We start from the raw sequence: 232,500 nt of genomic DNA on the forward strand, positions 1-232,500 counted from the left end.
TGTGATCTGGAGATCCTGTTGATACAGCTGGACACCACCAGGGCAGCACCTTATAGTCCACCCACACAGTAAAGGAGTGGGCAGCTGGCTACAGCATGGACAGAGATGGTGGGGTCAGGGCCGCTGACATCTTTGGCTGGGCCCAGGACAAAGTCATTTGAAAGGGCCCTCCACCCAACACATCAGAGCCCAATTCTGGGGGGGCCCTCTCCCAGGGCCCGGGGCAACTGACCCCTTTGTCCCCCCTGTCGGCTTCCCTCGGTGGGGTGACCAGGTCAAGGGTGTGTCATACAAAACTCCAGAGCCCAAACTGTTAAAGACACACTATGTAATACTTTTTAAGTGAATGAATTACCTTATGGTGAGGGTTTCCCATAAAACGTACTGTAAGTCCTTCAATACACACATAAAACAGAAAACCAATGTTCAAAATTGTCATTAGTAAATGAAGTCTCTTGACCGCTCCCACTGCCTGTAGTATGGGGGGGGAAACACATTTGTAAAATCTGGTGGCGATCCAAGTCACAAAATCTTGAACGTCGCAAGCTTATTACACATATTACCTATACATTTAAACTGCAGTGTGAAGTATTTTCTGGAAAATGATAGGCAAAGACAAAGTTGTTCTTTTTCTGTTGAGAAATAGTTAAGAAATATAATATAATATAATGTAATATAATATAATATAATATAATATAATATAATATAATATAATATAATATAATATAATGTAATATGTCTTCAACCAATGGGTCCCACACATGTTGATAAAAATATACAGAAATGCAGTAAAATATCATGTGAGAAAAGAGGGTAAAAAAAACAAAAATCTCAACATCACATGCTGACATTTCTGGGCACTCACACACCCACATTGGCTGCCTGTGACTGTGAGAGAGGTAGAGAGTGCCAAGCCTCGCTGGGCTTTGGCGTTTTAGGCAGGGTCATGGGTGAGAGGGGAAACTCGATGTGCTCTCTCCACCATGTTTACTCATGGCTGAGCTGACAAAGAGGGAGAACTGGTTTTAGTAGCTTATACACTCAGCTCCCCTCTTAAACCACAAAGCTGATCCCTCTTCTATTCCTCCGTCTTCCCCCCGATCTTCCTTCAGCGTTTTCTCTGTATGTTCGTCTCTCTCTCTCTCTCTCTCTCTCTCTCTCTCTCTCTCTCTCTCTCTCTCTCTCTCTCTCTCTCTCTCTCTCTCTCTCTCTCTCTCTCTCTCTCTCTCTCTCTCAAATTCAAATTGTGCTTCATTAGTATGTAATGACACAATGTTGCCAAAGCATACAAATAACAAAACAAAAGTGTGAACATTTACAGAAGATCTGTTTGCGTGTTTGTGTGTGCATGTAGGCCTACGTGTGTGTGTGTGTGTGTGTGTGTGTGTGTGTGTGTGTGTGTGTGTGTGTGTGTGTGTGTGTGTGTGTGTGTGTGTGTGTGTGTGTGTGTGCGTGTGCCTGTGCCTGTGTGCGTGTGTGTGTGCATGCATATGGACAGGCATGTGGGGGTGCGAGGGTGTGTGGCTGTGTGTATGTTATTACATTTTTACACTATACATTATTACATTTGTATATTACTGTGGCTGGAGTCCCTCATTTTGTGGCATGCAAGCACATATTGGGCAGCAAGATCTGGTGAGAGCCCTTCGCCAAGTATAATCGCCATCCTTTCCGCTTCTGGGAGGCGTTCAAAATTTGGGTAGGCCTATATATTTTGGAATTTTGAGAAGAAGATTTTCCTCACATCCTCATATTTCTTGCAGTATAGCAGAAAGTGCACCTCTATCTCAACCCTCTCTGCTTCACAGTGACCACATATCCTTTTGTCTTTGGGTTGTCATGTTTTTCTTAGTCTCCCTGTCTCTATCGCGAGAGTGTGGTCTCTCTCTCTCTCTCTCTCTCTCTCTCTCTCTCTCTCTCTCTCTCTCTACTCTACCCCAAAATGAGAAGAGAAGTCCATGGTCTGAAAAACACATGCAAACTATAGGCCTACACATCTACTTACGTATTTACATATACAGGGACGAGTATGGAAGAAAAAAACAACCACAGGCATGGCATATTTCTGCACGACCTATATTAAGATGTTCAGATTGATGATCTGGAATGATCACAGAATTGGAACACAAATGATTTGCCATCGAGATATTAGGATGTGACTCCTTGTATTTATGTGGTTTGGTGATGTCAGTGAATGAAAACAATGAGAAAAAAGTAATATTCCCTGCCACACACGGTTGACAAGGAAGCTTAATAACCCAAATCAAAAAGTAGCTCTGAAGCGGCAATACTGGGGTCTACTATCTTATGAGCTACATTAACTTTCTACTATTATTTGAATCTATTCCAGATGTCTATAACTGACCCTGTGGGCATAAATCCTTAATGTTGAACAGTTTGTCCAAGCCTAAAAATAAATTCAAGGCAGAAAAAATAAATAGTTTTGAAATTACCATAATATTGAAGCTTGCTTTCGAACAACCACAACAGAACACTCTGCAGGGTCAACACTGCAATATGTTCAGTAGTTTTCCATTGCTTTATGGAAGGTCTCAAATATCCACCATGTCCCCCTTGACTTGCATGAAGGAAAACACAAGTCTAACCTAGTGGCTGCGGATATCTCACCCTCTTCCTGTTTGTGTAGCATATTTGGGGTTTTCTTTGACATTTAGATCTGTTATGATGTTTTGCCTAGTGGGAGTGTAGTGCTAACACCAGCCCTCTACAGTAGCAGGGATCAGAAATTTCCATGACCTTCCATGAATTTCCAGTCCTGTGTACTGTACACTGGTCAGAGCAGTGCAGTAACCAGCAAGAGTACAGCACACACACACGCATTCGCAGGCACACACACACACACACACACACACACACACACACACACACACACACACACACTGTACTAACCAGAGAGAGTAGGCTCTACAAACACACACACACACACACATACACATACACACACACACAAACACACACACACACACACACACACACACACACACACACACACACACACACACACACACACACACACACAGAGTTCAGAACATGTGGTTGCTAATGACTTGATCCGTGGGGAACTGTGACTGACGGGTCTTCAACTCTCTCGCAACCCTGAATATCGACCCCTGAGGCTCACTGACAAACCGTTTACTCTGTTTTTTGGAAGGTTTTATTTGTTTTTTTTCTCCCTTTTGAAACGTGATGTCCTCTTGTCTTTATCTAGTTATTGTCGGTTGTTTATCAGCCCAGGTCCGTCTGTCCTTCTCCCTGCCTGCCTGCCTGCCATTCGTGCTTCTCTCTCCGATCTGCCCATCTCTCTAATGGCCTTTTTATGTCACTTCATGGATCATAACACTCGTCGTTATATGAAACAGCCGAGGCGAAATGCATCTCTATTGTTTTAGCGCGACACAATAAAACCTTGCATACTCGTCAGCGTGCGCAGATAACACGCAGGTGGCGGTGGTAGCTAAACTAACAAATCTGAAAGTGCCTCCCCCTTCGAGAGACATTGTAAATATTTTCAGGACCTTGGCTGCAGTGGAGTTCGGGAAAGGGACATTTTAGAGCCAAGGCCTTGTTTCCCCCCCTGCCCTCAAACTGGAGTGGCAATCTCACCAGATATTGCTGGGTATATTGTTTCTGTTCATTGAAACACTCAGTATTTCTTAAAGTGAGATCAATACCTCAGTTTTGCACTGGAATAATCTCTTGTGGAAAAGTCAATAGAAAAACAGTTGGAGCCAGTAAGAAACTTTTGGCTTATACTCTGGTTTATACTCTGTTTATCTGTATATGACCATATCAAGTACTGTTTGCTGTTCAGAATAAGACAGACAGAACCAACATCTGCAAACCAGTATCTAAGTTCAGTACATGGGTTAGAGGTTGCCCACTCAAATAAACAACCAAGTTTAATTGTGGCATTAATGTTTACTCTCATTTTAATCCATAGTACGGCAAAGCTAAAAAGGCTGAGTAGTTTCCAGCTCGTGTACTGTTCCCATAAGGAATCATCATAAGGGATTGTCTTACTTTAGCAGGTGGCTCTCTCATCGAGGCTGCTTGGTCTTTTAGCCCTGAGATGGGTGGGTGCAGTGGCGTATTTAGCCATTTGGGGCCCCCAGGCAAATTCAGCAGCAAATCCTTGCTTTTAACAAGGAATGGGGGAGTGGGCAGCTGGTCTGTGGGCCATGCCGTTGGAGGGGCCTAAGGCAGTTGCCTACCTTTGCCTTTATTGTAAAACTGCCCTTGGGTGGGTGTTGCTCACAGCCCTGCCAATGGACTCTCTGAATACCAGCCGTTCCTAGCAGTGCTGGAAGTCTGGTCATAATGACTGGCAATTACCTTCCATTTCATTGCGCCAGCCCTCTGGTGATAGAGGGCCTTTGATGTGGACACAAGGCAGCTTCTTGGTGTATATGAATATCTCTTGGTTTAACAGAGACAGTCTGTCACCTGTAAAATGTTCCAGATAATACAAATTATTAAATTAATATAGTGCATCTTACTAGATAGGCTGTTAAAATGCATCAGTATGGTCATCCACATATTCACTGCTAAAGCTGTTTCCTTAATCCATTTCCATAAAAACTGAAATGGGTGTATTGCAAGTCGGAATTAAATAAGGAATGTCACTTTTGAAGAAGAAAATAACATTTTCTTTTTACCTCGCTGATGTTGACTTCATGCCAGGATTAGCACACATGTCAACTAGGCTATGTGGTATTAAAGTTGTTGATCCCCCCAAAAAAATCACTGCAGATTTTATTTAGTCGTGTTGAAAAATTGACAGTGACATATCTGATTTTTTAAATCCTGGGAATAAAGAGCTTTGGTGGTCTGTTTCACCATGCTCTGTATCCCTCTCTGTGTCAGCATATGTTTATCATTAATCAAGGATCGAATCCAGAGAAAATATCATGGCCATATAAGAAAGAAGTTTAATGGGCCTTCATAAGGACATTTTTTATTCGAGCAGTGAAATGTGCTTGGCAAGACCTCCTCTTTGCTGACACAGACCCTGTCTCTGTTGTCCTGCTGCCTTACGAGCAGGTCAGATCCATTTCAAAGCAGCACTTTTATATTATATTAGGCAATATTATATTTTTCACAGCCAGTTTCACAGACGTACTTTTGTACACTTTGGACTTCCAGGCTCTCCATCTGGGTCGTTCACATCCAGTACGAACCGGATTCATTGAAAGTATAATACTCCCATGCTATTCGCAAACAGGGGACAGCTGAAATGAAAAGACTCAACTGCCTCCAAGCCCCAAAAAGCTTGTTTAAAAAAAAAAAACCCTGATATTGTCACAAGGGTGTCGACATCCATTCAGAGCTATCTGAACTCACTCCACTGGACCTCATGTCAGGCAGTCTGTTTGTTCTGGCCTTTCCCCTCTCTTTTGTCCTCGGCCATCAAGTCGCTCACGACAGCTGAGGCTGTGTGGACACTGAAACCAAGAGGCCGTTTTGACAAAGACACCTGCCCAGGTGATCCATCATCATCCATCTCACTGGCTGGAGAGACCGTGGGGCCTGTTTTCTGGCTGTTCTTCTTCCCCACCTCTCTCTCTCTCTCTCTCTCTCTGCCTCTCTCCTCTCGCTCACTTTCTCACTCTTTATTGGTGCCTCTCTCTCTATTTCTGTTTTTCTCCCTCTCTCCTTCTCTTGCTTTCTTTCTCACGCTCTCTTTCTGGTTCTTTCTTTCCTCATGCTCTACTTCTCCCTCTGTCTCTCTATACCTTGCTCTTTTTCTCTCTCCCGATCTCTCATTCCCTTCCATGATTTAGTAAATGGTTTAAGTTAAAAGCACAGTGTAACTTAGTGCTACACTGTAAAACTACAAAACAAAACCACAACTGAATAATCAATGAAAGTAAAACATTTTCGTTTACATCTGATTACATGTAGTGATTAGGATATTTGAAAGTTTTTCACAAAAGTTCTCCTTATTCTGCAGTTCTTACATTTATGACAATACTGCATGCGTTTTGGTCACTATGATTTAATCATAGTCCTTTTAAAACCATTCAGATTTCTTCTGGTGTCTTTCAGTTCCCACACTTTTGTCTGAATCCACACCCAGGCAACATTGGGTTTTGATGTACAGTATGTGTGATGTTAGACTACACGTGTTAAAATAATCATAAGAATCAAAAGCTGTCAACCATCATCCCCACACATCCCCAAGGTCACACATCTTGTCTATGCGTTATATGGATGACAGCTGGGGAACAATGGAAAGTTAAATGGAAGTTAAATATGATATCCTCCATGGGGAAGGGAAGCCAACAGTGGGGGAGACAAAGGGGTCAGTCGCCCCAGGCAAAGAGAAAGGCTTCCTAGAATTAGGTCCCCATTGCAATGTATGCATTGAATGGGAGGGCCTTTCACATGACTTTGGCCCGAGCCCGGCCCAAGCGGTTGCCGGCCCTGCATGGAGAGTACCCAGCATCAACAGAACCTGCCTTCCCCCTCTCTCCCCTTCCCTATAACCTCCCCCTCTTCACACAATTTCCTGTTCCTCGCTCCCACACCCCCCTTTCACCCAGGACCTCATCTATTAATAAAAGCAACAGGGAGGCGGGCGGCAGCAGCCAAATCAAAACTGCAGCGCTTTCCTCAATTTACAGCCAGCCACACTGAAGGAAGAGGAAACGGAACCCCCCTTGCGCGGGTGAGAGACATCTAGTAGAGGTGGAGAGGGGGAGGGAGAGAGAGAGAGAGAGAGAGAGAGAGAGAGAGAGAGAGAGAGAGAGAGAGAGAGAGAGAGAGAGAGAGAGAGAGAGAGAGAGAGAGAGAGAGAGAGAGAGAGAGAGAGAGAGAAGGGGAAGAACAGAGCACAGAGAACAGAGACACACAAAAACAGATATAGTGATATGGTAGAGAGAGAATATAGCGGGGAGGCTGGGGGTGCAGAAAGGCAGAGGAAGAGAGGCAAGTAAAGAGTGATAGAGAAAACAGCAAGAGACAGAAAGAGAGGAGAGAGAGAGAAAGAGAGAGAGAAGGGAAAGAAAGACAGAGGAAGATAGAGACTGGTGGTCTATCATAGAGAACCAAGAGACAGAAACACAGATAAAGAAAGAAAACAGCGAGGGGGGCAGAAAGGCAGAGGAAGGGAGAATGATTGAGAGAACATAAAGAGACAAAAAAGAGAAGAGAGAGAGAGAGAGAGAGAGAGAGAGAGAGAGAGAGAGAGAGAGAGAGAGAGAGAGAGAGAGAGAGAGAGAGAGAGAGAGAGAGAGAGAGAGAGAGAGAGAGATGGGAGGGCTGTAAATGAGAGGGAGGGGGTATCTGAACATGAAAATGATGTTTACACTTGGGTCAGGAGGTGGGGGTGGGGGTGGTGGTGGGGGGGTGATGGGTGAAGGGTGCTCTCTGGTTTGTGTTTGTGAGTTCCTGTGTGCATGTTTGTAGTGACAACACTGTGTGGGTGTGTACATGTGTCTATGCAAGTGTGTGTGTGTGTGTGTGTGTATAGTCGGTTGTTTGTATGTGTGTGTGTTGTCTTTCAAGCACTCGTCTCCCAGCTCCAGTGGGTTCGGACTATGAGCGGCATTCATCACTGACGCACTGAGGAGGTCTTGAGCGCCCCTGTCTCTCCTCTCCTCTCTGCTCTGCTCTCTACCTCCTTCTCCAAACCAGCAAGACCTGGACCTCACCCCCACACAACTAGCCAGCTACACAGGTAAGTCCTCTCGTCTACTCTCTTCTCTACCATTTACACACGCCACACATAGACCCAAACATTCTATCACTCTATGACTAATGCCAAGTTTTGTTTTGGCAAATTATTGCATCAACATAAACTCACACGTTGATCTATGGATATGTCACCCACACTGGCAAATACTATATACCAAAGCAATCACAGTTGTAAAGAGTGTTGAGAGGTTGTTTGGACTTATTCCTACCGCTGGCGGCGTTGGCAGACCGTCAAACAGGGCCTGTCTGCTAACTGCATTTAGCCTTAGACTGGACCGCTGGGTTGTTGGTGTGTGATAAATGTCCGGGACACCGGGGCCGCCGCGTGTTTGTCTTGTGCGTTCATGGAACAGTCCGTGGCAGGGCACGGTCAGTGCAAAAGCCATGCAGCACAGCTCTTGTTAAAACAGCCGGCGTGTTTGTGTAGAAGCGTGGGTCTGTGTGCCACTGGAGACGCAGAGGAGAGGCAGAGGGAGAGTGGGGAGGGAGAGAGGAGAGGAGAGGAGAGGTAAGAAGAGGAGAGGAGAGGAGAGGAGAGGAGAGGAGAGGTAAGTAGAGGAGAGGAGAGGTGAGGAGAGGAGAGGAGAGGAGAGGAGAGGAGAGGAGAGGAGAGGAGAGGAGAGGAGAGGAGAGGAAAAGGCACAGAGCAGCCAAGCAGCAAGCAAGGCATGCAGGCAGGCAGGCAGGCAGGCAGGCAGGCAGGCATGCAGAACCATCTACCCCCAGAACGAGTCCCCCCGCTGGGTATCGGGCTAACGTCTTCATCAGCATCCATTCTTTGGCAGTGGTTCTCAACGCGTGGTCCGGGGACCATTGGGGGTCCGCAAAATACCTCAAGTGGTCTGGGAGGGGATTTCTACAGTGTATAATGTATTCAGCATGTCCAAGACAGGCGGTCCCTGAAGAAAAAACACTGGTCACAAAGTGACCACAAAGTGGTCCTTGGTATAAAGAAAAGAGAAACACTGCACTATGACATGCTTAAATCCTGACTCTCATCCCCCCTCTCCACTAACCTCATCCACTCCCCTCTCCCCAAAGACCCAGTAGACATACTTGCACCCCACTGTGGTGGAAAAGCTGGAGGAGAGGTGAGAGAGAGGGGAGCTGTAGAAGGGATGGCAGGAGAGAAAGAGTATATGTTTGTGTGAGAAAGAGGAAAGAGAGAGAGCAAGAGGGAGTCTAAGGGAGGTGTGTGTGTGTGTGTGTGTGTGTGTGTGTGTGTGTGTGTGTGTGTGTGTGTGTGTGTGTGTGTGTGTGTGTGTGTGTGTGTGTGTGTGTGTGTGTGTGTGTGTGTGTGTGTGCGTGCGTGTGCGGTTGCGTACGTAAGTGCATGTGTGGCAGAGAGAGAAGGAGAATGTGTATGTGTGTGTGTGTTTGTATATTTTGGTGTGACAGAAAGTGTGTGTGAAGACGGTGTGAACAGAGAGGGAGAGGAAGAGAGAGAGAGAGAGAGAGAGAGAGAGAGAGAGAGAGAGAGAGAGAGAGAGAGAGAGAGGTCACAGGCTGCCTCCTCCTTGATGAGCTTGTTTAGAGTACCGGCTGTTTCACATTCCACACACACGCACGCACGCACACACACACACACACACACACACACACACACACACACACACACACACACACACACACACACACACACACACACACACACACACACACACACACAAGCACTCACGCGCACACACGCACGTGCACACACACACACAGACACGCACGCACGCACAGCAGTTTCCTTAATGGACCCGGAGCTGCCTATATTTGTTAATCACCACTCTGTTCTATCACCTGCCAGTTTCGACCATTGGACAAAATGGGACCAAATCGGCCCTATACAGTCTGTGAGAACATGTGGAAGCCATAACTTTTTTAGCAGTTGTTCAAGGGTCACAACAAATTAATGAGGGGTGTTACATTTGTCTTGAGAAACTCCAACGGCTTGCCTTTACGCAATAAGGAGCCTTGTGGAAATTGTTGGACAAAAAATATTCTCCTCTTGGGGCTGAGGAACACACATGCATACACAGAGTGTGAGACGGTATAAAAGTGTATCATCAGCGAAAGCATAAGTGGCTATCCTCGATAAATCAGCTGGAGCAGTCAAAACGCAAAGGGATTGTGCGGATTTACTGGGTGGTAGTTATATGAGAGAGTGTGCTTATCTTGTCTTCGCAGCAGATCCACCGTGATAAATAATGACCAAGGGCTGGAACGTTCGTCTTCTCGGCTTATACCTGATCATTTTTGTAGCTTTCCACTTGTCACACAAGGAAGAGGCCCCATTTCTCACTGACGTCAAGGCCTCCAGAGTTAGGGTTTAGGAGTTAGGGTTTCGCCACCAAATCCAACGGCTCGGCCCTCCTCCTAGCTGAGACAAAGCACAGGGTCTAGATGTGTGTGTGTGTGTGTGTGTGTGTGTGTGTGTGTGTGTGTGTGTGTGTGTGTGTGTGTGTGTGTGTGTGTGTGTGTGTGTGTGTGTGTGTGTGTGTGTGCGTGGGCGTGTGCGTGCCTGCCTGCGTGCCACATGTGTGTGTGTGCGTGTGTGTGTATGGATTGCTTTTTTCTGGGTGTATGTGTGTGTGTGTGTGTGTGTGTGTGTGTGTGTGTGTGTGTGTGTGTGTGTGTGTGTGTGTGTGTGTTTGTGTATGGATTGCTTATTTGTGTGTGTGTGTGTGTGTGTGTGTGTGTGTGTGTGTGTGTGTGTGTGTGTGTGTGTGTGTGTGTGTGTGTGTGTGTGTGTGTGTGTGTGTGTGTGTGTGTGTGTGTGTGTGCGTGCACATGCGTGTATGTATTGTGCATGTGTGTGGTGAATGGAGGATTATGGGTGTTATGAGATGTGTCTTGAACACAAGAGATGCTGATGATGTGCATTTCCAGGCAGTCAGGCTGAGCCATCATGCCAAAGCAGAGCAGAGCAGAGCGGAGCAGAGCAGAGCCGAGCCGAGCACCACGACCCCAAGAGAACGCAGAGAGGGGATGAATCATTAACTCGGGGCGCCGGGTTTTAGGGTTTTAGTGGCCAAGGCTCTCCGCTCACGGCAGATGGCGCAGCCCTGTGTAAGCGGCCCCCGAGCTTTATGGGTCACACACAGATAGTTCCGTTGATGGGGATGCGGAGAGAGAGAGAGAGAGAGAGAGAGAGAGAGAGAGAGAGAGAGAGAGAGAGAGAGAGAGAGAGAGAGAGACACACACATTGCTGGAGTGCTGGTGGCTGGCTGGCATGTGTGCGGCCTTTGTAGGCTATGCTGTTGTATGACAACATGCATCCGCACCCAGACACTCCAAAGTGTGGTGGTGGTAGTAGAAGTGGTGGAGGTTGTGTTGTTCATGGTGGTCAGCATTCGTATAAGATCTTTCCTGGAAAATGCACATGAAGTCAGCATTCGTATAAGATCTTTCCTGGAAAATGCATACGATTGTGGTTTTCACGTTGGGGGAAAAAATGTGAACTTTTAATCTTACCATAAACCATGCAACTGATACGTACATGCAGTTGAACAGGCCAGTGGAGAGAAGAGCAAGGGAGATGGAACGTCGCCCAAGCGTTGCCACAGAGCTGTATCTCCGTTGTCGTCACGCGGGTGGATTAATTTCACTGGGCTCCAAGTGCTGAGGGCTGCTGCTCCCCCTGGTTAAGTGAAGTGTGTGCGGGTGGGTGGCGGAGGGAGGGAGCGAGTGGTTCGCGGGTGGTCACAGGCATGCCGTTGCGGCGGGTTTGTTTGACTTCCTGTCTGTGTGGCTCGCTTTATGAGCGTTGTTCCGTGATGTCATGTGGCCGTGTCCAGTTGCACACGCGCCACTGCACTTGTCAGGGTCACCTGAGGCCGTAAATCAAACGTCGCTGTCTTCCTGACAGGTGTCGGTCTGCAGAAACACAGAGGGACACACAACACGATATGGCAGACATCCCCCTTGTTCGGTTTTGCTCACTTCTCAATGTCTCAAACACCGACTTTCTGCCCCTCGCTGTCACCCACATGCTCTCTCTTTTGTGCTATCTATCTATCTATCTATCTATCTATCTATCTATCTATCTATCTATCTATCTATCTATCTATCTATCTATCTATTTATCTCCATTTCTCATATCTCTTGGAGTCAGAGCAAGCTTTGGGGTGAAAAGAGTAAAAAGTAGGTGAAAAGTCAAACAACGTACCGGTAATTACTGAAAAGTCCATATTTCACGGCCCAAATTTCGGATTTTTCAAGGCAACCTCAAGGCTCAGGGAGCAATATTTTCACATGTAATTAAACCATAATACAAACATTGACACAATTTGCACTGCACACGTTTGTGTATTCTGGCAAGTACGAGTAGTTGTAACAAAAAAGTGGAGCAGTTCTTACTACCCGCATTCACAAGGAAAACACACTTACACACACAAACACATGCACACACTTACACACACACACGAACGTACGCACACGCGTACACACACACACACGCACACAAATACACATACAGTGTGCATCACAATAGAGTAGCGGTCATTTCCCAATGTGTGTGTGTGTGTGTGTGTCCCCTCTGCGGTCTAATTTATAGCCACCCACTGTTAGAGTCATTAACAAAAGAAAACACATCTAAATCTAAGAGCGGTGACATCTGTATGCCGCCAATGCTGCGGGCGGAAACTGCGCAGTGATTTTTCATTATTCTGTTGCCCTTGGCAGGGCAAAATGGCCCCTCTTATGATTCCCAATAATTTTTACAGCTGCAACTGATGCTGCCGAAGCTTTATAACAGGGGGATAGTGCTTTTTAACCTCTCTCCCTCCCTCCTCCCTCCACCCCTACCTACATCAAACACCAAGCTGGGAGAAAATGGGTGACGCTTGACAGACAAATAAAATGGCCTTTGCTAAACGAGGGCCAGGGCCAGCATGGCAATGACCATAAAGTGTCTAATAAATGCCAAGAGGCGCATGACCTGATGGCGCGTAATGAGATCTTTTTGGGATCAAGATGAATGTGCGCTTCTTAGGGTCAACACTTGTTTTCCCTTTGCAAACAAATTAATTTATATTCTGTTGAAAAAAATGATAACGAAACGTATTACTGTGGGCATGATCGATGTGTGTGAGGTGGTCTTTTGTAGAATATGTCGCCACCTAGTGGTGTGAAGGCCAATTACAAATTGTAGGGAATAGGGCCTGTGTGGCAATGAGATGTCTGTGCTATAAGGTAAAAAGGCTTTCATGTGTGTTTCATGAATTTTAAACAACATGCCTCTTCAGTCCAGATGTATTGTGTGGGGTTTAGCCGTTGGTTACATGTCTGTATAGTTTACTGTGGGTATACACCACAGGGGTGAACCTAATGACGTATTCTAAATGCCGGGGCCGACTTTAAAAATAATAATAAAAGGGCCAGCGCGTTGACGTTAAGGAAGCGGAGGAGGCATTAAACATATATCTCTACCCTTCACTTTATGTCCTTAGTAACGCGAGTTAGAGGGAGAAAAGTGCCGCCGGCTAATTTTCCAGAGCACACAGGTTTTGATTTTCTCACAGGGAAACTTTCCAGCGGCCGGACCCCTACCGTCCCTGTGTGTTTAGGTGCACGCTGATTAGGAGTTCTCACGCTGCGTCCAATGGAGCGCAGTCAGTGCCGCGCTGCACCACACCGCCGCGGAACGTGACTCCAGCAAGGGTCTTGCTTTCAGTCGCGCATGCATGCACAGTAGAAGTACACACATACACAAACACTGACACACAAATCCACATATTTACTCCTCTCTCTCTCTCTTTCTCTCTCTCACACACACACACAGACACACACAGACACACACAGACACACACGCACACACACGCACACACACGCACACACACGCACACACACACACACATACAGACTCACAGGTACACAAACACTGACACACAAATTAACATATTTTCTTCTTTTTTCTTTCTCTCTCTCTCTCTCTCTCTCTCTCTCTCTCTCTCTCTCTCTCTCTCTCTCTCTCTCTCTCTCTCTCTCTCTCTCTCTCTCTCTCTCTCTCTCTCTCTCTCTCTCTCTCTCTCTCTCTCTCTCTCTCTCTCTCTCTCTCTCACACACACACACACACACACACACACACACACAGACACAGACAAACAGGTACACAAACACTGACACACAAATTCACACAATTACTCCTCTCCCTACCTCTCACACACACATACAGACTCACAGGTACACAAACACTGACACACAAATTAACATATTTACTTTTTTCTTCACCTCTCTCTCTCTCTCGCTCTCACACACACACACACACACACACACACACACACACACACACACACACACACACACACACACACACACACACACACACCAGTGGTGTGCACAGACATTTCGGGGGGCAAGTGCTCAAGGGTGGGCAAGGGGCACGAAGAAATTCCAGCTGCCTCGCTAGGCTATAGAGCAGGGGTAGACAATTAGCAGCCCGGGGACCAAAACTGGCCCGCCATTAATTAAATCTGGCCCACAAGAGGCTTTTCAACATTTTTTAAAAATATGTATATTTTTAAACCTCATGTTTTATTTCTCAGATGCTGATCTCTGTGAGGTCAGCTTCACAGTGCATAGAAAGTCTGTCTGACTGTGTGCGGGATCAATTATGAGTGGAACAGTTAATTACGTTGACTCATGGCATGATTTTATTTTTAAAAGCTCTTTTTCTGTGCAATACATGATTCCAGCAGCTCACTGGTAGGTGTGTTCTTTATTTTGTTTTCCTTTGTGTTATGCTTAATATATGGCATATCCTGACTGCAAGCTGGCCATTGTATCACCTGTTCACTCTTATGATGGAATTACACTGTTGAAAAATCATAGAAAATGCAATTTTCCATCACCATGGGGCAACATCTAAAGGCTGTGCTCCAATATAGAATGCCTTGGTAGCTATATATGCTGTTTAAAATCTGTAAATATCATCCAGCATTCATTTTAATTCGCCACATGAGTAAGAAGACCATAACCAAGTCACTACTGCACCCCCTTACCATCATATACGCTGTCTTTATGACTGGCCACTAAAGCAAGCTCAAATATTCATCTTCTGTGTAACCTGGAGGGTGCATGACTCCATCAGAGGATGAAATATTTTCCGTTCTGTAATCAAAGGACAGTTTCACATGTCTTCTGGGTCCATCTAGAATGATCTTTGACACATGCAACACGGTTTATTAATGTATGTATCATGTGCATTAATCAAGCCTTGTGTTTATGGTCCATTTTTCAACAGCTGTCATTGTTGGAGTGTCACAGTGTGCTTATTGACAATGGATATTTCATGATCTCATAACTCATAAAATGATTTCACAGAACTCTACTTTACAGAAATAAGCTTTGTTTGCCTGTAATTTTGATAATACAATGTTGCTGTGTAATAGATCAGTAATTAGTCCCTCAATTTATTCAAGTCTGAGTGACACAGCCTCTCTGTGATGGTCTTTTATTTGTGCATTCATGTTGGCAGTCAGTATAGTTCCTTTTAAAATGGTCTTGTTTTCAGAATGATCCAACTAACATGTTTTGGCCCTGTCCCAACTTTTTTGAGATATGTTGCATGTGTCATATTTTGAATAAACACATATTTCCCTCAAAGCCATACTCAAGCCTGGTTTTAACAGTTGATATGTTGAGCTTGTGCTATTTTCCATGTTATGCATGGATTGAACATTTTGAAAATGGACGCATTTTGCTTTTATTCATAAAATACCAAGTGTACCAACTTTTTTGGAATCGGCTTTGTACTTACTTTTTGAGGAGAAATTAAATTAAATGCTTTTAAGTATGAAATAACGTCTGATCTTCAATAAAACAGGGGGGAGGGGATATAACATCTTTTCCCCCAGAAAAGTGTGGCCATGGCTTGCGATGCCTTTGACAGAAAAAAATTGGCCCGAGCCAAACGTAATTGCCAATCCTTGCTATAGAAGCTATGTATATTATATCGGGTATACTGTCACACGCTTTTGTCGTCAAGTATTTGTAGATGATAATGTTAACATGGACCACAGTACATTGTGACAAACACCTAAAAAAACGTTCAAAAGGGCATTTTTGTACAGTAGGGCAAAGGGGCAGGTGCTGATCTTGTCCCTATCTGTGCACACACATGACACACACAAAGGGCCGGCACTAGGCATAGGCAGGCAAAGCGGTTGCCTAGGGCACCAATTTATTTTGGGTCGCCATAGTAATGCCTGAAAGTCCCACTGAATTAGAAAGTCAAGCAAAATAAACACACTTTTTATTGACAATGATTACTCATTGGCACTCAGTGATTATGTAGGTACTAGATCGGCTGCACACTCGATCAGATGTCCAATGCTTTATTTACAAATGCGAATTTATAAAAAGGAGGGGGGCTGCAAACTTACGTAGGGCATCAAACTGAATAGAACGGGCCCTCCACGCACTCTCTCTTTCTCTCTCTCTCTCTCTCCTTTCCTTTCACCCTCTCTATATACTTAATTGCTTTAGTTACTTCGCCACGCTGGCCGGCATGGCAGGCAATCTTCATTAGCGCGGGTCATAACACTACAAGCGAACGCTCCCCTTCCGGCCACTGACAGTTTGGCCAGATGGACGGCACACTTGAAAAGCACCGCCATCCATTTGTTACTGTCGCCTTCTCCTCAGCGGAGCCACCACATGTATAAAGTTAGGGAGACGAGGGAGCGAAAGGTGGCGGAGAATATAAGGGATAGTAATGATATATAATACTATGCACACAGACACCGTCCTTCAACTCGTAGCAACATTTCATTGGGGCATTTCACCCTATTGAATAACATGGAGCACATCTGTTTTTGATGGCCTCTTGTTTTACAGAAAAAAACATAAACAGTTTGGCGTGGCTTTAACGTGCAGGTTTTAATGAGACGGTGCTATATACACAGGCCCCTGCTCTCTCTTTTTCGGGTTAGCACATTTATTGCCTCTACCCCCCCCCCTCCAAAAAATACACACACACACACACAGACAGACATACACACACACACACGCACGCACACACACACACAAACACACACACACTCTTCGGTAATGATCGCTCCTCTCCTAGACTGTCTGTGACATTTCTGTCGTTCTCTTTTATAGGAGACGCGGAGGCCTCAGCGCCCGAGGCCAGGTATTGGTTGCCACAAACGAACCTCCTGCGAGGAGCTTGGCGCCCGGTTTAAGGTTACAGGATACGGCATTTAAAAAATACGAGAAGAAGAAGAAGCGGAGGAGAAGGGTGGAAGAGAAGCAAGGAAACTTAGAAAGAAGAAGAAGAGAAAGAACGAGGGAAGAAGAAATAAAGAAAGAAGGAAAAACATGGAAAATCTGACGTCGGGCACGTCGGGCCTGCGGCTGAACTGCAGCACCTCGGGCCGCCACTCCTTCATCTTCACCTTCGTCCCCGTGGTGTACGGCTGCACCTTCGTCATCGGCGTGGTGGGCAACAGCATGGTGGTGGCCGTCATCTACCGCTACATGAAGCTCAAGACCGTGGCCAACGTCTTTGTGCTCAACCTGGCCGTGTCCGACCTGACCTTCGTCATCACGCTGCCTATGTGGGCCACCTTCACCGCCACGGGCTACCACTGGCCCTTTGGCGGCTTCCTGTGCAAGGCCAGCGCGGGCCTGGTGATCTTCAACCTCTACACCAGCATCTTCTTCCTCACGGCGCTCAGCATCGACCGCTACCTGGCCATCGTGCACCCGGTGCGCTCGCGCCGGCGCCGCACGCTCGTCTACGCCCGGCTCACCTGCGTGCTGGTGTGGATCTTCGCGCTGCTGCTCAGCGTGCCCACGGCGTACACGCGCGACGTCTTTGCCATCGAGAACTCCAACACCATGGCGTGCGGCATCTGGCACCGGCAGGAGCACGTGGGGCTGCTGGTGGCCCTCAGCCTGCTCAAGACCGTCCTGGGCTTCCTGGTGCCCTTCCTGGTCATCATCACCTGCTACTGCCTGATTGGCCGGACGCTGCTGCGGGGGGCCCGGGCAGGGCGGATCCAGCGCAGCACGCGCTCCCGCGACGACGAGGTGCTGCGCATGCTGGCGGCGGCCGTGCTGGCCTTCTTCGTGTGCTGGATGCCGCACCAGGTGAGATCAAGAGGGCTGGAGGTGATTAGATAGGAGAGACTTCCATGGTTGTTTACTACACCAGGGGAGAGGAGGAGGGCTGGAGGTATTTAAATAGTAGACTTAGGTGGTCCATTTGCCACACCAGGTGAGGGGAAGAGTACTGGAGGTGTTTAAATAGTAGACTAACATGGTCGTTTGCCGCAGCAGGTGAGGAGAAGAGGGCTGGAGGTGTTTAAATAGGACTTCCATGGTTGGTTACTACACCAGGTGAAGGGAAGAGAGCTGGAGGCGTTTAAATAGTAGGGTTATGTGGTTCTTTGCCACATCAGGTGAGGGAAAGAGGGTTGGAGGTATTTAAATAGTAGACTTAGGTGGTCTTTTGCCACACTGGGTGACATTAAGAGGGATGGATGTATTTCAGTGGTAGAATTAGGTGGTCAATTAAGTGTGCATGTACCCCTTTCTCTTGCAACTCCTGCTCCTTCATGGACATGCCGATGATTCTGGATGTAGCTCTTAATCTTTGCATTAGCGATAGGGCTGTCATAGATGTTAAGGTCACCATTGTTTGTTTCTGTTCATGTCGCCCCCTCCCTGCAGGTCTTCCACTTCATGGACATGCTGATGATGCTGGGCGTGGTGGACGACTGTCGCGTGGTGGACATCATCGACACCGCCATGCCCTTCACCATCTGCATCTCCTTCTCCAACAGCTGTATCAACCCCCTGCTCTACGGCTTTGTGGGCAACAACTTCCGGAAAAATCTGCTGAAGCTCCTGCGGTGCCAACCCACCGGCAACGGAAACGGCGCCAGGGTGATGATGGGCGGCAGCAGCGGCGGCGGCGGCGGCGGCAGGCCCGGCAATGGACACCATCATGGGCACCACCACACAAGCCTGAGCTCCAAGATGAGCACGCTGTCCTACAGGGCCTCTGAGGTGCTGCACTTCAAGTCCAGCAAGAGCAAGGGCTCAGCGGCAGCAGCGACGGAAGCCATGTCGGATGTGAAATGAGAGAGAAACTGAGGCTGGATGGGAATTGGCCAGGTCATACCATACCCTCGTACCCATTTCATGGGAAATGAGAATTGAGAGGAAGTTATGTGTGGCAAGGTTGTGCTAGGAATGGACAAAACCCACCAAAACTCCACACACACACACACACACACACACACACACACACACACACACACACACACACACACACACACACACACACACACACACACACACACACGAGCGTGCGCGCTTGCATGCACTCACACTCACACTCACACTCACACTCACACTCACACTCACACTCACACTCACACTCACACACACACACACACACACACACACACACAGTGAGTGACACCTACTGATGGGTGAGGTGTCTTCTGCTGTTATTGTGGGAGGAATACAAATGTTTCATTTGGTTTCAGTAACCTGTTTTTGTAGCACTATGCCATGGGGTATCCATGGTTGAAATTGACAAAATATTCCTGTGTTTATACGAATACTTCCTGCCTGCATTGTAAAATGACTTGAAATGCACACTGTTCACAGCGCCTGATTCAGCCAGAGCAGAGACACACAGAAGTAATTAAATTCCTCAACTCTGCATCAAATTATCCATCAGTCATAGCACTGTCAGAAGTCAATTCACTCAACAGTTCTCGGTGTTTGAAGAATGTATATAATGAACAATTCCAATAACACCATCTGTGAGAGTGAATACAATCCGGAATTACAGTAGTTTATTTGCCAAAAAACATAACATTTGGTTCCTGAATTTAGGCGTACGTATGGTTGAAGTCTTCAACCATACGCCTAAATTCAGGAACCAAATGTTATGAAGACATACGTTAGCCTGAGTATCATCCTCCGTAGTGACCGCGCTGGCTCAATACTTTCGCTGTCAGCAAGCGAAAGTATTGAGCCAGCGCGGTCACTACGGAGGATGATACTCAGGCTAGACATACGTATGCTGTGAATGTAATATTGATAAGGATGTTTTGCGAATCCGTTTGCATTGTATAGTGCCATCAACGACAGGCCTTTAACAGCTTTCCAATCATGTAAATTAGAAACACATTACAGGACTAACCCAAATCATCAGACACCTGGCTTGACGTGGACACCTCAAGCCAAAATTCCACATATCTACATGATAAATAAACAACACCTGCACCAGAATGATTTGACCACCCTGTAGGAATCATTCGTGAATACATAATGTAGAATGCAATCTTTTTACACATTTTGAAATACCTGTATATATTGTACAAGGGTCTCTGAGCAGTCACGATTGTCCTAAAGGATTTTATGATTTATTATTTATCTGTGTCTTACGGCATATCCTTCACCTTCTACAGTTTTCAATCTTGCCATGTTACTGAATGTGAACCATTGGTTTCTGCTGTAGCCTATGTTCTGAAAATGTAGGTATGTGTACTTGTTATATGGTTATTTGTGGATATGTCTATGATCATTTGGCAGGTTTTAACTATTTGCCACAGTTGAACGTAATTATTCATGATGTAATCAGGTTATTACACAACGGCATCTGTCCTGTTTTTTTACGATTTAAGCCTTCACAATACATTTTTCTGTTCATTCAGTGCACCACTTAGAAAGTCTGATTTAACACCTACTCTGTTAGTGTTGACTTAACACTGAAGAATTTACAATTTAATGGGGTTTCGACTGTGGTTTTGACTTGTGCTCACTGTTTGTTCACTACGCCAAGTAAGTGAACTATTTACAGAAAAGAAATACCTGGGAGAATGATTTTCTGATTATGTTTCATGCCTGCTGTGCTGACAGAACTGCTATATTGACTGTGCTTCTTTTGTGAGTAAGGCCGCTTCTATTTACACTGATTGAGAACTTCTTGTCAGTTCATTCTGAAAAGTGTAAAAAGTCTACAAAATATTTTATATGGATGTATTTTTTTGTATATGTACAGTTCATATGGAAATATGTGTAAAATGTATATGAATAATTAAAAAAATAAAGTATGTTCCACTTGCAATGCTTTCCCCTTTCTACTCTCCTGACGTGACTCATGTGTGGTTAACCAACTAGTCAAACCTTATGACCTTGACTCAAGGTTTTTTTTAGAGGTACACGCTGTAGAGGTACGTACCCAGGATCGCAAGTTAATCATTTAAGCTTTATCATTTCATGCACATACTCCCCCTCACACCTTCAGTAGCAACTAAAAATATCAAGTTTTTAGTCACATGCCGTACAGCTTTTCCCTGGTCTCGCTTCGGATTGGACGGCTTGGCCTGTTGCGGGATTATAAAGGCAAGCGGAAGGCGACAGTTGAGTCACGCAGGCATCATGAAGGTCCTTCTGCTCCTGGGATTGGTGGCCGTGGCCCTGGCCGAAAAGACCACATTCGTGGGGTAAAAAAAATGCTTCATATTGTTTTCTCTGTACAGCCAAGCAGGGGTGAAATGGTACAAATCAAAGTTGGGTGAACTGTGAATGTTTGTGTGGTGGTGGTGCCTTGATTGTGCCACATCAGATGTTTTTTTTTTTTTAATTGAAATCATTTTGGAATAAAAATATTTTTAGTTGTCGCTACATAGTTGACGATGGTAATCTAAGCCAGTTACAAATTTCTGTTGGTGCACTATTTCTAATGGGACAGTGAACAAACTGTTGAAAGATTGATAAAAAAAATATCTGATCTTAGAAAGATCACTAAACGCTGTATAATTCTGTTTGTCCTCCACCCCATCACTGGTGCCTCCTAAATGTTACGCTAAATGCTAAATGTAAATGACTTCAGGTGAACTAAGATTGTGTTCCTTCCACCTTTCCAATCGGTGTGCTTCAGGGATCAGGTGTTCCGTCTGAAGCCCACCACTGATGAGCATGTGACCCTCATCAAGGATCTGGCCAGCAAAATGGAGGTAAACACCACCAAAACAATCTGACGGTACTACAGATGCAATGTGCTGCAGTGTGCATTCCTATTCACCTACTGAAGTTGGACAAGAATAATGTAGAAGAAATCAAGAATTCCACCACAAAGTGTTGCCTTGCTTATCAATTCTTACTGTTATCAGTAGGATAGGGACTGTTATCTCTGTCTATTTTGGGAGGATTATCTCTACACCATGTTCTTACATCAACGGCAACGGCAACACCACACAAAATTATCAGGCACTACCCCTCTGTCCTTATCCCCATCATCACTTTTCATTTTCTACAGACATATTTAAAATATTTACAACTACAGGCTGCCATATGGTGGCTATACACATGTGGTTAATTCCTCCGGGGCTTTAATGGAACTTTCTCTTTGTCATTATTAATGTAATTCTCTATCTGTCATCACTATTGCACCTGGTGCTCACACCTGAACTGAAGCTGGGTGAGATGTGGCCAGTTTAAAAATTTAAACCTCAATATGCTATCATGCAGCAGTATTAGTGGACTGTTCAGACATTTCCCTTCAAAACCCTCCCTTCAAAATGTCAAAAACCCTTTTTTAAATGCTGATACTAGTGATACAGTATTTCCAAGTGAAACATCTCCAGCTCCAGACAGCTCCAGTCAATTGTTACGGTATAGTAAGGCCAAGCTATAACAATCTCATTATCGGAATTTAGAGGCAGATAACATAACCAAACCGACGGCATCATAACTGTCTTCATTTCTTCTGAGTCCCTTGTCTCAGTGTAAAATCTTCTGAAGGTTGGCATGTAATGAGGAACACTGTGTTTAAGAATCCGTTTCTCGGGGTCACTGTCTGTCTAGCAGTAAATGCATGCATGGCGATCGCAGATGAAGCTCACCAGGGGCTTTTAAACATGAATGAACGAATGAATGATTCTCCTAAAACCACCACGGAGGGCCCAGTCCTTCAGCCCACATTTTGACAGAGCATGAAGCAGTGTGTCACACACTTTAAAACATAACCACAAATTCGGCCTACAGACCAACATGCAAAATGAGAAACTCTGTCTAATAATTGTTAAAAAAAACTGTATTAAACGGAATATAAAGGGATTCATCTAAAATGGCATTGTAGAGTGGTTAAGTTCATACCGTACAAATATGTCAGTTCACAGGAAAAAAATAGGAAGAACATGCAGTTCCATCCTAAAATTACTTTAGGCAGATAAAGATTGCTTTCAAAGTATCATTACTGTAAAAAACAACCAGTAGCAAACCAAGGGAGGCAGGTCAACCATTCCGTTTTGGAAACGTTAATTGTTATGATCTTGGTCAGACCAAGTCTCGAAGAGATTTTAAAGTTGATGATAATCTTAAAACGGCCCACTTGTACTTGTTGTGTTAGTGCCATGGTCAGTCTGTCCCTATTTGCACACATTTTCACTTCAATACACTGACTATATTTGATGAGGTTTTTAAACAAGCAGATGGATGCCCGTGTCTGAATGAGATCAATTTCATCAGTACTATGGGTCATAATATGTAAATGTTTCATGATGGTTGAAAATAAGTAGCTGGAGTACAGTATATGGATGACCAAAGAATACAGTGAACTAGAAGATATTTGATGTAGAATAACATGACACATGTGGTATTAGTGAGTGAGCCGGTGTGTGTGTGTAATACTGTGTATGTATCAGTGTCTGTATTTGAGTGAGAGATACACTGATATGCAAAGGAGTGTGTACCCTCTGTGTACCTCTAAACGTGTTTGTGCTAAGTTTAGTTAAGGTATGTGTGAGTATGTGTGTGAGCTGTGAGAATATTGCATGTGTTGTTCAGGAGAGAGGTAAACTGTGAACAGGTCTATTTTAGCCGAGTAAGAGTTTGTGTTTGGCGCCCTCTGCAGGTTGACTTCTGGAGCCCTGACAGTGCTGATGTGGTGACCATTGACACTGATGTGGATATCCACATCGATGCCCTTCACGCCTCCATGGTCTACACCATCCTCAACCAGAGCGACATGGAGCACGAGTAAGGAATCATACTATTCATCTTGGTTTTAAGAATTTCCCCCTGGGGATTACTTAAGTTACTCTACTACTACTGTACTAAAAAAGCCTTATTCAGTTTTCACTAACTTTTTTTCTACTGCTGATTTCCAAACATACATAGTTTTTTTTATTGTTCTTTGACAATGGAAATAATGTCTTGAATTGATTTGGATTTCGGATTTAGATTGTTGTTTTTTTGTTTGTTTGTTTGTTTTGTGTATTTGATTGTGGAATATGTAATTAAAATTCAGCCTCTGGGCTAAATCTGGCGCTTTTAAAGATGTGTGGACTGTATAAGAGCCAAGTTTAACATACATTGGCCTTTCTTTAGTAAATAATTCAAAACAAACTTGACTGTCGTCAACTTGACTGTGGTCAAATCTGTTTTGGCATAGCATACAAAAAGCACAAAGACACCCATGTTGTCATCTGTCCCCTATGTCCCTATGTCCCAATGTCCCCTATGTCATGACAGCTACATTGTCATGTGTCCCCTGTAGGATCCTGATTGAGGATGTTGAGGCTCAGGCTGAGGCCCAGCTGGACATGCCCGAGACCAGGACCCACAGCTACACCAAGTACAACACCTGGGACAAGGTGAGTGAGCCTCCCTCTAGATGTGGAGAGAGTTTAGTTTACTTAAGTATATTAGGTTTATTTCAACAGTGCAAAGTAGATTAGTTACAAAAGTAAAAAGACAGGACAGGTGGACAGATGACTATTATGATTAGATAGTGTTTTTCAAAACACGTATGTTATACCATGGCACTTGGAAAATACTGTAGCCCCTTAATGCACGCCGTACCTCCTGTGGCACGCTGTAATAGACATTGAAAGTTAACTACTATAGTACTACACTATGACAGTGTGCACGGGGCGTTTAGTATTACATTATGACTCAGTCATTGCCATACTGGTAACAGCTAATTTATAATGCCGTGTCTTAAGGGGTTAATAATATTATTCAAATGCATCCTATTGCTATTCCTATTGAATAGTAAGTCTCCCAACATGAGAGTGACCAGAGATGTTCTGGCCGATACAAAATAAGCTTTTTGCATTAACATGGGAAAATTGATTAAGAAACAACATTGAAAGATGTACGTAGCTACGTAAACCACCTTTGTAGTTCACTTCTATGCACTACAAGTGATTACTGTTCAGTCTTACACCTTATGCCATGTATGACTTGCCATAATTGAGAGATTAGCCATACTTGAGGGACTAACTGTTCAGCTGCAAAGTTTAGTAGTAAAGAGTTGAAATTACTCAGAACTGGTTATAAACCTGTTAGTAGAACAGCCCAAGGCCCAATCCTTCAAACTAAATAACCACAATCAGGTTCTACTTGTGTTGTAGTTTCACCTGCTGAAAGTTATATAAACCTGCTAGTCACTCAACCTTTGTAGTGTATCTGATATATCTCAACCCTTCTTCTTACTCTACTTCTATCTGATGGCTAAGTTGTCCTTTGTCTATCTCTTCTCTTTGTTTCTATTCCTTCTCTATTGTCCCCTCTCTCTCTGTCTGACTCTCTTTCTCTCTTCTCATCTATCTATCCATCCCTTTGTTCCTGGCTGTAGATCCAGTCCTGGATCTCCTCCATCTCTGCCTCCAACACTCAGCTGATGAGCAAACAGGTTATCGGACACACCCATGAGGGCCGCCCCATGAACGTGCTGACGGTAAGCGCACAGTCTCCTCAGTCTGCTCTCACCATCACTGACTGCTCGAATGACAATGCTAATGATGTGTCCGCTTCTCTAATTGCCAAATGTTGTTTTCATGAAGAAGAATTATTAGTATCAGAGTATGATTCTCCTTGATCTGATTACTTTCAAAAATAGTATGAGAATTAAACCAGCAACTTTTCAGCCTTAAGTTTCCGAAGTAGTTCATCATCTTGTAGCAGGGTGAAAGGCACCCCTAAATTTCACTCTGCCACCCTTTGTTGCACAATAGCTTTAACACCAGAGTACTTTAAAAGCATATACTCTGTTTGCTTCTGATGTTTCCCAGATTGGCAAGAAGACTGGTGCTACCAAGCCCGCCATCTTCCTGGACTGTGGTATCCATGCCAGAGAGTGGATCTCCACTGCTTTCTGCCAGTGGTTCGTCAACGAGGTACTGTATGACCTGAAGGCCAGAAATCGGTAGAAACTAAAATATTTTTGTTTCTATGAATATCTGCATTTTGATAACGTCCCTCCCTGTCAATAGTTCATCAGAGAGATATGACCTGATGGTTAGCCATCCTTCAGAGAAAATAAAAAGAAACATTGACACGCCATGTGTATCTTTAACTATATGAATTTCTTCAAATAAACAGGTGCTATACAGCGCATGAATGTTTCATTTTATTTTCCTGTACCGTAGGTAGCACCCAAGATAATTATTTGGAAATATGCATGCACTTTATGCTCATTATGAATGATATGGCAGTAGGCAATTGGAGTTCTTAAAGATGTGTTGTTTATTCATCTGTAAGACTTCCCCAGTTCTAATTCTGATATGGCAATCAGACGGAGGAGATAGGCATGAGCCTCTCCACAGACATCTATAAAAATGAAGTGGAAAGTCCGCAACTATTTTTTTTTTCGTCTCTATGCTTCAAAGCTCTTCATCAAACTTCCAAGTCTTTTGAAGAGTGAATAGCTAAATAAAACATCACTGGAAAAAAAAAATCAAAACGCAAAATAGGAGCAAGTGCACAGACATTCCCCTCTATTTGTATAGTTGTCTGACCCTTTTTGTCCTGCACCAGCACTGTAAATGTGCACACCACAACTCCCTTACTCGATAACCTCCACAGATATCTAAGCTGGCATGTGTGTTCTTGCAGGCCGTGTCCACCTATGGAACTGATGCCCAGATGACCAGCCTGCTGGACCAGATGGATGTTATCGTGCTGCCCGTTTTCAACATCGATGGCTACGATTACACCTGGAAGAACGTACGTACAATTGTATATATTTCATGTGTGGAAGTTTTTTTTCAATAGGCACTGACCTCTCTGGTGGTTCACTTGGCTTTATAGAGTAAATGTCCTGCTGAGGGTTGCTTATTCCTGGACATTATGGTGGCCCCTCAGAAGCTCTGTTTACTAGACTTACAACCACTTTTGTGAATGGTTGAAATAGATATGCGTTCTGGTGGTTTACTCTCAGAAACTGTGTTATCCAACCACTCTATGATTCTTATCCACTGGACACTGCTTGTGATTAAAAACGTGTGTGTGTGTGTGTGTGTGTGTGTGTGTGTGTGTGTGTGTGTGTGTGTGTGTGTGTGTGTGTGTGTGTGTGTGTGTGTGTGTGTGTGTGTGTGTGTTGGACATACAGAACAGGATGTGGAGGAAGACCCGTCAAAGGAACCCTGGAACCAACTGCTACGGCGCTGACCCCAACAGGAACTTCGACGCCGGCTGGTGCAGTGAGTACATAGTCCTAGTGGACACTGAAAAGAAGAGTCAACGTCAGCTAAGCTTTATTATTCATTTATTCACCTGTACTTCATATACACATGAATTAAAATTAGTGTCTCATGCCCTTGCATAGAAAAATACAAGACAAAACGAAAGTGCAAGACAGGACATGGTAACACAGCATCAGAAACTAATACAACAACCATATACTCATTCTTTCCTGGTCACTAGACATAGTAGGTATCCCGATTTCACAAACTAGCTGACTAATTACTTACTATCTATTAAGGGTCATCACAATTACCTCTGATTTTGACAGAATACCATGTCAAAAACAATTTAACATACAGTATAGAATAGAATATTTTAGTTTCCCAAAAGTGATCAACAGGAGGCACTGTTCTCCACAATCAGCTGTGCTCTAAACATCGCAAGTTTATTTCTAAAAAATAAAAAAATGCTACAGGGGTCAAACAAAGACAAATAAATAATAATAATAATCGAAACCAAGAACCAGTAAGTGGCTGCCACTTTGTATTCTGTTAAATGGACCTGCGACTCACTGACTCTCTCTCTCTCTCTCTCTCTCTCTCTCTCTCTCTCTCTCTCTCTCTCTCTCTCTCTCTCTCTCTCTCTCTCTCTCTAGCCCTGGGAGCTTCCAGCAACCCCTGCAGTGATACCTACTGCGGCTCCAAGCCCGAGTCTGAGATCGAGGTGAAGAATGTGGCTGACTTCATCCGCAGGAACAAGGACATCATCAAGGCCTACATCACCGTCCACTCCTACTCCCAGCTGCTGCTCTTCCCCTACTCCTACACCTACGACCTGGCCGCCGACCACACCGAGCTGGTACACTCACTATACCCTCACTCACCATATCACTTTACATGCATTTCGACTTATATTTGTACACTGTAAACTTTATTTGTAAACTTTGCTGTTTCTACTTGCAGGGGTGGGTGGGGTTCTAGTTTTGATGTCGTCACTTCTTCTAGTACATTATTTTAATCATGGTTTAATGTAACTCAGCTGATATTGCTTAAAATCTGTGATGTGTCCCCCTTTCTAATGTTTTTTTGTGTGCTTTTTCTTGAATCACACTGAATTGACCAGTTATCAATTAGGTCAACCTCAGAAGTTATATTCATGAATATGAATCAAATTATTTTCTTATCTTGAAAATATGCCAATACTATCTCTCTTACAATGCATGTGGGAATACTACCTCCACCAAAGCTCTATTTGTATTGTAAGCTATTGCTTGCCTATTTTCTTGTCCCATGCTAAATGTTGCTGTGTTATATCCCCTACAGATGAAGGTTGCCCAGGGAGCCACCAGGGCTCTGACCAGCCTGTACGGCACCAAGTACACCCCCGGACCCGGTGCCACCACCATCTGTAAGTTCATTTGTTCGTTTATTGCTATTTCTACTTTGTTTTTTGTCTCTATGTTTTCAACGTCATATATGCAAAAACTTCTAGACATAAGTGGATCATCCTCTTTTCAGGAAAGATAGGCAATAACCTCCAGGTGACCTATTTAGGTTTTTTTGGTCAACATGGGGTCAAGGTTAAGTTCACCAAAGAGGTCACAAGTTGCAGAGTTTGTTGTGGATATCAGCATCAGTTATGGGTGCCATCTATAATTCTAATAATGTGATGTATTTGTCATATTTATTTAAATGTTTTTTTTAAGTTACAACAGGAAAGAATAGCGAGTGGTCTATAGTCTTTTCTCTAGGTTGAAGGGGTGCATCTGGTTATTCCTTTTAGGGCTTGACAGACTTTTGAAATGTATCCAAAGCACTCTCATTTGAGTCAAGGTAGTTGAAGCATTAAAAATCCTTTTTTTACATCGGGCTAAACATCTTAAAAACGCCGACCGGTTTCAGCCGTCTGGCCTTCATTGGAGAGTGCTCTTTTTTAAAAAGTTGTTCACAATTTTCTACCTCCCTGTCCAAAATGTGCAATAAGATGTTTGTACAGCTCTAAAAGTAGCATATAGAAGTTCAGATGAAGCCATTCCATTCCACGACTGTATTGTAATTTGACTAAAAAACTTTCTCCATAATTGTGAACCCTATACATCTTGGTGATGAAAATGCAGATGTCAGAATAACCTAAATACATCTCTGTAAAATTACGACGCAGCACATTTAGATAGGCATACTTAAAGGGACACTGTGTGAGATTTTTAGTTGTTTATTTCCAGAATTCATGCTGCCTATTCACTAATGTTACCTTTTTCATGAATACTTATCACCACCGTCAAATTCTAAGTATTCATTATGACTGGAAAATCTGCACTTTTCATACATGAAAAGGGGGATCTTCTCCATGGTCCGCCATTTTGAATTTCCAAAAATAGCCATTTTTAGCTGTAAAAATGACTGTACTTGGATCTTACTAGAAAATAGTTGTTTATTACTTAGTAAACTTTCATGTAAAGATCAAATTTGGCAATAGGCAGCCCAGTTTCAATGAGCAGCATAGTTGCAGTACCTTTTTTGACCATTTCCTGCACAGTGTACCTTTAACTCACGATGCTCAGTTCATATTGTTGTCTAGAGGCCAGTCCTCTAATTCAGTGGTTCTCAACTGGAATAGTCTTGTGACCCACAATTTGCCGTCGTCAATACGTTGAGACCCAAACTGCGTGTCGCACCGTCAGATTCTTCCAATGATAATAAAAAATATTATCATGCATTTCATCATATGCATTATTATTTGCATTGTATGCTGATATACAATGTGTCTTATGAAGTAGTGGAGAGGAAAAGGCCTATTAACCATGTTTCACTCTGTCTTCAACATCATAGTCATTTTTAGTGCATTGCATCACAGCTCCGCGACCCACCCAGGAACCCTCCGCGACCCACTTTTTGGTCCCGACCCACCAGTTGAGAATCACTGCTCTAACTGATCTCAATTGTGTGTCCTTACCAGACCCTGCTGCCGGCGGCTCTGACGACTGGGCCTACGACCTGGGCGTGAAGTACTCCTACACCTTCGAGCTGCGTGACGAGGGCCGCTACGGCTTCCTGCTGCCCGAGTCCCAGATCAAGCCCACCTGCGAGGAGACCATGCTGGCCGTCAAGTACATCGCCACCTACGTGCAGAACACCTTGTAGATGAAATAAAGAGAAATCAATAAAACACACGGACGCTTCACTCACTCGTTCACTCGCTTGTAAGATCACCCAAGACTGTGAAGTGGGAGAGATCATCTGATCTCGGATAAGCGGCGCACCACCATCCGTCCGTTAGTACTGTTTCATTCAGATGTCATCATTTACTTTATTAATGTAAACAGGAATAGAGACACGTTGACAGAATAAAGACTTGAAACAACTGACAGGCTTGATGACTCTCAATGCTAATGTTGGCAAGGTAGCCTTCATGTGCAGTATTTGTTGAGTTGGTGTCAGTGCTTTAGCAGATACTGCACGTCAGTAGTTCTCAAACTTTTTTGAACAAACCTTCACCTCATCATGTGTCTCCCAGCGCCCTCCTTAGTATTGTAAAATAAAAAAGCTGAATGCCTTCCAAAGGCAACTGATCACAGTCCCATCTCAACTGTATCATTCGCAATACTCCCCAATGCCCGCTGGAGTGCTATAGCCCCCATTGAGAAACGCTACAGTATGTTGTGGCCATACACATATATACCGTATCTATATCCCATCCACCTTTGTTTCTTAATGGTTTTCTCTGTGGAAATTCAACTTCCTGGCCAAGTAGCTGTAGTTATTGGATGCTATTGATATTTTGCTGGACATGTGTGGATACTGCAATAACTAAATGCAACTGTTCCCTCCAGTGGCAGAAACAAAGGGCCCCAAGGCAAAACACTGATAGGGCCCCCCATGCAGCCCGCCAAGGTCATAATAGGGCCCCCATACAATCAATATGGAAGGGCCAAGGGGTGAATGCCCCTCCCCCATATCTCCATCCCTGGTTCCCTACCTCAAATGTGCATCTTAACCCATTGATGCCTGAAGCACCTGCAGAAATGGGTGCTAAATGCCCAAGTCATTTTTGGGAAATGTTTTTGCTTACAAAAACCTAAATATCTCCTCTGAAGCACATAAATATCGCCTCTGAAGCACATAAAAACATGAGATAAGTTGCATTTAAACGCTAAGTTTGTACATTACAATGTGTTACTTTAGCTCTGACATGCCAAGATTTTTAATAAAAAATATTTCAAATCTCATGAGCCTGAATGTTGCGTCATGCAGCTCCAGGCACCAGGGCTAATGTTGCGTAATGCAACATCCAGCATCAATAGGTTAAAACAACTAACTCCACCTTATACCGAAAGAGCGACCTGGCAGGTACCTGGCTGTTGACTGTAACAATAAATGCCTTAAGGCATGCACCAGTTTACCCAACAATAAAAAGCATGGAATGTTTAGTTTATATCTACGGAGTAATAATAATATACTGTATGAACCTAATATTTTCAGTTTAATCTTCTGTAAAAACATTTAATATTAATGTAACCATTCCATATTATGAATAAACACATGCTACTACAAGCACATAAAAAACATGACCTACACTTCTCCACAATACTGCACTATTTTTACAGAACAAGATCCTGTATTTGTAGACACCCATTAGGCTCTGTTCAGAGAAACATCTGTTTTAGGTCAGAAGAAAAGCCACAATAAGCAAGCAAATCCAACAGTAAACCATTGTACCAGCCACAAATCCAAAGGAGAAAAACATTGTGATACTTCAATGAAATGGAAAATAAAAAATAGAATTCAATGATCTAGAAAATTCAATAAACCCATCTTAGATTTACAATACAGTTACATGTTGTGTAAATTAGACACTTATTTTAATGGCAGCAACTCATCCCAAAGCAATTAAGACTGCATTGTGTAATATCCTTCCTTTTAAACAACCGTTTTAAATGTGTAGTAAACAAACAATTTACTAGAACTCTGAGAAAGCAATGTTGCTCTATTCAGCGGTTTGGGGTTGTTTTTTGTTATGTATTTGTATTTTTTAATGTTATGGCGCATCAAATGTTTTTAATTGGAGAGCAGTCTCAACATGCTGGCAGGTCAGTTCAGCATGCATCTCTCTCTCTCAAACACACACACACACACACACACACACACACACACACACACACACACACACACACACACACACACACACACACACACACACACACACACACACACACACACACGCCTGCAAAGTGATTCCTCCATCCTCCTTTGATTGAGAGGAAGATCAAGACCAGAGGAAATGAAGAAAGAAGTGAAGAGTGAAGAGTGAGAAGTGACGTATTACGTATTATGGCATTGATGGCCCTTTTCCAGATGTGTACGCTCCCAGTACAATATACACTACATACTGTAGCCTACACCTCCTGAATGTTCAACTTACAATAAGTTAACCCATTAAGACACAGCATTATAAATCTGCTGTTACCAGAATGGCAATGACCGAGTCGTAGTGCATTACTAAAGGCCCTGTGTTATGTCATAGTATTTTAATTTCAATTACTATTACAGCGTGCCACTGGAGGTACAGCATGCATTAAAGGGACACTCCACCCATTTTGCATTAGGCTTTCCATTGATAGACACCCAGTCATACTTTTGAATGGTCTTTCAAAAATCTCTCAATTCCCCCTGAGATTGGAGAAATCCACATTCATCTCTTAACACTTCCTATGTCAATGATGCAAAAATGGTCATTTTGCATCATCGACATAGGAAGTGTAAGAGAGGTGGATTTCTGTTGAGACTACAAGCCTTTTTCCCACCTTTTCAACCCCGCCCATAGGGGGTTGGACCTAATGCTCTAACAGACCTATCACAGATCAGTGTCCCAGTGCTTTTGAAATCACTGGCATTGAGGCTCCAGTAAGCAGTGTTGCCAGATTGGGCTGTTTCCCACCCAATTGGGCTGCTTGGGATGGCCGTCTGTGGGTAAAAATGGCATTTTACAGGAAAACTCGCCCAATCTTTCCCATCGACATCAATAGAATTGGGCGGGATTTAGTGCTTCCAGGCGGGTTTTGAGCATTTTTTGGGCTGGAAATCATCAGCCTCATCTGGCAACACTGCCAGTAAGTCACTGGCATAGCTGGAAAGGAGAAGCTGGACCACACTGCAGCTTAGTTTTCAAGACTTTATTTTTTGCACACACCCGACCAACGTTTCGGTGTTGCTACACCTTCAGAGTCAAATGATAGTAAGTAAGAGAGAGACACACATTTCAAGACTTGACATTCACAGGTGATCCCACTTGGTTTGGCTAAATTGGTCTCATCTCATTGCAGGTAATTGACCCCACCCCCCAACACCAGGACAAGATTGCAGACAATTAGACAGAGAGGCTTTGTGGAAAGGCATTTTGGATTCATACTCTAAATTCAGTGGAGCCTCAGGGCATAAATGAGGAACACAATATGTCTTGCTCTCTGTAACAAATTGTTCCAGCATCGCGGCTGTGGTCTTCTAATAATTGTAGCTGTGGTTTTATTGACAATGTTCTTTGTGTATTGTTTTTTTATTTTGTTTTGGGAAGTTGGCAAGCTGTCTAATTGTCTACAATCTTGTCCTGGTGTTGGGGGGTGGGGTCAATTACCTGCAATGAGATCAGACCAATTTAGCCAAACCAAGTAGGATCACCTGTGAATGTCAAGTCTTGAAATGTGTGTCTCTCTCTTGCTATCATTTGAAGGTGTAGCAACACAGAAACGTTGGTCGCGTGTGTGCACAAAATAAAGTCTTGAAAACTAAGCTGCAGTGTGCTCCAGCTTCTCCTTTCCAGTGATGTCTGTCCCACTGTGATGCACCTGCAAGCAGGGTTGCCAGATGAGGCTGATGATTTCCAGCCCAAAAAAATGCTCAAAACCAGCCTAGAAGCTCAAAATCCCGCCCAATTCTATTGATTTCTATGGCTAAAATTGGGCGGGTTTTTCTGCTAAATGCCATTTTTACCCGCACACGACCATCCTAAGCAGCCCAATTGGGCAGGAAACAGCCCAATCTGGCAACACTGCCTGCAAGCTGAGGGAGGGATGATGCATAGAGTCCCAAATAACTGGGTGTGGCCTGTGGAACTTGAGCATTGCAGTGCATTATGGGGATTGTTGTCACAAATCCACAAGCACTAAAAAGTCATTTTCTGCCTTTTCTTGGCCAAGAAGGCACCAAATTAGAAATGTATGTTACTATTCTACTATACATATGACCCACTTTCAGTAACATATTCATGTCTCCACCGGTGGAATGCCCCTTTAAGGGGCTACAGAACAACAGTGCTAATAAGAAGTGGGAGCATTTCTCGTATCCTGTCCAAAGCACTAGTCTAATGTCGTAAGTAGTCTTATTCATCAACATGAACTGATTACATTTTGAAGGTCAACCTTGCTGAGTTTAGCCTGGCAAACCAGACTAAATCAGAAAACTTCAACAAGTTAATCGCCCAGTAGCCTAATAACTAGGGTTTCCAAACGTCCCTTGAAATAAGGACATTTTGTTTAGAAACAATAGTACAGTTCCGTATTGAGCTGAAACAGGACACAATTTGGTTAATATGCAGTAAATGGCATCTAAGAAATACAACATTTTATGGGGGAGGGCCCTCAGACTCCCACAACAATGAGGTTTCCTGTATTTTTCGACAGACAGTTGACAACCCTAGTAATCAACTTAAAGAAGAAAAATCCTTGTGAGTGCAGCTTTTTCTTCTTTATGTTGATACTTTTTATCACACAGCCAAAGTCATTCATTTTTCCCCAGAAGTTGAGTGCGCCCTCTGACAATCTTGAACCCTAGTAATCACACAGTAGTTGACTTTGACCTTGTGCCTGCCAACTTCCACTTGAGCCTGATTGTATCACAGTTAACAACACAGAGATCAGTGTAGATTAAAAAGTTCATTGGCATTAAGCTGTGACATGGCAGATCAGCAGTGGTTCTAATTGTTTTATTAGCGAGCTGCTGCCATATGCTTAATTGGAACAGTACCAGCTCTTCAGTGGTGTAGTCTACTTTTTTATGGTGGGTATACTGTATATTTGAGCATTTTTTGAAGTGGGTATACTCTAAATATGTGTGCTATTCAAAACAATGGATCAATCAATTTTAAGTGGGTATACTGAAATCCCTGAAATTTGGAAATGGGTATACTCCGTATACCTGCGTTCTACGTAGACTACACCACTGCAGCTCTTCAGAATGATAGCACAGAAGAGCCATTTTTGAGCTGTCTGTTCTGGATGTTAATGTTTTTGAGCTATTAGCACAGAGATCCTGGCCCCTCCTGTCCACCACCTTCCTTTTGGACACGGCCAGCACCTCTTCACTAAAATAGAAAATACTGTGGTACAATCCAGAGATTTTACTCTCAATGGTGCCATGCTGATATTAAAATATTAAAATTCGAGCAATGTATTTTAAGGACTTGGACTATTTCAAAGTTTAAAGGATAAGCAGTACTGTACTTTCCTTTCCTTCCTTTCCTATCCTTCTGCTGACTGTAGTGCAATGCACCAGGCTGTATTGCCTCATTCAAAGTGCTTACCTTTTATCACTTGGCCGCTGACAGGGTGTGTGACCGGTGGCTTGTAGCTGTGACAGATAGAGAGAGACATACAAAGTGAGAACCAGTTCACTGAGTCTGATGATAATAAAGGGCTGAGTCAATATTATTTACTTAATGATAAGACGCCTAAAAAGGTGAAGTTTGTTTAATAGATGATAAAAGAATGGTCTGCTCTATCAGCCTTCTATCTATCTCTTTGATAAAGAATTAAGGAAAAACTGAATTCGACGTTGGAAAGAGTACCGGTAGATTGCAGGGTAAATGAAAGAGTTCTCTCAGACTCTATTAATTTCAAAACTTGTCTATGTGTGTGTGTGTGTGTGTGTGTGTGTGTGTGTGTGTGTGTGTGTGTGTGTGTGTGTGTGTGTGTGTGTGTGTGTGTGTGTGTGTGTGTGTGTGTGTGTGTGTGTGTGTGTGTGACCAATAGAGTAAAACGGATACAGACTACAGTCACAGACAGAGTAAAAAGAAAAAGAGGAACAAAGGCAAACAGACAGAGTAAAAAGAAAAAGAGGAACAAAGGCAGACAGACAGATACAGAGAGAGAGAGAGAGAGAGAGAGGGCAGAGAGAGAGAGAGAGAGAGAGAGAGAGAGAGAGAGAGAGAGAGAGAGAGAGGGCAGAGAGAGAGAGAGAAAGAGAGTGAGTGAGAGAGAGAGAAAAAGAGAGCGAGAGAAAGAGAGCGAGTGAGACAGAGAGAAAGAGAGAGAGAGAGAGAGAGAGAGAACTACCCACTATACATTACTCTACAGATTCCATGGGAACAAGTCCACCCTCCCAAGCATGCGGCACCATAATGGAGCAGGCCGACAGGCATGGCATCCATCTTCAGGAGTATGGGTTCGAATACTAAATATAGACACTTGTTGAGTGCTTCCACAAAGCCTAATGCCTTCAAATGTAATACTAAGGATATTGTATGTCCGTCCGTCCGTGTGTGTGTGTGTGTGTGTGTGTGTGTGTGTGTGTGTGTGTGTGTGTGTGTGTGTGTGTGTGTGTGTGTGTGTGTGTGTGTGTGTGTGTGTGTGCGTACTGGGGTTAGGGGGTGCTCACACAGAACATGGGGATCTGTACTGTAGGCCTACTTTCTTTTTTGGCATGCTTTCTCATCCATCAAATAGCCCACACTATAGCACCATATTTATTTTTGCCCTGTAAACTTTTAAAAAGAGCTGTCGGACACTATTAGATTATAACAATAACAATAAATCAGTGATTTGCTATCAACTGAATAAGAACATCAAGGCTGTTGAGTGGCATATTGGCAAATTTTGTCTTTTCAAAACTATTTACTAATTTACTAACTATTTACTAATATTTACTAATATGACCAAAGTACAGTACATTTAACAGCTACAAATGTCTATTTCTGGAAGATCCACCTTTTCGTTTATGAAAAGTGCTATTTTCCCAGGCTGTGAATACTTGAGGAATGAATGAATACTTAGAATTTACAGTCCTTCCTTCATTCAATGTTTCTTTCTTTCTTTGTTTGTATGTTTTTCTTTGTTTCTCTGCCTGTGATATATATACAGAGACTCCATATCACTATCTTCTCTAGCTGTTTCACACACACACACACACACACACACACACACACACACACACACACACACACACACACACACACACACACACACACACACACACACACACACACACACACACACACACACACACACGCCATATTTACATAAGAATCCATTCATAATGTAATGCTGCATTTCTACCACTTGGTGGGAATGTTGCAGTGTAAAGCTCAACAACGTTAGCCTGGTTCCTACCAGACCTCTGTGTGTGTGCTCTGGAGCCCCCTGGTGGCACTCCAAACACACACATCGGTCTGGGAGCATGTGGCAGGATTCAATTTCTGGACTCAAAAAATAATGCCGAGCATTTATCACTTCAATATCACTGTAAGCTCACATTGAGGAGTCACAGGTCATATTATAGACCATATTGACGCTTTAGAGATCAACAGAAAATGGTTTTGAAATTTTTTTTTGATATTGAAGCAATAAATGCTGAGATATTTTTTTTGACTGTAGAAATGGAATCCTGCTACATGCTCCCAGACCTAGTAGTGGAGTTCACAAAGCTGTGCGAAACTACAGGTCGGGCAAGAGCCAGGCAACAACAACGTCTCATGTGCTCTGTCACTATGCAATCAGTCCAATAAAAGGCTCTCCTGGCTGTGATCACCCGGTCCAGGGCTGTGATGTATTAAATTATAACTGATGTGGTATATTAATTCATCGCATGTCGTTAATTAAATACCGGTGTGAGTGTTGCAGAGTGCTATTCATGAGACGGGCGGTGGCTCAAGTTTCACTCAATCTCGTCATGATACGTGAAAATCAGCTATGAGATGTGTGATAGAAATATCTTCTTACGCCAATTCCATGCAAGTAATTGCATGGAGCTTTTCTTTCAGTGGAATGTTTGGCCAATATGAATGAATGAGAATCTTCCAGCTTGTGCAGTCACATGTCCAAGGCCAGAGCAGGCCTAAAACATAGTTTTACAGAGTAGACTGACTTGGTAGCCTATGATGTTAGTGTTTTAGAAAGCTGACCCCTGCTCACCACAAGCATTTTTCATAGCAGTGTTTGAATCCACCCTTTCACTGTATATGATTTCTGCCATGAACCGAATCGCACACACTATCACAAATCAAGAACCTGTCAAACAGGCTGGGTACTTACACCACTGTCTGGTCAACCAGTCCTGTTGCAAAAAAGTAAGCTTACCACTGGCAAGAATTTCAACAGTTCATTCCCTTTTAAGTCAGGCAGACACACAGATATGTAGGGTCCACCACACCATCAAGTGGGGTTTCCTTATAGTTAACATGGTTTAAGACTAGGCCTACTGTCAGCTTTGACGTTCACTTGAACATATTGAATAAGCAACATTGTTTACTCTGAAGCTTCAAACAGAAACACTCACATTTCATCATGACACAGACTTAGCATGGGCTAGCTTCTGCAGAATAAATATCTTTGGGTTGAGTATCAGCTGAAAGTAACTTGCTAGAAACATAATAACCTACTGACGTTGATATCAAAGCTAAATAGCACGCACGTCAAGAAAATACTGCCAGTAACATTGCAACATCCAATGCACAGCTAAACTTTGCAGCAGCAGCAGCATGCAGTGGGTGTGTGCTGACAGGAGTCCTGGTCACGTGACACACATAAAACATGACTGTCTTGCGGTAGTATAAATCCACCATCCCTTCCTTCACCAGTCCTCTTCGTTAGTAAAGCTGCCGAGCAGTCGCGTCCAAGCTACCTCACTGTAGCTTTGACCTTTACAACATCAATCATGGCAGGTGAGTCCAAGTTTTAGCTAACTCTTAGAACTTTCTCGCGCTGTTACAAATTAGCAACTCATTGTAACGGTGACTGCATTTTGACTGCGCGTGCGTTGCGTTCACGCTCAAACATCTTTGCTACATTGTATCTTGAAACTAACTGTGTTGATGTCTGCCTTGAATGTGGTGTTCTTTAAAATGTATTGAAAGGTACAGGTGTCTCAGGGCTAATCAAGGAAGTACAGTAGCGGGATTCCTAGCAAACTCGACTTACCCTAATGTTCGAATTAGTTTTTCATCTTTGCAGCATTGCTACGTTCGTTTTTAGCATGTAGTTCTAAGTTGACTTGGGGAAATTAAATCTGACGCCAAGACGTCATCTGCAAGGCGGAAAAGGTCATTCTGTTCCGTGCTTTGGAAACGACCAGTTGTGCACGTAGCCAAAAGCTAGTCCAAAAATGCATACCAAACGCAAGTTAGGAAGCAACGCTGTGGGCGCTTGTATGCAAAGTATAACGTGATCTAACATTATTAAGTAGGCTTACTATCCCGTATTTGAACAGCGGTTAATTAACACTGTACGCCTGTCCAAGTTAGAAATTGTCATTGTGGCTAATTATTAATTGAACTTGCCATTGTATTTAGATGCCCTAATAGGCGTGAGTATATGAGCTGGCGTTTTTAACCACTGAAATGGGGCATTTTGCATCCCAGGCACAAAATGAATCATGACTGCGCCTATGAGAAGGGGGGCGTGTCCCCATTGTAAGTTAGGCTACTCCATGGACCAGTTCTAACCCAATCTCGATACTAACTTGCCATCAGGAAGAATGCCACTTGAGTAAGTGGGCAGTGACACTTATGCATATCTTAGTGGACGTATTGTGATCAGGGAAAGGATGATCTTTTCAGATCAGTTTCAGTTGTGTGGCCATTTTCTTTAGCAGGTCTTGCCTTAGGTTGCATACGTACAATTGATGCAAAATGGAGAAGACACGGAAAACTTTTAGTGCTTCTATGGCAAATAGACAGGCCTCACAGTACTTGTTCCATTAGCTCTCAGGTTGCTGAGTTCTGTGTTTTCCCAAGATGACTGTAAACTTTGTGGGTCATTCAGCAACCTGCCCCCTCCCCTCTTTCTCCTCCACAAGAATAATGAAATCATTGTTTAAAGTATGGCAGTGATGCCAGTGTTTTTTGGTGCCTTCTCAACGTTTTTCTTTCTGACCCTGCCATGTAATGCACATAAGTGAGTAATGAAATGAAAATCAAGTGGGTCCCTTTACATGGTTAACCACTAAGCATGCGTTTGAATCCGCATTATACTTGAACTGACTGTTCAGATTGTTCTTCCATCATTTTTGGAGCCAGAACCTTGAATAGCAATCAACAACAGTCACTGTGCTTGCTTTAATTTCTGCCTGCTGGGACTAAATAAAGTATCCGTCGATTTGCATTTTGATTTATTTGTTTGTCCTGTTGTATTTTCCAGATCAAGCATTTGTCACGTTGGCCACAAATGACAGCTACGCTAAGGGAGCCATGGTCTTAGGCCAGTCTCTGAGGAATCACAAGACCTCCAAGAAACTGGTGGCCATGATCGGACCCCACGTGTCAGATCCATGCAGGTACAGCAGACCCTCCAAAGCAGTGTGTTATGCGTGGGTACATTATGTACAAACGTGCACCACCACCGCTGACGTGTTGATACGAGCTACCCCTGGAGCTGAGCTACCAAGCCTTACAACATACTATAGTACTGCCCTTAGGAGTTAGGCTTGGAGTTATGTTAGCAGCTTATAGTACTGCCCTTAGTAGTTAGGCTTTGAGTTATGTTAGCAGCCTATTGCTAACCCTGACAGAACACTGGTGACGTGTTGATGTCCCTCAAACTGATCTACCAAGTATTACAAAATACTATAGTGCTGCCCCTAGGTGGTGGATTATGTTAGCAGGTTAGCCCGCCTTCTGACAGAACACAGGCCCACAGTACAGTGTGTCTTCGTACAGTTGTATGAAATATGGTATTGGAAGTTGCAGGTGATGCCTCACTGTTTGGCCATTTATTTTGAGTATAGGTAGAGCAGCACTCCATAAATACCCGTTTTGGATAATGTGTCGCACTTGAATCTTATGGGTTGCTTGTGTATTGCATACTTTGCATTGCAAGCCAAAGGAGGAAAATTTGTCAACAACTGGACTTCACCTAGCCTCTTGTTGATTACTGTGACTTGTATTGGATGATGGTCTTGACGGGTGAGTTATTGAGGTTTGTGTGTCCACATTGCAGATCAGTGCTTTAACACATTCATTATTTTCATAGGAAGTTTTTTTTTTTTGGTGTGCGTGTATCGCTTGCAGAACAGTGCTTCATATCTGAAGAGCAAAGTGACAGGGCATGAACATGCACCATTCATTATCTTGCAGAGCAGTCCTTCGTCGCATCTACGACGAAGTGAGGCTGGTGGACGTGTTGGACAGCGGGGACACGGCACACTTGGCCATGCTGAAGAGGCCTGACCTTGGGGTGACCTTCACCAAGCTGCACTGCTGGAGCCTCACGCACTACTCCAAATGTGTCTTCATGGATGCAGACACACTGGTGAGTTTACTGTGGTGTGATGTAAGAAAGGGGACACCATGGAAGTGAACAGAATTCCCTGATTTGATTTGAGTCTGGCCTCAATGGGTACCAAACTAGGGATCCACGATTGGACCTTCGCACACTACTCCAAATACGTCTTCAGGGATGCAGATGTAATGTTGAGTCTTTGCGATCTCATGAGGGCAGCCGTGTTCTAATCATTAGGGTGTTGATCCTGGAATAATTATCTGGAATAAAGGATGGAGAGTGACATCCCATACAATTCATAGCTCAAGTGGCCATGGTCCAGGCTCTTTGGTTGATGAGTCTTTGGTTGATGGTATAGACCCCCCATACTCAAATAGCGGCTCGCGAGCCATTTGTGGCTCGCGGGGCATCTATTTTGGCTCTCGAATAATTTTGAAAAATTAAAAAAAAAAAAATTGGTCCGATCGCGCTGTCGGCTCTTATTTTGAAATCGCGCCACAGACATGCGTCGTGCCCCGCCCCCTCAGGCAGTTTCTCCCTCTTTGTGTCAGTCACTGCAGGCTCCGGACAGAAGCACCTACGACGCTGGCATTAGAGGTTGTGAGGTAGACTACAAGGGAAGGACTGTATCAGAGCCTGTAAATAAATTATTCACAAAGTTCTCTATGCATCGTTTTTGAAAGTAATGGTCCACATTTGATTGCAAACAGTGTGTTAGGACTTCGAATTGGTTTAGCAGTAGCTGTAGCTAGTTGCTAACACAAATGAAGGCAAACTGTGTTTGAACTCTGCTGGCAGCTAACTATTGGTAGCCTATTAAAAACGAATTGCTTAATAAACTTTTCACACTTTTAAACAGTCCCCAAATAGTTCGTTTGGAATGCAAAGACCCTCATAAGACTGCAAACAAAGTTATGAGCAACTTGACAATTTATTATTGGCTTTTGCATTTAATCAACATGGCATCAAATGTGCCATTTTCTTGTTGACAAAACCTGGTGTTCTCCTATCTATGTGTCCTCTTTGTTGGGTCCATTATTGCCTCTGATTCTCATTATGCATGTGAGAGCTGCATAAACAAAGTCATAATAAGCAACATGTGTTTGAAAAGTGTTATCTTCAGGCTTATTGGTTTTCTCACTAAGAAATAAATCTTTATGAACGTAGTCTGCAAATATAGGCTAACAGATAATCTTATGTCATTTAAAAAAATACTGAAGGGTGGGTGGCATGAGAGCAAGGCAGGCACCTCACCCCACAATGCAAGCCCTTTATGAGAGAAATGTTCTCCTATCCTGTCACTAGAAACTAAATATCTGCTGTGGGTGTGAGTGCGTGTGTATTGTGCTTACAAAAGACTTCTCATGTTTTATTTTATTTTATTTATTTTTTTTTTTGGGGGGGGGGGGGGGGGGGGGGATCGTGTCGGCCCGGCCCGGCCCTTTATTGGGAGGAATTTTGAAAAACTGGCCCTCGGGGACTTTTAATTGAGTACCCCTGGTATAAAGTAATGTAATGTAAAGTAATCATGATTGATATATGTAGTTAAGGAGACAGTTGCCCCACCCTGATTAGGACCTGGGCCTAATCTGGTTCTCAGACCGTTACCCCAAATAGCCAGGCTCATTGTTGTGACAGTCAGAGCACACCAACAACCCTTGAAATAGTCAACACCACCACTGGGTGTTATGGCGAGTGGATAATTGGGGGGAGAAATGTCATCACATTTCATTAACCAAGTTTGCCACAATGTATTGCTGTGGTGCATTGCTCTCATGCTTGGGCATGGCCTCCTAATTAATTACGTGTTGCATAACTGTGCTTTGGAATGCATGCTCTGTTTATTTGTTTTTAATCAAGGAGCATCAAGTTCTATCAAGCAGCTTCATGCATCACCTCTCTGAGAATACGCTTTTCAAAAAGTGATCCTGTCGTGTTCAATTTCAGTCATTGCAGCTGCACAGCTGAGTGCAGTCTTGCGGGATTAGGCCCAAGGTGCTCTACTACTCCCCTTCCTTCATAAACATAAGCCACTGATCCATGAACTCAGCTGGCTGATGGCTAAAGAGAGTTGTTGTCTTAGTGCCTCCCTCTGGTTCATAGCCATGAGAAATGAGCGTACGGCTGCACATAAGGCAAACTGGTCATACACGATAAGATGGCCCTGATAAATTTGCACAGTAAGACTTTCTGATTTTGAGTCTACACCGCTGCTGTGAGGGTGGACCATATGACTCTCTTTGACTTGTTCCACACAATTCATTGCAGCGAAACTAATCCAGTTTTCTCATGACATTACATGTTGTGATATCGCGTGAAGTGGAGGGCTGCGATGCCTGAAGAAGAGCTATGATCAAAACATTGCTATCCTCAATTAATTAAGCCTTTTCCAAGCAGTGTTGAAATCCTTCCCCCTTTTATGTGTTGTGGCATAGTGACCTATTACTACTATTGTTTAGTCTGCAGCTTTGGACTCGGCACCAAAAACTGTGCTACTTTGACTTGTCAAAGTTTTTTTTTTTAACTGTGGAACTGATTTCATACTCTGAGTGCCTCAGGCTCAGGGGAGGATGGGGGAAGAGTAAGTTAATAGACATTCACTCCCCATCACATCCACCTACAGTTCCTGTGTCAGGAATCAAGCTAGCAAATCCCTGGACTACAGGGATTCGCTACAGTGAATCCCTGTGACTCCTTAGCCACTAACCATGACTGGTAGTATTCCAAGATTGTTGTCATGTACCAAACCGTGTTAGTTTAACCCAGATGTAAATCGGCCAACAAAAGTGTCAGGCGTCTTCCTTTTCTTAACTAAATGACACCGGCGGGCTATCTATTAGCTGGTTTACGGTATCAGTTTCTGTTGCCAGTGCAAGTTTCTGTTACCATAGCCAGGTTTATCACCATGTTGTTGTAATGCCCCAGGTGTGTCCTCCATGATTAAGAGTTTCTTGATGGTGGTTCTGCCTCCTACAGGTAGTATCTAATGTTGACGAGCTGTTTGACCGGGAGGAGCTGTCTGCTGCCCCAGATCCTGGCTGGCCCGACTGCTTCAACTCCGGCGTGTTTGTCTTCCGCCCCTCCAAGGAGACCCACGGCAAACTTCTCCAGTACTGCACAGAGCACGGCAGCTTTGATGGTGAGTCACTTTAACGCCATGTTCGAGAATGCTGGTTGAGGAGTTTGGATCGGTGAAGTGCTTGTAGTAATGGCACATGATGGGTGTCTCTTGTCTTCAAGCAACACTTGGGACATATTCCTCTTTGGTCACCTTAGAGATTGGAATTGTCATTCTAACTCCAAAGAGTGTGGTTATAACTCCTAGAGGGGCAGTAAAATTAATTCAAATTGCCCTTCAGTCTTTTATAAATTGAAAAAGCTGCTTGGTGTTAGAATTGTATTCAGCTTTATCTTAATTTGGTGTTCAATAGTTACTGCTGTGCTCCCCTCTGTTCTCTCCAATCAATTGAGTATCTGAGATTTATTCATGGTATTTTAAAACTTATTTTCTGTCATGGCAGTGATTCTTATTTATGTCGGACCAGGTCATTGTAGTAGTAGGCAACTAGAGCAAGGCAAACAGAAGCCCAGTTGCCTACTAATGAAGACTTCATGACTTATTTTGGTCATGTTAAGAGGTTGTTTTATCTGTGAATCTCTGAGTTGCAGTCTCTGGCACATTCACAAAGTTTATTGCTAATTTTGGTCATGTGCAGTGGATGATTCATTGTTGCTCTGGCCATTGAGTGGCTTTGAGCAGGGCCATATTTAGGTTCTGGTGTCCCCCATGGGGGTCGTGGGGGGATTTGTCTTGAGAGTTACCCATATCGTCACCTCCCTGTCAATGGGTCTCTCTTGGATCTGACATTATATCTCAGCACCAAGAGTCTGCTGTCTAGCCTCCTCAAACATATTCTTGTCCTGGTCATGCTTGTGGGTTCGATAGAAGATAGAGGCTGATCTTGCCAAGGCAACATGCTCTTAGTATGTCCCTCGAGATTCTCTCATCAGTCTGGCCAGTCATCCAATACCCAGGATGAGCTGCTGCTGATTTACAAAGGGTTGTTTCCTGTTAGACAGAAACAGCTGACCCCACAATCGGTTTGTCTACACGATAGTACGCATCCACCCCCACCCCCCCACTCCACTAATCAGCTCTATGGGAAGAGCCAAAATGCAGGGCCCGTATCCTAGCACTGAGTCTCGGCCCTCCGCACTGTTTTCAAGAACAGCATGGGGAATTTGGCAGCCGGTCCATGGTGGTTCACAAAAGAGCCTTTCATAACATGCCTTTTCTCTGCCATGTTTAAGGTGGTGAGTCTGTTTGCTGTCGAGCGCCACTCCACAAACTTGTCGCTATTTCTGGATCTACTTTTTGTGGAGATGTGTATCGCCTCAGATTCAGAAGATTGTCAATGTATTTAGTTTGCTTAGGTTTATCCACAAGTGAATCTCAAAATGAAGTGAATTTACTCGAGTAATGGAATGAATTGAATTATCTTAATTTGCCATTTGACTTGAGTGAAGATTAAGCCTCAGTATGAGTCAAAATGAGACCACAGATCTCTTGTATTTCTGTACAAGCCCAGTTTGGCTCTAGATTTCAAAGGGAGGGTTTCTCTGATCCAATTTGTGGTAATGGGCCCCACTGCCTGGTACAGAAAATTGCTCTACTTTTGTGTTTTGAAGATGAAGCTTCCTATTTAACTTCAGAGATTTCCTCAGCATTTGCGGTAATGACCGGTCAGCTATCCCAGGACATCCAACGCTTGTGTGCCATCCTCGAAACAAATCGGTTCTGGAAAGCTTTGCAGCCAGGCTCAGAAGAGACTTCTCTGTTTTGAATAACACATTAACATCCAACTGAATAATAGGCAGGCTGGTGACGAGGGGGTAAATATTTTTAGCCGGGATTACCTTTCCAACGCATGGGCGGCTATCTGTGACTTGCGGATGAACTGTGACCTTTACTGCAAACCAGGCTACTCGACACATAGGGCGACTAAACCGTATGGGCACAGAAGTGAATACAACAAGTGGCTTGCTAACTGTTGACAAGGACACAAGGAGATTATTTGTCCCACATGTAGAAATGCAGTACTATGAAAAAGTACAGTACTATGAAAAAGTACAAGATCGGAGATGGAGATTTGGGGGGGGAGGCAGATTAACATGCAATAACTATTCATGTGGATGATGGGAGATGGAAGAAAAATAATCAAATTTTTGCTGGCCAGCCAATCCTGTGTCTTCAGTGGGCAAGCGCCACATCATAATGTCTTTCATGCCAAGAGGAAATAAACGGTTGGCTGGAGCGAGGGGAGTGGCAGGGCAGAGCATTCTTCTGCAGAGCCCCTCTCATCCCTACCAAATGAAGACTCAGAGGCCTGTGGTAAAGCCAGTTGGAGCCCCCTCTCTCGCAGGCAGCGGAGGAGGAAGGCCCTGGGGGAACATGTTTGTGCGCTAGCAGCAGTGCTTGGTGATGGCGTGCCTATTTTAAATCGCAGAGCCCTAGCAATCTCTCACAGGCAGTGGAACGCTGGAGTGTCCTGTGCTCAGCCGCATCTGTGAGGTTAAGCGTGGAGCAGCGAAAGGTTATTTCCTGAGCTGGGCTCTGGTGTGCTGCTATATGTGCAATATCAGGAGTGTAACATATGTGTGACCCTGAGGAGTGCTCAACAGGTCTCTCTCTCTCTGCCAGGCTCTCTCTCTGTGACTTTCTGCCAGTCTCTCTCACTCTTGCGCGCTCTGTCTCTCTCTCTCTCGCTCTCTCTCTCTCCCTCGCTCCCTGGCTCTCTGTTGCTCTCTATCTTTCTCCCTTGCTTTACTGGCTTCTTTGGTGTGACTTCATCTCACTTTCTGTCTATCTATCCATACTCCCTCTATCTCACTCTTGACACACACACACACACACACACACACTTTGAGGTGTGTAACAGCAGGTCTCTCACTCTGTAGCTCTCCCTCCACCCTCTCCCTGTCTTTTGGTTTCTTTCACCCTTGCTCTCCTTTAATCTGTTTCGTTCTATCTGTTCATACTCTTTCTTAGTCCATACTGTCCCTACTGGCATGTCTCTGTCTGTCTGTCTTGTTCTCTCGAGCATGAATGTTTGCCCTAAGGTGCATTGGTATTGTGTAATTTCCTTTTATAGTGTGCACTGCTCTTCCCTGTTTCCCCCCGGCCCGTGTGGAAATCTGCACTTGCTGTTTCAGCTCTGCTGAGGCATTCTCTGGGATTGTGTGCTGGACAGTTGCAATCTGTCGTTTTGAGTGCGTTGAAATGTTGCTGCGTTGAAAGGACAAGGGTTGTGCTGTGCATACTGTATCTGTGTGGGGTTGGGCCATATGGTGCGTCTCTGTGTGTTGGTGGCATGAGGGGGTGGGTGTCTGTGGAGGTCTATGGGAACTAAAACCATCCAGATAGGCCTTCTGGTGCTCCATCACTATTCACTAAGCACTTGTGACCTTCCGCACAAATCTGCTGTGTAGAGCTGAAAGCCCTCGGGCGTGGCGCTCGAAATCAGACATGGGACGGCAGACTGACATTTGCTGACGCAGTGTTAAATTGGCAACCTATGCATCACATAGAATTAGTTCTCGCTGTCTGCCCTGATTGTGAGTCACAAAGCAGAGAGCCAAGTCACAGCCACAGGAACTTTCCAGCCTGCCTGTGATTAAGGGTGACTCTGCACAATACATAGAGCAGTGCAAGTGTAACTGGTGCATCCTCAAATTGCTGCACACTGATGCATAGTCTATAAATACCACAACACTGGCCCATGCATTAGTATAGTGTCGCCTTATCTATCAGGGGAGCAGAATGCATTGCGGCGGGCAGCCCTCCTACAGACAAGGAACTAAAGGAGGCTGGACTTTGTGTTCAGTACATTGTGTCCCACTGCACTGGCAGTAAGAGTTTGTGTGGAAAGGGAGCTTGGGCTTGCAGGCTTGTGTGCTTGTGCTAGCCACAGAGCTGCAGGGCTTTTGGACGATCTGTGGTATTTGTAGCATTTCCAAAAGTATACAACAGTCCTGTATCATTTGACTCATTATGTAAACATGGTTCCCCGTGCAGACAGGAGAGGTCTGACGTGGAAGATGGGGGGGGGGGGGGGTTGGGGAGGGGAGACACTCTGCAACTAACTAAGTGAGTGGCTTGAGTGCCACACTCCTGGTGTGTTATATGAGAAGACCTGGGTCTTTGGTGTGTGTGGGAGGGGTGATCTTTACGCTGGTGACCTTGTCTCCATTACATGTAGCATGCATTACTTCACCCATGTGCTTAGCCTGGCCTGGCGCATGGCATGGTATGGCATAGCATAGCATAGCACTGGTGTCAAGTACTGTGTGTGTGCCCCCTCTATCTCAAACTGACTCTTTCGAAGAGGTTGACCTTTGAGGTGTGGGAGCAAGAGAAAGGTAAAAGGGCTTGTTTGAAATAAAAAATAATTTAAAAACGCACAAAACATTGCCTTTTCAAGTTTAGAACACATTGTTTTCAGACCTCTACTAGCCAGTCTGGCAAATTCAGACACACCTTTAATATGTTTGTGTAAAAATACCTCTTCATTGCCAAAACAAAAAATGTTACATATGCCTACCATGAAGCATTGCAAATTTTTACAGACTGTTCATTGTTGTGCAATACGCTTGCCCAACGTTCCCATTGTTCTCTCCACTGCCAGAGGCGCTTGTCAGGGTTTGTCTCCTCAGGTGTGTTTGGTATGACTGGGAACTAGATGTTTCATTTCTGGTCAGTGTTATTTTTTTCCCCTCGTTTACATGATGGTTTTCTTTCAGAATAATTAGATCAGAATTAAATGGTTCAAAATTAAAGTTATTTTCCGTCGAGTTTACATGAAGCACTTTCATTTAATTCTGGGGATCCGAAAGCATTTTGAGTGGACAGAAGATGCACACGCTGGTTGTGTGTTGTGTGCTGGTTGTGTGTTGCTGCCGCTGTTGTTGGCAATGGGCATGCATGTTGCATGCATATACATACATCTTGTTTACACATGACATTTAATTCTGAATGAACTGAAATGAAGTTCCCAATAAAAATATTTTCACATTGAAAATATGTTAACTTTTTCTTCCGAATAAAGTGGGTGATTAATCCGAAATAACTTAATTCCTATATCATGTGTATGGTTAAGTCCAATTTCGCTGCTACGCGAGGACCTGCAGTAGGAGGCCGTGGTGCAGATCCAGCGAGTGCATCCTCTGTCCAATCGAAATTAGTTCTGATCCCCAGATGTTTATTCAGAATGAATTGAAACGGCTTCCTGTAAACTCGAAGGAAAATGTTTTTCATTCAGAATAAATAGATTGGAAGGAAAATTATCATGCAAACGTGGCATATACAGCTCCAGGCCTTTATATTAGAATACCATGAAAAAGTTGATTTATTTCCATAATTCCATCAATAATGTTAAACTGTCATGGATTGTAGATTCATGGCCCAGTTTTTTAACTATTGCAAACATTATTTTTTTGCTTTTTATATACGTTGGCCTTCCAGCTCAAAAAACCCATGAATTGGGGAATTCGCATTATTAGAATATTGTTATAAAATCACATTTTTCTTCATCAAAATTCAGGTCACATTATATCAGTTGAAATTTGGTACTTTCTACATAACATGCAATGGTAAATACTTGGTTAGGACATTCTCTGTCTTCATAATGGCCATGATGCGTTTAACATTGAAGTCAATGGAAGCCCAGATATCCTTGATGCTTTGCTGTCAGCTGTTCTTGTTTGTTGACCTGGTACCCCACACTTCACTCTTCAATATACCCTGTAGATTTCCATGCCACGTTTTGGCGCTAACTCACCAGTTTAATTCTAAATAACCAGAAATGAATCCCCATTGAAAATGAATGGGGTTTAATTTCTGTTGAGTTAGAATTAAACTGGTGAGTTAACACCAAAACGTGGCATGGAAATCTTCGGGTATATTGAAGAGGGAAGTGTGGGACACCAGGTCAGCTATACAAAAACAGCTGACGGCAAAGCATCAAGGATATCTGGCCTTCCATTACTCCCATGCACTGTTTCTGCCATTGACTTCAATGTTAAACGCTTCATGGCCGTTATTATTAATAATATTAAGACAGAGAGAGTCCTAACCAAGTATTGAACATTGCATGTTGTGTAGAAAGTACCAAAGTTCAACTGATTTGATGTGCACTGATGTGAAACAAATTTTGATGAAGAAAATTGTGATTTTATTACAATATTCTAATGATGTGAATTCCCCAATTCATGGTTTTTTTGAGCTGGAAGACCAAAATGTGTAAAAATAAACAATTTAATGATTGGAATAGTTAAAAAACTGGGCCATGAATCTACAATCCATGACAGTTTAACATTATTGATGGAATTATGGAAATAAATCAACTTTTTCATGGTATTCTAATAAAAAGGCCTGGAGCTGTATGTTGGAATAAAGTTATTCAGAATTAACAATGGAATCAACCACCTGCTTTATTTGGAATAAAGTGAAATTGTGAAGTGTTGACATGATTATTTGAAGGCAGAATTATTTTTTATTCTGTATTAAATTTAGTTAATTTGGAATTAAACAAGCTGATGTTTGTGTCGAGTGAAGTTTATTTTTGCAATAAGGGATTGTGACTAACCAACTTGGTGGGCTAAACTTGCTTTTTAACGAGGTTTACTGCTACTGATGTGACATTAGGGTTCAAACGGCAATTTGTGAAAGTCTGTCCTTATTCAAAATAAAAACACTGATGGTGATGTAAAGTCATACTTCAATAAACATGAGCATCTGAATTTTAATGTCCTTAAATGTAGAAACTATGAACTGATTTAAAATGTTGAATGTCCTGTGTGGCTTGTTTTTTTTTCCTGTTCAGGTGGGGACCAGGGAGTTCTAAACGGCTTCTTCAACGACTGGGCAACAAAGGACATCAGCAAACACCTTCCCTTCATCTATAACCTCGGCAGCATCGCCATGTACACCTACGCACCCGCCTTCAAACAGTGAGTCCACACGCTAGCGAGACAGTTTGAGTTGTATGCAACTGGACTTCTTTGAGGAGCTACAAAACGTAGGGTACAAGTGAAACAACTTTCCTGCTCAATTTCAAAATTAATCCAGTTGCTTACAGCTACACTCTTTAGATAACATGACTTGGATGAATGATAATCCACACTTATATAATCCTTTTGACTTTCTTATATAATACACATAGTATATTACAGTTTACTTTTTAGAGGGCAATGGGTTGTAAGGGGACGGAGAAGGTTGAAAGGCCCCGTAGTACTTTGAAATTTCAAGGGTGTAAGCAGATACTGTACACCAGCTAGAGAATCACATGAAGGGCTGGCTGGCTCTCCCTTCAACATTAAGTTACCAAGCAGCCTGGGAGACAGTGTTGCCAGATTGGGCTGTTTCCCGCCCAATTGGGCTGCTTAGGATGGCCGTGTGTGGGTAAAAATGGCATTTAGCAGAAAAACCCGCCCAATTTTTGCCATAGAAATCAATAGAATTGGGCGGGATTTTGTGCTTCTAGGCGGGTTTTGAGCATTTTTTGGGCTGGAAATCATCAGCCTCATCTGGCAACCCTGCTGGGAGAGGCACGAGCAGGCGAGGCGTCAACCATCTAAAAGCTCCGTACCGATCACTCCTCCCCCCAGGTCCAGTGGTTCTCAAAGTGGGGTAAAGGGACCACTGGGGGTCCAGGGACATTGCCAGAGGGTCAGTGGGCTGTGGTCAGTTTGAGAACCCTTCTCTTAGTCAGACTATTCACCGTCTTCGTATTGAACCCATCCCCCCCACCCCCCGCCTCTGCCCTTGGTTACCAAGGCTAAGCTAATATGTCCGTCGTGAACTTTGCAAGCTGCCTCTCAAAATAGACCTCTGAAATATTTCAAGACGGCTCGTGTTGAGTGGGTAGCTGGTGTCTGGTAGACAAAAGTTTTCTGGGATTTTTTTTCCCGCCCTCGTTCCACTATGGGAGGAGGTCCCATAAACACTGGATAGTGACATGTAATACTAGACTAATCAAGTCATTGTTTGAAACGTTATGCTAGGCTGCCAGTTTGCTAGGTAGGTAGCCATTGGTTAGCTAGTATGTCTGAAAATACGCCATCCTGCCAGTAGAAAACTTCTTCATAGCCTGTAGTAGTCGCTTGATTGTATGAGACCATGTCCAATGTCTTGCATGCCTAGGCAGTCAATTGTGCCAACTATAAACCCCTTGTTAATAGTCATCATTTGAAGTGGGCTTATAACATGTTAACTGTCACAAGCAGATGATCTCCTTTTAATCTCCCTTCTCGTTGAGCAACACCTGGGGGGGTTGTATTCGTCTCGTGCTCATCAGAGGCTGTACCTTGGAAAGTAAAATTAGACAAACACATTTGAGACTCATGCAGACGTCATTCCCAAGCCAATTCTATTTTGAAACATTGCACATCGTATGAGAATATTGATTCAATTACAGTGTCATTTAAATCCCCTCCCCCCTCTTGCTCCCAATGGCTCCCTTTCCACGGATCTCTCCTTGATTATTGTTTTTTTTTTTTTTTTATTATTTTTTTTACACGTTTAAAAAAAAATCTTGGGTTAACTCCTTTGGAATATATGACCTGGATGAAAAAGAATCTTCAGACTGATTTAGGGCTGTCCTAAACGATTATTTTTCTCCCGATTAATCTATCAGCTATTTTTATTCTCGAGAAGTTGATTAGTCAAACGATTCATTTTTCAAGTACTCTAGCACTTTAATCTTCATGGAAATTGGGGAAAAAAGAGAGAACCCGTTAAAATTGGGTCCCTTAGCTCACAATGAGCTTTAAATCATGGTAGTAGCTTATTTACTCCGTGATGCAACGTCCAAATCATACGTGCTGGGCAATTTTAGGTTTCAATAAAGTAAGTAAAAAAGCATTGAATTAAATGAAACGATTAGTCGACTATGAAAAGTCTTCTCGACTAATTTTTATAGTCGATTAATCGTCCCAGCCCTAGACACTTTTTGGCCATAGCTCAGATGGCTAAGGCACTCTGGGGACCCGGGTTGAATTCTGACCTGAGGTCGTTTCCCGATCCTCCACTGTCTCTCTCTCTCCCACTCACTGCCTACATCTTCTTGCACTGTCATCAAAGAAAACAATGGGTTTGTAGTGAAGTGTTACATTTTAATAGCATGTAGTGTTCTTAATGTGTGCATTTCGCAGGTTTCTCCACAGGTCTCTCCCTGATGGAAGCTCTAAGGCCATATTTAATTGTCGTTCGTGTGCACGTTGCAGGTTTGGTAGTAACGCCAAGGTGGTCCACTTTCTGGGCGCCATGAAGCCGTGGAGCTACACGTACGACACGCAGACAAATACGGTCAGGGGGGACGTCCATGCCTCCTCCGCACATCCCAGCTTCCTGCTCAACTGGTGGAACACATTCAAGCAACAAGTGCTTCCCATGATGCAGCAGGAGTATGGAGACAAGCCCTTCCACTCGGGATGCGAGGTGAGCTTGAAAGACAATTCCCTAGAAACTGATAAGTGCTGTGGTCGACTCCAGGCTCCTATGTAAACTTTGCACCATATTGCCCGAGACCTCTCGGGCCTTGAGGTGAGCTTGAAAGACAAGTCCCCAGAAACTTATAGATGCCATAGTCTACTCCAGGCTCCTACGTAAACTGTACCACCATATTACCATATTGCCTGTGGCATCTCTGAGCTTGCAAGACCGGTCACTTCAGACCTGTATAAGTTTGTAGACCCCTTGGTCAGCTCTAGGCTCCCACATAAACATTGCCGCCAAATTGCCTGAGGCATCTCCGGCTATGATTTTCCCGCTTGCAACATCCCGATTGCGTCAGTGTGTGCAAGTCAAACTAGTTACTCTGAGGCAAGCACAAGCAACAGGAGTAACTGAGGCAAGGCTCTATCTTGGGAAGTGAAATTAGACAAACACATTTTGAGACTCATTCCGACGTCATGACCTCTATTAACTGAGGAGCTACTGAGCCAAGAGACCATAAGCAACTGTCATTTGTCAGAGACGCGGGGGTGGGGTTGATGGTGGGTGGTGACGGTCATCTTGTCATGATCTGTCATTGGTCATCTTGTCCCTCCAACGACACTCATGGATGGCACCTATGCCTAGCCAGCTTACACAAAGCGCCATCTAGTGTGGGCAAAATACAATGTCTATAGGGCAACCACAAGGCATTACATTAATTCTGGGATTGAGAGTACAGTTGCAGACTACATTACTACATTGCTTGGCAGATTCTCTGAATTGTCTGCCTATACTAGAATATGAATTAAACTGCAGATGCTATAGTTGCATTGTAGAAGAAGAGGGAACGAGAGATCATCAAAGTAACATTGTACAGGACCATGCTGATGGGTTAAAGATATCGCTGTTGAGGTTGGAGAAAGTATTGAGTATATAGACATTAGTTTTCTGCTGGGACCCCTTTTTGAACCAAATAATATTTTTTTGCAACCACCAACCCTCATTTTCCAAATATTTTTGTAATGTCCATTAATATTGCAACATTTATAACATAATTTGAAATTCACAGGAAAGGTAAATACATTTGACTACAGTATTCAAGTGAAGACTCTTGCCTACCGATTTATAGAATTATGCTCACTGCATGAACATAGTCTACAGAAACAAAAAAGTCGCTTTTCTGCGATTCCACTGCGGGACCTTCAGTATGTTTGCCCCTCATAGAGGATATTGCGAGGATGAGTGCTTTATGTAAGGGTTAACGTTCGGCGAGAAGGTCGCTACCGTGGAATAGCAGCACGACAGAGAGAATCTTTAGACCCCAACACGGAGCGGAGGGGTCTTGTTCTCTCTGAAGTGCTGCTATTCCACAAAGCGACCGACTCGCCGAAAGTTAACCCGCTTATTATATGGATATACTTAAATGATTCACACATGGCGGGGACATTTCTTTAGGCCTATTTAATGTTAAGATTGTTGCTGCGCAAAACAAAACAGTGCCGTTGTGGAACACCGCTAGGCAACAGCTAGGTAGCCAGGACAACAGGTGTTGTCTATCACAGCAGCTGATTAGAGTCTTGTTGAAAAGTCGCTTTAGCAGTGAAAAGTCTTGTTGCCATTGACAGCGGTCTGTTATAGACCAACCCGTCCGTTATCGAAAAATAACAGACGTGCGAACGTTGGGGAGCCCCGTTGAAATAAATGGAGCATTCGACCGATGACGTCACACCATATAATAATAATAAATTACTCACTACTACACTCGACTCACGTAATCTGCCTTCCCCCCTTTACCTCTCTCTCGCTCTCGCTCTCTCTCTCTCTCTCTCTCTCTCTCTCTCTCTCTCTCTCTCTCTCTCTCTCTCTCTCTCTCTCTCTCTCTCTCTCTCTCTCTCTCTCTCTCTCTCTCTCTCTCCCCCCCCCCCCCCTACAGGCGGCACCTGCACAACCCCCCATGTCCTCAATGGAGCGGAAGCAGAAGTGGGAACAGGGCCAGGCAGACTACCTGGGAGTGGACTCTTTTGACAACATCCAGAAAAAGCTTGATGCTTTCCTTAAGTGAAAAAATGAGGAGGGGGTTTGAGGAAGGTGTTTTTGTTGTTTTCTAAATTGTCATTTTTTTTACATAGCTTGACAGTTTGAAAAAAAAAAGTAGAACATAGACACTCAAGACAATGTAATTTGAAAGGCATTGTGAGATGTTTTTTGTTTTTCACCAGCTCCGCTGTGCTGGTACAGGATGCTTATTTCACGCTTCTTTTAAGCCTGTCGTACACTGTGAAACAACAAGCCTTTATGCTCACATTATGTTTTAGCTCCCCTTACAAAGGGTTCCAGTCAAAATGTAAACGAGCAAGAAAAACTGGCCACTTTCCTATCTGGGAAAACGTATTTTATCTGTAGGAAATGGCCATGAATTCATTTGGGGAAAAGAACATGATTTTGCCCTTTTGAAAGCCCATAGTTAAGAGATAAACATTCTGTGTAGCACTGAGGGCGTACTGTGCCTTGTAGATGACAATACTGTTTAAACAAAAGGTTACTGTGTAACACGGGGGTCGCTTTCTATGACTTTGTATTTTCTAGTGAAGAGAGAATCTAAGTCCCTCATCAGAAATCCATACACACAAAAGGTATTGTCCTTTTTAAATTGGATTTTGTAAAGTCTCGTTTCCACAGAGGGACAAGTCTCGTCGCCCCTGTTTAATTATTGTGCTTTTGTTTACAGCTGTCTTTTGCACCTATATTGTCCTGCAGCTCATTGGCTTAAGGGTCCCTTGCCAGCTTGTGTTGTCTGTACTGTACCTTTAACTACTAAACACTGAGTGCCTGTTACACTCCAGAAGAGGTGTGCCTCTGAATGTGTGCCTTTTTGTCTATTTTTTACATCTGCCCTTTTCAGGCCCTCGTTGGAGGGGCCTTTGCCCGTTCCCTGTCGTCACCTACCAAATAAATAAATAAATGCTAGATTGAATAAAGGCTAGTTTCTGGTTTGTTATTTCTACCTTCTTACTCCCTGTGTATGCTCATGTTCTTCTGTGAAGCACGGTTTCAGAATATTTCCCAAACTCAGTCACACCCTTTCCCCCGTCTTCCAAGACGGTACAGTCAGTACTATGTACAGTTATATTGGACATGCATTTGTTTGTTTTTAAAGATGGTTTGACAACAAAGGTTCTTTTTTCAGAGTTATATCCTTACCAGATGGCGGGAGTTGGGTAATATCCTTTGTACTTTGTCAAATAATAGTGGACAACAATGTCTTGGGGCCGAGGGAAAAACAGCGAGTTTGAGTTATCATTGCAGGTCTTCCCGCATTTTCCTTCAGTCTTATGGCATGAGGCACACCAAAAAAAATAATTCATATCTTATTTAGAAAGCAAATTTGCAATAAGGTGGATGCTCTGCACTGGTGGGAAACATTTCTCCAAGGAGGAATGACATCGAGGCACAAATTCGGATGCTGGAGGAAAGGAATGGAGAAACCAGAATGATTTGTGGCCCATGTTCTAGTTTTGCAAAGGCCAAGGCCACATGCATTTCCTGTCATATCCGCAAAAACGTTTTTCAGCCAGCAGAAGTAGCACAAGTAGTTCCTTTTTGAAGGCACTTGCTTTGACTTCATGCATAGAATATACAGTGTGCTGTATCATGGTTAGGAATATGTAGTAAATAAAGTATGAATCCAAGATTTGTTGTAAATACTTCTGTTTCATTGATATTGCACTATGCATGCTTAGTAACGGACTGCTGTTGTATACTATCTATAAATTGATGTCATAGTGCAGTGCTAAAGAATTGTACAGCATGTATAGTACAAAATGTACTATTTACTAGAGCATATCATAATATATCTCTGTCCTATGATAAACATACTGATATATTATACTACAGCAATCAATAATGTTCTGTAGTAAATTATAGTATTCCATCCCCTGGGAAGCCGGTCACAGCAAGCTGTGTCAAAAATAGTCTCTTACTTGTGTTTTTCTTTTGACCAAGTGGCCAGTAGGGTGCACTGTTGATTGTAGTAAACTTGATTAGGTAATCCTAAAAATGATGTAACTGGGTTAGTGAGTCCATTCTACTGATGCTTGAGGGGAAACATCACTATAAAAGTAACTGTGTTACATGTGCAGATAGATGGTTAAAGTAAATGCATTTCTATAAGAAAGTGCAGCTTGGCCTTGTAGACTGCATCCATACCATAGAGATGTAGGTCACCTTAAACAGGATAACTTCTGCCAATTGCAATATGCTGCTGTATTGCTCACGCTACTCTTGACTTGTCAGTACCCGGTCATGCTGCACTTTTCGACTCAGCCCTTTCCGAGATCTAAGCTATTCTAATGTTTATATTAAATACCTTAACATGGGCCTACTCCAAATATTATCCCAAAAGGTATCGCTGTTTGCTAGTTGTCTGCTGATGTTGCATAACCTTTTGGATGTCATTGGGAATAAATCAAGATGTTTTTTTGAAATGTAAACAAACGCCTGCCCCCCATTACAATGACTAGGATCTCGTGAAAGGCTGAAGAAAAAAAAAAATCTCAGGCACTGACAAGTCTTGGGTAGTGTGACCATTACAACTGCATGGCGAAATTGGCAGAAGTTATCCTTTAACAGTGATGTCTAGTCTCAGGTAACTTTGAGGCTTCCAAAGCAAGTAGCTCTGTTGAGTAATCCTTATAAAGACGAAAGCACATTAAAGTAATTTCTCAGAAACTTCTGATCCACTGGTAAAATCTTCAGAACCATCATGCCATTCTCTGACCATGTCTGCCCCACTGTGGATAAAGTAGCAGTGCATAGGGATGAAGGGATAGTTTCCCTCTTATCGGATAAATAATTGTAAACCTTTATGGATATGTCTTTTTATTATTATTATTATTATTTATAGTGTTTACAATAGAAATACAAGGCCATTTCGACTAAATAAAAATGGCTTCATAATGTTCGTAAACTCAATATGTACCATTCACTTGCCAAAGGCCACACGCTGGCATGGTGCTACATTGCGACAATACCGGTAGCTATAGTGTTATGTAAAGGCACAACTCTGGCATACTTGGCATCAACAAAATCTCATCACACACAGCAAATTCCCCTGTTGGTGATATTAAAACTACATTGTGTGATCTGTACAATACTCATCACCTTCAAACCTACCATCTAATAAAACAAAGTCCCTCTTTTTATATATTTAGATTTCACAGTCACAATACTGAAGTTCATAAGGGTTGGAGCAGGCGTCACCCAACGGTTTTTTTTCTTCCTTTTAAGGGTGCTGACCAAAATATTGTAAGACTGAAAAATGAAAAAAGGTCGCACCATGCATAGGTTTCTTTATTACACAGACGCGTTTCGGTGCTCTGCCTTCCTCAGTGGGCCCACTGAGGAAGGGAGAGCGCCGAAACGCATCTGTGTAATAAAGAAACCTATGCATGGTGCAACCTTTTTTCATTTTTCAGTCACAATACTGACAAATGTTAATTCTTTCCTTGTGTCCTTTCTTCGCATGAACTGACCCTGAGTTAACCCGGAGATGACGCAGACCAAAATGGTCTTACTTTTGTATACATGGCATCAAAAAGTCCTTTTCCCAGTCAAGGTTCACATTAAAACAGACAACAATGATAAGCCAACAGACAAGTACCACAGAATTAAAATATTAAAAAAACACAACTTCACCTTGAAGACACATACGTAACTCATTACCGATTAAAGTGCTTATGTTAGTTGTTTAAAATCCAGGCGCACTTTAACAAAACAAAAAAATCCACAGGCAGACATGTCCCAACTGTTGAGGAGCAGTCACAAAAGAACTGATTTTCATTTCCCGGTTGAGCTGTCCACTGCCATGCGTGTCATGAGATGTTCCAGCCCCTCCTTCCTGTTCGTCTTGGGGCTAATTATGAGTACCGCTTTGTGAAGTCCAGGTGGAACTCCTTCACCTTCTCCACAACGATCTTAAGCTTTTCCGTTGGAGGAAGAATAGTCATCCTGTATAGGCAGACATTGTTGAGAGGAAATAGGTTTTGTAGTGTCTTTTACAATCAGATTGTATCAAGTTTATTGCCAAGTCTGTTCAATAGATAAGGAATGATGAATGTGCAATGCCGTATATATCAAATTAAATCGAAATAAAAATAGGAAACAAAAAGGTGTCTTGCATAATATCAATCATTCTTTCAATTCATTCAACTATACTTGCTTAGACCATTGCACACTGGTTCAAACCGTTCAAACCAGTTTGATCTGAGCTGTTGGAAACTATAGCTGTTGAAGTGCAGTGTACAGTAGAGACACAGACCTGAAGTGGAAGGTTCCTTCCCTCTGTCCAAAGCCACTTCCGGGCACCAGGCAGATGCCCTTCTCCTCCAGAAGTGCCATGCAGTAAAACATGTCTGCAGCCTGACCCTTCTCCTGCGCACGCACACAGACACAAAGTTACAGATGACCAATGAGTTAGCAGAGGTGCATAAAAATCCTGTGATATAGTCTGCACAATATTTGACCAGACTATGATTTCTGCAATGACTGCAAAATGAATAAGTTTAACACCAACACCAACGACTGGCAGTTTTTTCAACTTTTTTTCTTCATCAAAATCATCTCACTGATGCTGTAACGCGGTGCTAGGAGGTTATGAACTTGCTGTGCCACCCTACATTGGATTATATATACAGCTCCAGGCCACTTTATTAGAATAGCATGAAAAAGTTGATTTATTTCCATAATTCCATCAATAATGTTAAACTGTCATGGATTATAGATTCATGGCCCAGAAATGAAACCCCATTGAAAATGAATGGGGGTTTATTTCTGGTGAGTTAAAATCAAACTGGTCAGTTAACACCAAAACGTAGCATGGGAATCTACGGGTATATTGAAGAGTGAAGTGTGGGACACCAGGTCAACAAACAAGAACAGCTGACGGCAAAGCATCAAGGATATCTGGCCTCCCATTACTCCCATGCACTGTTTCTGCCATTGACTTCAATGTTAAACGCATCATGGTCGTTATTAAGACAGAGAGAGTCCTAACCAAGTATTGAACATTGCATGTTATGTAGAAAGTACCAAATTTCAACTGATTTGATGTGCACTGATGTGAAACGAATTTTGATGAAGAAAATTGTGATTTTATTACAATATTCTAATAATGCGAATTTCCCAATTCATGGGTTTTTTGAGCTGGAAGGCCAAATTATGTAAAAAGGAAAAGTTTAATGATTGCAATAGTTAAACAACTGGGCCATGCATCTACAATCCATGACAGTTTAACATTATTGATGGAATTATGGAAATAAATCAACTTTTTCATGCTATTCTAATAAAGTGGCCTGGAGCTGTATTAACTGCCCTACGTAGGTTTGAACATGTCAGCTGTCTTGCTGTACTATACACTGAGAGGCAAAGTGGAAGAGAGTCAATGTCCACTTTGAATATGTCAGGAGACCCAACAAGGGAGGGATGAAACGATTCCACGTCAAGACCAAACATTGGAAACAACAGAGTTCAAACAATCAGTGCTCAATTTTGGCAGTTCCAAACCCTCTGTACGAAAGTAGGAGGGTATGGTAAGGCCGGGCAAGCATGCCCTAGCCGTGGCTCAAACGGTTGGGCACTGCACTGTTATGCCAGAGACCCGGGTTCCATGACCCCAGGTCATTACCCAATCCTTGTGAACTGAGGAAGGCAGACAGGCCGAAACGTCACACTAAAAACGTGTTTATACAGCTCGGGAGTGTGCACACTTCTCTCCTCCTGCAAGTGTTTTATTGGTTGCCAGCACCTCATTTTCTGGTGTGCGTTTTTCACCTCCACTCATCATTACCTAATCCTCAACATCTCTCTCCCACTTATTTTCAATCCAGTTCTTCACTACACTGTCCTAATAATGAAGACGAAAAGCCCCCCAAAATATATAGATATGACGGGCTCAAAGGGCTGTAAACAGTCCTCGAGACATACAGAAGGTTGCCGACCCCTGTAATGTAAAACAACGAACAGAAGTCTTAGTCTCAACCAGCATGCCACCAACCAACCTTGGCTGCCTCGATGGCCTTCTGTGGCAGCTCAATCCTGGGGAAGGCGTACATGGCTCCCTGCACCGGGTTGCAGTGGATGCCGGGCACCTTGTTGAAGATCTCCTCCGCCATCTTGGCCTTGTCAGCCAGCGCTGCCAGCACTGCTGCCCGCTCCTGTTGGGAAACACATACACATACGTAAATACATAGCTGTTTTTTTTTTTTTTTTTTTTTTTCTTTATTAAGGCTTACAAGATACATACATCACAGGATATTATTCATGCTTTTCTCCTTTCATTGTTTATAGAGTCCCTTCCCTTGCCAAATCCACAACTGGTTAATTAAAAAAGTATATATAGGATTGTTTATGGCAGAAGAATCCCCAGAGAATATCCCACCATAGTCTTCTCAACACTGTTTGTCTAATCCACTTTTTCCAACAAAACTTTTTTTTTCCCCAATTACAATGAGAAAACAGGACAAGAATTGAACATTGAGGGGAGTTTCACTGTATTGCTTAAGAAAAAGAAATGACAAAATGAAATAAAAGACATGTACAGTATATATTAAAAAATGGTGCCTCAAGCAAAATCTGATCTTAAATTCGCTTGTTTAACATATCCAGTCCATCTTTGCCAGATCCTGGAGAAGTCTCCTAACTTTTTTTTTTAGGGAGTAGGTCAACTTTTCCATTGTATATACATCATGAATTACATCTAACCAATACATAGATGTTTGAAAAATGTGACAGGGTTGTGCAGGCGGAAGTACAGAGGATTAATGTTAGAGACACCGTCTCCCTTTTATATTTTAAGTTGCACTTTAAAAATCAATTGATTTAGGTGCTGATCTGCAAGACTATCTAACACTGTGCGGTCCAGTTCTCGATTCTGATTGGCTGATAGCCGTGGTCAATTGAGCGTAAACCTACACCTTCCAACATAAGATTCTATGCGCGTCTAAGTTAGACCAAGCGCATCTACGTCGGTAATGAGAATGTGTTGCAGTTGGAGTAGGGAGTCTGCAAGAAGAGCACATCTTTGCACCATCTGTGGTTGGGGTATTAGTGTGATTGCAAAGACATTTAATTCCTGCTTTGTTTATCGCCCCTTGCCGAGTTTTTGTAGCAAAGTGTGTGTCTGGCAGCTCGACGACGCTTGCACGCCGAGAAACGTTGCCGGGGAGAAAAAATGCAAAATAAATATCCCTAGATAAGTATGAAGTAGACAAGACAACCTTCTTGTAGTTTGGGTAGGAGGGTTCCCCGTCCTGAGGGGGGTTCATGACAATGTCCAGGAGAGCCTGTCCGGTCACTGGGGGGCAGAGGCGCACGGACACCATCTTAATGAGCTGGGCCTTCACTTCAGGGTCCAGGTTGATCACCTCCATGTAGCCCCCACGGAATCCACACCTGCACGAAAGACAGAAGGAAATATACATGGGTTACACAATAGTAAAAAAAACCAACTTCATATTTTGTTATTGAATAGGTGTCAATCCCAGTTTCAGAAATTAAAAACCCTGCCAATAAATTTGACCCAAACAGCTCTGAATCAGCTGATTGTAATGACTACTCTAGACAGGTAAATCCTCAGTGAAGTCACCTGTGTTGGAGGAAAACTATAGACACCTCTGCATGGGAATATAGCTTAGTGGTATGCTTATGGTAGCTTAGTGGTATGCTTATGGTAGCTTAGTGGATAAACTGGACCAAACTAAATCCTCAAAATCATCTCCAACCTCCCCTATATGCAATTGTCAATTACAAATGATCACACAGTAAAATAAACCATTCAAAGCAAAGTTCCAATTTGTTGTCACATAAACTAATAACTTAATAAGTACACCTCTTTAATCAACTGTGCTTCAATATATAACCAAAAGAGGGCGCCATTTAGCCTAAAAGGACCATTTTGATCTGTAGTCAAAATTCCATGCTGTTAGCCAAATGTGCAATACACCTTTGAAGAATGAAGTGTTTACAAGTTGTCTATGCCTCAAGCTCTCCCTCTCACACAATCACTCACACACACACAATCACTCACACACACACAATCACTCACACACACACACACACACACACACACACACACACACACACACACACACACACACACACACACACACACACACACACACAACAGTAAAAAGGTTATAAAGGACAATTAAAAAGTAATTTGCGTAAAAGCACTTAAATGTTTCAAAAAGAGAAAAGGGAATGCTTCACTGGTTCCTGTATCCAGTTAGTAAATAAGGGTGCTCATCAAAAAGAACTTGGGCATCCAAACTTCCATGAAAAGATAAAAAAACACTATTTGAGGCACTCCTTACTAAAGTTAAAAAGACTATTGAATACTGGCTACATGCCTACACGTTTCGACCCATTGTCTTCATCAGGGCATGCCAAACAATTGCAGGTGAAAGGTATATCAGGTAAGGAGGTAGAGCTGGGTCACACGACACAGAAAGCCCGCCCCTCCCAAACCACACAAGGTAAATACAAACAACCATTTATCAAAACGCAGGCTTCGATAGACTGGCAGAGCATAAGTACGCCATAAGAACTCAAAATCCCAGCAACCCCATGGCTGTTCATTTCAGAGAAGCTGGCCATACGGATCTGAACTCGGTGAAAGTAATGGCAATAGAGGTCGTAAATAAAAACATAAGGGGTGGCGACAGATTAAAACGGCTTCCCCAAAGGGAAACTTGGTGGATTGTTAAATTGAATGCCACAATATTTCCGGGCCTCAATGAGGATGTGGACTTTTCTCCATTTTTGTAAATGTCTTTTTATGCTTTGAATTAACTTTGAATGAATCGGACTGTGGGTTGAAAAAGATGGTGGATTGAGAAAATGAAAAAGACTGTTTTGATACACTTTGATAAATGGTTGTTTGTATTTACCTTGTGTGGTTTGGGAGGGGCGGGTTTTCTGTGTCATGTGGCCCAGCTCTACCTCCTTACCTGATATACCTTTCACCTGCAATTGTTTGGCATGCCCTTTGGCATGTAGCCAGTATTCAATAAAGGCTTTTTAACTTTAGTAAGGAGTGCCTCAAATAGTGTGTTTTTTTATCTTTTCATGGCACTTACAGGTTTAAATGTTTAATATAAAATAAATATCTGAAATATTGTCCTCCTCCATAACCTCTATCTCTAACCTTTAACCTATTGATCCAAGATAGGTGAAAATAAATAAATAAATGTATTATATTTCCAGCAGATTTATTGTTATTTTTATATTTTATTTATATATTTATTATTGTCTATGTGACTTTGTCTCTATGAGTCTTATTTTTAGTCAGTGCTCAGGCCTGATTCCAGAGTAACTGAGTAAAGTAGTTGGGTCAAAATGTACAAGTAAAAGTATTCATTTTAAAAACTACTTAAAAAATTCAAAGTACTAGGAAGATCCCCCTGACAAAGAGGGCTGGTTGGAAATTGTTCAGGACATACATGTCATGGAGGACCTGACCCACAGAATAAGACTACAGATGGACTCCTGTGTGAAAAAATGGACAAAGTGGATCATTTACATTGCAGTGACCAATTGAACATATGGGACATCGTTTACCAGCTTGAGTCATATCCCAATCCGGACAGTTTATAGTTTTTATGTTGTATGTGTGTGGGTTTTTTACACCTTGTAATTGTTAAGAAAGAAAAATAAAGTTTAAAAAGAAAAAAAAAATCAAAGTACTCATAAAAGCTTCTCAATTACAATACAATACAATCGAGTAAATGTAATGAATGACTTTCCACCCGATAGTACTCACTCTCCCATGTAGCACTTAGACGTCGACATGAAGGAGGCCAGCTCCACTTTCTCAGAGTATTTGGGTCCCATTTCAAACAGCACCTTCTTGAAAGAGTTGAATTTGCATCCCTCTGCATAGATATTATCCTGGTACACCTGGACATGGGTACAAGAATAGAGAGAGAGAGTTTTAGTGTCCGGCACATAGCCAATGAGAGAAAAATCCCGGGTTCAGAAAGTAAAAGCCCTGAACCCACAAATTGGATCCAATCACCTCTGAATCAGCTGATCCTCATAAGTAAGTGCTCAAGACATGTCGTAATAAGTGCTCAAGACGGGTAGAAAAGTTACTCAGTGAATTCGCTGGAAGGAAAGGTTTTTGACTCATCTGGACAGAGGTGGCCAAAATAAAAGCAGAAGTAAGTTTATGGTGCAAGTACAATACAAGCACAAGGTGTTCCATAGCAGTTACACAAGTTATTCCATCATACCTAATGAGGTGGCTAGACGTTATTAGTGAAAAGACCTTAAAAGCTACCTAAACTTAAAGAAAACCCCCAAATTTGATCCAGCCAGCACAAATTTAGGTACATTGCTCTATATTAAGTGTAGACCAGTATCTCAGTGAACTTGCTTATGTTTAATTTGGCAACGTCTGCATCTGCACAAACCATAAGCTCTAAGAATCATACCTCATCAGCCATCAAAAAGAGATTCTCTTCGGCAGCAAACCGGATCACGTCCTCAATGCACTGTCTGCTCTGTACCTGGCCTGAAAATACACAGGTCTTTGGTCAAAATCCATGCAAAAACCTGCAAACAGGTCTGTGAAGATTCTCATTCATTCACGCTAGTCTGCGTTAACAGGTGGACTTGTTTTTGGAAAAACAGGTCTGTGAAGATTCCAAGGTCAAGCTAATATAAAAAGAGCTTTCCTAGTTTTGTAATGTGTGGTAGTTGTGAGATCTGTATTCTCCCCCCACGCATCGTAGGTTCATGTCATCTCTCTGTTGTATGATGCTTTGGATAAAAGCATCTGCTTGATGTAACTTAATGTAATGGTATCCATTAGAGATGTCCGATATTGGCTTTTTTGCCGATATCCGATATGTCGATATTGTCCTACTCTCAATTTTCGATTCCGATATCGGCCGATACCGATGCCGATATATGTGGGTTATTTTTCCTCATAACAAATTTGAGGTAACATTACAAATCTGCTGTTGTGGAACAAAATATGCTTCATTTTATTGTAATGCCCCACTAGATGTATTCTCGAATGAAACAAAGCTTTCCAAATATTAACATCGTCTGTGCAAAATAGAAAAATAATAAAGGAGAAAAGTGTACAGTAATTCAAGCATTATTATATCGGTTTTGATAGGTCAAAAATCTGATACCGATATTGACCGATATTACATTTTATGCTATTATCGGGCCGATAATATCTGTGGGCCGATATTATCGGACATCTCTAGTATCCATGGTTAGGTGAGAATAACTTTCCTTGACTGAGGCATTCCATGAGGTTAACCTTGTGCCTGCTTTACCAGTGGGGTTGCCAGGGTTGATGACACAGATGGCCCGCGGGACGCAGTGCTTCCTGGCCTCGGTCACGGAGCGCCGCAGCTCGGCGATATCCAGGCTCCAGCAGTTGCCCTCGTCCAGGTAGTAGTTGATCTGCACGGCCCCCAGGTCGGCCAGGGTCGCCGAGTACAGTGGGTACTGCGGGATGGAGATCATCACCCCGGTCCTCGTGGCACCCTCCCCCGAAACCAGCAGCTTCAACATGGTCTAGAGGAAAGGGGCAGAGGGGGGTTTAAACAGGGATGGGGAACCGTTTTCATTACAGGGCCACTACAAATTTTATAAAGTCTTCCAGGGGCAGTACTATGAACACATCAGGATTTCCCCCTGCACTTTAGACCTATATTGAAGGCAGCCACCTTTACAACAGACCCCACCTTCTCTAGGTCCCCTGAATATAACTTAATTGTATTGCAAATGTAATTTCTAAGATTTCTTTACAACACATGTAATATTTCATGTGAAACTGCATAACATTCAAATTATATCAAGGGCCGGATAAGAAGGCCTCAAGGGCCATAAGTGGCCCTCGAGACATAGGTTCCCCACTCCTGGGTTAACAGGAAAGACATTGTGAGGAGTATGTTAAGCATGAAACCATAGACCAAGAAACACTAGCAGCTTCAACATGGTCTAAGCGGGTTAAGGGGTCAGTAAGGGGTTAAAAGGATAGTCATCATGAGGAGTATGTTAAGAATGACACCATAGACCAAGAGACACTAGCAGGTTGTAGGTTGGAGAAGGGAGTGCTGTGGTGTGGAGTGGAGTGGTGTGGGGCGGTGTGGGGAGAAAGGACAGAAGTCATGGCAAGGTGTTAAAATGCAACATAAATTGGATGACAAGTCAAAGGCCAAGAATATGTTGAGCATGAAACAACAGAGCAAGACACACCAACAGCTTCAACATGGTCAAGGAGAAGGGGGCGGTGAGGAGTACAAAAGATTGACACAGAATAGTGGAGAGGATTAAAATTGAGCAGAGATGGGATAAAGGTCTGTGCATGTTAGGGCTGTAACAATACACTCAACTCACGATTCGATTCGTATCACGATTTTCCACCTACGGTTCGATACACACCACGATTTTTAAAGTGTATCCTTTTGATGATCGTTTCGAGGTAAAATAGGTTACAAGTGGTTACTAAGAATGTAAAAAAAAGTTTACAAATAATAATGATATTGATTTGAAGCTTGGAAGCACCATCACATCATGTCATGTGGTTGTTTTCTGAATTGAAAGGTAACAGAACTTTGAAAGAGTGTATCACGATACAGTATCGTGACCGCGTGTATCACGATTTCTCGATTCGATACAATATTGTTACAGCCCTATTTCATGTTCATCATGATGCAGCATACTGTAGGTGGAAATCTGAGCTTCAGAAACAAATCATAAACATTGCCAAATATTTGTCCCAATCTGAACCTGCTGCTTCCAGCAAGTTCCAACATGGTGTAGGAGAAGGGGGTGGTGAGAGGTAAAAGGATGGAAGCCATCATGAGGAGTTCCAATATGGTTCCTCCCTTCATTTCCATCCTCCAGGCAAAACAAAAACGCTGTGGTGCGCAGCTCAACATCATCGGTGACATCTCAATTAGCTTTTATTCAATATCTTGCAAAAAGCGAATTCAGAGGTTACAAAAACTTTATTTTGAATTTGAATGCGCTTCCAGGACTCAAAAGTAATTTGTGAGGTGGTCTTTGGATGGGAAAACTTCCAAGGCACTCACATGTATTGAAGTTCAAAATTCTCTCATCTGCAATGAGGATGTGGAGCGGGGGACCCCCCGACCGCCCAACCCTCCCCCCCAAAAAAACACTCTGATCTGCTTGACAATGTGAAGACCTTAATATGTTCTACACAGGAGGAGGGACAACAAGGCAAGAGAGGCCGGAGGCCAGAGGGAGCAAGTTAATGAAATAATGTGTGCTACGTGCACAGGCAGACTGAATACCACAGCAGTGTTTTTACACTGAAGCTGTGACCTCCATCTTTAGCGGAACAAACCCAACAGTTCGGTCTCTCTGGTTCTTCTCACCGTGATGGCATCGCTGGCTCCGGAGGAGAGGAAAATGTTGTCAGGGTTGGAGGGGATGCCGTCACGGCGCTCGATATAGCGAGCCACGTCTTGTCTGATCACTTCGATGCCCTGACTCATGCTGTACGAACCTGACACAAAACACACAAGCAAAGACCAGCCGTCAGTGCGACACAGCACAGTTTATCAACGCACAGCAAAAAACAGCCGTCAGGTCAAAACACACAGTCGCTTTAACACACCAGGCCTATATTCCATTCCAACTGATATGCCATAGGAACAACTCTACAGTTCTGGATGAAAAAATAATTTAAAACATTTTAAAACTTTTCTTTATTTTTGTTTGTTTTCAGTACTGTATACTATGAAAATACAGCCGCTTGGCCTTCAGCAAAACCTTTGATGTTTGAAATGCTGCCATTCCCATCAGCAGTGACTATGCTTATAAATGACTAATGCGTCTATCACGAGTCAGCCTGGATGTCACATCATCACAGGGAGTCCTTTCACAGACACATACAGTACACACCCAATTCAGATAAAAGGAGATAAACTAAACTCTCCCAAACTTCCCCACCACAGGCTAATATACACATCTCAAGAGGAAATATGGTTATAAGCCCGCAGAAGGCCAGTTCAGATCAGCAACGATAGCTAATGTGCACACCTCAACCCAACCCCCATAATAAAAACATAAGCTCACCTATTGTCCTTATACCCATATCAACCCAACTAGCTCACCTATGCTGCCCTGCCACATGGTAAAATAAGAGGGAAAAGACTGCGCTCACCTTTGATGCCCCTCTACAGGGCAAAATAAGAGGGAAAAGACTATGCGTTCACATTTGCTGCCCCTCCAAAGTGCAACATAAGAGGGGAAAGACTATGGGCTCACCTATGCTGCCCCCACCACATGCCTCCAGGATGCGGCGTGCTCTACTTTTGGCATCCTCTGGGAATTTGTTGTCCTCCAGCAGCTCAGGCAATGTGCACAGTGCTACGACCTGATGACATGGGGGTAAACGCAACCATCACGGAACAGGATATTAACACAAACACACTTTATAGGCCGGTTAATAATGAAATTAGTTAATGACACAAAGGTTTCTTTTATGTCAAGTAGAAACAAATGCTGAGTTGAGACTACTTCTGTTATGCGAGGGCAAAAATGTTTACAGTTTAAAATCTCTCTCTCTCTCTCTCTCTCTCTCTCTCTCTCTCTCTGTCTCTCTCTCTGTCTCTCTCTCTCTCTCTCTCTCTCTCTCCTTACTGTACTTAGCCTTTGTGGAGCGGTCTCAGGCCTGGATATTAGACATCATACCTGAGGTCTATCATTCTCACATACTGCATACGGTACAATATTGTTTGCTTGTTTGTTTCCTGTACTTTCAGACTTCAGCGAGCCGTTTGCACACCAACCTGTCTGAGGAAGGTTATTGGCCGTTGGCCCATGGCATGGCAGTCCCCAATGTTGGCTCGTATTACCTCCGTGAATGGCTTCTTCACTCCCTGAAGGCAAGGGAGAGAATGGCAGTCTAGATGAGGGGGTTATAACACAAAACATCACTTAAAGATCACTTGCTCTGTTGGGAATACGGGAGAGGTAAGCTTGCTTTCGTGTTGTTTTTCTGTAACAATTGTGCTACATAAACTGCTGGAGAGTCCTGAGTCTTATTCGCATTTTGTTGGTTTTCTAAATCAAATTCACATGTTGGTCTCGCTCAATAAGGTCAAAGGCCCTGCCGTGGCCTAATGGTAGGGCACTGGGTTACTACGACGGCAACCCGGGTTCGATTCTGGCCCGGGTCATTTGCCGATCCTTCCCCGTTTCTCTCCCCACTCATTTCTGGTCTCTTCTCCACTACCCTGTCAGAAATGAAGGCAAAAAGCCATAAAAATATTTTTTTTTAAACGAAGGTCAAGACCGTTTTCTGAATAATATAATGAAATAGTGTCTGGATATTGTAAATGTCTTCTCTCCCATAGAAGAAGTAATACATCATTTCAGTAGGAATGCAACATATGCATGAGGTCAGTTAAAAAACACTATGTATACATCCATATGCGACTACAATGCATCCATGCATTATGCAAACTGAATGCACGAAGGTAGCTGTCCTGAGGAGCTGCTATTGCATATGATTCATCAACAGTCAAACTGCTTTGACATTCAGGTCACTGGGAGGAGTATACATTTTATTGCCTCAATAGAAGTCAGAAGCAATAAATGTAGAAAAACTGACATGATGCGAATGTTCAAAAATGAAATGTGACAGCTTCAATTGTTAATGAAGTCCCTTCTAGCTTCAAACATGAAACAGAACCCAAGGCAAAAGCCAAGTCAAAATGTAATCCCTGTCTCGACAGACTGTTAAAACAGCAACCAAATGCATGCCCCTCAAACAACAGTAGTTTAACCCCGCTGTTTCAGTGTTGGCCAGTGCCGTGGGTGTGTGCAGAATGTATACAGTGAAAGGGGGCAAGACATGGCAAGACATTCTGAACTTATATTGGAAACTTCAGCCTGAAGATGCACGTGAGTGTACAATATTTAACTTTCCTTAACCTGGTGTAACAACAACCAAGAAACGATATACTAAGAATATAAGAATTATATACTGCACTCCACTCCACTGAAAAACAGCCTAATAGATGCCAAATTCACGCCCCACCACAACCTTGCTGTTTTAGCATTGGTCAGTATCTAGGGGGTGTGCACATTTTGAACAGTGAAAGGGGGAATCTGCTGTGCTGCCATGACCATGAAGGCATCTTGGACGCTTTAGGCAGACATAACAAGTGTCATGTATACTTAGGTACAATATTTAACCTTTCTTTTAGTACAATAGCCTGGCATAGATGTTACTATGAATAATGTTTAACTGAAGCACAGAAAGCAATGGTGATATAAAAACTTTTTTTAAATCACGGAACACTTTATACTGGCACACAGCTGTTTTCTTGTCCTTTTGTGTGGGGCACGGCACATGTTTGGTTAAAAAAGGCCTAATGACTCCTATGCAGCCAGATGGCAGCTATTTAAAAGCAGTGTCCAAATATTTTAAAAGCGTTACCGTCCTGGCCTCAGAAAACCCTCCTACATATTTCATCCAACCATTCCATAGCCTCATAATACGCACCGTTCTGCCAGTGAATCGCTGTAATAGTCAAAAGACTGAACTATCATAGGACAACACTACTGCAACAATACATAGAGCCTTTAGTAATACAGTTTGTACATGATGACTTGGCCATTACCATTCTGGTGACAGTACATTTCTAACAGGGGCGATGTCTTAACAGACTAAACTAGAACCAAATCAACACACAGTTACTGTAGATAATCTACTCCGTGTCATCACCTCTCCACAACACAGAAAGCATAGATTTACGCCAGGGAATTCTCCCTTCCTGAAGCAGAGATGACCTCTCACCTCTCACAATCAGATCCATGTGGACACGCACCAAAGCAATTAGTTGGCGCCTACGTCCCTCACAAATGGAGCCAATTTAGAAACACACCATAACCAGAGAAGAAGGGTGAAGAAAAGAGCCTCGTTTCATTCTACATGCTCAAGTGACATCTGTCTAAGTTGAAACACTGTGAGTGCATTCAAACTGCTCATGGTGAATGCATAGGAAATTTACAAACTGCTCTTTCCTCTGTCACACAAACACTCCCCAACACCACCACCACCACAAAAACACACATATTTTCATCTCTCTCACACACACACACATGCACGCACACACGCACACTTCAGTCCTCTCGCCTCTCATTAGGCCGCTTTGTTCCACCATTGCCCCATCCTCTGGTGCGACTCAATGCTGATCACAGTGGTAGCCCTGGCACGTGCACACAGACACCGCATTTAAGCAGAGCAGAGCAGAGCATAGGGGAGCAGAGGAGAGGAGGGTGCCCACTGGTGAATCTCAATGCCAGTCTGTGAGAGGAGGAAAACAGCCAGGCACGCCATGCCATGCCGGCATAAGACATGGACAGAAATACTACTGTACTGACACAGTGTTGTGTTTCTAAAGACAATTCTTTATGACACTTACATGGTCTTTCCATCCATGTGGAGAGTTTCTATTATTATCTTCTTGCTACCAAGATGGCAATCACCATGTCTTCAACTGTTACTTAAGACCAGGGCTCTAAATTAACACCCACCAATCGGCCAAATGCTGGTGAAATTTCAGTTTGGCTGGTAAAAAAAACAACTTACTAGCCACTTTGACCCATTAGTGTGTGCTTGGCTAGTAAGATTAACATCTACAAACCATTTTTTGGCTGGTGACGAAAAAAAGTTTATTTAGAGCCCTGGTTTAGACTCTCTGTAATGTCTTGCAACTGTTTTGTTGGTTCCTCACAGATGGACCCAACCGCTAGAATCCGAAATGACCATGCGGCCGTGCTTCCCACGTTGCATGAAAGGACTACTACCACGGCACACACCAAACTTTGCATGCTTCACTTCTTCCCACAACTAATGTTAAGATTATGACTCTCAGGTCAAATTAAATCTGTTCTTGGTGCGCTGCCACCGGTTCAGCTCCTGAGCTGGTTGTAGTCACAGGCACGCTTGTTCTGACTGGACTGGAATTTAATCAAATCACTCCTCATTCGTGACAACAGCACCAGGGGCATAAGTTTAGCTTTTACACAGCATGACCTCTATGTTATGACTGGCAGGTGGTTGTGTGACATGACCAACTGACTGACTGGCTGGCTGGCTGGCTGGCTATCTGACTGGATGAATGAGGTCCAGTCCTGTGCCCATAACGTCAGAAACATCCAATGAAGCTGGAACCTCGCAGTGCTCTTGAGGACAAGGTGAACACTTTGGCCTCATAGGCACTCAATTCCAAACCTCCACTGGACACTGTCCGACGCGGTCAAATGGTAAAACGTGTGCCATCGACGGGTGGTGCCATTCCTTGTCCGAAAAGTTCAGCTGTCCCCTGTCCTGTCCTTCAGCCTGTCCCTTGTCCTGTCCGCCTGCTAGGATGACATGTTTATCGCTTGGACGGACAGACTGGCTCACAAAAGGGCTGGTTCTTATTAGGGAGCAGTGGAGGGGAGGCAGTTCCTGACCAGCTAGGGAGAGAACAGCCAGGGACAAAAGGCCCTTTTGAAGCTACCCCTATTGGATTATGTAACCACCCAAAATGCAATTAGGAGCCTCCTGATTCTCCTCTTTATGTGCATCACACGTTGGGCCTGTAGCCTGTACTTTTGTGTGTGAAGAACACACACATATAGTTCTATAGCTCTAGCCCCAACGAGCATGGCTTGTGTAAAGGAGGACACACACATATAGCCCCAACGAGCATGGATTGAACAGTGGCAACTGGGGACTTGGTAAGGTTGTGTGTTCCAACAGTGAGGTCTTTGTTGAACATGACAGAGAACTGATCATTGGGGGTGCAGCTCAGCTCACACACACAGAAACCTGCATGGCAATATGTTAATTCAGATGTGTCATTTAGCTGCTAGAGAGTTGTTTCACACAGTCATGGGTTGTGTGTGAGAGAGACCTTGGTCGTGTCTATACTTGTTTCACACAAATGCTCCAGCCCTATACATCACACGGATGCCACCACTGAATCGCATGACGCAGAACAGATGTAACCAGTATGTTTAGGTAAGACTACATGCGGTCTCTGCAAAGTTCAAAGTCTGACTTTTGTGGATACTTCAACTGAAGTTCTCTTGTGTCTGTGTGCATAGGCAGAAAGAAGGACGGACATCTGGTACAATGGTGTGTGCATAGATTCTAATCTAAAAGAGTAAATATCATCAGACCTCAAAAACAAACTTATGGAATGAGTCAACTGGGAGAGAGGAAGTCATGGGGTCATTTACTGAGATATGGTTCTTCTGGCATTGTATGAGGTTGTGCAGCATGCACGTCAGTTACACATGCCTGACCTCATGTAGTGACAAGCAGTAAGTTATTTGGCCACTTAGGCTACTGACAAAAAACATCAAGGAATGCAATACAATCCAATAGCAAGTTTAAAAAGTCTAAATCATGGTTGACGATTGAAGATGAATGAAAACTCAACAGCACATCATCACGGATGATTTTGCACAAAGTGTAGCCTACCTCTTTCAGCTCCTTTTCGATCTGTGCAGCTCGTTGAACAATGGGTCCTCGCACGGCATACTCAACACGTTTCACATTGGGATTCATCGTGTCTAGCGTAAGCGCCCTCTCCGAGTGCATGATGCCGTTTTCTGTCATTTTGTGACTGCTGGCGAGTTGTCTCCCTCCAAATATTCGTCTGGGTACACTCCAAAATCTTCAAAAGGGGACAAAATGGAACGAATTACAAGAGTTGGAATCAGACTTGTGAACTCACAGAATACTTCACTTTTACATCCATGGGTTGCAGAACAGTCGCGCGACTGAAGGACTCGTGTGTTTCGCAGAAGATAGAGGGAAGTTTCCCCTGTTCACAATGGTAGCAAAAACAAATCTATCTGATAAGAGCTTTCGCTCGTTGCTGTGAAGCGTTCAATTTACTTATCGCCAACTGCATTCCAACATTAAAGTAACAGCAACATCTTGGTTGTTAGTGCTGTGAAACAAAAACATCACACTGCAAAACAGTCAGTTTGTGATGACAGCTAATTAACGTTAGCTCAGCCGAACTGTTTGATGCCTAAGCAAACAACAAATAAGACTTGCGAGTACAGTCGGCTTAACTGTTAACTAAATCAATGTTGATTTCAAAAAGTGCAGGCTACTTTCCGGTCGTCTTTTTTTTTCTTAAATAAACGAATGTGCGGACATACCAAAAACTTTCACTGGAGGGATGTGCACAGCTGCTTTCACGGCAGGATGACTGCAGCCACTACGATGACATGTGTTGTTTCTGTCTAGCAAAACTTGTAATTGGCCCAGTATTCTCTCTCCTCCCCACCCTTGTCCTCCAGCCAACCCACCAGTACGATAACGCCCGCCCCTCCCAACGTTATAACACCTCCTGTGTCAAATTGTTTATGTCAGAAGCTTGCTTCCTTTCTTTAAATTCATACTTACTTGGAAATAATATGAATGGCGCTAAGTAACCTCTAAAGAAGATGAATAGTCTACGTTTGACTCACCTACCTGAACAAAATAACATGTTCATCTGTTAGTGATTGATAGCTAGCACAGTGTAATAGCTAAGTTAAAATTAAAAGAAAATCTTAACAAGACTTGGCCTAGGCCTACATGAAATTTGGAGATGACACACACCTGAAATTAATCATCACCAAGGTTATTGGCTGACGATGATTGTTCATAATTAGGCCAACAGCTGACTTTGAAAATTATTCATTTCAGGTAGCCTCAGCATCTGCAGCCATTGTAGAGCGCAGTATCTCTGACGTCATCGCGTGTCTGTTTTTTTCTCCAGTGCTTTTTTTCCATAGCTTGGAGTTTGATGTGCCTTTGTTAATTACCTATACAGTAGCAGCTATATTTTAATAGCAGTGAATGGCACCAGACCAATAGGCCTACATGGTGTTAAACACCACAATAAAACCAATACACCACAACAACATGCCCAAACAAATAGGCCTACACCACAACAACATCTTAAAGTGTAGGCCTAGCCAGTGACACAATGACGAAATGGGAAAAAAACACATATCACCTGCTGTGTGATTGAACAGACCATGCAACATTTTACTTTGACTAACAGCAATTGCGGGTCATCCAGCTGCTACAGGGTTATGAGGTGTGTGTGTGTGTGTGTGTGTGTGTGTGTGTGTGTGTGTGTGTGTGTGTGTGTGTGTGTGTGTGTGTGTGTGTGTGTGTGTGTGTGTGTGTGTGTGTGTGTGTGTGTGTGTGTGTGTGTGTGTGTGTGTGTGTGTGTGTGTGTGTGTGTGTGTGTGTGTATGAGAGAGAGAGAGAGAATTAGTTTGCGATTAGATTGTGAAGTGGCAGGCTATCACCTAATGGAACAACTGTGTCTTGGTTTTGCCCAAGGCTACCCTCTCAGGATAGGAACTTCATTCATAAAGTCAAGTCTGCTACATTAAAGTATAGCCGTTGACCGTAGACAACCAAAGTAATTATCTTGAAGAATATAGGCCAGTCTTTATTACTACCGTCATGCCCATTGTCAGATTATCATTTGGGAACAGTCTTTCCCTAAGCGTGCAAATGGGAGGCTCGGCAGGCCTAGTGGGTTAGTGAGTGTGCAGGAATATTGGGTTACAGCCGAGGCACACTTGCACAACTCCCTCCCCCCTCCCCCCAACCCCTCGACTGAAGAGCCAAAAGACACCAGGCCCCACTGCTGTTTCAGGAAAACAGGTTTAAACTGGCCTCAACCTCATCATGCCAAACATTTCCTACGGTACTGCAGGAATGCAGATTTTTGTCACTTATGGGAACCCCTTGACATTAACCAAAAAGTGGTTGCTACGCTTAGCTTTATGCTAGAGAGGAACAGGGTCTATATCTAAGGGGAATTGCAAGCAGGTGGTTGAGAGGAACTATGAATGAAGGAGGTTTCTAAATATAAATGTGGTGCTCTGAAACATATAGACTCAGGGTAGTGAGGTCTGGTTTCAAAACAACTTCAGTGTAGCCATTTTAGTTAGGCCTCAAATGATTAGTGTAGTGCACATTTTACGCAGAATGAATAATTCTGATATAATTCTGATAGAAACCGACAGAACTGCCTGATCTGTCTGTTCTTGACATATGCGCTATGCCATATATGCGTATAACCAAAATGAGATTCCAATGTTCAGTGTTCAAATGTTATTCCACATAATTCTAACACAAGACAAAATGTTATCACTTTAATGAAATCTGATGAGTGCTTCTTTATTCACTTTCTTTTGAGATTTGAGTTCATTCATTGACAAAGTTAAGTACCCAGTGCACCCAGTGCAAAGTATAAGAAGACAAGGTGTTGAGCGCACTTCCTGATCTTTTTATCACTTTAATGATAACATAAAATGGCAACAATATTTTATTATCCAATTATTAGAGACAAAGAAGCTCCCGCACACTGTTCACATTTGCAGAATTTTTACTTGCGACGTTTCGGGTCTGTGACATTCCTCAAGCAATTTACAATTGCTCGAGGAAGGTCACAGACAGAAACGTTGCAAGTAAAAACTCTGCAAATGTGAACAGTGTGCGGGAGCTTCTTTGTCTCTATACGTTGGTGACCCAGTGGATCCACTCCTACGCACCTGGCAAAAGGAGGTGTGCAAGAATCCTAAAAATAGTAGGCTATTACCCAATTATTAAAAGGTGTATCGGCACATGAAGATAATTATTTAAATGCAATTTACTCTGAACTGCTTGTGGATTCATTTGGAGTAGTGTGAAGTGAGAGGAGTATGCAGGTCAGGACCTGGGTGCATTTCAAGTGTTTACTGGGTGTGTCCTTGCCTCGAGCTGTCTCACACTCAGATCAGTTCAAAGCTCTATTGGCCTTGCCGTTGCTCAGGCGGTAGGGCACTGCACTGCTACGCCGGGGAGGGACCCAGATTCGATCCCCGACCCGAGGTCATTTCCCGATCCTCCCCAGTCTCTCTCTGGCACTCGATTCCTGACCCACTCTTCACTATCCTGTCTGGAAAAGGGTGATTTAAAAAACAAAACTCTATTATAGTAGCTGCATTTCAGTGTTATTACACCACCATCACCACCAGTCTTTTCCTTTAGTTCTTTTGTTATTTGGTTCTCTCAATCTAGGACCAGGAGAAATGGTCTGTCTTCTGTGCTGTGTGACTGTGAGAGCTTGCCTCTTGATTTCCTAACCTGTTATTTAAATCTGGCCAAGGTACATACAGTACAGCACATGGGGAAAAGACCTTTTGGCATGCGTGCATGACAGCGTGCGATGACGACCTGGAATTGACGTGAACTTTTTCATTCACTGACCACCAGTCAGTGGAACTAGAAGTAGAAGTACAATTATGAATGTAATTACAAAACTAGTAATAAAATATCACATAGTTGCCACTATGTAATATACTGCTAGAGTTGTGATTACATCCGTAACTGTACTTCCACTTTATGCATCTCTGCTGGCCACTGTGGGCAGTGGTCTGCCCTGAGTCACCAGTTATTCAGCCTTTCTACTAACAAAAGGGGGAAAACAACAAAATAAAGGTCACACTGATATGGCATACTCTAATACATTACCTACCAAAGTAGCCAGTGAAATGGAAATTCTAATAGCCACAGCAAAAGTTTTTCCAACATTTGGCCTGTTGGCCAGTGACGATGTCAAGCCTGGATGACGTAATGCAGGACGTAAGGCAGACAAGGCGCAAGAGGTCTGGGGATATTGTGAAGCTGGGCAGTCGGCGTCTTGAGGAAAGACACGAGGGAGAGAGATACCTGATCTGTGCCCAAGTATGGGGGGCGCGGGTCACAGCATGTGATGTGCTTTACACTGACCTTTCTCAAGTCTGCTTCTTACGCACTACAGGCCTGCCATTAAGTCTAGCCCAAAGACTCGTGACTTGATGACGATAGCATAGCCTGCATAGGCCTATACCCATTGCATATGTCTTAATGTTTATGTAGTTGTGTACAATATGTTTGATCCATCCTGCATTGTCTATATTAACTGCATTACTGGTACAGGCAGCAAGACAACTGAATTAATCCTGAAGGAAATTAAGGTATCCACTCAACTATGTACAACATTTCTGAAAATCAAAGCACATATTTTGTGATGATGAACAGCTACTGTCCGCAACTGTGTCACGTTTTCTGTTTAGGCACTTTGCACAAGCAATGTGGATGACTGGCCTCTCATTGCCAGCAGTCCAGAGAGGTGACACAGAATTTCACCGGGGGACAAAGGCCGTTCTGGCGGAGCACCTAAAAATAACAAAAGGGTTTAATGTCTAGCTTTTCACATTAAGTGCGCTGATTTAACAAATTAAAAACCTTGTTACAGAACATTGGAACGTCAGGGAGAGAGACTTCTTTTTGTGTTTAGGATTGTTGTTTTTTTTGGGTTGACTTCAAATTACCATGACAAAATGGCAAAATGATTTATTATACAGCACTTCCCATAGTTATCCACTAGGGAGCAATGTTTAACCTTTACTTCAAGTGTTGCATGATGATTACAAAGATTAATAAATGGATAAAATGTGAATTATTATCTATACTCTCATTGCAGTTTGGTTTTGTTGTTTTTAAAGTGTTTTGAGAACACTCCACAAATTCCATCCATAAACGCAAACTCAGAAATTCTGTTTTGGATTGAACGGGGCAAACAATTGCAGGTATATTTTGGAAAATAACAATTATTGGCATGTTTACAGTTAAACTGATGGTCACTGATGACCACTAATCTACCTGTGCTAACTGCCACCTGCATGAATCAATGATTTCACCAAACTAAGAAGAGGGAAATACTGTACCAAAAACATTACAAAAGAAATACTTTTTTGCTTCTAGACACACACTTGAATTCTTTTCTTTTCTCAAACCTTTATTGTGTTCACGTACAGTAGGTCACTGTGGTAGGCATGTAGAAAGGTTGCCGCTTGACTCATTACTTCCATTTTGTGATCTAATTCAAAGTGTTCCATATGCCACTTGATACCGTAAGTAATTAACATTTTAAGCATATTTTCTGGAAAATAATTTTCATGTTTCTAAATTGAACTGGTTTATGTTTTCTTATGGCCACTGCTTCCATGGACAATGCTTTACTGAAGAGATGTTCTTGACAATTAATGTCTATAATTATAGCAAATTAAAACAAAGAGGGTTCTTTTTTACATATGGTATCAGTACATCCAAGTGAAATATACGTTTGGTCTATGAATACATTAGGAATGCTACACCAACTATATCGTTGAGTCACTTTTCAAAGCCACTCCCTTGGCAGACACAACACAATGTGCCCATAACAACAATGTCGGGACAACCATAACAACATAACAATAATGTTGGTACTTACAACCAACAAATGATTCTACAGCCATGTCAGTGCACTATACCATCCCAGTATGGAGTTTTCACAAAATAATAATATAAGATGAAACCCGAGACTTGATATTGCCACCTGCTGAAAGACACCGAAAATCACAGTTAACAGACACAAGCCCTACTGTATGCACTGACACCATGGGCTGAGTATGTCAAGCATATGGCAAAACAAAGTCACATGATTCAGGTTTAGACTGGAGCCAAGCCACAGCCTGTTCTGTTACATTGTGTTGTGTTCAGTTTCACCTCTAAATAAATTAAATAAATAAATCATAAAGTTTTTAAATCACAATCAGGCATGTTTCTCATTTTTAGGAAAAAAAATCAATATTGTCAACAATTTTACCAAATCAATTCACCAGTTGTACACATAAAAGTCATAACCAAAAATTTGAAATAGTCTAGACATACATAATCATTATTTTAACATGAGTTAACCCTTAATCCTGGAAAAAACACCTTTTACAAATAAGTACAAAAATTCTTCATATCTTTTTTTGAGTCAATGCTTCATCCTATAATTTTTACATCATTGGAATTCATTCAATTATCACAACTATACCATGATTTACAAATGGACCCCTTGTCTTTCCCACAAGTGCACAAGCAAAACTAAACACAGAAACCAATTTTTCCAGTTCAGTCTGACACAGTTGGTTGTTGTAGAGCCACACATTAAAAAATACATTACTCCAAAACACATGTTCATCAATTACTGCAAGACCGGTTTCTTCAATTCTAACACAGTAACGTGCAAAATTTGCAGATAATTTTCTGTGGAGGGTGTCAGCTAACATTTTTTTTTACATTTCCTTTTCAGGTGGAGTGTATTACTTGCTCAGTTTAACTGAACGAATCCGTAAACTCTTGCTCGAGGCCTTAGTTTTGGTCCACTTTTGTACACGAGGTTCTACGGAAGTTACAGTTGGTGCAATTTAACAGTGCATGAAAAGGTTAGTTAGTCCCTACTGACCCATGCTAAGCGGGTGAGGGTTTGGAATGCTGGCTATCAGTCATTTAAGGTGTAATCTGGTGAAAATATGTTAAGGCTTCAGTGAGGTTATTTTTTTAAGAACACAATCGCCCAAATAAAATAAATCTAACAAAGAACACAATTGAAATGGCATGACTAAGGGTGAAAAAGCATCACCCTTTTTTCCATTATTCCCGACATCTGAAGTGCAAGTATAGGCCCTCCGTAGTGCACTTGCCTTATGCAATCTCTGAAAGGCATCTTCATTTTGTTACTAAACACTACAAGTGTCCCTTAGATTCTGAGTTTCATATGCCCATGTCACCCAAGGCATCATGGGTAGTGACTACACAGCACTGCACCAGGGTTATTTTGAGCATGCAACAGAGCGCTGTGAATGTGAAGTGTGCAGTGTATGCATTTGTCCCATTTCTTGTCTCTATTAAGCTTATCTCCATTACAAACTTGACTTCAGAACATTTCATGTGAGCCAATGCATACTGTATTGTCTGTAAATGCCATGTAACACCACATGTGTGTGGGTATCTCAGGGACCATATCCCCGGTAAGGCTCATCTCCTTCACCAGACTGACTTCAAAACACTTCATGTAAGTTCGTGCTGTAAATGCCATGTAAATCCGCATGAATGTAAGTCTGTCCCCTACATGACACCACAGCAAGGCTCCTTCGTATTTGGAGGTTCCTCCTCCGGTGCCCGCAGTTTCAGCAACGGGGGATCCCCACTGGCCGGCGTAAAGTACACAGTGTTGGGCGAGATAATGTCCTCCTGTGCCCGCTGTGTCTCCGGGGACGGCAGGTCAGAGGGCAGCGGCTCCTCTTCGGGCTGGGGGGACAGGGGCGGGGGAGGCGCGGGGTGCTTGTGGAGCTTGGCGGCCGCCCGCTGCCTCTTGAGCTCGGCCAGCGTGTGGTGGGACTTCTCCCGGCTCATGCTGTCCGCCTTTCCATCGCCTTCCCCGACTCCAGGGGGCGCCGCGAGCTGGTAGGAGGCGCTGCGGTCCATGGGGCCCACTCGGTCGCCCAGCTCCCTGGGCAGGGACGACATGGACACGGCTGCTCCTCCATTCCCCAGGACCCCCATGTCCACCAGCCTCTCACCGTGGTTCGCCTCCTCCACGCCTGGTACTGCTGCCACAGCAGAGCTCGACGCCTGGTGTTGCAATACAGACAGGTCCAAACATTAGAATTAGTTGGTTGGTAAGAGTTCAGATGCAGACAACTTCAGTTCAGACAACTTTTAAATGCCATCTCAGATATATGTAGTGAAATCTGTACTGTAATCTGTACTGTATCAAGTATAACAATCCAAGTCTAATCAACAAAAGGTTGACTGATTGTTAAGTTCACTACATTTGCAGAAATACAGCCCATTTCTGTAGGTTTGTGACTTATGCACAATCTGAACTCTAGGGTGTCCCAGTGCCACTCATTGTAGGATCACCACCGGATGTGCCAGATCATTCTTAACCAGTTTTCAATTATGCTCTGCTTGAAGGGGGAGGGAGGGGTCTGTTAATCATTAACCCACACCTTTGTGGAGTTTGCATGAGAGCAAGTATGCTAAGTGGTAAAAGTGCAGCTGTGTGTGCATGGGGTCATAAAATATAAAATCATGTGTAGATACATGGGTAACACTTCATTTCATGGTTTCTTTTTTGTGCATTATTATCTTACACTGTACATACCTAGCTCCAACTCTTGCTCTATTGTACAGTATTGTTACATGCGGTTTCATACTTTGTTAAACTGTAGTAGTACCTACTGTGACAGGGAGTGTTAAATAAAGTGTAAGCTTTACATGTTTAAAGGTGTATATTAACTAGAAAGTTCAGCTGTACTCGTGCTTGACTGTCACTGTACATGTGTGGGCTTTTTTTTTTTTCTCTGACCATAGCTGGGTGTTGATTGAGCTCTGCGTTGGTTTGCCGGTCCTCGTCATCGTCTGGAGGCTCCGCCTGCCGTCCTCTGTCCTGCCACACCATGGCCTCCTTGTGGTGCTCCCGACGGTACAGGCTATTGCGCTCATTCACACTCGTGCGCCGCACCACCTTACTGCTCACGCACGCACACGCACACAGACGCACACACAGTTCCGGAAACGGGACAAAAATCAACATGCCTGTCCATTTGCTTGAAAAACTATGACTTTGGCAACTTTGACATCAGAAATTGACAAATTACTTTTAACACCTCTAAAAACGACAAGAGGTCAAAGATTGAAAGATCTGTCCCTTCTCCTGAACAATGTTAACATTGTCGACTTGGAAATAAGGAAGCAATCAAAGACCATGATTTACAGCCAATGAACGTGGCACTAATTTTCTTAACAGAACTTGAGCAGGAAAAACCTCCCCAAGACAGAACATTCTCTGCCCCAACTGACTATCACCAAAAATTGAGAACAAGCAGGATCGGCAGATTGACCTCATTGCAAAACTCACAGACGGCATGTGCAGCATACGATTGATTAATGATAAATGATAACACTATGATTAATTCAGCACAACTAAAAAAAAACACATTTTCCATGCCGTTAGTATTTTTTAACCCTGTACATCGAAGTAAGCTTTGGGGTGCATTTCTCGAAACCATAGTTGCTAACTATGTTAGCTACTTTGTTGTTTGCAATGCAATTTCCCATTGACAACTAACCAACCAACTAACTGTCTTACAACTACACTTTCAACAAATGCACCCCAGTTGCCATGTTTGGGACCAATAAAGTAAGATTTTGGTCTTGGATGTGCCCTCAAATGGCTGGGACACTGCACTGTTACGCTAGGGACCTGGGTTTGATTCCGGCCCAAGGTAACTTCCTGATCCTCCCCCGTCTCTCTCTTCCACTACTTTCCTACCACCATCTTTACTGAACTCTCAAATAAAGGTATAAAATCTTAAAATAAAAAAGTTAACAAAATAAATGAAGTAACATGTGCACCCTGTTCCCAGTCAAGACTGTTCTCCCTGTCAGGACTTTTCTCGGTCATTGTTACTCCCTCAGTGGTGGAACAAACCTCCAGAGGCAACAAGACTAGGGTCATCTCTCTCAACCTTCAAAAAGCAAGTAAAGACTCTTATCTTTCGCGAATATTTACTGCACTAATGCTTGAGCTGGCCCAGGCCCAGTGTATCTCCAAAGTATGTTGTGTGGGTGTGTATAGTATACTCTATTAGACCATGTGCTACTTGGTATCTGTACTTATTGTTCAGTCTATTTCCTTTGCACTTTCACTGCAAGTGATATATGCTATGATTATGTGTCCTCGACTGCAAGTCGTTTGGATAAAAGTGTAAATGCCAAATGGAATGCAATACCCTCTGCTGCTGGCGCTGGAGGCTCGTCTCTGCAGGGTACCCTTGTGGCGATCCTGGCTCTTCATGATGGCATCGTGCTTATGCTTCAGCTCCAGCATCTTCGCCCTCACCTCCTCATCCGCACACACATCTGTAACATAAAGTAATCCTCATCATCATCATTGTCATCATAAAGGCACAAACACGTAATTGACTTTGTATGGAGGAGCAGGCGACAGAAGAGACAAGAGTGCTAATGAGCTATAATTGGAATGTTGGAATACAAAAATCGTCATTTTCATCACATCTGCAAAATGCATCATATCTTAACCCTCATCTACATCATCACCACCACCACCACCACCACCACCATCATCATCATCATCATCATCATCATACCCTCACCTCCTCATCCACACACACATCTAGTACAAACGTCCTCATCTCTTAGTCCTTACCAACTCATCCATGCACACACAACCACAACAGACATCATTATCATCGTCACCATCATAGCCATTAACCATCATATCTTAACTTATGTGCAACCTGACTTCAAATAAAAATACAATGCAAATAAAAATATACTCTAACTCCATGATACAACAAAGTTTGGTAAGCAGTGTATTGTGGATGGACCCGGGTGTTACTCAAAGACACTCCTCTATTGGCAAAACAAGTCACCTTACACTGAACAAATACAGCTCATACATATCACTCAAAGATCTAAATTCAGCTGGAGACCGGTGGGACAGAAATGACCAAAGGAACGAGTTTGTTTTTACTACCTAAGTAAACCAACTGAGCATTTCTCTTTACTTATTGGTTATTGGGGCATATTGGAACTGCAACGGTGTGCGGATTAGTGACCTGTGTAGCACCCTTGGCCTCGGTGTGTAAATAGGGGATTGTATGAGATTGCAGGGCATTGGGCACTCTGCCCAGTAGGTAAAAGTGCTATATAACCGCAATCCATTTCAGACTTCAACAGTTCACCTATCCCACCACTAATCTTTTCTCCTTTCAGACATTGCAGACCCTCTGTACAATGGTCAGTGACGTTTCAGCAGTAGCACACAACAGGGCGGCGCAATGACAGCCTGTGCCACTATTGTATGGATTTATTTATTGCATTTACTATTCAAGAAGCATATCAATTGCAGCATATCAACCACCAATTACTAATTAATTTATGGGTATCAGAGGTTGTTGTGCCACCTGACTTATTACTAATTAAATTTGTAAGACAGTATGCTGACCTGTATCTTTGCAGACATAATGTAATTCAAATATAAATTCCACACATAGACACATTGTATCAACCTTTCAAAAGAGAAGGCATAAGTATGTAGACATGTCCTGTCGAGATGGTAGTCTCTTTCCCAGGGAACAACAGACAAATAGACATATACAAACAGGTACAATGCACATGTAAGCATGCAGAAGAGGCTCTTACCCAGAGGTGTCTCCTCCAGGACGGATTTTGCGCCCAAATTGGCCCCATGCGCCACCAGCAGCTCCACCATATGAAGCTGACACATAAGAACAAGACAGAACTTAGCATTCACACATACAGTACGAAGCTGAGACATGGGGGGGTGCACCGAAGCATGAGTGTGCCTGGAATTCAAATGGGGTTGCCTGAGATGTCTATGACACCACATACAATCTTAGACTTTAATAGATATCTACCATATAGATCAGGGATGAGCAACTTTCATGATGGGGAGGGCCACATTTTTTTCATCGCCACCGTCAGAGGGCCATATGACCACAGACCTAATCTCTATTGCAGTTTCCAAAATGACCTCTCAAGAACACCCTTGGCACAATTTGCAGCAATGACATTGAAATGCACAAGTAGGAGGGGTGCGCGTAAACCCCCTCTGTTAACTAGACAAATAGGACTACGGATGTCAATGCACCTCAGAGTTCGAGGTGCAGTTGGTTGCTGACTGCCAATATTGTTTGGAGGGAATAGGAGTACTCTCCCTCAGTCAACAGTATAATTACAACGGATTGATTCAGTAGGGATTTAAGAAAAAATGGTCATTGTTATTTATTTAATTTTAATTGTGTTTTATCCACGGGCCGCACTGAGTGAGGAGGCGGGCCGCACGTGGCCCCCGGGCCTCCAGTTGCCCATCCCTGATATAGATATAGGCCAGCATGTACAGTATGCTAGTGTAGCACATACAGTGTGTTTTTTCTTGTTATTTTTGGTCATGAAAAAAACTTGTTTACGGGTTCCACGAGAATTTTTGGATGTCAAAATGGGTCCTGGTCCAAAAAAGGTTGGGAACCACTGGCCTAGCTCTTTTTGTACGCCTCGCGCTACCCACCTGTCCCCAGCAGGCGGCAGCATGGAGTGGCGTCCAGCCGTCGCTGTCCTTCTCCTCCATTGGGAAGTTGTGCTCCAGCAGCATCTCCCCTACCGACAGATATCCATTGGCAGCCGCAACATGCAGCTGGACACCACGGGGAAAATCAGCAGTGTACAAGTAAACAGGACAGCGCCATTTAATTACATGCAACTAGCCCATTGAAATACAGTTTAGCCAAAGTGCTGCACAAAAAATCCAGAAAAAAAGGAGGAAAACATGCATAACTGACTACGTAGGAGATAAACACAGAGCCATTAATAAGAGCCATGTAAAATACGAAAACAAAAAACAAACAGACAAACAAGGGAGAAAAAAAACCCTCACCAGATATCTTTCAAAGAAAGTCAAAACCGCTTACCAGTGTGGCCCCTTGCTCATCCTTGGCTTTCAGGTCTCCTCCTTCGTTTATTAATGCCTGAACATCCACAAGCATATCCTTCTCCTTGGCTGCTCTGCACTCGTCTATGCGCTCTTGCGTGATGCCTGAGGACAGAACGAAAAGAGCATATCCAAATTAATTATTATAGAGTAATGAAGTAAAGTAAGTAATCACGGCTCACTTACACCATTCAAGACACACACTAGTCTAGTTTGTGTGTCATTATTAGATTCATACATGTGTCTTTATTAGTGCGTTTATATTAGACACATACATGTAATGTTCCTATGAAGTTTCTGTTTACACACTCCCGAACAACTGAACGCGGAAATCAGGCAATTGTTCAGCTATTGTTTTATCTTTTACCGGAGGAAGTGTCTATAGCATTCAATGCTGGGCAGAAAGCAAAGAACAACCCTGCACCTGAAGATGTTTCAATATTATGGATATCTACCACAACATGTTGAATGGTTGTAAAGCACAAAAGGACGACCTTCAAAAGGTCTACAATAACCAGAGGTGTCACAAGCAAAAGGAAAAGTAGGGTTATTAAGTGCTAGCACTAGCACACGATATTACATAGTGGTTACACCATTAACTCCACTGTACCCTAATGAGATAGATAGACCGTGTGGTTAATGGAAAAGACCAAGAACCTAACAAAGACCCACCAAAAACCTGATCCAACCAAGCGGATTGTAAGACAAGTACCGGTACACAGGCATGCTGGTTTCTCAGATAAGTTACCCGTGCTGGAAGGAAACTGTGTTTCCTTTTTTAACTTTTACTTTTGACACCTCTGACAATATTTAATGAAGGGGCACAAAGCAATGAGCAACCATTGAGCAAACATTTCAAAGCCAATATGCCCATCTCCTATCTAATAGTGTAGTAGTACTTGTCTCTGTCTCAACTTCATTTGGGCTTGGTCTTGAAGGGATTTGTGCATGAACCAAGCCACTCATGCTCAACACAAGATCTTACCGAAACACAATGTTGCGAAAGGTGTATCGTGATGTACAATGTATTGTGTCTAGTTTTAATTAAAGCATGTTGATTTTTGGTATTTGTTCTTCAGTTCACTGTAGTTTGTGATCATGTCATCATCGCTAGCACTGTAGTGATAGTTTGTTTTTTGTTTTGGCTTGGTCTGGATCTCGACTTGGTCTTCGTCTCAGTCTCTGTCTTGATTGCGATTGGTAATGTCTTGGTCTCGACTACATCACTACTACTAATACAAGATGTAACCTACTGCTCGACGCCTGATTTCCAGTTCTTCTAGCCCTCTCCATGGAACTGAGTAAAAAATGAAAGTGATTGTTAAGTGACTAGAGGCAGGACTTGCCTTTCTCCGCCATGACCATCTCAATGAGCTCCAGAGTGGCCTCATCCTCACAGAGGTCATAGGGCATGTTGCCATCCGCGTTCACCGCTAGCACGTCCGCCCCGCTGCAACAAGCAAGATACACAGTAAGCATCCTCGGCTGTTTAGACAGGCACTTCTCAATAAAATGCATTATTATGAAAATTAAACAATGGGCTTGGATTTGATTTGAAAAAAAAAAAGTCCTTGGGTGTTAAGAGAAGAGTTTCTAAGTAATAAAATACATTATTATACATCACTATGACAACTGCACAACGTGCTTAGGTTTGGAATCATCCATCTGGCATGAAAAGGTGACCTTTTTGATGGCCTTTCAGGACAATCTTATCAAATAACGTCAGTGCATCACATGAGTGGTTTGCAGTGTGGTATGGTGGCATTTGGTCCGAGAACCAAAATTACAATTTCGAGCCCAGAATGCACCGAATGCTAGCCAGAAGAAACAAGCTTGAGGACTGAAATACAAAATGGCATCAGCATCTATGCGGAGAGCTGTTAAAACCTCTGTGGGTGAGAGAAGATATCATCACACAGGATGTGGACAGAAGCAAAATATTACAGGAAATGTCTAAAGTCATATCACACAGGCATGTTAACAAGGAAGTGAGTAGGACCTAGTGTAGGTGTAGACTGAAGGTGAAAAAATGGGAGAAAGTCCACTTATTACAGACAAGGAAATCAGGATGTGGACAGAAGCAAACTGTTACAGGAAATGTGAAACGATTTGACAAAGGTCACATCATATAACACAGATAAGTGCATGAAGAGGTGACTTGATGTACAGTAGTTGCATGGTGTAGGTGTGTAGGTAGGTAAAGTGGGTTTATTGCAGGCAGGAAAAGCAGAGTTGAACCATACATAAAATCAGAGAAATGAAAAAAGGTGAACTCACGACTCCACCAGCAGCTGCACTAATGAAGTGTGTCCACAGGTGGCAGCAGCGTGCAGCGGGGTCCATAGCTCACTGTCACAGGCGTTTACAGCGGCCCCTGCCTCGACCAGGCAACGCACTATGTCCTCAAAGTCATCTATACAACACTGCAGACACACACAAGACAAGGCAAGTTCATTTGTATAGCGTATTTCATACACAAGTGCAACTCAATGTGCTTCACAACAAAGAAATTAAAAGCAAAAAAAAGGAAACAAGACAGAAAGAAAGAAATTAGAGAGAAAGAAAATTAAAACATTAGGTCAGGATAAAACATAAGGCAAAATAAAAATAAGAATGAAACATGCTGCTAAGGGAAAGCATCTGAGAACAGCTTCGCCTTGAGTCTAGATTTAAAGTCACCAACACACGCACGCACGCACGCTTGCATGCACACACACACACACACACACACACACACACACACACACACACACACACACACACACACACACACACACACACACACACACACACACACACACACACACACACACACACACACACACACACACACACACACGTTTGCCCTTCTCAAATATGTAAACCTTTCCTAGCATAAGCATTACACACAACAGATCGCAGGAAACAAGAAGTAGCCTGCATTAACACAGATTACGGGTAAGAAAGAATGCTACAGTTGGCAAGGGATTATGTAAACTGTTTAATACTGGAAAGTACACTCATTTTTTCCATAAGATGCCCACTTACATGTGATAGCTAGTTATTTGTTGATAGCGAATCCTCTACCACAGTGGTTCTCAAACTTTTTGTGTGAAGTACCACCTGAGAAAATATTGAGCTCTCCGAGTACCACCTTGACAACCAACATTAGAATATCGCAGTAAAGGCCTTCCATTTTCACTTTTGCCAGTCAATACAGGAGAGGTTCATAATGGCATGAACAGATACGGTCAGATTCAGTGCAAGTTTGTTTTTACATTTCTTGCTTGCCTTGTATTATTCTGCATTATGTTTTCAGATTCATAAAATTCAATTTTACAAAATGTGAGACCAAAGAGACATTTTCAACTGCAACAACTTGATCAGCCTTCAAATTAATCCACAAAAAAATTATTCTTCCAAGTACCATCAGAGATCTCTCAAGTACCACCAGTGGTACGCGTACCACAGTTTGAGCACCACTGCTCTACCAATACGTTTCATCCATTTGGTTTGCTTTGGCTTGTGTAATTTATTCACATGCTCAAGAAACAACTAAAATACAACACATTCAATCCTAAATGTGGAAATCCCAGTTGTTCTGTGGGCAGTGAGTAAAAATATAAATAGTATTTGCATAGGCCTCCCCACCCTTCTGCTAGGTAAACACCCTTGTCCTCTTTCTAAGGACAGAGGGAGCACACACACAAAAACCCAACACAGACAGGAGCAGCAAGCGCAGCGTACTTCAAAAGAACTCCCACTCCGGATTAGTAAAATGACTGTCTTAGTGTGTTTTACCAAGCGTTTGTGCTAGCCACCACAACACAGAGAGTGCCTGTGTGTAGAGACGTGTAGGGGTGTGTTTGCTTGGCCCCGTGTTTTTTCCTTTGACAAATAGGGCCCACCTGCTCGTCAGAGGGGCGATTCTTAACAGTTCAGGTAGGTGAGTGTGTTTTAATGTGTACCGGTGTTGTACAGTCTTAACTCGAGTGTGCCCGTGAGGCAAGAGCTTTGTGAATGATTGCACTCACTGAGTGGAAGCATGCAAGGGAGGGAAGTTGTAAATAAAGAAAGTACTGTAGGGAGGTTTTCAAATTGGGCCATTTTCAACTCCTAGTTTTTTTTTCTCTCTCTCTCTCCTTCCATTCCCTCATGTTCTTTACGGAACACCTACTTGACAGAGGTAAACACGAAGAGCACTCTGGGGAGTGGCACTGAGTCAAAGGTTCTGTAAGCATCTGGACATTTTCTTCCAGGGAGGAATAGTCTTCACAGGGAAAAAGTGTCCAAAACACTCAATCAAAACAGCATTATTGTTCATCTTTCCTTATAATACTTTTATTTATGAGGTACAAATCAGAAGTCATTATTGTTATTAAGCCATTAAGATGTTAATTATTTCACGACAACTATTTAAAAAGGTAATATTTCCCTCTCTGATGTAATGTTTCTAGCTACAGTATGGGCAATGATTAGGCAAGCCTAAAACCATTCTGCAGGACTCACCCATACACAGTGGACTCACCCATATACTATCTGATATGGCAGAGCATTGGAGTCTGCATTGGAGACCACATGTAACTTGAGGAGAGGCTATATGTCATACACGTGTCTGGTGACACGTCTAGAGGTGTGCATTATACAGCCAACGTGTATGGATGACATAATAAATTGCAAGTTTTCTTATTCAGCTAGTCAAAAATGGAAAATGTGTGATCATCAAAGATTGTAAATGTTGTATGTATCTGCTGATGCAGAATACTCTTGGCCTGTTGCAAGATGGAGTGTTGTTTACAGTGATGTCATCTGTCTTGTTGGACTTTTCTTGAAACAATCGTGTCCTCTGTTGCTATTGTGGTGAAGTTCATAAACTGAAATGACTAAAATTGTGTCTTTTGTTGAATTGTCTGTTTATAGCCCTGCACTGACAACAAATGTTGACATTTTACAACTATTCACAAAGGTCAACAAAACTTCCAGACAAAGAACTGCAGCTGAAAATCACCCTAGCTGTGTATTTGCAGAAACATTGATTAATGTACAATATCTGTTAACATCAAAAAATGAAAATGAGATGAAAAGAAACGAAATGTAGAGTATGGTGTACCTGGTGCAACGCTGTGAGGCCATCCTCGTTGACCAAGTCTGGACTGACTCCACTTTTCAGCAGCTCCCTCACTGTAAACGCAAGCAGGTCAAACAATCAACACAAGGCCCCTCTTTATTCTCCCTTCATCATTGTTAGCTGTCGCCATCAAGGCAGCGCATTAACAAATAAGCATTGTTAATCACATTCATCAGCACAGTCATTATTACTCCAAGCATTAATGCCCCAAGCTCTAAGCCACTTGCAGTAATGGGGGCATGTGGAAAGAATAATATTGTGGTTTGATTAGATATAGAAAAAAGAGCAGGCCTCATGTAATATGAGTCATTTCCCATCCAGTCTGTTTATAAGAGCAGGGCAGTGTGAAGTTCACACCGAGCTTGGTCCGAGTCCAATGTCAAGACAAGGAGAAGCTTTTCTAGTCAAATTGCAAAGAGGTGAATGAGACACACAATAAATATGTGCGTTTAGATGGTGGTCCAGTAATGAACTCTTTAAGACCCTTGCATAGTTTCCGGCACTAGATGGAATTTTGTTTGTTTTGATTACTAGTACATTATAAGAACCTTTTAGAAACGTCTGAACTGTTTGTCTGGGTTCTTGTGTTTGTAATCCAGATATCTAAGTTTGTATTACACACTATGTTTTGGCTGTTGGAAAGGCCTTGGGGGGAGACTGAAAACATGCTTTGTTTTGTGGGTGAAGCCTACTGAGAATCTTGTGTAATCTCGCCTTAGCCGGAAACTCTAAGAACCAAATGCTTCAAATTATTTGCATTAATCTTGCAACTTTGTGAAATAGTTCAAGGAAAACTAAATTGTACCCTACTATTTCACTTCTGAATACTTTACAAAATAGTACTGCCAGTGCTGCTGGATAGCTACATCCATTCTGTCCTGAGTCTGCAAATGAGGAATACAGTGCTGAAGTCAGTCATGAACAATACTGCCTGATGGAAACCCTGATGTGGCCAACCGGTAGGGCACTCATCTGCCATGCAGCCGACCCGGGTTTGATTCCCAGTCATTTGCAGACCCCTCCCCATCTCTCTCCCCATTTACTTCCTGTCTCAAACTGTCCTGTCATCAATAAAGTCATCAGGAAACAAGCCCTAGCGATAAAGGTGCCTTTTCGTTTTTTTTTTTCTTTTCTTAAATAAAAAAAAAACATAATGGCAGCATTTACTTTCAAAGCTTAAACCTCCAGAAGAACACAACAGCCCACACAGGTCAGGTGTCGGCACCACACAGCCACCACAGGTGCATGAAACTGAAGAAAAAAGCCTCGCTGCTTGCCACACCATTCCCTAGAAGATCAACAAGGCGGTCATAGGGTGAACCTGATCTGAGCATGTTCCTTGAGCACCGCGAGGTATAGTACAGGCCAGCCCCTTGAGGAATAGCCAATTAGCATTCTGGCACATACAGCCTTTCTGCTTTGGTGACATTTGACCCACGTTTGTCCTGGCATGCAAAGCGAGTGTATCCACAAGGATTATTCCTCAAGATAAAGGCTGGCAGCTTTCATAGAGCTAGTTAAAGCAGCACTACGTTGTTTTTAGCACTATTTTATCTAAAAATGCCATTGCTTTTTAGAGAAAATTCACATCAGATATGACATCCTTGGTACAGGTACTGATATATGTAGACCAGAAGTTTAACTTTCCCTTGCAAGGAGAAGGTGTCATTACATCGTCATGACATCATCATTGCATCATCATTACATCATCATAACATATGTGCATCTCTATAAATCGGCCACATAAATCAATATGTGGATACTGGCCAATATTAGCCCAATGTTAAAATTTCAACTTTCGACTGAAGGAATGGGTGCATCTAAAAAATAGAACAATTAAGTTGTACTTTCTGACAACACTTGAGTTACTGGATTGATTTAGACTAACAAGAAAGTACTTGGGGGGCTTGGACTGGGCGCTCGATGGCATACACTCACCTAGCCTGATTATCTTCGACTTTCAATGGTCTGACCAAGAGCATAACCATTAGCGTTTCCCAAACGGCATGGTCGACCTGCCTCCCTAGGTTTGCTACTGGTTGACTGGTTTCCGACTAATTGGGTGGAGTTCCCAATTTTTCTGGAGATCAGAAACGATATTTACATTGCTCTTGGCCTGACTAGAGGCAATGCTGAAGGTGTTGCGTCACTAGGAGGGCGTGGCCTGGCATACACTCACCTTCTTCCAAGTCATTGCGTGCCGCTGACTCCAATAAAGTAATGTTACTGGGGAAGGTGACCCTGCGACCTTGCTCTTTGTCCTTGTCCTTGTCCTTCTTCTTGTTCTTGTCCGCCTTGTGCAGCGCCTTGCCACCGCGGGCGCTGTCCTTCTCCATCTGGGCCCATCCCTTCAGCTGCTGCGTCCGTCGCTTCTGGGCGTGCTTGAGCCGCTCCGTGGCGGACAGCCGTCCGACCGTGGCCATCTCTGCAAGCAGCTCCGCATGTTCCGCCATGACCTTTGACCCCGAGCCTCTGGCCTATGGACCCTGGCCCACGCCCCCCCTGGTCCCGTACCCTCCACAAAGCTTAGCAAGTCTGTCCTTGTGTCGACTACAGGTTGAGGTTAAGATGAAGTGAAGAGCTGGGTGGATCTTCTGAACATCCCAATGGTGGCACCAGCCCAAGGTCTCTTTTAATCAGAAGCTTTAGAGACCTTTAGCTGCTGATGCCAAAACCATGGGTGTAATCCAAGAAAACAGTCCTCAAGATCAATTTAAACCACCATCATTCTGACAGTGACAGGATGGGGGGGGTGCTTTAGAGTTTCACAAAAAAAACAGGAGAAGGGTAAAGGATTCAAAATTGTCCTGTATGGCTGTAGTAAAAAAATGGCTGACGTAGGCTCCTCAATCCCCTACATGCCGATACGCGATAGAATGGAGTTCCCACTCCTCATTTCCAATACTAAATATTCCATATTGCGACACCATACTAGGTGCCACTGAAGTACAAAACTTAAATCCATGGGTCGGTTTTGTTCAAATTAGTACAAAAGAGGTAAGGCATGGTTATGGTGGAAACGGCTACTAATCCATCTTCAGACTTTAAATCCATCCTGGATTGGTCAAGAGCATTTCATTTGCCACTCTCTGAGTAACACACTTTTCAATACACCGTTTTCCAAAAACATCCAGGAAAAAATAGGTCATTTCTCCACCTCTCACTTGCGCAGTGAAGAAAAATCATACTGAGGAGGTCTGTAGGTCTTTGCACGCCAGTGCAAAATCCAGAGCACACAATCAAATGATGGTATTCCACAAAAGTAATGGGTATTTCATCCATAAAAACTAGTGTCTTTCTCAATGCATCCTGAACTGAAGGGGAAGCAGGAAGTGATGATGGAGGGCTGTGTCCAAGACACGACAGGACGTGGTGGCGGCTGTAATGCTTCAATGAGTTGTTCATTTAAACCCAGGACACAGGACATGTGTGGAGGTCGTAAACGGCAGCATCAGGGTTCAGCTTCAAGTCATGGCCCTCCTGATAGCAGCACATGGCCAGCAACTCTGACAGAGAGAGAGAGACAGAGAGAATGGTTAACTTCAGTAAAATGGATAACATCTAAGCAAAGGCCAAATAAAGGCAAAAACCGGGTCTGCACCACATCTAGGCCTACGAGCCAGAACTTTTATTTTGTTACACACGCCTGCGTGCGCACATAACACTGTGGTGTGCATATCGTGTTACAAAGGCCATGCAGGTAATTCTGTTGAGAGAGAGAGAGACAAAGAGTGAGATGAGAAGGTTTTACAACTGTTGTAAACACCAGGCATACAGTGTACACTGCATCGGTCTTATCATTTCACATCTATGGGTTTGCTTGCGCTCTCTGTTTCTCTCTCTACCTCTCCCTCTCTCTCTCTCTGCACTCTGTCACTGTCTTCGCTTTCCCTCTATCTCTAGTTGGGGGTAATAGGAGAAGAGGGCCGCCTTTCATTAATGATTGACTTCTCAAGCAGCAACTCTGCTCCCCTGCATGTTTAGCAATGAGGCAATGTACGGACGTGTGTGCGTGTTTGTGTGTGTGTAGGGAGGACATTCCGTAACTCACCGTACTGCCTCACCCCTGGCACAAACTCCAACACTGCCCCCCCCCCCCCCCCTTATGAGGGAGGAGTACCCCCACCACCTGCCTTCTCTCCAACCCTCTCTCCTCCAACACACTCCACTCCGTTCTGCTTCCCTCTATCAGGACTTCTCACGCGAGCCTCTCTCTCTCTTTATCTATCCCTTTTCTGTCCTAATAGGCACTGTTTCTCTCTCTCTCTCTCTATATATATACATTTTTTGTCCAAATAGTCTCTCTCTCTCTCTCTCTCTCTCTCTCTCTCTCTCTCTCTCTCTCTCTATATCTCTCTCTCTCTCTCTCTCTCTCTCTCTCTCTCTATTCATTATTCAGCAGGCCCAGAGAGAGGGAGCCGAGGGAAGGTCAACCAGACGACTGTACGCCAAAGCATATCTCTAACACACAGCAAAGCCGCTCAACGCTCCGCTCGGGCGCATGCGTGTGTCACACACGTGCCGTTTTACGTTGCAAAGTAAGCACTCATTTACATTACATCTGACCCACAGATCAGATGGCGGCGGGGGGAGGTTGTGGGAGAGGGTCTGTGTAGTGTACTACTAGTGTTGAAGCGTGTGTGGACCCACACTCACAGAGGAGTGGGGAGTGTGTGTAAATATTCCAGCATTCAATCGGTCTCGGACAGGACGAAGCTCCAAATACCTCTGCAGCGAGGGGCTATCACTCGAGGATTGTTGGGTATGGTGGTTCAACACTGAAACCATGGCACCAGAGATCGCCAGAGACCATTTCCCTGGTTTTTGGTTACACAAGACCCGAGCCCACGGCTCTGGTGGCCGCCCGCGCTGTGCTGTGCTTATTCAAGCATTGCCAAAGACCAGCTTTTCGGCGTCTGCCTGCCTGGTTCGTCCAGCTACAATGATGTCAAGATCACTAACCTATATTTAGGACAAAAAATTCTGTGGCAGCGAGTGCCGCCTACAATGTAAGGATTTCCTTAGTCTGAGTATGAATAATGTGCTGTCCTTTACAGTGCTGTAAAAAGGCATCTTCAAACACACACTTGTGTTAACAGCGCCCACCTAAATACAAAAGCAAAAAAGTCAAAAGTTTAAAAGTTAGTCCTAACACCAACTTGTGACTGGGCTAAAAAGTTAGTTTTACACCAGCTCATGACTAGGCCATCACAAGAACACTCACCACACATGTCAATAATCCATTTTGCAGTTGGGTGTATCCAATAATCTCTAGCGTGGCAGAAGGTAATTCCTCTCAGACTGGAATGCTACTGGAGGGCTACAGACAAAAGGCCGCAGGAACCCAACCTATACATCACATTACAACACTGCATTACCCGGCAAACATTAAACACACTTGCATACCACCTCATGATTTAGGACTGGGCTGGGCAGGCAAGCAGGCAGGCAGAGAGGCAAGCAGGCAGGGAGGGCCCTGCATGACCTGAGCTTTGGTAAGAAATATTCAGCACGTGCTTGGCTATGGCAACTCCCCCTCACCAATGCCTTTCCACCACAGTGAACCAGGAAGAAAAGAGGCCATTATGCAGAGGCTGGCTAAGCAGATTGGGAACGCAAAAGGAGGGCGAAGAGGAAAAGGAGGAGGAGGAGGTGGAGGTGGAGGTGGAGGAGCACGGCATGATGGGAAGGAGGGGTGGTAACAGAGAAATTTTACCAAATTCATCCAAAAAAATGTCTTGGTAAGAGCAAGGGAGAAGTGGGGCGAAATCACAGAACAAGACAGAGGGGAGTTAAAGAGAAAGAAAGTTGCAGATTGGACAGGAATGTAATGTAATGTGTCCAGCTGGGGTGCCTAGACAAGACAGCTCACAGACAAGCTCTTTTAAGGGCATAAATAGTTTGCAGCTACAAAACAGCACTAAAGTCCAAAGCACCTCTGGTTACTTGGTTACACAAGTTTTATTTTGCTGACTTTATTAGCATTCTTTGGACTCGACTGAGGTGCTGTTCACACGTATCCGGAACATTTTAAATATGGATATTTTATCCTGTTTAGGTGTAAATGCAACAGGTGGATAAAAATAATAACTGCATTGGAAAACGTGTGTTTTAGCCTCCTAAATGGGACATTTTTAAAACCAGATTTTTGATACACTGATTTTAAAACTCTGTTAACATGTAAATGGACGGCCAAAACCAATGCGTTTTCCATATATGTGTAAATTTCTTCTGAAAGTTGCCAAACTAGTCCTGAATGACCTGAATGTTCCGCCTCATTATACTCTGATTGTGTTTGTTTAGCATGCTCAGTGCCAGGCAGGCGCAGCCTAATAAAACCTCTTTTCCTTGTTCCTTGGCTTCATATTCAACAGACATCCACACGCCACCGGGTCACCAATGAATGGGGCTAATGATTAAGAGGAAACTATGAAGAGGGCACTTTGCATTTTTAGCTCTAATTTGTTTGTTTGGGGGGTGGGAAGTAAGGGGTGTGGATAGGAAAGAACATCCAAAAGAAAATCTGTATGGTGTGTGTATCCATGCAGTACTAATAAACACCGGCTTATGACTTCACTTCCTCTTCCTGACTCAACTTAAGACAGATGAGCATCATGGGGAGACTAAGCTTATAATCCATCCTCTTCTGAAAGTTTGAGTGGCTTAAATTGGCCAATATTTTGCCAGGCAACATCCCTTCCCATCCCACACTCACACGCATAAGCACACACCAAACACACACCACGCACACCACACACACACACACACAAGCACAAGCACACACACAAGCACACACACAATCATTCCCTATCTCCCTTCCTCTCCCACTCTCCCTGCCTGTAATAATGTCCTTCCTAACTGCCACAGATGTCTAACCCCAGTCTGCAGGTGGGTCTCTCTCTACAGCAAGGTCACCGCCTCCTGTCTGTCCACCATGGCCCCATGGCCACCATGCTCACTGCCATCCATGCAGCCAGGCATAGGAACCCATGTTTGCGTCTGAACAACACAGCACGGCAACAAGCAACAGGCAACAGGCAACAGGCACGGGCCCATATCAATCTGTCCTCATGATGACACACAACAACATAAATCCTGATAAGGCCGTGTGTGTACTGTGGCCGCCCGCCCGCCCGCCTGGGAAGGAAACAGCGTGACAGTGGCGCCTGCAGAGCGAAGCAGAGCTGAGCTGAGCTGAGCTGAGAGTGAGTTTTGACCCCTCACGTGCATCCACGCCCTTCCTTACTCACAGTACAGTACGGTAGTACTCAGTGACAGAAAGTGTCAAGACAACAAAATGATGCACTTCTCTAAATAGTACTTAGTTTATGCCTTTTTTTGTCTGTTTATGTCTCTGAATCCTAACACTCAGCCACAGAAAGTAAAAGGAAAGACAAAAATATACTCTTCTCAAAATCAAAACACCACATTTTATGTTCACACACACACACACACACACACACACACACACACACACACACACACACACACACACACACACACACACACACACACACACACACACACACACACACACACACACACACACACACACACACACACACACACACCAGGTGTTCAGTAGCCAATAAGATGAGCCAATTCTGAATATAATGCAATGCTTGGGAGCCCCACATGAGCCTACGTTCACACAGATGTCTAAACAGGATGTGATAAGCCCTTCGCAGTATCATTTGGGTTACATTATAATCACACAGGCCCAGACAAGGCAGGACTACAAAAGAGGCTGCCATTCATTTTCAGAGTGAGCCAGCTGAGCAATGCCTTGCCTGTCATGTGCAGTCGAGACCAGTTTTATAGTTTCTCATTACAATGAAATTCAAAGCTGATGCCCAATGCCAACCAACTAAGTTGGAGAGCGTGTCTATGTTCCCACAGCAAATTGGTCCCACAGCCCATTGATCACACATCACTAAGATTTTTAACATAATTTTTAGGCCTATTGGTTCTCTTAGTTTACTTGGAAATGTGGGAATATGCAGTTGGAGAGCATAGGGCTTATATTTGAATAATTTCTTAAAACTGTGGGAACATGGAGCAGCAGGAATAAGCTGGGACCACTTGGGCTGTGGGACCAATGGGCTGTGGGAACATAGAGCTGACCCCACTAAGTTGCTAACTGACTAGCAACTGAGCTGTATGAAAAATCCTGGAAAGATCCTAGTACCAGTAGTCTGAAAAGCCACTTCTACAAGTGTCATTCCAAGGTCTGTAAAGTTCGACCTCCAGGTGAAGCATCAAGCCACATCGACTTTGTGTACTACTGTAGTGGCTGCATTGAAATGAAATCAAGCGCAGACAACTAGGTGGTCCCAGCCTGGATAGCATAGCAATAGTCTGACCTCCAAGAAAATCATCTAGCGGCTAGATTCTAGCCTAACGTTACAAACATGTCTGAAATGTTTGTCAAGGAGAGGGAGAGAGAGAGAGAAAAAACTCACAAGCAGAAGAGACTTGCCACTGTTCTTGTTTAGCTTACTTTTAGGCCGTAGCAGCAGTCTCGACGCAAGAGATGATGAGGTTGTTATCTTTCATTCATAAATAAATCCAGACTACAGACTTCCTAAAGAAAAGGTTTCCAGTTAGACTTATGTCAAGCTGCGCTGCTCCTCCTTAAGTTGAGTACACAGCAGGTGTTCTGAACGAATGAGAAATCAAATGACAAATTCACCCGTGCCGTGAATTTTCGGGACGTTATTCTCGATCAGTTACTTGCATCTCTACTGCGTTCAGTCAGACTAATGAGATTTCGGGCTAATAGTCTGAAAGACCAATGACATGGAAACTACCATGTGAACGTGACAGAAAAACAGCAGCAGCGTTGGCATGGTTTCAGAGGGGTGATTTGAAAGAGTTCATCGCCGGGTTGCCCGTTCTGTTCTCGACACTTCTCATTGTCCAGATCCAGTCACATCATCAGCATCTGTGGAGTTGTGTGTGTGTGTGTGTGTGTGTGTGTGTGTGTGTGTGTGTGTGTGTGTGTGTGTGTGTGTGTGTGTGTGTGTGTGTGTGTGTGTGTGTATTTATTTACTGAGAGGTTATTGTCAGTGATGGGTTTGATCTGGGCATAGAAGCATTCTTTAGTTGTGTAAAATGGAAAACAATGAAAGGGTGTGTGTGTGTGTGTGTGTGTGTGTGTGTGTGTGTGTGTGTGTGTGTGTGTGTGTGTGTGTGTGTGTGTGTGTGTGTGTGTGTGTGTGTGTGTGTGTGTGTGTGTGTGTGTGTGTTCTGTCTGTCTGTCTGTCTGCGTGCCAGCACGTGTGAATGCCTGTCACTGTAAACAAGGAATACAGTGTGACCAGGGCCAAACTGACTAACAGTCGACTGACACGCCAGGCCACCGCTCAGCACGACCAATCACCACCCAAGTTCCCCACCCAAACACACAGTAAGTCACTTAAATGGGTTTGTTTGTGCCGAACGAAGTCTCCAACAGTTTGTCCTCGTTGACTTACTGAAACGCTGCACCCTGAATATCACTGAAATGCATGCCAAGGAGAAATATGGGTTAGAGCATGAGGGCTGAGACAGTCTCGCAAGGTTGGATTTGAGGTGAGGCGTGACAGTATCAGACCATATGTGACCAAAACATCTTTAGACATGAAATTCCGTAGCCTAGTGTTTCCTGGAGAATATTTTTTAGTCAAAGTGGGTGGTGGGTTAGCTTGTATGAGAGAGGCATGTGATATCATGGTTGGAAAGGTTAGGCCTGCATTCTGCAGTGTCATGAAAACCCAGAAGAGTTCATACAGTTATTGTAAAACAACTTTATAAATGTACATTCCCAATACAAAATGTTTCCAGGGGGCATAGTCATGGTGGGAGGTGGTTATTGTCACGCAAGTTCGCCTTCTTAACTATAAAACGCTGGGGGAACACTCTCCCTATTTAGCCCTTATTTCATCCATATCAGAGGGGGAAAACCCAAGAATTCCAATTCCACAACACAGTTTAACTAAACACCCACCATCCATGCCTTGTAAACCTCGAGGCACAAGCTGTACTCAAAGCACTCCATGATGACCGGGAAGTTAAGCTGCACTGCAACAGTTCTTGCAACACTTCTTCATAAACTATGCGCAGCCGAACTAAATCAAATGTTGAGCTAGCTGGAGGAGTTTGAACCACAGCTTACAGAGCTGAAAAAGTGTGTGTGTGTGTGTGTGTGTGTGTGTGTGTGTGTGTGTGTGTGTGTGTGTGTGTGTGTGTGTGTGTGTGTGTGTGTGTGTGTGTGTGTGTGTGTGTGTTGAGGCTGAGTGCTGGAGAGTGATAAGCCTGGTCATGTGTAGGCTACAGTGAGATTTAGAGCAACAGGAGGGGGATAAAAAAAAAAAATCAGTCTCCCTCCCTCGCATTTGTTCTCCCAATGTGTATGAGCGAGTGACTTGGTTACGCAGGGGAAGAAGTGGAAAAGGAAATGGAATTTGAAGAAGGGAAGAGGGAGAGAGGGAAGGGAAGGGAAGGGAAGGGAACTGGGACAAAGGCGGAATGACAGGGCAAGAGACAGACAGGATATGGGGGTGTGGGGGGTAGCAGAGGATAAGGACAGAGGAATCTCCAACACACAGTAGCGCTCAGATACACAGCATTGGTGATGATGAGAGTGGAGAAGAAAAAAATGACTCTTTGGGAGACAGGAAAAAACAGGAATTTCCGAGGCTGTGAGAGGAATTTGAAGAACAACTCCAACACAGGAATGTGATTAGGCTGTTGGTAACTTGGCCAACGTATTATGTGTTTTTGGGTGTCAGGAAGTCAAGAAGGCTATTAGCCAACACGTTCTTTACCTCCGAAGTCAGTTCGTTTTTACTAGCACCCCAGGGAGTGGTCATGATTCTGTCTGTCTCTGGACACCATGCCAAATGCAGCGGCTTAAGGCCAAGGTTACCCTGGATTAACTGCTCCAAATTACGACAGGTAGATTTCAACAGGACACATCGGTAACCTACACATCACCTTTTACATGTGTCTAATTCTCTACCTTTGCCAGGGGTCCTGACTGAAGTTCCCAAAGCGAAACCTCTAACTTACACAGGGTCGCCCTTGACTAATGGGCGTGGCCTACATCAGAATCCCATTCATTGCAACATTGTATTTATTGCAATACATAGGCTACAGCAAATTCCATTCGTTCCAGAGACCGCATATTGGTTTCTATAGGCTACAGCCTATTAATGACTATAACCACTGGTCATTGCCTACTATATGTGTAGGTGTTGGACTGTAGTGTTGACAATATTAGAGGACAACGGGCAAATAGTTTAGTGTCCCCCAGCATAGACAAGTGAAACAGGTGACGCCGCCTCAGGTGACTGAGTATCATTACTGTCATGTACAGCCTGTTGCTCGATTGGCCCATGCTAGTGTAGTGTCTGGGCTACTAGGTTGAGTACGCAGGTGACCATTATTACGGGACCAAAAAGGCGCGCAAGGGAATGTATTTCTAAGAATCAGTGAGTTATTTTATGACCAGTGGACTAAATGCCTAACTGCTAAAAGAGATCACTCAATTTTTACGCGCATCGCTAACCTGTCCCTGCCACCACCTGCTCTACTCCTCTACTTGGCTACCACCACTTCATCACCCAGGGCTAAGTATTTAGCCAGCTACCCAAGCAGCTAAGACCGACCAACGCAGCCACTTTGGACTTTGCGCGCATCTGAGCTGTAACTTTCCTGCGCCAAATGTTGCTTCTTTTGAGCGTGCGCCTTTGAAGTTCGAATAGAATAGTTGGCCTTACCTCTTCCTAGCGCTCAGTGTCTGACAGCGAGACGTGTTCTCATATCCGCGTTTCTTCAACTCGACAAGACCAGCTGCCGCTGCTGCTACTGCCGTTGCGTCCCCGTGCTTTCACCTCTAGGGAAATGCTTCACCATAACAACCGCGCTCCTCATTGACGGGGAGAGAGAACACCCCTCCAACTGCTGCTGCTGCTGCGTTTCTGGTGCTCTCGTTCCCCCTGCCGTGCCTAGAGCAGAATGACATCTAAACACAGCACACAAGTCATCACTAATTAACACACCTGCAATACAACAGAATGAATAGTTAGAGTAAATATTAAAATGATTCAGGTTACCAACTTCCTTTCCAAACAATATATTATAGATTTGGAAATGGGAAATTTTCATCCGATTACTTCTGACAATCCACTAACGGCACATTTCTGGCTGCCACCGCACCATGCCATATTTACCCACAGGTGGCATTGTTGTCTTGAAATGATTCAGGTGCCCTCAAGTGGAGTTGAGAGAGAAGTGCATGTCACCTCTCCAGGCCTAAATTCAATCCATTTTATGTCAAAAAAATGAATGTACATGAATTTGTGTAGATGTAATAAAATGTCACAAATATTGGATGTATTGGTAAACTGATGCTTAAAACATGTTTGTCATATAAAAACAAAATGGAAAGTGTGCCACTAAATGAGACTCAGCTGTTCCTGTAAGCTCAGCAGCCTCTTCTGTATAGGTTTATCTCCCAGCAAGGACACCCCCACCCCACCCCCACATGCACATTTTTTGGTTGTCACCGCACCATGCCATATCAACCTACAGGTGGCACACACACACACACACACACACACACACACACACACACACACACACACACACACACACACACACACACACACACACACACACACACACACACACACACACACACACACACACACACACACACACACACACACACACACACACACACACACACACACACACTTGTTCTGGACTCATCTGAACTACATCCCTTCAACAAGACCAAGGATAGCCACACACATGCATAACCATGCTACATGCATAGCCACACAGTGACAGCCACACTGGGCCCTTTTAATAATAAAAATATATGATAATAAAAATAATAATAATAAAAAAACTCTGCTCACCAACCGCGAAGTGAAAACTACTTGAATAGAACACATCTTCATTTCCCTCAGGGATCAATAGTTATTCTACTCTACTACTACAAACCCCAACTCCGATGAAGTTGGGACGTTTGGTAAACAGTGAATAAAATCAAAATGCTATCATTTTCAAAACATTCAATCTATTCATTAGATGGAGAATAGTGAAAAGACAACATATTAAGTGTTAAAACCGAGAAAAAATATTGTTTTGGGGGACATATGTACTCATTTCTAATTTGATAAATCCAACACGTCTCAAAAGAGTTGGGACGGTGATCAGTGAAATTTAGTAAACATCCAAATAAGATAAAACAACAAAGAAGAACATTTCAAAATGAATTGTACTGACGGACAATATAGGTGTCCAGGTAGCCTATAAGATCATCACAGAGAGGCTGAGTCACTCAGAATTAAAGATGCAAAGGGAATAATTACCATAGTTATTACATACATTTTTGAATTCCCTTTGATTTACCACGATTGAGTGTATATAAGACATATTTTTGTTAATAAAATCATTGTATAGGTTCATGACATCATGAAATATATATTGGCTGTAGTCTCACTCTAATTCCTGGAGTGCTAGAGCTATTGAAAATTGACCATATTAAGAATGCTTAATGCATGAAAATGATACAGGGGTTTAACATTCTCCTAAGCACCTGAGCTCACTTGAAATAGACCCAGAAGACATGGGAAACTGTCCTTTGCTTACAGAAGTCAGCAGAAGTTGTGGAAGTCCATTCTTTTTGACAATAATAGAGCATTGCACATCCTGTGCTACAGTGAAAATGGACCATCCAACTTGTGTTAGTGCTAGCTTCAAAAGTCAGCCTCCATGATGGCATGCGGATGCAGTAGTGCATTGGTTAAGATGTTCTCACTCATCTGTAGAGTTAAATACAGTGCTGAATGGTATAAATGGGTTTTAAACAGCATGAAAAGCCACTCATGCATTATATTTTGAAGGGAGATCTTCGATTACTGCCACATAGTAAGGTCAAATTGCATTCTCTACTATGTTTTAACAGTTTGGCTCCTTCATAAGGACCAGCAGGTGATAAAATGGTGGGTTTTTGGTCAAGACCTGTCACACTGTAAGCACTACAGAAAGGAAAACATTGCAAAACATGACAAGGAATACACCCACCATTTAAGCTGGTGAAATCATGTCCAAGATAGGAATTAACACTGTTTTTTACATAAAATCATCTCATCGGTTAATGTATTTAACTGTTAAGTGTTGTCTTTTGTTTTGTTTTTAGTCTTCCTCGACATTTGCTGCCATTTATTGTCCCCGTCCCAACTCTTTTGAGACGTGTTGGATTTATCAAATTAGAAATGAGTACATATGCCCCCCAAAACAATATGTTTTCTCGCATTTAACACTTAATATGTTGTCTTTTCACTATTCTCCATCTAATGAATAGATTGAATGTTTTGAAAATGATAGCATTTTGATTTTATTCACTGTTTACCAAACGTCCCAACTTCATCGGAGTTGGGGTTTGTAGAAAGCTTTTGTTGTCATTATACATGTACGATGAGAATTCATCCAAGTCTTACTCAACAGTACCAATCTAGGGTGAATGGAAAATATCCACCTTTTCATGTATGGACATTTTCCTTGTCATAATGAATACTTAAAATTTGATGGTGGTGGTAAACATTTGTGAAAAGGTGACATTTTTGAATGGCCAGCATGTTTTCTGTAAATAAACTGCTAAAAGTATTACATAGTGCACCTTGCAACATGTTACCCTTTAGTTCCACCATACTATTGAATCTAAATATTTTATACACAAAGTATTTAGCAAAGTCTGTGAATGTAGGCCTACATGATTTAGATCATGTTACACTATAGGGCCTACAGGATAACATGTACATACCACATCACAGTAAACCCATCAGGGCAGGACAGGACACTGGTGACCCTACAGTTCACTGACCTCTGAGATGACCCCAGTGTTCTGCCACTGTGGTGACATTTCACAGATCCCATGGGGATGAGGGACACTGCCGTGCTTTGTTTGTTTCCTGTTGAAACCATTCTGCCACATAAGTTTAGGCTCACCTTTGTCTGTAACTGTTATATGATGAGTTATTGAACAATATATTGGCGTATGTGGCTTGGCATTTCATTTTCATTAGCGTCCAGTTTGCTTGTCAGTGAGGAGAACATGTTGCACCCTCTTTTGGGGTATGTGGACCTCATGAAGAACAGTTGTTCCATTTGCTATGTCCAGTGAAACTTTTAGTATTTTACTGAGACAGTCCAGCAAATCTTCATCATCCCTTTGGGGATGGTTCTAGGCAGTGCTTGAAGTGGAGGGGAACTCAGGGGAACTCAGTTCCCCCACCTCTTAATTTTCATCATCAGAGTTCCTACACTAATCTTTTCAGTGCCTTGTCCGGCATGAGGCACAGCATTAAGCCGGACGCCCAATTGAGTAAAATACATTAAAATGCATTAAATTGCATCTGAGAAACGCAAATTTTCTTGGGGGAGGACCCCAACCCCCTCCAAAAATATGTCCTCCTTTTCGCTGGCACGGACGTGGTCACTCTATTTGGTACTGATGGGATTGTCGGAAAATCAGGGTTCCTGCACTTCTTTTTGGATGGTATTTTCGGACGATCAGGGTTCCTGCACCTCTCTTTCCCACTTCAAGCACTGGATCTAAGCTGATAATGCTTTCAAAGAATGTCTGCCATCGAAGAGTGTCCAACAAAAAGGGAATGTGTTTGGCCTGGCTTGATATTGGCGTCCCTTGCCCCTCCTGCAGTTCTAGTACAGTGGACAGGGAGGCCACAGGAAAATTGGAATGGACATGACCTTACATGTACCACCTACAGACCCCTGGCATGCCCGCTGATTACGTCTATTTGCATCTGTGCAGCACAGTCGAACCGTCATCTGGCCCTTACTACCCACTCCCCATATAGGTTTGTTTGAAATGCAAAACTGGACAGCCATTAACTTGAATAATTTTGTGACAGTTCCAACCTTTTGCTCTGAATTGTAAATTAATTGGGTTAGTTTAAAAATGTCCATCTCTTATTTTGGTTGCTAATATACAGCTCAGAAAATAAACAAACAAAAATGAACATTAAAAATATATCCATGAAATGCTATTCACATTTGGTGTTCCCTTTATTATTAACAGTATTTATGCCATAGAATGTTAGGTTACTGAATGATGACTATCCTGTCAAGAATATGCTTTGTCTTTTTTCAGCAACAGTGTTGTAGTTGACGGGTAGTTCCGTCCAATCAGCTGTGTAATTGGTCATCATTATCGCGTGCACAGGTGAGAAACTGAACGCCCTCACCCCCAAACACCTACCACGAACCTTGCTGGTCAAATTTGTCTTCTTGTACCTCTCCACAGCACACTACTCGATGTGGATATTTTGTCACTGGTAAGACAACAATACGATTTTAGGAACAGACACGCGTCCTCGGGACTGGCAACAAGATGTTCATTGTTCGATTCGAGAGTTCGTGAATTTTGTAGGCCTAGGCTATATGTTGCATTTTGGAGGCCACTGGTTACGCTAATAGCGTATACTGTATCCTAGCCATTGTATGGCCTATGCGCTGACAACATTTTAGGTAGTTCTATAGGGGCCTAAGTCCCCAGAAGTACAGTAGACCAAGGTATTTGATCTGGCATTGTCACCTGAAAGTGTAAACAACTTTCCGGTTCCCACATGTTTCTTTCTTGGGAGCATTTATCAATTCAAATAAATTATGTTTACCATCCAGACATACAAAATTCACAATTATTATTAGAACTGCTCAACTTTGAAATCAGGGATTAAAAAGAGTTCTAGATTGTTTGGGCCCTGGAACCTTCTAAATGCTGCGCAACCACCTGAAACCATTAGAACAACTGAGGGACTGGGCGCCAACACAACCATCGTTTGAATGGTTGCCTCTTCACACATCCAAAAGTACCCCCCTGGAAAGCAGTGTCTTCACCCTGCTGTAGAATATTCCTCTAATCCAACTTGTTTTCAGTGTCTTGCTGTGCGTCAAGGACTCGAACATTAGCACCATATTATCTACGAGAAAGGCCAAACACTGGCCCGAAACCCATTTCCTCTCAAGAGAACGCAACATAGAGTAGAATTCTGTGACCAAAATCAAAATACGCAGGACTCCTATCCTGCATCTCAAATGGTGTACTTCAGTGTCCATGTTTTAGTGCGTATGGCCTATTGAGTACGCACTAAAACATAGTGCCCGAAATATACCGTCTGATATAGGCCTACAGAACTTGTCTACTTGGTCATGTTATTGCAGACAATTTAATAGCCTACTGTAGCCTATACTAGGGTGCCGCACTGTCCCTAAGTCACAAACAGATTTTGTTGTTGGCAGATAATTGTCTGGAATAGTTGGGTCTTGATATAATTGATCGATATAATAGGATGCGTTTTAATTGTTTGCTGTAAACTATTTGCAGAATTCCATGTATCCTTCCTTTTGCATGCTATTTAGGTAGGCTACCTACCTACTAATTGCGTATTTGTATTGATTAGGCTACTGATATCAGAACATGGGTGAATTTAACCGAAAGTGTTAATCTTCCTCTGTATGTGAGAGGGGAATTTGTATATTAGCGCCCTCACTATGTATATTGCTGCTGCGTATTTGAGGGAATCTACACTCTCCATAGATGACACCACACATCCGTCTTGTGGACACCACACATTTGGTCGATTTGGAGAGAACCATTAAACTTTCACTCGTGACTTAAAAGTTTTATATTTTGATAAATTGTGTAATTTACGTTGCCAGGCATTAAAGCATCCCATATGCCTTCAGTAGACTAGTGAAAGTAAACACATTTCCGTGCAAACTGAGTTGAAGGGTTGTACACTGAAACGGGAGGTTTTTTATTATTTAATTTTTAAAAATTTTATTTGGGTTGGGAAAATATATGAAACTGCAACTTTAAGTATTTTTAACAGGAGCTTTTTGCAGTTTACTGTTTTTCACACGCAACCAGGCCTGCCCTGCCCCCCGGGGCGATCACTCATTCTGCGCGCAGATAGCGCCCCATTCCCCCCTCGATTACGCAGCAGGATTTACATGAAACTGTTAATTGTTTGCTCTTCAAATAGAGTCGACCTGGAGCCAGCAGTCTGCCGGGGGTTAAGGACCGACCCCCGTCTCTCCCTCCCCCCAAAGCCCAACCCGCAGTAAGGCCCGAGTGTTCATCAGCATGACAAAGCACCAGGGGGGTCAGGGCTTACTGGCACCACTCGCCATTCCCTACCTGCCGTCATCTGCATTGGGAGCGCATCGCGACCATCAACTTGACTTCTGTGCTGAGAGGAGTGGTCACGACAATGCCCCTCATCTCAGTCGTCATCCTCAGGGCAACCTAGCGAGGAGCTCCTCATTCCAGGACTGGCAAAGGAACCCAATCTCTGCGCCGGTGCTGAAGCGGAGTGCGTTTGCAGAGCAGCCGGCCCCAATTTTGTGCGTTAGGGCGGCTCCTGCGCCCATGGAGCCAGCTCTATTAGATGACCCCACAGCTGGATACTACTCGGAGGCCTCGCAGGTCAAAATGGAGCCGCCCGTCAAGCATGAGCACCAGACTGGCCTGACTACCCCATGGACGAATGATGGAAACAACGGGGGCAAGAAAAAGAACTACCAACGTTACCCAAAGCCGCCGTATTCATATCTTGCCATGATAGCAATGGTTATTCAGAATTCTCCAGAGAAGAAATTGACACTGTCAGAGGTAAGAGCTCTAAGTTGCCCTTTGCTTGTGAGTGTAGCGGGCCAAGGGTCAATAGTATCGGGTCAGTCCAAATACCGGTACAATGGATAGCCTGTATGATGCATGGCCTGTCATATTTCATTGTCTCTTTATTGTTCCAATTATATCTTGATACTGACTTAAGCTTGATAGTTTAGACATGTGTGTAAAATAACTTTCAGAGAAGAAGAGTGTTTTATGGTTGTCTTTTGTGCATACTGGTGATGTTTGGGGGCGAACCTTGCGTGGGGCGCACCTATGCAAACACAGCCTCTCATCTGACACGCGCGTTCTCAGAGACGGATTGTCTCTATCGTGCCTTGTTTTGTTAAGATAACATGTAGTGAAACCAGAGACACTGATATGCATCAGCTTGAGCAAGCTATTGATAGGACGAAGCCTTGGGTACAGATAGTGTGGGCCTAATTGCTTGTACAGAGAGCCCAGAGACACATCCCTGCTGCAGGGTTGTAATATGCCTTGACTTATCTTGCCTTATTTAACATGACTTTTTAAGTATTTTAAGTAGGTCAAATATGTGAAGTTTTTCTTTAGGTCAGATGCAAAGATGATGGGTGATTGATGACTTACTGATCAGTAGGCCCACTTTATGGCCAGTTTTAGGCTTTTCTAAACGTATCAGCACTGACACCTCTGATTTAAATTTTACTTCACATTGTGTTTGGCAGATGAATAAAACAATACAAAAAATCATTTGGCAGATGAATAAAACAAACTTAAATCACTTGTAAATATCATTTGTCTTTATGTCTCCTCCAGATTTTGAAGGAGATCAGCACACTTTTTCCCTTCTTCAAGGGGAACTACAAGGGTTGGAGAGACTCTGTCCGGCACAACCTCTCATCATACGACTGCTTCGTTAAGGTTTGTATACATGACCGCATCCTCTGCAGCCCCACTAAAAGATGCAGCAGTTATCACCTCATTGGCATTGCAGTAGCTTGTAATGGGGCATTGAATTTCACACCAGCTGTAGTAAAGGGATGGGCTTTCCTTTACGTTCCCTTCACGCCCCCCTGCTCTGCCCTACTCTGTGCTGAAAGTCAGCAAGTCTTCAAGACTGTTACAAACTCGGGAAATTCACATGCAATGGCGCCATACTGATTGGTCAACAAACTCTTAACCTACAAGAGCTAAACGGCAAGGCCATCAGACACATCAAACACGCATTATCTCAGGACACCGCAGACACTCACTGAAAAACCAAAGCACACACGCACATGCAGAATCCTTTTCAACCATCACCATCTCAAAGACAAGCGCGCCATAATGAGTTTTAAAGTGGTGGTGCATTTTTTTTTCTTGATTCTTTATTTCTTAACAATGTTATCGCTGCTGCACTCCACTCACTTGTCTGCAGTAAAAGTGGAGGAAGCCTCATTTAAGGAGCCCAAAAGCAGGGATGCCAATGCACTACTACATCCCCCTTTCCGGCACCTATGCTCAAAGAAGATACATTAGCTTAAGATGCAACACCGCCTGCTTCAGCAGAAGCCACACACCCATATATGTTTGTCCCCCAAAACAAAACAAAGCCACACAAGAAATGCTGCACTCATGTGTCGTCATGTCCCTCTCCAACATAAAATATCTGTAGAAATCTGCGTGAATATGAATGTCCAAAATGAATGTATGTGCTTTGTGCTTTCTTTCATCAAAATGGGATCTATAGATGGAAATTAGCTGTATTACTTCACTTGACTTTTGTGAACTAAACTAATTAAACAAAACTAAAATAATGTGAAGTGAATGTGAAAGAAGGAAGAGGCCAAAAACTTCAACTAAATGCAACTAAACTGTTTCCTCTGCTCCATAGGTGCTGAAGGACCCCGGCAAGCCCCAGGGGAAGGGCAACTTCTGGACAGTGGAGGTGAGCCGCGTGCCCCTGGAGCTCCTGAAGCGGCAGAACACGGCCGTGTCCCGCCAAGACGAGACCATCTTCGCCCAGGACCTGGCGCCCTACATCCTCCATGGCCACCATCCCCACCACCAGCCCCCGAAGCCCGATGCCGAGCCCCGCTCCAACCCCCCTCCCCTACCCCCCTTCCCCACCACGCACAGCTCCCCACCCACAGAGGACCTATACCGGCCCAAACTGGACTCGTCCTTCGCCATCGATTCCCTTCTGCACAGCTTCCGGCCCCCCTGTCCTACAACAGGTGGAGGTGGGGATGCGATACGCAGCAGCAGGGACAGCTGGGGTGTCATTGACCCCCCTCACCCCGTCTCTCCGCCCTCTGTGCACTACACCGCCTCCAACCGCAGTGCCTCCGCCAGCTCGGCCAGTCCCGCCTCTTCCTCCTCGGACGACGACTGGAGGGTGGCCCCCCGTGCCGGCCGGAAACGGACCCACGAGAGCGAGGCCGGCTCGGACGGCTACGACGACTCCTGTCCCCCCAACAAATCCCTGCGGAGGGGGGGCAGCGCCCCGCCCTGGGAGCTGCCCACCTCCTACGCCAAGTACACGCCCCCCAACGCGGTGGCACCGCCCAGCATGCGCTTCAACGGGGGGCCCTTCGTGCCTCTCGGGGGGCTGCCCTTCTACGGGTACGGCGCACCCCCTGGCGTGCCTTCTGGGCATTTTGTGGGGCACAGCTACTGGCCCATTCTGCCCAGTGGGCACGTCTCTCTACAGGCTCCCCCGCTGCTCATGGACTTGGACAGCATGCTGCAGTCGGTGCCGCCCAACAAGAGCGTATTTGACGTTCTCAATCCAGCTAGTCAGACGCAACATCATCCCCCGCCAAATCAGTACGCCCTACAGAACGGACCCCCTCTAGCGCGATATCCCCAGTATTAAGACTTTCCGATCCCCCATCCACAACCATCCTAAAAACGATGCTTTCTTCCCAGCCTCCCAACAGACAAACACATTCCAAGTTTTCGAAGAATGTATTCCAAGTGCCAGATTACTGAGTGGTCACTACTTCTGTATTAATTTGGCAGTGACCAATGTTTGCCAAAGTTAACCCATTGTTATTGACCAAAGACTTTGCACTGCCAGTGTTTGCACTATTTTACCCTTTTTTCGTTTCATGTCAAGCGTTTTATACATGTTGAACGTTTACAGATATTGTTCACTGACTTGTATTATAAGCTATGGCTGTTTTTAAAACTGTCGTGTTTGTGCAGGGAACAATGTTGGTGCTATAAAATGATTGCTCTGAACAGGGTTTGAGAGTTTACATGTCAATGCCCTTTCATGGGTTGTGACCAGAAAGGTGTGTGTGTGTGTGTGTGTGTGTGTGTGTGTGTGTGTGTGACTGTGTGTGTGAGAGAGAGAGCGCCAGAAAAACTATACTTTTCTGCGCAAACTGAATGTATTTTTTAAGCTAAGAATGTTACTGTAAATATTCCCACTGTGCCTTTATTGTACATATAATTGTTGTTGAATGTGTGTTACTCGTAAAGTTTACTAGCCAGTAACAATGCCTATTTTGCAATCTCTCAGGGTCCATTTCTTAAATGTCTTGCAACACGTACAAGATAGATATGTGTTGCATCTTACTGCTACCTTTGGAAATTCGTCAGAGCCGTTTTCATCTACTGATAAACTCTCCTCATTTGAATTGCACAAACCCTACTACCCCCGTCCTGTCCAGTCCTGCTCTATCAGGCAATGTGGGGGGGAAGGGCGTTAGTGTCGGGGGAGGTGGTGATAGGTGCCTGACTTACTTGAAGCAAACTGTAAACACGTTTCCTTACCTCACTGGAATGTCTTGAAATACTTACATGGTGTTTTTTCCCCGCTAAGTTAACATACTACCTCCTGTTTTAGAAGGGGGTCAGAATAACCCTGCAAAATGTTTTATGGTTCGTCCTTCCTTGCACATAAATACATCATTTCATATAACTGTCTTGTCCTTCTGTTTAATCGTGTGGTGATGGGAGTAATTTCATTGTAGGTATTTTTCCCAACTGTAACTGAGCTCTTCGTGCGTTTGTGTGCCGCTCTTTTCCAATCTGCCTCCATTCCCACCGATCACTGATCCATTCAAACAGATCGTAATCTCTGCATTCCTGGCAGGACCAGGGTAGGCTGGCGTTGGTCATCTCAGACCTCCTGCTGCCATCCCTGACATTATCCACCACCACGGCATTACAGTAAAAACCAACCACCCATACACCCAGGGACCCCCCACTGCCACTCCCCATGGCCCCCTCAGAACATTACTCCCTCCTGGGGTGAGGAGTGCCGTTACCCAGCCCACCCCTGCAGAGCTCCCTTATCTCGTTTTGGACACAAATCAGTGTTGTACACACACACGCACACAGTAAAAGGCAGTGGACAGTAATCACTGGTCATGCAGGGGGGGCATAGATTTTTCCTACTAATGGCAGTGCATCAGTGTATGGTAGTTTAAAAAGAGCCATAATATGGCTTGGAGATGCACCTTTTCCTGCGGGATTATAAATTCCAAGATTCTTCCACATAGGGAAAATGTTATTATTTCACCTAAGGGAAGGAGGCAGTTAACCATACAATTCATGCTTTCCAAATATATACAGTATATTTTCAACCTTGCTAAGTGAAACACTGGGCAACATTCTTGTTCAGGAAAATGCCTGAAAAGTTGTGAATTTGTAAAATAAGGTTGGATTCTTATTTCGAAGTGTGCATTACAACATGGTAGTAAAATAGATTGATTGATACAAAGTGTTGATATCAGTTATGTTTATTTGAAAATATATATTTTGCCTGTTGCCAAATGAAGTAAAAACAGTAAGAAGTTCATCTGAAAGGAGTGAAACACTGGCTCGTTTTCTGTTGGTCACACCAAAAACACGTCACCATATTCATGTACAGTATGCAGTGGCAGGACATTACAGGGGGAAAAACACACACAAACCTAATTGCATAGAGAGCTTCCACACAGTACTTTCAGTGGCGAGACAGACCACAGTCTTGATTGTCCTAAAACACTTCTGTGGCTAACGCTATGCTGAGGTAACTGACTGAAGGCTAATATTTTAAAATGGTCGCCCCCACTATGGGATACTCTTGTGTGCCTTGCCTGTAAAGTTAAGTACACCTGTGACATCTAAGACAACACATGAGGTTCTGTTAAAAAAGGCTTAGAGTCGCAAATGTTCACAGTTCATTATTACAAAGGTTGCAATGGACTTTCACGAAAACAAATGGTTTTCTTTTTGTTTTGTTTTAGATGGGTCATTGGATTGTCTTTCTTCATACACTGCATGTCCACAAACAAAACACAAAAATGCTCACGCTCTCTATGTGTTGTATGCCTAGAAACCACCTATACCTTACCACCTTAAGACATACTTTTGCAGAAACGTACAGTAAATGCTTCCATTTTTGTCGTGGCCATCCCTTTTTCTCTAAAGGATCCCATACCACTTTCCCCTTTTTCCTCATCTACCTCTTTCCTGTTTTTTTTCCCCCTCCACATCATTCATGCTTAGACACTCTCTTGTGCACGGCGGTACTCAAACACGCTGCCTCGCTCAGCGAAGGTCTCCTTGAGTCGTCTGCGTTTGGGGGGCAGAGTGCCGTTCCCGTCGTCGTCCTCCTCCTTCTCATAGCCTCCTCCGCCTGGAGTGTGGAGGCTGAACATGTCCTATGGACGCACAAAAAAGTGGCCATTACATACCAGGCTTGTACGAAATTCCGAATGGAAAGAATTTCAATTCAAAGTAATGCCATAATACGAACACTAGGTGGTGGTGTTCTATGTACTTTCAATGGGTGGTGTAGATTAAATTCAAAGAAATTCAAGGTAATGGCACGACCTAGTGTTCGTATTATTTCCATTCGGCATTTCGTACAAGCCTGTTACATACGGACTGAAATTACGTTGATATTACTCTATCATCTGGACAATTCACTTCACTAATGAATTGCTATAATGAAGCTGCTCAGATGTTCTTCATAAATAAGCTTACTGACAGAACAACACCCCCAGTGTATAGCAATTCTACATTTAAAAAGCTTCAGATACTCATGTGTCCTTCCATACCAATTATGTAATCCTAGAGGGTATTCAGAGTGGTAACTCATGTAAAACAGAGGTCTCAGAGGTTTGTCGTGCTATAAAGCCAAGTCAAACGGCTCTTCTAGTAGACTAACCACAGTCTCCAAGGTAAGGCTGCACTGCTCCACCAACTGCTAGCTGGTCCCATAGGATTCAATTTATATAACTGCTAGAATTGTAGTATTGCATTGCCCGAGTAAGAATAGCCGGAAGAACAGAATGGTCAATCAACTGAAGGGAAGGTGCAAAATCTGCTTATTTTAGGAAATGGTGGAAAATCACTTTAACCTACATAGTTAAGTAACTAAACCTGCTTTCTGAAACATGCCCCCACTGTTCTGAAACATGAATGAATGAGCAAGACCCAGCCTGTTGCTTGCTTCTGGTTCTCTTACCCCGGGCTGGAGGCTGACGGTGGTCTTGGCCCCCAGGTTAAGCACCCTCCCGTCGGCCCTGTGGAGGAGGTTCAGGCCAGCTTCTCCACTCTCCCCCCCTAAACAAGCGGCGAGAAAACAAACAGATAAATGGAGAGATAAGCCTAGTGAATGTGACGTCACACAACACACAAGGCATTGTTTGTTTTACTCTGAAAGTGTATCCGAACATTTTTTTCTCTGATGGTGATTTTGCACTTCAAACAACATTGATCATACTGATTGATCTTTTACTAGATCAATCTCTGATCAGCCAATAAATAAAACAGACAGAGCATCCTATCAAACTTCAAAAGAAAGAAGTTTACCACACACTTTCTTGACTTTATGCTTGTTTATTGCCTGAGCGAACCTGATGACGCACAGAGGCGAAACGCGTTATTCGCTCTAAATAAACAAGCATAAAGTCAAGAAAGTGTGCGGTAAACTTCTTTCCTTTGAAGTATTAAACAATCCTGCTTTGCCAGCATGGATCTTTGAACTGTTGCATCCCATCAAACTGTTCAGTTACTTTGAGCTGTACCTTGTATGAATTGTAATATGAATAAAAAATCTGTTTATATCACCACCTTCACTATTATCTGTACTAGAAACAGTATTACTATTGTTTATAGTAGAGTAGAGTTACTTTATTAATCCCAAAGAGAGATGAAGGTGTCAAGCAGCCCACATGTAGTATTAAGATGATGATTATGGGGTTGTGATTATAATTATGATTATCCCTAGCCAGGCCACGCCCTGCTAGTGACGCAACACCTTTGGCATTGCTTCTAGTCAGGCCAAGAGCAATGTAAATATTGTTTCTGATCTCCGAAAAAATTGGGACCTCCACCCACTTTGTCGTACACCAGTCAACCAGTAGCAAACCTAGGGGGGCAGGTCAAGGATGCCGTTTGGGAAACACTTATTGTTATGCTCTTGGTCAGACCAAGGGCCTCATTTATAAAACCTTGCGGAAGAAATGCGCCAAAAGATGGCGCACGCACGAATCTCAGGATGTACGTACGCAAGAAAATAATCAGATTTATAAAGCATGGCGCACGCACGTTCCACGCTGATCTCGTGTTATAAATCCCAACTGACTTTAAAGTTGTGACAAGTGTGCGCACCTGAAGACACATCCATAATTAACCATGAAAATTCAGTGAAACGCTCAAAATGAATATTGATATCTGTGGACAGTGAGCGGAAAGCAGAGGGGACATTTAACAAATAGATGGAGAAAATTGGGCACTGTTGAGCTGTTAAGTTTGGGAGGTCATACAACTTAATTAATACAACTGTCCGTGTCCCGGTTCATGTGTCCATATCATCCTCTTTTTCTTTTTTCTTTTTTTGTCTTTTTGTTTACCTCTGGTACAGCGTGGCCTTTGCGAGCATAACCATCCTCCACATGCTGTAATTCGAGGATTGGCATTTGATTTTTGTATTTTTATTTTATTTTACCTTTATTTCCCTGGTAAAATAAAGGTAAAATAAAATAAAAATACAAAAATCAAATGCCAATCCTCGAATTACAGCATGTGGAGGATGGTTATGCTCGCAAAGGCCACGCTGTACCAGAGGTAAACAAAAAGACAAAAAAAGAAAAAAGAAAAAGAGGATGATATGGACACATGAACCGGGACACGGACAGTTGTATTAATTAAGTTGTGCACAATGTGCCCCCATGTGAAATTCACCAGAAAAATATATAAAAATATTTTAGTCCTCCTGCATAAAAGTATAGGCCTATCGCTAATCAGGTGTGGCAAGTGGAAGAAAATAAACCTGTTACACAGGCAATGCAGGGGATGTGGGTCTACCACATCCTCTCACAACTACGGAGAGCCTGTCGTTTTGCCAACTGCAATGTGGGTAGCCTATTCTCCGTCTCATCGCACCTCATGCACCTGGTTTACCGGTCACTGCGCGCAGCTGTATGCTTTCAGTTCAAAGCGCGACGCTCCAACTATCAATTGGCACATCCATTGACCACTTGACATCTACTGGGCCTCTGGGCATTTTCTATTCTGTATTTATTTAATGTGGGTATTATAAACGTGTATTATCAGGCTATAAGGACAACTGCTGTCTTAGAAATGCACTCTGCTTCATTGCTGACGAACCGCACGACAAAGAAACGGCATGCATTGGAAGAAGGAGTAACGAAGCTGTCAATCACTATGGCACTTGATTGCTTGCCTGTATGCCGAATGACGAGAAAATCAACCATCACTTTTCTATTACTGGTACAGCTGCACTCCGCGGGCAGATGATTCTGTAACTCAACTGTTGACGTAATTCCTTGCAGAGTCGGAGCGCACAAACGATTACAGTTTGGAGAGGTCAGGAAAAGACCTTCCTAACAGCCATACCGCAGACACTTTTATACATACACCGAAATTATGTCTTGTCTAAACGTCAATTAAAACAAGCATGCAGAAACGGATTCCCCCCTTGAAAAATGACCGCACTTCGGTGATCCATGCTGAAAGCAATGGTGAGTAATTAAAAGGTATTCCCAAATGTAGCCTAAATGTATGTTGTAGGTCGACTACTTCCTTACAAAACTAGCAGGTGGTTATGGATAGGCTAGGCTGGGCCTATATTTTTCCACCATTACCAACCAAACAACAACTAACCGTTGTTCGTTGCGAACTCGATTGACAAATGTTACATGTAAAGTGGCTATAGCCTATCGTGACACGTGAACTCCGTTTCTTTCCCCCCAACCAATTTGGTCGTTCTTCTACCTCCCGAAGTTGCGCTTTCCGCTATTATTCTTTTTTTTGTGCGTACGCATGGGTCAAACTTTGCGTGGAGCTGCGCACATTTACCACCATGTTCTTTTTCTATAAATACCAAACCTTGCGGTGAACTTGGTGTGCGCCGTCTTTTGTGCGTACGCAGCCATTACAAATAAGGCCCCCAAGTATCGAAGAGATTTGAAAGTCGATGATAGTCAGGCTAGATTATCCCTGCCATGAAGTCCAATTCATCTAATTAACGCGTTAAAGTGACAGCCCTAATTCTTCCTACCATGAAGTCCATAGGGCCGTGTGGATCTCCGCTCGGTGAGGACAGACAGCACCACCTTCTCCCTGAAGAGGAGTTTCCTGACGACCCCGTCTCCTCCCTTGTAGCGGCCGGCCCCTCCTGACCCTGCTCTCAGGGAGAACTGCTCCAGGATCACCGGGTACCTGAGGGACAACGCAGGAGCCAAACAACACACATGGATTTAAACACACATAAACCCCATACAAAATCTCACTGTGTCAACATGCTACTGGTATCAGCACGAAAAGATTTGAAGTAAGAAAAGCAATGTAAAAAACAAACAAAACAAACTAGTAAAGCAGAGCTCTTTGACAGTGTATGATTAACAATACCAATTCAACAGATCTGTATGCATACTGTATATGTTTAAGTTTGCAGTAAGGCTTGGAAAAGCTGCAATTAGTCACAGCTTTTACTGGTTGCATTGCAAAAGAACAAACAAACTAAAACCGTGAAAGGAAGTAACCTCCTGACAGTGGAGGAAACAAACCGTTTCTCCAGGATTTCTGGGTCAGTGATGCGCGTGTTGGTCATGTGACTGTGTACGCCACTGCGTCCGTCCCAGCCTGGCCCTGCTCCCGCACCCCCGGCCACCGTCTCGTAGTAGCCACTCCTCTCACTCCCAAAGGATATGTTGTTCATGCAGCCCTGCCGAGCACAGGAACTATTCATTAGGATTTTTTTTACAAGAGATCTTTAACTTTACATGTACAACTGCCATTTGTAATGTAGGTAATTGAGACAACATCTTTATGCAAGAGAGCTCCTGCTTGGCTCCAAATTTGAAACTGAAGAAGGCAATTTAGTTGCTGCTTTAGCAAAAAAAACAACCTGTCTGCGTAAATGGGCATGTGATAGCATCATAGCTTAAACACCAAATGACACCTTTGATAGCTAAATCATGTTGTCCCCTGATTCACAATATTTTTGTACCATTCGTATGGCCGTTTCCCACTGTCTGGTATCAACTGATCTCACCATTTTCTCTTCTCCATTACAAAAAAATGTTTGTATTATTCATTCAATGACCCCTCATACCTATATTTGGTATCACTTGCTCAATTTGAAGGGAATACAAGCATTGATGTATTAAGTTAGCATTAATAGACACATCTAATGCAATGGAAAATGATTAATCTGTAACCAAAAACCAAGTCAAGTCAGGACACGACGAGTTTGTACTAACCAGCTTGCTTTAGCAAGTGGAAAACAAATGTTTACACCGCTAAACTCACCTGAGAGGCTGCACAGACTTCAAACGCTCTAAAGATGACGTCCACGACCCTCTGTGACGTCAGCACGTTGCCCCCCACCACCGCTGCATTCTGGGACGGCTGGAGGATGGAGCCGGGGGGAATGATAACTTTGATTGGAGCGAGGCATCCCTGAAGAAGACACAGATAGATACAGATACTCTACACTCATATCTACACACAGATAAGACAACTATGCCATTAGCTGATAAGGACCACTGTTGCTGGTTTAGCATGAGCCAGACACACAGAGCATTTCTTTTTACAGTACATGTATGGGGCAGCTGTCGAAGACTGGTCCAGGATATGGTGTCGGGACCAAAGGGTTGTAGGTTTGAATCCCCCACCAGTAGAAAGAATGAGTGGTAGAGTGAATGTCCTTTACTGAGGCATCTGAGCGTGAGCACGCATTTATGCAGGACTGCTGCTAACCTGTTCCCAAGTAACAGCAATTTGAATTGACTTTAACAACTGTGATCTTAACAAACATTTTGTGCAATTTATGCACTGCTGAGGGGTCAATTGAAAGACAGAGAAGTGTAAGAATAAGATACAGCTTTATGTAATGCACTGTGTGTTGGTAGAGATGGCTACCTGGTTGATTCCAAAGAGTTCAGTTGTAAAGAAATGCTTTTTTACTCATCTGAGGAGCTTTCTCGATGCTCAACTAAGGAATGAAATGTCTTACAAAGTTCAAAAGAATCTTCATAGACATTAAAAAAGGATAAATAAATATTCGACCACCAAATGTCTTCCTCGCTGTGTGATTCATCCTAAACATTTTGAAAAGACACAGGGTTCCTGACAGCTTTTCAACAAATTAGATTTTAGCAAGGGAGCTATACATGGTGCAGACATTTTTTTATACATGAGGTACTTCAACACCACGGCTCTAAATGAACACCTGCAAACCGGTCAAATGCTGGTGAAAATTCAGTTTGGCTGATAGAAAACAAAACGTACTTGCCACTTCGACCCATTAGTGAGTGTGCATTTAGCTAGTAAGATTAACATCTATTAGACATTTTGACCGGTGATGAAAAAAGTTCAACATCCAAGACCAATCATTTTGGGATGTGTGTCTGATCTCCCAGACGTACCTGGTTGAGTGGGATGTCCTGTCCCACCATGCAGCGTAGGCAGTATATAAGAGCAGAAAGGGTGATGGCGCGGGGAGCGTTGCAGTTGCCCCACACTTCTGGCCCCGTCCCAGAGAAATCAAACACTGCACTGCCCTGCAGAGGGAAAAGTGTGAAATCGTATCGTTTGTTGTGTCAATAAAAGATAAGACAGAGATAGTAAGAAGAAAAGGGCCTACAATTTAGAAACATGCTCCACTACATCTTACATTGGAAATGCTAGATGGTATCATACTACAGTAATAAGTCCATAACTAACTTACTAATTTCATTTGATTAATTCTAGAAAAAAATGCATATCTTTTTGCAGTCAGGCAAGAAAGCAATGGAAATATTTTGGAAGTTTGACAATTAAAGCTGACTTCAAAAGTATCTGTCTAAATATTAATTGTACTATGTCCATGATCATCATATTTTTTTTTTACTTCAAATAACAGTCTTCGAAAAACAGACTACACAACAGCAGCAGTTCCAAAGATAGCCACTAGAGGTCAGATGACTGGCTCACCTCCTGTTCATTGATCTTCACTCGTAGTCTGATTGGCGTTCCATCGTCCATGTGATCCTCAGACTCCACCTCCAGAGAACCGGTCTGCTGTCGGCGGCGTTGGGCAAACTCTCTCAGCATGTCCCTCACAGCCAACTCTGCATTGCTCTAAAATCATACAGGAGTATACAGCAGTGCAACAATGCTCATCAGCTATACATGGGGTCTACATTTTTGTTTTCCCCTGACTGTGTGAAACTAACTGCACACAACTCAACCTCTGTTGGAAACCGCTGTCGGTCAAAAAATTAGCTCACATGGTTGGCTGCCAGTGTCTTGCCCCTCCTCACAACATCGTGTTTACAAACACTGAGAACCCATGTATAATGAGCTATAACATGGCATCAGAAATACACTTAATTATTATCTGAGCGTGGCAATAATTATGAAAGACAATTTTGTGTCTCCTACATCCAATATTAACTAGCACAAGCACACAGCCGCGTATATATCCATGTATACAGGTGGCACTGCCTTCTCCATATCTACTGTATAGTATTTTAATATTGTTTGTGAACACTACGTGTGTTTGTTAATACTGGTACGAGGTTTGTGAATACTTGACGTGACATCTGTCTCTCTCAGGAGACAAGGGTGTTCTGAACAACTAAACAATATTTAGCTCAATGCGCCATGTCCTCAAACACATAGTAGTTCACTTTCAGAACTCTAACAAAACGCACATGCACACACGGAGACAGCGTAAATTTACCTGAATGTAGCCCATGTAGGCCTGAACCACGGGCAGGCCGTAGCTGTCGATCAACTCGCTCACCAGCAGACTCCCTCTCTGATTGGCTGCCACCTGTGCTCGCAGGTCTGACAGGTTGTCATGGAGATTACGAGTTCCGGAGCATTCTGGGTACTGGGCTGGGGCCATCAGGGCCTCTGTGACAGCTGAGAGAGAGAGAGAGAGAGAGAGAGAGAGAGAGAGAGAGAGAGAGAGAGAGAGAGAGAGACAGAGAGAGAGAGACAGAGAGAGAGACAGACAGACAGACAGACAGACAGACAGACAGACAGACAGACAGACAGACAGAGAGGAGGAAGAGAGGAGAAAGAAAAGAGAAAGAGAGGTAGGAGGAGAGTGTGAGAGAGACAGGTAGGGAGAGGGGAGGAAGGAGAGAAACAGAGAGCAGAGAGAGAGAGAGAGAGAGAGAGAGAGAGAAAGAGAGACAGACAGATCAAGGCAAGGACAGAAGAGAGGTGAGGGATAGGGAAGAAGGGAGAGGGTGAGGAAGGGAGAGAGGAATGGGGGGTATTAGCCTGATGAAAGGTTAACTTTCACCTGGCTGCAAGAAACCCACCTGGCCAGTTCCACCAGAAGAGTCAGCAGCTATAGTACAGCATGGAGGCCCAACACCAGGGGTGGGGAACCTAGTATGACTTGAGGGCCGCTCTATCCAGCCCCCAATATAATTATCCTATGCAGCTTCACATGAAATATCCCATATTTTGTCAATAAATCACATTAACAATACAATTACATTATATGCTGCCTTCAATATAGGCCTGAAATGCAGAGTGAAATCCTGGTTTGTGTTCATAGTACGGCCCTCTGAGGACTTTTACGGCCCTTGGAGGAATTTGAAGTGGCCCCTCAAATGAAAAAGGTTCCTCACCCATGCCCTACATCATATTCTTCTGGTGACCATGAAGGTGTGTAACAGTGTAGCGCAAATCGATACATCTATACTGTACTATCTTGGTCTCCAAACAAAGGCCCGCAGGCCAAATCCGGCCCGGTCATGGCAAACATTTGGCCCGCCATGAGGTCAGAACAAATGAAAACTAAATGTGTGTGATTTTCGTTAACTAAAACTTCAGTGGGTCATATCTCTCCAAAGCATTCAGAGAGAGTTAGATCTTATTCTAACAGCCTCATAACAGACATTGACAAGAATGGAAAAAACGGAAAAGCAAAAATCTGTTCTCTGTCCAGACATCGAACCTGTTTCTCATTGGGTTGGGGTTTTGATTTGGCCCACAGCGTCACTTGCGCTACATAACTTGGCCCTTGGAGAAAAGTAATTAGAGACCACTGCTGTACTATATCCAAACACTGTTGGCAGATTACCGTTGCAATATGCATGCAACAGCTTAATGTATGCAAAAGAACAGCTGCAGACCTCTATACTGCATAATATAAATACAGATTAAAATGCAAAACAATGCAATATCACACACATAGTACGGCTAAGAAACCTGTGTGAGGGGGACTATTTCACGATAAAACAAAATGTAAATGTTTTCCATATGATCCCGTTATGTCCTGGATTTTAACCTATGGAGCAGGTTTGGTTCTGCAACATAACTTTCACCATAAACAATGGACCACTGCATGCCCTCCTTTTCTCTCCCAGCGCTGTCACCTCACCTTGCTCCTGGAAAATGCCCCCGGTGACCAGCTTGAAGGAGGTGAAGACGGCGCCCTCCTCCTGCAGGGACTTGGAGTGGGGTGGCATGGAGCCAGGGGTGATACCCCCGATGTCAGCATGGTGCCCCCTGCTGGCCACAAAGAACACTGGCCCACTCACACCCTGCCAGAACACCTGCAAGATGTAACAGGGAGTTTATTTCATTTCTTTTGGGATCAATTAAGACACTCCACTCCACTCGTACAAATTCTAACTGTGTTTGGAGTATATTGAGTTAGTTGCTGTGTGATTGTGAATCTGTAACGGTACATGCACACAGGGATGGCTCGTTTCCTTAACGTCTCCGTGAGCAGTGTGAGTCCGAGAGGTTCGCGGGCTGCCTTTTGTCTGTGTAAGTTAAGATCATAAGAACACCGGGCAACTCACACCCAGCCAGACTACCATTGAGGGCACAACACAGACAGGGAGTTTGTCTGAGTGTGATTATGAATGAGGGTGCATGTGTGTGAGTGAGAAAGAGAAAAATATAAACAAAGATAGAGAGACTCCTGCCTTCATAAGTGAGTGAAAGAGCAAATACCACACACACACACACACACACACACACACACACACACACACACACACACACACACACACACACACACACACACACACACACACACACACACACACACACACACACACACACACACACACACACACACACACACACACACACACACACACACACACACACACACACGAAGAAACTCAGATTAAGTGAGAGAAGCAACAGGGGGCACCGGAAGCAGTAACAGGAAGAAGAGAGGGGATGTAGAAGGAAGCAACTGTAAAGATGTACATAGCAAACACAAAACAGAACAATAACAAGTAAAGGCAATGTTGAGGAATGCAAATTAATTACTGCTTCAGATCAGTGGCCCAACCCATAGTTTGACGCTGAAATTTACTGTTCAAATATAGCAGTGGTTCTAAACCTTTCTTGAACAAATGCCCGCATGAACTTATCATAAGCCTCCCAATGCCCCCTTGACCTCATCATAAGCCTGCCAAAACCCCCCATGATATGAAATAATACAATAGAGTAATGCCCCCCAATGGCAACTAAGCTCCAACCCTTCTCAGCTGTCTCTTTCTCAATGCCCCCTAGGGTTCCCTAGTGCCCCCTGGGGGGCTGTAGAGCCCCCATTGAAAAACACTTTAAAACATTTATAGTATGATGTTAGCAGATGAAGAGGAGAGGGAGGCAATGAAGTACAACAGAGCTAGTGATGTTGAGGAGTTCAGACCACTCCAAAAGTCAGCAGATTGGTTGAAACAGACATGTACAGGGGTGATAGTGAAAAAAAATCCTGAGCCTGAACTTTTTCCCCTGCTCTAACGACGACGACAAGGTACTGCATAGTGACGTAACGTAGGCCTATTTTGACATATTATTCACATTCACATTATTAACATTTAATAGCCCGTGTATGACCATTATTCAAGCCTGATAGTAGAAGAAAACCCTGAACCTGTAACACTTTCTGAGATAAGAATAACCTAATGGCTAATTATTAACAATGTTTTTATTTTGGCAAACTCTGTCAAGCCTGAAATCAGCCCTGTATACAGCAGTGTTAGCATGTCTACGGGCTGAAGCGCATGTCTACTTACTGGTGTGATGACCGTCAGGTCTGGTAGATGGCTTCCTCCAGCACACGGATGATTACTGAGAATCACATCGCCTTCCTTCAAACTGCTGCCCAGCGCTTTAATCTGTAACCCAGGTCGACAGGAGAAGGTCAGGCCAGAAGCAGGTCAAAGGTTAAAGCAACACAAAGACAAGTATGTTTTTTTTAAAGTGAGGTTCACTTCTACTGGTTTGGAATGTAATTGCCAGTTACGGTATAGCTGACAATTGTCTGTTGAACGTAATTTCCTGTTTACAATCTAGAGCAGTGTTTCCCAAGCTTTTTGGCCTCACGTACTCCCTAAGCCTTTTTTGTTGTGCTTTGAGTACCCCCTCATTCATGCTCTATCTATACCTCTTCCACTATCCCAATTTGTCCATGTTCCAAACATTTCTTATCATTTCATTTTCACAAGTACCCCCCTGTAGTGTGCTTGAGTACCCATCGTGGTACACATACCCCTGGTTGGTAAAAACTGATCTAGAGGATGTCTGGAAAATTCATCATGACCAATGGAGTCTGAAAGCAACTGAAGATCACAGACAGGGTAGATTATACAGGATCTGTATACAAGAGAGATCTATAGAAACAGCAATGCAAAATGACATGGGGTTGATTTTTTTCGCACAGAGGCTACAGTCCTCCTAGTTCAAGGCAAGATTACATACTAAACGTCTGGTTTAAGCCTGAAGAAGACCACCAGAGAAGAAAAACTGTTCACTTTTGTCAGTTTATATCCAGTATATGACCTTCAAACTATTTGGAGTTCCATAGAGGTCACCAAAAAAGTCCAGCATGTTGCTTTAACCGTCTAGGTATGTCAGAGAGTAAATATATTCAATGTGCTCATCAGACTGTGCCTAACTAGGGCAGGAGTTTACACAAGCTTCCAGGCTCCTCATAATGACTGGCTGTTTCTTCAAGCCTCTTTCTTTCAGGCCACATTCCGGACCTAATCATCCATTTCTCCACGGATCGGGGCAGGGAGGGTGTGAGCCAAAAAAATTGGAGTGAACTTCAAGCCACTCAAAATCTTGCAATTCTTCCTCTATAAATCCTTTTAACTAACTTGCAAAGTCAACTTCACCTGAGCAATGCTATTTCAGTCATTCTTTGCTGTCTGGTCTTTAGTTGTCTGTGTATACTGTCCATTGGCTCTCAGTATTGGCTGTAGCTGTGGTCTGTCTTTGTATTTCTGTCTTGGCCAGAACTCGCTAGCAGAAGTCAAGATTTATAAAAACACACACACTAAGCCTCCCACATTTGGGCTTGCATGCCCACCCACGGGGACTCCGGTTCGAGTCCGGCCGGGGTAATTTCCCGATCCTTCCCCGTCTCCTTGTCCCATTCGCTTCCTGTCACCATCTTCGACTGTCCTGTCAAATAAAGGCATAAAAAAAAAAAATCTTAAAAAACACACACGCGCACACACACACACCTGGTACTGCACGGTCTCCTGCATGGCCCCCAGGTGCACAGGGATGTGAGGGGCGTTGGACACCAGTCCTCCGTCGGGGCCAAACACGGCACAGGAGAAGTCCAGACGCTCCTTTATGTTGGTGGAAATGGACGTCCTCTGCAGCACACGCCCCATTTGCTCTGCGAACGTTTGTGTGTGTAAAAGTATGATGCACATGGAATACATTTAGTGCGCATCCATACATGTTCAACAGGGCTTGACACTTGTACCTGCGAACCGGCCAAATGCTGGTAAAACTTGGCTGTGGCTAGTAATACTTTCAGTGTCACTAGCCAATTTGGCTGGCAGCTTATTCCTTAGTATGACTTATAGTAGCCTATACTCTGTTGTTTGACCCTTGCGTATCAATTGTTTCTTCAAGAAAAAAGCGTAATAACTCAGTTTTTATTTGCTTGATATACCTCCATGTAGAAAGCTATACACTCATCTTGCTTTAGGACCTAATCTTCTGAGGTTAGATGTACACTATCATGATAAAGAAAAAAAACACTGTATAAAAACTGTGGCTAGTGGGATATATGAATGGCTAATGACTCGAGAAAACCACTAGCCACAGTGGCAGATAGGTGAAAATGTTAATGTCAACGTAATGTTAATGTGCATCAACTCCGTTAATTATAACGGACTGACACACTCAGACAACTAAAAAGTTTGCCGTTTTCAGCTGGCGCTTTTTCGATAGCAAAATCCTTTCTTCTTCAGAGGGTTACAGTTACAGTACAAGTACAGGATCTGTTCTATTTTTCTATTCCAATTGTACAGACTCCTGACTGTAAGGCCTAAATCACACCAGAGCGGTGAAGCATAACGGGACGGAAGCAATTTAGTGGCGGTGGCGAAAATACATGGAAACAAATCTGTCCTTCCACACCAACCGGCGGTAGTCGGGCGGTAGCGGCATGGGAGCCGGCTCCACTCTGTGCTGCATTTGGAAAATGGAACTCGAGCGGATTTTGGACGGCAGCGACCGGCGGTGTCCCATTCAAATGAATGGCAAAGTAGTGAGCTAGCTTTAGCCGCGGGAGGATTTTGAACAGGACTGGCCGCGCACGCTGACGCTGTTGGTGTGAAAGGCAGAATAGAACACACCGGCTGAAACTAAGCAGAAAGACCTCAGTCGTATTGCTGCCATTGCGCCACGCTGTAGTCTGAATCTGGCCTAATAACCTCTTCCTTATGTTACTCCCTCTTCCCCTACCTGCGATGCTCATGAAGCGATGAGAGAAGATGGAGAGCTGGATGGCGTTGAGTTCTGTTCCCATGATGCACTGGGAGTCACTGCCCACGTTGATGCGCACGTCTCCCTTCTCCGTCAGCTGGGCGGTGCAGCCGGGCTCCACCAGGATGGTGCTACACCAGACAAAAAGATTTCCCATCATCAGAATGCAACGAACCAAGCACTTCTCTATAAACACTTCTCTAAGCATTTGTCTATAAAGGCAAAGTGCTATAACTATGGGAACACAAAAACTGAGAGCAATGCGTTTAAAGCTTTTATGTGCAGTACTTCCGTGCAAAAAGCAAGAACTTCAGCCACCAGACGAACCAGATTTCCGTTCTGAATTGAATTTGACAGCACAATTTTCTACCTTTGGGGATTCAACAGCTTCTCTTCTTCTGAAATATATCGTACGTTTGAACACAAATCCATTTGGCTTATAGCACACATGAAGTAGCAAAGTAGCATACCTGTTCTTATCAATGATGATGGCCGGACCCATGATGCTGTGCTCACATGACAGCTCCTCCCACAGGTACACATTGGTATCCAGGGAACGGTCCTCAAAGTAACACTTGGTGACCTTACCAACAGAGAGAGAGAGAGAGAACATTTCCTGTTTATCTCCCTCTTTTTGGAAATTGGAATTGACTGATGCAAGTGGTTTTATAACACGTTTTAGGGTGCTTTGTTGTGCGTAGCGATTAATCAACTGTGATTTGTGATGATAATAAAATTGAGTTAAAACCACAGCTCAGTTGAATTTTTCATTGTGATGTGTTAAATGGATGATCAATATCTGTCATATTTAATCACAGTCATTGTTGAAAAATGTGCAGTGACAGTGAAAAAAAGGTTTTAATCACCATGATACCAAGGCAGGGAATATGCACATGCTGGTAAGGCATAATGTACAATGAAACGGTACATCATGTTTGAAAGTAATACCACACATTATATTGGCTTTCCTCCATTTCAAGGTTTTTCTTCATGCAATGCACATGCCATTTTCAAAGGACAGTTGCTAAGTCATACCGTGGCGGGTTTGGCTGCTGCACAGCCTGATTTGGTGTGCGTCACTGACTTGATGCCCGACATCCCAGACCCTCTGATGCGGATATCGTCCACCATGATGGGCCGGTCAGGAATGGTGAAGCCAAACTCTTTCAGATATCTGATATGTAAGAGAGGAGAAACATTTAGGGATCTTGAGGACTACACAGTGGATTACACAGTGCATTCTTCAATACACTGTGGACAGTGGATGTAAAATGAGACCATTCTAAACTGTTTACCTCGGCCACACACGGCACTTGACCTCACCTTTTAGTGAATGCTGAGCGGAAGTCTCCAGCGCGGCAGGACTGAGAATTGCCCGGGTAACCGGTGGAGGTTACCATGAGAGCACAGTCTGTTCCCTCATAGCGCAGGTGGAGGAAGACCTCAGTCTTGATCTGAGCACTAATGGAGAGAGAGAGAGAGAGAGAGAGAGAGAGAGAGAGAGAGAGAGAGAGAGAGAGAGAGAGAGAGAGAGAGAGAGAGAGAGAGAGAGAGTGCGTGAGAGAGTGAGTGAGTGAGTGAGTGAGTGAGTGAGAGAAAGAGAGTGAGAGAAAGAGAAAGAGAAAGAGAGAGAGAGAGAGAGAGAGAGAGAGAGAGAGAGAGAGAGAGAGAGAGAGAGAGAGAGAGAGAGAGAGAGAGAGAGAGAGAGACCGACCAGAATTCTACGCTTAAGCTTTCACTGGAAATGAGCAAATGTTGAAGGATGATGGTTGAGGTACTGTATACTGCCCCATGCCTGATACAAATTGTACAGTATGTCATCTGATTCATACCCCCAAAGACTAAATATAAGGGCGAAGTATAGAAAAATCATTTGGCAGCAAAAGCAGGATAAACACACAAAGCATTTTATTGTCTTTTACAGAATTTACTATGGTGACTGTGGTTCACACACGTCTCTCCAGGTTGCAAGAAACTGGAATTCCTGACTGATTAGGAAAAATCTTTCCTTTCCTGACCCCTGACCTTTGGAATCCTCGTCCTCTGAGCGTCTCCTGGCAGCGATGGGAGAGCAGGTCGACGCGGCGGTCTAGCTCGGCGAAGGAGCGGCTCTCGTACGTCAGGGAGCACGGCTCCTGCACCTCCTCCACCACGTCTGCCAGCGCCAGGCCGTACGCAGAGAGGACACCGCTGTACCTGAGACAGATGGACAAAGACAATACTACAGTCAGCCAGCGCAAAGCCGTACACAGAGAGTACACCATTGTAGCTGAGTGAGGAGGAGGAAAACAACAGATATGAGCACGAGTACATTCATTTCTGTACATGCCGATACCGAGTACCGATACAGAAAGAACTGAAGGAGAGTGAACACTCTTCTTCCGATGGTAGTGATTTATCAATTCATGATTTCACCTTAGGAAGAGAATTCGCACAGGATGACAACGCTCTATTACGCCTGAGTTATAGAGGAGTTCTTTAGACTTAAAAATAATGTTTCCAAAATTTCTTCAGTATTAGTTGATTATGTTGTCATAAGGTGAACGGCAGCATGGCCTACAACTGCACTCATGAGTTTGGAAGAGCAGAGTGTCTCCAAGTTGAACATGTAAATTCACCAAGGTCAAAGATGTTATACTGTCTTTCCTTGCACCACTATGTCTACTGCAAAATCTGCGGACAAGCAGACAGGTGCAGGGAGACATAATAGTTTATAGTCAGTCAGACACGATGGAGACGGGCAGTGACTAGGGCAGTGACGCAGCATTCTGAACACCTGTCAGAAATATAAATCTCAAAGCAGAAGCAGCTTGGCATGGCATGATTACGGCTGTCACACACTCATGCATGTACAAGCATGTGCACACACACGCATGTACACACGCACGCATGTACACACACACACACACACACACACACACACACACACACACACACACACACACACACACACACACACACACACACACACACACACACACACACACACACACACACACACACACACACACACACACACACACACACACAGTTTGGAGGCTGTAAGTCAGCCATGTAGTCTGTTAAAACTACCATTCTCTCCATCGCAGTCTCGTTCTCTCACAGACACAGACACAGACAGACACATACACACACACAGACACATAGACACATATATAAATATAGATACACATACAGACACAGACACAGACACAGACACAGGCACACACGCACACACACAAAAGCTTACTCCGTGCAACCATGAGAAAATATGGGCCAAGGGACATACTTGTGGATGAAGACAGTCTTCATGCCCAAGGCTCGTGCAATGGCACAGGCGTGCTGGCCACCTGCCCCCCCAAAGCACGCCAACACATGCTTGGATGTGTCATGGCCCTTCGCCTGGGAACAAGGACACACAGTGCTTTTAGTAGTAGTAGCAGCAGAGAGCGTTGAAAGGTTGTATTTTATAATCTTTGGTAGTAGTAGTTTGGTATGAAAGACTTCTGAGGGGGAATAAAAAACTTTGATGGTAGTAGTTTGGAAAGATTGTTAAGAAAATAAGGTGACACCTTGTAGGCTTCACCAAGGTGAAGCTACTACTACCAGAGATGTTTGGCGGATCTTTGGATATAGAATTATAAGTAGTTGTTTAGTAGTGCCCAGATAACAGATGCCAGATTTGTTATTTTCTTTGCGCCACCTACTTGCTGAGCTGCACTCAGCATTGTCAATATTGATATAAATCTGATATTGCTTGTAGGGCTGCACAATTAATCGAAAAATAATCAAAATCGTGATAAAATAGTGAAATCGAACTCATGATTTTAATCGTGATTTAATCGTGGCAATAGTGACCTACTTTTGAGAGCGTCCGTGAAGCCAGAACATACTGGCAGGCTGGTGTTTCTGGACAGAAATCTGTCCACTTAAGTTTCATGCTATTGCCTTTACATAATTATTACAATTCATTTTATTTTGCTCATCCCGTATGTAATTCATTCTTTGTTATATTTCATCTTTTAAAAAACCCCTGCAAAAATCAATAATCGTGATTAATAATCGTGATTATGATTTTGACCAAAATAATCGTGATTATGATTTTTTCCATAATCGTGCAGCCCTAATTGCTTGGCAAATCTAGTTTTTATTGTTGTACTGGCACTATAGCATGGGCAGTAACACAGATCACAGAGTGCTCTTTATTCAGCGCTGGTTAGATGAAATGACTGGCAGTGCTTTTCATCCAATCCAAACCTGGGATTGGCACCTTAGGTGCCTGACAGTACCCGTGTCAATCAAAAAAGTTAAGCTGTAAGCAACTGAACTTCTTTTTGGCTTATAACAAAAGACTGTTGAGTACCCTGACAAATGAGATCCAGGACTGTCTGAATAGAATGGAACTTTAGTGTCCATTCTGTAATAGAAACGGACCTGAAGCATTTTCAACTCAACGGATTTCTTGGTTGTAACTGCCAATAAGAACTCCAACCAGGAAATCTCTTTTTCGGTTGAAATATCAAAAGTTGCTTCAAATCTGTCGCTCTAGGACCATGCTGCTTTGTCCGTCGAATGTGCAGTCATTGGACGAGACTCCTTGCGGATTTGTTACTGTACCTGCGTCAGCGCTCTGATTGGCCGACACATGGCCTCGTTAGCCACCCGGATGAAACCCATGGCAACCTCCTCTACGCTCATCTGCTTCTTGCCACCACCACCACTGCCACCACTAGCACCACTGTGGGCCTGCAGCCCCAGGCCATTGGCACTACTCTGGGACAGGAAGTGGTTGATCTCCTTGGTCATCTGCCGGAAGTGGCGCATGGTCTCCTCGCTGGACAGGGGCTCGTTCTCGCCCGGGCCGAAGATGCGCGGGAAGAAGGCGGGCAGGAGCCGGCCCAGCGCCAGGTTGGCATCAGTTACGGTGAGGGGGCCACCTTTGGATTCACACAGAGAGAAGGAGAAGTGGATAAGAACTCTGTTTACACAGTGCTTCCCATACACAATACTGTGACACCGCACCACAGAATAAAAATAGGGCACAACAAATTGATCAACAATCGCACATATACGTACATCCCTGGGGGTCCGACAGATAACACTTGAAATGGTCCAATGTTTTTTGTACATGGCACCACCACTCACTATGCTACTTGGTCTGTGGGAAACACTGGTTTACTGCTGCCCTGTCGATATAGCTGATGTGTCAGGCTGAGCTACAAACCACTCCTGGATCAGGAGTTAGCAGTAGGGTTAGGGCTGTGTTCACAGTCAACTTGTAGCTCATTTTGATGAAGTATAATATTTCAACACAACAACCAAGAAATAACTACAGTAAAAGTTTGTAGTGGGTGCCAGACCCATCGGAAGATCTTTATATTGCTCTGATGGCTTCAATTCATATAATCTTCACTGGTGTTCTGTGAAGTCTCCGTTGGAGAGAGAAAAGGAAATACAATCAATTTTTGTGCATACGTACATAGATGTTTTGAGTACTAACTTTGAGTTTTCACTACTTTTGAGTACAATGCAACTTTTCGCTGTCCTCCTGTGTAGTTATAACACAACCAGAGGGGCACCAGTGGTTACTCCATCTTACGTAACCTCTTTTTTCATCCTTTACTGAACTTGGAGTGACTCCAGGTTTTCTCTGCACTACTCGTGTTCAGAAGTTTTAAAGACTTTCCCTGCATGGGTCCAAGAGGTTGACGGGTAGTGGGCATATAGGGAAATATAAAATGAGGAAAAAGGAGAACGTCTGAAAGTTTGAAAAGGGGTGGAATCATATTTCTAAGACATAGCATATGCAGCAGTTGCGAACCTTGCAGTCAATGCTCAGGCACACGTGTGACAGAAATAACGGAAAGAAATGAAAGCAAAGAATGTCTAACTATCACATTAATCTGACATGTGCTACTGCTAAAACGTCATTGTCGCATTAATTGATGATGACAAATAATAATAAATATTACAAATGCACAGTATGGGAAGATAATTATGTACCAAAAAATAAAAAAAAATAAAAAATTACTAATACAAGCCAAGGCTGATGACTTAAATCTAGATGTCTCACCTTTTCTGTAGCATGACGGTCCAGGATGGGCACCAGCAGACTCTGGTCCGACTACAAACATACCAGACCTAGGAGACCATATAGTAAGAAGACGTTTCAAACATTTATTCACAAACATGACACACCTGTGGTCATTTATGTTTGGTGTACCACCAATTTGCATACAGACTGGTGGATGTAAAAAGCCGTCCTCAGGAAATTAAACTTCCTGAGTATAACAGTTTACGTCGAAACTGTTGCATCATGCAAACACTCCTCTGCTAATTTCACTTTCCCTGTTCACCAAACTGGTGCATGCATAAAATGCATGGAAAATGGGATGGAAACTAGCCATTACCTCACTTGAATGGCATACAACTCCAACTCAGCCTCAAAATTAGGGTTGTGTTCAATACATTAGAAATAACTTGCAGTACGCTTTGCTTAACAAATATCGATACAGTAATCAATTTAGGGTCAGAATCAATGGTGGTTCAACCACCAGCTTTCATTTCCTGGCACCAACATCATGTGTGTTATGTCACACTTAACATAATAATCTACGGGCATAAAATGTTGCTCATTTACTGAATTGTACATAAAAAAACTTTAAAAAGTATTTTTAAGCCTTCAGCTGGAGTCAATATAGATATTGGTCAGTGCAGCTGTAGGACTGTTGGTGAGTGTGTTGTGCAACTGCCTTAAACAAACACCTTGAAGGTCAAGAGGGTTGAGGTGACCTACTGTAGGAGGCTATTCAGAGAAAGCTATGTTTGCAGTTGCTGCAGTGACTTAGCACAAAACAGAGGCCTGGAGTAATATAGGAGCTGTGTAGAGTGAAGAGCTGGAGGAGGAGCTATGCGAGTGAGAAGTTATGCAGATTGACTTATGTGAGGATTGGGATCACTGCTCTACTCACTGTGGTCAATATGGCCTTCTACTATATCATCATAAATGCTGTACTATAGAAAGCAAAACTGATATTGGAATGTCACTAAACTTGCACATGTGCAGTGGACATTCAGGTTCACGAAGTAGAGTAGAGAGATTCTAGACTGATAGAAGCTAGACCTGAGCAATTATGTAATTGATTTCAAAATGAGCCTCTAAAACGAGACCACAAAAATGAAGACGTTTGCCATGATATTTTTTAACTTGGACATATCACATGCCGAAAACTCATTGAGGAGGTAACTATCGTTAAATCTTATGGGACCAGCTAGCCGCTAGCTGGAGCCATAACATTCAATGATAATTGCTAGCTTCGAGGTAGAATTTGCGTTGCAAGATTCAGAGAATGACTGAAAGTAAAACTCAATTATGTAACTCAAGGAGAGGTGTAAAATGAGCTTATTTCCACAAATGGTACAGCATCGGTGTAGCCTCTTACAGCAGATGGGGTCGTCAGCGGGCCTGTTCACTATTTGCTGAAAATACTCACATCACATACTAACAACCTTGCTACGATGACAGTACATAGAGCCGTAAGTAACATATTAAGACATAGCCATTACAATTGTGGTGACAGCGAGGTTATAACCTAGGCTCTGCGCTAAGGGGTCAAGAGGCTCTCACCTGAAGAAGAGGCGCGAGCCTCCTCCGGCGGCCACGGTGTTGATGTCCAGCTGAGGGGCCTGCAGGGTGACGCCCGCGGTGGTGGCCTCAAACACGTGCTCATACTGGCCCGCATAGCGACTCACATCCGTGGACGTGCCTGTTACAGGAGCAATTGTTTGTAAGACTTGGAGGAGAGTAGCCTACAGATAGGTGATGAATGGAACAAAGTGAATGAATGAACTGAATACAGTTAATGGGGAATTTCAAGGAGACTGTGTGTGAATTGGAATTAAATCGGGACTCAGTGATTTGTATTCTGTCTTGTGAAATACCTCGTACTCTCCTTCCCTCTCTATGACTGCAGTAGTCGAGTGACTTCATTCCTTCCTTTTTTCCTTCCCCTCCATTGTCCCTGCTCTTTGTGGTCTACCCCTCCTCTCCCTCTACTGTAGGTCAACAACAAACAACCCCAGTACACACACCCCCTCTCCCACACACACACACAACAACAACACATATTAATTTGCCTTGGTCTCTAGTTCAGGTCGTTGCCTGTGCTGTGTAGCATTATTGCAGTTCAGTCTTTTGCTTTATCATGGTTCCAGCAGAAAGTCTGATTGATTGCTTTTTTTAATTAGCACAAAATAAATGTTCCTGCTGTCTGCATTATTTCCCCCTCCTTCATAGCGCTAAGCCTCATGCATCAACTTTGGAAGCTAAGAATTGAGAAACTCTCTTGTCCATCTACTTTGCTACGTCTGCTTCGATCCTTACCCACGCATCTGTGATGGACATGGTCTCTGAAGAATGGACATGCCATTGGCTATGGTCTTGAAAGATTGCGAGTGTGGTTTGTTCTATTTCAAAGATTTGTTTTGGTCTTTTTCGACTTTACTTGATAGGACAGTGTGTGGACAGGAAGTGAATTGGGAGAGAGACGGGAAGGGGTCGATAAAGGACCCGGGCTGGGAATCGAACTCTGGTCCCTATCGGTTGGCCACGGCAGAGCTGGTTTGTTCTATTTTAATTCGACCCTTACCTCCCATGTCGAAGCCGATGACAGGCTTGTTCTCGGTGCCGCTGTAGGAGGTGACGGCGTATCCCACCACCCCCCCTGCCGGCCCCGACAGCACGGCCCGCGAGCCACAGAACTGCTCCATGGGGGTCAGGCCACCGTCAGACTGCATGAACAACACATCCACATCCTGAGGGGGAGAGAGAGAGGGAGAGAGAGAGAGAGAGAGAGAGAGAGAGAGAGAGAGAGAGAGAGAGAGAGAGAGAGAGAGAGAGAGAGAGAGAGAGAGAGAGAGAGAGAAAATGTGGGGGAAATCAAATATGGAGGTGAGACAAAGAATGAGTGGTGTGAATAAAGCTCACCTGGGAAACTCCAACTCCCATTGTCATTGTGACACAGCACTCCACAGCAAAAAAGTATTCACTGCACACTGCATACAACAAAATTGCATTTATGCCTCACCCATGCAAGGGGGCAGGCCCCAAGGGCTCCCAAAGGGAGCAGTGCGGTGGGACGGTACCATGCTCAGGGTATCTCAGTCAAGGAGGAGGATGGGGGAGAGCACTGGTTAATTACTCCCCCCACCAACCTGGCCGGTCGGGAGTCGAACCAGCAACCTTTGGGCTACAAGTCTAACGCCCTAACCGCTTATCCATGACTGCCCAATAAAGACATAATACATAGAAGAAAGGAGAGGGCGAAGAGTAAGGGATGCCTATATGTTACTGTAGGAACAGACTGGAGACAGTAAGGGTGTTAAAAACTGACTAACGATGACAAAAGCGGCGAACGGTTCGATCAGGGGGAGTGATTAACTGAAGCTTGTGCATAGGAAAATGTAGACATTCTGTTGGCTGCTGTCAAACTGAGTCATAGCTCAGTACATATTGTTAGCTGAAGTTCTCCTTCACTTCCTCGATGCCAAAACTGTGGTTGCAGATTTTGCGGCTTGCTTTGCCATAACGAGTTTATTACTTCTACCGCCTCCGGTCTGTTTGTAAGGTTCGCCTATGCAGTAAGCTGCACATTGCAGAACATTGAAAAACTATTAAGAGTTTGTGTTTGGGGAAGAGAGAAAGAATAATGCAACACAGAATAATGTGTGCACCAAAAACACACAATCAGCTGCTCACCTTCAGCCCCCCTCTAAACCCAGAGGTGAAGCCGCGCAGGTACTGACGGATTTTGGGCGTGAGGTAGGCGTCGGCACACACCGTGTACCCTCTGGGCACCGCTCGGATCATGGGCATCACCTCGCTGGACAGCGACACCTGGCTGAAGCCAAGCTTCCGTGCCAAGGAGCCCACCGCCTTCTCATGGGCAGACCACCTGTGGCATACAAATGAAAATAAATAACACATCAGTCGTTGTCAGTGCCGTGCACAGACATTTTAGGGGGTCGTGTGGAAATTCCGGTTGCCTCATACATGTGTTCCATATTTGTAAGCACCCCCGGCTGTGCACTCCTAGCTGCGCACTCTTCAACCTCGGATTGTTGGAAACTGCTGTCACTCAAGAAATGACCTCATGTGGTTGGCTGCTTAGCACCTTGCCCCTCCTCACGACACGAATGTTTGTAAACGTGAAAACTATGTATAGGCTATACCTAGACTAGAGGATATATATTATATAGGGGTTTCATTGTCAAATGCTTTTGTGAAGCATTTTGTAGATTATCATGCCAACATGGACCACAGTACATTATGACAAAAAAAAGCTTTCCTGCTGCTTGACCTGCTGACAAACAGACAAACAAACCAACGCGATCGAAAACATAACCTCCTTGGAGGAGGTGATAGTAATTAGGCCCTAGCATTGTTTTATGCACTGTTACATATTGGTAAGCGTGTTGCCACTATCTGGCCGGCTTTGCTATTCACAGTAGCACTGAGATAACGCATGAGGTGTGGCAAAGAGCCAGGACCTTGGGCAGGTGCCGCCGATGACAATAACAAGATACAGTAGGGAGCTGGACAGTTGAGGGAGGGGGTGAGAGGCCAGGTGGGGAGGTGGTTGAAGGGACAGTGAGAGGAGAGGTAGAAAGCGCTCTGTTACAGTGTGTGTGTGTGTGTGTCTGTGTCTGTGTGTGTGTGTGTGTGTGTGTGTGTGTGTGTGTGTGTGTGTGTGTGTGTGTCTGTGTCTGTGTGTGTGTGTGTTTAGAGAGGGTGGAGACTGGAGTAGCACAGACGTACTTGATCGCAAATAGAGAAATCAACAGTGCAGCCTTTCCTTTCTCTTCGTCACTAGAAGGAGCCATGTTGGCCTCGGCCAGGGCTCAAATGGCTAAGGCACTGACTGTGTTACGCCAGCGACCCGGGTTCGATTCCAGCTCAAGGTCGTTCCCCAATCTTCCCCTGTCTCTCTCTTTCTCTTACTCATATCCTGTCACACTCTCAAACTGTCCTGTCAAAAAAATGCTTTAAAGTCCAAAAAAGAAGGAGCCGTGTCCAGGCACACCAACCCAGAACAGAGAGAAACTTGAAATCTGACACCCAGTGCTACCACCAAAGCCATGCATAATCAAGTCTCTTATGGTGCTGACTGAGTTGCAATAGGCTTACTGGAAAAAGGTAGCACATGTTCAACCAGTTAAAGAGGAACTCTGTCTGTCTGTCTGTCTGTCTGTCTGTCTGTCTGTCTGTCTGTCTGTCTGTCTGTCTGTCTGTCTGTCTGTCTGTCTGTCTGCCTGCCTGCCTGCCTGCCTGCCTGCCTGCCTGCCTGCCTGTCTGTCTGTCTGTCACTTGCTTGTTCCCACCCTCCACACTTCAGTGTACTCTTCAGCCAGAAGTGCAGCACTATCCAAACACAGCTGCACAAGACTCACGCTGAGGTGTCCATATACAGGGCCAAACACCCTCACATGCTCACACGGACACACTCACACAATCACATGCACACAGACACACGCACATAATCACATGCACACAGACACACACACACAAACGCATACGGTACACCAGTGCAGCACATGTGGCGCTTGAAATACATGTGCCACACCAAGCCTCTGAGAATGTTAATATACTCCTCTCACAACAACCACCTCCACACAACTGAAAACAAAAACAATTAGAACGTGAAAAATCTCAGTATTTTCACTTCAAAGCTATGCCGGACAGAGCATACCTTACCAACCATTTTAATGCACCAACCACATTAATCACCACTTCAACCTACAGTGTGTACATAGTGTACAATGTCACAGCGCTGCATATCTTATGTAGTTACATTTGTTTACTGGTATGCCATTATGAAATGTATTTATGATATTATGCAACATGCAACATGCAACATGTCACTCTCTCTAATAATAATAATAATAAATTTTATTTTCAGTGCCTATCAAAATACCCAAGATCACTTCACACAAAAACACATCAGAGCAGCAAGAATGAATCAACAGCGTCAATGAATTTATACACTTCAGACACAGGAAAATAATAACGTATTTATGATATTATGGAACATGCAACATGTGACTCTTTCTCTCTGTGTGAACGTACGTATAGGAGTGCAGGAGCAGCACAGCCAGGCTGGTGATGCCGCGTGATAAGACTCCCCTCAGGTCTCTCTCAACCTGCTGCAGGTCCAGCTCCCTCCACACCTCCAGACTGTCCCCTGTGCTGCCTGGCAGAACAGGTGTAGAAGAAATGGAAGAATATGGAAATGGTTAGAACCTAGCTAGGCCCCCTACATGACAATTCAATTACTGCACAAATGAATAATCTAATGTTATTATATACTACACAAGGACTTTGGCAGGCACGATATCTTAGATCTTAGATCTTAATCTTTGTCCGACATCCACTGAAATGTTTGGTGTGCTATAAATAAAATACCGGTGACAGTGCGTTTGGACTCCTTCCTGGGCAGTTTGCAGCCATCTTGTTTTAGCACGACGCGCTCATCCACCTCGATCACCTCCTCATACAGCACCTCTGGCATTGACACTTCCTAAAGGAGACAGTTTCACACACAGGTTAATTCATGATTTATAAAAGATTCATGTTACCTTACAGAGTTTACATTCAAGGTTTGTTGGGCTGATTTCCAATTGTATAGTCGTCATGACTGTATTGTGTCTTTGTCACGATGTGTGTTGTATTATTCTGCAAGTCTTAAGAAAGGTGCCAATTCCAGGTTGAGAAAGGTACAAAAAAGCTTGCCACTAGAGCTGTAATTTGATATTGTATAGAACTGCATAATTATGACGTACAGACACAATACTGTATCGCAATGCAAGGAGGAATGCAAGGATGTTTTATTACCTTTCAGTCCAGAAAGCAACCACATGATATGATGTGCTTCAAATAATAATCAATATTGTTTTTATTTTTTATATTATTAATAGCCTCTTGTAACCTACACACTACCTATAAACTATCACAGCTTTCAAAAATCGTGGGATGTATCCAACCGTTGGTCAAAAATCGTGATGTGAATCAAATCGTGAGTTAAGTGTATCGTTACAGCCCTTCCTGCCACAGTTTCCTTCCAACTCAGGTGACTTCACTGAGTAGCAGAACTACCTGTCTTGAGGGCTTATTAAGCCTGATTCGTGATCAGCTGATGCAGAGCTGCTTGCATCAAATTTGTGGTAGGCTTTTCTGGGCCTTTCTGAACCCAGGATCTATAGTTATGACTCAATGCCATGTTTGCATGCATTTCTATGGTGGCTGCCAAAGTGAGACCCCTTTAGCCAATGAATAATTTGAAAAGCCTCATGCTGTAAAGCCGTCCTTTTGTTTTTCTCAATAGTATTTAGAGATAACGAGCAGCACTAACTTGTGAATGAAGTCTGACAATGGTTTACATGTACCCTCCCTTGAAAATGGGCAATGTTGCAATCATACTCTTGAAAGAATACCGACTTTTATCTTAAGTCATTGAGCCCACCTACTCATTAAAAGACTCACTGAACAAAACATGACACGTATTTCTTATCTGATACACCACCAGATACAATCGCAGCAGTCAGACTGGTTTCGTAACACAGTAGAGCAGGCACATGTCCAAACAGTAGGGACACTTAGGGTTAAGCATGTGGTCATGTGGTTAACAAATAAAGATATTCATTGGCAAGCAAAACAGCCAGAGAGGTCATAGAACAACTCAACACCTCGTTCCTCAAGGGACTGTTCTTTGCAACTGGATCAGTGAGTCCAGTGAGTAAACGGAGCTAAATAAAGTAGAATAAGTAACTGAACTATAACCTAATGAGGGCATTATTTAACATTCTCTTCATCTGTTTACTACGTGTGACAGTCTGACCATCATCTGTTTATTTCTTACAACCCCAAGGATTGTAGGAAGTCAAGGATCACAGATGTTATTCCATTTTTCCCACGAGACGAATCATCACAACACATTACATTACATTACATTACATTGCATTTGGCAGACGCTTTATAACCAAAGCGACTTTCAAAAGAGGACATAATCAAGCCAACATCACAAGCAAATACAAAGTGCACAGGAGATATACAGAACAACAAGTGCAGTTGCAAAGAGGGTGAGTTTTTTTTATTTTTTTTTTTATTTATTTTTTTTTATCATAAAGAGTAAATAACGAGTACACACACACACACAAACTAAACTAAACTAAACTAAACATCATGTCAGGAGTCTGCCCTGGGGCAAGGCCAGTTCAAGCATTAGTCTAGTAGATTCTCTCGAAAGAGGAATGTCTTTAGTTGTTTCTTGAAGGCTGCAAGAGATGTGCTTAGTCTTGCTGCCTCTGGGAGACTGTTCCACCACTTGGGTACCACAACAGAGAACAATCTTGACTGGGAGTACCTAGAGCGACTGGATGGCAGAGCCAGGCGGCTTGTGCTGGATGAGCGCAGTTCTCTTCCTGTAACATAAGGCGTTAGTAGGTCCTTCAGATAAGCTGGGGCCGTTCCTGTGATGGTTTTGTAGGCAAGGGTCAATGCCTTGTGCTTGATCCGGGCGGCGATCGGTAAACCAGTGCAACTCAATAAATAGAGGAGTAACATGGGTCCTTTTGGGTTGATTGAATATCAACCGTGCCGCCGCATTCTGGATCATCTGCAGAGGCTTTATCGCACAAGCAGGTAGACCTGTCATGAGTGAGTTGCAGTAGTCAACGCGGGACAGGACCGTGCCTGGACCAGTCGTTGTGTAGAATATTGTGTCAGCACAGGTTTGATATTCCGCACGTTGGACATCTGGAGTCGACAGGTTCCGGGTGACCGAGTTTGATGTAGTTGGAGCATGACAGCTCATCATTAATCATGACGCCAAGGTTTTTTTGGCGACTTTGTTTGGGGTCACGATGGTGAGAGCCTATCTTGAGGTTGATGTTGTGACTGAGCGACTCTTTAGCTGGGATCACCAGGAGCTCTGTCTTGGCCAGGTTCAGCTGTAGGTGGTGGTCCTTCATCCATGTTGACAAATCGGTGAGGCAGGCAGAGATGCGTTCCGAAACCGTGGTGTCCTCTGGACGGAACGACAGGTACATCTGGGTGTCATCAGCATAGCAGTGGTAGGAGAAGTTGAACCCATGTGTTTGAATGACACGTCCCAGGGAGGAGGTGTTATATTGCAAACAGAAGGGGTCCAGCACTGATCCTTGGGGTACGCCTGTGGAGAGGGTGTGAGTCGTAGACAGTTTTTCCTTGCCATGACACACTGAAGGTGCGTCCAGAGAGGTAGGAGTTGAACCATGAGTGGACAACGCCTGTGATTCCCATGGCTGTGAGTATCCTCAGGAGGATCTTGTGGTTGACTGTGTCAAAGGCTGCAGACAGGTCTAGTAGTATGAGGACCGAAGATAATCCTTCCGTTCTTGCAGTCCTTAGAGCTTCAGTCACTGAGAGTAACGCAGTTTCAGTTGAATGTCCACTTCTGAAACCAGATTGTTTTGGGTCCAGTAATCCGTTCTGATTTAGGAAGTTGGTGACCTGCTTTGCAACTGCTCTTTCTAGCGTCTTGGATAGGAAGAGAAGCAGTGAGACAGGTCTGTAGTTTTCGACATGAGCAGGGTTCAGTGTAGGCTTCTTCAGTGTAGTGGTGTCACCCTTGCTTGTTTGAAGGCGGAGGGGACAGTGCCGGAGGAGAGTGAGGAGTTCATGATGGATGTGATTGCTGGGACCACTGTTTGAGCAATGTCTTGAAGAAGGTTTGTGGGCACTGGGTCTAGTAGGCAGGTAGTAGGACGGCTTCTTGTGATGAGTTTGGAAACGTCTTCTTCAGAGAGCAGAGTGAATTCATGAAGTGTTGCAGGAGTCGCCGTGTTTTCCAGGGGGGTGTCTTCTGGGCGGGAGGGCGGCTCACAGAATTGCTTGCTAATATTTGCCGTCTTTTCCGTGAAGAAGGTGGCAAAGTTGTCTGGGTTCAGGTCTGTGGGCGCAGGAGGGGGGGGAGGGTTGAGCAGTGACTTGAATGTGGAAAACAACTTACGTGGGTCTGTAGTGTTGCTGATCTTGTCGTTGTAGTAGGTCGTCTTGGCAGCTGTTACAGAGGCGGAGAAGGAGAGCCTCTTTCATGCATGTTCATGACTTAGTATGCCTGAAGACACGGCCTCCTATTATAAATTAGCTGTTACTAAAATGGCAATGACCAATGTCATAATATATTACTAAAAGTCCGGTGCACTGTCATAGTGGTGTAGCTAGTACTATGACATTTTTTCAGTGACCATTCTATTACAATGTTGAAGTGGTGGAATGGCGTGCAATGAGTGCGCAAACTGTGTAGTGAAGTACAGTTCAGCTCAGGGTTGATGCATCTGGGCTTGATGTACTGATGTACTATAGGACATTGAGCTCTCAGCATGATACATCTATGCATGCTACATGTCCAGAGAGCATGCACACACACAGGCACAGCAGGATGGGAACTGATAGCAGATAACCATGGCACAAGGCAGCTGCATGAAAGCTCAATCCTGATGAAAGCATGTAGCTACTACAATTTATATTCCGGATTTAAGGTGCTTTAAAGATAAGCTGAGCCTGAATGAAAAATTGCTGCTGGGACGCTTCATGTGATTACTTATTGGAGACGAGACCGCCTGGTCTTTCGGCTCTTTAGACAAACTTAGTCACAACCACAGTACAAGTAGAAGTTACAAATGTAATTACATCACTGAGACTATCATATTACATGGTTTCAACTTCACAATATCATACTACTATTGTTGTAATTACATCTGCTGGAGTACTTCTACTTCTATTTTACACAACTCAACTCGCAACTCACAACAGTGACACTAAAACTACGTGGTGAGCCTGCATAGCAATATAAACAGTAAATCATGCACAGCTCTCTTAGAAATGAACAACTTGGAACGTGCTCTCTGAAAACAGCCAGGTTCTACGTACAGTAGGTCTGTCTAAGAGAGACAAGTAATGATTGCCACCAACTGCTGGTTGGCTACAGTGAATCAGGATTGTCAGTGTCAATCTCTAGCTACCACGGCGTGTGTGTGTGTGTGTGTGTGTGTGTGTGTGTGTGTGTGTGTGTGTGTGTGTGTGTGTGTGTGTGTGTGTGTGTGTGTGTGTGTGTGTGTGTGTTGTCCCCATTCAGACAAGTGGTCTTTTGAATCAATACACCAATTGTGTGTTCAGTTGGCAGTTAGGCCAAGCACAGTTTGGCCATCTGCAATGCTTTTTTTCCTCTACCCTCTAATCCAGCGGTTCCCAAACTTTTTTCCCTGCGCACCCCCTTGTACATTTCAATGTGGTTCGCGCACCCCCTGAGCGAATATTTTGGTGTGCTGATGGCCACGCAAGCATGGATTCACTGCGCATTCACAGCACATAATGCATATTCAGTTTGGGGAATCCTCTTTTCCAGTAGTCTAGGAGTTAAACTACACTTTAGATGGACCCTTCCTGCATACAATTCACCATACAATTAAAAATGACTTAATGTTCATCAATGCTGGATAAAAACTCACATATCCACCATTGCTCATATTCAGCTCACGCACCCCCTTATGCCAGGCCGCGCACCCCCAAGTTTGGGAAACCCTGCTCTAATCAGTCAGTCAGTCAGTCAGTCACTCTCTATCCCACACACACACACACACACACACACACACACACACACACACACACACACACACACACACACACACACACACACACACACACACACACACACACACACACACACACACACACGTTATTTCACTACCCTCTTGTCAGACTCTCTGTCTCTTTATCTCTGTCATGCAATCTCTCATGCAAGGGTTATTATTTTGCTATCCCCTCTGGTCAGGCTCTCTCTTTCTTTCTCTCTGCCTCTCATGAAGATCTCCTGAGTCCTGTCACTCACCAGATCAAACAGCCCCGGCCGTGCTTGTGTGCCAATGTGCAGGAGATCCCGGAAGCCCCGTGTCACCAGCAGAGCCGTCCTCTCGCCCTGCCTCTCCAGCAGCGCATTGGTCGCCACCGTGGTTCCCATCCTGATCCAGCCAATCAGAGCGGTGTCTACCGGCTGCTCTCTGGGGAAAGCCCGCCCTGTTTCCTAATGATGCGGAATGACAAAATGGGGTGGAGGGGCAGGGAGGGTAGAGGGGGTGGAGGAGGTAAGAGGATAATGATACAACAAGCATGCAAAATGTCAAATCTCCCTCTTTCTCTCTCTCAAACACACACACACACACACACACACACACACACACACACACACACACACACACACACACACACACACACACACACACACACACACACACAATATTTAATGCTATCAGGGAGATGGCAACCTCTCTGTCAGCAGGTGTGTGTGTGTGTTCTGACTGCAGACAATTCACTATTCTTCATCTGATGCATTCTATTACAACCTTCCAGATCACTTAGCATCATCATTAGGCTACCCATTCAAACTGAAGTGGTACACCTTATTATCACACAACATCCGTTTAGTCTGATCATCTCAAGTTTCATCATTAATCATAATGGTCATCATAATGCCATGCTCACCTGCTCCAGGACTCTGCGGATTCCCTCTGTCGGTGCGTCTTTGTAGTTCTGGGGGTCGTGAGAGAGCAACTTGAGGACCCTCTCCCGTCCATCTGGCAAGCGGGCAAAGACGTCTGTGAAGGTGCCTCCACGGTCAATGGCAAAGTCGAACTTCCCAGGGGTCTCGGCCATCTCACTGGTGGGGCTACAGGGTTGATGAGGGGTGCGTGCGGACTTGAAATTCTGAACAGGTTGTACAGACTGCGTAACCTACGGCAAAAACAGAGCGTGTGTTACTGCAAGGTGATCATAACTGATTTGGAGTGACTGTAACCTACTGAGTCAAGGCAAGGCATCGGTACGCATTGATAAGTTAAAATGGTATAGCCTAGTAGTAAATGCCCGGTAGGCTACGCCTGCACAAACTTAATGTGCAGTGTGCACTCTGCACTATCAAGGGCAACATCCTTCGCTGAAGCACTGTTTTGAGACACACCTTTTGAAGACTTGCAATATTGTAACCTGTCATCTGTTAATAAGTAGGCTAATTGTCCATCTGCAGACGAATTACTTTGGTGCTCAGCTCTTCAGACGACCTTTTGGCCAGATGAATGAACGCAGCATCAAATGAAGTTGATGCAATGAACAAGGAGACATGAAATATAATACTCTCCANCAGCGCTGTAGTCTACTTTTTTTTTAAGTGGGTATACTGTACATTTGAGCATTTTTTGAAGTGGGTATACTGTATATATTTTTGCTATTCAAAACAATGGATCAATCAATTTTAAGTGGGTATACTGAAATCCCTAAAATTTAGAAGTGGGTATACTCCGTATACCCGCGTTCTACGTAGACTACACCACTGCTCTCCAAAGAGCACATGTTGTGCTATGGCTCATACGAAAACACAGCAAGCAATTGACAGTAAGCTGCTTCTCAATTATCAACAAAACCTTACAGGCTGCTCGGCTGCACTGTGTCATGCAAATACGAGTTGCGCAATAAAAGCCTTATTTTTTCATTGCATAGTCTACTTACGTTCTTGTCCACCCAGACAACAGTCGGCTGCAGATAAATTCGCCTCGTAAAAGCCCCGCCGTCTACACACCGAGCTGAAGCTCTGTTCAGTCCGATTTGCTGGAAATCTTACTCCACCCCCTGCTTAGGGGGCGGTGCCTGACACGGCTGAAGGGGGAATTCTTTCAATACATTTCTGATGTGACATAAAGCAAAAAGAAAGATAGCTACAACTGAGGCCTTATTACTAATATAAAGCAGCTACATGCCATAATCATTTACTTAGTTATGTAAAATCAGTGCATTGTAAAGTGTATCATACAGAATACAGTGTTATAAACATTACATAATACATTTCAGGCTACTTTGCTATTTTGTCACTGCTGTAGGCCTATTCATATTTCTGTGTAGGCCTATTCTATAGTAGGCTATGGTGGACGAATCGGTGGCAGAGTTCAGTCATATTTTGGGCAAACAGAGAGAGAGAGAGAGAGAGAGAGAGAGAGAGAGAGAGAGAGAGAGAGAGAGAGAGAGAGAGAGAGAGAGAGAGAGAGAGAGAGAGCAAAATCCAGTGTCAGAGTGGGCAGTAACAGTTTATTGCAGTTTAGGTAAATACAGTCTGGTAAAGGCAAGAGGTATTTAAATAGATGTATTATTGAAAATATAAAGTCAACCGCCAAGACGTATTATTGACCTGCAAATATTAAGGCACACTGGTAAAATTATCATCATCAACACTAAAAGGCCTGCTTAGGGCATCATCAATCTGGACTGAGCAGCACTAGTCTACCCGGACGTCTTCTTTGCACGCTCAATCCATTCTAACAGGCTTTAGCAAAACACAAGCCAAACTCAACACTCAGGTTACTCAGTCACTCGTTGCATACTAATTCACTGAAACAGGGTACATTCCATGACATAATTCTTTCGTCCTCACATCCTCATTTCCTCCACTCTCTCCGTTCCTCCTCCTCTGGAGGAATCAGAAAAGGAATCAAGGAAGGATGGAGGAATCAAGCGTCATCCGTCCATCTCATCATCTAACCTCCCAGCCTCGCCTTGTGCTTGTGGCCTCAAGATGGGAGGCAAGACGAAAAGTTTTATTCAATGTCTTGCAAAAGCACAATTCAAAGGACATTTTGTCTTTGCAAGCAGGACGTTGAATGAGGACGTTCAATATCCTAAGTCCTGTCCTCCCCATGTGCTTGTGGCCTTGTGATGACGTCACAAGACGTCAATGACAACAGAAGTTTAATTCAATATCTCGCAAAATCACAATTGAAAGGTGATTTTCTCATTAGCAATCAGGATTTTGAATGGGGGAAAAGTCCCCCAGAAGTTCTTGTGGCTAGGTTGACAGCAGAGAGATGTTCTCCACGGAGGCAGGATGTCATGTGAAGTGTAAGTCTCAAAAGAAAGTGAATAAAGAAGCCCTCATCAGATTTATTTTTTCATTTTTAATCGCCTCACATCATGATGTGAGGCGATTAAAAATGAAAAAAGAAATCTGATGAGTGCTTCTTTATTCACTTTCTTTTGAGATTTGAGTTCATTCATTGACAAAGTTAAGCACCCAGTGTAAAGTATAAGAAGAGCACGCTTCCTGATCTTTCTATGTGAAGTGTAAGGCCACAAGCACAGGTGGAGGACGGGAAGCAGGATATTGGGAATAACCCTAAACCTAGGTATGCAACACGTTAAAGGGGCATTCCAAAGTCTGGACTAGATCTGGGCTTCACTTCCTTAACAATGATGAGAAAGAAAGGGGCAGCAGTCTGAGAAAGTGTGGTGCACGTGTGAGAGTGAGAATAGCTTCCTTTAAAATCAATCAAGTTACTTTGGTGATTAACAAACCAGAAGTGCAATCGCATGTGCATAATGCTGCCATAAAAAGACAACAGGGGTAACCAAGGTCATCCTGCGTAGTCTGCCACTCGGAGCCTCGAACCCACAACCTACCAGTCAGCGCTCCAGTCTGGCATTGGAGGCACCGATAGCTAAAGATCCAGACCGACAGCTCAGGGCTACTGATACTGTATGAGGGTTTGGGAGGGAGTTTTACTAACGTTCTTCTACGACCAAACTCGCTGGCATCCATCATAACAGCAATAACGACACATTTTCTCAAAACGGAGTTTAGACTGGAAATTCACTTTTCAACACCTTGTTTGTCTTGGGACTAAATCTTTTACTTCTTTCTGTCCTAAGAAAGTATGTAATATGCCCTATCATTGTGCCAGCAACACATTTGAATAGGCAGTAAGACGCCTTCTTTGAAGTTTCCAGTTACCTACAACTCAACTCTTTGGATAGCATGATCTGGGCGAATAAGGATCTTCCCAGACACAACGTTACAGTCATTTGTCTCAGCTGCAATGTTTCACGTAGCGACAACATTTTACCTTTGTAAGGCAGAATAAGAAGCTGCATCCCTGGGGATAGATTCAATGCAAGGTAATGCACTAGTTTTATAAACCCAAGCTTGCAGCGAGGGCTTATACAAAGGACACTTATTGTCATAGAACAGTAACAACGGCAGTAAATGGCTCTTAATTTTCATAAGAATAAACTAGTCGTTAAAATAAAATAAAACAAAATAAAAGGACACAGTAAAGACGTATAGCTGCTTAAGTGCACAGTCAGTCCAGTCTTCATCCATACTGTTACGAGAACAAAACAAACTGTTGTACTGCAGTGCAAGAACTGCAGTGTTACTGCAGTATCAATGCAGAGAATGCCGTGATGTGGACACAAAAACACAGCAATCCTTCAGAACTGCAGTCCAACTGTCATTTTGTCTCATAAGGGTATTGGAACATTTGTCATTTGTAGCTTTGGTAGTAATACTAATTTGCGAGCTTTGGCACATGCTTTCTCCGTCGCACATGCTCAGTGGCAGTTCTGGCACTTTGGGTGGCAGCGTTGTTTGGGTGTGCAGCGGCATCCTCCACTGGTGTCCCCTGGGCCCTAAAGACACACGAATACAGATACAAAAAACAACAATTATAGAAGGAAAAAGTAAACCTTTTTATTTAAGGTAGAGTATTAACACACACACAATGTGCCATAATCCCCTCCAACCTCAACCAGTGACCTCTGACCTCAGAAAATGATGTTACTTGGCATTGAATATGAACTGGAAAAAATGGTGACTAGCAAAAACTGTGAGTGACTGGTAGATTTTAGAATACACCTGCCACAGTGACTGGTGGGGAAAATTATTAAGTTCCACCCCTGCTTCACATACACCTTAATACCACACACACGCACGCACGCACGCACGCACGCACAGGCAAGCCAGTGCACACACAAACACACATCTCACACAAGTTGTCTTACCCCAGGTCCCCATCGCGGCCCCCTGGTGACCCAACAGATCTCCGTGTGACAGACAGTGCAGCGCAGCCAATCGCAGCCCTCTTTCTTCTGCACTATGATGCCACACTGGGGACAGTGCATGGCCTCTCCAGACCGCACCAGAGTCTATACAGAGATACAGTCCCAAGAAAAGGTTTGTACAGTACACCCTTTGAAATTTCTTACATTTCTGTCAAAATTGGTCAGAAAACGTGGTCTGATATTCCCGGAAATCACAGGAAGGAACAATCAGTGTCTGCTTTAACTAATTCCATCTCAATTATTTTTGGTCAGGGCTTTGACTGGGCTATTCCAGAATGTGTATTTCATTGTTATGAAGCCATTCTAAAGTTGATTTGCTTCTAAAATATGGGTTGTTGTCCTATTTCACCACCCATCCTCTTGTGTGCTTCAACTGTGTGACAGGCTACCTCACGCTTTTTCTGTAAAATATCTCTAAACTTCTGAGTTCATTGTTCCACAGATAATGGCAAACTGACAAAGGCCTGAGACAGCAAGGTGTACAATTTTTTTCCTGGGACTGTACAAATGGCAGTATAACAATCAGATAAATCAATCAAAAATATTTACAAAGCACATTATCATACATAAATGTCATTCAATGTGCTAAGGAATAGAGAAAAGAGAAGAACAACTATATTGTGTTATAAATAGTGTGTAATTAACTAACTATCACCAAAGGCAGATGTGAATAAAGCTGTTTTTAATTTCCTTTTAAAACAAGATACTGTTGGGGCAGTGTAATTTGGACAGGAAGTTGGTTCCAGCATTTTGCAGCATAATGCCAAAATGCCATTTCAGCCTGTTTAGACCTGACACTATGCACAACCAGTAGAGGAGATTCTGAAGACCTATGACATCTAACAATACAATTATCATTATGATAGGATTCAATCCCAGGTGAAAAAGTGGTTCAATTTAGCACAATAAAAGCACAACTGAAGTGTACTTAGCATGTTAAAAGTGCACTCATACTTTTTGTGCTAAGAAAAAGTATGTTTACAATACGCTTATTTAAAGTGTACTTAAAATTAGATGTAATTAAGTTGCTCTCAAATAAAGTACACTTAGCCAACCATACTTAAAGTGGACTTGGAAGATGTTTGGCTAAAGTGTATTTAGAGGAATATACTAATAGTGTTCTAATAGTGAACTTACTAAAAGTGTATTTTTTAATAACATATTGCAATTGCACTTTTTTAAAGTGCACAATGATTATACTTCACCCAAATGTCTTCGAAGTGTGATTTTCTATAGTGCGCTTTAAAGTAAATCGCTTTAACATATTGTAAGTATACTTTTTCTAAGCGCATCATGATTGTACTTCGCCCAAATATCTTCAAAGTGCGCTTACACAAAGTGCATTTACCCATCATGCACCATCATGCATGTCCCATCATGCACTGCACTCCTTGGAGCTACATTTCTCAAACAGAGAGCCATTTATCTCGAAGGAATATCTTTGGTTTACATGAAAATATTACTCATTGTTATATTCTGCGTTTATTGTAGGGTTTTTAAATTTTTTAAGTGGAACACAAAAAAATGACCATGTTCCCACCGTCATTGCGACGGTCACGTATATGTTTTGGTATATACACCTATAAGCTCATTCTCCGCTCATAGCGGGAGGTAAGACAGAAGTAATTGACCACAATAACCATGGCAGATTAAACTAAGTGTTCAAGTGTAGGAAGATGAAACAAGACTGGGTTGAAGTGATATGTGTCTCTGAAATCTCTGTGAACCTGCAATGACTGTGAATGGCAAACATGCTATGCATGCATATCACTGACATGATCTGTGGATGTGGTTAATGTACAAGCTCTGAGAAACAACATGGATTATAGTAGTGTACTGTAGAGTGTACTGTAAATGTACTTCAAGCATACCTGTTAATATATTTACAATACTTAACATGATATACTTTTTACAGACTTGAAGTGTTCCAATGTAGTCCAAAGAAGCATGAACTTAATATATTTTTATTGAACTTCAAGTAACAATAAAATGTCATAGAAGAGTACTCCAGCACACTCTTAATGCCATACGAATGCATGAAAAGTGTGATTGGAGCATACTTTCAAAAGTATGCTTGTAGTGCACTTAAAGTTGTCCAAAAGCGGTGCCAATTTAGCAGCCTCAGTGTGCTGCAAGTGTGCTGAAGTACTGCTTTAGTAGTGGTTCAGCGCACTAATAGTGCAATGAAGCTCACTTTAAATCGCCGAAAATAGTACACTTTGTACTTAGTACGGTCAAAAAAAGTACACTTTAAGTATATGGGTTTTTCACCTGGGATATTATTATACATTACAATCTCTATATTCTACATTGAGACCATGCACTCATAGCTTACACCTGGTCATGAGATTTTGAGACCAGTGTTTCTATTTTTGGCCAAATCAGTCAGTGGCAGTGGCCTTTTATAGTTTGTTGGCTTAGCACACCCTGCTGGCCAACAAGTGAAACTACAACAATAGACAGTCTGCGGGCCAGATCTGACCCAGACAATAATTACAGCCCCAAACGTGTGTAGAAAAAACATCTAAAGATGTCAAAAAAAGAATTAGAATCATTAGACAAAAGATGATGCACCTTGAGAAGATCTCTTGTCCTCCGTGCGGCAGTATCATTGATGGCACGGGCAGCCAGATCATCCTGGTACTGCTTACAGTTCATACCCTCATGAATGGCCTTGGGGATAGAGAGAGAGAGAGAGAGAGAGAGAGAGAGAGAGAGAGAGAGAGAGAGAGAGAGAGAGAGAGAGAGAGAGAGAGAGAGAGAGAGAGACTTTACTTACTATCATTTACTCCTGAGGTTGAGTTTCCATTTGCATAAGTAAAGTACAAAGTATTTCATTACTCATAAAGGTTGTTTTGTGTGTGCATTAAATACATTATTTAGAGTAGCTGAAACTTCTGGTCTCACATTTCTGAACTTGACAATGCGACCTATACACACTTTCAGAGTCGGACAAACCGGTTTGAGGGTGTCAAAGTGTTGCCAGATGATGGCAAAATGCCATTTGAATAATCATTTGTATAATAACATAAACAAAAGGATTCTTGTACTCATATGCTTCCAAATATGTAGCCGGACTGTTTACATTCCGATAATCTTCATCACATTACATTAAGTCTTCATTACATTTTGCGGACATCTTTTATCCAAAGCGGCTTACTAAATGGGACATAATCAGCACATACAGTACAAAGTGTGTGTGTGTGTATGTGGGGGGGGGGTTACAGAGTACACAGGGATAATAAGGCTAGACGAGATGAGTAGGGTTGGTTTGAAGAAAAACTCAGAGGAGAAGAGTCTTCACAAGCGTCTGGAAGGCTTAGAGAGATGCCCCCACTCTTGTAGCAGCTGATAACTTGTTCCATCATTTGGGGGCAATGACAGAGATCAGTTTAAAGCTGGGCTCACACACTACAAGACTCAACACTATCAGCCTGATTCTTGACTGAAAAGCCTCCTTACGATACAACAATTTGTTGCATGTTCTCCCACATTTTCGTCCTGTGCAACGTTCTAGGATAGAATTTCGCCGGTTCAAATAGTTGACGAACGCAAATAATAGCTTTATTTACGACTCGAATGTTGGGTATTGTGCCCATGTTAACGGTTGGAGACAAGATTGTCAGTTGCGATTCTCTTTATGTGCAGGGCAAAACCCAACATGAAAATCGGAGCACGGTTGTAAAGTCGTGTAGTTTTGAGCCTGGCTTAAGTCCATCTATCTACGTACCTTGCAGAGCAGGCAGTTGTGCTTTTTGCACACGGGGCAGTGGAAGGTGTTGACCGTGTCCTCGTATACACACCATCCCTGGCAGTCGGGGGTGGCACAGTGGTAGCTGCCCTCGCAGCGCGACTCGGCCACCGACAGACCCCTCTGAAGCCACTGCTGATACTCTTCCACAGACACCAGCTGAGAGAGAGAGAGAGAGACAGACAGAGAGTGTGTGGGAGAGAGAGAGAGAGAGAGAGAGAGAGAGAGAGAGAGAGAGAGAGAGAGAGAGAGAGAGAGAGAGAGAGAGAGAGAGAGAGAGAGAGAGAGAGAGAGAGAGAGAGAGAGGGGAAGGGGATGATCATGATAATGATGATATGCCCATTACGGTCTTAAAATCAGCAACATCTCGCAGAGAGCTAGTGTATGCCATCAATGTACTTTCACTTTCCACTGCTTATGCCCCTCCACCTATAATAACAGAGGGAGAGAGAGACAGAATATATGTGAGGTGAAGGATGATGATTGTATCACCACTAGGATTTGGCTGAAGGCTAGCGTTCCTATATGCAAAATTAAACATGCAATTATGTGCCTGCAAGATATGATATTAATCTAAAACTAAAACATGTATATTGAGCAAGTGCTTGTCAGCTCAAACATGTTGACTAAAGGGACGAAACTGCTCACTTTGGCTGAGGTAAAATAGAATAGAACAGAATAGAATAAAATAGAATAGAATACAACAAAATAGAGTAGAAGCTAATAGAATAGAACAGAATAGAATAGAAAAGAATAGAATAGAACATAGTCCTCACCGCTCGTATCTCCCTCTCTTGTAGAGTACAGTCACAGGCATACAGGTCATCACGATAAGGACACGCCACCTGCGGATCCTCTGACATGTTGATCACGGAGCGAAGACACTCTCTACATGAAAGACGAGACAGTGACTGGTTAATTCTGATCCTTTATAAAGCTTCACCCCTGCAGTCAATCTCAACTGCAGGAGACAACACACAAGAGTCCACAGGATTTCATTTTGAACCTATCAGAGCACTAAGCTTCTTCCGATGTGCTAACGTAATGCCAGTCTACAGACCTTCTTTGCCCATTATCTCTAAGGTAGTGCAATGACTAGGTAATATGGCAGAGCAGAGGCCATCGAAAAACACTCCCATATCACCTGATCAGACACATTATTGATTATCTCTGTCTCATGATAATGCTAATAAAGTTGGAAGCAGCTGAGAACCATTTAAATAGCCTTTAAAGAGGTCCATCAAGGCACAGACCTCACAGATTTCATTTGCTTCACACCACCTTGGTCATAGCAAAACCATCTGTACACACGCAACTAACTTTGTGAAACTTCAGGGGCAGCCATATAGTAGTCAATTAAAAATGCCTGAGGGTCAATCATGTTGATTGATCTGAATTTAATTACAATGTCAATGTGCAATCGATTAATCACCCTAACCTACAGCTTTGCTTTCTACAGTATTGCCCCTTCCCTAATCATCTCTCACTCGTAACGGTCTACAGTAAAAAATACTTTATGCCTCCAGAAGGCAAGGCAGGTTTTGTATAGCACATTTCATACAGTGAGGCAGGTCAATGAATCCTGATGCCTCAGCTGGGCTCATTTCACGGTGTGGAAACAGTCTGACCTTGCAACATTAGGATCTGTTCTCTTCACGTTTGGCTTGCATGAACTTGATTTAACCAAGTGCTACTATTTGGTTGACATACAGGATGTACCTTGCTGACCTATAAATTGAACTCAAATGGATGACCTCATTATGTCACTTCTGTTCGCTGGTTGTCCAAATGGCCCAATAACACTTCCTGTTTTCTGAAATGGCCTGTGCTATGGCGCTGATACCTAGTGACTGGACTGAACTGATATAGAGCGGAGGCACTAGGTGCTGACAGCCTGGCTGAGGTCAATCTACTTGAAACGCAGGAAATGAGGCAAGTAGTATGGTGTTCCTCACTCGCAGACCAACACATCCACCCCCACGTACCAATTTAGCCCCTGTAGATATGCCTCCTGAAGTCAATACAAGTTTATTTGTACTGTATAGCACAATTACTGCATAGAGGCAAGCCGATAGAAAACAAAGGAAGTAATCTACTTCATACTTGTACAGCACATTTCATGCCTTAAGTCAGATCACGTCATATGGTAAAAAACAGTTAAATAAAGGAAATAGTAATGATTTTCTCACTTGCAAAAGCAGTGCAGGCACTCCCTGAGTAGCACCCCCTCCCCAGGCTGCAGGTCCTGGTAGCAGATGCGGCAGTCCACCCCCTCTGGGTTGGCCACCAGCTCCTGCTCATCCACCTGCACCAGCCGCGCAAAGTTCTCTCTGCGCTCCGCATCCCTGGCCTGGACATGATCAGAAATACAGCACAAGCACAGACACACACACTAAGTGACTTCACCAAAACATTTTGGTGTAGACATTTTGTTAAACATGGTTTACAATGGAAATGATACAGTTGTGTAATACTTCATTGTAAGACACAGCTGGAGATGCTTTGTAAGTTTGTTGTTACCAAGTCTATACGTCACTGTACAATGTCTGTACATTATTGTTAAGTAAATTAAAGCAAGCTAAAATCTAAAAGCTTACTCTCAAACAAACTACTGCCAGTACCAAGCAACTGTTTATTTTATCTATTTTAGTGATGTATGATGAGCAGAGATGACACATCATGTGAATAGTCCATCTGAAGTATGTTGAAATCTAGCGGGAACACACTGCAGGCTGTAAAAGTGGTCAAGGCAGTGGAAGCGGAAAAGCTTTTTTGCCGATGAGGTCGTCAAAGGAGTCAAAAGAGAAGTTGAACTTCAGTCAGCAATGTGTAATATGCAATGGCACGGTTCAATGTCATCCAACGGAATGTCTACATTTTCTAAACATGCACTCTGGTTGGTTGCTCCCCCTGATCGAACATTAAAGGTTGAATCTTTCGCCTCGACGGTTGAATCTTTCGTGTTTAGTGTGTTCAGCAGTGGTGTAGTCTACTTTTTTGAAGTGGGTATACTGTATATTTGAGCATTTTTTTGAAGTGGGTATACTGTATATATTTGCCATATTCTAAATAATGGATCAATCAATTTTAAGTGGGTATACTGAAATCCCAGAAATTTAGAAGTGGGTATACTCCGTACTATATACGTTCTACGTAGACTACACCACTGGTGTTCAGTCCAGCAGGATTCTTCGGCTTTTCAAACCTTCTTCAACCTTCGGTTAAGGGCTTCTTGTGTCTTTATTGTTGATAGGAAGAGAGTCGGAGAGAGAGATGGGGTAGGGATGGGAAATTACCCAGGCCGGCCTTGAACCTGAGTGCCCATGGGCATGCAAGCCCGTATGATGGGGGCTTAGCGCGCTGTGCCAGAATGCCCCCCTCTTCAGTTTATTTAGCGCTTTTGCAGCTGTTAGTGCAGCTACCCCCATACATATCCGCTAAAAACACAACCAAACATTTTTGACACACATTTCTTTTTATTTTGGTGTATGATACAGGTTACATGTGTAACTTAATAGTACTAGTGCTGTAGTTGACAATAACATGGCAAATCTTCTGCTGCTGTCAAGTACAATCAGGAATATTGGATGTCATGTGTCAGGAGTTAGTATGAGGAGGATAGGACTTCAACATCCCATTTCAAAACAAATGAAACCTATTCTTTAAAACTCTAAATTGATACATCATGCCGATGGAGTCGTAATAATCATGCCAAGGCCAACGGTGCAGAAGAGTTTACGATCCATATATTCTCCTTAACCCAAATTAACTTGCCTACCCACCAAATCATCCCTAGATATGGTGTGTCTCCTTCCTCTTAAAATCACTACGGTCTGCTGTTTTTTCCCAAAAGCATATCAGTGGTACTTAAGGCAAAGTAGTACTTTAGTATGAAGTGCCCCATGTGCAAGATATTAGGAATAGGCATCACACCACTTAAAGTTTATACATACACTACATTTTCCCACACTTGTACATACTGTAAATGCCTCAATATAGTGCATATGCGAGGGAAACTAGTGTGTGTATATAAACTGTTTTGATGATGTGTGACTTGACACGCAACAACCGAGCACCTCACACTAAAGCACTAATTAGGTCCAACTGTTACTGACATGATTTTGGAAAACGCAGCCCCCGACATTTAAACGAATGGGCATCAATTCACCACATGGTGAAAAGTTCAAATAAAACTGGACACAGTTTGTTTCTTTTCATTTTTTTGTCTTTTTAAAAAACGTTTTGTGCAATCATATGTTCAACACTGCACCCCTCCCCACCCTACTCCCCATCTATATACACACATTTACAGTTTCTATACACCAATTAACACTTCCATAGAAAATAAAATAAGAAAACCAAGCGATGGAGAGCTATACAGCCTGACTTGTTTCTTAGGAACTAACTCTGCCCAGAAGATAACAATAATGTAACTCTTGCTTGAGTTTAGATTCTCTGTCTAAAATGTTCTTTAAAAAGGGGAGATCGGGGGAAGCGAGATCAGTGAACATGAGTGGCAAGAACCCGTAACGTGTCAATTGGCAATGCAGAGCACCTTGACTGCAAGTCTATGTCTTCTTTTCCGTAAAACCACGTGTTTTTGTCTGGTAGTATAGTACAGTCCGAGCATGTTTTTGTTTGGTAGTAATGTACAGTCCAGGAGTGGGGAGAGAGCAGTGTGCACGTGCGTTCCCACGCGTGAGAAAGTGTGTGTGTGTGTGTGTGTGTGTGTGTGTGTGCGTGTGTGTGTGTGTGTCAGTAGTCCTGGTCGAGGTGTGTGTGTGCGTGTGTGTGTGCACGCGTCAGTAGTCCTGGTCGAGGTGTGTGTTGAGGTGTGTGTGTGTGTGTGTGTGTCAGTAGTCCTGATCAAGGTGTGTGTGTGTGTCTGTGTGTCAGTAGTCCTGATCAAGGTGTGTGTGTGTCAGTGTGTGTGTGTGTGTTTATGCGCGTGTGTGTTTATGCGCGCGTGTGTGTGTGTCAGCGTGTCAGTAGTCCTGGTCGAGGTGTGTGTGTTTGTGTGTTTATGCGCGTGTGTATGTGCATGTCAGTAGTCCTGGTCGAGGTTGGGCAGTAGTGGGTTGTTGGGTTCAGCAGCAGCCCTGAGCTCCTCTCTTCTCCCTTTCTCCTTTAAAAGACAAAGAGACAAAAGAGAGAAGAGAGTCAGCCTGGGGAAACCACCACCACCACCCCAGCCCCTCCCCAAACACCCACACACTGCAGCCAACCCCAACCCACCACCACCCATTACAATACAAACACACTGATGTTATTGCCCAAATGACACTGGCACCCATTCACGACTGTCTTTCGAGTTCCCTCTGTCTAAACACAACTGCTCTGAGCTAAAGACGGACTGTGGGTCAGATATCACAAGCAGATTTGTGATCGAACAAACATTTTGTACTTCAACAACACTCACAAATTGTAATTAAAAGAGGTTTAACTTTGGTTGAGGATTTTTTTTTTAATCACAATTGTATGAACAGATCAAACAAGTGTGCGGGAAGATATTTGTTTTTTATAGAAGAGAAACATGTTAAGCAGTAAAAGTGCCAGTTTCAGTTTACTTCATGGTAATCAGCTATGACCTGGTTTGGCAGCAACCATTCAAAATGTCTACATTTCCCAAACATAAGTTTACCTGAAACTGGAACTTCTTGCCCTGATCAAACATTATGTTTCATGTCACTTTCACCGTTTTTGATCTATACAGTGCACTGGAGTTCAACTTCTTAAACAATTTTTGCCACGTCTGGTCTGTTCATACAGGTTGCGTCTCTGTGCCTTTGCGTTGTAGACCGTACAGCACGTGTGTGTCTCTCACCTGTTGGTACTGTCTGACAGCCTCCTTCTCCTGCTGGATGCGCCGCAGCTCCATGGGGTCTGGCCTGTATCCTCCGGGCACCGTGTACCCCTCGGGACGGTCCGTGCTGCAGATCTCACAGCCGGGCCGCGTGGGCTTGTTGATGAACGTACACGAGGGACACGACCAACCCACCTGCAAAAACGTTACAAAGTGAACTTCATACGCAGTCAGCGTGGTTGGATTCTGAAGTAGAGTAGAATAGAGTATCATGTATTTATCCACACATGCGCACGCGCACACACGCACACACACACACACGCACATACACACACACACACACACACACACACACACACACACACAGCAGTGATTGGTGATGCGTGGATACCAGCGTTTCACAAATTAACAGAGAGCAGTTTGCATCACAGCTGACCACTGTCAAACAAAACTCCTGTTGGATCTGTTATCAAAGGTAACCACAAACAAGGTGTACAAACAAGGTAGCCCAACACTTATATCTGGGACTTTAAACAATGACAAGCTAGGCAGACAGAATGTGTGGTGTGTGCAGGGGTTAAAAATAGGTAGATTCCATGGTGACTTGTACCTGTGTGCTGTCTTTGCTGGACCCGAGGGCTTCGTTTAGCTGGGGCATCTCCAGACTGATGAGCTCTCGGATCTCCCCGATGCCTAATCGCTCTGGATTTGATGGTGTGCTACCTATAAAAGATAAATCAATCGATTAGTCAATCAATCAATAAATTAATAAATCCTAAATGATACATCTTTATCTTTGAGGATTATAAGGATGGATGAAGATCTAAGACTCATTTACACTTATTATTACATGACAATACATGTAGCTAATTCTTTTATCCAAGAGGTTCCAGCCACGTTTTCGTGTTGACATATATAAGGCCTCAATTCTGGGATTTTGGAAGTTGTACATAAATTATCACATATCAGAATACTAGAAGTTGAACACTAAAACTAAACCTAAATCTGCAGTCACTAAATGCATGCAATTCCCAATTTCAGCCAAAAAAATAAAGAAGTATTCAACTTTCTGTACTGTCCTCCAAAATGCCAGCAAAGTTGCGGAATTGGGCAACTACTGTATCCACACCACCAAACCTGTTTAGTTAGGCTAACCAAGGGGGCGATGAAGTTTTGTAAACAAGACCACAGGCTTTGGCGGGAGCTAGTGAACTCGTCTTTTTTTTCGTAATGGGCTATTTCATTTACTACTTTCGGAAACCCCTGACAATTCAAGGTACCGGTAATATGACTAAAAACTAGTTGCCGACTTCTATTTTAAATGATTTTCACAGTTTTAAAAGCATTAGAAAACTTCATCTTGGTGATATGTTCCTCTAATGTGAATGAACATGTTCGAAAATAGCAGAAATAATTGGGGATTAGCGTCAGGATATGGCTTTAGATGCACTGACCCTGGGCCAAGCTAACTACTGTGCGTATGTACTTCCATTACATGAAATGGATTACATTGATCTCTGAAACAGCCAAAGTAAAACCATTTCATGATTTTTTTTTTTAAAGATATGGTTTTGGTTTTGAACACCTTCACTGACATTTCTACTCTTCTAATAAGAATTCAGTGAATGCACTTTAAATACATAGATACCGTAGATAGACTTGTATTGTCCCCAAGGGAAAGTTTGATCTCACCACCATTACAGTCTTGTCACAGCCTACATCAGGCATACATAAGGCATACATAACAGACATCAAGACATTAAACACCATTGAACATTGACATACTAGACATGACTAGACATGACATGACTAGACATGTATACAGTATATCACGAAAGTGAATACACCCCTCACAGTTCTGCAGATTTTTGAGTATATCTTTTCATAGGAAAACATTACAGAAATGTCACTTTGACACAACGATTAGTGACCTTTTAACAACATATTTAACCGCTTAAATTTCTTGTTCACTCAGAAAAAAACAAAATACAGCCATTAATGTTTGAACATGTACTCACAAAAGTGAGTACACCCCAGATTAAAATCCGGTAGAGAAGGGGCTGTGTTGGCTCGAATCGCCTCGAAATGAAACGAAATGAAAAGGGATGAAAAGGGAGGTCATCAGTGTGCGTTTCAACCTTTCTTTGCAGAGAACTTTTACATTTTGAGTCTGCATCTGGCTTAAATAGATTGGTGTGAGATTTGAATGCAATCCTATGGAGAATATCATGATCTGCTTCAGTAGTCACAGTGCATGATGACATGCATGCTTCTTTTAGGTGCATTTCAGATTGCCAATGTTGACAGCATTCATGCATCCCCAAACCATGTCAGTCCCACTACCATGCTTGGCTATTGAGAGGATACACCCTTTTTGTAAAACTCACTTGTTTACCACCACACATGCTTGACACCATCTAAAGCAAAATTGTTTATCTTGGTCTCAAGAGAGATGAACAGACCAAGGATATGGATCACTGGAACCATGTCGTGTGATCTGAAGAGACCAAGATAAACAAATATACTTTAGATGGTGTCAAGCATGTGTGGTGGTAAACAAGTGAGTTTTACAAAAACGGTGTATCCTCTCAATAGCCAAGCATGGTAGTGGGACTGACATGGTTTGGGGATGCATGAATGCTGTCAACATTGGCAATCTGAAATACACCTAAAAGAAACATGCATGTCATCATGCACTGTGACTACTGAAGCAGATCATGATATTCTCCATAGGATTGCATTCAAATCTCACACCAATCTATTTAAGCCAGATGCAGACTCAAAATGTAAAAGATCAATGCAAAGAAAGATTGAAACGCACACTGATGACCCCCCTTTTCATCCCTTTTCATTTCGAGACGATTCGAGCCAACACAGCCCCTTCTCTACCGGATTCTAATCTGGGGTGTACTCACTTTTGTGAGTACATGTTCAAACATTAATGGCTGTATTATGTTTTTTTCTGAGTGAACAAGAAATTTAAGCGGTTAAATATGTTGTTAAAAGGTCACTAATCATTGTGTCAAAGTGAAATTTCTGTAATGCTTTCCTATGAAAAGATATACTCAAAAATCTGCAGAACTATGAGGAGTGTATTCACTTTCGTGATATACTGTACATGCACAACATTGATGACAGCCATACACTAAGTCACTCATGGGTTACACTAACCTGTGCTGTTGTGACCCAGTCTGGAGGGCAGGGTGCTGTAGCCTCGCCACACCTGGGAGGTGAAGCCGTTACCAGGGGAGGTCAGGGGGGTGGCAGCGGGGGCGAGGGAGGAGGATGATGATGCGTTGGCAGCTCCGGTGGAGTTGGAGAGGAGGGCACTCTCCTGGTCCTGTTGGCACTGCTGCCTGCTCAGGTGCGCCTGCTGGGCCGAGAGCAGGTAGAGGAAAGCTGTGTCACCGTGACGACGCACGCCGTACGAGGCCAGGGAGCGCGGCTCCACGCACAGACACTGGCCAATCACCCAGCGCTGCACGCGCGGGTGGAAGCCAAACTCCACAAACACCTGGAGAAGAAAGGTGCAAGAGAGAAATATGCTCATGTGAATGGCGCACACACTCTGCAGGACAACTCTATTGTGTACAAGGAAAGCTTTACTGTACTGTACTGACAAAGAGAAAGGTGCAAGACAGCTGAAGCTCAATAGGCCGGTAAATCTAGCTCAAAAAAGGCCAAACCATGGGACGAATTGCGATAGGAATGATTCCTACTTTTAAGTGATCCTCAAAACCCCATGTATCACACATTAAAAATCTACCAATTGATAAAATGTTGAGTTAAAAATGTTTTAAAATGTTACCCCACTCACCAAGTATCTCCTATATTGTCTCCCTATTGGAAAAATGAATGGGAAATCTCCAACTTTGACCTTGAAAAAAGTATGTTCCACTATACAGTATATATAAATAAATCTGTAGATTTTTTATATGCCATTTAGATGTACCTAGGGATTACAACAAAACAATGATGATGCAGTGATGATTACTATTCCAATTTGTCCCGTGTCAAACGCTAGATTGACTGGCCTACAAGTGCACCACACAAAGTCTTCTCAAACAGAAGTGATGGATGAACAGCAGTGTCACTGTGTGCTTTATGTGCTGTGATGTACCATGTCATCGCAATGACAAATGGGACTGACTTTCACGTTTTTTTCTCGCAAGACCAAAATGAACAAAACTAACTGACTGATTTAAACCATCAATATAGTACCGCCAGCAGCAACACGATTCCTACACTCCCGGTGAAAGTATAGGAACGTTTTTATACAGTCTTACCCACTACAGTAGAGGAGAATAAAGTGGAGCCTCACCTGTTGTTTGAGAGCGGCAATGGTGGTGTGGGGGAAGACTTTCACTGTGACACAGCAGGAGGATGAGGCATCCTCCACAACAACCGCCAGGCTAAAACAGAAGAATGAAACCACAACACTCTTATATTACCTATATTTGTATAGCCTGTGTTGATTCTTAGTTTGAATTTTACAGTGGCAATATCATCCAGAATATGTGTCCTTGCATTTAAATTCGCCAACAAATTATCTGCACCAACTGATGACTCTGGGTCTGACTCTTTCTTACTTGATCTCAATCCCTTTGTCTGAATAGATGCCATTGGAAATATTGTGCATATTTCTCATGGTTTTTGAAAAAGCATTTTTTTTTAACCCTGATCCATCTTACTTGATCTCTGTGTCTTCATAGTTCTTCTCGGAGAGCTGGATTCTCAGGGCCATCTGCTTGCGAGCGAGAGAGGCGGCACACACCGAGGCGGCCTGGGTGTCACCTGCCTCTATGGCACGGGTCAACTCCACACACATCTCCTCTGAAGATGAGACGGGGAGAGAGAGAGAGAGAGAGAGAGAGAGAGAGAGAGAGAGAGAGAGACATTAGAATGACTCTTTATAAAGCCCTATTTGACTACGAATGTAACTTCAGCTAATGGTTTGGCACCGAGGCGGCCTGGGTGTCACCTGCCTCTATGGCACGGGTCAACTCCACACACATCTCCTCTGAAGATGAGACGGGGAGAGAGAGAGAGAGAGAGAGAGAGAGAGAGAGAGAGAGAGAGAGAGAGAGAGACAGACATTAGAATGACTCTTTATAAAGCCCTATTTGACTACGAATGTAACTTCAGCTAATGGTTTGGCAAAACGAGTATTTTGTCACACCAATAAAGCTCTGAAGAATTAAAGAGAGAGAGAGAGAGAGAGAGAGAGAGAGAGAGAGAGAGAGAGAGAGCAAACAGGCAAACATTTAATACAAAAGATATTACACACGGTCCAAGCATTGAAAATTCAGTGCAATAGTGTCCAATACCAATGTGGTATAGACGGCTAATAGAAATGTCTGGTATGCAACACACCATTAGATCAAACAGTCTGTGTGAAACGAAGAGTCCCTTACCTGTGCTGGGTAAAGATAGTGAGGTTGGGTTGGGTTCTAGAGGTTCCAGGGCCAGCTGCCCATCTGCTTGAGACGTGCCGTCTGCCACGACTAAAAGAGCAAAGTCAAAATGTCAACAGCATTTTCTCATGACAGAAAGTGCAGAGGGTCGAAAACATGCAGCCCATGGTCATTGGAGTCTATGTTTCCCCCTCTGCCATTTGCTAATTCTCTCTGACAACGGACAAGGACTCTAAAGGGCACCAATGACTGTATACTGAGTGGAGATCTGGGGAGCCCATAGACAGATTTTTACTTTCTGAACTCATAATTTGCACCTCTGCAGTATACAGTCAGTGAGTAGTAAGTGAAGTTTTATCAATAAAGCACATTTAAGAACAGTGCAAAACTATGTGCATGCATACACAATTCACAGTCAGAGACACATTTGATCCTTTAACTTGAATTCAGACCCTCACCAGTGAGGATGGGTGTGTACTCGTCCGCACTATTTTGCCACACGGGGCTCAAACCTGCAACCTGTTTATGACAGTTTGGCATGGGAGGCACAAGTACCACTGACCTAAGGTCTACTCTAGGTCAATAGCTCAACGCTACCACATCTGAATGAGGCTTTGGGAGGGAGGTTTACTAACGTTCTACCGCCAAAAGCTGTTAGTTGACATTTGTTACATGCACACCATCACTATTACTACCAAGCATGGCGACTAACCTCGATGGGCCTCCCTAAGCGAGGACATCACCACTGTGGCCCACTCCTGGGCCTCTCGCTCGCAACGAAAGTTGAATGTGATGCGGTCGTTTGGGGGCGTCACCAGGCTCAGCTCGTGACATCGGGGCGACTTCACCTCGTAACGGACAGCCCTGAGGTCAAACTCTGCAATGGACTGAGGGAAGGGAAAGACAAGAGAAAAGTAGTTACTAGGACATCATGGTTACAGTTTATTAGCAGTGTTTCCCATACATTGAGGAAACTATGGCGGCCCGCCATAGTTTAAATTTGGCCGCCATAGTTTCCGAAAATTTAAAAAAAATAAAAAAAAAAAAATAAAATTTTTTTTTTTTTTTACTTTTTTTTTTTTTTTTTTTTTTTTTACGATTTCCGTGTTTGTTAAAAGCGATTTCAATTACGATTTCCTTCGCATTTTCCTCCTGGAGTAAATACATCCTATAGAGAAAACCACAAGTGCTTGAAAGAGAGAGGGATCAAAAGCCTTGTCAAGTTGTTGTAGTTAACTTGGGTTTGGGAGCAATAAAAAAAAAACCTTCCGAGAAGGGACAGTTGGGATGAGTTTACTAACACTCCCCAGGCTTTGTTTTACAGTTGTAATGAGTTAGGTGACAGGCCTTCATTGACAAGGCAGAGGAGACATCGGGCTGCATATAGAAATGAATGTGTAATGAATGTGAATATAGACATAAATGTGTAATATGTTGTTCAGCCCTTTTAATGGGAGGAATTTTGAAAAACTGGCCCTGTGACCAGCACCCCTCATGTAGAATGTGTACGCCTATGTGTGTGTGGGGGAAAGGCATAGCCTACCCTCTTAGACCCTTTTTGTTTATGCGTTAACAATTTCACAGCAATCTTAAATTCTTATCTCTGCTCCTATTTTGTTTTATTATTTTTTTCATTACATAGACCCCTGCATGTGTATTATGTAGCCTTATTTCTCAAAATATAAATGGCTGAAATGTAGGCGTAGGCCTATAGTTTCTCCATGCGCCAATGTCATACTGTACTCATTGTTTAGTAGGGATGGTACAAACCGCACCGAAAACTGAAACCGTACAATTCACACACATACCGAACCGAACCGTGCAATCCGTCGCAAACCGCAATTCATGTGCTGCCCAGAAAAATATGTAAAACAGACATTCTAGGAGTATCTTATCCAGTCTCTCTGATTAAAACATTAGCGTATAAGACCAATCAGAGGATGACACAATTAAAATCACACCATTTTCAAATTATAACCGTAGAGAACCGAAAACCGTGACCTTGACACCGTGATATGAACCGAACCGTGAATTTTGTGAACAGTACCACCCCTATTGTTTAGCCATTTTGCATTTACACTGCGTTAATACCACCCCCCCAGCCCCCCCCCCCCCCCCCCCCCCACCCCCCCCCCCCCCCCCCCCCCCCCCCCCGGATGAAAAAAGGTCAGTGAAAAGACCCCCCCCCACAAAAAAAATCCCGGCTGCCCCCATAGTTTCCAAAATTTCTGTGGGAAACACTGATTAGTGATGTGTCGGTCGCGATAGAGCCGGTGCTAGCTCTCTGAACAGAACGACAGGAACCGGCTCCACAATGGACGCCGTTTTGGGAACAGAATTTTTACTGTTTTGTTGTTGTTGTTTTTGTTCTTATGTGCCTCACTGTTTCTCCCCTTCCCTCTTGTTGCTCATATGCTATGCAATTTCCCAGAGCCAGTGACCTTTCAATTACAATTACGAAGAGTTGGCAAGAAAACACTGGGGGGGAAAAAGTCTCATTTTTTGTGTGCGAAGACAGCCAAGGATCTCGGAACTGGATCTCAGAAAAGAGACGAAACCCCCATCACTATTACAGGGTATTACATGGTATGGGTGTGCCAAAAGTCAATGTTGTTGAAAATCATCATTTTAGACTGACTTAATCACTGTATTTGAATGTGTAACTCACTGGTGGACTGTCAGTGAGATATTAGTGCTGCTAGGCCTTCTACTAGCCTACTTTGCCTTTGTCATGAACATGACCTCGCCATCTCACTGCAGCCTAATAACATACTGGCTGAGTTCTCTAACGTACATGAAGTGGTTTAGACTACATTCATCTGACAGTAGCCTACATTAACCCTTTAGTGAGGGAGAGAGAGAGAGCTGGTAGCCATTTTCAAAACAGTGTAGGTTTGCTGTGTGATCATAACCAGGGGCGCTGACAGCTTTGGCTGGGCCCAGGACAAATACATTCAATGTAATTAGGACCCAATTGTGGGCCCCCATATTTCCCAGGGCCCGGGACAACTGACCCCTTTGTCCCCCCTTGTCGGCGTCCCTGATCATAACCCTTGGTCATTCGTTGCATGATCCCCAATCACCTTTGCACCTACTCTAGAACATCACAGGTAGATCAGACGAGAAACTGTAAGCCATCATACTTTACTATCCTCCCTTGGTAACACTGGTAATAATAAAAACAACACGTGACTGTAACCGTACACTTCACGGGCTATCATTCTTTAAAATGCAAGCAGTAACATCATAAATACATTAATTACACGCCAAATGATAAACAAGTTGTTAAGGGAAAGCGTCTTCATGCATTTTGTCACCATTTCGCATCAAACTGTGACATTTAACAAAGTGAATGTGATTTATTCCTACCACACTGCGACCAGCGGTTCCGCTAGCGTCCCTTAACGTCAGGCGGAATTCCCCTGCTTTCCCCGGGTCCATGCTCAGCTGAAGCCGAAGAGACTCATCGCCTGCCCCTGGAAGACACAGCGGTCGTATACCAGAGTGGCATACTGACACCCTCACCGACATCAACACAGTGTTACAACCGGATTGTGAGGCTCCATACCCGGGTAGAGAGGCAGACGGAGCTGCTGGGGTTTGGGTGTGAGTCCACCCGCCTGAGCTCAGCGACATTTCGCTGATGTCTTCAGGCGGGGTTTACGGTCAAAAGACACACAGCGGTTGTATATTGTCCGTCGTGGTACTGCCACAAGAAACCTGGCGTATATTTACCAATAACCTTCGTGTAAAATTCCCAACTTCATCGTTCTGCATAGATGTACCTTGCTAGCTCATGCTAACAACAACGTAGTCACAACAGGAAGCGCGTACGCGCTGTAAACTCTCCTGTGAAACGTTGCGCCTCCAACGTTGGATCCGAGTGTTGAAATGTGCTGGAGGGCAACACTCTGGCTTCTACCCCGGTCAGAGGACACCGAGGGGATGTCCAACTTCATTTTGCCATAAAGTGCACGATGAGTCATCATGAGATCAGCAAGTATCTACAAAGTGGCAGGGTTTCGTTTAATCTGTAAATACCTTTAAACATAATAATAATTGGCTAATAATAATAATAATAATAATTGGCTAATAATAATAATAATAATAGCCTAATAATGATAATAATAATAACAATAATAATAATAAGAAACATGATATGTAGTAACATAATAATGAAATAATATTATTATTAATAATACTTTGGTACGCCTTTCTAAACACTCAAGGACACTATCATAGGCGAACATTAAAAGTCATCAATAAAAACATACTCCTGAGCAGCACAGTATCACATAAAAATGATTATTATCATTAGCCTAGTTTTCGCAAGTGGTCAGCAAGTGGTCCTGGTTGACCTTACTGTCCCCTGGGAAGACCAAATGGAGGAGGCCTAGGCCCAAATATGCAGAGATAGTGGCGGAATGCCAGAGCAACGGCTGGAAAGCTTGCTGTTAGCCACTGGAGGTTGGGTGCCAGGGCTTTGCGGGTCAATCACTAGCTATCCCGCACTCTCAAACTGCTTGGAGAAAGCAGAAGAGCCATCAAAACTATCAGGCTAGGGAGAAGGCCTCAAGGTGACTAAGGGATGGGGTTCGTAACTGATGATGTGTCCAAGTGGCGGTGTATTGAAAAACTGTTACATTATTATTAGGCCTACACTAATTACATTAATGAATACGATAATTAGGCCTAAATAAAAAAAGAAAGGAATGAGAAATTTAACAGTGCAATGAAAGTGAAATTCTAACTGGAACAGATTTTTGAGTCTGGTTTTGAAGAGGGGAAGAGAGGTAATGTTACGGATGTCAGGGGGGATAAGGAGCACTTTGTTCCCCGTGGAGGCGAGCAGACAGACCAGTGAGGAGCATGGAGGAATACGGTCTGGGACAGTGAGAAGGAGTAATGTGGAGAAGATCAAACTGGGAGGTGCAAGGTCGTGGGTGGCCCATGTAACGGAGGCTAACTAGCACAGAGTTGGCGTAGAACGTTGGTAAACCTCCCTCCGATAGCCTCATACAGTCTCGTGCCGTTGGGCCGAGAGACTAGTTTCTTGGCCCAGCGGTATCGTACTGTGTCTCCCATTGCCGAACCGTTGTAGTTGACGAGGTCGCACGTTCGATCCCCGAGGGGGGTGAACAGGTGCAAGATGACCTCCGTCACAGTGGTGCCGTGACCCGGATGGGAGTGAGGTTTAAGGGGGAGAGTGTAACGGAGGCTAACTAGCACAGAGTTGGCGTAGAACGTTGGTAAACCTCCCTCCGATAGCCTCATACAGTCTCGTGCCGTTGGGCCGAGAGACTAGTCTCTTGGCCCAGCGGTATCGTACTGTGTCTCCCATTGCCGAACCGTTGTAGTTGACGAGGTCGCACGTTCGATCCCCGAGGGGGGTGAACAGGTGCAAGATGACCTCCGTCACACCCAGAAGGTGTGAAGCAGGATTTTGAAATTGATTCTGGATTTCAGGGATTTCAGTATACCCACTTAAAGGGGTATGCCACTATTTTGGGGCTTAATACAGTTAAAATCGTTGGCTGGGGTTTATAAAGGTGGTAAAGTGTCTTATTTTTCATGTTAAGCGTTGTCTTGCTGTAAGACAAGTTAAAAGAGGGAATATGTCGCTAAGCTAGTGAAAGTCAATGTATCCGTGTAGCATAGTAGCATGCTACATGGATACATTGACTTTCACTAGCTTAGCGACATATTCCCTCTTTTAACTTGTCTTACAGCAAGACAACGGCTTACATGAAAAATAAAACACTTTACCACCTTTATAAACCCCAGCCGACGATTTTAACTGTATTAAGCCCCAAAATAGTGGCATACCCCTTTAAAATTGATTGATCCATTGTTTTGAATAGCACAAATATATACAGTAGCCACTTCTAAAAATCTCAAATATACAGTATACCCACCATAAAAAAGTAGACTACACCACTGGTGAAGATGTTGTAGTGGGTGTAACGGAGGTCAACTAGCAGAGTGTGGCAAGGAACGAGTAAACCTCCCTCCCGAAGCCTCATCGGTAGCGCTGGGCTATCAGACTGGTCCTTAGCTCAGTGGTATTGTGTTGTGCATCCCATGCCGAACTGCTGCATTGACGTGGACGTGGACATTCAAGACCCCAAGGGACAGCCTGCGCGGGATCACCTTAGTCCTTATACTGATGCCGTTGACCCGGGATGAGAGTGAGGTTTCGGTAGCACTGGGCAGCTCCTTTAGTTCAGTGATATCGTGCTGTGCCTCCCATGCCCAAACCGATGCGTTGACAAGGAGGTGGTGAGTTCGAAACCCCGAGGGGATGGAGTGCGCCGGAACACCTCAGTTACATGGGGTAAAGTGGTGAAATTAAGGGGTTTTGGTAATGATGCAGCCAGTTGTTCTGGACCAATTGGGATTTGTGGAGGGATTAACAACCATCTGCGTGGAAACCAGGTTATGATTTATGAGGAAGACCAAAGAAATGGGGTTATCATTAGGACCTGACATTATTTTTTTGCTCACAGGCCACAATGGCTAGTGGTTTTCCAGAGTCAGTGGCCATTCAGCCTCTCTACTAACCACAGTTTTGTTTTTCAGTATTTTCTTTACCATGATACATCATGGGGGCTTTCAGATGACCTTGTCCTGGGTCTGGGCAAAGCTGTCCACGGCCCTGCAACAGAGTACAGGTGGGCGAGTAAGTCTGGTGGTTGGAGAATTTTGCCAAACAGGACTTGCCTTCATTGGAGTAGATGAGAACAGGGTAGTCTGATCAAGTGTGCCTGGTCGTCTTGACCAAACTCAGTGTGAGATTGGTTCCATATTAGTTAATGCAATTTATAATTTGGCAATGCTGCCACAGAAATATGTCACGGTTGGGCTTTCATATCAAGTCAGAACTATTAGACTGTTGATGCCAATTTCACCTGGAGTCTATATCAATTATATTACGGGCCTGTTAGACTAGGCTACATCTGTTGGGTGTTGCACAAGGTTTTTATTTTTTTAAATCATAACAAGTTACACTAAGTTTTATGGTAGTATTGTTTTATTGTAGGCTAGGGTACAGTTGTTATAGGCCTATATTCATGCATCTATTAGGCTATGTGTACTTCTGGTCTATGTAAGATGGCAATTAAGGTTTTTTTGTATTCTACTGTATTCTATCACAACAACTGATCTGTGAGATTGCACTCATAGTTATTAAATAACAGATGGTTTCCTTTCCTTGTTTTTCTTCTATCACCTCCTCTGGTTACACACACTAGGGCCTAATTTGTTTGAGACTAAAGCATATGCATGCATTCAAAATCATACTGACATAGATTCTGACATGTTTGTTTTTCAATATTTTCAAGATCTTTTTGAGATAAATAAATATAATTGTTAATAGACATAAATAGAACACACATTTGTTGCTTGTAGGATTGAAATACTTGGCAACCAATGGTGACATCGCATTTCTTTCCAGCCCCGTTCAGAGGGCGTGGCCTTTCACAATGGAAATTTGTGCTATCAACATTGGTAGGCGGGGTGTATTCGCATCAAGACCTAGCTCTGTTAAATCGCCATTTCCTAACGCTTCAAGGTACAAACAGTAAGCAGATTAATTTCGCAGTTATTACAAAACAACATTAAGGACCCGTCGATCAAGTCGCTGAATTAATCTGCGACTGTGATCTGTTTTTGGACCAATCTTTACCAAACGCAAATCGGGGATGCTGCAATTGGAGTCTGTGATCCACAAACCATCGTCGGATTTAATGTCTCATTTAATCACTAAAAGCAGTTTTTCGATAAATTCGTTTAGAAGAAGTCATTTTCGACCGAGCCATTTCGCAAGATGCTAAATTGTACCAGAAATATTTTCGATTGTTGATATTTTTGCTCGACCCACAGTAGCTCAGAGGATCCAACGGAGGCTAACTGAAAACGACAACAACAACCACATCAGCTGTGTTTTGTCAGAACTTGGGAAAATACCACACTGATTTTGAAGCCTACTACATTCAGTAGTTAATATTTTACGAAGCTTTTGGTTGAATATCCACACAAAGAAACGTCAAAGGTAAGAAATCGATGCTTAACTGTCTCTGTTAGTTAGGCTACAATAACAAGTCAGCCCAATTCTTCAGGACTGATAGATGGTCGACAAAACCATTTAATCGCTAACCATCAACGCTTTCTCTTTTACATCGTTTCAAGTCAAACCAATGGTCGGTTTATCTGTGAAACGCTGCATACTTTTGGTTTGTCTAAACAAGGAAATCACCCAGATCAGGAAGGCTTTGACGCGAGTTATGAACAGTACGGGTGGGGGAGGGGATGGGTCCGACGTAAGGATTGTTCCATTTATAAAATGTTTGAGTAAATTTGAGACATGTCAACCACTTTATGCTTGCTCCATAAAGCGCATTTTGTGAAGACTGTGATTGTACAGTATCGTGCACTGATGAATTTCGATTTGGGTCGATTACCTCACAGTGCATAGTCATGAAAAAAAAAACTTGAATTGGGGCTACTGTAACAGGAAGTTATCTTGCATGAACCTGTCTGCAAGTTCTGTGTGACGCATATCATTTATTGCACCACTAAAAACAGTGTTTTTCCATCCCTCCCAATGTCCCCAAACACCACCAGATGAAGCTGTTGGAAAACTCGAGTTTTGAAGCCCTGGGCTCTCAGCTGTGTGTTGAAACGGGAGACTCAAACATCCTTGGCAGGTAGGCCACTGGCTGACCAAAGGTTTGGCACCACTGAAGCCCACTTATCCTCCACAGATCATGTATCCATGCAGCTGAGCCATCACATCACATGACATGCCTTTAAGTTAGTTGTTTATACTCTCTCATTATGACAGTAGGCTACTATTTACATGCTGTTTATGGACAGCTGTCATGTACCATGACCAGACCAAGTGTAGAAATAACCTTGACAGTTGACATGCATATTTTTTGGGTCTTACTGTGTTTGCAATATGCAGCCTATTACGACCACAGTAATGACCAAAAAAAGATGCACGTTATGCTCTCTACTGAGACAAAAACGAAAGGAAATTTGTTCAGCATATTTCTGTGTCCTTTGTGCAAGGTTCCATACTAAATATTAAGGGTTTTTGTTTACATTAATGTACTATGTAAATCTGTCTTCTTCATGTGCCATGTTAACCCAATGGCAACATGTTTGTTTACATGCTCAGTTTAAACCAGGCAAACTGTGGGCAAGCAGAGAGGTTGCATGATGCAGCAGTGGAAAACCTTAAAGGATTATCACATGAGCTCAAATACCCTCTCCCTTTTTATCTCTGGCACGCTCTCGCTCTCTCTCTGGCACACACACACACACACACACACACACACACACACACACACACACACACACACACACACACACACACACACACACACACACACACACACACACACACGACACAAGAAGAGTATGCAAAAATACTGTGCACTGCAAAAGCACAGTGTGTTTGTGTGATGTCCTGCTGAGGGAGTCATTGTGTACTGCAAATAAAGTGGTTGCTGACTACACTCTAAACCCAATCCACATACTGCACACAACCTTCTTCATTTCACAAGTTATGCAACTCTAGCTATAAAACAGCATATTCCACCTATTTGCTTGTGAGTGTGTCTGGAGACTAGCACACTAAGGAGGTGGGTGGGTGGGTGATTGGGGGTGATGTTGTGGTATGGTATGGGGTGTTGTGTTATGCAATGACAAGCTGATATGTGTCTGGGGGAGACGTGGTGGTAGACCCAGGGCAAGGTGTCCTCTGTCAGGGCAGCAGGAGTTATCCAGGGACTCTGAAATGGAGAGTGGCACAGTACACACATACACCATATAGTACACTACACACAGACACAGGCAAACATAAACACTCACCCATTTTGAAACCCACATAGGGTCTCTCTCTCTCTTTCTCTCTCTCTTTCTCTCTCTCTCTCTCTCTCTCACGTACGCGTGCGCAAGCACACACACGCATACATCAGGGGCACTCAACACACAAACACTGGTATACTAACACACATACAATTACATGCTCTCTCTCTCTCTCTCTCTCTCTCTCTCTCTCTCTCTCTCTCTCTCTCTCTCTCTCTCTCTCTCTCTCTCTCTCTCTCTCTCTCTCTCTCTCTCTCTCTCTCTCTCTGTCATACACACACAGGAACATTCAGATACACTCACACCCACAACAATGCCCCCTGCAACACCCTCACACAGGCAAAGATACACACACCCACAAGCAGGAAGACTGGAATGCACACACGCATACCAGAAACACACAAATACGCTCACACCCACATACAACACAGCAGCGCGACATGCACGTACACACAGCTGATTGCTGCAGACACGGCCAAAAGGACCCTTCTCTGCATGACAACAGGCAGAACGAGGAGTGCTCTCTCTCTCTCTCTCTCTCTCTCTCTCTCTCTCTCTCTCTCTCTCTCTCTCTCAGTAAAGATTCTCCAGCTGTGTGCCCTGACGTAAACAGTGGTTTTCACAGCATTTCTGCTCTGAGTAGTTCCTGTTTTTCTTGTACATGCTGTATGTTCTGCACTGTACTGTGTATGTGCCATTATTACTGTGTAGTAGTAAGTCTTGGTGAATTTGGGTAGGCAAGATTAGTTCAGTGTGTCCATCAGACTAAGAGGCATGGTGCCACGAGCAAAAAAACCCACTGGGCCAGTGCAAGTGTACCCCCCGTTGACTACGTGCATCTGTTGATCAATTTATGGTGCTATGTTTTTAGTGCAGCAACACAGAATGGTCTACGTCTGAGAAACACTGATGTAGAAAGGTCACTTTCCCCTCAATAAAACCAGCTGTGGGAACATGCCCAGACTAAGTCTGGTGCCCAGCAGTCAAAGTTTCAGGGCTTGTGTTGTTAACCCAACCCCCAGTACTCCCACAGCCGGCCGCCTCCCCTTCTTGCCTTACAGCTCCAGCAAAAGCAATGGAAACTAGGCCAAGGTGTTCCCGTCATGTGGCCCATGTCGACCTTTACCCCTTGGGCCATAAATAGGCAGAGCAGCGCTCTCGAGTCCCGACCAACTCCCAATCTAGCGTTGCACAATTTGCGTTCTTACATAACCTGACAGAGAGGTGGGGGGGAAAGACAAACATGCATTCATTCCCATAGCAATGGTCGTCTCCACCCCATAGCATGACACATCAGGTATCATTCAAACCAGTAGTAATCTGAATAGATCAGAGGCGTGTGTTGGGCCACGCCAGAAAGTTCTTGAATTCCACACTAGCCCACTGTAAATATTTTAGTACTTCTTTTGCATGTGTTTCTTTTTTTTACCCAACAACTGGTGTTTGGCACCTGTTGTGTTGTATGACTTTATTTCAAAGTGTTCTTTATAAAAGTAGATTTGGGGAACTTTTGTTGTGTTGAATTTTGTTGTTGAGGAGGTTTTATGATAATTTTGTTTCGTTGACCACATGGCCCACTCTACTTAAGTGTAACCAGGCCAGAGTGCAGAGGTTTCTGTTTCTTTTCCGTTGCTTGGGTTACCCTCCTCTATTCCCTCATGCGTATGCATAGCGCTCGCTAACATTTCAGGCAGGATATCCGTTGGTTTTCTAGCATGTGATGCAGCCCTTTGATGCCACCTCCTTCATCCAGACAAATGTTCACCTGTGCGCAGCATTAGAACTGGAAGTAGATCATGATGACATTGGTCATTATTTTTATACGTGCAGAATCAAATTGAACCAAGACCCATCTCTACTTGTTTTGTTTCTATTTTATTTATTGAAAATGAACAAAGGACATAAGACTTGAATTCAAAACATATATAAACATGACGACGAGAGTTAACAAATAAGTCTGGTTTCCACCCTAGTGCCTTGGCTGCTCAGTTGCAGACAGTACAGCAGTTCATTAAACGGACTTTATGGTACCACACTAAAACTACATGTCATTGTGCCTCCTTGTGTGTGTCTCTGTCCATTTCACAGGATCGAGAGTTACTCCTGCAAGATGGCGGGCGATGACAAGCACATGTTCAAGCAGTTTTGCCTGGAAGGAGAGCCTCACGTCTTGGAAGCCCTCTCGCCCCCACAGTCCAGCAGTGCCCCTAGCCCAAACCTGTGAGTATCTTAGGGCAGGCTACTACTGCTACTACTACATACAACAACCCCAACTAACCCTGTTCATGTTCCTAAAGCCTCCACAGTCCACGGTTGCCGTCAGCCCCCTCCTGTGCGTATCTCAGGCTACTGATCTACTACATACAGTAGTGTTTCTCAACATGGGGCTCTACAGCCCCCAGTCACTCGCTTGCAATTGGGGTGCATTAGTCTATTTTACGTCTTGATACTAAGGGGATGAGATCAGTTGGTTCAATAGAGGTTGAGAACCACTGACTTGCAGCAACCCCATTCAATACCCTGTCATGTCTTTTAAAGACTCCTTGGGTCAGCAGTGCCGGCAGCCCCCAAACCTGTGAGTATCTCAGGGCAGGCTACTACTACTACTACTACTACTACTACATAGAGCAACCCCAACTAACCCTGTTCATGTTCCTAAAGACTCCATGGTCCAGTCCACCAGTGCCGTCCGCCCAAACCTGTGAGCGGCACCACTTCAGTAAAAAGAGATTAGTAGTAGGTAATAGGGCTGGGAATCGATACAAATTTCCTGGATCGATTCGATTCCAATCCAAAAGGTCACGATCCGATTCGATCCACGATCCGATTCAATTCGATTCGATATCGATCTTCTGTATTGCTGAGTTGTCACTTTAACCCATTTATGTCTAGAATTGTAAGAACGGCTATATAAACCAAAATATCTCAGCATTTGATGCCCACACAAACATGGCATACCTTGGTAGGAAAGAAGCAAGCAGGAAACTTGGTATGAGAGAGAACGGTGGGAAAAGACTGGCACTATTTACTTGAACAGGCTGTGTGTATTTGTGCATGTAGCCTACATGAATGTGAAAGAGAGCTACAGGATGTGGTTGAGAAAATAGTGCCTATAATCATCGGCAAAAGATCGATCCACAAAGTTGTGAATCGATATCACAATTTTGAATTGTGAATCGATATTGGATCGCAGATCAATCTTTGGAACCCAGCCCTAGTAGGTAACTGGACTTCTTTTTGTAGCTTTTCCCTACAGTCCACCAATGCCCCCAGCCCAAACCTGTGAGTGGAACCACTGGCTGCATACCTCCGACCTCGGTTCTCCTCCCTCTGGATTTCTTGATTTTCCCCCTTATTTTATGGTTTGCCGTTGCATTTCAATAGTTCAAAGAGTGTTGTCAGGTTTTCCACATGGACTTTGGGTTACTTTCATTCCTTTCATTTTCAGACCTTATTGAGGTCAATTATGCATGAGTTACTCATCATTATTCATATAAAATCTGTTCGCTATGGCTGAGTGTAGCCCAAGCTCCTGCAGCAGCCATAGATTTTGATAAATGACAACTGAGAATGTTGCACACTGGCCATACATGGACATCATAGCCATGCTCGTACACGCTCGTAGATTATAGTGTTATTATAAACATCTTAGCAGCAGTAAAGCAGAACAAGCAGCTGGGCAAATGTTCAATTCACAGGGCTTATCAAAATGTTCCTAAAAATCCCTCGTCCTCAGAGCTTTGCTAAGCATCCAGGCTCTCTGTTATCTGTGTTCCAGCTACACTCTGTGCAGAACACCATGGCTACAACACGCACAAGTCTTTTCTAAATCTCCTGATCCTAATATTTGTTTAATTCCTGATTGGTTTGATCTATTTTAGATTTGGACTTACTCTATTGGCATTCAGCAACCACACCAGAAGTGCACACAATGAACAAAAAGCCACAACTTTGTCTTAGAATGGTATACTTATAAGTTAATTAAAAGACAGTAAACGTTAAAAAGTGCTGTGACGATAGTCACAATTAGGGTGACACTTCGTTTTATGTAAAATGTAAAACGAATGATTACAAGTTAACGAATGATTACATGTTAACATACGCACAGACTGCACAGATCCATCATCATAATCATAATGATCATAATCATAACAGAATTATTACTTTCCGCTTCTTCTAGGTTGGGTAAGAGCAGTGAAGACGGGGACAACCCTCTGAGCGACAAATGCTGCAGGAAGACCCTGTTCTACCTGATCACCACCCTGAACGAGTCCTTCCGTCCCGACTACGACTTCAGCGCCGCGCGGGCTCACGAGTTCAGCCGGGAGCCCAGCCTCAACTGGGTCAGTGTGCCATACGGTTCCATACACATTAGAGTGTCTGTCTATCTATCTATCTATCTATCTATCTATCTATCTATCTATCTATCTATCTATCTATCTATCTATCTATCTATCTATCTATCTATCTATCTATCTATCTATCTATCTATCTATCTTATACGTGAATGGCACAATCAAATGGTCCTGCACTCCACCTGTTCTTTCAGCCGCTCTCTTAGTCAGGTTCCAAGCTCGCAATTATCATTCAATCTTATGTAACCTGCCGGCTGGTCCCTTACTATTCAATTATCTATGCTAACTTGGCTCTAGAATGCGTGTTGTGAGACTCTAAGAATGGCTGGAAGAACAGGAGAAAGCTAAAACTCAATTATTTAACTCAAGAGGAGGTGTAAAAATGTGCTTATTTCCAGAACTAGTATGGTGACTAAATGCTTAAGGTGGCCCGAATTGCAAGTATAACTACAGAGACAATGTGTGTTAACACCCCATGTGACTGCTATTACCATTTGCGTCAGCACTAACCATTGCCCTCGTCGCCAACATTTGCCAAGAAATGAAAACTGTTAGCCAATAGTTTCAAATGATCTTCATATTCGTCAACGTTAGTCATGCTTGCACCACAATAAAAAACAGCAAAACCTATCTTGTGTGCTCCAGTCATCCTTGGCCCAGTCTCCTTTGAAGTGGACCAGCTTGCTTTCAACTGAATACAGTCTGAGACTGTGAGCACCATAAAGGCTCGAGCGCAAGTGACTTCCCTTCCTAAGTTGATCTTCATATTTAGTTGGTGAACTGGAGGAACACATCTCAGAGTGAAAAGGAATGTAGTGCAGCCTGAAGCAACGGTAACACATCACGGACAGGGAATTTAAAGACCAGTGGCCACTTTCGTTAGTCCAGCCTTTTCATGCCATTATAGCAAGTGTGGGAAGTGTGAAACTTCCCATTTTGGGCTGGCTCAATATGCGCTCATTGACTCTCTGCGTGCATTCACGAAACAGAGAAACGGGGAATTTCCCTATCCTTATTTAGAACAATGAAGTCACAATAGCATATTTTAGCCTTTACAGTCAGAAACGATCACACATTCCTCAACTATAGTGATTTGAAGACACCTAGTGCACAAGACTAACTATTGTAATTGGCTTGCTTGATTTTCAATTTTGCAACAGAAAACTGAATATTCAACAGCACAATAACCATCTCATTCCGTTCCACATGGCATACTGCAAAAAAAAAATGTTTTCAGGTCTACAAAAATATTAGTGACTGATAAAAAGGCACACACAACCCGATTTCTGAAGACAAAACAGTTACCGTAAATTGTAGGCAACTGAGCCTCTTTTTATAGATTGAAAATGACCAGGGTGAATGTGTATGCTCACAGAGCAATTTCTGAAGACACTTTTTGTACTCTGTCTCCCCCAGGTGGTCAATACTGTGAACAGCAGCCTGTTCTCAGCTGTGGGTGAGGACTTCAACTCCCTGGGGCCTGAGCTGTGGAACTCTATCGATCAAGAAATCAGCCTGCAAGGATGTGACATTTACAGGTAACAAACACGACAAAAATGCCAAATGAACTAGGTCAATGTGAATTACCTACTTCTTGAATACGAAATGGGTAACAGTTTGTTTTATTTATTTTTTTTAGTGCTTCTCCATGCATCACCATGTAATATTTCTTACACTGTACTTACCTAACCCCTAGTGCAAGTACATAATGTTGCATGTAGTTACATATGTTGTCAGACTAACCTAGTGCAAACGAAAAATACATTCCAATCATACAATTTAGCATGTGTCCAGCAGGTAAACTGATCCCATGCATCTTCTTTCTTCTCTGTTTGTGTCCAGCTACAACCCTGATCTGGACTGTGACCCGTTTGGAGAGGAGGGCAGCCTGTGGTCCTTCAACTACTTCTTCTACAATAAGAAGCTGAAGCGCATCGTATTCTTCACCTGCCGCTCCGTTAGGTCTGTTATCAGCCTGCATTTGGTTGTTATCAAGTTTGAACAAAAATAAATATATCTTATGTTTAATGTAATGAAAGAATGACTGATGCATTTAAAGTCAATGTCAAAGTCAAAATGAACTTGTCAGTTCACCATAACAAGCATTGGACAGTGGACAGATGTTGTTTCACCACATACCTAATTTAATTGGAATTTTCTATGTAGGTATATTTATTTTTAAGGGGCGTTGCATAGATGTGCTTTTTGGTCGTTCATTAAAAGTAGAACGTTGTTTCTCTACAGTGTTATGAGTGGATATGGTCGCAGTTGCTTTGACAACGAACTGGACATGGAGCTTGACGAGGAGGAGGAGATGGACAACTTCACAGAGGACAGGTAGGCAGCCCAATGGTGGCCTAATGGTCTGAGACGTATCCGGTGGATCAAAGGGTTGCAGGTTTAAATCCCACCTTTACCTGTTAGAAAAATGTTTGACCTTTCATTTAAACGGTTTCTCTGTCATGATGCTATGTTGCCCAAAGATGTTACGACAGATATTTCACCAATGGGTATAAATATATAACACCGTTGTACATTTGGACTGTCCATCACATGTGTGCGCCACGGTTTTGGATGTTTCCTCATGCTCTACAATGTCCTGTGACAGGTTAGGGTTAGTCCTGTTTTTGGTCAGGGCACACCTTAGCATTTCCGTGTTTGGCAACAAAAATGTGCTGTGACTGCGGAAAAGCCACTTACTTCTCACGAGCCGAGTCACGTGACAAAAATGCTTTTCTGCAGCGTTGCCCTCCACAACTTAACAAGAAAATGCGTTGCACCAACACGTGGAATGCACTAGCATGCTTTCCTAGTGTAGCCTTGTCATGATGTCAGTCTGCTTTGAGTGAGAAGAGAGTGAAATACAAGTCTTGACCTCGTTTCTCGAAAGCATTGTTGCTAACCAGTTAGCAGCTTAGTAAGTTGCCAATGGGAAATTGCATTACAACCAAGTAAATTGAACGACACTTTTGTGAAACGTACCTGTTTGACCGCAACTGCTCATGACAACCCTGACCTGGAGGAATGAAAAAAAAGTCATAAAATTGTCCCCCCTCGCCCAGTCAGTTCTGCATTAACACTCTATCTCTCTGTTGCCCCCCTTCCTCACTCTCTCTCTGTCTCTCTCCTTCTGTCTCTCTCTGTCTCTGCCCCCCAGGTTCCCCAGAGCCCTCTGTGTGTGAAGCTTTCTCAGGGATGATGCTGAAGACTCAACTCTCCAAAGTCTTTTGCTCAAGGAGTCTACATCGTCGTGTACAACTTTCTTTATGCGTCTCTTCTCAGCTTGACCATCTTTTTTTTTCCCTCGACGGATGAGTGAACTGCCATCTTTTTCTTTTTTGCCTGTGCTGAAGAGCCATCCGCTCATACATGTACTGTACATACTAATGTGTACGAAGAATGAAAGGAGAAAATACTCCTGGATGTCAGTTCTCTTGTCCTTGGATTAGCTTGTGTTTAAAGACAGCCCTTCAGTTATGTTTTTATGGGCGTTTTGGTGTCTACATCAGCCTCCAATAAGACTGTTCTTCAAGCAAAGGATGAAGAGGATTTACATGTGTGAAGAAGAGAATCCATAGACTTTCACTAAAAGCTGGCTTTCTTTTATGTTGTAGTGTTGTCCTGGCTCTGGAAAGTAGGATGTTTTTTTTGTTTTTTTTTAAAGGCAGAGATGTTGTCCTCTACAGTGGCTAAACAACTCTTCACCAGCAACGAGGACAGCAAATGGGCCGCTCTCAACCAATGAGGAGAGGGAATGGGCCGCTCTCAACCAATCAGACTGAACTGAAACTAGTGTGACCAGAGAGGTCACTGGGATTGGCCATGCTATCGCAAGTTTGCATTACCCATTGGTTTGTTTGTGTGTACGTGTGTCTGTTCACTTCTTAACATTTCAGTTTTTAAGCCATGTTGGTTTGTGTGACGCTCATTTTGTAGCACTGAGCTGGTGTTAAACTCCAGCAATGTATCCCCAGTGAGTTTCCATGGCAACTTTCGTGGATTTGAACGCCTGTCATCAGCACAAGGAGGTGTTTTTTTCTGAATGTCAGCCAGGGCTAGTTTCTGTAACATTGAGTTCAAGAGACATTTCTCCACATCTTTAAAAATGTTTATGGCGTATGTGGAGAGCATGGATTAGTCGCAACCCTGTTGATGTAGACTAGTCTATCGTCTGATATACAGTAGTAACATGTCTTATCCCAGTTTTAGTTCTTACGGAGTAAAGTGGCAAGATGTGTTGTGTTACGGTACCTAGATCCATGTCCCAGCATCACCTCCTCCTAGTGCAGCTTTGTTTATTCTCCCAGCATCCAAATTTACTGTAAGGCCTACCATAGTCCATTGTTTTGGGTCATTGGAGGCCACGGAATAAGGCACCTTTTTTTATTATTAAAAAACAGTGTCATAGGAACTGTTTTATGTTGATTCGCTCATTTGACCTTTTACTGACACTGTTGTTTCCTTTTACTGACTTGCCCTGGCACAGGTGTCTTTTATTTACTCTCTTGGTGAATACTAGCCTATAAATAAAATATGTGTTTTAGATTGTTTGTCGTGGTGTTGTCTTTGAGGTTGAAAAACACACACACACACACACACACACACACACACACACACACACACACACACACACACACACACACACACACACACACACACACACACACACACACACACACACGTGTCAGAAAGTGCATGGTAGCTGTCCTCTGCACTGGTCTTTGACCAAACACACCTGAGACATTTGAAATGCTAGGTTATTATTGGCACCCATTACTAGTGGTGACAGAAGCATTTTAGATAGCACAGTTTGCCAGACAGATGTGAAGTGAAATTTCACTAAGTATCGCAGGTAGGATGGGCTATTCTGCTTTGTCATACACGCACATCTGACTCAACTTTTGCCAGAACACACACACACACAGTACATGTACTAATGACATTGACTTTGTTTAGGGCAGGGGTGAGGAACCTTTTCAGTCGAGGGGCCACCTCAAATTCCTCCAAGGGCCATAACAGTTCTCCAAGACAAACCAGGATTTCCCCCTATACTTTAGGCCTATATTGAAGGTAGCCACCTTTAAACACCAACTTCTCTAGGCCCCCTGAATATAACTTAAATGTATTGCAAATGTAATTTTACAAAATGTGTCATGTTTCATGTGAAGCTGCATAACATTAAAATTATATTGGGGGCCACATAAAACGGCCTCAAGGTCCATAAACAGCCATCCAGACATAGGTTCCCCATCCCTGGTTTAAGGTGAGCATGGGTAAGGCTGCCGGTTTGATTCACATCTCACCGGGTCGATGGGCGGAGTAATTAACCAGTGCTCTGCAGTGCGTTGCATTGACAGTGATTCCCCTGCAGATGGGGCAAAACAGCCATGAAACTCACCAGCCACCTTGATGGGCACACTTTTCCAACTGCTCATTGAAGCAAATTTCTACCCTAACCCAGCAGAGTTTTCTGGTGGGACCCCTTTTGGATCTACAAATATTTTCACGACCTCCTCCAACATTATATTCTAAATGCAAAACATTTTTTGTGTTGCTAAATGTTGCCATCATAGATTTGTACATATATGCAATTGTCTAGCTTTATGCGAGCATTCCCCTCTCTCCGAGACCCACCTCCAGGACCTCAGCGGCCCCCTTACAGGTCCTGACCCATTTTGGGAAGCCGTGCCCTCACAGCTTACCCATGACTACCCGTCTGGATGTAGGGTACAACATACAGTAGACGTCTTTGAACCACATGAAAGATGTCTTTGACCACAGGAAAAGAGAGACAGTGATTTATTTATCTTTGAAAGTGCTTATGTTACAATAACCTTGATAGCGACAATACAGCAATGTTTTCAGAAAGTTTAAAGCACTTGGTAGATGTACTGCCCATATCTCTAGTGCATTGAAAAGGAAAATGTAACTGTAATAAGGCCTTAGGTTACAAGTGAACACACAAAGACTGTGCTCCTTTTGTTTTTAATAAATATACAAATTTTCCATTTCACTTCATATTCCAATTATTCTTCCGTAATGTTCTGCATTCAGACGTCTTTTGTAAAGCCACCTAGGCAATGTGTCCTTCTGTTCATTTGATGAACACACTCCAAGCTCTGGTTTTTGGTCTGGCACATGCTATGTTTACATGGACATTTTTTCCCGGGAATGAATGTAATCTGATTGTCTGATCCAAGTGCAGTGTTTATATGAGTTAGAAAAATGACACAAGATGCTCAAAAAGCCTGTCACAGGCAGGTATAGTATAGCCATTACAGTAGTTAGTAGCCGATCACATCCATGTTACAAATGTAACCCTCCAACCCATTGGAATATATATGTAATGTATTTATTCAGATGTATTTATTCAGATCAAGGTGTTTATACTGTAAGTACGTGGATATTCTGATTGAGTAGTTATTATTCATTAAAAACGTCCATGTAAACATAGCTACTGCTGCTGCTGATGATGGTGGTGATGTTGATGATGATGCTGATGGTGGTGGTGGTGGTGGTGAGTCTAGGGGGAAGAGTAGCGGCCGTAGAAGAGGATGCTCTGTGTGGGGTTGTGTCGGATGAAGAAGAGGAAGGGGTGGTCTGCCATGAACTTCTCCGGCGGCATCATGGCGCAGCGCATCATCATGATGGCAGCCGTTGCAGCCGCCGCTTCCGTGCCCTCTTCGTTCACCTCCACGAACGACTTGTGCACCACCTTGGATTACATCACATTAGATTACATTAGATTACACTTTATTGTGATTACCCTTGTATAACTTGTGATTTTTTACACATCTCAGCTGACGGCTGCATCGGAAATGACCCATAAGTCGCTAATCAGAATAAACTACCAAATGAAGATGAAGTTTTATCGTTTTTTTTTCATTACCCTTGTATAAAAAGGATAACAAAAACCACAAAGTGCAATAAGCAGAAGTAAAATATCATGCATATTGAACACAGAATCTACAGCGATGCTACAGGGGTTGGACAAAATAATTGAAATGTGCAATTAATGAAGATTGGCCAACAGGCTGGCCCACTTGAGCCGTGAAACTTGCCAGTTATTTTTCCGTTATTTTGTCCAACCCCTGTATATACAAAGTGTGTGTTCTAAATGTGACAATAAAAGGCATACTATATATATATATATATATATATATATATATACCCATTGGTGCCTGATGTTGCGTTGTGCAGCATTGGCCCTGGCGCCTGGAGCTGCATTACGCAACATTCAGGCTCCTGAGATTTGAGACAACTTTATTAAATATCTCAGTTTGATTGAGATGAATGAACACATTATAATGAAATATGAGGGTCTTAGCATTTAAATGCAACTTAGGGCATATTTTTATGTGCTTCAGAAGCTGAGATATTTAGGTTTTTATAGGCTGAGGGCAGCTTTTCTTAAAATGGGCTCAGGCATTCAGTACCCTTTTTTGCAGGTGCCTTAGGCGTCAATGGGTTAAGCGAAAACAATTATTTGTTAGGCGTGTATTCACAAATTTGTTGTTCACTGCCAATAAGACCATTATTATTCATGTAATTGTAATAAGGCCCTAGTAGGCCCTTAACACATCTTATAAGTCACTTGTGCGGACAGTAGTTAGGCATGTATTAGTGGCTATCTTGCGAACCGTATTCTAAAGTGTTACTAATCGTTTTTAGACCTATAGTACTGTGTGTACAGAGAGCATGTATAGATTAACACATCACCTTGGACAGCACGAGGTCGTCGCAGGGCGACATGCCGGAGAAGTCGCACTTGTGGTGATCAAAGGCATCCGTCATGCCCATGTTGACCAGGATCTGCTTGAGGTCGTAGGTCTCCTCCAGCTTGAACTTTGGGAGGCCCACTACCACCTCCACCGTGTCCATCATATCCGGCTTGGTCCACTCCACAAAGTTATCGTATGTAAGAGACTGCTCCAGCTGAGAGAGTGGGGCGTTGGCGGGGGGAGAAAACAATGGTTGGTTGGTTTTACGGTACGTAATGTAACAAATGTATGTTAACATAATATGTTCGTTTTGTTAGTTTTTTTTCAGATTTTCACTGCATCTGTGTGCAGTGCACCTCTCTGCCAGTACCTTCTCCAATCCATCCACTTCATTGGGCAGCATTACGAGCATGCTCAGATCTTTGCCCACGTAGGGGAGTTCTAGAATCTGGCTGTTGACATCAGAGATGTAGGTAAACGGGAACTTGGCCTTCTGTTGCATCATCTGCACAGGCTTAGTTTCATTCTGAAAAACAGATATAATGCCCATACAGCTCAATTCAATCAGATCATAATAGATCAAGCCACTTAATGAAGAAAACAGTTATTTATTATGATTATCAAATAAATACTACATATATACGTATATACTTTGTGGTTTTTTTTTACATTACCTTATTAAGTTTAAATGGAACCTCCTGGGTGCGAGCACTGTCGAATTTCTTCTCCCAGCTGCCTTTGAAGTAGATGGCATTTACTAAAACAAGTCTAGTTTTGTCATCCAGAACCCCTTCAGCCAGTAGATCCTTGATTTTATCTGAAACACAAATGAACTATTAATGAGTGGGAAGGGAATTGTTCCTATGAAACAGAGACTGGGACATAATGGCTTCGACAGTGCACTCCATACGCTGTCTGTTGACACCCCCTGTCTGTTGACTTTGCAGCATTACAGTTGAGGTGGCCAAGAAATTGGACAATTACCTTCAGACCAAGGAAACCCAACAATTGGGTGAATGACCATAGAGACAATCATTTGAATATAATGACAGCAATTCCGAATTACATACAGTACATAAACTACATGTAAGTGTTCTCCCAAACCAAAGTATATTACAATAAGGGTTGCAGTCAGGAAGGGTAAAATGTCTCAGTTCCAAGGAAGTCATTTATGAGTTAAATAAATCGTTTTGTTGAAGCTGTTTCGATAATTACCCTGGGTCTTTGCTTCAACCCATTTGTTGATGTTCACTCGTGCTGCCTCTGCATTTGCCTTGAAGTCGACAGCCTCCAACTCTGCCAGGTAGTGTGTCTTCGTGTCAGCAAGGAATTTCTAACGTGCACAGAATGATAAAAAAAACACCAAGCTATGATGAGTAGAGCGAGGTAAAGTCATCATCGTGTAAGAGCAGTGCCATCTTGCTTATCTGATATTATACCGGTATTGTCATCTGATATCTTCAACCTTCTATCCGTAATACCTTTAATACCTCGTACTAATGCAGTGTCGTCCAGTGTAAATAAGTTGGGCTCACCTCAACAAACTGGTAGGACTGCTCTCCATAGAGGCGATTAGCCAGGCTCAGTGCGTATGGGGCGTCTGCTTTGTTGAGCTCAGCAAAGAGCTTGTTGAAGCCAACATGGACATCACCATCAGCTTTGTGCAGGCTGAGAGACTATAGAGACAGAAATAAGCAGGTTATTATCACAACTTCATGGTTGGCCACATCATATTCTTTAGTTGTACCGCACGGTAAACATGCTCCACCAAAACTGCAAGTAAAACAGACAGCCTTGTACCAAGAATGACCTTTGGTGGAAAACAGCTTCCACTTTAAGGGTCATCCAGCCACCAGTCTAGACCAGTATGGACTAACTAAATTTATGTTGAAGAACGAAATGTGTCCCACACAATGAAATTTGCACTAAGTTCTCTTTGAACTGATACAGATCCACAATGTCACATTTCTGTGCCTGACCAAATTGGCTTTACAAAGACACACTATTGCCTCTTTTCCACCGGTTTTCTGGTAGGCCTACAGCTCGACACAGCGCAACTTGGCCGCCACTTTTTGATTACCATTGAGCTGTGTCATGCCTTATTGAAAACCAAAAAGTGGCTGCCAAGTCATGCTTTGTCGAGCTGGAACCGGAAGTGGAAAAGAGGCATATGTTACAGTATGATGAGTGTTGTTTTCAAATGCTTGGATGGACCAGAAATGAGAGCACTGTGGATTTGTCTTCTTTGGTATGATGAAATGATAAAAGCCAAAAGACATCCATCCCTTCACCACTTCTCAACAGAAAATGATACCATATAGCCCAGTTGTTATAATATACAGTACACACACCAGATGGAAAGTTTTTTTTAAGAGAAAGTCCAGGTATTGCAATGCCCCCACACCCAAAGTCTTGCCTCATCATGCCGTGGTACTTCCAGCTTAAGCGGACATTCATCAGAAATGACACCCATCCTTTCTTTCCACACACCCAGGTTAGTCAACCATAATGACAATGTTTATTTTGTTGGGCAACCTTCAGGGCACCCTTGAGTGCTGCTGGAAGCTGAGGTTTCTGGACCCTCTGCTGCTCCATGTGCTGTCGACCCTTGTTACACACAGGGTTTGGCCTCTCATGCGATACCACTTTCAGTTCTTTGTTAAAAGACAGGACCTATAAATCGTGTTTTTTTGCAGTCACATGTATTTATGGTCAGTACATTGAATAGTCAAATAGAATCAAATGTGCAAATGAAACCTGACTGCAGTCAACTGTGTCATCAGCATCATTCAGGACACACTAGTTTTGTGCACTGTGAAGATTCTCATTTATGTCAGTCAAAGTGGTTTCGTTGTAGGCAACTGAATTTCTTTTTGAAGATGTTTCTCGGCTGTTCTGACAGACTTCAGAATTGCAACTGAAGAAGGCTGACAGAGGAGCAGACGAAAGGTCTGATCTACAAAAAGAAATTGAGTTGCCTACAACTAGACATCTTTTGAACAAGTGTATGCATATTAACAGTGAATCTGAAACAATACAGTAATTCATCACATATTCATCTTTTTGACAATTTGTTACAGCGGTAGGCAACTTCCACACATGAAAGGCTGTAATCTACTGGCAATCAGTTTGGAAAAGGGTAAAAAAAATCAAACTTTTCACGTTGCTTAGCAATACACAATCACATCAACTTTCCATGCCAAGGAAAAAGATTACAGCAGATGCCTGAACAAAGATGAGGAATGTATGTGACCACGCAACTCAACCACACCCTGGTCTGCCCTCTCCTTCCTAAACAGGTTCACCATGACAACAGTGACTTAATGTGTCATCTCCTCAACTGTGTAAGCTTCCTTTCACAACTACTGCGTCAGTTGTTCCAGGTCAAACGTTATACGTAGGCTTAACTTGATTGCACAAAAATGATTTATATTCTCCAAACTGTCTGTTCACCTACATCTGATACAGATACCTGGTATTATTCTACAAGTGTTTTTCCACAGGCCAAGTAGCATTGTGTGCTGCTACTGGGCCAGTACAAGCGCTATGTGTATACCCCTAATTTACATGTATGTGTGTAGCTGTTGATCAATTTGTGGTGGTCAATTATCATCCTGTGGTGCTGCGCCACAAAATAGTAATTGTATGGGAAACACTTTAAGAACTATCAAGTGTCTGAAATGGTTACTCTGGCATATACTGCAATGTACTCAGAATATGACCATTAAGTCTACTGTACGATTTCATGAGGAGGCAATGCAGGGTGCATTGCACGACCGTTGCTCCAGGAAGAGACTCATCATGAAAGACTCGGCTCTGCCTATCTACAATATTTGATGTAGTCATGGTCAATTGCTGCAAACAATTGATATCTCTGTTGGGCAGATGGAGCCATCTCTCCTCCGTGGATAATTACAACTCCACGTAATCATAAGGGCTGCTACATACTTCCTCCTTATTATGGCCACTATATTTACACTAAACACAGGCAAAGGGGTTGGCATGCCTACCGAATTGTCTGGGGGCTGTGAGCCTGGGCCACCCTGGTAGAGCATAGGTAGGGGATGTTTATGAAGGTGAAAAAGGGCTATTGTGTGGTGGTACAAGCAAAAAGTTTGGGCCAGTGCAAGTGCTATGTGTATACCCCCATTACATGTATGTGTAGCTGTTGATCAATTTGTGGTGCTCAATTACCATTCTGTGGTGTTGCGCCACAAAATAGTCTATGTATGAGAAACACTTTAACCCTTTTGTACAGAGCCTGCGTTATAACCTTACTGTCACTTACTATCTAAATCTCTCTGTAATGTCGTCATAACAATGTTGTTACGATATAGTTGAGTATTTTTTTCACCAAATAGTGAATAGGCCCACCGGCGGCCCCATCTGCACAAAGAGGCTACGAACTATCAAAAATATACACACAAATGTGCATATTAAAAGAGGTTAGATATGCAGTGCAAGATTCCACAGGGCAGTGTGAGACTGTGGGACTGTGGGAGCGCAACAGGGATCAGATCCGGGCGGTATAAAAAGTCGTTTCATTGATGCGATTGGTTCTTCAAATATCTAGTATACCACACTATGAAGAATATAATAACAATTTAATAATAATTTCATGACAAGTCTCTTCCTGGACCAACGGACGCACAATACAGGGTGTAGGATTCGCCATGAAAGATGCCGCTCTGCCATTCTACCAAATTTGGTGTAGCCATGGTCGTTTCCGGATAACAGTTGATATCTCTGTGGGGCAGATGGAGACATCTCTTCTCCATGGGTAATTACAACTCCACGTAGGGGCTGCTACATACTTCCTGCCTATTATGGCCCCTGTATCTAAACTAAACACAGGCAAAGTGGTTGCCATGGTGATAAGACAAACAAGACCCATGTACATTTTATGACCTGGGTGTGTATACAATTCTCTTTGCATACAGATTGCATAGCTCAGTCACTCGTGGCTATGACAAAGTGAGACATATGTACATCATGAAGATAGACATTGCACTCCCACTCCCTCCTGGTTGCCAAAGTCCAAAAGTCTTGTGAGTCAGAGTAGCCTACCTCTGTCAGACTTGGCTACTACTATGTGGATGAGGCAACCACCGTGACTTTTTATGGCTGCCTATGCTGTAAACACCTGGGAACCAATGCAATCTACAGACAAACCAAATATCTTTCTAAGAAAAAAAAGTGTCTGTGATCATTGGAATTCATGGTATGACTGATAAGAGGTGTGTGTTAAATATGCCATTTATCAATGCTGATATGTCTACATTCAGAACCCACTGTTAGATTGAGGCACAGCAGAATAAACTATCTAAAGTATGTGATGCAAGCAAATTGTATACATGTCCTTTTTCATAAGCCCACCATAACTCGTGAATTATTCAAACACAGTGGTAACACTGTGATTACGTACATTGATGACCTCTCACACTCCCACCTGTGTATAACCAGACCAATAGAGTTATTACCGTGGTCTTATGGAAAATGACAGTTGCACATCACTTAGGGCTTCATGTGTGCAGTGGCCGCCTGAGAGCTGAAAAGAGGAAGTGGCTGAGGATGATCACTACTGTAGACTTACTGACCCAGAAATCTGTGTGAGCATATGTGAATCGCAAGTGTAGACACACTCAATCTCAGCTGAGTTGTAGTTGCTGTCTTTTAGTATGCGTGAGATATAGGCTATCACGTGAAGTAGGAAAGCCCACTGCCCACACTACAGCTTATTAACTTTTATTGTACCACCACCATGTCCAACGGCCTGACACCGCATCGAATTGGGACATGGTGCAATAGACTTTGTAGTCAAGAGAATGTAGAGAGTGAGGTCTAATCTGATAGGCTACTGAATGTGAAGTCACAAATGCATGTACGGTAGGCTATCTATTCTGTACAGTTGGTACCACGGTATGTTGTCTACTCACTCACCTCATGCATCTGAGTTGAGGTATTTCCCTTAGCCCCAAGACAGACCATGGCCAGTGCAGAGGAAATACTAAGTGGCGAGTAGAAGACATTGCCAGCCTTGTTGTTCTCCGTGACTTTCTTGAAGAGCTCAAGGGAGAAATTGGTGTTTGAAGCTGCCAGTGACGCCATGCTGTGACTTAATGTCTGTAAATAGAAGAAATGGGATGATTGATACAGCATGAATTCTTGAAATTATGACAACATATCAGATTAAGAAAGGAGTCACCGGAGCATCTTCAGATGTGGAAAGTAACTTGTTTTATTGGGCAAGCGCCAAGACTAACGTTTCGACGTTCACACGTCTTCTTCAGAGTCAATAAACAAGTTACTTTCCACATCTGAAGATGCTCCGGTGACTCCTTTCTTCCCCTGCATTTACCAAGTCCTTTCCCGAGACGCACCAGATTGTGAAGTGCAGGAGCGCGGAGGATATCTCTCTTTGCAACATATCAGATTACTATGACTGGAAATCCACATTGGTAGGCCGCCTAACCCAACATACTGTCCTGCTGTAAGCTTTACTTTCTTTTAAAGAAATGTAGCCTGGCTTATCTTTGGATCTACCAGAACTGACCAAATTAAGACAGACACACATTTAAAACCACATGTTTACAAGACAATTAGACTTCAACACATTAAGTCAGTGAGGGATCACTCCTATTGACGAGTTTAGAAAAGTCGAGCAACACAAGAAATTTGACACCAGGATAAACACAGGCTAATGCAAAATGAACAGAAAATTATCTCGCAACAGTCAACGAGCGCTAGAGCTATAACATGACTGACTTACCGATGTGTTAGTCTATTGTTCGGAATGTTGCTACAGTGTTTCCGCACAGACACAAACTGGACTGTCAGGAAAAGAAAGGACTGCCCGGTTTTATTCTTTTGACACGCCCTGTTGCGCAGCACACGCACCTCTCCCTGGACAAACTATAGGGTTGCATAATTTACAGGAGGCATACCGGCGCCAGGTATTTACGGAAGGCTTTCGTTAAATACCTTACAAACGGCTGTAAAGTAACATCCACATACCTGTTCTTGAAGCAGAAAAATAAGCACACAGCAGAGAGTCCAAAAAACATATCTTTCCCCGCACATGCACTCAAAAGTTGTGAACTGTCAGTTGTGACTTCCGGGTTGGACACGTGATGAATGACAGAACGGTGTCAGTAGTCATGTGTAAATTTCTAGAGTTTTCCCGGGGTCAGACTCAGAACTATCTAAATAACTGATGTTTCTACGTGGCGTGTCTCTTCTATGTTTTACTTTATGCTATGTGAGCGAATATTTTGTCAGCACTCTTGTTTAGGATTGGGGTAGGAGGGGCTTGTCTGCAACGTTCGGTTCTCCCATTGGGCGGACAATACTGTCAATCTTGTACGTCCTGCTTCTACACAAATGTCAACACTTCCTGGACTTCATTGAAAGGATTCTAGCGTCCATATTTTAGTGTGCAGAGGAATTGCAAACGTTTTGATCATTTCTGTACATGGCATTTTATCCATATATTGATATTTGTCATGATAGTGTAATTATATTTAGTCCATTTCTCTAACCTGACGGAATGGAGATTCCAGTGGTCATTCGTTACCCATTCTACCTACCAGAGGATGGGCTAAACATCGTTATTACGATGTAATGTGAAGGAAAGTCGACTGCCGTTGCTTATATACCTAAGCTTTTTAGAGATTTATATGAGATAGTTTGTTGTGAACAAGGAGGTCTGACTGCAGAAAAGTCATGGCACTGTCGATGCAAAAACCCCTCGCTCTACTGATGAGGACGCACGTGCTGTTAAGTTTTGCTTTTGTGATGCGGCTGCTGTTGGTTGGAGTCGGCGTTTATCAGGACAGAACTATGGTCGTAAAATACACGGATATCGATTATCACGTCTTTACAGATGCAGCGAGATATGTCACACAGGTAGGTGCAGGGCGGTGCACTCAGAACATCCCACAGGTTTTGTGTCCATAAATTCTCTAGCCTAGGCTACTGGCGTTAATCTAACTAAAACTCGAAGGATTCTTCTTCCTTCCTTCACAAAAACACGTTTATGTGGTGGTGGTTGGTTTTGGAGCTCAACAGCCATTCGACTACACCTGTCATTTTCACACCAGATGATGGGTAGGCCCTGTTGGAAACTGCTCAATCTGTGTTGTGGAAGAGGCCTACACATTCAAGAATTTGTAAATTAGGCCTAAGATGTGCTAATTTGATATATTTTTGTTACAGTTTTGTACACTTTTCACATTTTAGGTCTTCACTATCTGTTGCATGTTCTTAATATTCACAATGATTTACCCATCACTAGCAATTTGAAGTATTCATATTGATTTTAAAGGTAATATGGTGCATACAGTAGCCTGAGTTAGAAGTGTGTGCCTTGCCATCTGCGCAGAATAGACTTAGGTGGGTTTAAACCCCATTTGCATGCACCATCATGAACTTCACAACATTGAGCTTTTACACTGATTTCACTGAGTATGCCTTTTAAAATGTACCGGTAAGTAGCCTAATATCCAGCATGTCAATCCTGTTTTATGTTAATCATTTTACTGCCTTGGATCAACAGTTTCAGATCATTGGGTATTAGATAGCCTTTATTGTACCCAAGGGGAAATTTGTTCTCATCACCATCACAAGTCATATCAACAATCATAGTCATAACAATCATAGTCAACAACATATAACATACAAGACAGGCATGAAGTCATCAAACACCATTGAACATTCAGATACTAAACATAATACATGTAAGCTTACACTCAGACATTTTCAGACAAACCAAAGCACATCTTTTATGACAAATTACATCCATACAATATGTGGGTGGTTGACGTGACGCCTTGTTTTTTCGTAACATTGGTTAAAAACCTACAAAACTGTTATTTTTCCTTTAAAAACAAATGTCAAGGAAAGAAAATGTGGTACATTATGTTTTGTATTAGTCTTAGACGAGAAGTTTTGTTAGGATTTATGTAAAGGTTTATTTGTCAAATATCCTGCGGTGGGACTGTAACATTAATGAAACCTGGAATATAATATATAAATTAACCAACAACATTTTGAATAATGTTTGAAGCATTTGGCATGATTGCATAAATATTAACTTTATATTAAGATATGTGAATGTGAAAAAAAACTCAACACAGTAATATTAACTACAAGTTAAATATCGTAACACAAATTGCGTCCTGTGGGGTGACATGTATGTCAATGTTTGTGAACGGGCAGCTGCAACGCCAACTACAAGGGTCTTAAAGACTGGCTCCTAACCAGTCAGTACCTCAGTTATTGGAGAGGGCTGTGGAAGTTTAAGGTGACTATTAAGCTTAACCTCTTAATATGTCTTCATATTGCAATGTTTCTGTCACGCAATGCTTAGGTTCACTTTATGGTGTCCTTGGTGTGACTGCTCTTATAGAAGGAAAAAACGTTTTTTTTTTATAAATGAAAACACATATTAAGATTAAACACAATATCATTATCAAGTTAGCATGATCTCAGATGTCAATCATGTATGCAAAAGAATTAAAATGGCCATAATGCAGTGAATTTCCTGTGGTGTGACTTCATTTTCCTTCGGTGTGACATGCCTATGCAATGTGTTGATGCAGGACACATTTTCCCAAAAATGGCAAAAAATAGGCGAAATTCCACAGACCACTAAGTGCTTTATTTTTTTCTTTTTTTTTTCTTTTTTCCATCATTTTTTTCAGGAATTTGAATAACTTTTTTTTTTTTTAATTGTGTTGCGCCCTTAAACATCAACCACCCATGTACACATTCCAGACAGAAGTGAGGACATCAACACCATTGAATGACAGATTTGCGCACACTCAGACAAGTTCAGTCAACACAAACACAACATTAATGATGACAATCAGACACTATATACATTTCCAGGAGGGTCCAATGCAGTGATAGCAGATGGAACAAAGCTTTTGTTGAAGCGTGCCCGTTGCCATCTCTGTGTCCTGTACCACACAATCATGAAGTGCTTCGAACGGCTAGTCCTGTCACACATCAAAGCCACCCTACCCCCCACCCTGGACCCCTACCAGTTCGCATACCGAGCCAAGTGATCCACGGAGGATGCAATTTGCTCTGCCCTCCATCCAGCCCTCACCCACTTGGACAATAAAGACTCATATGTGAGAATGCTGTTCATTGACTTCAGTTCAGCATTCAATACCATAATACCACAACAACTCATCAGAAAACTGGACAAACTAGGTTTCAGCACCTCCCTTTGCAACTGGCTGCTGGACTTCCTGATGCAAAGACCACAAGCAGTACGGGTAGGGAATAACACATCAAGCACCCTGACCCTGAGCACGGGGGCTCCGCAAGGTTGTGTTCTCAGCCCCCTGCTGTTCACGCTGCTGACACACGACTGCACAACGACCCACAGCACTAACCATCTAGTGAAGTTTGCGGATGATACAACACTGGTGGGCCTCATCACTAAGGGCGATGAGACTCACTACAGAGAAGAAGTAGACCTGCTGGCCAGATGGTGCAAAGACAACAACCTCCTGCTGAATGTCAACAAGACCAAGGAGATTGTTGTCAACTTTCAAAGGGTCCAAAAACAACTGCCACCACTGACCATCGACGGCGATGCTGTGGAGAGAGTGAGCAGCACCAAGTTCCTTGGAGTGCACATCAGCGACGACCTCTCTTGGACCACCAACACTACATCACTGGCGAAGAAGGCCCATCAGCGTCTCTACTTCCTGCGCAAACTAAAGAAGGCAAGTGCTACACCCTCCATCATGACAACATTCTACAGAGGAACCATAGAGAGCGTCGTGTCCAACTGCATCACAGTGTGGGGAGGAAGCTGCACGGAGAAAAACAGGAAGACACTCCAGCGTGTTGTGAACACAGCGAAGAAGATCATTGGAGTACCACTCCCCTCCCTGCAGGACATTTACACCACACGCCTCACCCGAAAAGCACTGATGATCATCAAAGACACAAGCCACCCTGCACACAAACTGTTCAGCCTCCTGCCCTCTGGAAAGAGGTACAGGCGCCTCCGTTCCCGTACCACCAGGCTGGCGAGCAGCACAATGCACCAAGCGATCAAGATACTGAACACTCAACCCACTCTCCCTCCACTGTCAGCCTCCAGCCAGCAAGGCCACTGACAACCCTCCAGCCCCCACCACCCATCATCCCCCACCACCATATCTGCGACTGAACATTCCACCTGCACTACTATATTTGTGACTGAACTTTCAACCTGCACTAACTCAAAACATGCGCACACACACACACACACACACACACACACACACACACACACACACACACACACACACACACACACACACACACACACACACACACACACACACACACACAAGCACACTGCACTTTCTGCTCTAAACCCAAACATACACACACTGACACACACACACACACACACACACACACACACACACACACACACACACACACACACACACACACACACACACAGACACACACACACACACAGACATAAGAACACACACACAGACGCACACCGCACCTTCTACCTGCACTAAACACACACACACACACACACACACACACACACACACACACACACACACACACACACACACACACACACACACACACACACACACATGCTGCTGCTGTACTTGACAGACCTTTTTAATATTTACTTTTCTTCAAAATGCTACTATTACTATGTCAGAACGCTATAAAGGACTTTTTAGGAAAAGCACAAAAGCACAACAATTACCTCTTAATGTATGTCCTCTACAAGTCCTCTGTTGTCCAGTCTTGCACTTTAAATGTCTGTATGAGCACTGTCTATGTCCATACTGTCTTAAGTCCATGTATAAGTACTGTCTATGTCTATACTGTCTATGTCCTTACCTAGATTAGTCTATGTCTGTATGGGAAAGCAAGAAATGTAATTTCAAATTCTTTGTATGACCAGTGCATGTAAAGAAATTGACAATAAAAACCTACTTGACTTGACTTGACTTGACTTGACACACACCGAGTCACACATGGCATCTAGCGTTCGCTAGGTGACTAGTTTGCATCTCTGATAGAGCATGTTTTGTTAGTGTCAAGGGCAGCACTTTATGGGCCCTCTTTAATTATAATATACTTACTCAGGTACAGTGTAATAACTGGTATAATAACATGCAAGTAGTACATTATTCCATTGTACTCACAACGTGTTTTTGTGTATTTACACACCAAGAGTGCCTTGGGCCTCAGTTCAGCCCTTTGCCTCCGTGGATCACTTTGACAAAGTATTATAAAACCACTTAATTGTACATTTATAGTCATTATGTATGTACATACACAAATTATATTATGCAATAACATGTACTACATTTGTACTTACATGTCAGTTATTCCCCTGTACACTATGAGTCACTGTAATGAAAGTGTAAAATTCTCATAACAAAGACAATTCAGGTAATGTCACTTTAAATGCCTCATAAAAAAGTTATAATATAGTAATATGAAACTAGCTTGATGTCAGGTGGTCATGACGGAGAGCTCCTGGTAATGTCACATTGATTAATGTCAAGACTTGTAATGAATATGGACAAATGGCTAAATGAAACGGTCTTACAATATACAGTGCCCTCCATAATTATTGGCACCCCTGGTTGAGATGTGTTAAAAGCCTTAAAATAAATTCAGTGTTTATTGCAGAAGAATACTGTCACACTGAACATTTTAGGAAAATGTAACCTTCAACTCAAATGAATTGTAGGAAAATAAAAAAATCCCTGACTAAAAAAATAATTATTTTTCATTAAATCACCTGTTCCACAATTATTGGCACCCTTAACAATTCCCAGGAAATAAATATAATTGAAGCATTTCTGTCATTTCTACAGTAGTTTACAAAGTTTACCAGAGTATGTAGGAACATTTAATTTTAACATTTTAAATGAAAATCTGTTGCCCTCTGCCCGAAAGCTGAAGCTGGGTCGTCACTGGGTCTTTTAGCAAGACAATGACCCTAAACATATGGCCAAATCTACACAGAAATGGTTCACCAGACACAAAATCAAGCTCCTCCCATGGCCATCTCAGTCCCCAGACCTCAACCCCATTGAGAACCTGTGGGGTGAGCTGAAGAGGAGAGTACAGAGGAGAGGACCCAGGTCTCTGGATGATTTAGAGAGATTCTGCAAAGAGGAATGGCTGAAGATCCCTCTTTCTGTCTTTTCCCATCTTGTGAAACATTATAGGAGAAGATTAGGTGCTGTTTTGTTGGCAAAAGGGGGTTGTACAAAATATTAACACCAGGGGTGCTAATAATTGTGACACACATTATTTGATGTCAAATAATTATTTCTTTATGTGGGTTTTTTTCCCCACTGAATAAATGCACTTGTATTGAAGGTTGGATTTTTCTCTTTTTTTCCATTAAGGTCCCATATTATTTAGAAAAAAAAATAAAATATTTGTAAGCTAAAAAACACATCTCAACCAGGGGTGCCAATAATAATGGAGGGCACTGTATATGATATTGACATTATGTAAAGAGTTCATAACGCCGTTATGTTTCATTATGTCAATGTTTATGACATTGTTATGACAATGAGTGAGTGTGAATGGCCCTACAACAGATTTACCCACCACTGCACTTGTACAGTAGGCCTATTCATTGCTTTTCTCTTGTTCTCTTTGTCCTTCCAAAGGCTGAGTCACCCTACAACCGATCCTACCATTACACCTATACAATGTTGTCTACAGTCTCTTTGAATTGCAGACAGCTCCGTAGATTATGTTTTTCCACGACTGTTTTTATCTGTCTTTCTCAAGGGTGAATCACCCTACAAGCGATCCATCTACACCTATGTTTTTTTCTGTCTTTCTGAAGGGTGAGTCACCCTACAACAGATCCACCTACCGCTACACTCCCTTCTTGGCCTGGATGCTGACCCCTAACATCTACCTGACGTTTGTCTTTGGGAAGCTGCTGTTTGTGGCGTGCGACGTCCTCACTGGCCTGCTCATCCAGCGGCTGCTGCTGCTGCGCGGCCTGCCGGAGTCGTCGGCCTGCCTCTACAGCGCCCTCTGGCTGCTGAACCCGCTCCCCGCAGGCGTGTCGTCCCGTGGCAACGCAGAGTCCCTGCTGTCGGCCCTGGTGCTGGCTACGCTGCTGTGCCTGGAGCGCGGGCGGCTGCGCGCCGGCGCCCTGCTCTACGGACTGGCCGTGCACATGAAGATCTACCCGGTGGCCTACGCGCTGCCTATCGCCCTCTCGCTCCAGACCAGGGAGCCCGCGACGGGTACTGTATCTGGAGGGGCGCAGGGAGGGGCATTGAGCTGGGGGTGGAGGCTGTGGAGGTTCGTCTGCAGGGTGTTGAACAGAGACCTTCTCATGTTCGCGCTCATCTCTGGAGGACTTGTCTGTGCGCTGACACTCCTGTTTTATCACATGTGAGTTTCCAGTATACAGTGGGGTCATTAACGTTTGCAATCACAGCTAATGCCCATGAATTAATTAATAATGGGTAATTAATGTACGCAATATGCAATATGCTTCTTATGTTTTTTTAGGTAATCTAGTAAAAACAAAAGCATATTTTAATCCATTCAATAGTTTAGCTGTGGTTGCACCACTCTTACGTCTGCTACTAAAAAAAAACGTTTATGATGTGGATGTGATTATTGCTGGTACCTTCCATGGTGTGTTTTATTGGCTTATGAAGGTCTGTTCATTTAACACAGACTGATAGAATAGAGGAGAACATGGAAATGGCGACTCAGTGGTATGCACTCCCTGTTTGGCTTTCAGAGTGACTATTTATTTGATGCTAAACAGTTGCATTGACCCCAGGGTTTACCCCTGCACTTTATTGCTAAGGCGACCAGCCGACCACCTTGACAAGAAACACCTACTACCTTGACTAGGTCACCTGAAAGGATAAAGATTTCATGTTGTGAATGTAATTTCTAAAGTTGCTTAAAGCCACTTCCACTAGTGTACAAACAGTCAGTTCTGTATTTCATTCCTGTATTTTGCTTGTTTTTGTTACAAGCAAAAAAAAAAACATTAAAAAAAAAAGAATCCCTTCTGGGCAGGTACGGCTGGGCCTTCCTGCACGAGACCTACCTGTACCACTTGACGCGGCGAGACATCCGGCACAACTTCTCGCCGTACTTCTACATGCTGTACTTGACTGCGGAGAGTGGTGGCGGTGGCTGGAGCCGGGTGCTGGGCCTGGCGGCCTTCCTGCCCCAGGCTTCCCTGCTGCTGCTCAGCTCCCTGGCCTTCCACAAGGACTTGGCCCTCTGCTGCTTCCTCAACACAGCCATCTTCGTCACCTTCAATAAAGTCTGCACCTCGCAGGTACTGTACTGTGGGCTACATTAGCTCATATTGCTATACTCTAATTGCCAGTGTTGGATGTTGTTATGTATACTGTTTGTCATAAAATACACATATACACGTAAAGCTCTCTTTATAAAGGTGTCCACTGTTGATTAATGATATTGTGCTTCCCTGCAGTACTTCCTGTGGTACCTGTGTTTGCTGCCACTGGTTATTCCTCATCTCTCTCTGTCACTCAAGAAGGGACTGGGCCTTCTTGCTCTCTGGTTTGCCGGACAGGTAAGCTATTCTCCCCTATACACACTAAAAATGTTGGTCTGTTTGGAAGATTACATGTACAGACTTGGGTAGTTATAAAACATTGGTTGATTTGTGTGTGTGTGTGTGTGTGTGTGTGTGTGTGTGTGTGTGTGTGTGTGTGTGTGTGTGTGTGTGTGTGTGTCTGTGTGTGTGTGTGTGTGTGTGTGTGTTTGTGTGTGTGTGTGTGTGTTTGTGTGTGTGTGTGGTCAGCCAGCTATATTATTACAGTAAATTCTCCACAACTCTGAACTTCTTGTCTGTTTTCCACACACAAAAATAAAGTCTAGTGTCAAGTATATGCTTTAGAAATATTGTTGCTGGAGTTTAAAGATCTTCTAATTCGAAATAAAATCAACATACTGATGCCAAAGTGATAATATATATGGGCAGCTGTGGTGTAATTGTTTGGGAGTTGGACTGTAGATCTCAGGGTTCGAGGTTCAGTCCCCACCCTTACCAATCCCTTCCTCATGCCAAGGCTGAAGTGCCCTTGAGCAAGGCACCTATCCCCATACTGCTGCAGGGACTGTACCCTGCAATATCTGTGAGGTTTTTTGTATAAACATGACAGGTAATTGTAATGCAATATTTTGCTCTCTAGAAATGGTAATTATGACAAGTATCATTGTGTCTAGATTTCCTCTCATTTTAGTTTGGTTTGTGGCTCTAACATGGTTTCACCTAATATAGTTATAATTATAACGATCATTATGTCTAACTGTTTAAATCAAATTTGAGTTTTTCTGGTACTTCAGACGTGTAAAAGTTTTATCTTTTATCTGACATGTTTCGATGGTATGACTTCCGTCTTCATCAGAGTGTGACCATGTCAGGTAAAAGATAAAACTTTTACATGTCTGAGGTAAAAGAAAAACTCAAGTATGGTTTCAACTAATCCTCTGTTCTCCTGTGTTATTGTGACAGGGTCTTTGGCTCGCCCCGGCGTACTGCCTGGAGTTTGAGGGCCAGGACACGTTTGTCCTGATCTGGCTGGCGGGACTGCTCTTTCTCATGATCAACACCTACATCATGGTATCCATCATCTCCCACTACAAGCCAGGACTGCACTCCAGGGAACACCAGAGGCTCAAAGCTGACTGAACCTGACCCTGTTTCTCTAAAACAGAGTTAGCTACTTTGCCAATGGGAAATTGCCTGGCAACCAAGTACTAAGTTAGCAGAAGCGCTGTTGAGAAACGCACCCCTGAACGGTCACCACAGCGGGGTTTCTTGATGCTCCTTGTTTACTCTGGAGGAATTCCCGTGTTCTAGCTGCCTGGAACTCTTATGGTGCTAAACATGGGGTGGTTTTGGGCATTTGGTTTCAACCAGCAGGGCCATGCCCTTGATGACCCATACAGTGCAGTACCATGTCTGACCAGCAGGTGGCAGTCAGTTCACACTCAGCGCCAAGCTGTTTGGCTCTGACTCAATGGAGATAGTCTATCTTCATTCAGTGTCTTATGCTCTTACATCAGTCATTCTGCTGATGAAACTATCGATTTAAAGAATTTCTGTTGGAAACCCATCAACAATGAATATATGCTCTTATTCTTCTGGTTTAAACAGTATTTGTAACCTCAGAGTTTCAGCATTTGGGTTGGTGTGCCATAGGCACTGGGATAGTGACATGGATAGTCAATGAGGGTACAGAATACAAAATGGATGGGCTTGTTGAAATGGATATAAAGTACCCAGAATTATGGATATAGAAGATAAGACAGAATGGACCTGCAAAGCAGAAATGGTGAAATAATCAGTTGAAAAGTCAGAATGAGATGTCTGCAAACTCAGGCCGCCCCTAAAGCCTCTGACAGTGCAGTTTCATAAGTGTCCACCATGTGGCGGTGTCTAGCCAATAAGGACCTGGAGCTGCGCTGTATATCCTCGCGTGCCCTCTTGCGTTATTGAGGCCATTACAGCATGAACACAAATGAAAACAAAATGTAATGGAGAGGACTTGTTTGCTGAGAGGATTTGGATTATCAACTGTCCTCTTTTTTGTTTTGTTTGTAAAGATGGAGTTTGTAGGATTGGGACCAGAGTAGGCAATGCCAATCTTACCAATTGCAACTCTGCTGCCCATTCCCAAAGTTGGTCTTTCCATGAATATTTACAGGGTAATAAATTTGTATTTACTGTTCTGACCCAAGTAAAGTTAGTTTTGCAGCAAAATAAGTTTAAGCTTATTACTGGAAATTCAAAATGGTGAACTCAGAGAAGCTCCACCTTTTTATGTATGAAAAAAAGTAGCTTTCGCAGTCACATATCATATTTAAAAATTGATGGCGGTGGAAAATACTTTTATAAAAAAGATTACATTTGTGAATGGGCAGGATCATTTCTGGAAGCAAACTACTACAAGAATTACATGCTCTAATCTTTAAATAGAGACTGCATTGAATGGGAGCGAAGAATCTTCTTCATCAGGGTTTGTAATCTGACACTACTGGGAAATATGTCTTTATAATATTATTCACGGTGCAGTTAATATGGTAATAAATAATAATTGAATACATATTTCACATTCCTGATTTACTGACGTGTGTGTGTGTGTGTGTGTGTGTGTGTGTGTGTGTGTGTGTGTGTGTGTGTGTGTGTGTGTGTGTGTGTGTGTGTGTGTGTGTGTGTGTGTGTGTGTGTGTGTGTGTGTGAGCGAGAGATTAATACGGTAGTAGGAATGTTGTTAGGAGGTGAACCGGTATCATAGCTAGAGTGCAGTTATGTGTAGAATAACATGTATGTTTACTTTCATTAGCATTATTTCTTTTAGTCATGTCCCTGCCTATTTTGATTTTAGTAGTTAAGGCAGGTAATAATTCCTGGCTGTCCCTCCTCACAAGGAGTCCAGTGTTAATTTGACTGGTGCTTGTACTGTTACCGTATCTTTACTCCTTTTTTGTCTCTTAGATTGCTGCTGAATTGTTGGAACTTATTTAACTGATCTGGATGTGAAACATACACGAGTGTGTGTGTGTGTGTGTGTGTGTGTGTGTGTGTGTGTGTGTGTGTGTGTGTGTGTGCGTGCGTGCGTGCGTGCGTGCGTGCGTGCGTGCGTGCGTGCGTGCGTGCGTGCGTGCGTGCGTGCGTGCGTGCGTGCGTGCGTGCGGCGTGCGTGCGGCGTGCGTGTGAGCGTGTGTGTGCGTGTGTGATGACCAACCCATCACCGCCTCACCACCTGACGCCATCTCGCACCCCTGTTCAGGACAAGTGATATTGTCGCAGAGTTACCCCCCACCACTCGGCCCAGCAATGCTGTCTCCGACCCTGCGGCTTGGAGCGGCTGCGAAATTGGATGCATTGGGGGAGGGGTTGGAAGGGGGAGTGGTCAATCAGAAACACACAGTGCTACCATAATGACAAGTGGTTTGACCTGTCACGCACACCCCATGGCAAAACCAGCTTATGGTGGGAGGCAGCAGATAACCTCACAGGCCCCTGCCCCCCTCCTTCTCCTATATATCCCTTGCTTACACCCTCCCACACACCACACACACACACCACCACTTATACACTTCAACCTTTGCCATTGCATCTCCCTCCGTCCCATCCTCCCGGTGTAGTTGTCATGGCGTATAAAGAATCCCCTCTAGCGCTGTTTGTGCTGTTGAAAGGCAGGCAGTCCGCTTTATTCCCCAGATACAGTTGTATAGGCGAGAGTTGGTGCAGATAGCGTGCCAACACACCGCTAACGTAGCACGCGTGAAGGGGATGGTGGGGATGAAACATTTAAAAGTGGTGAGAAAATCCTGCAACGGGATGGAGCCTAAATCGTGTTGCTCTCTCTGCATAATTGCTGGAGGAAAAACAATAGAGCTGTGAACTTGGAGTTAGAAGAGAGGGTTACAGGGGGTGCTGTAAAGGGTCTTTTCCACAGCCGTTTTTCTGGTAGGCCTACAGCTCGACACAGCGTGACTCGGCCGCTACGTTTTGCTTAACGATTGAGCTGTGTCGTGCCCAATCGAAAAGCAAAAAGTGGCGTCCGAGTCGCGTTGTGTCGAGCTGTAGGCCTACCAGAAAACCGAAAGTGGAAAAGATGATGACTTTTTCCTGGGCCTCTAACTGTCATCAGCCTTGAATCCAGGGAAGTATCTGCAGGAGTGGGTTAATGTACAGGCCAACCGGGCCCAGTACTAACGATAGTACGTAGATCTCATCCATACACCCGAACCTGTTCGTGCTGTGACCGAGTGAACAAACCAATTCTATTGAAAGGCTCCTAGATATGAAAAATGGGAACCAAAACATAGCTAGGAGACACTATTTTACATGTTTGCTTTCATTTTGAGCATGTGACCTACAATTTTTACATTTTTGCCCCTGGGAATTTAATTCCTTAATCCGTTCCTGAGTGCCCGTGCTAGTGGAGGTGCCATTGCTATGGTATGGTGGGCCTGATGTGTCAGTGGGATTAGTTTGGGAAGGGTGTGCTGGACTTCCTGTGAAAGGGCCTGGATGTAAAAAGAAATCTTTTTGGTGGGTACCATGTAATGTCGGCCATTTTTTTTACCACTACACAAATGTCCAGGTTCCCCCAAATTCCCAAAAACTGAGCCGCCCGGGTCTGCAGGCCAGATCCAGGATTACTGTGACAGGCCTGGAGGTGCCGGCGGCGTGGATCACAGACCCCCTGCTGACCACAGGCAGAGGGGCTGCGTGAGTGAGCTGGGCAGCGGGAAGCTCGTATTGGCCCACCATGAGGCTGAGGTGGAGGCAGAGGCTCGGCATGGCTTGGCCAGGTCTCATCATATGGAGGTGCTCGGCTGGATATGGCTGCGGTAATGGCAGCATCCCTCTGTGTCTCAGTGAAAGGGGGGACATATTCCAAAAAAAACATGACTTCGTAACTTACCTGGGTATCATGGGAGCTAGTGGGAAAACTAGCAGGAGATGAACTCTGTGGCTTTTGATTGAGGAATAAGCCTCAAGGTTGTGTGTTTTTTAAACACTTCAATTTAACATAGTTGGGGGAATTAGTCATTAAAGGGACACTGTGTGAGATTTGTAGTTGTTTATTTCCAGAATTCATGCTGCCCATTCACTAATGTTACCTTTTCATGAATACTTACCACCACCATCAAATTCTAAGTATTCATTATGACTGGGAAAATTGCACTTTTCATACATGAAAAGGGGGATCTTCTCCATGGTCCGCCATTTTGAATTTCCAAAAATAGCCATTTTTAGCTGTAAAATGACTACTTGGACCATACTAGAAAATATTTGTTTATGACTTAGAACACCTTCATGTAAAGATCAAATTTGGCAATTGGCAGCCCAGTTTCAATGAGCAACATAGTTGCAGTACCTTTTTTGACCATTTCCTGCACAGTGTCCCTTTAAACCATCTTTTTACCCCCAGGTCTTTACAAATTATAGTTGAGATTGGAATTGATATTCCACTAGGCCCAGTATAACACTACATAGTGTACATTCCTCCCAGCCTGTGAGTTGGCCATATTTTTAAAAAGTCTCACAATAGCCCTCAAGGTGGTTACAAGGGATTTTTGGTAACAACTCCATGAATTGATTTGCCCATTTGGAAAGAAGAAGAATAAACACCAATATTGATGCTACACTCTTGTGCAGCTAATTCACTGTGCGACTGACAGGAGTCTTGTACTGCCTGAAGGAAAGAAAGGCTTCTTTTAATACTTGGTTTTATCTCTTTGAATTAATAATACACCACAAGGTCTAGTCTGGATTGCTATTGTAGAATATTTATTAACATTTGAATAGCTAGGAAAGCTTTTGTGTAGACCTCAAATTTAGTCAGAATTTCCCAAGAGTGGCTTTTAAGCAATTTGAAATAATTATCCTAGCATATGGAAACACCATAGCAGTTAAAATGTGGGGATGAGTTTTTAATGTTGTTGCCCCTCTCTGCTTTGTCCTTTTCAGAAATAGTGTAAATTATTGTGGCTTTGTGTCCGTTTGCATGTGAAAACATTTCCATCTCATCTCCATCCGCCTCTATGCGGCTTGTTCACTGCCAATGCAAGGGATCACATTCTGCCTGGTGTGAGAATAGCTCTGGCTCAGACCGTCTGTCTCTATACCCTTATATTTTCCAACATCCATTCTGTGATCCAAAAAGCGGAGGCTGTCCACACTTAAGTCCATTACATGGAAAAGAAATTGGAACCATGCATCTCAATATGTGAGCTGGACATCCATCCTCACTAGACATGCACCGGATCCTGATTTTTAGGATCCTGACGGATACCGGATCCACTGCTTAAGATCCTGCCGGATCCGGAACCGGATACCGGATCCTACGAAAGGGTTGAAACACATAGCCTACTCGGACACGTGAGCCCTTTTTATTACGTTGACTCAAACTATTTTTTAGACTCATTGACTTACTGCCACACTGCCTGCAACGGCCACTTTCAAAGGGCTTTCACTCCATTCAGCAATTGGGGTTCTGAAGGACTGACTGAAAAGCCTAGGATACGTAAAAACTAGAGATGCACCAGATCCTGATTTTTAGGATCCTACCGACTACCGGACCCACTGCTTAATCGGAGAATACGTCTCCAACAAGTATGATGTGCCTTTTGGAGTTGCTCAGGGTAGTTGCTTGGGCCCTCTCCTCTTCTCTCTCTATATGTTGCCCCTGGGCTCCATCATCAGAGAGCACAATGTTGATTTTCATAGCTATGCCGATGACACTCAACTATATATCTCTGTCGAGCCTAGCCAAACCACTGCCATTCATGCCTTGACTAAATGCATGTCTGCCATTACAGATTGGATGAACAGTAACTTCCTAAAATTAAATGAAGATAAAACTGAAGTGTTGCTCATTGGGCCTAAGAAAAAACGTGCAAAACTCCACTCAAGCCTAGGTGACCTAAGCATACACATTAAAGATAAGGTTACTAGCCTAGGTGTGGTCATAGACTCGGATTTGAGCTTTGAGCCTCACATCAACAAGATAACAAAATCTGCTTTTTTCCATCTTAGAAATGTCAACAAAGTGCGCGGCTTGGCCCCCCGACAAGACGCTGAGAAACTTATTCATGCCTTTGTCACCAGTAGGATAGACTACTGCAATGCTCTTTTCTCTGGTCTCCCAAAAAAATTAATTGACAAATTGCAACTCATTCAAAATTCTGCGGCAAGAATCCTAACAAGAACCAGAATGAGAGAGCACATCTCTCCTGTCTTGGCAGACCTGCACTGGTTACCTGTCTCATACAGAATCGACTTTAAGATTCTGCTCACAGTATTTAAAGCATTAAATGGACTTGCCCCTAGCTATATCTCAGACATGCTCTCTTTTTATGCCCCTGCTCGAGCTCTCAGGTCCACTGATGCCAAGCTGCTAAGGACCCCCACCCCCCCGCAGAAGAAGATCGGCGACGCCGCGTTTGCCTGCTATGCGCCCAAGAGATGGAACACCCTCCCCATCGAGATCCGATCAGCCACCTCCGTCGACTCCTTTAAGAAGCAGCTGAAGACCCACCTCTTCATCCTTGCCAACTCCTAGCTGCCAAGACGTCATAGTGTCCCAGCCGCCGCAGCGCCCTTACTACTCGCAATCCAGCCCTGGCAGGGGGCTCCCCTAGGTGGCCGCTGGTCTCTGCCTGAGGTTTCTTCCTGACTACAGGGGGTCTTTTTTTCTCAGACCTCACTGAGCTTTTTTTCCCCCTCACAAACTATGAATCAAGCGAAAGGGAGTTTTTCCTCACCCCTGATGCCACCAGGGGCCGCACCTGAGCGCCCAATCTCTGTGTGACTATCTATGACTTATGATAGGCCCAGCCACTATGGACCTTACACATCTAAGAATCCTGGTCCTAACCTACGTTGACCTTATGACTCTACATTCTCTGTCTATCTCTTCTTCCTCTGCCTTCCTGCTTTTTCTGCCTCTCCTCTATACCTCTCCATTTAAATCTATCTCTCCTCTCCTTTTAAATCTATCTCTAACAATGTTTTTTCCCATTTGTTAAGCACTTTGAGTTACATGCCTTGTATGACACAGTGCTATACAAATACAATTATTAAAATTATTAAGATCCTGCCGGACCCGGATCCTGTGAAAAACCCTGTTATCCTGCCGGATCCGGAACCGGATCTTGGATCCTGTGGATCTCTAATCCTCACCCTCTCATCCTCTCTTGTTTAAACAATGGTAATATACAGCATCAACTTAAAATGTCAACCTTTTTATTACCTTTTTAAACTATTCACCAAATTTGCTGTAATTAAAATTAAAAACATTTTTTTGAAAGTATCGTAACTTAACCAACTTTTATGATACGTGTATTGCAAGCTGTGATATCGCGATAACGATACATTTTCGATATATTGTGCAGCCCTACTTTCGACCATAGCTGGATTGGCCATAAGGCATACAGGTACATTTGACTGTTGCAGTCTGTTCTGACTGTTGCAGTCTGTTTTGACTGTTGTAGTCAAAATAGCTGAAAATAGATGGCTGAAAATGTTGTCAGACCAGGGATATGCTTGCTGCAGGATACGTTTGCACGGCACGTTTCATGCATGAACGCGTTGCTATGCGTATTTCATGTCAATTTTGTGTGCGGGAGAACACCTGACAGTCATGTGCGTTCGGTGCAATATTGACAAATATTCCAAACTTCCAGAGGCAAACAATGTAGGAAAATACATATAGGTCAGTGTGGAAAACATTAATGAGATCCCCATTAGTTTCCCAACCAGGGGTACGTGTACCACTGGGGGTACGCGAGCACACCTCAGGGGGTACGCGGAAAAATGTAATAATAACAAATACATTGACTGTAGTCACATTGGGATAGAGCAACAGAACATGAGTGAGGGCGAGGGGTACATGTCATATGACAAAATGGCTTAGGGGGTACCCAGGACAAAAAAGGTTGGGAAACACTGCCCTAAGTGATACCTCCAGTATCGTGCAAAGTGCTCCGGTTGTCTTGAAGCAAGAATGTGCACTCAGGCACACTTAAGGCACATAGCAAGCATACCCCAAGGCATCCTCACTGGTTTCATTGTCTCTCTCAATACCTGGTGGACTTAAAGGGGTATGCCACTATTTTGGGGCTTAATACAGTTAAAATCGTTGGTTGGGGTTTATAAAGGTGGTAAAGTGTCTTATTTTTCATGTTAAGTGTTGTCTTGCTTTAAGACAAGTTAAAAGAGGGAATATGTCGCTAAGATAGCATGCTACACGGATCCATTGACTTTCACTAGCTTAGCGGCATGCTCCCTCTTTTAACTTGTCTTAAAGCGAGACAACGGCTTACATGAAAAATAAGACACTTTACCACCTTTATAAACCCCAGCCAACGATTTTAACTGTATTAAGCCCCAAAATAGTGGCATATCCCTTTAACTGGTGTTGGCTGAAAATACCTGGCCCAATTGAGTGGGGGGAATTTTCAGCCAACTCTGCGCTGGACCCACCAAAGTGGTCAGCAGCCCTGAGGAGAGGAATCAGCATTCATTTCATCCTGTTATCAACTTCAAGCATCACGTTTACAGTAGACGGAAGGAAACTCTCACGGGTTTCAACCATCCATCAAGTCCTCTGCATGAAAGGTCACAGAGTTGTTGTAAGATCAGATCACTCATCTGAAGCGGTCGGATACAACGGGGGTCTTATGTCATTGCTGTGTGTGTGTGCGTGTGTGCGTGGGCGTGTGTGTGTGCGTGTGTGCGCGCGCGCGTGTGTGTGTGTGAATAGTTGCCCTCAAGGCCACTAGCCTTGAAAGGTTCCGGGACAAAATCATCTGAAAGGGTCCTTCAATTATCCCCTCGCACCCCAGGCCTGGGACTCCTGACCTGTTTGTCCCACCATGTCGGAAGGCCTGTTTACTCTACATAGGGGCCTTGCTAAACAAAGCTTTAGCCACTTTAACCTCCGCTGCTTTAGCCACTTTACTACTCTTTAAAGGTGATTACCCGAGAGGTCAAAAGGTCTCATCAGAATCATGGATTCCTCGGAGTTGAGTTGTGTGTATTATCCTCGTCCCGGATAAGCCTCTCTCTTACTGCTTGAATGGTTGTGGATCACCAAGCCAACTAGACAGGCCTGGACTGGTAATCTGGTAGACAGGGAATTTTCCTGGCAGGCCGACAATCCCCAGGGGCTGATACTGATTTGTTTGTTTGTTTGTTTGTTTGTTTGTTTGCTTGCTTGTTTGTTTGCTTGTTTGTTTGTTTTTTCAAGGACTAGCCCACAGTTTAGAGGTGGAAGCCTCATTGGTTCATCTTCAATATAGACGGTGGACTGAGTCGAACAGGATATAGTACGAAAACTGCTTACAGTATATTAAGCCGGACATGCCAAAGTGTTTTCTGGGACCAGACCAGCCCTGTTACCTAGAAGTTTAGGCTGAGGAGATTTTTGTGAGGAGATTGTGTTGATGGACATGCCCGACCCTTGACCCCATATTAGGCTACATAAATATCAGAGGTTCAGAAAGTTAAGTCCCACCTCTTACTCCAGCCATTCACTAAAACAGGCCACGGATGATTGTTATTAGCGCAGCTCTTCTGTTAGGTATGTAAGCTACTTTATCACCTATTTTTAAGGTTGTGAGGCATAATCAAAACTTGTGAACCCAGAGTCCCTCCTTGCATCTTTCCTATACACTAATACAGGTAGGTAGGTACTAATACATCTGAGGAATATCCCTTACGTCAAAGAGGCTGTTTGGTTGAAGAGAGGTGCTACATGCACAAATTCATCCAAGTATATTGTTCAGAAATAACTTTACCACAATCCCATGTCTGTCCACCTCCCCGGCAGGCCATTCTGACATTCTTCCGTATGTAAAGCCTACATTATAAAATCTACTGTGTAAAGTCAAGCCATGTGTTCATGCAGTGACAGAAATGGTCTGCAGCAGGCACATGTAACGGATGCCAACTAGCAGAACGTTAGTAAACTTCCCTCCTGATAAGACTCATACAATATCAGTAGCACTGAGGTATTGGTATGGACATTTAGCTTAGCAATATTGTGCTGTGCCTCCCATGCCAAACTGGAGCATCGACTGGAAGGTCGCAGGTTCAAGCCCTGAGAGGCGGACTGCGTAAGGATGACCTCGGTTACACTGGTTCCGTGACCCGGATGGGAACAAGATTTAGGGGCATGTAACCTCCCTCCCGAAGCCTCATACAGGGTGCATTCCTGGCCCCTCCTCCGTGCAGAAGACAAATAAGTTTCCCCGCTGTCAGCCTAGCCAAAACAATTTTTGGGGGACTATTCTTCATTCACCATCCAGTTTGCAAATGAGAAAATGACTTTACAATTGAGCTTTTCTGAGATATTGAAATATAATGCTGTTGTCAGTGATGTCATCATGACATATTACTTCCTGGTACGAGGCCACAAGCACAAGTGGAGGACGCAAGGCCGCATATTGGAACGCACCCACAGTATCAGTAGCGCTGAGCTATCGGACTGGTCCTTTAGCTTACCGGTATCGTGCTGTGCCTCCCATTCCCAAACTGGAGCGTTGACTGGTAGGTTGCGTGTTAAAACCCTTAGTGGTGGACTGCGCTGCATGACCTCGGTTACACTCGCTTAAGTTCAGGGGTCGGAGGAAGGGTATGGAGAGCGTCACTCCAGTGCCACACCTTGCCTGTGTTGCGTGCCAAACTGAGACTATAATCTTAAGCCTGTGTCAAGGAAAAGCCATACCAGACTGTTCTGTTGTCACGAATGGAGGATTGCCCTTCATTTACTTTCCTTATCTATTTATTTGACAGTTACCATCATCTTTCATAGTGCCCTGCCGGTATACAAACACATAGCCTTACTGGAAGTGCACTCAGAGAGTGCAGACCTCTGCCAAGAAACTGTTTGATAGAACGTTTGTGTTACACCCTAGTTATTTTAAGTCTTTCTGCCTTCTTTTTGGGAAGTTAGAAACTGGAATGTCAAAATTCGCCCTTTCCCACAATAGTGAAGAATCTTTCAAAAAATTGACCACCAACATTTAAACACTTGTTCCTTTTGTCATTTCCAACAACTCCACAAAGTTTCATCCAAATTCGTTCATAACTTTTTGAGTTATCTTGCTGATGCGGCCAATGCGACCGAAAACATTATCTCCTAGAGGTAGGTACCAGACATGTATCAGACATTGCCATGTACTGTGTGTATTTTGTAGATTTCACCCAAAAGCTTAAGAATGCTGTGGCACATCTCGTCTAACACCACACTTCATGCAGAAGGGTCATAGGGGCCGTAATGCTTGATAATAACAGGCCCTCATAAAGCTTTATTAACAAAACATTGACAAATATTTGTTAATGAGTTAGAAACACTATGTTAACACTGCAGACGCAGCATAGCCAAAGTAGTCTCGGAAGTTTGGCCTCCGAAGAGCTTGGCAAGCAAGCTCAAACTCCTGCATATAGCCAATTCTTGCTCTGTTGTGCAGCCGTAGATTTTTATTTCTTATGTGTATTTATGATATTAACATAGTATTCTGTACTCATTTACATTTTTAAATGTTTTTATTATTATATTATGAATAATTCATTATTTACTACTGTGAGAAGTGTTACTCAGAGGTGGACACTGTGACAACTTATTGTATTGTCTATAACAGTGTGTTTCTCAACTGGGGTGCCACAGAAACGTGGCTGACTCTAAGCTACAAAATGAAATTTAAATAAAGGAATACATCATGGATTCTTTCTTGCTTGATCACATAGTTGAGTGGCCTAAATTGAGGCCACACACCTAAGAAAACACCTGAATGGCATGAATGTAAGATGGGCTTTTTGTTCTAAACAATAAAAAAAAAATGTAACCTCTCAAAAAATAAACCTGGGAAAGGGGGGGGGGTGTCTTGTATTCAGGCCAATGGAGATAAGATTATTAACTTCTGACGATTCTCTCTCTGTGTGTGTGTGTGTGTGTGTGTGTGTGTGTGTGTGTGTGTGTGTGTGTGTGTGTGTGTGTGTGTGTGTGTGTGTGTGTGTGTGTGTGTGTGTGTGTGTGTCTGTGTGTGTGTGTGTGTGTGTGTGTCTGTGTGTGTGTGTGTGTGTGTGCACGTGCCCCCGTGCCTGTGGGATGCCTTGACATTTTTTCATTCATTAAGGGCATCTCCTTATGAACCGTCTCAATCGTGGTTATCAATTGTGTCTGGTGTGGCCTTCCAAGGATATGTGAGTACAGCATTTCCTGGTGGTCCCTGTATTAGATAATGATGCATACTCTACTAATGTCTCTGTAAATGATACAGGCCTCTTGTCGAACCAAAGCAAATCTTTGGCCAGTTTCTGGGGCCAACTGGAACAAATAAAGGAAAATTGGAGCAAGCATGTAAATTGTCAAATTGTGGGCACTCAGTGAAATGACTTCCCTCTCCTCAAATATCTTCATTTGACATGTGTTTACATACTTACTCACTTGCTTGCACAGCCTCCTATTGAAATTATAAACGGGGATGAGAGTTGATCTTTCAATGCTGGTTTCAAAAACCTTCCGGCAATCCACAGCGCAATTAATTCCTGTCTTCGCTTCTTTTTTTACTCACTGCTACATTAGTAGTGTTAAGCTGCCATAGTCGAGGTTTCTAAAACCTCCACTGAAGACCCAAGCGCTTTTAAATTTCAGCAGCAGCTAGTGTGTATTAGCCTTGTTGACTTTATTACTTCGTTGTCTGTCTTCAGATGAAAATGTTGTGTGAAATGGTACACAAAAAAGACAAAGTACACAAACCATATATGCTGTCTTTTTTATTGCAACATGGTTTGGAAAAGCCTCAGAGAAAAGTAACAGGAAAATGCTGCATCGTATCGGTGCTGCTTTGCAGCTACAACATTAGCCAATGAACGAGAGTTTATCTTTCATTGATCTGTTGCTGTGCTGTTGTTAATGTGTCAAAATGAAAGCATGGACAAAAGAGTTTTCTTTTTTGTTAACCTTCGCCAAAGTTATTCTTTTTAAATACACAAACCCCCTAAGACAATAAATAGTCTTCATGGGACCCCCAAATTGATTTTTTAGAAAATGTACAAACATTGAAGGGAAATGGAAACGTGACATGGTGCCTTTGATGTCTGTGCATGTCAATTTGACATTATGTCTAGGTAGCCGTTTGTGTACTCCCATTGGTTTGTACAGATTATCCAATCGCAATATAGTGCAAGTTTTAATTAAAAAGACATAGAGATTATTTAAGAACGCAGTAGTCTTACTGAGGGAGTTTCCTCATCAGATGACAACTCGGGAACATGTGTTTAACATGAGGGACTGGTTGAATTTCATTTCATAACTAGAAATAGATAAGAACGGGGCATTTATTTAACACAGAATTAGTGCAGCCTTGTCAAAAAAATGTACAATTCAGAACTTCCCAAAGCTATCACATTCTCTCTGTTTTGCTCTCATTTTCACCCATCCACATTCACCCACTCAGTCATTCTCTCTCTCTCTCTCTCCCCCGTGCACACTCGCTCGCTCTCTCTCTCATACACACACACACACACACACACATAAATACACACAGTACCAATCATTAAGTCAATCCTTCAGTTTTAAAATGTCTTTCTTCAAAAGAGACCTGATTAGAAATAAGCATGCATTAACTTTTACGTCTGTTACACTGATAAATTATTTAAAACAAAACCAAAACAAGTACATAAGAGGTGAAAGAAAACATTGATTTTGTGATAACTTTGTACATTGGTGTGATATAAACCAAGAACACTCTCACTCAGTCAATCCCAAAAGGTGACAGAAGAACAGTCCACTGTCTAACTTTAGTGTAGTACAGTATGTCCCACCCTACACAGTGTCACACGCTGGACAGACCTCTTGGTCCATCACTGCCTGTGGAAATGGCATGAGGGAAGGAAAAGGTTTATGATCACTCGATAGTAAAAGTGCATATTCAACAAAATGTCGTCATTCTTTCAAAAAAATAATAAGATTAAAGCGAAACAAATAAACAAGATACCCACAGAAAAAAAACAACGTACAGGTCCTCACGCTTTTTGACCAAAAAAACCCCAAAAACGTCTTGATAAAGTTATGGAAAACCTGAGCAGAATAAGCCGATTGTGCGCTGGTGACATCGAAGAGTGCGTTCAGTTCGAAGACGGCATTTTGATTGCCTTTTTTCGCAACACCTACTTATACATCTATTGCATGTAAATGTACGGGTTGGCTTTGTGGGTCATGGCTCCCATCATGCAATTGGGCATGATGCCCCTCTGCATGGGCGGCAGCTCATGTCCTCCTCCTCCTCCATCATGCCACGGTGGGGAGTCCATGGGCTCGCGCTTGATGGCGTGCACCAAGCCGTGACCCTTGACCTCGTAGGCCATTTTGTAGTCCTGTGGGCCGTAGTCCTTATGGTCCATCATACCAGCACCACTAGTGTAGCCTGCGTGGTTCTGGTTATGGCCGTCCATGCAGTTGGATGCCTGGCTGCCACAGAGAGGGTCGGACGGGGCGAGACGCTGATGATGCTGTGGGCTGAACTGGTTCATGGACGAGGGCTCTTTGTTCAGGACGCATTTGAGAGGGCGGCCGTCGGACCCGGTGCCAGGGCTGCCGGTGTCATCGGTGCCACACAGGTTCTGGTAGTTTCCGTTGTAGGCGGCGGCGGTGGCAGTGGCGGAGGCGGTGGGCGACATGATGGCTTTACTCCTCTGGCAGGGCGAGTACTGATCGTAGTACTCCGCCTCGGCCTTCATCTGCATGCTGACGCCCCGATGCTCGTTGTTGTAGACGCCGTTGCCGTAGCGACGGTCGCCGAGCGGCAGTTGCCGGCAGCCCCAGGGCCGGCCGTAGGCGTCGCAGCCGTTCTCCGAGTCCGAGTCCTGCTCCACCTTGATGGGCATCTGCGGCAGCAGCCGGCCGTCGTAGCCAATCAGGTGGTGGTTCTCGTAGCCGCCGTTCTCGCTCTTGATGCCGTCCGCGGTGCAGTAGCCGCCGTCGATGACGCCTTCGCCACCGCCGCACTGCATGCTGCCGTATAGCTTGGGCATGTAGGCGTCCGCCCTCCCGGCGTGATGGTGATAGCCGCCCGGCGACATGCGGTAGGGTTTGCCGTAGTGACCCATCCTGCCCAGTCGCGTGGCGGAGGTGGGGGACATGTTGAGGTTGGCCCTGGGGTAGCCGCCCCCAGCCCCGGCCCCAGACCCGGCCCTCAGAGGCCAGCCTCCGCCCGCTGCCGCCGCCGTGGTCTTGCAGAAGTTCAGCGGCTCGTCTTGGGCGTAGTAGCCGTCGCCTCTGTACTTGCCGCCCCCGGCGACGTCCTTGGAGAGGGGCGTCCAGGGCGTGTGGTGGCGCAGCACCGGGGTCGGGCAGTTCAGCAGCATGGGCTCTCCTCCTCCTCCTCCACCTACACCTCCTCCTCCGCCGACACCATCACCCAGACCTCCCACCATGGGGTGGCGCCGGTACTGCTCCTCACTAGGAGAGAGAGAGAGAGGGAGAGATGTAGAGAAGGGAGACAGGAGGTAAAGATTAGAGAGAGAGAGAGAGAGAGAGAGAGAGAGAGAGAGAGAGAGAGAGAGAGAGAGAGAGAGAGAGAGAGAGAGAGAGAGAGAGAGAGAGAGAGGGGAGGTGGGTAGAAAATAAGGTAGAAATGGGATAGCGATACAAAGCAGCAGAGATGGAGGGGAAGAAATGGTGTAGGTGGAAGAGTAAGAGAAGGAGGTAAGAGGTAGAGGGAGAGATCGGGGGGAGGGGAGAGAGCAATGTCATTAGTCAAAAAATGTCTGCAATCTGACATTAATAACAAAGTCTGTCCTCGTAGCTGCTTTGAAAGTTTTTTTCAGGCTCCAATAATAGTTATAAGTCAGCTGTGAGAGGATCTGCAAGACATACCAGGGTCTCCCCAATGATTTGTGCCATAAAAATCAGGATTCAGATATTAAACTGGCGGTTCACCCAGTTCATGGTTGGATCACAAGCCAGTCTCATGGCTGCTGCTTGTTGTACACAGGAAAGGGTGGGAAAGTGTTTTTTTACTGTAGCACTGAATCGGTCCAGCCTTAAACTCGACACAGACAGACCAGTATATCAGGACCAAGTTTGGGCTCGGAAAAACAATACGTATGTTCAAAACTATTATTTCTTTTGGTTCCTTCCTACGAGTGCAAAAACACATTTTTAAACATTGTGTGTGTGTGTGTGTGTGTGTGTGTGTGTGTGTGTGTGTGTGTGTGTGTGTGTGTGTGTGTGTGTGTGTGTGTGTGTGTGTGCGTGTGTGTGTGCGCGTGCGTGTGTGTGTGTATCCTCCTGCCTGTCTGACATTTCTGTGGATATCTATCATGTTCCAGCAGACACTTTCTGTGTAGGTGATGATGAAACAAGTAGTGGATACTGAGCAAGATGGACTCGTCCATCCAGACACGACTATGTTCTACCTTGTTGATAACAATCCAATCTATCACCAAACCAAACTGTGAATAAAATAACAGCACAGAACGTTGAAACTTGGCAGGAGTTGCAGTATGTAGGGGTGTCGCGTCTCTGCGTCATGATTATCCCCCTGAATGGAAGTTAATCTTGGGCCCCAGCTCAACGCCCTCTGTGACCCCTTGTGTACCCCTGGCCTAGCTTGGTTTTACCATTCCCTCGTACTAATTTCATTCATACAGATGGTCTGGAATGGCTGAACTGAGAAATGGTTAGTGGAGGAAGGGGTGAATAACACCCCATTAAAATGTGAAATATTTTAACCAATCGCGGTGCGCGAGCGAACTGTGCAACAGAAATATGCTGTTGCACTACATATTCAGCACTCTGTATAGCCCCATATTGCTCTACTTGTGCTGACGCAGTGTTTTGGCCTCATGGTCCATCACGGCAGCCCAGCTGACAGGCTAATCCCAACAACTTTAACCCACAGTGTACTAATCCTGTCATGTGGATGACAAGAGGTCTGCCCCTTGACAAACAGTGAAGATGAGCCCCAGTCTGACTGGGAGAAAGGAGAACCCATGTCCTGCCAGGTCACTTGTCCTCTCACCCTCTCAGTCTTACCCTTAACCCTTAGCCTCAGGAATAGCCTTTTTCATGTGACGACGTCAGGCACCTTCAATTCAATGCATTTGAAGCAGGAAAAGTAGCATCCAGTGGCATAGACATAAACTTACACTCCACAGTTTTCTATGGGAACGGGTTGTCATATTTTTTATTTCCTTCACTTCAAGAATGGAACTTCTTCTCACCCACTGCTTAACCCATTTTGTCCTAAGCCCTTTTTGGGAAAGTGTGCCCTCTGCCTATTAAATCCTAAATAGTGCAGCCTCTGACGCACATACAAACATCAGATAAGTTGCATTTAAAAGCTATGAACCTCATTTTGCATTAGAATTTTTAATAAAAACAGCTCAAATCTCAAGAACCTGAATGCAGCGTATATGTGTCTCCAGGACACAATGGGTTAACTGAGTCAGCAGGTCGTCAGCAGCTTTGGTCTTAGGAGTTAGGATGATGATTACGATGATGATGATTTATTAACTTTTTACATTTATTTTTTCATTATTAGTAATTATTTAATGGTATTTACGTATTTGTTTATTTATCCCTAAGAATGGTGGAATATACACAAAGAGAGAAAGGATAGCAAAATGTGTCCAAATGTGAAGAATCATGATGACTATCTATTGACCTATTGACTGAATGACCACAATAAAGTAAATAGGCTTTATAAAAAGAGGTGGGGATAATGCAGACAAAATGTAATGACTCAAATCAAATCTGGCCAAGCTTGTCATCTCTGCCATCTCCTGTTCCCATAACTTTGTAACGTAATACTGTAACGTGATGACAACGTGAGCGAGAGCTCCATTTTGATGGGTTCTCCGATGGCCTTTGAGCAGTGCGCTCACACAACAGCCTGGCCGGTCGCACTACTGTTCAGCTTGCACAAGCTGTACAGTCGCAACAGGCAGGCTGGGGATACAGCATCCTAGTGCAGGAACTGGTAGCCATCATGACCTGTGCTGCTAAGCTAGGATAGCAGTGATTGATCAGTAGGGAATGTTCCAAAAGCACACTGTTTTGTTTAGCACGGTCTACAGGTATGTAGCGGAGAAACATTTGAGGTTTCTCACTCTCTTAGTCATTCCCTATGCATCTCTCTCTCTCTCTCTCTCTCTCTCTCTCTCTCTCTCTCTCTCTCTCTCCCAATAATTTTCCCCATGGTCCTGCTTTTTCCTGGTATCCATTTCTGTTTCTCTCCCTTTTTTGTCAGTATATTTGTGATTCCTCCCCTCTTTCTCTCTTGTAGATCATTCCCAGTTACTCCCTCTTCTTGCTCTTTGTCTCAGCCGCACGGCCTCTTGATCATCCACAGCTGTCCGTGTGCTCCACTTTTATCTCACCCTCCTTCTTGTTAATTGCGACCTTTTTTGTTTTAAGTGCCACTGAGACATTACGCACATCCTCACACTTTAGCGTTGCCTTTGCACTGCAGCGGCTGCTGCTATGGACACCTGTTGCTACTTCAGGGACCCGCTGATGCTTTCCGCAGATGATCTTCACTCAGTGCCAATTTTTTTGCACTAAGAGTGGATCTGTGGGGTTTTTTTGTCTTTCGAGCTCATGTCCCATACACAGGGAATACAAGAGGGGAGGACAACGGGGTCAGTTGTCCCAGGCCCAGGGAATTGGGTCCTCATTATGATGTATGTATAGGGTGGGGGAGGGAATGGGGCTTTTCATATGACTTTTTCCCGGGCCCAGCCAAAGCTGTTAGCGGCCCTGCAATACACACATCTGTTCTTAATTCCAGGCTCTCTCTCTCTCAGAACATATCTGTCCAGGGATATCTGTCCAGTGCCCAATACTGTTCTAATCTTGTTATATTTATATATTATTATGTGTGCTGAGTGCAAGCCAGAAAACTAGAATCTCGGTTGCACTGTAAAACATTACCGGAACGATCGCAGAAAAAAAATAGAAAAGCTTTAAAAATAACTTGGAACTGAAATCAAAGCTGGAAATGGAAAGAATGCCGTTTTAGGAGCTGATCCTTGTGTGTGTATATCCATTGGGAGATAGCTATCATTAAACCAGCGCTACTTGCCTGGTTTGTGAAGTCAAGGTTTAATGAACTGCCGATGGGTCGGGCATAGGCTATCAATACCTTGGGGAAAATGGATTAACTCTGATCCATTGGTACCTTCCGCCAATGCATGTACTGGATTGGATCTGGGTGATTGACAGTTATTTTCAAAATGTCATTGTCACTTTACATAGACATTGTTTTTGTCGTATCCATGGAAACATTTTTCTGAGTGACAAGAACAGTTTAGGGCCTCTATCTGTATTGTTCATTCTTCAGTTTGAGCACTTTGTGACAACCCCGCACTGAAATTTTGATTTGTTGCAGATATGGTTGAGCTGCTCTCATTTTTTCAGATATATTTTTTTACGAGTGCTGCTGGCTTAAGATTTTGAGGGAGTCATTAGTGTGACAGCGTCACAGGCTGTCACAACACTCATAACGTCAAGAGCCATTAGACACACACACGCACACACACAGACACGCACACACACGCACACGCACACACACAGCCTAAATTTGTACGGGGTGGATGATGTTTTGGGTGCTGAACTGAAGCTGAACCGACTTAATTTGCACATTAAATATCTTTATGACAAAATGTAGTAAAGTCTTTTCCCTGAACCTCCTCCACAAACCCCAGAGGCTGCATGGAAATGGGCTGGAGTTGACACTGGGACCAACCTGATATAGCATTGGCCATTGCGCCATTCTGTCTTCGTCACTGGATTCGAGTGAATAAGAGCAAGTTGTACTCTACATGCATTTAAGAAGGACTACTGTGGTTGCTGTTGGGTAACTCTTTCCTGTCCCATTTCCGTAGATTATGTATGGTCTCTCAGCAACAGTCAGACGCACTGCGAGCAGGTACATTCACAGAGTATGCCAGTGTTCAGTTTAAAACAAGTCTTCAAATATTCCATGTACATATGTGGGACAGCGTTCTACAACCAGAATATTCCCGGAACAACACAACCACGTTCTCATGAAAAAAGAGTTTACATGACTTGTATGTAAGCCTAAACTAAATACGGAATATAGAGCATTCCGATTGAAATTGGAATATTCCTTGCATGTAACTTACTGATAGCAAGGAAAGTACAAGTACACACATGTCCTGTAGCATACACAGACAGTGATACACATCAGCATCACCCAAATCAAAGGCATCGGCAATTGCAAAAATGTGAATAATTGATTTGATTGATTGATTGATTGATTGATTGATTCTAATTTCAGATGATGTGCAAGAGAAAAAAAATAAGTCAAACTAAGTAAATGAAAAGCAGAACCAAAAAAAGTACAAATGTGTGTTTTAATGCAACGTAATGATGAACTGTATATACCTGTGGTCCAGTGTGCCGGTCATGCCGCCGCCGCCGCCCTTCTGTTTGCCACGCATCATCATGGTCTTCATCTTCATCTCGGTGATGGAGGGCATGAGGAGAGGCACGGCCAGGCAGAAGAGCGCCAGCTGGGGGGGCAGGGGGGCGCCCGACGGGGTCTTCTTCTTCTGCCCATGCAGGAACTTCAACTTGCCTTGGAACTGCATGGTCTAGGAGAAGAGGGGGAAGAGAGGGAAGGATGTCAGCAAAATGCTGCTCACTAAAATACTGTACAAGTCTGACTGAACGTCACTTGCCATGGGCCTGCACGGTCTAGGAGAAAGGCAGAGCTGGAGTTGTAGGGGGATGAGGGGGGATGCCATCCCCCCTACAATGAAAATGGTCTAAAATCATCCCCCTCAATGACAATGGTCAAAAATCATCCCCCTCTAAAACAGGCATCCCTTCTTCACATATTGTGTTAAAATTGCACTTTTAACAACTACTTTTTCTAAAGTTTCTCGTGGGAGAAACCCCCGAACCCCCAATAATTAGAATCCATCTCTGACCATCCACCCTGGTTTGATTTTACAACTCGACCACTGGAGAAAGAGTAAAGAAAGGTAGCGAAGGAGGATGTCAGTGAAATACTGTTGGCTAAAACACAAATCTGATTTTAAGATCACAGATCATTTGTCAAGGATATACAGATCTTCCAACGAACTGTAACTGCATTTTATGTATGATGTGCAGAGATTTAGTTCATGTAGCAATCTTTTTGGCCTTTCGTGTATTATAGATGTGCAGAGTTTTATTGTAACCGTTTTTTCCCGATTTTCATATGAATGTCAGTAAATGATGCTGCTGTTCTCCCTTCTGTCCAACACAAATCTCGCCAAGGGGCAGATGATGTGTTTAGTTTTAAATAGACAAAGGCAAAGCTGTGACTCCATTTAAAAGTGGAAGTGACGTAGAACGTAGACTAAAATTCAGCAATGGACCAAATTAAGCCAACCAATCTGAATTATTTATTTATTTTATAAAAATATATTTTTAGGGGCCTTTTATGCCTTTATTTTACAGGACAGTCGAAGATGGTGACAGGAAGCGAATGGGACAGAGAGACCGAGGAGGATCGGGAAATGACCCCGACCGGACTCGAACCGGAGTCCCCGTGGGTGGGCATGCAAGCCCAAATGTGGGGGGCTTAGCGCGCTGCGCCACAGCACCCCCCAACCAATCTAAATTCTTATTAATCTGTAATTTAGCTAATTTTAAACCTACTAATATGATTTTCTCATGAAGTTATGTGTGGTGATTTACTTATTTACATTACTGCTTCCATCCCTGGTTGTTTTCCAACAATCCAACTTTAAAAAAAAAAAAAACTTTCTTTGCTTTCAAGTCTCTCCAAGCCCTAATGAATTCTTTTCTTTTCACTCATTTCCTCATGCTGGGCATTTTGATTTACTGCATGAGTTTTTATATTTCAAAAAGCAAACATTTGTGTTTCTACTATTGTACAGATTTCAGATTTGATCAGCCATCTTACATACAAACATACTGACTGAATAGGGGGAAAAAAACTCACTCGCAACAATAACATGGAAATCAATTGTTTCTGCCTAATTTGACATCAGGAACCATGTCGTACTTCAGCAAGCGCAATTCATACTTGTGGATTACTGTGTTCTGATTCATGCTTTCCAGGCCAGGAGCCAGGAGAACCCTTCCTCCAATCACAAGCTGCAGCAATAGTCACGGCACTGCTCTTGCTGCCGAAAAAGCAATCCAACCCTGTCGACCGGTTGGGTGCTGAGAGCTCGTGGTTGGTGACCTTTCCGGAGTCCACCGTCCCTCTCTCTCTCTCGCTCATGTTTGTTTTTTCCACTGCTCCTCTCCGCTGCCTGTTGTTTCTCCCCCAATGGTGGCGGCGTCCAAACCACGCTGGTTTGTGCACTTAGAGGTAAAACGCTCGCAGAAAAATAGCAACTGGCTCAGGCGAGTTGGCAAAAAAAGAGCTGTTGACGGCGGGTCGGGAGCTCATTGTGGTGCACTGAAAAACACTTAGGTTCTCACGCTTCCGTAATACCACTACTTTGTGTGTGTGTGTGTGTGTGTGTGTGTGTGTGTGTGTGTGTGTGTGTGTGTGTGTGTGTGTGTGTGTGTGTGTGTGTGTGTGTGTGTGTGTGTGTGTGTGTGTGTGTGTGTGTGTGTGTGTGTGTGTGTGTCTGTGTGTGCGTGTGCGTGTGCATGTGTGTGTGTGTGTGCACGTGCGCGCGCATGGCGTGAATGAGAATATTCATATGTGTGGGACGGAGTGGGTAAACACAGGGCAGGATTGCCCTGACTGCTGAACAGCACTTTCCACTGTCTCATTTTTTTCCCTCCAGCAGAGGCTTCTCTCTGTTAGCCCAGCTCTCAGGACCATCTCACTGTGAGGTGAGAGGGTAAAAGGAGCTCTCTGTTGTTTTATTTTAATTATTTCACATGTCGAGCCCCTCAATAAAAAACCCACACACGGGTACAAGAGAACAACTCTTCCTCTGACTCTCCCAGACAGAGGAGGAGGACGAGAAGTGCTACTGTGGGGGGAGGGGGGGGGGGGGGGACAGTGGACAGGGGACAGATTGTCATAGGCATTATGACACACACACACACACACACACACACACACACACACACACACACACACACACACACACACACACACACACACACACACACACACACACACACACACACACACACACACAGGGCCGCTGACAGCTTTGGCTGGGCCCGGGACAAAGACATCTGAAAGGGCCCCAAACTCAATACACACAATGTCATGAGAATCCATTTATGGCCCCCCCCTCTCCCTGGGCCCGGGACAAGTGACCCCTTTGTCCCACCCTGTCGGCTTCCCTGCACACACACACACACACACACACACACACACACACACACACACACACACACGCACATGCACACATGCACAGGAGCGACATAGTAGTGCGGCTCAGTCCGAATATGAGGCGGCTAGACGATCCAGGGTCAGGGTTGAAGAGGAGTTGAGTAGTTGAAGAGGAGTTGAAGAGTTGAAGAGGAGGTGAGGAGTTGAAAAGTTCACAGACTTGAACTTGTGCGATTCACAAGTCACATTACTGTAACGGACTACAGGAGAAAGCCACACTGAGTACAGCTGTATGTTGTAGGCGTGTTTTAACTGGTAACTGCCCGTCATTATACTGTAAGTAGTACTTAAAATGCCATTATTCTTTGAAATCCTTTGTAATTTACCTACATACTGTACATCACACGTGGTAAATGCTGATTCCTTTTTCCATCTTAAACCAGTGTTGTGTGGTGCATTATGTTTGAAATCTTTCCACATTTCTCTTGATACTGTACAGCCCCTGATTCACCTGATGTTTTGTCAGTCGGAATGGTAGTGCCATAAACCTCATTTTTGCCCCTTGACCTCTGAACTCTCCCTGAGGTGACTGTACTTTTCCCTGTGAGCATGTGATTAAGGACAATAACAGTCAGGGTGCAATTTGGCACTTAACTCATCCTTTGACTTTCCAACTTGCTTTCCACACGCTGTGGTCTATCCCCAAGAACCTTGTCCGCCCCTTTGATCTCAGCCCTTTGGCCTCTGAATTCTGCCTGAAGTGACTGCACTGCTCCTTGTGAGTATGTGATTAAGAACGAAACAGTCAGGGTGCCACTTGGCAACTTTTGTTTAACCTATCCGTGTACTGGTACATTATATCTTAAAGAGGGTGTATGAAACCGTTTATAGACAATTAAAACCATTCTAAATTAGGTTGCCTATCTTTTAAAATTATTGTAATTTACAAAGTGTAATGGAGTTGAAAGACCAACTGTTCTCTAACTGGCATCCATTCTGGTCCAGGCACGAGTCAAATATAATTTTCTTACAATACTCACTTTTGCTCCTAACTCTGTGGCTGTTGCAAGTCTCATAGCGTAAACGTTTGACATCAGTTTGAGGAAAGGTGGTGACAAAAGAATAAAATGATGTGTGTGAATTCTATTTGGCCAGAGATAGCACACATACTGAATATATGTTTTCATTTGTTCCTAACTCATGGCAGGCCAAATCTTTAGC

General features: G+C 43.5%; 12 protein-coding genes across 18 annotated transcripts in view; 6 read left to right on the top strand and 6 right to left on the bottom strand.

The window, feature by feature from the left end:
- The first annotated feature begins 7,407 nt into the window (after positions 1 to 7,407).
- On the top strand, positions 7,408 to 18,928 carry LOC134455647 (type-1 angiotensin II receptor-like). The gene is made up of 3 exons (XM_063206854.1): positions 7,408 to 7,699; positions 16,810 to 17,802; positions 18,385 to 18,928. Exons 2-3 carry the CDS (start codon positions 17,029 to 17,031, stop codon positions 18,796 to 18,798), a joined length of 1,188 nt encoding a protein of 395 aa, XP_063062924.1. The 5' UTR covers positions 7,408 to 7,699; positions 16,810 to 17,028; the 3' UTR covers positions 18,799 to 18,928.
- Positions 18,929 to 21,086: 2,158 nt separating this feature from the next.
- Positions 21,087 to 30,511, top strand: cpb1 (carboxypeptidase B1 (tissue)). The gene is made up of 11 exons (XM_063206853.1): positions 21,087 to 21,179; positions 21,617 to 21,692; positions 23,591 to 23,715; positions 24,236 to 24,332; positions 25,319 to 25,420; positions 25,755 to 25,859; positions 26,578 to 26,688; positions 27,074 to 27,164; positions 27,803 to 28,005; positions 28,470 to 28,554; positions 30,103 to 30,511. The coding sequence occupies exons 1-11, from the start codon at positions 21,115 to 21,117 to the stop codon at positions 30,285 to 30,287; spliced, it is 1,245 nt and encodes a 414-aa protein (XP_063062923.1). The 5' UTR covers positions 21,087 to 21,114; the 3' UTR covers positions 30,288 to 30,511.
- An 8,444-nt stretch (positions 30,512 to 38,955) lies between these two features.
- Positions 38,956 to 57,097, top strand: LOC134455638 (glycogenin-1-like). The gene is made up of 7 exons (XM_063206834.1): positions 38,956 to 39,072; positions 40,547 to 40,682; positions 41,482 to 41,656; positions 44,603 to 44,765; positions 51,508 to 51,634; positions 53,909 to 54,122; positions 56,053 to 57,097. The coding sequence occupies exons 1-7, from the start codon at positions 39,066 to 39,068 to the stop codon at positions 56,179 to 56,181; spliced, it is 951 nt and encodes a 316-aa protein (XP_063062904.1). The 5' UTR covers positions 38,956 to 39,065; the 3' UTR covers positions 56,182 to 57,097.
- si:ch211-217a12.1 (alanine aminotransferase 2-like) lies at positions 56,836 to 76,463 on the bottom strand. The gene is made up of 12 exons (XM_063206833.1): positions 76,347 to 76,463; positions 75,655 to 75,850; positions 70,961 to 71,050; positions 70,437 to 70,545; positions 69,542 to 69,672; positions 67,466 to 67,709; positions 66,608 to 66,687; positions 65,935 to 66,071; positions 63,392 to 63,566; positions 62,174 to 62,329; positions 60,436 to 60,548; positions 56,836 to 60,125 (listed from the first exon to the last, which is right to left on the bottom strand). Exons 2-12 carry the CDS (start codon positions 75,790 to 75,792, stop codon positions 60,035 to 60,037), a joined length of 1,464 nt encoding a protein of 487 aa, XP_063062903.1. The 5' UTR covers positions 75,793 to 75,850; positions 76,347 to 76,463; the 3' UTR covers positions 56,836 to 60,034.
- Positions 76,464 to 80,951: 4,488 nt separating this feature from the next.
- ppp1r16a (protein phosphatase 1, regulatory subunit 16A) lies at positions 80,952 to 105,593 on the bottom strand. The gene is made up of 11 exons (XM_063206835.1): positions 105,440 to 105,593; positions 95,857 to 97,183; positions 93,660 to 93,730; positions 90,848 to 90,993; positions 89,917 to 90,020; positions 88,551 to 88,675; positions 88,151 to 88,276; positions 87,265 to 87,340; positions 85,830 to 85,959; positions 84,404 to 84,566; positions 80,952 to 83,664 (listed from the first exon to the last, which is right to left on the bottom strand). Exons 2-11 carry the CDS (start codon positions 96,128 to 96,130, stop codon positions 83,158 to 83,160), a joined length of 1,722 nt encoding a protein of 573 aa, XP_063062905.1. The 5' UTR covers positions 96,131 to 97,183; positions 105,440 to 105,593; the 3' UTR covers positions 80,952 to 83,157.
- Positions 105,594 to 109,931: 4,338 nt separating this feature from the next.
- foxh1 (forkhead box H1) lies at positions 109,932 to 116,490 on the top strand. Its single transcript, XM_063206146.1, has 4 exons — positions 109,932 to 110,029; positions 111,740 to 112,368; positions 113,167 to 113,271; positions 114,224 to 116,490. Exons 2-4 carry the CDS (start codon positions 111,841 to 111,843, stop codon positions 115,205 to 115,207), a joined length of 1,617 nt encoding a protein of 538 aa, XP_063062216.1. The 5' UTR covers positions 109,932 to 110,029; positions 111,740 to 111,840; the 3' UTR covers positions 115,208 to 116,490.
- A 575-nt stretch (positions 116,491 to 117,065) lies between these two features.
- Positions 117,066 to 151,244, bottom strand: oplah (5-oxoprolinase, ATP-hydrolysing). 2 transcript variants are annotated; one of them, XM_063206837.1, is made up of 27 exons: positions 151,139 to 151,244; positions 150,119 to 150,367; positions 149,469 to 149,660; positions 144,005 to 144,119; positions 143,669 to 143,792; positions 141,302 to 141,497; positions 140,193 to 140,358; positions 139,172 to 139,310; positions 137,618 to 137,685; positions 136,162 to 136,481; positions 134,834 to 134,946; positions 133,591 to 133,761; positions 132,889 to 133,026; positions 132,601 to 132,739; positions 132,036 to 132,148; positions 131,545 to 131,696; positions 130,305 to 130,465; positions 128,850 to 128,951; positions 127,190 to 127,364; positions 125,528 to 125,712; positions 124,777 to 124,923; positions 124,230 to 124,364; positions 123,112 to 123,261; positions 122,367 to 122,524; positions 121,859 to 122,019; positions 118,799 to 118,896; positions 117,066 to 117,989 (listed from the first exon to the last, which is right to left on the bottom strand). In XM_063206837.1, exons 2-27 carry the CDS (start codon positions 150,287 to 150,289, stop codon positions 117,831 to 117,833), a joined length of 3,948 nt encoding a protein of 1,315 aa, XP_063062907.1. In that variant the 5' UTR covers positions 150,290 to 150,367; positions 151,139 to 151,244; the 3' UTR covers positions 117,066 to 117,830. The 2 variants fall into 2 exon arrangements, with proteins under 2 accessions (XP_063062907.1, XP_063062906.1); XM_063206836.1 differs by lacking the exon at positions 151,139 to 151,244 and adding an exon at positions 150,594 to 150,650.
- A 1,394-nt stretch (positions 151,245 to 152,638) lies between these two features.
- On the bottom strand, positions 152,639 to 173,385 carry LOC134455650 (ranBP-type and C3HC4-type zinc finger-containing protein 1-like). The gene is given in 15 exon segments (XM_063206858.1): positions 152,639 to 154,084; positions 154,457 to 154,600; positions 157,091 to 157,189; positions 158,247 to 158,426; positions 159,044 to 159,155; positions 160,457 to 160,617; positions 164,092 to 164,265; positions 164,681 to 164,793; positions 167,242 to 167,584; positions 168,392 to 168,482; positions 168,762 to 168,903; positions 169,544 to 169,565; positions 170,148 to 170,194; positions 170,197 to 170,371; positions 172,854 to 173,385. Coding segments are annotated over 15 exon segments (2,148 nt in total). The 5' UTR covers positions 173,121 to 173,385; the 3' UTR covers positions 152,639 to 154,006.
- A 3,599-nt stretch (positions 173,386 to 176,984) lies between these two features.
- maf1b (MAF1 homolog, negative regulator of RNA polymerase III b) lies at positions 176,985 to 188,262 on the top strand. Of its 3 annotated transcripts, XM_063206856.1 has the most exons (9): positions 177,020 to 177,054; positions 177,366 to 177,534; positions 178,107 to 178,189; positions 181,446 to 181,577; positions 183,538 to 183,700; positions 185,129 to 185,250; positions 185,555 to 185,674; positions 185,957 to 186,049; positions 186,870 to 188,262. In XM_063206856.1, exons 3-9 carry the CDS (start codon positions 178,107 to 178,109, stop codon positions 186,892 to 186,894), a joined length of 738 nt encoding a protein of 245 aa, XP_063062926.1. In that variant the 5' UTR covers positions 177,020 to 177,054; positions 177,366 to 177,534; the 3' UTR covers positions 186,895 to 188,262. The 3 variants fall into 3 exon arrangements, with proteins under 3 accessions (XP_063062925.1, XP_063062926.1, XP_063062927.1); XM_063206855.1 differs by having other exon boundaries at positions 176,985 to 177,534; XM_063206857.1 differs by lacking the exons at positions 177,020 to 177,054; positions 177,366 to 177,534; positions 178,107 to 178,189; positions 181,446 to 181,577 and adding exons at positions 181,614 to 182,097; positions 182,579 to 182,639.
- A 1,233-nt stretch (positions 188,263 to 189,495) lies between these two features.
- Positions 189,496 to 198,565, bottom strand: LOC134455645 (leukocyte elastase inhibitor-like). 3 transcript variants are annotated; one of them, XM_063206850.1, is made up of 9 exons: positions 198,448 to 198,565; positions 197,374 to 197,556; positions 193,969 to 194,106; positions 192,969 to 193,109; positions 192,649 to 192,766; positions 192,108 to 192,250; positions 191,804 to 191,959; positions 191,432 to 191,647; positions 189,496 to 190,427 (listed from the first exon to the last, which is right to left on the bottom strand). In XM_063206850.1, the coding sequence occupies exons 1-9, from the start codon at positions 198,511 to 198,513 to the stop codon at positions 190,236 to 190,238; spliced, it is 1,353 nt and encodes a 450-aa protein (XP_063062920.1). In that variant the 5' UTR covers positions 198,514 to 198,565; the 3' UTR covers positions 189,496 to 190,235. The 3 variants fall into 3 exon arrangements, with proteins under 3 accessions (XP_063062920.1, XP_063062921.1, XP_063062922.1); XM_063206851.1 differs by lacking the exon at positions 198,448 to 198,565 and adding an exon at positions 198,203 to 198,308; XM_063206852.1 differs by lacking the exon at positions 193,969 to 194,106 and having other exon boundaries at positions 198,448 to 198,564.
- Positions 198,566 to 198,881: 316 nt separating this feature from the next.
- pigm (phosphatidylinositol glycan anchor biosynthesis, class M) lies at positions 198,882 to 209,545 on the top strand. The gene is made up of 5 exons (XM_063206147.1): positions 198,882 to 199,338; positions 205,295 to 205,857; positions 206,503 to 206,770; positions 206,930 to 207,031; positions 207,977 to 209,545. The coding sequence occupies exons 1-5, from the start codon at positions 199,156 to 199,158 to the stop codon at positions 208,151 to 208,153; spliced, it is 1,293 nt and encodes a 430-aa protein (XP_063062217.1). The 5' UTR covers positions 198,882 to 199,155; the 3' UTR covers positions 208,154 to 209,545.
- Positions 209,546 to 220,766: 11,221 nt separating this feature from the next.
- LOC134455644 (uncharacterized) overlaps positions 220,767 to 232,500 on the bottom strand; it is a 122,092-nt gene continuing 110,358 nt past the window's right edge. For both annotated transcript variants that reach the window (XM_063206848.1, XM_063206847.1), the window contains exons 8-9: positions 228,405 to 228,613; positions 220,767 to 223,451 (exon numbers count right to left, since the gene is read on the bottom strand). In XM_063206848.1, the coding sequence (XP_063062918.1) occupies positions 222,173 to 223,451; positions 228,405 to 228,613 (1,488 nt within the window). In that variant the 3' untranslated portion in view covers positions 220,767 to 222,172. The remainder of the gene's footprint in view (positions 223,452 to 228,404; positions 228,614 to 232,500) is intronic.

Source organism: Engraulis encrasicolus, chromosome 9 (assembly GCF_034702125.1).
Source record: "Engraulis encrasicolus isolate BLACKSEA-1 chromosome 9, IST_EnEncr_1.0, whole genome shotgun sequence".
In the NCBI taxonomy this organism is placed as follows: domain Eukaryota; kingdom Metazoa; phylum Chordata; class Actinopteri; order Clupeiformes; family Engraulidae; genus Engraulis; species Engraulis encrasicolus.

Excerpts from the sequence above, each read along its gene's own strand:
- LOC134455647 (XM_063206854.1), top strand. The coding sequence starts at position 17,029 with ATGGAAAATCTGACGTCGGGCACGTCGGGCCTGCGGCTGAACTGCAGC. Across the intron at positions 17,803-18,384 it reads TGTGCTGGATGCCGCACCAG|GTCTTCCACTTCATGGACAT; the intron begins GTGAGATCAAGA and ends CCCTCCCTGCAG.
- cpb1 (XM_063206853.1), top strand. The coding sequence starts at position 21,115 with ATGAAGGTCCTTCTGCTCCTGGGATTGGTGGCCGTGGCCCTGGCCGAA. Across the intron at positions 24,333-25,318 it reads AGTACAACACCTGGGACAAG|ATCCAGTCCTGGATCTCCTC; the intron begins GTGAGTGAGCCT and ends TCCTGGCTGTAG. Across the intron at positions 25,860-26,577 it reads GCCAGTGGTTCGTCAACGAG|GCCGTGTCCACCTATGGAAC; the intron begins GTACTGTATGAC and ends GTGTTCTTGCAG.
- LOC134455638 (XM_063206834.1), top strand. Across the intron at positions 51,635-53,908 it reads TACGCACCCGCCTTCAAACA|GTTTGGTAGTAACGCCAAGG; the intron begins GTGAGTCCACAC and ends TGCACGTTGCAG. Across the intron at positions 54,123-56,052 it reads CCTTCCACTCGGGATGCGAG|GCGGCACCTGCACAACCCCC; the intron begins GTGAGCTTGAAA and ends CCCCCCCTACAG.
- si:ch211-217a12.1 (XM_063206833.1), bottom strand. The coding sequence starts at position 75,792 with ATGACAGAAAACGGCATCATGCACTCGGAGAGGGCGCTTACGCTAGAC. Across the intron at positions 67,710-69,541 it reads GAGCCAGCGATGCCATCACG|ACCATGTTGAAGCTGCTGGT; the intron begins GTGAGAAGAACC and ends CCTTTCCTCTAG. Across the intron at positions 62,330-63,391 it reads CCTACCCAAACTACAAGAAG|GAGCGGGCAGCAGTGCTGGC; the intron begins GTTGTCTTGTCT and ends GTTTCCCAACAG.
- ppp1r16a (XM_063206835.1), bottom strand. The coding sequence starts at position 96,130 with ATGGCGGAACATGCGGAGCTGCTTGCAGAGATGGCCACGGTCGGACGG. Across the intron at positions 90,021-90,847 it reads GTGCAGCTGCTGGTGGAGTC|CGGGGCGGACGTGCTAGCGG; the intron begins GTGAGTTCACCT and ends TGCTTGTTGCAG. Across the intron at positions 88,676-89,916 it reads GATGGTCATGGCGGAGAAAG|GCATCACGCAAGAGCGCATA; the intron begins GCAAGTCCTGCC and ends TTCTGTCCTCAG.
- foxh1 (XM_063206146.1), top strand. The coding sequence starts at position 111,841 with ATGACAAAGCACCAGGGGGGTCAGGGCTTACTGGCACCACTCGCCATT. Across the intron at positions 112,369-113,166 it reads AGAAATTGACACTGTCAGAG|ATTTTGAAGGAGATCAGCAC; the intron begins GTAAGAGCTCTA and ends TGTCTCCTCCAG. Across the intron at positions 113,272-114,223 it reads CATACGACTGCTTCGTTAAG|GTGCTGAAGGACCCCGGCAA; the intron begins GTTTGTATACAT and ends TCTGCTCCATAG.
- oplah (XM_063206836.1), bottom strand. The coding sequence starts at position 150,626 with ATGACAGGTTACAATATTGCAAGTCTTCAAAAG. Across the intron at positions 144,120-149,468 it reads GGCCGGGGCTGTTTGATCTG|GAAGTGTCAATGCCAGAGGT; the intron begins GTGAGTGACAGG and ends TGTCTCCTTTAG. Across the intron at positions 118,897-121,858 it reads ACGGCCCTATGGACTTCATG|GGGGGGAGAGTGGAGAAGCT; the intron begins GTAGGAAGAATT and ends CCGCTTGTTTAG.
- maf1b (XM_063206855.1), top strand. The coding sequence starts at position 178,107 with ATGAAGCTGTTGGAAAACTCGAGTTTTGAAGCCCTGGGCTCTCAGCTG. Across the intron at positions 181,578-183,537 it reads AGTGCCCCTAGCCCAAACCT|GTTGGGTAAGAGCAGTGAAG; the intron begins GTGAGTATCTTA and ends CGCTTCTTCTAG. Across the intron at positions 186,050-186,869 it reads GACAACTTCACAGAGGACAG|GTTCCCCAGAGCCCTCTGTG; the intron begins GTAGGCAGCCCA and ends TCTGCCCCCCAG.
- LOC134455645 (XM_063206850.1), bottom strand. The coding sequence starts at position 198,513 with ATGTGCGGGGAAAGATATGTTTTTTGGACTCTCTGCTGTGTGCTTATT. Across the intron at positions 193,110-193,968 it reads CACTCAAGGGTGCCCTGAAG|TCTCTCAGCCTGCACAAAGC; the intron begins GTTGCCCAACAA and ends CTGTCTCTATAG. Across the intron at positions 192,767-192,968 it reads AGTCCTACCAGTTTGTTGAG|AAATTCCTTGCTGACACGAA; the intron begins GTGAGCCCAACT and ends TGTGCACGTTAG.
- pigm (XM_063206147.1), top strand. The coding sequence starts at position 199,156 with ATGGCACTGTCGATGCAAAAACCCCTCGCTCTACTGATGAGGACGCAC. Across the intron at positions 199,339-205,294 it reads CAGCGAGATATGTCACACAG|GGTGAGTCACCCTACAACAG; the intron begins GTAGGTGCAGGG and ends GTCTTTCTGAAG. Across the intron at positions 206,771-206,929 it reads ATAAAGTCTGCACCTCGCAG|TACTTCCTGTGGTACCTGTG; the intron begins GTACTGTACTGT and ends GCTTCCCTGCAG.